Source organism: Carcharodon carcharias, chromosome 13 (genome assembly GCF_017639515.1).
Source record: "Carcharodon carcharias isolate sCarCar2 chromosome 13, sCarCar2.pri, whole genome shotgun sequence".
Taxonomy (NCBI): Eukaryota; Metazoa; Chordata; class Chondrichthyes; order Lamniformes; family Lamnidae; genus Carcharodon; species Carcharodon carcharias.
Genome location: NC_054479.1, coordinates 27,298,001 through 27,586,358, shown reverse-complemented (window position 1 = coordinate 27,586,358; position 288,358 = coordinate 27,298,001).

Genomic DNA, 288,358 nt, shown 5'->3' with positions numbered 1-288,358 from the left:
TTAGGGAGGGAGTTCCAGGATTTTGACCCAGCAACAGTGAAGGAACGGCGATATATTTCCAAGTCAGGATGGTGAACGGCTTGGAGGGGAAATTCCAGGTGGTGGTGTTTCCATGCATCTGCTGCCCTTGTCCTTCTAGGTGGTAGAGGTCACGGGTTTGATAGGTGCTGTCGTAGGAGCCTTGGTGAGGTGCTGCAGTGGGTTGTTTGTAGATGGTACACACTGTGGCCACTGTGCATCAGTGGTGGAGGGGGTGGATGATGAAGGTGGAGGATGGGGTGCCAATCAAATAGGCTGCTTTGTTATTTTTTGCATTCATTCATGGGATGTGGGCATCGCTGCCTAGATCAACTTTTATTGCCCATTCCTAAATGCCCTTGAGAAGATGGTGGTGAACTTCCAAGTGGTAGTGTTCCTCTATGTCTGCAGCCCTTCTCCATCTAGATGGTAATCATGGGTTTGGAAGGAGCGTTGCCTAAGGAGCGTTGCTGAGCTCCTGCAGTGCATCTTGTAGATGGCACACACCGCTGCCAGTGTGCATTGATGGTGGAGGGAGTAAATGTTTGTGCAAATCAGGCAGGTTGCTTGTCCTGGATTGAGTCAAGCTTCTTGAGTGCTGTTGGAGCTGCACTCACCCAGTCAAGTGGGGAGTATTCCATCACACTCCTGACTTGTGCCTTGTAGATGGTGGACAGGCTCCGGGGAGTCAGGAAGTGAGTTACTCGCCACAGGATTCTTAGCCACTGACCTACAGTATTTATATGGCTAATCCAGTTCAGTTTCTGGTCCATTGTAACCCCCAGGATGTTGATAGTGGGGGATTCAGTGATAGTAATGCCATTGAATGTCAAGAAGTGATGGTTAGATTCTGTCTTGTTGAAGATGATCATTGCCTGGCACTTGTTTCTCGCCACCTGTCAGCCCAAGCTTGGATATTGTCCAGGTCTTGATGCATTTGAACATAGACTGCTTCAGTGCATGAGGAGTCATGAATGGTGCTGAACATTGTGCAATTATCAGCAAACATCCCCACTTTTGACCTTATGATGGAAGGGAAGTCATTGATGAAGCTGCTGAAGATGGTTGGGCTGAGGACACAACACTGAGGAACTCCTACAGCGATGTCCTGGAACTGAGATTATTGATCTCCAACAACCCTAACCACCAGTTAGGCCTCCAACCAGCAGAGAGCTTCTCCCCTGATTCCCATTGACTCCAGTTTTGCTAGGGCTCCCTCATGCCACACTTGATCAAATGCGGGCTTGATGTCAAGGGCAGTCACTCCCACCTCACCTCTGGAGTTCAGGTCCTTTTTCCATGCTTGAACCAAGGCTGTAATGAGGTCAGGGGCTGAGTGCCCTGGCAGAACCAAAACTGAATGTTAGTGAACAGGTTATTGCTAAGCAAGTGCTGCTTGATGGCACTATTGATGACACCTTCTATCACTTAACTGATGATCAAGAGTAGACTGATGGAGCTAATTGGCGGAGTTGGATTTATCTTGCTTTTTGTGCACAGGACATACCTGGGCAATTTTCCACATTGCCGGTTAGATGCCAGTGTCCTAGCTGTACTGGTACAGCTTGGCTAGTTCTGGTTCTGGAGCACAAGTCTTCAGTAATATTGTCGGAATATTGTCAGGACCCATAGCCTTTGCAGTACCCAATGCCTTCAGCTGTTTCTTGATATCACATCGAGTGAATTGAGTTGGCTGAAGACTGGCATCTGTAATGCCAGGGACCTCTAGAGGGGGCCTAGATGGATCATTCACTTGGCACTTCTGGCTAAAGATTGTTGTGAATGCTTCAGCCTTACGTTTTGCACTGATATGCTGGGCTCCCCTGTCATTGAGGATGGGGATATTTATGGAGCCTCCTCCTCCTCCTCCTGTGAGTTGATTAACTGTCCACCACCATTCATGACCGGATGTGGCAGGACTGCAGAGCTTAGATCGGATCCATTGATTGTGAAATTGCTTAGCTCTGTCTATCCCTTGCTGCTAATGCTGTTTGGCACGCAAGTAGTCCTGTGTTATAGCTTCACCAGGTTGACACCTCATTTTTAGGTATGCCTGGTGCTGCTCCTGGCATGCCCTCCTCCACTCTTCATTGAATCTGGGTTGATCCCCTGGCTTGGTGGTATTGGTAGAATGTGGTATATGCTGGGCCATGAGGTTACAGATTGTGACCAGACAACACGATTGAGGGTGTATCCTTGATGTGAAAACAGGACTTCATCTCCACAAAGACTGTGAGGTGGTCACTCCTACCGATACTGTCATGGACTGATGCATCTGCGGCAGGCAGGTTGGTGAGGATGTGGTCAAGTATGTTTTTTCCACTCGTTGGTTATCTCACCATCTGCTGCAGACCCAGCCTAGTAGCTATGTCCTTTAGTACTTAACAAGCTTTGTCTGTAGTGGTGCTACTGAGATACTCTTGGTGATGAACATTGAAGTCACTAATCCAGAATACATTCTGAACCCTTTTCCACCCTCAATGTTTCCTCCAAGTGGTTTCTGCTGAGGGGGGAGGATACATGGTAATCAGCAGGAGGTTTCCTTGCCCCTGATGCATGAGAATGCATGGGGTCTGGGGTCGTAATTGAGAACAGCTAGAGCATCTCCCTCCCAGCTATATACCACTGTGCTGCCACCTCTGCTGGGTCTGCCTTGCCGGTGGGACAGGACATACCCAAAGATAGTGATCGTGGTGTCTGGAACATTGTCTTTAAGATGTGACTACATGAGTATGACTGTCAGTTTGTTGCTTGACAAGTCTGTGAGACAGCTCTCCCAATTTTGTCACAATGCCCCAGATGTTAGTAAGGAGGACTTTGCAGGGTCAACAAGGCTGTGTTTGTCGTTTTCGTTTATGGGGCCTAAGTTGATGCTGGGTGGTCTGTCCCCTTTCATTCCTATTTATTTCCTATTTATTGACTTTTTAATGGTTTGATGCAACTGAGTGGCTTGCTAGGCCATTTCAGAGGGTATTTAAGAGTCAACCACATTACTGTGGGTCTGGAGTCACATGTAGACCAGACCAGGTAAGGACGGCAGATTTCCTTCTCTAAAGGACATTAGTGAAGCAGATGGTGTTTTTATGACAATCAACAATGTTTTCATGGTCTTTAGACTTTTAATTCCAGATATTTATTGAATTCAAATTCCACCATCTGCCATGGTGGGATTAGAATCCGGGTACCCAGAGCGTTACCCTGGGTCTCTGGATTGCTAGACCGCTGTCCTGGATGGTGTCAAGCTTCTTGAGTGTTGTTGGAACTGCACTCATCCAGGCAAGTGAAGAGTATTCCATCACACTCTTGACTTGTCCCTTGTAGTGGATGGGTAGGCCTTGGGGAGTCAGGAGGTGAGTTAATTGCCACAGGATTTCCAGCCACTGATCTGCTCTTGTAGTCACAGTACTTGTATCATTGGCACAGTTCAATTTTCATCAATGGTGACTCCCCAGGATGTGATAGTGGGGTATTGAATGTCAAGGGTCGATAGTTAGATTCTCTCTTGTTAGAAATGGTCATTGTCTGGCACTTGTCTGGCACGAATATTACTTTCCAATTGTCAGCCCAAGCCTGAATATTGTCCAGGTCTTGCTGCTTTTGGGCATGGACTGCTTCAGTATCTGAGGAGTTGTGAATGATGCTGAACATTGTGCGGTCACCAGTGAACATTCCCACTCCTGACCTTATGATGGAAGGAAGGTCATTGATGAAGCAGCTGAAGATGGTTGGGACTAGGGCACTACCCTGAGGAACTCCTGCAGTGATGTCCTGGATCTCAGGTGATTAACCTCTAACAACCACAGCCATCTTCCTTTTGTGCAGGTATGACTCAAATTGTGGAGAGTTTTCCCCTTGATTCCCATTGGCTCCAGTTTTGCTAGGGATCTTTTATGCCACACTTGGTCAAATGCTGCCTTGATGTCAAGGGCCGTTGCTCTCATCTCACCTCTGGAGTTCAGCTCTTTCATCCAAATTTGAACAAAGGATCTAATTTCAGTAGCCCTGATGGAACTCAAATTAAGCATCAGTGAGCAAGAATCTCTTGCTAGCACTGTTGCCGGCACCTTCCATCACTTTGTTGATGATTGAGAACAGACAGGTAATTGGCCAGGCTGGATCTGTTCTGCTTTTTGTATACAGGACATACTGGGCGGTTTTCCACATTGCTGGGTAGATGCCAGTGTTAGTTGTAGTGGAACAACTTGGTTAGGGGTGCAGCTAGTTCTAGAGCGCAGGTTTTCATTACTATTGCCAGACCCATGGGACCCATAGCCTTTGCAGTAGCCAGTGCCTTCAGCTGTATCTTGATATTATGTGGAGTGAATCAAATTGAATGAAAACTTGCATCTGTGGTGCTGGGGACCTCAGAAGGAGGCCAAGATGGATCATCCACTCAGCAGTTTTGGCTGAAGATTGTTGCAAATGTTTCAGCCTTATGTTTTGTGCTGATGTGCTGGGCTCCCCCATCATTGAGGATGGGAATATTCGTGAAGCCTCCTCCTGTAGTTGTTTAATTGTCCTCCACCATTCATGACTGGATGTAGCAGGACTGCAGGACTTAGATCTGATCTGTTCATTGTGGGATCGCTTAGCTCTGGCTAATTGCATGCTGAAATTCTGCTGTTTGCCACTCAAGTAGTCCTGTGCTGTAGCTTCACCAGGTTGGTTGACGCCTCATTTTTAGGTATGCCTGGTGCTGTTCCTGACATGCCCTCCTGTACTCTTCATTGAACCAGGCTTGATCCCCTGGTTTGAATATAATGCTAGAGTGGGGTTAATGCTGAGCCATGAGGTTTAGGATTGTGGTTGAGGACAATTCTGCTGCTGCTGGTGGCCTACAGCGACTCATGGATGCCCTGTTTCACATTTCATTGCACCATTCACCATTCATAATCTATTGGGTAGGAGCAGAAGTCCTGAGTGTTGCCTTTACAAAGAAGACAACATATTGCATGGCACAAAAGTAAAATACTGCAGAACTTAGAAATCTGAAATAAGAAAAGAAAATACTGGAAATACTCAGCATCATTATCATCATCGATACGGAGAGTAGCAGACTTAATGCTTCAGGTTAATGACCTTTGACAAAAGCATTTTCTAGTTTTAACACATATTGCGCAGAAATGGATGCCCTCACCTGAGGCAGGTTTGGTGATGGGGGGTCATTTAATTGGGTCGGAGGGTGGTTGATGGGGACCCCACCACCTTCCTGCCTCTGCACTGGTTAAGTCCTGGGTGGGATGGTTCGTGGACAGCCTTCCTGCCTCACCTCCAATTTAGGCACCGCTAAGTGGGCAGTTAATGCCCACTGAAGGGACTCATCGCACTGCCACTAGTATTCACCCAACAGCGGGCCTGGGACTCACCAGGTATGTCACCCAAACTTCAAACCCTGTCGATGTTGCCAGCGGGCTTCCACATTTTCCCTAGTTATCAGGCACTCAGTGACCTGAACGAGGGATCCGGCATTGGGAAGGTGGATGCCCAGTGAGAATCAGCCTCTGCCCTTGCTGCCTCCCCTTCCCCCTTGAACCCAATCTCGCGACCCCCCTTCCTGCCATCATTCATCAGTGGCCTGGGTCCCTCTGTGACCCTGGGTCTAAGATGGGTGAATGACCTATAGCAGCCATCACCTCCCTGGTGGCATTGCTGAGCAATGCACAGCTGCTGGCATCTTACTGGCCGGCAGCTCTTGGAGGGGTGGGATTACTGCCCTCGGGATCCTTAACCTGGTAAAGTCTCGCTGCTCCCCAAATGAAGTTTGGCACTTAATTTCAGTGGGCCTTCCTGAAAGGAGGTGATGCAAAGGTCTAATCAGCTCTTGAGCCAGCAGGCAAGGCCCTCTTTGCTGACATTAAATAGTGCTCATTATGTGGAGTTCCACAAGGGTTAGCATCAAGCCAGTGAACAGTGTTTGTATATACAGTGATTTCCATTACACATGGATTGCTTCTGGGAATTCAAATTTATTTTCCAGAACAAGATAAGATGGTAGATTTGAAAGCAGAATAAAGCTTACCAGGAGCTGTCAGGCAGCATTGGATGGAGAATATCTATCAGGTGTTTGACATAACACTAGGGATAAAGGGATAACATTAGAGTGAGTGGGTGCAAGCTGCATGTAGGATGCACCAGGGAAATTGGGACTGGGAGGTAGAGCAGAATAACTCTGAAAACTAAATAGTAAACCCTTACTAATGCCAGCTCACAAGCCAGTGGACAGTAAAACAAAATGGGGCATGAAAGGATGTTCCTTCACTTTTTTGGTTGGGCATCAAATGTCCTAATTGAGGAATCTTCTATTCACCATACCCTTTTCTCAGGGTTTCTAAAGCTCTCTTGCTTAAGTTTTGGCGGATGCCCAGGAGAAGTCCTGTGGAAATTCGACCTGTTGCTAGCACATCTAGGAATCCAAATGGAAACAAGGCTCCAAGACAGATCTTTTTGGTGGAAGTGCTTTTACAAGGGAGCAGCAATTAAAATGCATGTTTTCAGGCTATTCTGGGTCCTTCTTATTAATTCCTTTTTCCTTATTTCCTCCTGAGCTTTATGAGCCTTTGTGCCTGTTGAACTGTGCCTGTTGAAGCCACTAAATGCTTCAGTAGACCCAAACACATCTACTTTTCACTGACAATGGGGGCGTCCTCTCAGAATATGACTCAACAGAACGGCTGAGCAATCCCGTCTGCTTCAAGGACATCTGCGACTCTCGTGCAGCAGGGACAGCAGGGTTGTGGCCTGATAATTGGTTTCACCTCCTTGAAGACCCACTACATTATTAATCTAGAAGGATGTTGCTGTGAAGTGGCAGAGGGTAACCCCCTCAATACCACCTCAGCTTCAGCAGCCATCAACAACAACAGCAAAAACCTGCATCTAGAGAGCACCAAACAGGGGATTGGGCTCAATCACTCCTCTGCGGACTCATATGTACCTATAGGTCCCTCTCCCTTCATTTGGGCTTGGCATTTCTTATGTTTTTGTTTCTATCAGTTTTGGTAAAGGTTTTTGATGGATAATAGCTCTGGAAAAGCTTGCTGAACTTTTATTCCTTATTGTGACACTCCCTTGTCACCATTACTTTAGTTTCACTGACATGCAATTTTTCACTTCCATAACTAGAGATAAGTTTTCATTCTCAGTGCACAGGCAGTAATCTGGTAGAATAAATTGTTCATCCATTTGTCATGCACAGTACAGTCATATCATGTGAACTCTCAATCAATACTTTTAAAAGTTAGTTACAAACAAGCTGTTAACATTGCAGCCGCAAATCATATGACTTTTGGACTACAGACAGTATCAAGTCACCAATGAACACCTAATTAAATATGGATATATTTGAGGGCGCCACACAGCCATTTGTGGCATTCACACATTTCATTGATTAGGGATGGGCCGACACCTAAAGACTATTGAGTTTCCAGGCTGCCTGTCTTCATGTTTCATACTAGACAGAAAGGAAGATTGAAACTCAATGGTCTCTATCAACTTCCCATTGCATCACAATGGACTCCCCCATGCAAACCAGGCTGGGTGTGCCTCAGAAGTAATAACCCAGCAGTCATGTGATCAAAGGTGGCTTCAGGAACTGCACCTTTAGGACCCAGCAGATCCACCAGAACCATCAGTCATCGGCCATTCTGAGAATCAAACTCCAAAACCAGCTGCAAGCCATCAAGCAGCCAAAGTACTTCACCTATTCCAGTTTCAAAGTTCAGCTGAGAACCAACCTCATAGATAGTCGAATACAAGAAATCTCACAATCTGCTGTGAACCCTTCATTTTACAAGACCCTCACGTCAACATTAAATCATCAAATCTATTCAAGAAACCACACACCTACCACATGGAAATTGTAAATCAGAAACTGAATTAACTGTAATCTGTAAACGTACACTAATTTTATCTGTTTCCAATCTTTGTGTGCGTGTGCGTGAGACTGAATGTGTAATGTGTTAATTTAGGGTAAGTGTGTGAGGATAAATAACCTCCTTTATTTTAAACTCATGGAAGTTTGATGGTAAATTATTTAATTGGAATTCACACTCCAATGGTGAGAAAGGACACACCTCTTCCCGTGCAAAACATTCTGGCCAGGATTTTCCCCTCGGCGATTTGGGGGCAGGGCCCGCTCGGCAAGGGGAAAATGATGCGGGATGATGTCGGGAGGAATCCCCGACATCATCCCGGTCTATTTAAATTTTTAGGAAGGCAGGTGGACAGTGAAATCAGCTGTCCGCCTGCCGACCTGTCAATGGCCAATTGAGACCATTGACAGGCTAGTTAAGATAATTAAAGACCTGCCCATCCAAGTTTAAGTCACATGAGGGGGATATGTTAATAATTTTAATATTTTTCTATTTTTAGACTTTACTTACCTTTCACGAATCTCCCTGAGACAGGACTTTGCCTCAGGGAGCAGTGCCACTCAAAATGGTGGCAGGCCCCGTTTTGGTGGCGGGGGTCGGCTGTCTGCCCGCCGCCGAGCCGGTGGGACCCGTACGCCATTCGAGGGCAAAATTCTGCCCTCTCATTGTAGATAGTAAGAGAGCAGATACATTCTGTCCATGACCCATTATAAAACCTGTCTGATTTCCACTGCATTGATTTCATTGGAATAAAAATCAGATAGGCTGTCTAAAGACTGCCAATCCCAGATTACCCCAAAGCAGTGAAGGTGAACACGTATCCCCTAATCCCTTCCTATACTCAATCTGCATCTATACCTAGAGTTATGATTACGTATACCAAATAATTGACTGATATTTGCACTTGACCATTTGGGCAGGGTTATACCCATTTAGAACTGAAATTAAATCTGAACTTGAAGATTAAGTATACTGTCCTCAAGACATTGTTCATATGTTTCTGTTTCTGGAGGATTTTTCTCTGTAAGGTCCTTATCTGTGTGACCTTTATGTTCTTGATGATGGCCTGTTTAGGTTAATGTGGTACAGAGAATTTGCAATCCAGTAACCTGTATCTCTGTTCTCAGGCACTCTTTGGTACCATTTTGAGGTGATGTTATTGTGTTAGTGACGGGTGTTCAGTTGGCCATGCTCTGTAACTGTTGTTGGCTAGTCACTGACATTTCACATATTCGGTGCATAATTTGTTTTGTGGGAAAGTAGTGTCATGTCATTTCTGCTCTAAACCCTGACTAACAAGGCATGTTTTCTAAGCTTTTCTTATTTAAGTCTCTATACCTGAAACTGGGTTTGAAGCTTACTTACATCGATGGCTGTTCTTCGAACACTGGCCATACACTATATGAGTGTGACTATCAATCAGATCATTTTTATATGGTGAAGGGTTTGAAGGGGACATCTGTTAAAAAAAAAAGTTAGGAACAAGAGTAAAAGTGAGTGGAACATTATCGGTGAGTAATGAAACGATGGATAAGATACTGGAAGTCCTTAATAACAGTCAGTAGAAATAGATTCAACCCCACGAGGCCTAAATTTATTCCTGCCCCAAGCTGGGTGTGATTCCAGAGTGACAGAGTGAGGGCCAAGGGCTGAATTAAAATCATCCTTGGGTCTCAATAGGTGGAAATCTACACAGCTCACCTGTTGGGCCCTAACCAATTTCAGCTAGAACCAAGGCCCACAGTCTGGAATTTGGGGAGAGGCAATAGGAGGTGAAGGGTTGAGGGGAGCAATGGTGGGTGGACAACCCTTGAAGTTGTTTTGTGGAGCCAGGAGCAACATTCCTCTTTCTCTCCAAAATACTAAATTTTGGGTACTTTATTTGAATGGTCCCCAGTGGTCCCTTTAAAAACTGCAAAGTTAGGCAGCTCAGGACCTGGAAATACTAGTTGGAGCTTCCATGTCACATATAAAATGTGTGTAACAATGTTGAATTTAGGCTCCTTTATGTTTCCAATGAGAGAGAAGAGATTTAGAGACATGGTGCAAAAATGATGAGATAAGACTGCTCTTCTAAAGGGGTAGAATTATCAGCCCAATCACCTTTTCCTGTTACCAACAATTCACATTTGTCTCGATTCCTTGGTAGGTTAGGTAGTGCATTGATAGTGGTCTGTTTCTGAAATGGTGTATTTACATTGCAACTTTACTGTCCATAAAAAATGGTCTCAAGTTGCATGAACTTCAAACTTGTGACATGTAGGTAGGTGTCAAAGGTCAAAATGTCACCAGAATGAAGTGGAGTGAGACTACCTCCTCCAGGCAATTTCGCTCTGCTATGCTCCGGTGTCAAGTTGGCCTTTGACTATGGATTTGGGTTCGATTTACTGGCCACTGGGTAACCCCACTGTATACATTCCTCCAGTCTGAAAACAACTATTCACCACTATTCATTGTTTCCTGATTCAGATTCAAAAAAGGAGCTTGTTGCTTTTCTGGTTTCTGATGATGGGGAAGCTGTATTTAAACTACCAGTAATTTTAATATTCACTTGCTGCAAGGGAAAAGTTACACTGCACTGTTGGCATTGGCATGATACATACTCCAAAACAATTGTAGCATACCGGCTAAACACTGCTATTGAATCAATATAACTATGAAGACTCAATATCACTATTAATCCTTACAGTGATTCTCCTACAATTTACAGCTAATCCAGGCTTATTGTAGGAGAAATTGGTTGATGGTCAGAAACTGGTGCAAAATCAGCCACACTTTAAAAGTGCTTTCTTGGTCAAAGACCACTTCAAAATGTCTTTAGGCCTCATCTCCAAAATACTAGGGTACTATGGATGGAAATTGAGTTTCCCAATGCTGCTTGTTTATCCAGGCCTATGCAAAGGTGGCCATCTTGGATTCCAGATTACAGGTATATCCTGGGGGAAGCAGGAACAATTGGAGGATGGAGGAGACAAACATTCCTGCATCTCCTAACTGCACATTAAGACATTAAGAAAAATGAAGACTGAAAGAAACCTACCTATTTCTCAGCAGCTTCCAATAAGCATGTTATAGATTTGATTTTCCAGGCAACTCTTCTTGGTGGAAACATTGAATTTTATTTACAAGACAGCAGCAATAGCTCCATGTGTGCATCTAACTCTATAACTAAAGAAGAACACCCTCCTACTCCCTCCGAGAGGGTCCCCTCACTGCTAACTCATTGGTTTACACAGATCATTTGACCTTACAACACAGGATGATTCTTAAAGCTACAGTCCTATGTTTATCCAAACTATAATTACTACATTCCTCCCCCTTTAACTTTTTGATACGTTTTGTATTTACAAGGATATTTATCTCATTACTTTACAATATTTACACAGGTCATGAGATTACGAGTTCAGTATTTCAGGTGGTTTCCTGACCCGTGTGGAATGTCGTAGCTCCACAGCTTCCGATTCTTTTGCAGGAACCACATTCTCTGGAACCGCGTTGACTTCAGGTGCCTCATTAGGCACAGGCAGTTCAGTGTCTTCCAGTCCGACAGAGTTATTGGGCATGTCTATCCTTGGTTGAGCAACTTCAACAGGAATCTCAGGTTCAGCAATGGTTACAGGTGGAACATCATTTTGTTGGGGTATCTCTCTTCTTAAATGATGCACATGCTTACGGGTGATCTGGTCCTCCATTTCCACGCTATACAACACTGGTCCGGTCACAGAGCTTACTTTACCAGGTAACCACTTCAGTCCTCCACCAAAATTCCTTACATATACTGCTTCCACATTAGTAAATTGCCTGACCCGCTCAGCGGCCTTTGCATTTTTCAATGGGCATGTGGGATGAGGTTTCCGTGATAAATTAAAATGAAAATAAATTTCTGTGGACAGCATTGTCATTACCTTCATTTTCAGGTGACTGATTATGAAACTTGGACACTCTTTTCTTGTTTCTGTGACCTTTATTTTAGGTTGTTCAGGTTTTCAGCTCCCTGAAGCAGCTCTCTGCCTTCAGGGAGCTTTCTGTGAGCGCTCGCCCGCACTGACTTCAGCGCTCAACCACCTCCCACCCCTACCCCGGCAGCGCTGAGCCTTTCAGCGCGCACTTCACACTGGCTGGTCGCTAACTGGCCAGCCAGCGTGAAATCACAATCGGGGCCGATTGAGGTCAGCGGCCAGGCGTTCCCGGACCTGCTGATCTCGCCTGTCCACCGACCTAAAGATCCTTTCCCTTGACTTTTCTCCACTTTCCCCTCCAATTGGGAAATATCAGGCTTAGTTTCTCGTAGTGTGGAGGGTTGCTCTGTAGTTAAATAGGAAAAGAGCAAGTTTAGTTTCTGACAATTCACCTGTTAACTTTTTCATTCACACCACTTATTGTCTTTTCGGAACCTTCTTCCTTTTTGGTCCTCTTCTTTTTACCATAGAATTTAGCCTCTGCCCTCTTTTAGACTTCACTGCTGGCCAGGCTTCTCTCAGGTGAAATCTCAACTTGTCTTAGTTCAGTAGTTGAGCTACCCATGATTTCATTATCTACTCGCATCTTGTAAAGTTTGATGACTTTTGCTTTCAAACTCTCTTTAGCTTCTTTCAGCTGATTCTGGAACCTTGAACATTGCTGCATCTTCTCTACCAACTGGTTCTTCAGTTTGTGCAGAGTGAAGGTAATTTGTTCCTGTTTCTCTTCATAATTTTCCAGAGGTACAAACTTTGACCTGAGGATCCTTGTCGTGTGTGAAGGTCTTTTAACAGGTTTTCGTTTTCTTTGCAAAGTTCACTCGCTTCATCTTGAATTCTGTAATTCAGCAGAATCTCCTTGAGTTTCTTCTGCTGTTCTTCCGTGTCATTGCTTAAGATAGTCTTCATTTCTTTGGGCTGCTGAATGGCTACACATTCCTTTATCATCCAGTTACAGTCCTTGGACTCTTCCGGCTCTTTCTGAAGTATCTTGTCTTGTTCCTTTTCCAACTCAGGAACTCTTCCTGCTTCCTTTTGAAATCTCACTGGCCAAGCAAGGTTAATTTCCCTCATCCAATTTTGACCTATAAGGCTTGATCCTCTACCATCTAATAACAGTTGTGCTGTTTGGTGTCTATAAAAATGGGTACTCTGGTGATAACCTTTACCTGGATTTCTTCGCCTGTGTACATTTTCAAATTGGCAGAGCTTTTCCAAATTTAATTGTTGAACACCATTATTTAAATATCTGAAAGTATTTTCTCCTATTACAGTGGCAGAAGTACCTGTGTCTACTTCCATTTTTAAGGGGTTATCATTCACTTGCAATGTGACAGTAATTGGCTCTGTCTTCCCAACTTTCATATTGAATAAGGAATAAATGTCAGAATTGGTTGTTTCTGGCTCTCCTACACTATAGACTTCATTGGGCTTCATTTATTGCCTGGAACCTGTTTTAATCTTGCATTGCAATGTTTCAACATGTGTCCACTTTTGTGAAAAAATAACACTCCACCTTTTTAAATTGTCAATTGTTAGGAGTATGATTGTTTCCATGTTGATAAAAATTAGCTTTTGAATTTGTTGCTAAGCTGTTTCCTCTAAATTTTCGGTTAGCAGGGGCTGTATCCCACTTTGCAGAGAAATTCCAGCTTTTCACGCCACTTTCGGCTGACTTCCTGCCCAACTAGGAAAACGGGGTCATTTTTAGCACCTTTATTCGCTTGTGCAATCCTTACAGCACTTTCCATCACGTGTTATTTTTAACGCTTTTTTAAAATCAAGATCCACTTCAGCCAGCAATCTTTGCTGAATTGCCTCCCCTTGCAAGCCACAGGCCAAACGATCCCCGAGCAAGTCATTCAGGGTTTCATTAAAATCACAGGATTCCATTAGTTGTTTTAGTTTTGCCAAGTAGGTAGCAATGGTCTCTCCTGGGGCTCTATTCTGTGAATTGAACCTGAACTTCTGCATTGTGACTGAGGGCTTGGGTTGGAAATGTCCCTTAGTAGGATGTGGGCTTTGATTTCAGTAAAAAGAAGGCCACCAAGTCTTATAGATTTCTTACAAAACTAAATCAAACCTTTATTAATAAAAGAAATTATTTTAGACACATAGGTAGATCTACACATTACTACTATAATAACTTCTAAATCTCCTAGTTAATCTAATTCCCAGTTACACTTTCGTTAAGGCCACAGTGAGACACATAGGTTTTAAAAGACCCAGGCAAGGAAGCACACAATACCCTGAACAGTCAATGTCAAAGTGAGTTTTTCTCAGCTTCAGTTCCTTGTAGACAGCAGCTTGAGGCTTAGGTGCTGGAGGCTTTTCACACTTGTTAGATCTTAGAATTCCTTCCCTTGCACACAGCCTTCTCTCCATTATACATATTTCCTCCTCTGAATGCATTGTTTCACCATGTCTTTGGACTTTACCTCTCTAATAATAAAAATCCATCAAAGTGCCAATTTTGCCAATAATCTTTGGGAAAAATAAACACACTGTTTCTTAACTTCTCCTGGCTAGGTGTAACATTTCATCCCCTCCTTTGAATTCAAGCTAGTCTGGTTTATTTAAAAATGCAAATGTTCCATTTGCACCTTACATTCTAAGACTTACCCCATGTTTACTTTCTTAACATTTCAAACCTAGCTTATCTTCTGTTACATTAAAACCTTCAGACCACCTCACACACATAGACACAGACCCCACTATTACTCTACAATAAATTCCAATAACATTATGAAAGTTATAATATCTTCCTGACATGCCCAGCATTGCTGGTTAGGTTGCCTTGGATCTGGAAAATTTAGCATGCTTGTCACAAATGCGTGGTTATGATATTATAGATTGTTATAGGCAACTGTTTGAAAAGCACATGTTTGCTAAAAATAAACTTTTACAAAGCCTTTGTTCAGAAAAGGGATATATGTACAGACAATTTTGCAGCTTTCTGTGGTGATTCCAAAACCTTATCAAGCTGCTTATCTCAAGAAGGATCACCAAAGATATTATTCAATGAGTATTCTACTAGTGTTCCACTTGCTGGTCTTCTTTCAAAACAAAGACAATTAGCTAATAAGGACCTTAATGAAAATCTAAAAAAGAACCCCAATTGGGGGAAAGGCTGCTTGAATGGCCAACATCTAATATGGAAGCATAATTTGTCAGTTTGGGAACAGCCATCTTAAGAAAAGGCTGGAAGTGGCCTAAAGGGAAAACCATCTTGAATATTATGAGTGAGAGACCTTGATACAGGAGTTGCTTGTCAACAGGGAGAGGCCAGGGAAGGTTTTCTGGAAACAGCTATCAGACTGCTGTAGTCAACCAGGCTACCATGAGCCACCACCTGCAGTACCATATAAGTGAAAGCAAGAGCCTTCATTGACTCCCAGGACCCATTCTGCTTGTTGAGTCCACCGACAAAACCAAACTCCAAATCTTCAATTACAGAAGCCATTGCAGCTGCTAGACTGAACCTCAAGTTTTCAACCCCTTCACTTTAGAGACAAAGAAATAGGTTGGCAACAATATCGCACAGAGACTGATTGGAAATCTCATCTTTAAGTATCTCTTTTTCTTCATCTGCATTTTAATCTTTGTATCTATATTTTGGTTAATAACTTTATCACTTTTACCCAAGTAACTTTCAGTGGTAGTTTTTGCAATAAACTAACCTTTAGCTTGTTTAAGACGAAAGCTTTGCTGCTGGGTTATTTTCAATTTGAGCCACTCATAAATTAAAAAGGGGGTTATGTAAACACACACACAAATTCTTTGCCCACGGACCACTTTAAGGAAATGCCTTCTACGTGGTCATGGCAATGCTTTACTCAGTTTTTCCCTATTTGTCATTATGATCCTGAAACAGGGGTTGGGCCCCTGGTTAGCAAGATCAAGGGGCCTAATGCCTATTTTAGATTGGGCACTCAGGAATCCACATCTGCCATTCTGGCAACTGATGCACAACCATAGGGATCATGTACAGGAAATTGGACTCGAAAATTAGACATCCGACACCCATTTCACTCTCAAGAAAACAGGCGCAATGGGAACACATCTCCCCTCCATCATCCCCACTCCCCCAAACCAAGTCATGACACGCAGTCTTTTATGCAAAAACTCGTGAATGGATTCCTTTAATTATGCAGCAGAATTTCTAATATAAAATATCAAGTGTTACTGATACACTGGGATTCAGGGAAAACAACGCAGGGGATTTTATTCTGATACTGCTGCCTGGTTTGGTCTGTGCCTCAGCCTGTTGCTGCAAGGTTCGGAACAAATAGGGGAAGCATTTGGAACTACATTTTGTGCGGAAAATAATTTGCATGTCTCAATTGGCCCAAGCCAAGCTGTCTTCTACAGGACTACTTCAATGGGAGCGAGACTCACGGAAGAGCACAACATTTGATTCCATAAAAGCAGTGACAGCACTTGTAAAAGTAATTACTTTTTGTAATATGATGTGATTGAGATGTGAAGCACTTTCTAATATCCTGAGGATATGATATAGCACTTTATAATAATGCAAGTTCTTTTGCTCATGTTTGAGAGAAAAATACCAAACTCCAAGAGCTGGCTGGGAAAAAAATCAACCACCAAGCAGGCTGCAGGCATTAAAATATTTGAAGAGAACTACTCATATTAATATCACAGCTTATCACCTTGTCAACACATGTCAAAGCACTTTGCGTAAAATGAATTGCTTTTCATGTGCAGTGGCTGCTGTTAGAAAGGCAAATCTGAATATGTTAAGTTCGAGTACAAATTTAGAATGGAAAAGCAACATTATGAAGGCCTTTCACTGATATTTACAATTATAATAATTTCATTTATATCGTGCCTTTGTTCATTAGAGTTTAGAAGAAAGGGGGGTGATGTTATTGAAACGTAAAAGATTCTGGGGGAGCTTGACAGGGTACATGTTGAGATGGTGTTTCCACTGGTGGGGGAATCTCGAACTAGGGGACATAATTACAGAATAAGGGGACACTCATTTGAAACTGAGATGCGAAGGAATTTCTTCTCTCAGAGGGTAGTGAATGTCTGGAATTCTGTACCCAAGAGAGTTGTGGAGGGTAGATCACTGAAAGTATTTAAAGAGGAAATAGATAGATTTTTGAAATATTGGTAAGTTGAGGGCTATGAGGAGCTGGCACGAAAGAGGAGTTGAGGCCTGGGTAGATTGAATGGCTGGGCAGGCTTGAGGGGCTGAATGGCTTACTCCTGCTTCTATTTCTTATGTTCTTTAAGGTAGCAAAAGTCACAAAGAAAGTGGAAAAATGCACCAAACAGATATTAAAGTTAAGGGAGCTGACGGAAAAATTATTGTGGAATAGAGATTTGTATGAATGAAATGTAGAAATCTCATCATACTTGTTTAGTTGGTCCTCAGCTGGCTCCGAAATCCCACTGATATTCCTTTATAATATGGGCCTTTGAAAGAAAGAAAGGACTTTGCTTTTATATTGCACCTTTCATGACCTCAGGATCTCCCAAAGTGCTTCATAGTCAATGAAGCACTTTGAGGTGTGGTCACCCCTGCAATGCAGGGAAACACAGCACCTAATGTGCACACAAAATGGCCCTACAAATGGCAATGAGATAATGATCAGATCATCCGTTTTTAGTCATGTTGCTTTAAGGATAAATGTTGCCTGAGAGACCGGGGAGAACTCCTCTGATTTTCTTCAAAGAGTGCCATGGCATCGTTATCAACACCAGTGTTGATAAACACTCTATATCTTTCATAATTCAATTAACCAAATGTATTTCATCATTGTTGAATGAAGACAAAAAAAGGTTATATTGATTTTTGGCTTGTTAATTGTGTGATTGTTTTATCTAATTGATCCCTGAGTTTTTAGCATTGTTTTAAAGCTGTAGTAAATTGCTAAGTAAGCAATGTCATTACTATCATGCTGTCTATATACAGGCAAGTAAAATACCACACCCCCTTCCCACATTAATCATTGGGAAGACATGATTCAACCCCTTATATGCTGATCTGAGGAGTGCTGACATTATCCTAAATAGTTCTTAAAAACAAACTTAGACGAAGGTTTTTTTTAAAATTAATTCATGGAATGTGGGCTTCGCTGGCTGGGCCGGCATTTTATTGCCCTAGATGCCCTTGAGAAGGTGGTGGTGAGCTACCTTCTTGAACCGCTGCAGTCCATGAGGTGTAGGTACACCCACAGTGCTGATAGAAAGGGAGTTCCAGGATTTTGACTCAGCGACAGTGAAGGAACGGCGATATATCTCCAAGTCAGATGGCGAGTGACTTGTAGGGGAATTTCCAGGTGGTGGTATTGTCCTTCTAGATGGTAGTGGTCGTGGGTTTGGAAGGTGCTGTTGAAGGAGACTTGGTGAATTCCTGCAGTGCATCTTGTAGATGGTACACGCTGCTGTTACTGTGCATTGGTGGTGGAGGGAGTGAATGTTTGTAGATCTGGTGCCAATCAAGCGGACTGCTTTATCCTTGATGGTGTCCAGCTTCTTCAGTGTTTTAGGAACTGCACTCATCCAGGCAACTGGGGAATATTCCATCACATTCCTGACTTATGCCTTGTAGATGATGAACAGGCTTTGGGGAGTCAGGGGTTGAGTTGCTCGTCACACAATTCCTAGTCTCTGACCTGCTCTTGTAGCCACAGTATTTCTATGGCTAGTCCAGGTCAGTTTCTGGTCAATGGTATCCCCAGGATATTGATAGTGGGGGATTCGGTAATGGTACTGCCATTGAACATCAAGGGGTGATGCTGGATTCTCTCTTCTCGGAGATGGTCAATACCTGACTCTTGTGTGGTGCGAATGTTACTTGCCACTTGAGAGCCCAAGCCAGGATATTGTCCAGGTTTTGCTGCAATTGGACATGGACTGCTTCAGTATCTGAGGAGTGGCGAATGGTGCTGAACATTGTGCAATCATCAGTGAACATCTCAACTTCTGACCTTATAGTGGAAGGAAGGTCATTGATGAAGTAGCTGAAGATGGTTGGGCCTAGGACACTACCCTGAGGAACTCCTGCAGTGATGTCCTGGAGCTGAGATGACTAACCTCCAACAACCACAACCATCTTCCCTTGTGCTAGGTATGACTCCAACAAGCGGAGAATTTTCCCCTTGATGTCTATTGACTCCAGTTTTGCTAGGGCTCCTTGATGCCACACTCAGTCAAATGCTACCTTGATGTCAAGGGCTGTCACTCTTGCCTCACCTTGGGTGTTCAGCTCTTTTGTCCTTGTTTGAACCAAGGCTGTAACAAGGTCAGAAGCTGAGAGGTCCTGACGGAACCCAAACTTGGCATCAGTGAGCAGGTTATTGCTCAGCAAGTGCTGCTTGATAGCACTATTGACGACCCCTTCCATTACTTTGATGATCGAGAGTAGACTGATGGGCGGTAATTGGCCGGGTTGGATTTGGCCTGCTTAATGGACTCCCTTTGACCAAATCACCAACAGTAAATCTTGTCTTATAATTATTGTAAAAGGTTGACCTTATAATTGGGCCCTTCTTCATCAGAGTACCCCATTTAAGCACAATGTGCATTTAGTTCATCTTTGTGTTACTGCATATATTGTTTTAACTGGAGTTTTGTAAAAGACTACCACTTGAAAATGGAGCAAGTACTTTGATCCCCCTCTGGAAATCTCTGTTTGTAAATAATGTCTCCTTTGTGAGTGGAAAATTTCAGTAAGCAGACATGCTTACAGTAGTGCAGTCTGGTTGCTTGAAGTAGGCTAATGTGAATTGGCTGCTCTAGAGGTGGATAGCACAAGGAACATTCTGCGTCCAGGCGCCCTATTCACGAGCAGCACAGCATGTTTACAGGCGGCACACAGTGGTTAAACGCTGGAGCTTTTGACCTTTTAAATGTGTGTCACCCTTAACTGCCCTCTGAAGTAGACTCACAAGTCATCAATCAAGGCAAATAAAGATGGGCAACATGTGCCGGCCTTGCTAATGATGCCCAAATCCCTAGCATTAATTTTTTAAAAAACCTAACGGTAGGTAAATTTATATGGGTTACTCATCCAATGTTTTCATCTTTTTGCCTGGGTTTCTTTGTTTTCCCCTGAAGGAATGAAAATGAATTTATAGAATTTAATAATAAATAAATAAGTATTTGAATTTCTAGGAATTTCTTCCCATCACATTCACTTTCAATTTCTAGACAGTCTGATGTAGAGCACAATTACATCTCAGGTTCAGGAGGGGGAGGCTGGGTGTTGGATCCTGGCCTCCAGTTTGTTGGGACTTATGGATCTGGGTTGCACGCTTGTTTTGGGATGAACGAGTTGGTACAATAGACAGAGTAGGTCAGTAGACACTTCTTAGGTGGAACACATTCTGTTTATTTACAAAAGTATTCAGCAGCTACACATGTGTGCTTTCAACTCAAATCTGTATTTACACTACTGACTCTAACTATAGACTACTGACTACTGAGGTAGCCGCACTACTCTTCTATTGGATACTAAAATCATGTGATCTTCCATTATAACATTCTTCTTAAATGTATATTACACATCAGATTACCACAGTGTGACTGCCAGGGAACCAGGTAATGCGGATTTATAAGAAGTTGAGAGGGAACTCCCACAGACACTATTCACTGATCCTGTCCAATGAGTACGATGTACTTGGTACCGTTGAGGACAAGGAGAAAGACACTTGGAAGACAGCCGCAATGCAGACTAAGGCATCATGGCTCCGAGGGTTGACTAAGAGGGGAAGAACAGAATAGAAATGTGGCGGTAACGGGGGCATTCTAGAACCGGGGAAGAAATAACATCTTCTGCAGCCATGATCAAGAGTCCCAAAAGGTATTTGCCTATCCGGTTCAAGAGTAAGGAATATCTTGAGGCAGCTGGAGAGGAATTGGAAAGAGAGGGGGAAAGTTTGTTGAATGTTGTGATCCATATTGGAACAAACAATACAGGTAAAAACTGGAAGGAGGACCTAAGGAGTATCAGGCATTAGGAGCTAAATTAAAAAGCAGGACCTCGAGGATAATAATCTCTGCATCATTGCCCAAACCATGTGCAAACTGGCATAGACAAAGGTAGACCAAGAGAGTTAATATGTGGCTCAAAGGCTGGTATGGGAAAGGGTGGTTCTTTTTCATGGAACACTGACACCAGTGCTCAGGAAAAAGGAGCTGTACCATTGGGAGGAACTCAACCTGAACCAGAATGGGACCAGTGTCCAAAAGGAAAGGGTAAATAGGGAGATGGCAAAGCCTTTAAACTAGTAAGATGGGGGAGAAGGATCTACAAGAAATACAACAAGCATAAATATAAACAAAGCAGGCAAGGAAAGGATAAGACGGGACTAAGAGAGGACATAAATGGCTATGGAAAAAAGAGACTTATAGAATAGGAACATAAAAAGATGGTTAAAACTGAATGAGAAGAATGCTGCTAGATACGAGTTAAATTGTTTCTATACCAATGAACACAGTCCTGTAATAACACAAGGGAACTGGAGGCAATAATATGTTACAAGGAACCAAATATCATAGAGTATTGAGACATGACTGTGAAAAAAAGTCAGGGCTGGGAATTAAGCTTTGCAGGTTATAACATATTTCGAAAAGATAGGGAAGGGAAAAGTGAAAGTGGAGCAGTTGTACTTATTGAGATGATATAACAGCAGTAAAACATTTCATACAGCCATCAGTCAGATTGAACTAGAATGCATGTGATAGAGTTAAAAGATAAAATAAAGAAGCAATCATCTTAATAGGGCTAACCTATAGGCCAGCTCATAGTGGCAGGGATGTGGTGAAGAAATACGCAAAAAATTTGCAACTACCTTCGGACAGAAGTGCCGAGTGGATGATTCATTTTGGCCTCCTCCATATGTCCCCAGCATCACAGATGCCAGTCTTCAGCCAATTCAATTCACTCCGCCTGATATCAAGAAATGGCTGAAGATGCTGGATACTACAAAGGCTATGGACCCTGACAATATTCTGACAATAATGCTGAAGGCTTGTGCTCCAGAACTGGCCACGTCCCTAGCCAAGCTGTACCAGTACAGCTACAACACTGGCATCTACCCATCAAAGTGCAAAACTGCCCAAGTATGTCCTGTCTACACAAAAAGCAGGACAAGTTCAACCTGGCCAATCAGTAAAGTAATGGAAGGTATTGTCAACAGTGCTATCAAGTGGCTCTTATTCAGCAATAACCCACTCACTGATGCCAGTTTGGGTTCTTCTAGGGCCATCCAAACATGACTTCATTCAAACATGGACTGAATGAGCTGAACTCAAGAAAAGTGAGGTGAGAGTGACTGTCCTTGACATCAAGCAGCATTTGACCGAGTGTGGCATCAAGGAGCCCTAGCATAACTAAGTCTGTGGGAGTCAAGGATAAAACTCTCCACTGGTTGGAGTCATACCTAGCACAAAGGAAGATGGTTGTGGCGGATGCAGGTCAATCATCCCAGTCCCAGGACATTATTGCAGGAGTTCCTCAGGTTAGAGTCCTAGGCCCAACCATCTTCAGCTGCTTCATCAATGACCTTCCCTCCATCATAAGGTCGGGATGTTCACTGATGATTGCACGATGTTCAGCACCATTCGCAACTCCTCAGATACTGAAGCAATCCATGTTCATATGCAACAAGACCTGAACAACATTCAGGCTTGGGCTGCTAAGTGGCAAGTAACATTTGTGCCTCACAAGTGCCAGACAATGACCATCTCTAACAAGAGAGAATTCAACCATCTCCCCATGACATTCAAAGGCATTACCATCACTGAATCCCCTACTATCAACACCCTAGGGGCTACCATTGACCAGACACTGAACTGAACTAGCCATATAAATACTGTGGCTACAAGGGCAAGTCAGGGGCTGGGAATCCTGTGACAAGTAACTCACCAAAGCCTGTCCACCAACTACAAAGCACAAGTCAGGAGTGTATTGGAATACCCTCCACTTGCCTGGATGAGTGCAGCTCCCACAACACTCATAAAGCTTGACAACATTCCGGACAAGGCAGCCTGCTTGATTGACACCCCATCCACCACCTTAACCATTCACTCCCTGCACTACTGATGCACAGTGGCAGCATTATGTACCACCTACAAGATGCACTGCAGCGACTCATAAGGCTCCTTCGACAGCACCTTCCAAACCTGCAATCTCTATCATCCAGAAGGACAAGGGCAGCCAATGCATGGGAACACTACCACCTACAGGTTCCACTCCAAGCCACTCACTTCCCTGACTTTGAACAATATCGCTATTCCTTCACTGTTGCCAGGTCAAAAATCTGGAACCCCATCCCTAACAGCACTGTGGGTGTTCCTACACCACATGGACTGCAGCGGTTCATGGCAACTCATCACCACCTTCTGAAGGGCAATTAGAGATCGGCAATAATGCTGTCCTAGTCAGTGACAACCACATCCTGTGAAAGAACAAATTTTTTAAATTCTTACAATATGTATAGGACTCTTTTCTGACCCAGTATGTAAGAAGACCAACAAAGAAGGATTTAGTATAAGATCTAGTAATGGAGGATGACACTAAAAGTTGCAGAACTGGTTAGCAAGGCCATAAAAAAAAGTATACCAAGCCCTAGGCTTTATTCTAAAGGGATAGAATTGAAAAGTAGGAAGCTTATGCTAAATCTTTGGTTAGACCATCTCTAACAAGAAAGAACTTTGATTAGACCACACTTAAACTATTGTGTGCAGTTCTAGTCACCATATTATACAAATGATATTTAGGCCCTGGAGGGGGTGCAGAGAAGGCTTTAAAGGATGTTACCAGGCATACGTAGGCCTACACTTAAAGGAAATGATTGACAGGCTGGGTTTCTTTTTAGGTCACTGAGAAGTGACCTAATAGAGGTCTTTAAAATTATGAAAAGTTTTGATAGTGTGGATGCAGAGAGAATGTTTCCCATTGTGAGGAAGAGCATAACTAGTGTCCATTAATATAAGATAGTCACCAAGAAACCCAAATAAGGAATTCAGAAGAAACCTCTTTACCCAAAGAAATGGTGAGAATGTAGCCACAGGAGTGGTTGAAGTGAACAGTATAGATGCATTTAAGTGGAAGCTAGGTAAACATATGAGGGAGAAGGGAATAGAGGTTTCTAATGATAGATTTAGATGAAGAAAGGTGGGAGGAAGCTCGAGTGGACCATACATGCCAGCATGGACTGGTTGACCAAAGGGCCTGCTTCTGTGTCAAATATCCTCTGTAATCCTATGAACCAGAGCAAACAAGAAATGTAAAAATAAGCTATCATCTGGACAATAGTGATCATGCTGTAATGCACTGTTGGATAATAATTATGCAGGATATGAGAATGATAAAGGCTAAGGTCATATATCAAAGAAAAGCTGATGTTGGGGCATAAGAATAGAATTTTGGAAAATAATAGGATGAAGTGGTTTTGGAATAACGAGGGAGTGAAAATTGGAATAATGCTGCAAACAGTGATATGGAACAGAATGGGGAACATTTAAAAAGGTGTTCAACTGAGTCCTAGAAAAAACATACTTGACTAAAAAGACAAGAACAAAATAGATTCGAATGAGACACCATGGATGAATAAAGATAAAAGGAAAAAATTGAAGGTAAGGAAAGAAGCATTCAATAAGTGTATAAACAGCAAGGGAGAGCATGATGAGAGATAATAGAAACAGATTAGGAGAGAAATCAAACAAAAAACAATTAGAAAGGTAAACTATGAGATTAAATTATCAAGGAAAATACAACAACACATTAAAATTCTCTACAGGTGCATAAAAAAGGGACAGTAAGGATGGGAAGAGGGCCATTAAGCGATGGACAAGATAAAATCACATGCAGCGATAGCGAAATGGCAGAAATATTAAATAATTATTTTGTTTCAGTATTTACCAGGGAGCTTTCTTAGCTGGATACGACATTGGAGTGATATTAAAAGTAATATAACTATATTTAAAATTAATAGTATTATTAATAGTAAATAAACTAGTCATTCTCGAAGAGGTTGAGATTGCTGTTCCGAATGGATTGAATCTTGAAAAGAATTTTGGGAAGATATAGCTGAGGCAATATTACACATATTCAACAATACATTAGAAAAAACTGTCATGCCAAAGGGCTGGTGGAGAGCTAACATTACACCTATATTTAAAAATGGAGATAGAATATGTCCAGGAAACTATAGACCAATCAGCTTAACATCAGTGGCAGGAAAGATAATAGAATCCGTCCTAAAGGAGAAAATGGAAACATCTAGAAAGCAAAAATATAATGAAGAATCTGCAGGGATTGGAAGAGGGAAAGTCTTGCTTGACCAACCTCTGAATCCTTTAAGAGGTAAAAGGTGCTGTGCAACCTGAGTTTAAACAATACACAAGTTGTGTAGCTTAATGGGAATAGCTCCCTTGTGTTTTTATTGCTGGTAACAAATCCTAATCTCGAAGCTATATAAAGAGGTTGGTAGTAGGGAAATTGTCTCACCAGCCTCAATGAGTTGCAGCACCAAGTTGAGACCCCTGATATAGGTCACTGGTTTTTGGGAGAGAGTGGGGTAGGCCAGCAGCGATGCTGGCTGATGGCAACAAGTAATTAGTGGTGAGGTAATAGGAGGGAGGATGCAGTGAGGGACAATGTTCCTTTCTGATTTTTGCTGATGCAGCCGACTTGTTGTACTGTGAGGTCCCTTCAAGGTTGACAAATGGCTGCAAATACACGCATCTTAAAAGGAACTTTGGGTGTGGTATGTTTGTTCTCTGCACAGTACAATCCTGATTTCTGTGGGCTATGCACCCATGCAAGCTAGAGGGATCATTGATGATGAAGAGTGAGAACAGTCTGCCGTTTTAATGTGGGGCAAAGAAGAGCACTCTATGTTTGGGTAGGTATAAATCAATGTAAATCACTATTCGGTGCCAGCTTCCAGCGATCCCTCAAGAGAACTGATTGCAGCATGCACACAATGCCTGTTCCGCTCAGCTGTGATTCAATTTGTCAAATCAGCCTGAAACATACATTGAGCTCGCCACTTACATTGGCAGTGAGTTGTTTAAATTGGACATCCTAGGTGATTATAGGGTGGCCTAACAGTATTCTCACCTGAAAATGGAAGCTGCAGAATTAAATTTCCAGGGCAGAACCCTTTAAAAAAATGACAATATCCAAAATCCCAATTAATCAATCTAAATTTTGGAGTGTCTACAAGCCAGCTTTTAGCTAACAAACTGATTTTTAGTATCAATATGCCCCAGCTCCATTTCTCAATAGTAAGTGTGATTTACCTGCTGAGGGTATGAAGATCTCTTATATATTACCCTTCCCCTCTGAACATTCTACATTTCACCTTATATTAGCTGCAAATTTAGGCATTCCAGTTTTAATAGCTTAATCCAGATTATTTTTATACATTATAGACAGCAACCATTATTTGCCTATTGTGCTTGAGTGCTGGCCACAGGTGTCTAATTAGAAACACCATCATTGATCACAGTTCATTGTTACCTATTAGTGAGCCAGTTTACAAGATTCTCCTTTATCCCAACAGCTTCATTTCAGCTAGAAGTCTCTTGTGAGGTGGCTTATCAAATGATTTTTGAAAATTAAGATGTATACCACCGAGCTCTCTACCATCAGCTCCCAATTCTGTTATATCCTTGAAGCATTCTAATACTTGTGTTAGACAAAAGCTGCTTCCCACAAACCCCTGTGGGTCGGAGCTACTGATCTTACTGTCATTAAATTGCTTTCTTTATAATGAGCTCTAATCTTCTATTACAGGAGATGTTGAACTGTGGACATGTCATTTCCTGCATTGTGCTTTAAAAATTGTAACCTTCGCTTGCCTTCATATTTAATGAACTGGGGCCATTTCCTACCAATGCTCCTGCAATCCATCCTAAGATTCTTCAATATTCTGGGTTGTGTCTCTTGAATTTATTCTGCAGGATGGTGACTGAAGAGTTTTGGATAGTAAATATTTTGTGCTTAATTTCTATTTTCTCCATGAGTTTTAAAGTATCCTATAGCCAGGCAGTGCCTGTATTGTTTTCAGTTTTGGAGAGTGGACAGACTGAGAGATGCTGAACATAAGCATTAGTGCGAAGGAGCAGGGGTTGTTCAGTTCTTCTGGTGCCATAGAGCTCAGACTGCAGGTGAATTTCAGAGCCCTCACACTTTCCTGATATCCTCTGTATCATCTCCTTAATCATGCTCAAGGTCCTGGTGGGAGCCAGTTGTTGCCTCCCTTTTTTTACTGTTCTTTCACAGGATGTAAGCATCGCTGGCTAGGCCAGCATTTGGTGCCCATCCTTAATTGCAATTAAGAAGGTGGTGGTGAGCTGCCTTTTTGAACTGCTGCAGTCCATGTGATTTAGGAACACCCACAGTGCTGTTAAGAAGGGAGTCCCAGGATTTTGACCCAGGGACAGTGATGAAGATATCATTCCAAGTCAGGATGGTGTGCAGCTGTTGGTGGTGTTCCAATGCATTTGCTGCCCTTGTCCTCTCAGTACCAAGTAATGTAGCAGCACAATGTGGGACATGGGCATTATTGCAGCACACAACCAGCCAGGTGATTCTTCCAATGATCTGCTCGATTAGGGTTCTCACACAGACGTAGATCTGGTTGCATTGCATTTCTACCATCTTATGCATTGCTCATCTGAGAACTGTGGGTCTGATGTTCTGGATCTGTACCCTCTGGTAGATTCATGTAAGCTCTCCTTCTGCCTGCTATCTCTGCAGTTGCAGCTTTGTATGTTTCCTTTCCTTCCTTCTCCTCCTCCTGCTTCTCCAGATGCAGTAGAATTCCCCATAATGGCAAAATTGGAATGCTGGAAGATCCTTTACCAGGTTTAGAGGATGAAAATGGCCTTCTGCAATGAATATTGGGAAGACTGAAACCATCGTTTTCGGTCCCTGCTCCAAATTCCATTCCCTAGCTACCGACTCCACTTGACTCTCTGGCAACTGAGAGAGGCTAAACTAGTCTGTTCACAAATTTGGTGTCATATTTGACCCTGAGATGAGCTCCTGACCACATATTCACAGCATTATTAAGACTGTCTATTTCCATCTCCATAACATGGCCTGACTTAGTCCCTGTCCCAGCTCATCTGTTGCTGAAATTTTCATTCTTGCCTTAGTTACCTCTAGAATTGGCTATTCCAAAGCACTCCTGGCTGGTCTCTCATATTTTACCCTGCATAAACTTGAGCTCACCCGACACTCTGTTGCCTATGTCATATTTCACAGCAAGTTCCGTTCCCCTATCATCCTTGTGCTCACTGATCTACATTGGCTTCCAGTCAAGCAACTTCTTGATTTTAAAATTCTCATCCTTGTTTTACAATCCCACCGTGGGCCTCATCCCTCATTATCTTTGATATATCCTCAGCCAGAAAATCCTCCGAGCCATATGTGGTCCTCTATTTCTGTCCTCTTGAGCCTTCTTGATTTTAATCGTTATTGGTGACTGCGTTCAGTTGCTTAGGCCCCAAGACCTGGAATTCCCTCCCTGCCTCTCTAGATTCACCTCCCTCATTTAAGACACTCCTCAAAACCTACCTGTTTGACCAAGCTTTTGGTCATCTGATGATATAATATCTCCTTATATGATTCTGTGTCATATGTTGCTTTAAAAGGCTTTTGTGACATGCCTTGGGATATTTTATTACGTTAAAGGCACTATACTAATATAAGTTGCCATTGTTGTTGTATCACCTGAGTTTTGTGGTCACATAGAACTTTCCATAGAAAGATGGATGGAACTAAAAGTGTATTTGGGTCCTGAAACCAGCACTGGCCTCTAATTTGCACATGGTTAATAGGGTCCCACCAGTTTTGGACAGGAGCACTAGCTGTCTAAATTGAGGCTGGCTCTATAGTTACAGTGGGTGGGTCTCTGGTGCAAGGATTAAAGCCCAAGACTTGAAACCCACCTCAAAATCAAACAAAAATTTAATGTAATTGATGCAGGCTCAGCCCACCAGTTGGGAAAACCACGTCATTTCTGAGGGGAGGCCTGATCAGATTAAGTGCATTGCCAGGCACTTAACTGACCAGTGTTGGGCTGAGAACTGCCATCCAATCAGAGGCTGGCAGCTCTCCATTTCAGGAGGGGCCACTGGGATTGGTGGCTACTGCTCCTGCACACAAGAGGTGGCCTAGGATCGCTGTGCAGCCCAGACCACAGGTGAGTGATGGTGGTATGAGAGCTGTGGACAGGAGGATCATGGTAGAGGGCAGGACAGAAGGGTAGGAGGCAAGGGCATGGAGAAAGACCCAATACTGGGTCCCTCGATCAGGCCCTAAGTGCCTTTGAAAGGATTCCCCATCCTTACAGTGTTTGTTTTGTGGCCTTCTGGAGGCAAAGAAAACCCTCGCATGTTATCCCTGAGCCACCAGTAAATTCCAGTGGGAAGATGGATAATTGGTGTCAATTGGCTCAGTAATGAAGCTAATTGACAACCCACTGCAAAACAGTGAGTTTCCCCCTTGGGCCCGTTCCCACCTTCAACTTAATTGCGAGAGGTATTCCCACCACTGGGAGACTTACATACGGCGTCTCCTGTGATTAAGTGCAGGGCCTGTCCACCATGTTCCCCACCGAGACAGATTGCATTAAATCCACCCGATATCCTCCTCAAGGTTAAACATAGCATAACACCTTTGACCCAAACGCAAAACACTGTGAATGCTGGAAATCTGAAATAGAAACAGAAAATGCTGGATATGCTCAACACGTCAGACAGCATCTGTAGAGACAGATAGAGAATTAACATTTTAAGTCAGTAACCTTGATCAGAAGTGAAACGTCGTTGAACCAGAAATGTTAACTCTGTTTTCCTCTCCACAGTGTCTGTAATCCCCTTGGTAAAACAAAGCTCGGTATTTGTAAATCCCTTTCAGACCCCTCTACAGCTTTCTTTGTAATTTCTTTTCCTAATTTTCTTTATCCATCCAGATTTATCATTTTAGCAATGAATAATTTAATTATGTATGTTCTCCAACCCTTATCTCTTCCCTGACTGCTTAAATCTTTTAAAATTTAACTTTCCATTATGCTATTTCTAACTTTCCTATTTAATAATTTAGGTGCAGGTTTTCATATTAACTTTCTGCTGCTAAGTGGTATATACTTAATTTTCACCTTTTCAAAGTCTATTTTTTGCTGACTGTTTTCCATTCTGCATTTCCATTCCTTACAGCTCTGGATCATGCTCCACTATCACCAAATGGCTATGGATAACCTATCTCAACTGGTTACATTTGTACTTCAGAAACATCAATGTTTCTACTTCAAAACAATTTTTGTAGCAAAAGTTAAGATGTTCTTAGCTTACAAAAAACCTATTTCCTTAGAAGTTCCTGACAACTCCAAAATAGTTGAAAGACAGAAAAAGATAAACACATATACTACATAGAGGCTCGTTTCTCATGAATGGCTGCACCAGATCCCCATTCTGTGCAGAGTTAGATGACCTCACCCAAGGACTCTATCTACTCATAGCCCTGTGAATTCTGCTGTATCTCTGTGAGAATGTCCGAGAGTTGGAAGGATGAGGGTCCTCTGTGAGGGCCCACATGATCAAGAAACCTGTCAAGAAATGCATTCATTTTTCAGATGGAATAATGGTAACTGTCTGCTGTAGAACCATACCTGAGCAAGCTCCAGGAATGGAGAGGGATTGGACAAGGATGTCAACTGAAGGAAAAAAAAATGGGCAGATTAGATTAAAAAATAGTAAAAAAAAAGCTAAATAATAAAAGGAAAAAAAATGATTGGAGAAAAGGGGGCATCGGTGAATTAAACCAGAATTGAAGCACTTACTGTTTTATTTTAATTATACAATTTATTCCCAGTACTCCATTTTAGTTAGTTACTTTCAGTATCTGAGTTGCTTCATCAGAATGACAGAGATTGTTTCAGTGTCACTGTGTATTTGCTGCTAGTTTGAAAAGAGTAAACTGAGGGGTGACCACATAAAGGTCTTTAATATTATGATAGGGCTTGATAAGACTTGACACAGACAAGATGTTTCCACTTGCTGAAAGATGAGAACTAGAAATCATTAATGTAACATAGTCACTAATAAATTCAATAGGGAATTCAGGAGAAACCTCTTTACCCAGAGAGTGGTTGGAATGTGAAACTCGCTCTCACAAGGAGCAGTTGAAGCAAATAGCATAGATGAATTTAAGGCAAAACTGGATAAACACAGGAAGGAGAAAGGAATTGAAGGATATGTTGATGGAGTTAAGAAAGAAGGCTTGTATGGAGAATAAACCTGTTGAGCCAAATGGCCTGTTTTTGTGCCGTAAATATTGGGCCAGAACTTCTGAGGAGTGGCAATCACAGTCGGATTTTTACTTGTCATAGTTGGGAGCTGCACTTTTCTAGCTTGACCTTCCAGCTTGGGCCTGGTGAGAAAACTGCCATGCAGGAGGTTCCTGAGGCCTTCAGTGCAGGGCAGCAGCAACGGAGGAAGTGAAGACACCTTCCATTTGTACGCCAGTAGCTGTCATAAACTGGGTAATTTAAAGGTCCCAGCCAGTTTGTGAATCCAGGGTGAAGGTAAGAGTGTAAGGTAGGTGGGTGGGAGGGTAGGGTGGTTGGGTGGGGGGTGGGGTGGGGGGAGGTGTAGGATGGGACAGCAGAGGGTAGGATGGGATGTTGGGGTACAGTGGGTCGGGGCTGGGTAAGGATGGGTTGGGAGGGATTAGGTTGGGTCTGGCGGTGCTAGGTTGTCAGTCAGGGGGATGAAGGGTAATCAGGGGTGGGGAAGGTAGTCAGGAGGGGAGAAATGGAGTTGGGGTTGTTGGGAGCTTGGGAGGGCAGTTAGAGGAGTGGAGGGCAGTTAGAGGGGTGGGGAGGTAGTTGAGAAGGTGGGAGCTGGTCAAGGGGAAGGGCGGGTAGTTTGGGGTCGAGATGAATAGTGTGGAGGGATAGTCACCGGTTTGGGAGGGGTAGTCGGGAGGTCCAGTGGTGTCGTGGGTGGGGGGTGTAGTTGAGGAATACAGTGGGGGGTCACGGGGTCACGTGCATAGTTACGAGCATGCAAAATAGGAGGAGAAGTAGGCCACTTGGCCTCTCAAGCATTCTCCACCTTCCGATAAGATCATGACTGATCTGTTTGTGTTTTGAACTCCACATTCCCATCTACCCTTGATAACATTTGATTCCCTTGCCTAACAAGGATCTATATAATTTTGCCTTAAAAATATTCAATGACCCCACCTCCACTGCCTTCTGAGGCAGAGAGTTCCAAAGTCGCACAACCCTCTGAGAGAGCAAAAACTCTTCTCATCTCTATCCTAAAAGGGCGACCCCTAATTTTAAAACAGTGTTCCCTAGTTCTGGACTCATCCACAAGAGGAAACATCCTTCCCACGTCCACCTTGTCATGACCATTCAGGATCTTATATACTTCAGTCAAGTCACCCCTCACTCCTAAACTCCAATGGAAACAAGCCCAGCCTGTCCAACCTATTGTCATAAGACAACTTATTCATTGCAGGTATCAATCTAATAAACCTCCTCTGAGCCAACTCCAATGCATTTACATCCTTCCTTAAACAAGGAGACCAAAACTGCACACAGTATTTGAGAAGTGGTCTCACCAATGCCCTGTATAACTGAAGCATAACCTCCTTACTTTTATGTTCCAGTCCTCTCATAATAAAGGATAGCATTCCTTTAGCCTTCTTGGTTACGTGCTGTACCTGCATACTAGCCTTTTGTGTCTCATGCACTAGAACACCTAGATCCCTCTGCACCTCAGAATTCTGCAGTCTCTCTCAATTTAAGTAATACTCTACTTTTTTATTCTTCCTGCCAAAGTGAACAACTCCACATTTTCCCACATTATACTCCATCTGCCAGATTTTTGCACTCTCACTCAACTTATCTATATCTGTCTGCAACCTCCTATGTCTTCTTCACAACTTTCCTATCTATCTTTGTATTGTCTGCAAATTTAGCTACCATGCCTTTGCTCCCCTCATCTAAGTCATTGATAGAAATTGAAAAAAGTTGAGGCCCCAGCACAGATCCTGCAGGACATCCTGCCAATCAGAAAAATACCCATTTATTGCATACTCTCTGTTTTCTGCAACCCAGCCAGTCTCTATCCATGCAATTATGTTACTCCCCATGCCATGAACTTTTATTTTCTGCAATAACCTTTGATGTGACACCTTATCAAATGCCTTCTGGAAATCCAAGTACAGCACATCTACAGGTTCCCCTTTATCCACAGCACATGTTACTCCTTCAAAGAACTCCAATAACTTGATTAACCATGATTTAACTGACACAAAATCATGCTGACTCTTCCCAATTACCTTGAGTTTTTCTAAGTGCCCATCTACAACCTCCTTAATGATCAATTCTAACACATTCCTCATGACAGACATTAAATTAACTGGCCTATAATTTCCTGTTTTCTGCCCCCTCCCTTCTTGAATAGAGAGGTTATATTTGCTACTTTCCAGTCTGATGGAACCTTTCCAGATTCTAGGGAACTTCGGAAAATTAACCTCAATGCATCTACTACCTCATTAGCCACCTGTTTTAAGACCCTAGAATGAAGTCTACCTGGCCTCGGAGATTTGTCAGCCCGCAGCTCCATCAGTTTGTTCCGTACTGCTTCCCTAGTGATTGTAATTTCACCAAGTTCCTCTCTCCCTTCCGCCTCCTGATTTACAGCTATTACTGGAATGTTTCTTTTCTATGCTCTATAGTGAAGGCAGAAAGAAAATATTTGTTCAATTCTCCTGCCATTTTCTTATAATCTACTATTAACTCCCCATTCTCACTCTCTAAAGGACCAACACTCATTTTATTAATCCTTCTAACTTTTCCTGGAGAACTATTCTGCTAAGAAAATCAGAACATTCCAAAATCTCCAATTTAAATTGGAGTGTTGGATGGTTCCAAGTGCAGGGTAATTGCCTACCAGAAGTTTGAACTTCCAAGGCAATTGCCATGCAGTCCTTGCTTGGGGGGTTTCCCAGCGCATCTTCTGGGGTACCTCACTGATACAAACTCCCAGAGATTGGAAGTTCTGGGCCATGACGTTAAATATTTTAATCCCATTTAATTTCCTGTGAGGGTTCTGTAGAACATACAAAAAACAGGATTATGGTATGATTATTAAACATTTAACAAAAGTATAGAGTCATTGCGAGAATCATATACTAGGATACATTGCAACAGTATTGCATGCATTGTAGCCTTGTGTAAATCACTGCTGAAGCCACATTTGGAATATGAGGTTAGATTTTCCACTCTCCATCCAGGACTACCACTGGCATTGCGGATTAGTCACATATGATAGAAACTGAAACCAATGGAAATGAAAACCAGCCAACTTCTCCAATGGATGGGCAAACCACAACACCAGGTTTATATTCGGATTACAAGTTGAAAATCTATCCTGGTGTGTTTTGGGTGCATTACTTTCAAAAGGACATTGGTGCATTGGAGAGAGTCCAGGGAAGAGTAATAAAGATGTTCTTATAGAAGTATGGATTCAAGCAATGAGAACACATCCATAGAGTTGGACCTATTTGCATTGACCAAACAAAATTGAAGGAACACTAAACAGGCCTGTAAAAAACTGATGAAAGTTCATCGACCTGAAACATTAACTCTGCTTCTAACCAGACCTGCTTAGTGCTTCCAGCATTTTCTGTCTATCTGTAAAATATTGAATGGCACCAGACTGTGAAAGTGTGAATCAATGACAGTGGCACGAACAGGACAGTAAATGGGTGGGACTTAGCTTGAGGCAAGATGTCAGCAGCTGGATTGCAGATGAAGATCATAATGGATAAAATATGGGATAAAATGATATCCTTTTACTAACGTTCCTCATTTGAATTTTTGTAATCCATGGCTGAATGGAAAGAATAATGTTATTAAAGTTTAAAATTGTTATTACCTACAGCAGCAGCACAACTTCTGTTAATAGACTTCCATTTGCAACACTCAAGCTGGAACAGCATGCCTCAAACCAGTTGCATGATTAATACATCGTAAGATATGGATTTGTAAAGCCCTCTCTAAATTATATATTGAAACTGAGACAAAACACTGACGGTTGTGGAGGTAAAGAAACTTTGAGAAATGCTATATTGGAAATCATTGTAGTTTTGTTTTAAGTGAATATGTATACTTGAAAAGGTAACATTTGCAGGGCTCTGGGGAAATGTAGGGGAGAAGGACTAATTAGATAGTGATTTCAAAGAACTGGCAAAGGCACGATGGGCTGATTGACCTCCTGCTGTGCTAGGCATTCTGTCAATGGTGGTAGCTAGAGAAGTATTTGAGTCATTCGAATTCTGACTTACACCATTTTTTATCTCTTGAACAGAATGATCTCTGTGTTGTGTCTGTATTAAATCTCTCAGCCTGGTTGCCCTTATGATGGTCCAGCATGTACAGGTCCATCGGCTGGTTTATGGGAGAGCAGTGGGTGTTGAGAGTAAATTGGTGAGGGATCTGTGCAGCAAGAAACAGAAGTCAGTGACTCTTTGTCAGTATTAGAGCAGATTGTGGACCTGAAGCATTGACTCTCTTTCTTTCTTCACAGATGCTACCTGGTCTGCCAAGTATTTCCAACATTTGCAGTGCTTTGCCCTCCTATCATATGCTTCATGCTGGGTATTTGTAAGTGTGGTTACTTTCAATTTAAAATGAGAAAATGTTTATCAAACAATGCAAGGTGTAATTTTTCTATTAACAAAGCCCACCTGTGTGGATAGAAATAGCACATTGTTGCAGGTAAATTGTTTGGTGTTAATTTACTGGAAGGTTTTGCCATTTTTAAACTTTTAAGTGAAACCAGGAGTCATGTACCAATAAAATACGTCACTGTTAGTTCAAGTTATTCTCACTTGTACATGGGATTGTTGTTTGCAGTGCTTGTGAAGTTCAAGGCAGGCTATTTAGGTCAGTGAGCAGGGGACGGGGCCCACTTGCCAACGCGTAAAATGACACAGGATGATGTTGGGTGGAACTCCCGATGTCACCCCTCATCATTTCAATTTTCAGGTCGTTGGGGGCGCAGCCGAATCAACTGTACACCCGCCGAACTGTCAACGGCCTATTGAGGCCGTTTAAAAAGTAATTAAGCTCATTAATGGACCTGCCCGTCCAGCGTTAAGGTTGGGGGGCAGGTTGGGAGCCCTGGCGGGCTTCAGAAAAAGCATGAAACCTCATCCACGGGCGGGATGAGGTTTCATGAGGGTTTTTAAAAATGTAATAAATGTTTGATTAAAAGTGATGGACATGTCCCAACTCATGTAACAGTGTCACATGAGGGGACATTTCAGGGAAGTTTTATTTTTGCCCCTTCACCATTTTTAAATTTGGTGCCGATCTCCCTGAGGCAGCACTTAGCCTCAGGGAAATGAGTCCGCTCTTTCGTGTGCATGCCCCCCACCCGCACAGGGAGCGCATAGCGCTTCCTGGTGGACCGCATGCTGGGCAGGCCTTAATTGGCCCATCCATGCAAAATGGCAGCATGCCCCCGATTGGGGGCACCGATTAGATGCACGCCCGCACTCGCCCACTCCTGCACTTCCCCCTCGACGGGGAGAAAATTCTTCCCCGAGTCTTTTGGACGTTGCTGTCTGGATATTGCATAGAGCCAGGTTCAAAGAAGCAAAGCTAATTGCATAATATGAATGACCAAGTTGTGTGTAATTCTCTGACAAAGCTGTGATTGTAAAGTGTATCATACTGAAACCTGAGCTTTCAATGGGCTTTATAAATAGATGCAAAAGTCAAGAAGTTTTGCTGAACCTACATTAAACAATTCAACCCCACTCTGACTATGCTTCCCAATTCTGGGCACCCAAAGGATCTGTGGCAGAGGATTAAAGGGGATGGGGGTGGGCTGAGGGGCTCGGAAACAGGAGAAGCACCAGGGGCCATGATTTCTCCCTGGCCCTGATTTTCACCACTCTCTGGGTTAAGAAGCTTCTTATGAATTCTCCATTGAATTTCTTGGTGACTAAATTATATTGATTGCCTCAAGTTTTGCTCTTCCCTGAAATATTCTCTCTGTAACTGCTCTATCAGAACTTATCAGAATTTTGAAGACCTAATGAAGTCACCCCCTCCACTGCTCTTTTCAAGAGAAAAAAGACTCCGCCTGTTCATCCTCCTCTGCATTTCTGGTATCATCCTGCCTCTACATCTATTTTATAATACAGTGACCAGAATTGTATGTAATACTCCATGTGTAGTCTAGCCAATGTTCGATACAAGTTTAGCATAATTCTTTACTTTTTCAATTCTATCCTTCTAGAAATAAACACATAACAAAACGCACAGATTCCATTTAAACCATTCCATATTATGGCACGGTATACCAGACTAAAAATATGTGCTTTGCATTAAATAGATAGTTAAATAATTAGTGAAAAAATGAAAATAAATTAATTGCTATCTATGAGCATTATTGATTTGGGTAATGTTCTAGTTGTTATCTGTGAGTAAAGCACAGGACCTGTGTCATGTAACTGATTTTCCCTGAGAGACTCCATCAGTATCTGAAACTAACAAGCATGCATGCTAATGTCAGATCAGCCCAGAAGCAACAGACTGACACATCCATCAGCCAACTACAAACACATCAGCCTGTCATTGCCTTGGCAGCCATTTGACATAGGCTCGCGTCAGTTACCAGTGGAGTAAGTTTCTCAGGTCTCACCCTGCTCCAGTCACGGACTGCAAATAATTGAGACTCACTCTGCCACAAATTAGCCAACTGCCTACTTGTCACCCTGGTGGATGGGAGCAGCTTTCAAGTGATTACAGTAAAAACTGAGAGCAGTCAGCGCCATGCCAGGGTAACCAAAAAGTATGGAAGGACATGAGATCATCTCAAGGGTAGGGCAGATGTAACATTAAAAGTAAAGGTTTAGTATTAGGTGGGACTCTTTGATTTGAAAGCTTCTTAAATGTGTAGGTCATGTATGGTGTGTAGCCATTCGACCAGGAAATGGATTGTTGAGCACTGCACCTTAGGACTATATTGGCTTTGGAAGGAGCGCAAGCGCAGTGTCACTAGAATGTTTCACAGGTTTCAAGGGGTAGATTAGCGATTAGAATTTGGAATGCGCTGCCTGAGAGTGTGGTGGAGGCAGGTTCAAGCTAGACATTCAAGAGGGATGTTGGTTGTTATCTGAAAAAGAAGAATGTGCAGGGCTACAGGGAGAAGGTGGGGGAGTGACACCAGGTAAATCACTCCTACAGAGAGCCGGGCAGACATGAGATGACAAATGGCCTCCTTCTGTGCTGTAACACCTCTGATTCTGTGATCATGTTACATAAACTAGGCTTGTATTCAATGGAATAGATGAAGGTTAAGGGATGAGGTTTTTGGATTTTGAAAGAAACTGATAAGATAAGTGGAGAAAAACATTTTCCATTTGTGGGGGAGTCTAGGACAATGATACATAACCTTAAAATCATAGAGTCACAGAGGTCTACAGCACAGAAGAAGGCCCTTCAGCCCATTGAGTCTATGCCAGTCAAACAAGTACCTAACTATTCTAATCCCATTTTCCAGCACTAGACCCATAGCCTTGTATGCCATGGCATCGCAAGTGTACATCCAAATATTTCTTAAATGTTATGAGGGTTTCTGCCTCTACCGCCCTTTCAGGCCATGAGTTCCAGATTCCCACCACCCTCTGGGTGAAAAAATTCTTCCTCACATCCCCTCTAAACCTCCTGCCCTTACCTTAAATCTATGGCCCCTGGTTATTGATCCCTCCACCAAAGGAAAACATTCCTTTGTGTCTACCCTATCTATGGCCCTCATAATTTTATACACCTCAACCATGGCCCCCCCCTCCCCCCCTCCCCCCCCCCAACCTCCTCTGCTCCAAGGAAAATAACCCCAGTCTATTCAATCTCTCCTCATAACTAAAACTCTCCAGCCCAGGCAACATCCTGGTAAATCTCCTCTACACTCTCTCTAGTGTGGTAAATCAGAGCCTCACTACTTCATGTAAATGGTGGAAGAAGTGTGAAACTCTCTCCCACCAAAAACAATAGATGCTAGTTCAATTAATAATTTAAAATGTTGAATTTGAGAGATTGTTGCTTGCCTACAGTATTAAGGAATATGGAGTCAAGGCAAGTGTATGGAATTAAGGCACAGGTCAACCAAGATCTCACTGAATGATAGAACAGGCTCTAGGTGTTAAATGGTCTACCCCTGTGCTATTTTACCCAGATCACTGGCTGAAAGGTTGGGGATGAGCCTGCACCCACTAGCCCTGGAAGCCACAACCAGGTTTTACAGTCATCAGGCTCCTGAAATAATGGCTTCCGCCCATATATGGAGAATATCCCACCTCCAAGAGCTGATGGCCAATCAGGTGACAGGCTCCAGCGAAGGTGGTGGGGGGTGGGGGGGGGCGCAGTGGGGGTTGGCGGGGAGGTGGAGATTGGGAGGTCGGGAGCTGAGCAAGCCGGGGTGGCCTTAGGCTGAGAAGAGTGCCCTCCAATGGGCACAGGGTGCCCAAACAGGAAGAACCCCAACCCGCCCCTAGCCTGCAGCCAGGCTAGTAGGGCATACCTGGTGGCCTCGTAACTTGGCATGGCCACCTTTAGAAGGAGGTCCTTAAGTGGCCTTTAATTGACTATTTATGGGCCTCAGTTGGCCTAAGGGTGGGTGTCCCTGCGATCCCACCGATTTTACACCTATCCATCGCCTGCCAGCCTGGTTCCAGTGCTACTAGGTTTCTATAAGCGCTTCAATTTGTCCACTCACAGAGTTGGATTGCAGCATTTATCTTTGTAACACTTTAAGAGAGGGAAAGCTATCACCATTCAGTAGCACTGTCGCAGGTTTATCTGAGTAGATGCTCAAACTGTTTAAATTTGAACACATCCCAGCTCCAATGAAGTCCTATGAGTAAAGGGCTCTTACAAAATAGCCCCAACATATTCAGTGCAAGAAGAGGTCAAGTTTCCAAGGGTTGCAATCTTTCTTGAATTAAAAATTGTGCTTAAGTCAGGCAAGAAACAAATAGTTAAGTACAAGGGTATACATAGTTGTCCTTCATATTAAAATGACAGGATCAGCAGACGTGCCTCTGGTTCAAAAATGCATCTGGCTGGTGACTAATGAACTCATATGAAACCAAAGAACTTCTCACCCAGTTGCAATGCAGGATAGTGTGGTAAGAATCAATGCTTTTTTCTTAATGAAAGCCTGTGACATTCACCTCTGAAGATCAATTAATTTAAGGGGGCATCATCAAGCTGGCTGTATGCTGGAGAGGGTGAAGGGTTCTCAAAATTCCCACATTTTTCATATCATCAACAAGGATATGACTTTTGGAATTTTAAACTGCTGAGTTAAGTGTAAAACCCTGCAGACGGGAGGCTGGGCCCATGAAGGCTTGGGGCTGTACATGCCCAGTCTTATTGACTGCAGTGTTTTTGGATTGTTTTGCCTGAAACCAGATAATGAGAGGAGACAGAATATGCATTCTTCCCTTTAATACAATCAACCCAGAGAAAGACTTCGCCTCACATGAAACTGAAGCCCATCAAAATCTTGCATAAATAATCACTACTAACCACTAAGGCAGGAAGGCACAATCAATTCAATATGTGAACCCATCAATACTCCACACATACAATGGCTTTCAGTTCAAAACTAGTTACTAGGCAGGAAGACAATGATAAACATCGTGCGAACCCATTAAAAACAATGAGACAACAATCACCTGGGGAAGCCCACCAAAGTCAAACAAAGAACTAACCTTGATTTGGATTCTGATAAGAAATTCGAAAGACAGTATAACTGCCCAGTCAGTTACGAGAGGGAGAGAGAGGGAAACCAGCAAGCAGACAGTGAGCAGTTGGGAGCGGTTGAAACAGAGTTTAAGCAAGAAGATCCGGAGGTTTGCAGGCCCACAGGCAACATCAAGGCGAGGGGCACAGGGTGGCAGGCTCAACCGAAGACAACAAGGCCGCAACTGCAGCCCTCCATGAAGATTGACCACCCACAACCACGTTCTCCACCCAACTGAAGAACCTTTGCAGATTCCACAGACCAGGACCACGTGGGGATGGCAGGCCCCAGAGGACATAAAGAGCATACCCCAAAACTGCAACCATCTTACCTGGCTGGATTTCGAACTGTCAAGGAACCCTGGGTTGGTGAGCATGATCCCTGACCTCTCCTAGTTCAATTTAGTTAGGTTTTGGGGAGTGGTACAAGGGTAAGGGGATTAGTAGCATGATTTTTGCCTCATTATGCCATGTGTTCCCCATTCTTAATTAAATGTACTTTGTAAGTCTGTATAATCTCAGTGTAATCCTAATGTTATAAATTCATTTGTGACTTCAATAAACTCATTTTTTCTTGCACCAAAACCAGTTGTCGGCTGCACTTTGTCACAACCCCCAAATAAATCCAAGGTCTAGAACCCAGGGAGTGGGAGCGATTCGAACTGCTCAGGAGTCAGAGGTGAAACTGACGCACACACCACCACCCACTATAAGGGGCATCCACGCAAGAAGCATCACAGCCATTCTGCACAGTTATAATAATGCCACAGCCTTAATACAACGCTATCCAATTACGTGTCTTTCTGGTGAAAGTCACTGCTTCTTATATAAAAGAGTGCATTCTTTTTGGTTCAGTCTTAAACAGTTTTATTCAATTCACTGAATTTTCAGATAAAAGCCTGAATGTGACAATTTTATGAAAATAAAAGGAAAGAAAATCCTGCATTTAAATAGCAGCTTATCACATTCTAAAGTGTTTGACAACCAATGGATTACCTTTTCAATGTAGACCAAATGGGCAAACGTGGCAACCAAATTGTGCATAGCAAGGACTTACAAACAGAAAATAAATGAATCACCAAATAATCTGCGCTGTTTTTGGTGGTGTAGGTGGAGGGGAGAATGTTGGTAGCACCCTCATCTTGTGTTAGAAAGTTGTGGGTTTAAATCCCAAGCACAGAAACCTAGGCTGCAATTCCAGTGCAGTACTGCAGGAGTGTTGCACAGCTGGAGATGCTGTCTTTCAAATGAGAGATTAAACCATGGCCCTTTCTGCCTGCTTAGGTGGCTGTGAAAAAAAAAAATGCATGGCATTGTTTTGAAGAAGAGCAGAGGAGTTATCCCCAGTGTCCAGGCCAATATTTATCCCTCAATCGACACCAGAAAAACAGGTTATTTAGTTGTTAACACATTGCTCTTTGTGCATCCCATGATCTGCACAAACAGGTTGCTGCTGTTCTGACATTTCTGTAGTGTCTACACTTAAAAAGTACTTCATTGGCTGTAGAGTACAGTGAGATGTCCTGAGATCATGAAATACATAAATGCAAGTCTTTCTTCAAATAGTGTCACGGTATTGTTGACCTGAGCAGGCAGATGGGGCATCAATTTTAAATCTCATTTGAAAACCATTGGCTCAGATTTTCCAAAGGTCGGCAATCACTGCCCGAAAGTTCCCCCGACTTGACACTGCTCCGTGTTTCTTCTTTTCTAGAAATACAGAGCTCAGTATCCATTGGGGAACTCCGTCAAAGTCGGGTAGAATCGACAGAAGAAAGGACATCCATTTTTTACGGCACTCCCTGCTGTATGGTAAGTTTAAATGTCCAGTCTTTGAATGTTAGTGAGTGGATCAGTGAATAGGCGAGTGGATGAATGAGTGACTGGGTGACTAGGTGGTTAGGGACAAGTGAATAGGGGGTTGAGTGGGTAAGTGGATAGGTGGGTGAAGTGGGTAGATGATGACTAGCAGGTGGCTAGGGTGAGTGATTAGGGAGGGTAGATGTGTAGGGTGGGTGAGCTAGGTAGGTGGGTAAGTGGATAGGATGATAGGTGGGTCGGGTGGGTAGATAGGTGTGTGGGTAGGTAGATTAGGGGGTTAGTGAGGTTGGGTCTGGAGGGGTAGTCTGGTCGGGGGCTAGTCAGATTTGTTTGGGGGGGTAGTCAGGTGGTCAGGGGTGGTAGTCAGGTCAGGTCAGCTGGGGACGAGGGCCAGGATCAGGACAGAGGGGTATTCAGGAACTAGTCATGTCTGGTCAGAGGGTAATCAGGTGGCCAGGGGGATAGTTGGGTGGAGTCAAATCATGAGTTAGTTGGGTTATTCAGGAGTGTATGGGGATCAGGGGTCAGCTGGGAGTAGTCGGGGGTTGGGAGGTAGTTTGGATTGGTTTTGTGGGGCCAGTCAGGTTGGGAGGATAGTTAGGATTGGGGTGTAGTTGGGGGGTTGGGGAGGCAGTTAGGTGGTCATGAGGGGCACTCAGGTCTGACCAGTGGTGGGGTGGGGAGGATCGGGGGGGGGGAGGGTGGGGGCAGGTGGGATAGTTGGTTTGGGTCAGGCTGGGAGGATAGTCAGGATCAGGTTGGAAGGGTAGTCAAATCTAGCCGGGAGTTAGTTGGGGTGTAGTTGGGAGGGGTTGGGTTGGGGGGTAATTGGGTCAGGTCAGAGGTGTAGTTGGGGGATCAGGGTAGTAGTAGGGTGGTCAGGAGGGGCACTACAGCTGGGTGGGTGTGGCCGGGGCGATTCGGGGGCTGTCGGATAGTCAGGAGGGTAGCCGGAGGTCAGTGTGACTGATAGGGGAGGGGGATCTGTTCTAGAGTTACCCAGGTGTTAGACTAAGTTTTAAGCTGTATACCATCTCCTGGGAGCAGCATGCGAGGGAAGCTTTTTACACATGGCTCGCAAGGGTCCTGGTAAAGATCAATCCGTCCCTGCACGTGTATGATTCCAGAGGAACATAGACCCAGCCTGTGTTGTCCCCTTGAATACAGGGCGTGAGCACAGGCATTAAAGTGAACAGATGCAATGAAAAGACAGCAGGCCTCCTCAAAGTGTAACTGTACATATATTAACAAGTGTGCATCAACAATCAGCAATGATAGTGCACCCTTGCTACTATAGTGAGATCAGTACTTCTTTATTTTACGCTTCCTGCTACTGGGTCTGGGTGCTCCCCCAACATCCACAGCAGGGGTGAAGGCAGCCTGCTCACTAGGATGCCCTGTTGTCTTTGATGACTTTGTTGGGCGCCCTCTAAAGCCTCGAGGCCTGGAGGGCCCCGACTTAGTTTGGGTCTCCTGCACTGGGACAGGTGCATCTTCTGCGGTCCCAGAGGCCAGGGCTGATGAGGTCCCAGACAAAGTGGCATTGGAACGGCCAGGCACCCTCAAAGGGTGGTGGTCCCAGCGGTGTCCACCTGACACTCCTCCTCCCTTTGGAAGCTCGAGTGTCCCTCCCTGGCTCCTTAAGGGGAAGGGGCACCTGGAGGGAGGTTGAGGTGCCCCCGTTCCCTGTAGCTTGCTCATGGCTACAGTAATGGAGTGCAGGTCTGCACGCATCTCTAGCAGAAAGTGGGTGTTCTGCTGGACCAAGTTGTCCATGGCGTCTGCCACCCTCCCCATGGAGACCTCGATGCATGCACATGTCAGTACTACTTCATCAGTCAGCAGGCGGAGAGACTGCTCGGCCTCATGTGCCAGTCTGTTGTGGGTATCTGACGCCTCTGCCTGATGTTGTCCCTCCTCTTGCCACATCTCCAACAAATGGTCTAGGATTGTTCACAGAGGCTTGTCATCTGACTCAGACTTGGCTGAAGCCTCTTCCCCAGCAGTCCTCTGAGTGCCGGAGACTTTGGCTGTCCCTATCTCCTCCTACAGAGGACACGTGTCAGTGAGGTGACCTCCAGAATGTGAGACTCTGCCTGAACTAGATCTAGTATCCATTGAGGTGTATGTCTCTGGGCTAGTGGATGGTGCAGGTGACTGCGTTGATGGCTCTACAGGTGCAATGTCTTCATCGTTCCTTTCATTCTGGCTGAGTGCGAGCTGGAGCTGGTGCTGGACTCAGGTTTGATGTCAGGCCTCACCCTCTTCTTGCTGGCACCTGTAACCGAAAGAAGCATAAGGCTGACAGAGGCTTGGCATCAGCAGTGAAGGCTTCTGCCCCCTATGCCAACATCACACTCTGTGTGGCATAGTCAAAGACCCTCAGTCACCTCTCTACCTGCGGGCTACATGGACAGTAGTTGGGTTATGAAGCATCACCGCATCAGGTTGAGATGTGCTTTTATGCATGGGCAGCTGAGATGGTGGCCTTGCCACTGAGGCCTATGTCCCAGTACCCATTATACGAGGTGAGTATGTCAAGTAGAGGGCTCACTTACCTTGGCGATGCAGATGAGGTCATTCGTCCTTTTCCTGCATTGTGGGGCCATCCTCTGGTGAATGCAATTGGCACTCACCACCCTGGCGACCGTGTGCCATGCAGGATTGGTGCATCAGGTGCACCTCCCCCTTCCATCTCTCGGATAGAGGATGTCCCTCCTCTCCTCCTCTGCATTCAGCGGTATTCCAGTGAAGCATTGCTGAATTTGGGTGCTGGTGCCTCTTGGGTTCTGCGTTCCATGTCCTGGTCTGTATTTAAGAATGTGATAAAGCTGCATCTGTCCGGGTGCCTTTTAAATTAGATGCCCGGATATGACGGCGGGGTACGCAACTTCTTGCCTGCCCCAAAGCGAACAACATTGGGCGACCCCTCCTGCATAATTAATGCAGTCACGCAATTTGACATGATTTCCCATTGGGCTCCATGGCGAACAACACTCTCGCTTCCCGCCCCAGCCACAGGATTTAGGCCCGGAGCAGTAAATCTTGGCCTAACTGTCAGCCTAGATTATATACTCAAGCCTGTGGCAAGAATTGAAGCCACACTGCCACTTGGACAACAGTGCTATAAATTGAACCACCTGTGGCATGATACCCTTTGCTATTATATCAAATTGTAAATGCAAGCATAAAAGACCTGCTAATGATAAATGAAGTACTGTGGAAATCCTATTTGTATACATAGATAGGGTTTCGAGGGCAGAACAGGAACAGCTCTGAGAAAATTCCTGGTTACTGCACCACAATCATTGCTGTAAATAAGGTTAGGGAAGTGTAGAATGGTGCTGAAACATGTATAACTGTTGCTCCCTGTTGTTCATGTTCCACAAGGCACAATGTACCATTCGTCAGCTGAGAATACAGGAACATGACATGAATTCCAGACTTCCATGAAGGTCACTTGATAATTGGACACCAAGAGCTGCAGCGCCATGTGAATTGTCCTGTGATGTTTCTTTCCTCTTCCTCCTTTCCCCTCTTCTCATGATAAAACACAGATTGCAGTTGCAGCTTGTATGTGTGCCTGGCTGGGCACTCATTGCATTGGTGAAAAAACAAATACAGTGCAACTAGACCTTCTCATGGCCAGCGGTAAGTAATGTGAGGTAGGAATTTAGGAAGAGGAATAGGCCATTCAGCTCCTTGAGCCTGTTCCACAACATTCCGTTAAATCATGGCAAATCTGTGTCTGAACTCAACTGCCGTCACTCCATATAACCTGATAAATCTGCCTAAGAAAAATATTCCCAGAATTTTTGTGGAAGAGTTCCAGATTTTCATTATCTTTTTAGTGAAAAATTGCTTTCTGGTTTCACTCCTAACTATCCAAATCCTAATTTTAAGATTATGCTCTCTTGTTCTGGATTCCTCCATGAAATGAAATAGTTCCTTTGTAATTATCCAATTAAATTTCTTTGTATGGGTCCTATTAAATTAATTTTAAGTGCCTTGATTTTACCAGCCTTCAATTTTCTGTACTCAAGGGAATACAAATCTCCTAATTTAGCACTTTAAGCCCTGGCATCATTCTGGTGATTCTGCGCTATACCCAGTACAAGCCAATATTATCTTTGCTGAAGTGCAATGCACAAAACTGAACCTAATACTCCAGGTGCAGTCTGACCATGGCTCTGTACAACTTGCGACATCACTTCCTCACTTTTGTATTTCAATGCACTTGGGATAAAGGCCAACATTCAGAGCATGAGTAAGTCATTCTCACAACAGCCTGCCCTTTCACTTGTGCCTGTGACTTCCAGGATCCTAGTGAAGGTGTGTTTGAAATGCAGCCCAGCTCCTGCAGGCGACCATATGCTTCTCTGTAAGAATGCCAGCCATGCCCGTCATACCGCAGAGCCTCTATAGCTATTACAGTCACAGCACAGCAGCACAAGAATAGAAGGTGAAGAGGCAAGCAACCAGGATGAACTTGGGTATTGTGAATGTAAATCATGAGGCAAGGATAACAAAATTGGGCTTATTTTCTTAGGAATGTGAGATTAAAATGAAAACTAATTAAAATTTTCAAGCTGAAGAAAGTAATATGATGAAGGACTTCAAATAGAGATAATCTGCAGAAACTGGTCACCAAATACGAAAAGCACGGTAGATTGTGTGCTGATCCATTTTCCATGGCAAATATCCAGGCAATATCCCTGAAGTCTCTCTTTTTCTCTGTATAAGAACACTAAATGCTCGCAATTAGGTTAATTCATTGGATGTAATCACTTTTGGATGTAATAAGGCATGATTAAAAATGCAGTTTTTTCCCTTTCTTCTTCACACAATCTAAGCAATGTTCTGAGAGAGGGTAGCACTTTTGGAGTTGCTGTCTTTCAAGTTAAACTGAGGTCCCATCTGGCCTATCAGGCGGGCCAAAAAGATCACTGAGCACCATTCTGAGATGAGCAGGGGAGCTCTCATTGTGTCCTGGCCAATGTTTATCTTTCAACCAACATCACTGAATCAGATTATCTAGCCATTTGTCTCATTGACATCTTTGGTCCCTTGCTGTGCTCAAAGTGTCCTGTTTCCTACTTTACAATGGTGATTACTCTTCAAAGTACTTTGTTTGCTTTGTAATATTTGCGACATCCTGAAGTTGAAAAAACCATTTCATAAAATACAGCCTTTTTAAATTCGCAGTGGCTGTCATTTCATCCACCTCAGAAGAATGAAAGACTGATTCAGCGTGGATTTAAATGCAAGGTTGTTCAGTCTCACACAGCCTGACAGAACAATCTAACATTGCTCAAATGCTAAGGGAAATTGTAAGCAGAAAACAAAGCCTTGAAGTGTCTAAATAAGATGGAGTATTTGCCAAAGGGACAGGCTATAAGTTGCATGGAATTCTGTGGTGAGTGACTCACCTCCTGACTTCCCAAAACCTGTCCACAAGGCACAAGTCAGGAGTGTGATGGAATACTCTCTATTTGCCTGGATGAGTGCAGCTTCAGCAACACTCAAGAAGCTTGATACCATCCAGGATAAAGCACCTGCTAAATCAGCACCTCCACCCACTGCCTTAAACATTCACTCCTTCCATCTCCAGCGCATTGTGGCTGTTGTATGTATTATCTGCGAGATGTGTTGCATCAACATGCCAAGGCTTCTTCAGCATCTAGACCTGCAATCTTTACCACCTAGAAGGAAAAGGGCGACAGGCACATGGGAACACCACCATCTCCAAGTTCTCCTCCAAGTCACAAGCCACCCTGACTTGGAAATATATTGCCTTTCTTTCACTGTTACGGTGAATGTGCTGGATTAGCTATCCAGCCTAATCCAAATTTACAGCTTTTATTCCGTAGCCCTGTAGGTTCTGGCACTTCAAGTGTGTATCTGAATCAGATATCTGCACCTTTTTCACATCTTTTTCATCAATATGCCCAAAGATGGACCAAGTTAACATCAGAGATGAAGCTTGATATGAATTGTAAATTGCTGTAGTCCAAAATAATCGAATGTCCAGAGCCATTGTTATGATGATCCACTCGGATTAATTCATGCAACATATTTCCTTAGAATAATCTGAAAATGTATACATGCTGTGTCTTAAAACACCATCTGGCTGCCTTGCTCTGTGACAATTCCTCCAACATTTTCCAAGTACTTCACCTCACAGAAAGTTGTCACAGCTTTTCTCTTAACAAACAGCTGTCCTTTTTCATTTTTAAAAGCCCAACTAATGGCAGTTTTTAGTTAAAACTAATTACTCACCCAAGAACAGAGTTCACCAGCCTATCTTGGCAATTACCCTTGTTGGGGGAAGCAGTGTGAGTGGGGAGCCAAGGGAATATTTTTCTTTGTCATTATCCTTGGGTACATCAATCCCTAATTCCACTCTCCTCTGACATACAGAGACCCAGCTCTTTGGTTTTTGCTGACAATGCTGGACACCTGCTGGCACAGGCATTCATTGTAACAGTCATAAATATAACAATAATTATGAAAAGTGTAAAATATGACATGACCAGGTCCTTAGCGTTTCAATTGTCTGTATTTGGGAGCAAACCAAGCTGGATTGACATCACTGGCACTGGAAAATTCGTTGGACTGTAATCAGTATCCTCACCCACTTTCCCATCATGCTTCTAAGGGGATGATAAGCAGCAAGAAAATCCTGCCTAAGAAGTCATATATATAAAAAATTTGCATTCAAATATTACATCCCTGGTCTAAATCAATGCATATATAAATATTTATTGTTAAAGATTATGGGTGGCACAGTGGTGTGGTGGTTAGCGCTGCTGCCTCACACCTTCAGGGGCCCACATGCAATCCTGACCTCGGGTGACAAAAACAGAATTACCTGGAAAAACTCAGCAGGTCTGGCAGCATCGGCGGAGAAGAAAAGAGTTGACGTTTCGAGTCCTTGAGGACTCTGTTTTGCTTTTGTTTTTGTTTTGGATTTCCAGCATCCGCAGTTTTTTTGTTTTTATCCCTGACCTCGGGTGTCTATCTGTGTGGAGTTTACACATTCTCCCCAAGTCTGTGTGGGTTTCCGCCAGGGTCTCACTGTCCAAAAATGTGCTGGTTAGGTGGATTGGCTAAAGTAAATTGTCCTCCAATGTGTGAGTGTGTGCCCTGTGATGGACTGGCATCCTGTGCTGGATGTACCCTGCCTAGCACCCTTTGCCTGTCAGGATAGCCTCCATCTTCCCGTGACCCTGGATTGGATGAAGCAGTTCTGGAAAAGTGTTAAGATTATTTTGGTTGACTCCAAAGCTATAGGTTTTAGAGGCAAAGCTAATTTGAACATTAACATTTGGGACATTTATGCAAATCCATTACTACTAGTTTAGTATCCAGGGGTGACGATTGTTCAGGCTATTGGCCTGAAACACCTTCTTTGATTCATCCAATATGAATCAGTTCTTTATATGCAGATAAAGGAATAAGTGTCTACATAAAGGTTAGATATAAAATTATAGGTTAGCAATGATATTGTGAACATTTATTGTTTTCCATTCAAGGAATCCATTCCACTCATTTTTTCTTTACTGAAGCTATATGTAATGTATCTATCTTTTTAATTGCATGTTCATCTATTATTTAATAAAGTCACTTGGTAGGTAAATTCAATCTATCGTTATTATGGGCAGAATTTTCCCGTTGGTGTGCGGGGGGCAGGTCCTGCACACAAGTGTGTAAAATGACGTGCGATGATGTCGGGGGAGTGTCCTGACGTCACTGTGCACCATCGCGATATTTCATTGGGCGGGCACGCGATGATCTCTGATGCGCGCCCGCCATTAATTAACAGGCCACTTAAGGCCCTTGAGGCGCCAATCCACTGCGATTTTTCAGCACCCATGCAATATTTGGGTCGGCGCACGGGTGCAACGGGCAGGCGGGTAAGACACATTTGTATAAACCTCATCCACGGGCGGGATAAGAGGGGTCAATGGGGCTGCAGGTGTGCTCTGTCAAATATTGATGTTTCAAAGTTACTGATACTTGCCTATGTAATCTGCAATACTTCAAATCGCATACCAGCTGCTTGGCCTGGAATCACAACCTTCAGGTCAGCACTCTGCAGTGAGCAATCCTTTTTGGGCCTGCATGTTTCAGGAAACCTTCCCATAGCCTGGGAATGGGAGCTGAGTTCTCCACTGGAGGCACCTCCTCTGAGGAGGAAGGGAGGGCTAGAAGAGTGAGGAGGCCAGCAGTGCACATGCAGCCTCGAAGGGAGCCACCTTTGGGAGGTCAGGCGCAGGGCCAAGAGGTAGTCCAAGGCAGAAGGGGCAGTAGAAGATGCCAATATCCTGCTGCTAGGGTATACAGGTGGTGAAGCAGCTACCTCAATATGACTGAGGTGCAGTGTCGAAGGAGACTCCGTCTCTCAAGGGAGACAGTCAACTATATCTGACAGATGATTGGGCCTGAGATCTCCGCTAGCTGTGTAGGTGGACACCCCATGCCAGTGGCTCTAAAATTCACAGCTGTCCTCAACTTCTATGCTAAGATAAAAGCAAAATACTGTGGTTGCTGGAAAAACTGGATGCTGGTCTCGAAACGTCAACTCTCCGCAGATGCTGTCAGACCTGCTGAATTTTTCCAGTTGTATTTGTTTTTGTTCTCAACTTCTATGCCTCTGGCTCCTTCCAGGGCTCAGTGAGTGATCTTTGCGGTGTCTCCCAATCAGCTGTCCACACTTGTGTCAAGCAGGTTACAGACGCTCCGTACAGGTGTGCATTGACCTTCATCCACTACCATTGGGACCAGGCAAGCCAGACACAGTGAGCCAGAGGCTTCGCGGCCATTGCTGGCTTCCCCCATGTCCAGGGTGCTATAGACTGTACACATGTGGCCATCAAGGCGCCAGCAGGTGAGCCCGGTGCCTTCGTCAACAGGAAGGGCTTCCACTCCATGAACGTGCAGATAGTGTGTGATCACAGGACGTTGATTCTACAAGTCTGTGCAAGGTACCCAGGCAACTCCCACAATGCCTACATCCTCGGACACTCCCGGTTGCCGGGGTTCTTCAGTGCTCCAGCCCGACTGGATAGATGGCTGCTGGGTGACAAGGGCTATCCCCTTAGAAGTTGGCTCATGACGCCTCTCCGCCATTCAAGAACAGAAGCTGAGCAGCACTACAATAGGAGGCACACCTCCTCAAGGGCTGTGGTGGAGAGAGCCATCGGTCTTCTCAAGATGCGCTTCCGATACCTGGACCGCTCAGGGGGTGCATTCCAGTACCCCCCAGATCGTGTGTCGGTGATAGTGGTTGCATGCTGTGCTCTCCACAATCTTGCACTGGAATGGGGAAAATGCTGTGGACAATGAAGATGTAGGTGCATTGGGTATGGATGCACATGATGAGTCCAGCAGTGAGTCCGAGGATGACCACGCACAGGGAAATGCTGAGGGGGTAGACGCTGACCCGGGCATACTCCAGGGAGGCAGGGACACCTGGGAGGCTTTAATTCAACGAACCTTCAGCTAGCACACCACAGATGGACCACCAGGACAAGCCTGGGCTTTATGCTCCATATTCGACACCTAAGTGAAAAATCTGCCCAGTTAGGAACATTAGCTAATGGTCCTTGTTAATAAAACTGAATGTCCCATAAAGCACACATTACATTATTGGAAACCATCCACCTGCAGAAAAAAAGAGGAACCTCAGCCATGGTGACGTCTGAATTTATTATTGGAACCAAAGAAACTTAATGAAGCAAAATGAAAAAGGTGTTCAAAGTCACACCAACTCATAAAAACCTCATTGTGGGCCAACGCAACAGCACCAGTGATAAACCTGTGGTGTGTCTAAGGTGCCTTATGTTTTCATTTTCGGGTGCTATGCCTTGGTGCTGACCCCTTGCTGGAAGTGGCATCTGAGACAGCTGCTGACTCTGCTGTCCTGTTGCCCCAATGACCTTCGTGGTCATCCTCTGGCCCATGGAGCCTGTGCTGGCCCCGCCTGAGATGGAGCTGCCAGTTCCGCAGCTGGTATCTCCCCAGTTGTAGCAGCTTCATCGGATGCAACGGTCACTGGCAGATGGGCGGAGGAGCTGCTGCCCTCATCCAGAGCGCTCTGAGAGGAGCCCACAGAGACAACAGGCAGCTGCTGCATTGAAGTGAGGTCACTTCGGACCTCCCTGCTCACCGTGGATGGATGGGCACTGAACTGGGAAACTTGTTGCCCAGACTATCTCCCTCCCAGCTGAGGTCAATGCCGCTGTGAGGTCTTGCTGGTCTGAGTGCATCCCTAGGAAGCCCTGATGGGTCTCCTGGAGGAGCCTCTCCGCGAGATTCGCCACTCTCTCCATGAAGGACGCATGGCGCTCGGACATGAGGCTCATTGCTTCAACGATAGTCTGCGTAGACTCCTCCACCACAGACACCAAGTCAAGCATAGCCTTATATATCTTCCCCAGATGCTCCCGAACACCCAGCCACAGTTCATGCCCCTGCTGCATCGCTGACGACTCCAGAGGCACATCATCGGGCACTGACTGAGCGTGTGCCTGGTCCTCTGCAGTCCTCCAAATGCTGGCGCCATGGGCACTCTCTGTTTCTGCCAGTTCCTCCAGTGACTGTGAAGTGCCCTCACCGCTGTGCCCCGGGACACTAGTTGATGTTCTAATTCCCACCAAAGTGCTAGTATCTGTGCTGGTGCGTGCCTGGCAGAGATGGTGTGATGCTGGTGAGACTTCAGGGCCCTCGGTTGTGAGAGGGGGCCTCTGCTGCTCTTCCTCCTGGCCCTGCCCCACTGATGCTGAAAGGAAAAACAAGGACATTGGATCAGTTAATGTAGAGACAATGTCCCTGTCCCCTGGATCATTTTGTGCTCATCCTTCCATAAGCAATGGTCAAACCATGTTAAAAACTTCAATTGCTGAACATTCAGCACTGCCATGGCTGTTGGGAGAACAATGGTGACCTCACTGCTGGGCAAACATACCTGCCCATGGCACCCCAGCCTCATCGACACTGGTGGACCTGGGCGCATGACACCTCTCCAAATCTTAGGTCTCTTGCTCGAAATGACTGAGAATCACTAACTGTGCCGGCCCTCCGCCAGTCCTCACCCGCTCGGCGGCGTTGTCTGCATTCTTCTCCTGAAAAGTAGAGAAGAGCATTGATTTGTGCTACTTGTACCTGGACTCTCTTCGTGGATGGCCCACCCCAACCAGAGTGGGACATTGCGGGGTTCCAGTGCCTCCTCACCCTGCTGCTGCCGCACACTCACACAAAGGTGCTAGGCCTGTCCCCACCTCCCCCACCCCCTTGGCCAAATGCTGACTTTGACACGTGCCATCAATGATTCAATGCAGTCACTACATTCAGACTTGGAGGAGTGGGGCGAGCACCAGGGAGGAAAGCCTACCTGCTGGGCCAAGTGACCAGTGCCAACATGGTACTCACCGTTCCTGAGTGCAACAGGTTTCCACACTGGACCCAGATGTGCCGCACCACGTTGCGGGAGCTCACCACCTCCGCCTCCTCCTCCCAGGCACATTTGGCCATGTGGGGGGAGCTCCTTCTGCCGTCCTGGGGTATCAGGACCTCCCACCATGCTTCTACCTCCTCGAGGAGGGCAGCAAGGCAATTATAGGTAAAATGAGGGGCACAGTGCCCCCCTGCCCTACCCTCCTGCCTGGCCTGCTCACCAGCAGAGCTCTGGAGAGCCCTTCCACCGGCCATAATTCACAGCCTCGGAAAGGCGGCAGCAAGTTTTTAACACAGGCCGCCGGGTCACCATTGGACGCGGCAGTCATTGCAGACCCGCTGCCTGCCCATTCCCGCTGCCCTCGGGAGCCGTGATTCATGTAAGGCCCGCCCGCGTAAAATGGCGGCACGAACCCGAACGCGGGCTGAGATAAATTCAGTCCTATGTGTTTTTCAAATGTAAGAGAAAGTTTCTGAGGAATACAAGTCAATCTATAGTAACCCAAAAAAATTTATAAGAAATATATTTTTTCAAAACACAATATTTACTTTAAGAAGGATTATAAAATCCTCTTACAGCAAGCCTTCCAGCAAGGCCTAGCATTTTCTAACTTTCACAGAGCCCGGGGAAATAACACTGATCTAAAATCTCCAGCCAGACACTCCTGGGCTTTCTGCTACTCCGCTCCTGTGATATATTAACCTGAGTGGTAACAGAACAATTGCTGATTTCTGCAGAAAGAGATGTTCTGGAAAACATGCGTCCTTGGCTTTTCTTTGTTTTATTTATAAATGCCTGCTGGATCCTGGGCCTGCTTTGAATGGGGTGGTCTATTTCTCTTTGCCATTGATCACTTTTTGCTGTCTGGATAATCACCTGCTGATTCAATCTCTAATTGATTTTCCTTTTCTGTGTGCCTGGTGCCCTTGTTATAACTCATATTGCCTGGAGTGAGAGATCAAGCCTGTATCCTCACACTCTATGACTCTGCATCACGGATTGTTTGGGGTAAGAGTTCGCTTATTGAATATAACATTTACGGGAAGCTGTGGAGCTCTCATCCTACAGATATTGATTTTAGGGCACCATTATCTTTAAAGCACCATAGCTTCTAAAATCACAAAGGCTTCCTCAGACATCTTGCCAACATCTATAGTGTTATTTTAATTGGTCACCATTCTGATTTACATTTACTGGCATCTGTTCATCCCTGAGAATTTGCTTCATTTATCTCAGGACCAGCCCCAATCTGTAACCTGCTGATCTCACCACAACTCATGGCTTCCAATTTGGCTCTTCTGCCATTTTTCACTTTAAAGAACAAGAGAGGCAAATGTAGTATGAAAAAAAGTGAAATGCTGAAAAGAAGGTGCATTATTAATTGGTGCTTCTGAGAACACAATTGTTTACTCTGTGCACTTATCATTCTGGCAATAACAAGATATATTACTGGCCAAGAAATGTGCACATATAACAAAGCCAATTGTGTCTATGCGCATACTGTGAATTCTCATAAAGAGCCAGCTGACATTCATACTGCCCTTCCTCTCTTCACTGTTATTACTAGCTGCCTCTCTCCATTAATACTATCCACTTCTTATCCATTGTCTAGCTGTTCTCAATCATTATTGCCCAGCCACACTTCATTGGCAAACTGCTCTCCTTCCTTAGTGCAAGTGCTTTCCCCATTGTTACAGTGTGTCCAATTTCCATTTTTGCTATACAACTACCCCCTCCATTTTGAGCCTTCTGTGCTATTGTTGATTTGTCCCACCTCCAATGCATTTGTCTTTCTTTTCTACATTGTTCTTTCCTTCCCCTCTCCATGATAGCAATGGCACATCTGCATTGTAATTGTGCAACTTCTCTTGTTGTTACTGCCTGGCCCAGTATATTGGTCATGCCATTCTCCTTGTTACTGCTGCAGCCTGGTTTCCAGACACCTTTTCTTTTAATTGCTTCTACCTGCCCCACTCACAGCAATAATGGTCCATCTCAATCATTACTGCTAGGTTCTTCTCCATTATCACTGCTCAAGTCCTCTGCGTTGTTATTTCCTGCTCCCTTCTTTATCATTACTGCTGCCCAGCCACTTTCCCTCATATCTGTTCCCAGAGGAGACAGGCCGAGAGCTTCTAATCTTATTTTAGAAACTTTTCCTATGCCCTGTCATATTTCCTCATTATTCTGAAGTTGCGCGGGGTTGTTGGAAGATGCTTTGTGAAGGTCTTCTGAATAATGTATGAAGTGTCTGGTCCCACTGCGGCTGTTTTCGTCCCTGTCAATCCTTACACTTTATTTCCCAATCTGCTTACAATACCAGGCGGGATCCCTCAATAAAGGCAGCAGATTGTTTACAATGCAATTAATCGGCAAAATTTGTTTGAGATGTTCAGCCACAAGAAACTTGTTTGAGATCAACTGAGCCCTAATCTCACACTGAACTGACACCTGCGATTTACACTGTCTGTTTACCTTTAAAACAGCAAAGGACTTCATAAAAAATTAATCCTAATTTTCTGCAGCATTCTTTGCTTGGAATCAGAGCTCTCTGTATTTATCATCCTTTCACTTGTTAATTAATTGTCCATCACACAGAAGCTGTGTCTCCAACACTAAAATCATCATCGCCATTTAGATTTATTGTAGCTTTTGTCTACTTGCCATATTTCTTCAGTGAACAATAGATTGTGAAATGAAACCTGCAGCCTGTCTCTTGTCAAATAATCAAGCTCACAGCTGGGCTGCACTACAACTCAGCAATATACAGTTCAAAATTACCTGTAACCTATTAGACAGACCCTTGTTTTCCAGTATAGTCGGCCAACCAACCTGCACATGGAACCCTACTAAATGAGTTATCCTCCTTTACAACTGGATTTCCAAGCGCATCTATGTACGTTACACCCCACTATGTAGACAGATTTACTCCATTGTTACATATCTGTGATGTCCTGTATGATTTGATGTAATGTGTTTGAATCAACAAAGTGACAGAAAGGGTCATCGACAGTGCTGTCAAACATCACTTACTCAGCAATAACCTGCTCACTGACACTCAGTTTGGGTTCCGCCAAGACCACTCAGCTCCTGACCTCATTACAGACTCGGTCCTGACATAGACATAGGAGATGAACTCAAGAGGTGAGGTGAGAGCGACTGCCCTTGACATCAAGGCAGTATTTGACTGAATGTGGCATCAAGGACCTCTAGCAAAACTAGAGCCAATGGGAATCGGGAGAAAATTCTCCGCTGTTTGGAGTCATACCTAGCACAAAGGAAGATGTTTGTGGCTGTTGGAGGTCAATCATCGCAACCCCAGGACATCGCTGCAGGAGTTCCTCAGGGTAATGTGGCCCAACCATCTTCAGCTGCTTCATCAATAACCTTCTTTCCATCATAGGGCCAGAAGTGGAGATGTTCGCTGATGATTGCACAATATTCAGCACCATTTGTCCCTCCTCAGATACTGAAGCAGTCCATGTCCAAATGCAGCAAGACCTGGACAACATTTAGGCTCGGGTGGATAAGTGGTGAGTAACATATATGCCACACAAGTGTCAGGCATCCATCCGCCACCTTCACCATTGACTCCCTCCACCACTGATGCCCATTGGCAGCAGTGTTTACCCAGGATAACCAACTCTGGGCGAAACGAATAAGGGAGACATAGCCACAGGATGGCAGAGGGGTTGCAGCTAGCTAGACCGTAGGAGCAGGCAGCCTGTGCCAACAAGGCCAAAGGAGCAGGGTGGGGAAATGCTGAAGAGACCATTTGAGTGCGGGGTTTTGGGGTCTGACAAGACTGGAGGGGCAAGAGGAGGAGCTTCTGGAAAGATGCCGGGAGGTGAGTGAAGGGAACTTAGGAGCATGGCACACCTTATGCCTGCCTGGACCCCTCCTCCCCATGAGCCTAGATCAGATCCCTCATCACCCTGAGTCCTGCCTGGATCCCTCCTTCCCCCGTGCGCTTCCCAGTCCCGACTTCTTGGACTCAGGCCTATGTTCAGCCGCCACTGACCCAGGCACCCACCCCCTCACCGGAACCACTGTTGGACACCCACTGGACATCCCTTGCAGATGCCTAACCCCAACCACACACATGCTGAAGCCAAACAACTCTCAGAGGAGAGTGCTGGCCAGTGCTTCCTCTTCCATTGTGGCTGCATGGTTCTGCACTTGTTTATTGTGCTGGCTCTGGGCTGCACATTTGCAGTAGCACAATGTGTATACACAGGTGCAAAAGAAATCTGGGCCAAGTGGCGTCCCTGGAGGCCCAGACCCAGGAGGTGGGATAGTCCTGGAAAATCTGGGATGGTTGGTCAGCCTGTGTGAAACATCTACAATAATATAAAAACATAGTATTGCAGGTGCTGTAAATCTGAAAGAAAAACAGAAAATGCTGGAAAAGCTCAGCAGGTTTGACAGCATCTGTGGAGAGAGAAACAGGGTTAACATTACGAGTCAGTATGACTCTTGTTCAGAGCTAAAGAGAAGTAGAAATGTGATGGATTTTATGTTGTTTAAGAGGGGGTGGAGCAAAGTAAGTCAGGAATAGGTGGGAGCTAAGGAGAAATTTGACAAAGATGCCATGGACACTGGACAAAAGGGATGTTAATGGTAGTGTTAAAGACTAAAGAAGGTGCTGATAGTGGATAAAGGTAAGATAACCATTTACAAGATGCAATGTAACAACTCACTAAGGCTCTTTTGACAGCTCCTTCCAAACCTGTGACCTTTACCACCTGGAAGGACAAAGGCAGCAGATGCATGGCAACATCTCCAACTCCCCTCCAAGCCACTGACCATCTGGACTTTGGAAATATATTGCTGTTCCTTCACTGTTGCTGGGTCAAAATCCTGGAACTCACTACCTAACAGCACTGTGGGTGTGCCTACACCACATGGACTGCAGAGGTTCAAGAAGGCAGCTCACCACCACCTTCTCAAGGGCAATTAGGAATGGGCAATAAATGTTGACCTAGCCTGCAACAGCCCACCCACACCCTGTGAAAGAATACATTTAAAAAAAATTATGAGATGCCATTTTTGCAAGACAAAATCCCATCACCTTGAGGTGAAAGATGACTCTGGCTTCCAATCACCTTGTGAACAATTATTTGGAAATTCTATCAAGTTAATAAAATATTACTCAGTTGATTTCTTATCTACTATAGGTTGCAAATTACCATGTCACACTACAGTGTCTTTGGAAGCCATTCCCTTTATCTACTATACAAGAGAGTTGGCTGAATGGGCCTTTGGTAATACAGCCACACCTCAAGATGAAAGCAGAGTACAGAGAATGGCTTGCAATTGGAAGCCATAAACTGCCACTACCAGCTATTGTACACTTCAAATCTAAAACTCTCATTCTTGTTGTCCCCCATCCTCCCTTGCAACTGTAATCGAGTTCTACAAATCTTTCCCCTCAAAACTCTATTTCTTTGACTCAAACCTCCTGTATTGCCTCATGCCAGTAGCTGCCTAGACTACTTGCTCACTACATCCCTTTCCTTCTTCATCTCTCCTTACTTCCTTAAGATCTTTCTTAAAGCTATTCTCTCTGACCAAACTTCTGATTAACCCTTCAGCTATTTCCTTCATCTGTTTGGTATCTATTTTGATTTATGCTTGCATGGGGGGTCTTGGAATGCCCTTCTTAAAGATGATATAATCATGCAAGTTGCTCTGATCAATGTTACAATTCAGAAAACAGGGGATGCCAATATAGATAAGCTATCCTTTTTCCTGTGTGTTCTGTCTGAAGGCAGGCCCTTGGCTCATTGTCTGCTGATGCTTCATCCTGAGTCCCTTTTTTTGTCAGTAACAGTTTGCCAATGTCCTCCAATCTCAGGGGCAGAGTGAAGATGCAGGTCCCAGGACTACTTTTTAAAAAATCATTCAAGGAATGTGGGCTTTGCTGACTAGGCCGGTGTTTATTGCCCATCCCCAATTGCCTATGAGAAGGTGATGGTGAGCTGCCTTCTTGAACCGCTGCAGTCCATGTGGTGTAGCTACACCCACAGTGCTGTTAGGGAGGGAGTTCCAGGATTTTGCCCCAGTGACGGTGAAGGAACAGCAATATAGTTCCAAGTCAAGATTGTCAGGAAAATATAATAATTTTCATAAAATTATTGTGATTTATTGTAAAGGTAGATTAATAGTGAGGTTTGGATAATGTGTGTGTGTGCATGTGTGTGCGATTTAATGTATTGGAGGCAGCTGGTCTGGAGGCTTTGATGTATCAAAAAGTAGCTAGGTTTGAAATACTAAATACGTAACCATGGCTGAAGTTTTAGAATGTGAGGCGTAAGGAAAATTTGCATTTTTAGATTAACTAGAGTAATTTAAATTTCAAAAAGATGGTAAGGTGTTACACTTAGCCAGAAGAAGCTAAGCCAAACAATGTGTTTATTTTTCCCAAAGGTTACTGATAAAATTAGTACTATGAAAAGATTTATATTATGAGAAATGTAAAGTTGCAAAAATATATAGGAACAATGGAATTTGCATTAAAAGGAAGGAACATGTATAAAGGAGATGAGGTTGTGTATAAGGGGGAAGGCATTTTAAGATCTAACACAAATGTGAAAAGCCTCCAGCCTCTGTGCATCGAGTTGCTATCTACAGGAACTGAAGCTGAGAAAACTCACTTTGAATATCACTGTCAACTGTATCGAGTTGCTTTGCTTGGGTCTGTTTAAATCTATTTGCTTTTATTGTTGCCTTAACAGAGGTGTAACTGGGAGTCAGATTGGTTATGGGTTTTAGGAGCTATTATAGTAGTAATTTGTAGACATACATATGTGCGTAAAATCTTTTCTTTTGTTAATAAATGTTTAATTTAGTTTTCTAAAACCTCTGAAGTCGTGGTAGTCTTATTGCCTCTGAATTCAGGGCACACAACTCAGCAATAAAATACAAACCGCAAAACAGTTGTGCCAGCTGTTTCAAGTTTCCCTCTGGGATTTGGGCAGCTTGGCTTTTACCATCTGCTGTGTCATAACAGGATTGTGAATAGCTTGGATGGTGGTGTTCCCATGTATCTGCTGTCCCTGTCCATCTAGATGGTAGTGCTCATAGATTAGGTAGGGCTGTCTAAGGAGCCTTGGTGAGTTTGATAGTGGGGGATACAGCAAAGGTAATGCTGTTGAATGTCAAGGGGTGATGGTTAGATTCTCTCTTGTTGGAGATGGTCGTTGCCTGGCACTTGTGTGTCGTGAATGTTATTTGCCACTTGTCAGCCCAAGCCTGGATGTGGTCCAGGTTTTGCTGCATTTGGACTTGGACTGCTTCAGTGTCTGAGGAGTCGTGAATGATGCTGAACATCGTGCGATCATCAACGAAAATCCCCACTTCTGACCTTATGATGGAAAGAGGGCTATTGATGAAGCAGCTGAAGGTGGTAGGGCATAGGACACTACCCTGAGGAACTCCTGCAGTGATATCCAGGAGCTGAGATGACTGATCTCCAACAACCACAATCATCTTCCTTTGTGCTAAGTATGATTCCAACCAGCGGAGAGTTTTTCCCCTGATTCCCATTGACTCCAGTTTTGCTAGGGTTTCTTGATGCCACACTAGATCAAATATGGCCTTGTTGTAAAGGGCAGCCATCTCATCTCAAAGAGTTCAGCTCTTTGGCCCATGTTTGAGGTCAGGAGCTCAATGATCCTGGCAGAACCAAATCTGAGCGTCAGTGAATAAGTTATTGTGAAGCAAGTGCTGCTTGATAGCATTGTTGATGACAACTTCCATCACTTTACTAATGATTGAGAATAGACTGATGGGGTGGTAATTGGCCGGGTTGGATTTGTCCTCTTTTTGTGTCATAGCTGAGCAATTTTCCACATTGCTGGGTAGGTGTCAGTGTTGTAGCTGTATTGGAACAGCCTGGCTAAGGGTGTGGCAAGTTCTGGAGCACAAGTATTCAGTACTATTGCCAGCATATTGTCAAGGCCCATCGCCTTTGCAGTATCCATTGCATTCAGCCATTTCTTGATACCACATGAACTGGTTGAAGACTGACATCTGTGATGCTGGGGACCTCTGGATGAGGCCAAGATGGAATATCCACTCAGCATTTCTGGCTGAAGAGAATGCTTCAGCCTTACCTTTTGCACTAATGTACTGGGCTCCCCCATCATTGAGGATGGGTATATTTGTGGACCCTCTTTCTCCAATTAACTGTTTAGCTGTCCACCACCATTCACGACTGGATGTGGCAGGACTGCAGAGCTTAGATCGGATCCATTGGTTGTGGAATCGCTTAGCTCTATCACTTGCTGCTAATGCTATTTGGCACAGAAGTAGTCCTGTGCTGTAGCTTCACCAGGTTGACATCTCATTTTTAGGTATGCTTGGTGCTGCTCCTGGCATGCCCTACTGCGCCCTTCATTGAACCAGGGTTGATCCTCTGGCTTGGTGGTAATGGTAGAGTGGGGGATATGCCGGGCCATGAGGTTACAGATTGTGTTTGGGTACAATTCTGCTGCTGCTGATGGCCACAGTGCCTCATGGTTGCCCAGAATTGAGTTGCTAGATCTGTTGGAAATGTATCCCATTTAGCATGGTGGTAGAACACACAACACGATGGAGGGTATTTCAGTTTGAAGACGTGATTTTGTTTCCACAAGGACTGTGCAGTGGTCACTCCTAGCAATACTGTCATTGACAGATGCATCTGCACCAGGCAGATTGGTGAGGATGAGGTCAAGTGTGTTTTAGCCTCTTGTTGGTTACTCACCACTTGCTGCAGTCTAGCTGCTATGTCCTTTAGGACTCAGCCAGCTCAGTCTGTGGTGGTGATATCAAGCCACCCTTGTTGGTATCCTCAGCCAGAATGGGAATTGAACCAGGCATTAATCTGAAACAAACACTAACCATCTAGCTAACTGAGGTAACCGGACTCCAGAGAAGATATGTGAAATGTTAATCAGATATTTCAATTCTTACCATAGGCTTAGGAAAAGTGGTGCAGCAGACAATTGGACAATGAGAACCCTTAAAATGAACCACAGAAGGTCAATTTGTCAATGCACTAATGAGATAGTCATTAAAATGTCAAAGTAAGAGACCGATGTCCAGCAGGCAAATGGGCTGGTACATGGAGATCTAAGTTAGGTCATGAGAATTATATGATGATGATGTGGAAATGATATATTAATGCCTTTGTTGTCATTTCAACAGCCTTTAAGCTAGGCAAGCACCTCTTCTAATTGCGACCTTTAAAAATGAGAGTGCATGGTGTGGAAGATTTTACCTCTTCCTTAAATTCAGAGGCTGAGAATTACAATTAATACAATCTCACAATGAATTTCAAATCTCTTCATTGATAATTTTAAACAAAACAAGTTCAATTTAATTTAACATTTACTCTTCAGGTGGTCAATCTGAGATGTCTGTAGGTCACTTAGGAGTGATCTTTAACCGTGATCTTCCTTCTTGGCTCACCAGGACTCTCTGTCATTGTGTACATAAGAAATAGGAACAGGAGAAGACCATTTGGCCCCTCAAGCCTGCTACGCCATAGTGAGATCATGGCTGATCTTCTTGTGTTCGATTTTCACATTCCCATTTAAACCCGATAGCCTTTGATTCCCTCGCCTAACAAGAACCTATCTATCTCTGCCTTAAAAATATTCAATGACCCTGCCTCCACCACCTTCTGAGACAGAGATTTCCAAAGTTGCACAACCCTCTGAGAGAAAAAAAAATTCTCCTCATCTCTGTCCTAAAAGGGCGACCCCTAATTTTAAAACAGTGCCCCCTATTCTGGACTCACCCACAAGAGGAAACATCCTTTCGATGTCCACCTTGTCAAGGCCATTCAGGATCTTGTATACTTCAATCAAATCACCCCTCACTCTTCTAAACTCCAATGGAAACAAGCCCAATATGTCCAACCTTTCCTCACAAGACAAACCACTCATTCCAGGTGTCAACCTAGTAAACCTCCTCTGAACCACCTTCAATGCAGTTACATCCTTCCTTAAATAAGGAGACCAAAACTGCACACAGTATTCAAGGTGCAGTCTTACCAATGTGTATCTTTTGTCTTCTTTCTTTGAGTGCTGCTTATCAATACATATCTTCTGCCTTCCTTCTTGAGTGCCCGCCTGTGGGTCTTTTTTAAAGAATTTTACATGAAGAATACAGTTTCTGAAAGATTTTGTGCAGAATCCTCTTCTGGGTGAATGATCAGCTATTGATTGGTCAGTATATTCCAAGTTATTCTCCACTGGCTTAGCCCTGTAAGGACTTCTTCCTGTCCCGCTGTGATTACCTGTCTGATTTCAACAGTTTGCTGCCATTAACAGTTCTATTCAATTCAAATTGTACTACTCAATTCAGTAGTATCACTGCAATTAACAAGTATCGATGTAATCAGCAAGTATCGCACCCATCCGGTTTCACGTAACAAACACTGCACTGAACTTGTTGCCAATTCATTAACCCTTTCTTTATAAGGTTGTGAGACATCAAAAAGCTTATGGAAAAATGTCAAAAGAAAAAAAAAAGATTTATTCACCAATTTTCAGGGCATCTTGCCCTCCCATCCCCTTTTAATTTGTTTATGCTGCTGAATAGAAAGCCAGGATATACATGCTTGCAATTTTCTGACCAGTACTCCCTGTGGGTGCTGCCCCTCACTTATTGCAAACCAAATGTAGATCTCCAAATAAGAGTCTTATTGGATTCTAAACATTAACTCTGTTTCTCTCACCAAAGAAGCTGCCAGAACTGCTGAGTTTTTCCTAAAATGTTCTATTTTTATTGTAGATCAATACTGTTTCCAAACAGTATTATCACGACCAGGAATTGAGGCAAATTATAAAATAGTAAATGGAAGTGCTTGTTTATAGTGGAAGGAATGTGGAATAATACGGTGACTATTCATAGAATTCTGTAACATACAGGAGGGAATTCTCTGCCCCTAGCCAGCCCACAATCAAGCAGGATTGCAGCAGTGTATGTTGAAAAGTTTGGGTGTTGGGGTCATACCTCCAGTGGGATGGCTGCTGACCTCTCCTACCCCATCCGCTATAAACAAATGGAGCAGGGAAGTGGGCCCTGGATCTCTGAAAAATTGCTTTCTCTTCCTCTTGTCATTGCTTCTTGTTACTGTAGCGCATATTGCCACAGAAACCAATGGTAAAAGTCCAGTGTTCTCCCAGTGGCGCGAGATGACCTTATAGTGACCTCCTCTTTCTTCAGACAACCTGAGACACATCCTTGCTGAAGGACTTGGTGCTTTGCTGCCCCATTGAAGTGCTTCATTGCATATCCTTGTGTTGTGTTGCTGCAGCCACACCTCTAGGCTTGCCTGGCTGGCATTGACGAGCTTCCTCTACATGATGGGATACCATTTGTGCATACGTAACAGACCTTTATAGGGAATAATGGATTGGGGTTGGAGTGGAAGGGTGGTTGGAAGTTGCATTCATTCAGCACTCTATCCTGAAGAGAGGAGTCCCCACAAGTCTTACATAGAATATCACAGAATCACACAGCAAAAAAGGAGGCCATTTGACCCATCGTGCCTGTGCTGGCTCATTAGGGAAAGGGCAGGGGTAGCCCTTTTAGAGCTCTGCAAACCTTTTCCCTTCATGTGTAGCACCAATTCCCTTCCTGAAAGCTAATATTGAATATGCTTCCAGCAAACTATCAGGCAATGAGCACCACATCATAAATCACTGAATCAAGGAAAATTCTCCTCATCTTCCCCTTGATTCTTTCACTGATTACCATAAACCTTTGTTCTCTGGTTATTGACCTGCCTTCCAAAGGGATCAGTTTCTCCTTAGCCTATAAAAGTCTTCATAATTTTGAACACAGTAAATAGACTACTGTTTACTAAGATTGGATAAGATCAATGCCACTATACATATCTTTAACTGTACCCCACCCCTGAAAAATATTGGTTTGCTTTGGAGGTCAGAATATATAATAAAACAGAATATACGCTTCACTTGCACCTCCTTCAATTTGGTTTGCTGTATTCACTGCTCTCAATGAGGCCTCCTTTACACTGGGGAGACTAAATGCAAATTGAGTGACCGCTTTGCGGAACACCTTCTCTCAGTCCACAAGCATGACCCAGACCTTCCTGTCGCTTGCCATTTCAACATCTTGCCATCTTTCTCTCATGCCCACATGTCCACCCTTGGCCTGCTGCAATGGTCCAGTGAAGCCCAACACAAACTTGAGAAACAGCACGTCATCTTCTGATTAGGCAATTTACAGCCTTCCAGACTTAACATTGAGTTCAATAACTTCAGACCATGAACACTCTCCTCCATCTTTACTCATTTTTTTAATCCAATTTTTTTTCATTTTACTTTTAATTCTCATTATTTATTTATTTTTAATGCATTTTCCTTAACCACCACCCCACCCCACCTCCCACCCCACCTCCCCCCACAGGGCCATCTGTCACTGGTTTCTATGTTGTGCTTCCATAGAGTGCTGACCTTTGCTCTGCTATTAACACATTCTGCCCCTACCTTTGTGCCACTACCAGGACCTTCTTTAGTCTTTATTATTACCATCAACACTCCCTTTGTCTTGTGTCCATGATATCTTTGTCAGTCTCCCCTTAGCTCCCACCTATCCCTGACCACCTACCTTGCTCCACCCTCTCTTAAAAAGTATAAAATCCATCCATCACATTTCTACTTCTCTTTAGCTCTGAAGGAGAGTCATATGGACTCGAAATATTAACTCTGTTTCTCTCTCCACAGAGGCTGCCAGGCCTGCCGAGCTTTTCCAGCAAGTTTTGTTTTTCTATGTGTGTATATATTATATGAGTGTTTCTAAACTCTGTTACTCGTAGTAGCAGGGAATGGAATCAAAACTGCAAATTCTGATATGAGTGGGAGGCCTAGTTTAAGAATTGAGCTAGGGACATCCCATTAAGGATCTGTTAGGGCTTCTGATTTTATTGTTTCAGCACTAAATAAAACCTGTGGAGAAAGAAAAAATCCAACAAGGAAGAAAGAATGATTTTCTTTCCATGTAAAATCTTCAAAACCACCATCTGACTTTTCTTTGCACAAGCAGTTGCTTTAAAACTTGAATAAAATTTTTCCCTTCCATCAATCATACATTACAAGGAACACTCCAAAAGAAAAGACAAGTTCAAAACAAGAACATTATGGCTGTATCTAGTGCTTTTCCAATAGTCCCATAGGGACAAACATCAATGTGTTTTAGTAAAAAATACATGACAACTAGAGATTACCAAAATAAATAGATTTATTATCAATCAGGTGGTGCCTGTTATCATTCAGACTGATTGTGACAAAAGATTGCTTATTGATCGGTTTCTGTTCCTAGTTATAAACTGCCTCTGCTCCGGCGTCTCTTTACCCAGGCTACACATATTAACCTCATGAGGACACATGCTGAGCTGATTAAGTAAACTACAGTTTATTTTCAGATTTTCAGCATGTGCAGCTTATTTTTTATAATTTAGTTCCTGCGGATTCCTTCCTTTATTCAAACTTCATAGTTGTAGATTTGAATACTTGGCCTCAATCTTAAAATGGGGCAATGGTGTTTTCAGGCAGAGTTGTCATGACCTTTGACATGGGCACCCCACTGGGCAGTCTAGCTACATGGAGGAGTGGCTGATCTTATTGGTTAGGCCTCACTACCATAAATTTCAATGGAGTCTCACCCAAACCTTGTCAGACGCACTACTTGATTGGCACGTGGAAACTAAAGATTGCAGGCAGAAGGCTACAGCTGGAGACCTGTAGGATCAGTCCCCAGCAGTCATGTAAGTGGTAAGGGCTTCAGAGTTTGGTGGGGGAGTGGGGGTGTGCAAAGCAATCGAGCAGACGAGGGGAGCATAGGGCAAGGGAAGTCAAAGGCTTCCTTTGTGAGGCCAGAAGCAGCTCTCTTGCTCCTTTATGTTGCACGTCCTGACCATTTCATGCCATTCTGACCTGCAGGGTATTGAATGTAAACCATGCCCTTGTGACATCCACTAGTACTATTTAGAGGACATAGTTATATTTGTTTTGCAATTTTGTTTTCTTGTGGGTACTTATGTTCTCAAACATTTGTGGCATATTGCCTATTAGTTGCATTTATGACTTCAATCATATTATTGGCACCAAGAGGTTGCTCATTCCCTTGTGTCATGCCCCAGGTATGTCATATTATGAACTTTCAGTTAATACTTTGAAAAATTGACACAAAGCAGCTGTTAAGATGTCTGCTGCAATCCATGTGACTCTTGGCATTTTGACTACAGACAGTAGCAAGTCTCTGGAAATATCACAGCTATTTGTGGAAGTCACACATCTCATTGTTTAAGGGTGGGCCAACATCTAAAAACTATGGAGTTTCCAGACCACCTGTCTCCATGTTTCATATTGGACAAAAGGGAAGATTGAAACTCAATGGCCATTATCAACTTCCCGTTGCATCACAATGGCCTCCCTCATTCAAACTAGACTGGGTGGGCCTCAGAAGGGTTAACCATGGTCATGTAATAGCTACCTCGACTACAGCTCCTCACACCCCATTTCCTGTAAGGACTCCATCCCATTCTCTCAGTTCCTTTGCTTCCGTCTCATCTGTTCAGATGATGCCACTCTCCAAAACAGTTAACCGAAGTTTTCCACCCACGGTGGTTGACAGGGCCCTCAACCGTGTTCGGCCCATCTCTCGCGCATCTGCCCTCACACCTTCCTCTCCCTCCCAGAACCATGATAGGGTCCCCCTTGTCCTCACTTATCAACCCACCAGCCTCCGCATTCAAAGGGTCATCCTCCGCCATTTCTGCCAACTCCAGCATGATGCCACTACCAAACACATCTTCCCTTCACCCCCCCCGGTGGCTTTCCACAGGGGTTGCTCCCTCTGGGACACCCTGGTCCACTCCTCAATCACCGCCTACTCCTCAACCCCCTCCCATGGCACCTTCCCATGCAATCACAGAAGGTGCAACACCTGCCCCATTACTTCCCCCCTCCTCACCGTCCAAGGGGCCAAACACTCCTTTCAAGTGAAGCAGCACTTCACTTGCACTTCCTCAATTTAGTCTACTGCATTCGCTGCTTCCAATGTAGTCTCCTCTACATTGGGGTTACCAAACGCAGACTGGGTGACTGCTTTGTAGAACACCTTCGGTCTGTCCATAAGCATGACCCAGACCTCCCTGTCTCTTGCTATTTCAACACACCACCCTGCTCTCATGCCCACATGTCTGTCCTTGGCCTGCTGCAATGTTCCAGTGAAGCTCAACGCAAACTGAAGGAACAGCACCTCATCTTCCAACTAGGCACTCTGCAGCCTTCTGGACTTAATATTGAGTTCAACAATTTCAGATGATGAACTCTCTCCTCCATCCCCACCCCCTTTCCGATTCCCCTTTTTCCAATAATTTATAATTTTTTGACTATTTTTTTCTCTTCCCTCCTATTTTTAAATTTATTTCAATCTATTGTTTCATCTCCACCTTTTAGCCCATTTCGATCCCTTCCCCCCAACCCCACCCGCATTAGAGCCATCAGCCACTAGTTTGCTTCCCTTAATGTCCCCATTAACACATCCCTTAGATAATATCACCACCGTCAACATCCCTTTGTCCTTTGTCTATGACATCTTTGGCAGTCTCTTCTTGGCCTCCACCTATCACTGGCCCCCTATCGAGCTCTCCTGTCCCACCCCCTTCTACCAGCTTATATTTCATCTCATTTCTATATGTCTTTGTTCTGATGAAGGGTCATACAGACTCGAAATGTCAACTGTATCCCTCTCTGCAGATGCTGTCGGACCTGCTGAGTTTTTCCACGTACTTTTGTTTTTGTTCATGTAATAGAATCTAGTTTCAGGAACTACACCTTTATTACCCAAGGACCCAACAGATCCATCAGAACCATCAGTCATCAGCCAGTCAGTGAACCAGACTCTAAAACTAGCTGCAAGCTACCAAGTAGCCAAACTTAACCTGTTCCAGTTTCAAAGTTCACCTGAGAACCAACCTTCCAAATATTTGACTATAAGAAACCTTGCAAACTGCTGTGAATCCTTAGCTTTACAAGACCATCACTTCAACTTTAACTCATTGAATCCTTTCAAGAAACTACAAGCCTGCCATGTGGGAGTTCATGAATTGTAAATCAGAAACTGAATTAACTGTAAACTGTAAAAGTATGTGTGTGTGTGTGCCTGTGTATGTGTGTGTATGTGAGTGACAGAGAGAGAGAGAGAGAGTATGAGACCAAGTGTGTGATATTGCATTAATTCGGAGTAAGTGAGAAAAAAATAAGCTTCTTTATTTTTAAACTTACAAAAGCTTGCTGCTGAATTATTTAATTGGGATACACAAAGACACATCCTTGTCCATACAAAACATACTGATTATGGCAGTAATAGAGCAGATACATTCTATTTTACATGTTCAGAAGAATGGAAAGCTACAGACAGGTTGTCTATGTCCACACACATCTGTATACAAAGATGAACATACATCATCTCAATTGGTGAAACAATGAAATTTAATAAGCATGTATCCCCAGTTGAGGCGCTATAGCTTGGCTGTATCTAATGTCTTCTGGAACATACCATCTATGTGCAAGAAATACCACAATACGCTTAACACTCACTTTCTGACAGCATGGGTAAGCATCATTACCTGCTAGATGATAGTTTCATCAGTTGGAGGTACAAAGCTTCAGCAATGGATCTACTCTTGCAAGTGTTCCAATATTTACTGTTAAACGTACAGGAGAGTGGTGGAAGTCAGGGGGAGTGGTGAATTATTCCATAATTGACATTTAATTGTTAATGCTTATTCTCAGCCCGCTAAACAATGCCTTCCCAGGCCTGCATTGTATTCCATCATATGGTATGCAGAATGCCATCAAACTCTATGTTTTTGTCTTAAAGGGGAAATGAAAAGAGCCACCTCGATTTCCTGAAGGCTCCTGTAGCAAATTATCAGTCAGCCATCTCAAAATCTGCTGATACTATAGGAGAGGGATACCATAGGAGAGGGTAGGGGCAAAGATTGAGAGGGTGCAAAAGAGTAGCCAACAAAAGGAGGTCTTAAACATCATGAAGCTTTCTTAGATTTATAAATGAAACACTTTTGTTACTGACAGAATGTTCATGGAGTGATAAAGTGCAAGGTGGGGAATTCTTGTACAAAATGGAATCTAAACAACTGGATATCCTTGCCCTCAGTGGAAGCAGCAATTGCTTTTACACAAATCCTCATTCAGCAGCACATCGATTAAACCAATTAGAGCTGCTCTGATTCTTCTATCTGACTGGTGTAGCAATCATCTCCAATAACAGTGCCTGGCATACACTGACTGCCACACACCAATTGCCACACACAATCTACCACACACTGATTGCCATACACTGACTAGCAAATGTTGGATGTCAGGTTCCAATTGCCATGTACCATCCACCTTTCACTGATTGACAAATATTGGCTACCACAATTTCACTGTCATGCAGCGACTGTCAGAAACCAACTGCTGACCCCCGATTGCTGTACTGTCAAACGCAGAGTGTCACATATTGATTGTGACACAATGATCGTTACACATAACTGCTGCATGCTGATTGCTACATACCGACTGCTGCAAACCCACTGCCACATATGGACTGCCGCACACTGCCTACCACGCACCAATTGCTCACTGCTGCATATTGGTTGCCAAAAACTGAATGCCACATACTCAGTGCCACATATTGACTTACATACTACACACTAACTCCTACATATAGACGACCACACACCAACTGCTTGCTGCTGTGTACTGACTGAATGTCAGTCAGTGCCACACACTGACTATCACACACACTACTACCACCTAGTTGTCTTATCCTGGCCATGACACTCATTAAATAGTATGTGAACTTGTTCCCAGCAAATTGGAAATTTGATTTTCATATGTGTTACCTGGAGCCTCAGTGGAATAACTGGTATACTACAATCACAGTTATTAAAGGGCAAATACCTATTTAGTATTCTCTAATAGGCTGAATTGACTTTTTGTTCTGAAAAGTCTCAATTTGTTACTTGAACTGACTGCAGCAGTGGTGGGTCTATTTTAATTTGTGTACTTATACAAATGACTTGATCAATTTGACCTTCACCACTGAAAGAAAATCACTAGCTCTGGCAAAAAAAAGACTTTAAGCAGAGTTTCAGATTGAAGTTGATTCTTGTGCTGGGAGTTTGCTGGGTGTTTAAAATGTATCTCTTTGGCCAAGCTTTGGCCATCTGCCCTAATCACTTCCTGGCCCTGGTGTCTAACTTTGCATATAATGTTCCTGGGAAGCACCTTGGGACATTTTATCATGTTAAAGGTGCTATACAAATATGACTTATTCCTGTTTGGCATTGAAACTCATAATGTTCTGCATTTTTATAAGTATTATCAGCTTTTTGTTTTGAACATCTCTGTTTCAACTCATTACCCTGTTAGCCCTCTCTATAATTCATCTCTAAATGAATAATATTTGCCCAGTTGCATCATAGAATAGGACAGGCCTCGACTTTGTGAGATTGTATGCAACTAGTGATAGCCAGTCAGCAGCATGTTTTTACTTGTCTCCAGATTTTTATTTCCATTGAAAACCACATTGAGATGTTTGAAGAGACAGAATGGGAGAGGCTGAATGGAATATTTTCTTAATGGTGAGAAACTGTGGATGAGTAAAGGGAAATGAGTGTCTGTAAACGTAAAACACTAAAATTTAATGTATAGGTGCAATTAGAAATCAAAAAGATTAATGGAATGTTGCCCTTTATCTCAAGAGGATTAGAATATAAATGACGAAATGATGCTTCAGTTGTACACAGCCTTGGCTAGACCCTATCAGTGTTCAGTTTTAGGCATTGACCCTCAGGGAAGATATGTTGGTCGTTTGGAGGGGGTTCATCACAGGTTCAGCAGAGTGATACAAGGCCATAAAAGGGTTACATTGAGGAAAGGTTGTGTAAATTTGGCTTGTATGAAAATGTTGAGTCCAGATACGAACATATGAAATAGGAGCAGGAGTAGGCCATTCGTCCCCTTTAGCCTGATCCACCATTCAATAAGATCATGACTGATCTGTTTGTGTCTCAAATTCCACGTTCCCATATACCCCCAATATCCTTTGATTCTCTTGTCTAACATGAATCTACCTCCGCCTTAATAATATTCAATGACAATAACTGAAGGGTGATCTAACTGAGGTTTAAAATGACAAAAGGATTTGATAGGACAGATACAGAGAAACTATTTCCTCTGGTGGGAATCCAGGATGAGGGGATAGAATCTTCAAATTAGAGCTAGGCCCTATTAGAAGTGAAATCAGAAACACTTTTTTGCACAAATGGTAGGGGAAATCTCGAGATCTGTCCCCCAAAAGGCTGTGGAAGCCGGGTCCATTAAACTTTTCAACACTGAGACAGAGATTTTTGTTAAGTCAGGGATAAGGGACAAGGAACAAAAATGAGTAACTGGAATTAAAATACAGATCAGCTATGATCTAATTGAAAACAGAATTAGCTGGAAAAACTCAGCAGGTCTGACAGCATCGGCGGAGAAGAAAAGAGTTGATGTTTCAAGTCCTCATGACCACTCAACAGAACTGAGTAATATTAGGAGAGGGGTGAAATATAAGCTGGTTTAAGGTGGAGGGGAGGTGGGGGGAGAGAAGGGGGGGGGGGATGGTGTGGTTGTAGGGACAAGCAAGCAGTGATAGGAGCAGATAATCAAAAGATGTCACAAACAAAAGAACAAAGAGGTGTTGAAGGTGGTGATATTATCTAAACGAATGTGCTAATTAAAAATGGATGGCAGGACACACAAGGTACAGCTCTAGTGGGGGTGGGATGGAAAGACTAACAGGGCATAAAAGGTATAGATTTAAAAATAATGGAAATAGGTGGGAAAAGAAAAATCTATATAAATTATTGGAAAAAACAAAAGGAAGGGGGAAGAAACGGAAAGGGGGTGGGGATGGAGGATGGTGTTCAAGATCTAAAGTTGTTGAATTCAATATTCAGTCCGGAAGGCTGTAAAGTGCCTAGTCGGAAGATGAGGTGCTGTTCTTCCAGTTTGCGTTGAGCTTCACTGGAACAATGCAGCAAGCCAAGGACAGACATGTGGGCAAGAGAGCAGGGTGGAGTGTTAAAATGGCAAGCGACACGGAGGTTTGGGTCTTTCTTGCGGACAGACTGCAGGTGTTCTGCAAAGCAGTTGCCCAGTTTACGTTTGGTCTCTCCAATGTAGAAGAGACAGCATTGGGAGCAACGAATGCAGTAGACCAAGTTAGGGGAAATGCAAGTGAAATGTTGCTTCACTTGAAAGGAGTGTTTGGGCCCTTGGATGGTGAGGAGAGAGGAAGTGAAGGGGCAGGTGTTGCATCTTTTGCGTGGGCATGGGGAGGTGCCATAGGTGGGGATTGAGGAGTAGGGGGTGATGGAGGAGTGGACCAGGGTGTCCCAGAGGGAACGATCCCTATGGAATGCTGCCGGGGGCGTGAAGGGAAGATGTGTTTGGTGGTGGCAACATGCTGGAGTTGGCGGAAATGGCAGAGAATGATCCTTTGAATGCGGAAGCTGGTGGGGTGATAAGTGAGGACAAGGGGGGCCCTATCATGTTTCTGGGAGGGAGGAGAAGGCATGAGGGTGGATGCGTGGGAGATGGACCAGACACGGTCTCTTCACCATGGACGTCCAATCCCTCTACACCTCCATTCCCCACCAGGATGGTCTGAGGGCCCTTAGCTTCTTCCTCGAACAGAGGCCCGAACAATCCCCATCCACCACTACACCCCTCTGTCTGGCTGAACTTGTTCTCACACTGAACAATTTCTCCTTTAACTCCTCTCACTTCCTCCAAATAAAAGGTGTGGCTATGGGTACCCGCATGGGCCCCAGCTATGCCTGTCTCTTTATGGGGTATGTGGAACATTCCTTGTTGCAGTCCTACTCCGGCCCCCTTCCACAACTCTTTCTCCGGTACATCGATGATTACTTTGGTGCTGCTTCATGCTCTCGTCAGGACCTGGAAAAATGTTTTAATTTTGCTTCCAATCTCCACCCCCCATCATTTTCACATGGTCCATCTCTGACACTTCCCTTCCCTTCCTTGACCTCTCTGTCTCAATTTCTGGTGATAGACTGTCCACCAATATCCATTACAAGCCCACGAACTCCCACAGCTACCTCGACTACAGCTCCTCACACCCGCTTCCTGTAAGGACTCCATCCCATTCTCTCAGTTCCTTCGCCTCCGTCGCATCTGTTCCGATGATGCTACCTTCAAAGACAGTTCCTCTGACATGTCCTTTTTCTTCCTTAACCAAGGTTTTCCACCCACGATTGTTGACAGGGCCCTCAACCGTGTCCAGCCCATCTCCCGCGCATCCACCCTCACACCTTCTCCTCCCTCCCATAAGCATGATCCCCCTTGTCCTCACTTCTCACCCCACCAGCTTCCGCATTCAAAGGATCATCCTCCGCCTTTTCCGCCAACTCCAGCATGATGCCACCACCAAACACATCTTCCCTTCACCCCCCTGGCAGCATTCCATAGGGATCGTTCCCTCCGGGACACCCTGGTCTACCCCCTACTCCTCAACCCCCACCTATGGCACCTCCCCATGCCCACGCAAAAGATGCAACACCTGCCCCTTCACTTCCTCTCTCCTCACCATCCAAGGGCCCAAACACTCCTTTCAAGTGAAGCAGCAATTCACTTGCATTTCCCCTAACTTAGTCTACTGCATTCATTACTCCCAATGCAGTCTCCTCTACATTGGAGAGACCAAACGTAAACTGGGCAACTGCTTTGCAGAACACCCGCAGTCTGTCCGCAAGAAAGACCCAAACCTCCGTGTCGCTTGCCATTTTAACATTCCACCCTGCTCTCTTGCCCACATGTCTGTCCTTGGCTTGCTGCATTGTTCCAGTGAAGCTCAACGCAAACTGAAGGAACAGTACCTCATCTTCCAACTAGGCACTTTACAGCCTTCTGGACTGAATATTGAATTTGACAACTTTAGATCTTGAACACCCTCCTCCATCCCACCCCCCTTTCCGTTTCTTCCCCCTTCCTTTTGTTTTTTCCAATAATTTATATAGATTTTTCTTTTCCCACCTATTTCCATTATTTTTAGATCTATACCTTTTATGCCCTATTAGTCTTTCCATCCCACCCCCACTAGAGCTGTACCTTGTGTGTCCTGCCATCCATTCTTAATTAGCACTTTCGTTTAGATAATATCACCACCTTCAACACCTCTTTGTTCTTTTGTTTGTGACATCTTTTGATTATCTGCTCCTATCACTGCTTGCTTGTCCCTACAACCACACCATCCCCCCCACTCATCTCCCCCCACCTCCCCTCCACCTTAAACCAGCTTATATTTCACCCCTCTCCTAATATTACTCAGTTCTGTTGAAAGGTCATGAGGACTCGAAACGTCAACTCTCTTCTTCTCCGCCGATGCTGCCAGACCTGCTGAGTTTTTCCAGGTAATTCTGTTTTTGTTTTGGATTTCTAGCATACGCAGATTTTTGTTTTTATTTTTATGTTCTAATTGAATTGTGGAACTGACTCAAGGGGTTGAATAGCCTAATGTTATTGCTATGTTCTACATTTTGAGCACAGATTCTTTGCATGGAGTGCAGTACTCTACCTGGGGTTCCTTAGCACAGCAGAACTCCTGAGGAATGCAGGCCACTGAGTTTTAAGCTGAATTAGTTTCCATGAATGATTTATTTGAACAGTTCTGTCTCTTCTGGAGTACCTAGCACGTTGCCTGAATTTCAATCTGTAATTCCTGAGCACTTTCCTTTGATGTTGTTCATCGTTTACAGGTCTTTTGGCCAACAAAAGGTCATGTGCTTGCAAATGCATTGAAAGGGACCAATGTTGCCAGACTAGTCCTCACTGTATCACTCAACAATGAGTTGTGTTATTTTTTTTCTGATTGTGATGAAATAATTTGAGGCTTCTATATTATCATATCTGTCCATCAACTTGGCAATATTCTGGAACCAGTGTTGTTCAGTAAATGAATTTCAGACAATGACTGGGGGAAGATTCATTGCAGGAAGAGTCCCTGCTTTAATAAAAAGAAATTCAAAAAGCAATAAGTAGAACTACAGGACCCACAAGGATAAATTTGTGTGTCAGTTATGTCCCATAAATGGAGTAATGGACTGTAACTTTTGGAGAAGGTCAATTCTACCCACAATATGAATGATGTGCATTACTGGTGAGGTGTATGACTGAAATGGGTAGACCCAACAGAAGATAGGTGGGGGCTTGATTCCAATGCATTAAAGCAATGCAGATGGCACAATTTGAATGAGGTGGAAGTTCATATAGATGTTTCTCAATGAAGCATGCAAAAACCTGAAAGGGCTTGACAGGGCAGACACTAAGAGGTTAAGAGGTTATTCCCCTGGCTCGTGGGGGGTATCAAGAGCACAGGGCCAAAGTCTTAGGATAAGGGGTTGATCATTTAAGGCTAAGATAAGGAGAAGTTTCTTCACTTAGAGAGCTGAGAACCTTTGGAATTATATACGGCAGGTGGTCCTGGGTACTCAATTGTCAAGTAGATTTAAGACTAAGATTGATGCATTTTTAATCTCTTGGGGAACCAAGAGATGTTGGAAGTGCTCAAGAAAGTGGGGTTGAAGTAGAAGATCAGCCATGATCAAATTAAATGGTGGAGTGGTCTCAGGGGCTAAATGATCTATGCCTGCTCTTAATTCTTACCTTTCATAATAACAGCAACAACAAACATTGCATTTACATAGCATCTTTAATGTAGTAAAACATCTCAAAGTGCTTCATAGGAGTGTTATTAGACAAAAATTGACACCAAACCACATTGAAATATTAGGACAAGTGGCCGAAAGCTTGGTTAAAAAGATGTAGGTTTTAAGGAACATCTTAAAGTAGAATAGAGAGGCAGAGAGGTGGAGAGGTTTAGGGATGGAATTCCAGAGCTTGGGACCACACAGCTTAAGGCACTTATATCAATGGTGGTGCAATTAAAATTGCGGATGTGCAAGAGGCCAGGATTGGAGGAACTCAGATCTAGGAGGATTGTTGGTCTAGAGGAGGTTACAGAGGTAGGGAGGAGAAGCCATAGATGGAGTTAAATACTAGGGTGAGAATTGCTATGCATATTATGTTGACTTTCAGAGTAGAGCTAGAATAAATGCGCTGTCAAGCGCAAGATCACACCAGTCAGCACTGTACCTAAATGCAAACCTCAACCATAAATCGAGATGATGGTTTCCAGTTAGTTAGATACTGTTTGTTTTATGCTTTTCTCAATCAATGCCACTTTTTCACTTTATATTTTGCACTATATGATATTGTCAACCTCAGAGGGTGTGGGTTCTGCATCATTGAGGATACTTAAGATTGAGATTGGTAGATTTTTGATCTCTCAGGGAATTAAGGGATATGGGGAGTGGACAGGAAAGTGGAGTTGAGGTGGAAGGTTAGCCTTGTTCATATTGACTGACAGAGCAGACTAGAGAGGCTTTGGTCAAGTCCTCTTCCAAATTCTGACATTTATTAAAACAAAAACAACAACTTGTGTTTACATAGTGCCTTTAATATAGTAATACATCTCAAAGTATTTCACAGGAGTGTTATCAGACAGAATTTGTCTTTACTAAGCATTAAATCATCTGATGTTGATCTATTTTTCTAGAGGTCAACAGGGGAGAGATCACAAGGCGGAGAGTTCTCTGGGAATATTAGGGAACAATGATGGGAGGAGATCAGTGGGAGAAGTGATTGGAAGGGGAGACATTCAGGCAGGGGTACTTTGTGATTTTTTTTGTCCTTTACCAATATGGCAGTCAATGCACTTCCTGTTCATAATGAGTGAGTGTTTCCTAACCATTATCTCGCCACCTTTAGAGGCCATTTAGTGCCCAAATTTCTAGTCTTGTCAGTCTAGGTCTCCCTCTTTTTATCCATGCCTATGCATCGCTCTATTGGTTTCTTGGCCCCCATGGCTCACCTGTAGTTTCTGTTGAAATAACTTGTAATGCAGTGGAATCTCAGCCTAGATTATATATGACAATTCATTCTCTTCTGCACATTTCACATTTCATTACCTGCAATTCTTGCTTCAGTCAGAATGTTAATTAACATCTTATTTGGGAAATTAGATTTGAGATACATTTTTTTGTAAAGTTAACATTTGCAGCACATCAGTTTGGCAGTTTTACGCTTTCTCTATTCTCAATATCTGCAGTCAATCTAGGTCATTACATATGGTTGACTAAGCCTGATTGGAGATGAATTTAGTGAGCATTAAAGATGCACATTCCAGATTTACATTTATATAGTGCTTTATCATGTCTTTTACAAACATCTCAAACAACTTCACTATGAATTACTTTGAATTGTAACCACTGTTGTTAAATTGGTAAACAAAGCAGCATTTTGTACACACCAGGGTCAAATAACAGAGATGAATGATTAATTAATCAAAAGAGAAAATATTGTAAAACACACAGCCGGCCAGGCAACATATGTGGAAAGAGCTACAGAGTTAATCAGGCTAATGACTTTCAAAGCTGGAGATGCCAATAGTTTTTAAGCAAGTGAAGAGCCAGGGAAAAAGGGAAAGTTCTGTGACAGGGTTGAGGGCAAGATTGATTAAATTCCAAGAGAGCTGATGGTGCAAGGTACAAGTAAAGAAACAAAAGTTGTGCCTAGAAATGGTGTAAACTTTAACAGCAGAGAGGGAGGGGGCTATGGAAGGAGGAGAAAGCTCTAATGGACCAGAAATGTGCAGAGAAAGGTGGCTAGCCCCAAGGAATACAGACTATGCCATCAGCCACGTATCATTTAATATGTTTTAGTAGTATTGGTTGAAGAAAGAATTTCTTCAAGACATTGGGGGAATACGCTACACATTTTCAATTTATACAACCTCAAGCTCTACAACCCTCAGAGATCACTGTGTTCTTCCAATTCTGGTCTCTTGTGCATCTTTGATTTTCATTGCTCCACTGTTGATGGTTGTGCCATCAGCTGCTGTGGTCATTATGGTTTTATGTAATGTGTAGTATACCTTTAAGAATGATGTTATAATGTAGGAACACATGATCTTATGCAACCAATAGAGGAGTAGTGTGGGCTACCTCTGTAGTGAGTAGTCTGCAGTTAGTAGTCAATAGAATGGAAATAGTGGGCAGAATTTTGCCCTTGGCGTGTGGGCTCGGCCGGGGTGGGCAGGGGTGGTCGGGAAGCTGACCGCTGCCCGCGATCGGTACGGCACTGCGATTTCACTCTGGCGAGCCAATTAAGGTCCACATCTAAGGCGAGCAGCATCGCTCAGCGCTACCTGCGTGGGCGGTGGGAGGAGGACGAGCGTGAACTTTGCACACGCGCGCGAGTGAGCGCTTCATAATCTCTCTGATGCACAGCGCTGCTGAAGCACTGTTTAAAAAAATAAAGAAAATAAAACTGTCATAAAACATGTCCCCTTGTGTGACTTTACCACATGAGCAGGGACATGTTTTTAATTCAAGTGTAAAATTTTTATTTGATTTTTATTTGCTTTAGGAAACCTCATCCCGCCTGTGGATAAGATTTCCTAAAAAGTGCAAAGGCCACTTGGCCTTTTCACCTGCCCTCCAACCCTTAGCTTGGACGGGCAGGGTAAATTTCAATTTAATTATCTTTTTAATGGCCTTAACAGGCTTCTTAATTGTTGCTGGGCATGCTGCCAACTCTGGCACATGCCTGCCGAACAAAATATTGTTCATCTGCGCGTTGGTGTCGGGGTCGCTCGCTCGATTTTACACTCAGCCAGGTCGGGTGCTAGCCCGGCCTCCAAACTTAATATTCTGTCCAGCCTTTCAGTAGCTGCTGAGCACCTTTGTAAGTAAACAGAATGTGTTCTACCTAAGAAGAGTCTGCTGATCAACTCTGTCTATTGTACCAACTTGGCCATTCCACAATAAGCATGCAGCCAGGATCCATAAGTCCCAACAAACTGGTGACTAGGATCCACTAAACTGGTGATGAGGAAAAAGCAAGGACAAAGCTGAGATACAATACACTGGCTTCGAGAATAAAACAAGGTAACGGAAGAAATCAAGAGAAACAAAATCAGGCCGTATCTGTCATGGTAATTTTAAGTACAATTTCCATCCTCACCGTCAAAGCATTCCCCTCACAGTATGCCGCAATTTGGAAGAATTTATCCTTTTGATCCTGCTGCAGACAATTGGTCTCATTATATTGAACACCTTGCGTCCTTTTTCCAAGTGAATGACATTACAGGGGAAGAGAAGAGGCAGACTATCCTTTTATCTATGTGCGGAAATAAAGCCTCACACCTGTGGGATTATTAATGAAATGCAGATTCAGGATGAGATTGAGCTTAAAAATGCCAAATTTATGTGGGAAGGTGGAAAGGAGTCTGGGAAGTCAGAAAACTAGACATGACTGGCATAGTCATGACAGGAAGTTTACCGTAGGAGAGATGGTATATGTGAAGAACTTTGGAGAAAGACTAAAGTGGTTACCAGGTGAAATAAATGCAGTGACTGGACTTCTATCTTACCATGTGAAGGTGGAAGACCAAGTCATACAGAGACATGTGGATCATCTAAGGAAGAGAGAAACAAATCACCAAGAAATGATTTCACAAGCGTTCATGACTGGGTCAACGTTTCCTGTTGAGACAACTCAACCTAGTACACCAGACAAGGGGGTTCCTGACAAAGCATCTAAAGTTCTAGAGCTGAGATGTTCTCCATACATAAGTAAACCCCAGAAAGACTGAATTTGTAAATTACTCATCTGTGTAAATAATTTGCTATTTTGAGAAAATTTTACTTATAAATGTAAAATGTCTTCCTGAGTAAAGGGGGAAGGATGTGGTAATTATGGTTTTAAGCAATGTGTAGTATACCTTTAAGAAGGATGTTATAAATAAAGATCACATGATCTTATGTAACCAATAGAGGAGTAGCACAGGCTACCTCTGTAGTTAGTAGTATGGAGATAGGCTTGAGTTGGAAGCACACAAATGTAGCTGCTGACTACCTTTGTAAATAAAGAGAATATGTTCCACCTAAGAAGCATCTGCTGACCAACTCTGTTTATTATACCAACTTGACCATCTCACAACAAGTGTGCAACCAGGATCCATAAGTCCCAACAAACTGGTGACTAGGATCCAACAGCTGCCTAGGCCCTAAACTCTGGAATTCCCCTCCTAAACCTCACTAACTCTTTAAGACACTGCTTAAAATCTATTTTTTGACCAAGCTTTTGGTTGCCTGTAACAATATCTCCCTATGTGGCTTGGTATAAAATTGTTTTGTTAATACCCTTGTGAAGTGCTTTGGGTATTTTACTATGGCAAAGGTGTTACATAAATGCAAGTTGATAATGTTAGCAGTACTGGGTTTCAGGAATGCCTTGCCATTCTGCCATAGCGTGGCTAATGAGGTGAAAGGTGGGTTAAAATTTAAAGGGTAATCAATTGTTTCAGTTAAAGTAGGAGTTTGAAAAATTCTAAACTTAAAAATGTTTTTAACTTTTAGCCAGCAATGCCTGTCATGTTTCACAATCTCTCCCACCTAAGATGGCGCTGCTGAACATAAACCAGCATGCCCGCCATCACATGTTAATTACCTGAAAATGGCAAATAGGAAGAGGTCATGGCAGCTGAGCATCTTGCCCCACCACAGCTGGCTTTGCAGCAGAAGAAATAAATATAATGGCAGAAAAACAGATGGAGGCAAACTGACAGAAGAAAAGGCAACTGGAACAATTCACTCAAAAGATGGAGGCTGAGAAGAGGGAAGAAATAGGCAGTCAGACACTGTTTTGCATTGCTTGTGCGGTGGGTTGCATGTGCTTGATGCTGCGTGTACAAGTTTCAAGCTGCTTGCTCTAAGTTGTCTGCACGGCATCATTTAGGCTGCGTGAGGGTTGTGCAGGGCAGTCTGTAGAGTGGGGACAGTGACGGACACTTAAATACCTTGCAGTACTATTTCACACACTCTGGGCTGATCAACTTAAAGCTTGTCGCACGCGTAATGTCTGTGCTGATAGTTTCGGCTTTTGTGCCAACTGGTCAGTTGTGACACATTGGACAATTAACGAGAAATGTTCCGGCTGAAAGCTGCAAATTGTTGCTGCAGCCTCAATTGCAAGGAGCAGATTTTCTCCATTTATTTAATAATGATCATCTAGTCCCCTTGGCACTCAGCACGGAGAAAGAATCAGCCAGAAGCCGCTTAGCACAGGATTGGGGACAGCAATTGTGCCCTGTCTGTAATCGTTTCATTGAGCAAATCCTTCCTAATCCATTCTGGGGAGAAGTGCTTCCTGTATTCAGACAAAAATCATAATAACTGTAATCAGATTACATTCACGTCAAATATTTACTTCAGTAGAACACTACTATTCTGGTGCAAGTATATACTTTAACTTTAGGACACAGTAGGGAATTATTTTTGTGCTGAGTGAGAAGTGTGATGAAAAAAATAACTCAGGGGTGATTTTAACACTACCCACTCAGTAGAAACAGTTAAGGTTTACTCTTTATTGTCCCACTGACTTCCATTTTAACCCAAGTAGGCAGCAAAGACACTGGCCAAAAACAGGTGGGATGCATACTTGGCTAACATGAAATCATTGGGAGCTGACCACTATTTTAGTCATTGGCCAGAGCCACTGTGAAACACCTGTCAGGTGAAGTTAGCGAAATGAAGAGTCGGAGCCAAATGATGCCCAAAAAGGTAACTTTTTAGACTTTCTTTGTGATGTCACAGAGAGGCAGAGAGGCCCACAGGCTCTACAAAGAAGGTTTAGGCCTCCCCTGCCCTGGGTTACTTCTTCCACTTTCCAATCATGATACCCACGCGAAACCTCCTCGTCAAGACTTATCTGAGTGCCAGGTTCATCCAGGTCGCCAAGATTTAACATTGAAAATCTCAAAACGCAGGTTTTAATCCCTGTAAGAATTTGCCCTGGGAACTGATAATCAGCAATGTCTAATGGAGGCAGACATAGGGAGTCTGGGGAAAGGCGTGCACGGGTAACCTTTTGAATGGTTTGCATTTCTGGTTCGTGAGGGAAGATAGGTAGTGCAGAAGATGGTATTTTAAAAGTATCAACACTGTTTGTGATTGACCAGTTAGGAACTGGGCGAATGGACCAATCATGACCTGTGGGATATTTTTCCACTCAGTTCCAGTTAAGACCTCCAATGAGGTCCAAATCAACAAAGTGACAGGTTTGCTGGTACTAGCTAATACATAGAGAGGCTTACAAGGGTTTTATGCTAACATGTTGCATGATTTAAGCTGGTTAAACTCCAGAACTACTCCTGTGCATACTTAGATGCACTTAAGTCTGTGCCAACCTATGCCTGAAGTCCTGGAGTTTAGTTTGGAACTACTGAAGTATGATGGTGGCATGCTGAGTGTCTTAGATGCTTGACTCACCCCCAAAAGAAACTTTACTTGTCTTTTTGTGACTGGAATACCTTTTGTTTCCTTTTTAATAATTAAGAAAGCTGCTTAATAAATCATAAGGACAGGAAGCTTATGACGATGTAAGTGCACTTTGTACTCCAAAGGTTGAAAGTGAGTAGAATTAAATTCTTGCTACATAAATGTTAAGTATCACAGCCAATTTCCTCCATGAGAGAAACATATTTGCACAAAGAAGGCACTGCAGCAAATTCCTTCCAGCTTCATTAGGAGAAAATATCAGAAATACCCATTAGGTTATACAGCCAGCCAGTTTCAATGTAGTCAGCTTAGTGTCTCAGTAATTTAAAAAAAGTCAAAAGGACAAATCCAGGAAAATGCTTAGCTGCTCGCTCAGTGCTAAGATGGACTTTTGCATAAATCAATATAATCTATAGTTTGATACTTTATACAGACTTGACCTGGGTCTTAGTTTCCTACCACATTTCTGCCTTGTTATCAAGACCACTGCCTCCTAACATCCTGACATCCCCAACCTCCACCTTGGCCTTTCTCCCACTGTTATTCAGACTCTAATCTGTACCATCTATTGGACAAAATGTTAGGCCAGGTGAAGAGTGATTTGGCTTGTTGCCATTTACTTGTATTGTTTTCTGGCTCGATGAGGTTTCACTTACTCTATAAGTTACTTGAAGATTGTCAGTATTTAGTTATTCCTAAAACTATTTACTTAGAAATATTTACATCCAAGACCTCATGGTAAGTACATTGTTCCCTTGGCACAGATTATTCTGTGTCTTGCTCCCTTGGAGTCTCTTGGTCATCTGACCCTGATACATGCTTATCATCATTAACATCATTGTCTAATTAACATAATCATTAACTCTTTACTTTACACCTCCACCCCCCAAGTACCATCTCAAAATGTTTATATTGTTTTGTTAAACTATTTAAATTACATTCCCAGTGTCTATCAACCTCATGTACTGTTTACAGTTTCCATTACTTTCCCCCTCACCCCCCAACTTTCCAAGTCACTTTTGTCAAAGGCTTCAATCCCCCATAGTGCTCTCGACCCTCTTGAAGGACATGTAGGATATATGTGTTCCCTTATCTTCTCCTTGGAAGACAAACACATTGGTGGAGTGGGTAGCAGCTTCTCACAACAGCTGATTCCTGGGCTGTGACTCTTATGATGACCTGAATGCAGAGACAGTGAAAACCGATCAAGGAAAACTGATTCAAGAGAGAACCCTTCAGGACCTGAACGATCACCGCCCCTTGGAAAGGAAGACAAAGGACTGAACTTCTCTCTGTTATCTTCTACTAAGTTACACACTGAGTCATGAATGAATCTGGTAAATGAAAAGAATAATGAAGAACATCCTGAAGACCCTGCAGGATATGAGGAAAGGAGGACTTCCCTACTATTCTTAGGTAAGGATTTCACTTCCTGTTGGTAGAGATATCATTTCCACACTTGTTTCAGTCTAAGGCTGCTCCTCTGCAGTCAATGGGATTTTGAGATAGGATTGCACCATCATCAACAATGGAAAAATCCCTGCATCATGATCTATAGGAAGTTCCTGGATAGTACTCTGGTCTGCCAACTTGCTTGAAAGTTTAACATCAGTGTCGGTTGTCGTTACTACAAGAGTCTCAGTAGTAATAGGAAAGACAGCTACTGTCAGTACTTCTGCAGATAGTTGTTGCAGCCAACACTTTCGGTTGATGCTGTGTCAATTTCTTTACCTGCAGCATAGCATTTATACTCTCCTGCACTGCAATATGTTCACTTATGTTTGTTGCACACCTTCTAATGTGTGAACTCTTCTCTGTGGCTTCTAAATGCTGTGTGACTGCTAATGGCTCAGTTTTTAATTCAGCATTTAATTAAGCATTCTCTTTTAAGTGGTTTTAAAAGTCTAATGATGACTGGAAACCATTGTTGATTGTATAGTTGAGAGATGGTTGCCCTGGGAGTCCTCAACCTTGAGTCTGGACCCCATGAAGTCTCATGGTATCAGATCAAACATGGCCAAGGAAACCTGCTGCTGATTGCCACATACCACCCCCCCTCCCTTAGCTGATGAATCAGTGCTCCTCCATGTTGAACATCACTTGGAGAAAACACTGAGGGTGGTGAGGGCACAGAATGTACTCTGGACATCAAGGTCCATCACCAAGAGTGGCTCAGTAGCACCACCACAGACTGAGCTGGCCGAGTCCTAAAGGACATAGCTGTTAGACTGGGCCTGTGGTAGGTGGTGAGGGAACCAACAAGAAGCAAAAACATACTTAACCCCATCCTCACCAAGCTGCCTGCCGCAGATGCATCTGTCCACTGCACAGTCCTTGTGGCGACGAAGTCCCATCTTCACATTGAGGATACCCTCCATTGCATTGTGTGGCACTACCACCTTGTTAAATGGGATAGATTTCAAACAGATCTAGTAGCTCAAGACTGGGCAACCATGAGGTGCTGTAGGCCATCAGAGCAGGAGAATTGTACTCAACCACAATCTGTAACCTCATGGCCCAGCATATCCCCCATGCTACCATTACCACTATGCCCGGGGATCAACCCTGGCTCAATGAAGAGTGCAGGAGGGCATACCAGGAGCAGCACCAGGCATACCTAAATGTGAGGTGTTAACCTGGTGAAGCTACAACTCAAGACTACTTGCATGTCAAACAGCATAAGCAGCAAGTGATAGACAGAGCTAAGCGATTCCACAACCAACGGATCAGATTTAAGCTCTGCAGTCCTACCACATTCAGTCATGAATGTTGGTGGTCAATTAAACGACTCACTGAACGAGGAGCTTGCAGAAATACGCCCATCATCAAGGATGGGGAAGCCCAGCACAGCAGTGCAAAATATAAGGTTGAAGCATTTGTAACAATCTTCAGCCATAAGTGGTGTGTGGATGATGCATCTCAACCTCCCCCTGAAGTCCCAAAATCACAGATGCCAGTCTTCAACCAATTTGATTAACTCCACATGATATCAAGAAATGGCTGAGGAGCATGGATGTTGCAAAGGCTATGGGCCCTGATAATATTCTGGCAAAAGTAATGAAGACTTGTGCCCCAGAACTTGCCATGCCCCTAGCCAAGCTGTTCCAGTACAGCTACAACTCTGGCATCTACCCGGCAATGTGGAAAATTGCCCAGGCATGTCCTGTACACAAAAAGCAGGACAAGTCCAATCCAGCCAATTACCACCCCATCATCAGAAAGTCACCATCAGTCTACTCTCGATCATCAGCAAAGTGATGGAAGGATGATCAACAGTGCTATCAAGCGGCACTTGCTTAGCAATAACTTGATCTCTGACGTTCAGTTTGAGTTTCGCTGTGGCCACTCAGCTCCTGACCTCATAACAATCTTGGTTCAGACATGGACAAAAGAGCTGACCTCCCGAGGTGAGGTGAGAGTGATTGCTCTTGACATCAAGGCAGCATTTGAATGAGTGTGGCATCAAGGAGTCCTAGCAAAACTGAAGTCAATGTGAATCAGGGGAAAACTCTCCACTGGTTGGAGTCATACCTAGCACAAAGGAAGATGGTTGTGGTTGTTGGAGGTCAATCATCTCAGTTCCAGGACATCACTGCAGGAGTTCCTCAGTATAGTGTCCTAGGCCCAGCCATCTTCAGCTGCCTCATCAATGATATTTCCTCCATCATAATGTCAGAAGTGGGGGTGTTCGCTGATGATTGCACAATGTTCAGCACCATCCGTAACTCCTCAAGTACTACAGCAATCCATGTCCAAATGCAGCAAGACCGGGACAAGACACAGGCTTGGGCTGACAAGTGGCACTCAAGTTCCAGAAAATGACCAATTCCAACAAGACAGAAACTAACTATCACCTATTGATATTCAATGGCATTACCATTGCTGAATCTTCCACTATCAACATTCTGGGGATTATCATTGACCAGAAACTGAACTGGACTAGAAATATAAATATTGAGTCTACAAGAGAAGGTGAGAGGCTAGCAATCCTGTGACGAGTAACTCACCTCCTGACTCCGCAAAGTCTGTCCACCATCTACAAGGCACAAGTCAGGAGTATGATGGAACACTCCCCTCTTGCCTGGATGAGTGCAGCTCCCACAACACTCAAGAAACTTGACACCTTCCAGAACAATGCAGCCCGCTTGATTGGCACCCATCCACAAACATTCACTCTCTCCACCACCAGTGCACAGTGGCAGCAGTGTGTACCATCAATAAGATGGACTGCATGAACTCACCAAGGTTCCTTAGACAACATCTTCTAAACCCATGAACTCTATCATATATTAGGACAAGCGCTGCAGACATACGGGAACACCACCACCTGGAAGTTCCCCTCCAAGTCACTCACCATCCTGACTTGGAAATATATCGCCGTTCCTTCACTGTCACTGGGTCAAAATTCTAGAACTCCCTCCCTAACAGCGCTGTGGGTGTACTTGCGGGACATGGACTGCAGTGGTTCAAGAAGGCAGCTCACCACCACCTTCTCAAGGGCAATTAGGGATGGGCAATGAATGCTGGCCTAGCCAGCGACACCCACATCCCATGAATGAATAAAAAAAAGGTAAGACTTCTCGAACTCTTGCTTACTTTCAATATACTCAAGCTCCATTTAATGTGTGACTTTTAAGTTTTTCTATACTTTGGCTGTAGAATCTATATAATTTGGGCTTTTGCTTCTTTACTGAAAGAAAGCTTAAGTGTGTCCATGGCTTGCTGACAAGATCCAGCTTACATTTGGGAAAATGAATAAGCTCTGAACTTCGACTATTGGTTCCATCCAATTTGGAGTTAAGCATCTCATTCTCCCTGAATAGCACTTTGCTGGCTGCTTGCAATTGTGGATGCATGTCATTGGTGGACTCAGTGGAATAAGCAGACAATTTCATCTCTTTATTGCCTTCTTCGACAAAAGGATGATTTTCCTCAAAAGAGACAACAAAGAATTCATGATCACTGGCAGTAGAGTCAAAAGTGTAGTAAGGTCTAGGATTCTTCTTACAACAGAGCATCTGCCTCTGTACATTCTCTTGAACTCCATCCCGAAGCAGCACGGCAACATCTAGAAGCTCCTCTAGCAGCTGGCTACTGTCTTTGTTGGTGCCTCCTGTTTTTGCCTGTTGTAGTTTGGCTCCAAAGAGAAGTGAAAGACCTGCAACCCCCCCACTGTGATTGACAGGGCCCTCAACCATGTCCAACCCATCTCCCGCACCTCTGCCCTCACCCCTTTCCCTCTGTCCTAGAAACATGATTTGGTCCTCCTTATCCTTACTTTTCACCCTACCAACCTACGCATTCAAAAAATCATTCTCCGCCATTTCTGCCAACTCCAGCCTGATGCCACCACCAAACAGATCTTCCCCCTTACCCCCACCCCCATCAGCATTCTGTAGGGACTGTTCCCTCTGTGACACCCTAGTCCACTCCTCCATCTCCCTGAACTCCTCATGCCCTTCCCACAGCACCTTCTCATGCAATCGCAGAAGATGCAACACCTGCCCCTTTACTTCCTCCCTCCTGAACGCTCAAGGTCCCAAATACTCCCTTCAGGTGAAGCAGTACTTCACTCGCACCTCCTTCAATTTGGTCTACTATACTTACTGCTCCCAATGCAGTCTCTTCTACATTGGGGAGACTAAAAGCAGAGTGGGTGACTGCCTTATGAAACACCTTCGCTCAGTCCACAAGCGTGACCCTTCCTTGGCCTGCTGCAATGTTCCAGTGAAGCCCAGCGCAAACTGGAGGAACAGCACCTCATCTTCCGATTAGACACTTTACAGCCTTCCGGTCTTAACATTGAGTTCAGCAACTTCAGATCATGAACTCTCTCCTTCATCTTGGCCTCTTTTTAATCCAATTGTTTTTTTTTTAGCTTTTTTAATTTTTTATTTATTTATTTTTATTTATTTATTCATTTTTTAAATCCTTTTCAACCAACCCACCTCCACAGGGCCATCTGTTATTGGTTTCTACGTTTTGCTTTCACAGAGCACTGACCCTTGCTCTGCTATTAACACATTCTGCTCTTACCTTTCTGTCACGATCAGCACCTTCTTTAGTCTTTACCACTGCTATTAACACTCCCTTTGTCTTGTGTCCATAACATCTTTGTCAATCTCTTTTAAGCTCCCACCTATCCCTGACATCCTATCTTGCTTCACCTGCTCCACCCCCTTTTAAAAAGTATAAAATCCATCACATTTCTGCTTCTCTTTAGATCTGAAAAAGAGTCATACGGACTTGAAATGTTAACTTTGTTTCTCTATCATCTGGTGCTGCCAGACCTCTGAGTTTTTCCAGCAATTTTGTTTTTATTTATGAAAAATCTGCAATATCGTCCCTGTGGTCCAGTGGATGGTGTTTCTTTAATAAAGACTGGCTCACTCCATAAATTAATCGACTTCAATTTCTGCTGCAGTTTTGAATTTTCCCAGTCTTCAGAACAACTTTGGAAAATTATCCCTGAATATTGCCCTGCTGTTATCTTTTGTCACTTCATCAACCTTTTGCACAAGAGCATGTCCTGAACATGCTGTCCTGCTGAGTAGAGAAATTTGCTGGTTCTGTAAAAAAAAAGTCTCATTAATTTACCTTCATGCCTAAGGTTTGTAGTGAACTGACCCTTCCCTTTGAGGTATATGTCCCCAGCACTATAGCTTTATTTTGGATGGCTGGATTTCTATTTCTTTAAGCAGCCCTAATGCCAGTACAACTTGTCTGATAAGACTCTGACCTCAGCCGCAGTGTCCAGTTAAAATTCTGTTCCGTATCCTTGGACTTCCAGCTCTACAGGCCAGAACTGCTTATCGGGATCTTTGATTTCTCCCAGGATATTGTCAGGTTGAAATGCTGTATTTTCAATTTCTTGGACTTCTAAAGGGCTGGTAGCTTGGCCCAGCTTTCTTCCTTTAAACTGCGCTTTAGATCTGCAGAATTGTTTAAAATATCCGGCCTTGCCACAGAGAAATTAGTTGGCTCCCCTTGCTGGGCATTCTTTGTGGCAATGCTGATTTTTGGCGCCACACCTGGAACATTTTAAAATAGTTGGAAGGGTTCTTCCTGCCCTTTTGAGATTTTTGCAAGCGTCTGTGGGCTTTTCAGTTGGCAGGACTCATGAATTTGGGCCTACATACTGGCTTGACCCCGTTTGAGCCTTGACACCTTCCAGAGGTTCACCCCAATTCTGCTTTTGCAGCTCCACCTGCCTTGTAAAAATTGTAGGGCCTTCTGTAATGCTAAATCCTCCTTGGTTGCAAGAAGTCTGACAACACCCTATTGAGCACACTGGCTACAATGTGATCATGAAATAAGTCATATTTTATAGCTCTGTAGCTTCAATTGCTGGCCAGTCTATACAAGTTGTTAATAAATCAATGGATTCACCTGACCTTTGACTACTCTGGTCAAATCTCACCTGTTCAATGACCAGATTCTTCATAAGCCTGAAGTAATTATTCAAGGCCTTCAAAACCTCCTCGTAGGACACCGAGGTCTCCTCGTCTCACCAGGACATAATCACAAATGTCCCCAATTGCATATAGAAGGGTACTGACCTGGTGTTTATGTGCTCTCTCTTGTAAGCCTGAAGCTGTTTGGTACCTTTCAAACTGTCAGCACCAGAACTCCCATCGCTGTCCTTGCCATGGATCCTCAAAGTGTTGGAAGGGCTGTGGAAAGGGTAGTGACTGTTGGATGGCTGTAGACACCATGACTGGTTCGGTCACTGTCCCCTACCAAGGTATGCCTTATTTTCAGTCTTCTTCTTTGTGAAGTCAACCTGTTCCCAGGTCTTCACCTGTGAGTTATCAATCTCTGGTCTCAGTTTTCTTAAACTACAGCCTCCAGCTACTATGGTTTGGTTTGTTGCCATATACCTGTTTGTCTCCTGGTCTGATAAGGTTTCACTTACTCTCTGAGAGAGAGATAATCAGTATTTAATTTTTCCTGAAACTATTTATTTAGAATTATTTACATCCAAGACCTCATGGCAAGTTCATTATTCCATTGCCACAGGTTGTTCTGCATCTTCCTCCCTTGGAGTCTCTTGGTCACCTAATCCTGATGCCATGCTGACATCATCATTAACATCATTGTACAATTAACATAACCATGAACACTTTTCTCTATGAAAAGGATGCAATAGATTCAAAGCCAAGATTTTAAAGAACAGCTAAGTGTTCTGTCCCAGCTCACATCCCTCCTTCAACCAATGCCACAAAAATAGATTAATTGGCCATTCATTTGTTGGCAGTTTCTGGGATCTAGCTGTGAACAAATTGGCTGATGTGTTTGTCCAACAGCGACTATCCTTCAAAAGTAGTGAATTGGTTATGAAGCATTTTGGGACATCCAAATGATAAAGGGGCACTTTCTAAATGCAAATCTGCTCTTGTTTGTTTTCCTACTTTCTCCCAAAGCCAACCCAATTTAAAGTCTACACTCTTCCATGTCCTTTCCAAAGATTCAGTGATACCAATTATCCAACTGAGCACTTACTCACTCCGTGACATATTGAAAGAGACCCAGTTGGCATTACTTTTATAGATCTGCCATTCAGCCTCATGAATTAGAGAAGAAAATTAGAGAATTGTCAAGAAATATTTGATGCTCTTGTCAATTAACATAAACAATGAGCGACATTCTGTGGGATCAAGGTCAAAGGTGTCCTTGGCTCTCAGAAGTGAATCAGAATCCAAGGGGTTGGCCAGATTCAAACATCATTATAGTGAACAGTAGATCCTTCATGCGCCCACTATAAAACAAAAGTATTTATTTTGATGAATCTGACTGCTGAAGTGATTTGTGCTACAGCTGTTTATCACAGAAACAATCAGTCAACGTCAAGAGGATTGTAGCTTTCGACATCTAAATACTATTATATAGCCTTGATTTCCATGTCCCTAGATACCCCTGGTTGTATAAAGTTGGTGTGTTTTATGTAATTTTATTAATGCCCTTGAATTAAGCTGAATGTTTCTTCCTGGTAAATCTAATTTTATTGTCAGACTGAATTCTCTTAAAATGCAGCCCAATTAGAGAGAATGTCATCTTTATACTGTGTAAAACAAATGTGTTAAGTCTGGCTTGATGAAGAGATTCGTGAGTTAAATTACTGCTCATTCTATCTGCTGTGACTTAATATGGCTCAATGTAAAGGTCATTGTGTGCAAAGGAATGAAACAACTCTTCCACTAGAAGCTTTCAGCCAAATTAACCATTTTAGTGCTGAATTTCTGATCATCTCTGATTTCATTGGCATACATGTTTTTAAATTAATCTCATTCTTGCTTTTAATCCTTATTCTTCATTGGCTGGTAGTCTTCAAATCACAAGAACTATGCACAGCAACTGAGAGCCATAATACTGTTTCAACTTCTCACTGCAACACAGGATTCAATGATTTCAGTAAGTACAGCCAGACGTTATACAGTTATTGGCACAGGTGAGAAGAGATAGTCAGAGGCTCAGGTAAGAACTTGCAGATGCATATCCAGGGGCAGGATTTTCGAATCATCGGGCCTGGGAGCGGCCGGGAAGCAGTCTGCCGCCCGCGATCGGCCCAACTGCTGATTAACGACCAGCCAGCTTGAGAGGCGCACTGAGAACGTCAGTGCTGCCAGGGTGGGGGAAGGGGGAGGGGGAGCACAAAAGCCTGCGCATGCGTGGGGAGTAAACAATGAAAGCTCCCTGAGGCACAGAGCTGAAGTATTTCATACCAATGAATAAAGATTTTAAAATCCTGCAAAAATGGACTCACTGGCCTTAATATGTATATTTAAAAAATTCTGCCCCCCAATTTTTATTTGTTTTAATTTCATTAAGGAAACCTTATCCCGCCTGTGGGTGAGGTTTCCTAAAAAATCCAAAGGCCGCCTGGTCAATTCGTCTGCCCGTCAACCATAATGTTGGATGGGCAGCGAAAAATGCAGGTTGATTAATTGATTAATGGCCTTAATAGGCCTCTTAATTGTTGGTGGGCGTGCTGCTGCCTCTTGCGTGTGCCTGCTGACTGAAGTATCATGTGACTGCGCGATGATGTTGGGACGCTCGCCCAGTGTCATCGCGTACTACCTCGCGCTCGGCCGTGTCAGGCACCCGCCCACACGCCAAGCAGAAAATACTTACCCAAGACTTTGGTGGGATTTACTCAGCACAGTTAATAGGTGCAAGTGAAAACCAGAGGAGGAAGCTTCAGTGGATGAGTGGAGACCATTATATGGAATTATCTGAGCTAAGGACTAGAAGACAGATCACAAGTGTTTGTGAGAACCTTGATTAAACTTGCCCAAAAGAGTGATATTTAACCTTACCCAACTGGCAGAATCTGGCCTAGTAGATGGCAACATGACCCGAGGCATTTACTGTTGGCACGATCCCATTAGGCAGGCAGCAGGGACTCATAATCTCCCAGACCTGGTTTCCCCATCAGCAGTTAAAATTGTGGTCAGTGACGTAAAATGAGTGTAAATAGTTGCAGTGAATAGAAACTGCAATGCCGCCCTTAACAAGAGTTTAGCTTGTGCAATTCAGCAGCAGACTGGGGGAAATCAGGTAAAGAAGTAATGGTGACTCCCAGTTGAATCCCAGGTAATGTCTCAGCAATCATTATTTTTTATCTTACTTGGAAAGATACATCACAGAAGGAGGCCATTTGGCCCATCTTGCCTTTATTGTGTCTTGTAGAAAAAATTGGCACTCAAAGCCCACCAGAAGCTGGTCACTGGAGGAGACATCTCCACCTTGGAATATGTCATGGTCATGATGCTCATGGAGAGGCACTCAGCTCTTGCAGTGGAAGGTGACGAAGTCAATGACATATTGTTGACACCAGGATAGTGGTGGAACACTTATACAGTGTGCATTCCTGTGAATTGCCTCACTCTGTCTCATTACTCCCAAGGCAATATTTCATTCTTAGCTTCTACTGTCTTTTTCTGTAAATCCACCACAGAGGAGGAAGCTGATGAAGATGAGAAGGAAAAGGGGAAGCCAGGAAGAGATATTGTTCTAATTGATTATAAATATGATGATGAAGACTAGGCCACCTAGGAACATCAGTGGTGCAATACTGCTTTCTCTTGACAGCAACATATTTTGGCACTCTAGCTCTCCTCCTTAGCCATGCCAGTGTCCTGGGGAGTGTGATAGAATGCTGCCTTCTTGCTTGTTTGAGTGCAGCACCCACATCACTCCAGAAGCTGAACACCATCCAGAATAAAGCAGCCACTTGATTGATACCCCATGCACAGTGACAGCAGTGCGTACCATCAACAAGGTGCACTGCAGCAACTCACCAAGGCTCATTTGACATTACCTTGCAAGTCCATGACTTCTACCACTTACAAAGACAAGGGCAACAGATGCATGGGAACACCACGTCCTGCAAGTTCTCCTCTAAGCCACACACCATCCTGACCTGGAACTATATCGGTGTACCTTAAGTACCGCTGGGTCAAAATCCTGGAACTTCTTTCCTAACAGCATTGGATTGCTGCAGTTCAAGAGGGCAGCTCATCACCATCTTCTCAAGGGAAATTGGGGATGGGCAATAAATGCTGGCCTTGTCAACGACGATCATGTCCGATGAAAGGTTTTCAAAAAAAGGTGGTTAATAGGAGACTAGTGTAACAATAAATAGCTTGTGTTTATAAATGTGGTTAAGGAGGAAACATGTCTAACAAGAAAAAGTTATTTGATCTATTAAGACTGTTCCTTGAAACATGCTACATGTAACCTGTACTGTCACAAACTCTAAGAAGAATCACAGAATGGTACAGCACAGAAAGAGGCTATTCAGCCCATTGCGCTTGCGCTCACTCTTTGAAAGAGCTATCCAATTAATCCACTTCTTTGCTCTTTCCTCAGGCCTTGCAACTTTTCCATTTCAAGTATTTATCTAATTGCCTTTATAAGTTATTTTTGAATCTGCTTCCACAACCCTTTCAGGCAGTCTTCTCTAGATCATAAACATTTGCTGCATAAAAACAAATTCTGCTCATCTCCCCACTGGTTCTTTTGCCAATTATCTTAATCCTGTGTCCTCAGCTTTACTGACCCTCTTGCCAGTGAAAACAGTTTCTCTTTATCTACTCAATCAAATAGCCACAGGGAAAATTTTCAAGGAGAGATTTGGCAAAAATTTCTGCCTGATCCCTGAAAGCAATCTTGTAAAAGTTTAGGCTATCGAACTGAAATTCCAATCCATATTTGTAAAACCTGCAGCGCAGTAAGAGTCCCAACTTTCCCAGCGTCAATAATGCTTAGATAATCTGTAGCAATTAAAAGATGACAGCTTTGGCACTAATGTCTGTTTACACAATATTAACACAATGCCACATTTCAACAAAGGTTTAATAAAGATAAAAACAGAATGTGCTGAAAATAGTCAGCTGGACTGGCAGCCTCTGTGGAGTGGGAAACAGAGTTCAAGTCAGATATTTCGAGTCAAATATGATTTTTCTTCAGAATTTCTTCAGGGGGTAGAAGTGTGGCGGGTTCCATGCTGTTGAAAGAGGAGAGGGGGGAAGAACAAAAGGGAATATCTGGGATAGGGTAGGGGACGGGAGAGATTAAGTGACAAAAGTGTCATGGAACAAAAGGCGAAGGGAGTGGTAATGGTTGCAGTAAAGAGACAAAACATTTACCCAGAGTAAGTGTAAGTGCCAGAATAATAAACAGCTCTGTCTGTAAGCAAAAACATGAAAAACAAGCTTCAAAGCAGCACATGGCAAAAAAAACCCCAACATGGCGGTCAGCTTTCATAGTCCGAAGTTGTTGTACTCAATGTTGAGGTGAGAAGGCTGTAAAGTGTCTAACTGGAAGGTGAGGTGCTGTTCCTTGAACTTGCTTTGAGCTTCACTGGAACACTGCGGCAGGTCAAGGGCAGAAATGTGAGCATGAGAGCAAGATGGCGAATTAAAATGGCAAACGACCAAAAGGTCGGGGTCATGCTTGCAGACTGAGCGGAGGTGTTCCATGTTTGGTTTCCCCAGTTTTAAGGAGACCACATTGTGAGCAGTAAATACAGTAAACTCAATTGAAAGAAATACAAGTAAATCACTGCTTCACCTGGAAGGAGTGTTTGGGGTCTTGGATGGTGAGGAGTGAGGAGCTAAAAGGGCAGATGTGATTACATGAAAGGGGACGAGGTGCCCAAGTGATTGAGGAGCAGACCAGGATGTTGTGGAGGGCACGGTACCTTTGGAATTCTTGCAGGAGTGGGGAGGGGGAGGTGTTTTTGGTGGCAGCATCATACTGGAGATGGCAGAGGATGATCCTTATATGTGGAGGCTGGTGTGGTAGAAAGTGAGAACAAGGGGAACCCTATAGAGGTTCTGGGAGGGGGGGAAGGGGTGAAAGCAGAAGTGCAGGAAATGGGTCGACACAGTTGAGGGCCCTGTCAATTACAGTGGGGGAGAATCCTTAGTTGAGGGAAAAGGAGGTGCTGTTGTGGAAGGTTGCATCATCAGGACAGATGTGACAGAAACTGGGAGAACAGAAGGGAGTCCTTATATGAGGCAGGGTGTGAGAAAGTGTAGTCGAGGTAGCTGTGGGAGTCATTGGGCTTATAATGCATATAGTAGACAGTCTATCCCTAAAAACGGAGACAAAGAAAGTGAGCAAGGAAAGGGAAGTGCTGGAATTGGACAAAGTGAAGGTGAAAGAAGGGCGGAAATTGGAAGCAAAGATGATGAAGTTTTCCAGTTCCAGGTGAGAGCAGGGAACATCATCAATACAGTCATCAATGTATTGGAAAAAGAATTGGGTGAGGGAGTCTGAGTAAGACTGGAACAAGGAATGTTCTACGTACCTTACAAAAAGGCATGCATAACTAGGGCCCATGCAGGTACCCAGAGCAACAGCTTTTATTTGGAAGAAGTGAGACGTTAAAGGAGGGATTATTTAATGACAGAACAAGTTCAACCAAGTGGAGGAAGTTTGTTGTGGATGGGGATTGTTCAGGCCTCCATTCAAGGAAGGAGCAGAGAGCACTCAGACTGTCCCGGTGGGGGATGGAGGTGTAGGGAGATTGGACTTCCATTGTGTAGAGGAGGCAGTGCGGGACAGGAAACTGGAAATAGTTGAAATGACATAGGATGTCAGAAATATCATGGATATAGGTGGGAAGAGAATGGGCAAGAGGAGAAAAAATAGAGTCAAAATATGATGAAGTAAGTTCAGTAGTTCAGGGAGAGGCCAAAATGATGGGTCTATCAGGCCACTCCTGTTTTTGGATTTTGGGAAGGAGGTAGAAGCGGGCTGTACAGGGTTGGGGGATTACGAGGTGGGAAACTTGTGGAGGGAGGATCTCCAGAGGACATGAGGTCAGTGACAGTCCTGGAAGCAATGACTTGATGTTTGGTTGTTGGATCATGGTCCAGTGGGAGGTAAGGAGAAGTGTCTGAGATTTGGCACTCAGCCTCTGTTAGGCAGAAGTCGGTACACCAGACCACAACAGCAACACTTGTCCATGGGTTTGATAACAATATCGGGGTTGGACCTGAGAGAAGAGTGCAGCAAATTCGGAGGGAGACTGGTTAAAGTGAGTGAGAGGGGCAGAGAAATTGAGACAATCTATGTCACTCTGACAGTTCTCAATGAAAAGATCAAGAGTGGGTAAGAGGCCAGAGGTGGAGGAAGAATACTGGTGGTGGGTGAAAAGGTCTGCTGGTCAGGGGGAGGACTCCTGGCAATTGAAGTAAGCATGGAGGCGAAGGTGATGAAAGAAGAGCTCGATCTTGTGCTGAGCTCGAAATTAACTGAATGGGGATATAAGAAGATAAAGCTGAGTAGTTTGCTAAGTACAGATCATTCAGCACCAGGGAGAGGAAGGTCAGCTGGTATTGTAAATAAACAGTGAGAGGGGGGATTAGAAGGGAGCAGTCAGAGGGAATGAAGGGGAAGAATGATCTGGAAAGGCTTTGGTATCTATGAATTGTTGGAACTTCACATTCCTTGACACCTGAAAGGAAGAGAAAATGTTTTTTGTTAAAGCCTCAGATTAGATGAAGGCTGAAATCAAACTGTGGACCAGGACAGCTTTGAGGTAGTTTTGAGATAAACGTTAATTGATTACTAACCACTTGGGAACAAAGTTGTCAATGAATCTTGCTGAACATTTCTTGTTTTTAATCCCGTTATTAAGGTGTGGATCCAATTACCGCTTTCTGGTATCACTTTATCACTTGATTAAAGATTGTCATCTTGATAATTACTGTGGCTCCCATCACCTCAATCACCCTTATATTGTCAGAGGAAGCATAGAACAATGAGGTAATGTAACAACATAGGGGAAGAAAAGCTCAGATCAGCCCTCACACTATGCAAAAGGCTTTTCTGGTCAGTTTCATCACTTAGACTTGCCAGAGGAGTCGTGCCTTTCAGAAGTTTGGATCCAGTCGTGATGTAATGACCGAATTAGATCCGGCTGTGACATCTGAGTTGGAGAGTGTTGCCAACTGCTCTGCCTGTGGCTGTGAAGTTAACAGCAACTATCAATTTTTTGGAAATGTGGTCATTTCAGGCATCTGGCGATGATTGGAGGTGATTGATGTACTGTTCAGAGCGCAGGCAGTTTCATTTATCTTTCAAGCAATGTGGACAAATGATTGACCACAGAGCAAAGATTTCTTAGTAATGTTGCCTTTGTGAGAACTGAGGTGTGGTGAACTTGTGTAACATGGCAATGTCATGATTTTCATCAGCCATTAAAACTTACATTTCCTGAACAAACAGGGGTCTGTGATATTTGAAAAAGCATACCTGGGTGATTGTCAATTTCCAAATGCAACACATTACTCATTCACTCAGGACAAATTGCCAAAATGCCTTGACACAGGAAAGTTTTGAACTAGAGCTGTAAGCTTTCTGTCACTCTCTTGATTATCTACATTTGTTCTTTAAGACTTCAGTCTCATGCAGACCTAGATAACCAGCTCCTCTTTAAAAGATTTAATCCACTAGTACTTAATATTTTTGTTTTAAGTCTGTTCTAGATATCTACTAATCAATGGAGAAAACCTTTTTAATCCCTGTTTTTAATTGATCCTTATTAATTTTGTATTTTGTGTTTAATTCAGCCCTATGGTCAGTGAACCACTTTCAAAAGTTTCACATGTTCATTTCAAGCATTATGGAAAGGGTCCCTAAATTATCTTAATTATGGTGAAAGCAAACTCAGTTGTTCTTTTAATTTAGAAAACTGAATCTAGAAATGCCTTACTACTTTTTTCTGAACCCACTTTAAGATATTAACACCCCTAAGAATGGATAGATGTCCAAACTTCACACAATTTTACCAAATAACAACAACTTACACCTCTAGCCTTAAAAAGTAGTTGTTGAGGATTTCTCGAACTGATCATCAAATTTCCTTGTTAAGCATCCCAGGTTTTGAGTAAACATGGGTCAAATATTATCCCACCTGTGTAAAATTTAGGGTTTGGGAGACACAGGTTACCCAAAATAGGCGGTCAAGAACTCATATGTGGTTTTAAGGTTGTTTATTAAGAAGCAATAGTTTGGATATGACACATAATCTAAATAGGCAGAAAAGCATACGATCTGTAACAGGTGAGAATGCTTTACTAGTTCTGGATTGGAATAACGGACTGGGAAGCAGAGTGTTGCTAATCTCCATGGCCGATGGTGGCAGACTCATCAGAATGGCTTACTGGTCCTGGATCAGACAAATGGATGGATGAACCTAATTTCTATGGTTGTAAGTGACTTGTCTGTTTGCTAACAGCAGCCTCCTTCTCTTTTTGGAAGCTCTTTACCTTCTCCTAGGCAAGGGCTGCAAGTGGTTGTTTCTTCTGTTTTCTTCAGTCTTATTGAGCTAGCCAAAGTATTAGGCTGAAGCCAGCATGGATATGCTCTCCTCTGTCCAAAATCTTCTTGAGCTATCCAAGTTGCTAGGCTGATCGATCTGATAGGCTCTCTTCCATCCAAAGTGTTTGTTTTCCCTCTCGAGTGTTTGTTTATATACCGTATTTCTGGGTGGCTTATGCCAATTATTTATTCAATTGTCATTAACAGAGACAGATATTCAAGGTAATCCCTCCTCTGTCCGTTGGAAGCCCATGAAGTCATCTTGTGGCTAAACACTTGCTAGGGCATACTGTTTAACCTTCAGGCAGTTGGCTTACATATGGGCCGTGAGGTCAACTCCCACCCTCCTTTTAGGATTAGCAATGTCTTGTTTCAGTGCTGGTGCTAGAGACATGTCCTTGGCAAAGATAATGGCCTTTGCTGTCTTGCATTTGTCATTCCAGGAAGCTGGCATGGGAGCTTTGTTAAGGGAGAGAAAGAGAGCTATTCCTATAATATTCAATAAATTTCTTCGGATTTTATAAAATTATTATACAGTGATTTCTTACAACAATGATCTAAATGAAGTTGGCATATCTTGCTTTAACATGATGTCAAATATCCTCAAAATATATCATAGTATTTGATTAGTTTCATTGGCTGAAAATTCACTTCAGTGAGATGGCTACAGAATGTGTAGAGGGAGTTTGCTTGGAACTGGAGTCAGTGTAAGCCTGAATCTGCAAGACCAGGCAGGTAAGTGAGAATTAGATCAAATGACTTAATCCTAGAGTAACGCAGCAGTTATGATTATAGAAACGACGGGGTCAGGTACTAGACTGGTGATGCATGCAGCATATGTGATGTGGGATTTTCAGAGCCTGCAAAGCCTATGAATTGCGTTGCTTGTGTAGAATAATGCTCAGCTTAAGGCCGTAGTTACATTCTACCACAGGAAGACATATTTCAGAAGGTGATCATTCCATAGATAGGAAGGAATAGTTTGGCAGGGGTGAGGAAATGGCTAACTGCTTAGTGGGGGGAAATAGGAGAACCAGTACATGTAAACTTTGTAGGCCTGATCTAGAAAGGAGGGTTTCAGATTTCTAAGACATTGAGAAAAGTTATGAAGTGGGGAAAGCTGTATAGTTGGGAGGGATTTTGCCTAAATCAAACCGGTATTAATAAATCATTTTCATTTAGAGTGTTAATAGACAATCAGAGAGAAACGAATTTGATAATGTAGCGGAGAGCTAAGAGATGCCAGAATTAAGGAAGAATAAGAGCAGAAATACCACATAAAAGAAATGTTCTTCTATCACCTGAGAATTAGTGTGTGTGTGTGTGCGTGTGCATGTGTGCATGTGTGCTTTGCCTGCACATAAATGTTTCCTTGTTTCACCTGCATGTAAATGTGCTGCTGTTACCTGTGTCACATGAAGCTAATTATATCCTGGTATCACCAAATATAATTGTTTTCTTGTGATCTGGGTATAAATGTTCGTTCTTTATTAATTGCAATAAATGTTTTTTAAAAATTTGTACATGGGATTTGAACATTGGTGGTAAGACCAGCATTATTGTCCATCCCTAAATGCCCTTGAGAAAGTGGTGGTGGGTTGCCTTCTTGAGAAGCTGCAGTTCCTGTGGCGTTAGAGAGGGAGTTCTAAGATTTGACCCGGCGACAGTGAAGGAATGGCGATATATTTCCAAGCCAGGTTGATGTGTGGCACAGAGGAAAACTTGCAGGTGGTGGTGTTCCCATTTGTCTGCTGCCCTTGTCCTTGATGGATGTGGTGGGTGTTGAAGGTGCTGCTGAAGGAGCCATGGTGAATTGTTGAAGCGTATCTTGTATATAGTACACACTGCTGTCCACTATGCGCTAATGGTGAATGGAGTGAATATTTAAGGTGGCAGAAAGGATACCAATCAAATCTGCTGCTATGTCTGGATGGTGTTGAGCTTCTTGAATGTTGTTGGAGTTGCACTCATCCAGTCAAGTGGAGGGTATTCCTGACTTGTAGATGATGGACAGGCTTTAGGAACTCAGGAGATGAGTTACTCGAATTCGCATGTTTCTCTGTCTGAACATGAGAAAAGTTTGAGGACACTTGTCCGCACCAGCAATGGGCATTGTATAAATGGTGTCAGTTATTGTACATTTGCAGTAAGTGTACAATAGTTGACATATCCAGCAAATAATAAAAAAATGTTGATGGGAAAGCTGAATTCTTGCTGATACCAAATATCCCTTATAAAGCACATCAAAGCAGCCTCTTTGCACAACAAGGTATTTTTTGTGGGAAAACCACTGGGAGGGCCTGCCCTCACTGTGACATGATATGGATCTTCAATTTAATCCCACCTGCCGTAACATACTATGTAGATGCAGCTGGTAATTCATGTATTACTTGGAAAGTTCCTATAGCTATACTAAGAGGTGTGAAATCCGAGAGATCAATGCTCGTTAAATTAATACCTTCAACTCCAAAGAAAGTGTCTGCTGTTGGGTATTGCAGAGTGATCTTAGTGCTGAGAGAGAGCCATGATATTTTCAAACCAGAAGATCAGTGCTAATTTCCAGGTTGGCTTTTGAGCCTCTGCAATCCACAGGAAAAATGCATAGGTCTTCTCTAATGATCTGTTTTTTAAAATGGTTGGTCCTTTGGGGTAGCTGCTACTTGCTCAACTGCTGGCAGGAAACATAACACTACCTCATAAATGTGTAACAGACCAATACAAACCATAGAAAACAGTTGGGAGCAATGGCAAAAGAAAGTTATATACCTTTCTACAAACCGGCATGTTTCTGACTCTAAACGAGATTTTAATTATCTTGCAGGAAATTGCAGATCAGTGTTCACATTGGACAGCTTGGGATCCTCTCAAATCCAGTCAAATGTTGTATGAGGAGCTTTCTACAAGTTGAACAGTCATTTTATCTAATTGTAAATCAATACAGTATTGCCCTGTTTGGCTGCTGGTGCCAATGAAATACAACGGAAAAACTAATGGGATGGCTCTGTTTTCTTTGATATATACAATTTTAATCTTCCACACTGCTTATCTCAAGAGATTTAGACTTTAGTCAAATAACATAACTCATGACATAAGTGCCTGTACACAGTGACTGGTACCACAGCATGAGGCCTTTATGAATGTTCCTAGAGTGACATTTTCAATAAGTCTTGATATATGAAAGGTTGAGCAGTGGGGGTGAAACATCATTTCAGCTGCTTCGTGTCCAGGTTCCATTGTGACCCTGTCAATTGGAATGAATTAAAGCTGTTTACCAAGTGTCGAGCTCCAGCCAAACAGAAATATTAGTCTGACCTCAAAGCCTGTCAGAACTGTTCTGGGCCTTTGTACCTATTGCTTGCAGTCATGTAATGGAATAAAATGGGAGAAAAGGGGCTTCCCTTCAGGGAGTATGGATAAAAGTGTCAGGATGTTTTATTTGTGGATGGATGACTTTAATCCAGTAGCTTTGTCCATTTGGGAGAAGCAGAGACATTTCATTCTCCTGATAGTACACTGGCTGGCTCAGAGAGCCTTTTGTATTAATCTCTGTTATAAAGAAGTAGGCACAGCAGCAGCCACATGGTTCTATGGAACCCACTGCCACTGTCAGCTTGATTCCTGGTGTTTCACTTTACAAGTCTTGTCACAAAAGGATTGTTAAAAATAAAATAAAGGCAACTGATGAAGTTCCGAGGTTGAGTGAGGGAGTCACTCTATTAAATATTGAAGAGCAAGAATCGATAGAATTAATACAAAAAGGATGGAGTTCAGCAGGTAGTTCCGAGTGGTGCTTTATAGAAAACAGGATCACTGGGTTCAGTCTTAGTGTACTCTCCAGGGGAGCTCTTGGCAGCCAAGGTGCTCTACTGTGATCAATCATTACTTTTTAATGAGACAGGGATGCTAATGTTATGATTATTGTCTTATTTTCTGCTGGACTGTTCTGTGTGATTTCAGTCACAGGCTTTAGTAACTTGATTAATTTGGGCTGCTGTAGCTCAGGGATGCTGTGGAAGAATCGGGTTGCAAGTTGGAACATGTAAATATCTTGCTTCATGTTGGTCATTAAAATCTTTGGCACATTCTTAAATAATTTCTTTCCTAGGTAACTCTATGAATTGCTCTGCTGTTCCTGTAGAAAGAGAGCTGTGGAGCTCTATGGAACGATAGATGGTGTTGCTGAAGTGTTTAGATAATGCAATAAATCATGGGATGTTTTTATGAAAATCAGCTCTCAACCCCAGCAATTTACATTTTTACTGAATTTGCTCACTTTCAACCAGACGGTAAAATGCAGCATCTGTTTATTCTTCTTGTCATCTATTCTGCTTCTGAATATATTGTAGATATTGTTCCTGTATTGATAGGTTGGCCCTAATGACCAATACCTCCAAAAATGTAATTAACTGTTTACCTCAATTGTGGATAGGATTAAGCATGTTTTTTATTAATACATTTATCAAGGTTCTCAGTTCAAGGGATAAATAGGGATGTAACCTATTAATGTAGGTTACAATAAGGGATTAACAAAGAGGGAACCTATTTTAGAGTAGGAGGGTGACAGAGAAGTAATCTTTTTATATTGGGGATCAATGATGTATAAGGGAAGAGTTTATTCCTTTGTGCTCCAGGCACAGAGATAAAGGAATAGATGCTGAGTTATGATGAAGAGTTAGGAGAAATGATTGAAAACTTGGTTAAAAAGTATGAATTTTGAGAAGGTTTTCAATTGTAGAGAGAGAAGTGAAGAGATGGAGGGTTTAGGGAGGAGTTCCAGGGAGTCGGGCCAAGGCGAATGAGCCTCTGCCACCAATAGTGGTACAAAGTGGTTGGGGATACAAAAGAAGCCAGAGGTATAAGGCCAAAAGGCATGGACCAGCTTAGAATATTGGAGGAAATGAAGAGCTAGGGTGAGACAAGGGCATTGAGGGATTTGAAGATGTGGACAAGGATTTTATATTCTACATTTTTAGGGATTAGGCAGCCAATGTAGCTGGAAAAGCAGGTTATTGCTGGAACAAATTGAGGGCACTTGAATTTTGGATAAACAGTCACTTGGTAGTCCAGAACTTGAATATTTCTGAAAAGAGAGACACGTTGTAGAAGCTTTTCACCTTGCAATCATCAAGACAAATGTAAGAATGTTAAATTTCAAATGATCACAACAATTTATATCACAGGAGAAAAGAGTGTAGATTGGTAAGCAAGTCAACTCTGATTGGCTGATGTGTTGCTATGGAGAAAGCAACAAGGAACTATAGGCTCCCCAAGCTTCTGGGTCATTCATGAAAGTTGCAAGATTTGAACATATTCCTTTTGTTTGCAGAGAACGGATCCCTGCATATGAATACACTTTGAGCAATATACGTGTTAGGATTCATGTAGCTCCAAGCACTGTAAGATTGGCTTTATCAGCAATCTTGAAAATAGGGTTCGAGACATTTGCTCACCTTGCAAGCTTGTCATAGAAATAGAGTGCATCAAAGTCATCCTGAAGGACAATGGCTATTCTGATCAGATCATTGTTAGCTATGTATCGTGCAAACATGCAAATAAGCCAAAGGTCATCAGTTTTGAACCTGAAATTTACCCTGAAAATACACTGGAAAGGTAAAGCATTTAAAAATTTGAACAACAGGTTAAGCAAGCTGTTTCATTCTGTAACTATCCAGTAGTGAAGCAAGTGGTATTTTCCACTAATATGATGCTGCTGGCAGTCTAAAAAGATGTTCTGCCTACCTCCCAATTGAGCAACAGTGTGTATGAATTTCAGTGTTGGGGCAGTGCCGGTTACGTAGGCCATGTGTCTCAACGATTGGCTGATCAGTTCAAGCATAATGTTTCTTCAGCTGTTCTTAAGAGGCAGAGTACAGATTGTACTCAACCAGCCCATGCTTGCAAAACCCAAGAAAAACCTCTACTGTTGGATGCGATACTGCAATTGGGCAGCACTTGCTAAATGATCCTGAGTGCGCTAACAGCCAATTTAAGATAATAAGTCAAGCTCATAACATGGCTCATTTATGCTTTCCAGAAGCAACATACGTTCAGACGCAGGGACTCATTCTTTGCAAACAAAAGAAATATGTTCAAGCCTTCCACCTTTTTGGAATTACCTGGAAGCTTGGGGAGCTTTGCATTCTCCATGGTTACATCTCAGCTAATCAGAGTCGACTTGACAACCAATCAGCACCCTTTTCTCCTGTAGAATAAGTTTTTGTGATTGTTTGAAATTTTGCATTCTTGGGTTTGTCCTCATAAGTGCAAGACAAAAAGCTTTGGCAACATGTCTCTCTTTTCAGCAATATTTAAATTCTAGATAAGTTGAGGTTTGTGGAGGATGGGAGGCCAACAAGGAGGACAATGGAGAAATTGAGTCCAAAGTTGACAAAAATAGTAGATAAGTAAGTTATCAGAGTGGTGCTGATGTAGCCGTGAACATGTAGACAATGGCCCATATCACCTGATCTCTGGGGCGTAGAACCCCCATGTGCTGGTGGACCTCCTCCTCCCCACCCCTGCCAACCCTGGAAGCCCCCATGTAAAGATTACAAGGCAGTTGCCTGGAAAGTTTCAAATTTCTGTTGGACAATTACCCTGCACTGGGAACGATATGATACCCCGACTTAAATTACAGTCTTCAGGTGGTTCTGACAGTCTTACAGGAATAGTTTTCCAGGAAAAGTCAGAAATATTAAAACCACTTCTAACTCCTGAGTAGTTATAGTGCTTACTGCAACCACCCCCCGCGCCCCCACCTACCCTCTCAATTGCCATGAGACCCCCCGATCACCCCCTCACAACCCGACTACAGCCCCCACCTCTGACCACACCCACCGAATACCCCCCTGCCACCTATCCCAGCCACCTGGCTGCTTTTCTGACCTCATGACTACCCCGGCAACCTCCACAACTACCCTCACCGACCAACCTGCCTGACCACCCGAGCCCCCACCCTGACCACCTCATCAACCACCTTCACCAGCCAGCCCCCTGACTACCCAGCATGACCACCTGACCCACTCCAACTGACCACACAACCCCCCCCCCCGGCCATCTTACATGTCCCCAACAATCCTACCCAACTATCCTACCTCCCTCCAGCCAACTATCCTACCCCCCCTCCACTCCCATCCTGACACCATGCACACTTACCTTCCACACTTAACTTCCCCCTGGCCTTTCAAAGTGGCTGGATCTTTAAACTTAACTACTTCATGGCAGATCGAGCTGTAAAAAAAGGGGTGTGTTTTCCTCTTGGCCCACTCTCCTGTAGTTGACTGATGGGATTCCTGGACAGCTGCACTGCAATTTTTTCACTTGGCCCCAGTTGGAAGGTCGAGCGAGAAATGTGCAACTGCATTTTAGTGTAAGTAAATTGGAGTGGAGTGGCAACCCAACTGTGATTACCACTCCATGGTAGTTATGGCCCACTGTTGTTGACTGGGAAGTAAGTTTCCTTGAGACAATTAGGAGGTTGAATCCATAAAGGTTAGTTCAACAAGTGTTCATGGAAGGAGGGGAAGTCAGTGGCTAGGGGGTAAAGTTGTTAATGTGCAAAATAGTGGCTTTGGTGTTCCTGAAGGACATTGTAACTCATCCATGGCTTGATGTGAGGCAAGCAGCTTGGTAGCACAGAGGTGGCCGTGGAACCAAGGGAAGTGAGTTGGGTGTCATTGCACACAGAATGGATTCTTTCCCTTCAGATGGCATACGGAGCAGCAACATGTGATTGAGAAAAAGGAGAGCGTCAAAGATAGATTCTTGGGAGTGCCAGAAGTGGTTGTGCAAGGCAGGAAGGGAGGTTGTTGCTGGAGCTGTGTCTGGACAGTTAGGTTTAGGGCAGTCTCTCAGTGTTGGACAACAAAGTGTTAGTGAAGGAGAATGGTGAAGCTGAACTTTGGAATAGGTTGCCAGTTTATGCAGTTAGTGTGAACTTTAAAAGAGCACTAGACAAGTTCCTGTCTGTGGCAGATATGCCAGCGTTCAAAAGATAGATGGGTTAATGGGTGGTGAGGTTAATCATCGCTATATTCTCCTGGAACTCATGTTGATAGCCCTCAGGAGTAGAAGAATTTCCCTGGCCAATTCAGGTGGGAAAATGTCAAAGGTTTTATTTTAAATGTTCTTCTCGCTTCTTCAGAAGATTGACCAGTTGTTGATGTGTGAGGGGGCATTGAGGACCATTGATGCTCAGTTGCACCTTGACTATATGGGTGAGGCTTGTTGAATTAACTGGTCTGTCCCTGTCTGTTATTTTTGTGATAAGCATATATCATTGGTTTTGATAATGCAGTTGTTCTGCTCTGCAGGGTATATGCAAGAAATTTTATGGCTTGTCTCTGCTCATTGTACTTAGCCTCAGCATAACACAGTACCCCTTCATACAGGCATCAAGATGTTCAGCTTTCTCTTGGCTTGAAGCACAGCCTTTTAATTGCTGACTATTTGTTGCATCTTTTGTTAGTACTGCATATTCCCAACTGAGCATGCCTTAGAAACCTGTATTTAGCCAATCACACACAAATACTGCTGGGGATCAATACTGGTGTCTGAATGATGTTACTGCAGCTGCAAACTCTCATCCTAGTTCTAGTATCAGATCTATTACAGGTGCTTTCAATGGTTTCATTTATACTGTTAACTTCTATACTGTTGATCTGGGTAGATACTCATCTGTATTTGCAACTTAATTATGTTTGAACTTCAAAGTAAGTTGACCATCAACTTACTCCAAATGTTCACTTTTTACTGCAATCCTTCCCCATTCAGTATCAGCAGTCAGTCTCAGCTACACCCACTCAATATCCTTCTTCAGTGAGGAGCAGGAATCAATCTATACAATCCTCTTCCAAACAGAAGGAATGAGGAGATTATGCTTATCCATATACAGTTTACTTCAGTCAGAAGGAGAAGTGAGTCTGGACGTGGCCACCACATATGGTTCATCAAGTGGGAGATGGGACTCTTGACACCTCGAGTCCTCAATGGCTTTCTATCAGTGTAATTCTGTCGCTGTCCAGCAGGAGGATCCATCTGGGTAGGATCAATTGAATGGCACTGTTTAATTCCTCAGTCAATCTGAAAGACTGAGGTCTCAGATTTGAGCCTCAGTGAAATAACCCACTCAGTCCGTGTGACCAGATTGGAGTGACAGGCAGCAATGGGACTGAAATCAATAGCATCTAATTGGTAGGGAAGTCCTCGACCTTTAGATTTACTGAGCTGCCTGAGAAATAAAAATAGGAAAGTGACAGAATAATGAAGCATATTTGATTTGACATTTTTAGACATTTGTATTTTTTTGTAACTTCTTTCACTTCGGCCCTTGGATAGTTCTAACACTTGAAGATCCAGCAAAGAGTTATTTAGTGAAGGAATGCTGCAAAGTCTGTCTCAGCACCTGCCCTTGAGCCACTCAGCAGCTGGCAAGAACATATGAATCGTAGTATATTTCTGAGATATATTGCATATGTCTCTGTGTACGTTTTAGATATAAAAAAGACACATCAAATATGAGTCAAGAAAAAGTGGAAATAAACAAGCATGTAAGTTAAGTATCACTTGGAATATAAAGACAATAAAAGCAGAATGTCAGTGAGGCCATGAGTCAAGCTCAAGTGGAAACACATAAGCTTTAATTTATTAATCTCTGGTAGACTATATATTGTATGAAAAACTGTTAGCTAAACAACATCTATATAAAGCTGATGCATTATTTTTAGTCAGAGTTAAAGTAAGGTACACTGTTCTTCCTGGGGCAGGGCTTTCCTTTATTATCTAATAACTACTGTTTGGCAATTATGTCATTGTGGCTATGGTCCAATTCTTGAAAAGTAAATTAATTTTGTTTCCATCTGTAGCAGTGTGTGAAAATATTGACTTGACACCCAGATAGGTTAAAAAAAATAGGCATTATCAACGCAAAGGCCATTGTCCTCCTGCAACAACATAAAATTATTGTTTTGCTGTTTTGGTGCTATTTGTGCGTAAATATAACAGACAGTTTAAGAAGGCGAAGACACAAGAAAGAGTTATTCTTTCAATAGGAGACCTTTCATGGACTCAGGTTGCTGCTGTCAGTAATGAATCCTATATATTTCTTGTTACTTGCCTTTCTTTGTTCTTATGACTCTACTTATTTTTCCTAAGTGTTCCCTTTTATCAGCAGATCTTGTCTCATGTGCTCTCACTCTTTTAGAACTTTGAATTTTAAGATTGCAGTGTTTCTTAACCAGGATCCAATGTAAGTCAGTGAGCAAAGGAATGATGGGTGAAGAGGATTTAGTGCGAGTTAGAACACTGACAGACAGCAGAGTTTTGGATTACCTGAAGTTTAAGGAGGGTGGAAGATGGGAGGCTTGCCAGGAATGTGCAAGAATAGTCAAGTCTAGATGCAACAAAGGCATGGATGAAGGTTTCAGCAAAGATGAGCTGAGGCAGGGGTGCAGTCAGATGATGCTACAGAGTTGCAAATAGGCAATCTTGATGATAGAGTGGATATGTGGTTGGAAGTTTATCTCAGAGTCAAGGTTGCAAGTTTATCATTTCTTCTACTTTTATTAACATTAATGACATCCTGCCTTGTTGCTTTACCCTGGTTTGTCAGTTAAAAATCCATGAGAAACAGACCAAATCCCTAGAACTATAGAGTTGACGATGTGTAAAAGAGAATTAACTTGGTGACGCCAACAGGTCTTAACTGATAGTTATGGGGGAAAGTCCCAACTGGACAAGATTTTTGCTTTTGAAACAAAGATTGATCTCATAATTTGCTGCTGCAGAAGAGACATTTGTGGTTTTTAGCAATTTCCTTGTTTAATTTTACAAAACTATCATGTTCTCCCCTGAGTTCCATGGGAATGAATAAGTGAAAGGATTGATTCTGTTGCTGCTGCTACCGGATGAAGTATGTGAACAATAAGTTGTTTCTTTCCTCCTCTGTAGTTGAATTGTAAGAATTGATTGAAGATGTTGCTGAGGCTTTCGGAAAGGGTGCTATGACAGATTACTTCATTTTTTACTTCAGTCGCACTCTACTTTAAACCATCACAGTTGATGTTTCTGTTATTTATTTTTTTGTGTTCTGTTATTATGTTTTTCAGCGCCAGATCCTGGCTTATCCTCTGATGAAAGACACAGCAATGACTTGCTGACCACCATTATCCATAATGATTTGGAGATACCAAAGTTTGGGCAAAGTGGCCACGCTCAAAAAAGAGTTGGAAGGTTATGGGCTCAAACCCCTCTCCAGAATATGAGCATCTAATTTAAGAGGATAATCCAGTGCAGTACTGAGGGAGTGTTGCATGTTCAGAGATGGTGTCTTTCAGATTAGATATTTAACCAAAGTTCTGTTCACCTCTTCAAGTGGAAGTAAAAGATCCCATGGCACTATTTGAAGCTTTGCCAGGGTTCTCGCAAGCAGTTAGGGCTCAACCAACACCACTAAAAATGATTAACTAGCCACTTAGGTCATCTACTATATGCAAAACTGACACAAAGCGAGTTTCCCTATATAAGTTAAAAACGGTTTAAAAGTAATTCATTGGCTGTGAAGCACTTTGGGATATCCAGAGGATTTGAAAGGTGATATTTAATGCAAGTTCTTTTTTTCTCTCTTTTTCTTCTCTTTTGCTTGGTCTCTGCTTGGCAATTAGGCTGGATAAGCTGAATGGATTCATGGACATGAAGCAGTGGCAGAACACATTCATGCACAGTGCATAGTACTTCACAAATCCATCTGTCCATGTGTTTACACTGCCATATGGATTCTACCCATGATCTGTGCTCAAACTTTGTGCTTTACGTTTATATAAATGGTATGGCCAAAAGCTCAATGAAAATGATATTGAAGCTGACTGGGGATATCATAATAGGGAGCATGGCAATGTGTGAAGAATGTGGGGATCTTCAGGAAGATATAAACACCTTTATGGTGTGAGCAGATAGGTGGAAATACTAGTTTAGTAAAGACATGTGAGCTTGTACATTTGGAAAAAAGAACAATAAAGAAGAATATTCTAAGCAGCAATAATCCTAAAGCTTGAAGCAACCTGAAATTTAGGAGTGCAGATGCATCGATCTTTAAATATGGAAGTGCAAGCAGAAAAAAATATAAAAAGGTGATTGAAGCTTATGGTTTTATGCATGGGGCATTGAATATAATGTTGAATTTATAAAAGATGTTGATTAAGTCACAGTTGGGAGTATTCCATACAGTCCTGGGCATGTTATTACAGGAGAGATATTCATGGAATGGTACAGTGAAAATTCATTAGGATTATACCATGAATGAGAGGTTATAGTAAGGACCAAACTTTGAAAAATTAGTGCCTTTCTTCCGGAACAATGAATGTTGGGGTGAACTGTGGCAGAGTTTTCAAAATTATGAGAGCATTTGAAAGGGTAAATAGAAAAAGACTAGTAGGAAATTTGTAAGAAATTGTGATATAATGAGGATTATTGCTAGAATAATCAAGGGTGGGTCAAAATAAGCTTTCACAAAAGGTTATTAGAATACGCAATGCTTAATCATAAAATCACAAGTTTCAATTAATTCATAGTTTACAACATCAATCAAAAGGAACTGGATAAGTATCTGAAAAGGACGAATTTAAAAAATGTGGAAACAGAAACAGAATTAGCATTGATAGTTTCACTCGACGTGCTGGCACGCTGAGCTAAAGTGACCTCCTGTGCTATAGGAAAAATGCTTACATATTACAATAGATATGATCTGAATGATAAATACTTAGAAGCTATATGTATATGTATATATCTCCATATACATGAAATATTTGGAAAATGTATGTTAAATATAGGCTGGAATTTTCCATTCACATTGGTGTCGGGCACCATGTATTGGTTGAAAGGGTGTTTCATGTGTTCATATCTTGCAAGAGGTGAACATATGAACATATGAAATAGGAGCAGGTGTAGGTCCTTTGGCCCCTCTCGCCTGCTCCACCGTTCATTAAGATCATTACTGATCTGTTGTGTTTCAAATTCCACATTCCCATTTACCCCCGATAACCTTTGATTCCCTCGCTTAATAAGAATCTACTTACCTCTGCCTTGAAAACATTCAGTGACCCCGCCTCTGTTGCCTTCTGAGGCAGAGAGTTCCAAAGTCGCACAACCTTCTGGGAGAAAAGATTTCCCCTCATTTTCTGTCTTAAAAGACCAACGCATAATTTTAAAACAGTGCACCCTAGTTTAGGACTCACCCACAAGAGGAAACATCTTTTCAACGTCCACCTTGACGAGTCCGTTCAGGATCTCATATACTTCCATCAAGTCACCCCTCACTCTTCTAAACTCCAGTGGAAACAAGCCCGGCCTGTCCAACCTTTCATCTTGATGCAACCTGCTCATTCCAGGTATCAATCTAGTAAACCTCCTCCAATGCATTTACATCCTTCCTTAAATAAGGAGACCAAAACTGAAGACAGTGTTCAAAATGTGGTCTCAACAATGCCCTGTATAAGTGAAGCATAACAACCTTACTTTTATGTTCAATTCCTCTCATAATAAAGGATAGCATTCTATTAGCCATCTTGATTACATGCTGTACCTGCATACTAACTTTTTGTGACCCATGCAATGGAACACCTAGAACCCTTTAAACCTTGGAATTCTGCAGCCATTCTTCGTTTAAGTAATATTCTGCTTTTTTATTTTTGCCGCCAATGTGAACAACTTTACATTTTCCCACATTATACTCCATCTGCCAGATTTTTGTCCACTCACTCAACCTATCTATATCCATCTACAACCTCCTCATGTCCTCTTCATAATATGCTTTCCTACCTAATTTTGTGTCATCTGCAAATTTAGCTACCATGCCTTTGTTCTCCACATCTAAGTCATTGACATAAATTGTAAAACATTGAGGCCCCAGCACAGACCCCTATGGGACTTCACTCGGCACATCATGCCAATCAGAAAAAGACCCATTTATGCAGACTCTCTGTTTTCTGCCATTCAGCCAATCTCTATCCAGGCTAATATCTTATCCCCTACACCAAAAGCTTTTATTTCCCGCAATAACCTTTGATGTGGCACCTTATCAAATGCCTTCTGGAAATCCAAGTACAGTACATCTACAGGCTCCCCTTTATCTACTGCACTTGTTACTCCTTTAAAGGACTCTTATAAATTGGTTAAACATGATTTGCCTTTTACAAAATCATGTTGATTCTTTCTGATAACCTTGGGTTTTTCTAAGTGCCCAACAATAACCTCCTTAATGATCAAATCTAACATCTTCCCCACAATGAAAAGTGCAGGAGAGCATGCCAGGAGCAGTACCAGGCATACCTAAAAATGACATGACAATCTGGTGAAGCTATAACACAGAACTGCTTGCATGCGAAACAGCGTAAGCAGCAAGTGATAGACAGAGCTAATTGATTCTACAACCAACAGATCAGATTTAAGCTCTGCAGTCCTGCCACATCCAGTTGTGAATGGTTGTGGACAATTAAAGAACTCACTGGAGGAAGCTCCACAAATATCCTGATCAAGCCCAGCACATCAGTGCAAAAGAAAAGGCTGAAGCATTTGCTAAAATCTTCAGCCAGAAGTGCTGAGTAGATGATCCATCTCAGCCTTCGTCGGAGGTCCCCAGCATCGCAGATCCCAATCTTCAGCCAATTCAAATTCACTCAATGTGATACCAAGAAACAGCTGAAGGCACTGGATGCTGCAAAGGCTATGGGCCCTGACACCATTCCGGCAATAGTACTGAAGACGCAGCCCTAGCCAAGCTATTCCAGTACAGCTACAACACTGGCATCTAACCAGCTATGTTGAAAATTGCCCAGGTATGTCCTGTACACATAAAGCAGGCCAAAATCCAACCCGGCCAATTACTGCCTCATCAGTCTACTCCCAATTGTCAGTAAACTAATGGAAGGGGCCATCAACAATGCTATCAAACAGCAAATGCTTAGCAATAACCTGCTCATTGACACCCATTTTGGGTTCTGCCAGGTCCACTCAGCTCCTGACCTCATTACAGCCTTGGCTCAAACATGGACAAAAGAGCTGAACTCCCAAGGTGAGGCAAGAGTGACTGCCCTTGACACCAAGGTCGCATTTGACCAAGTTGCTTGGTATCAAGGAACCCGAGCAAAACTAGAGTCATTGAGAATCAGGGGGAAAACTCTCCACTATTTGGAGTTATACCTAGCACAAAGGAAGATGGTTGTGTTTGTTAGAGGTCAGTCATCTCAGCCCCAGGACATCACTGCAGGAGTTCCTCAGGGTAGTGCCCTTTGCCCAACCATCTTCAGCTGCTTCATCAATGCCTTCCTTCCATCATAAGGACAGAAGCGGGGATGTTCGCTGATGATTGCACAATGTTCAGCACCATTCTCGACTCCTCAGATACTGAAGCCAGTCCATGTCCAAATGCAGCAAGACCTGGACAATATCCAGGCTTGGGCTGACAAGTGGCAAATAACATTCACAGCACACAAGTGCCAGGCAATGACCTTGCCCAACAAGAGAGAATCTAACCATCTCCCCTTGACATTCAATGGCACTATCATCACTAAATCCCCCACTATCAACAACCTGGGGTTACCATTGATCAGAAACTGAACTGAACTAGCCATATAAATACTGTGGCTACAAGAGCAGGTCAGAGGTTTGGAATCTTGTGATGAGTAACTCACCTCCTGACTCCCCAAAGCCTGTCCACCATCTACAAGGCAAAAGTCATGAGTGTGATGGATCCCAAATTGCCTGGATGAGTGTATCTCCCACAACACTCAAGAGGCTTGACACCATCCAGGGCAAAGCGGTTCACTTGATTGGCACCACATTCTAAAATATTCACTCTCTTCTCCACCGACACACAGTAGCAGCAGCGTGTACCATCTACAAGGCGCACTGCAGGAATTCACCAAGGCTCCTCAGACAGCACCTTCCAAACCCATGGCCACTACCATCTGGCAGGACAAGGGCAGCAGATAGATGGGAACACCACTTAGAAGTTCCCCTCCAAGCCACTCGCCATCCTGATTTGGAAACATATCACCATTCCTTCACTGTCGCTGGGTAAAAATCCTGGAACGCCCTTCCTAACAGCACTGTGGGTGTCCCTACACCACATCGATCTCAGCAGTTCAAGATGGCAGCTCATTACCACCTTCTCAAGGGCAAGTAAGTATGGTCAGTAAACTTTGGCCTAACCAGCGAAGCCCACTTCCCCGAATGAATTAAAAAAAAAGCAGACGTGATGCTAACTGGCCTTTGGTTTCCTGTTTTCTGTCTCCTATTCTTCTTGAATAGAGGGGTTACATTTGCTACTTTCCAGTCTGATGGAACTTTTACAGAATCTAGGGAATTTTGGAAAATTAGCACCAACACATCAACTACCTCATTAGCCACCTCTTTTAAGACTTTAGGCTGCAGTCCATCCAGACGCGGAGACTTGTTAGCTCACAGCTCCATTCGTTTGCACAGTACCGCTTCTCTAGTGATCGTAATTTCACCAGGTCCCCTCTCCCTGTCACCCTCTGATTTACAGCTATTACTGGAATGTTTTTTTGTATCTTCCATAGTGAAGACAGAAGCAAAATATTTGTTCATTTCAGCTGCTACTTCCTTATTATCTACCTCTGACTTCCCCTTGTCACTCTGTAGAGGACCAGCACTCACTTTACCTACTCTTTTCCTGTTTAAATACCTGTAGAAACTCTTGCTATCCATTTTTACATTTCTAGCTAGCTTTCTCTCATATTCTAATTTCTTTCCCCGATTAATTTTTTAGTCATTTTCTGCCATTCTTTATATCCTGACCAATTATCTGACCTGCCACTTAACCTTGAGCAGTTGTTATAGAGTTGATTTTCCAGGTACATTTTCTTAGTGGACACATTTAACTTTATTTACAAGACAGCAGCAGCAGCTACTTATGCGCATCCAACTTTATAACTAAAGAACTCCCTCCTAGAAGTTCCCTGTGCTGCTAGCTCATTGGTTTACACAGATCATGTGATCTTACAACACAGCATAATTCTTAAAGCTACAATCCTACATTTATCAAAACTATAATTACTACAGCAGTTATATGCTTTTTCCTTAAGTTTGATGTTTGCCTGAACTTCTTTAGTTAACCACGGATGGTGGGTCCTCTCCTTGTAATTTTTCTTAATGGTAGGAATATGCTTATTCTGTGTGTTCTGAAATATCCCCTTAAATATCTGCCACTGCCTCTCTATTATCTATCCCCTAGCTTAGTATACCAGTTCACTTCAGCTAGCTCAGCTTTCATGCTGACATTGTTGCGCTTATTTAAGTTTAAAATACTAATCTTAGACTAGTCTTTCAAACTGAATGTAAAATTCAATCATATCGTGGTTGCTGCTACCTCAGGGTGCCTTTAGTTTCAGATCATTAATTAATCCTGTCACATTGCACAATACCAAGTCTAATTTAACCTGCTCTCTGGTTGGTCCCAGAATGTGCTGCCCTAAGAAACTATTCAAAAGCATTCTACGAACTCCTCATCCAGGCTATTACTGCCAATCTTATTTTTTCAGTTTTTATGTAGATTAAAATGACCCATAATTATTGCCATCCCTTTACCACAAGCACCCAATATTTCTTCTTGTATACTTTGTCCTACATTGTGGTTACTGTTACCCCACCCTTGTCATCCTGCAGCCATGTCTCCATATTGGATATTGGATCATATTTATTTACTTCAATGTGCCCTTTCAATTCATTTACTTTGTTCTGAATGCTACATGCACTCAGATACAGAGCCTTTAGTTTTGTCTTTTTGTTATCTTTGATGTTGGTGTATTCTTAGGCTTTTTCTCTCTGTCCCTTCCTGCCATTCTCTGACCCTCTTTTTGCACATTACTATTTTGCTCTCTACCCCTTGATTTGCTGCATCTACCCAAGCTTGATCCCTGACTCCACCACTCCAGCTGCGCCACTACCATTCCCATGGTGCAGGGACTGATCACATTCACTGATCTGCGAAAGGAGAGCACCGAGGATGAATGACTCTTTGAAAACATCTATCCACTTGATTTACCTATATGTCCAAAGCAAATGTCTACCCTTCCAAGGTGGAGCATTGTTTGAAAAAGAAAAAAAAGTCTTGCATTTATATAGGGTTTTTCCTCGACCACCTCATGATATCTCAAAGCACTTTATAACCAATAAATTACATTTGAACCATTGTAAAGTAGGAAACATGGCAGCCAGTTTGCACAAAACAAACTCCCAGAAACAGCAACATGATTATGAGTGGATAATCTGTTTTTTGTTTATTGTACGGTAATCCTTACTGAATCCTCACAGGGTTCAGACAAGGAACCTCCATGTCGCTTGCAGGGTAAGCCTGAACCATTTCTATACATATCAACCATCATTTGGATATGGCGGGTGGTTTATCTGTCAGATGTGCTTCATGTGGCTAACCCTGCCCATTTATCCAAGCTTGGGACCAGCATCAGTATACGCTGACTTGCCTGCACCAGAAGTTGGGATTGGAAGAGGAAATAGTGACTGACAGGAGGAGCTGGAGAAGGGTGATCAACCAATATTGAGGTGACCCAATAGGAGAAACCGAAAAAAGGTGATCTTTTTATGATGTTGATTGAGGGATAAATATTAGCCAGTATATCTGGGATAACACACCTGCACTTGCTCGAAATAATGCCATGGGATCTTTTGCATCTATCTGAGGGGGCCTCCATTTAACATCTTATCCAAAACCCACAGACAGTGTAGTATTCTCTCAGTACTGTACTGAAGTGCCAGCCTTGATTTTTTGTGTTCAAGAACTGGAGTGGAACTTGAACCTGGAACCCTGTGACTCAAGTGAGAGTGCTAGCCTCAGCTGACACTTTGAGTCCAGAATCCACATGGTATCAGTTTGAGCTTCCACCAAAGCTGCAAAGCCTGTTTGCATAGACATGTTGTGAGAGCCCAGATGCTTACCACACACTCTAAAGTAGACTGCAGAATGCTGATGTCCCGAAAGATGACACTATACAGACTGCATTTGAATTCCTCCATACTTTCAGCCATTGTGGTGAAACTTCTTGGCTGGCTTTCCAATACCTCATATAAATGATTTTGTGGGGCAAGTAGTTTACTCTTCATTTCTGGGACTATGAAATCCTCATCTCTGTTCTCCTCAGCAGAGCTGCGAGAGGATTTTACCATCCAGCAAGTTGTCCCTGCCATATACTGAGAAAAAAAAGCAGGATGAGGAAGTGTTGAATAAGAAACAATTCAATGAGGAACAAACCAGTGAGATTATATGAGACCCTATAGTTAAAATACATGGGTCAGTTTTAAACTGAAACCTATATTCATCCACCCTTAAACTGATCTGGAGTTGAAAACCAGGGCTTTTGTCTTTAGCCCACTGTACTGTTCTAACTGAGATCAATATAAGTTCAAGAGTTGTATCTCTTCTTGCACTCTCCAGTTTTGTGGTGTAACAAAAGAGGGTGCAGGACCAGAGAAGACCATTATTGTCCTTATTAGTCTCATTATCTAGAAAATGTATCTCACGATACCTATTGCAGAGCTCTACCTGAATATACTTCTGAACATTTCCTAAGCAACTTCAGACCTTGCTGTCTCTTTCAATTTATGTGGCTCTTTTTCACATTTCACATTTGTCCCTGAAATGTCCAAATATTTTAACAGTCTGCCTGTGTTGCCTTTTGTATATTTTCAAGCACTTTTCCACTTCTTTCCGTTTTCTAAAGAAGTCCTTTTCCGGACGATTAATCCCTTTTGACAGCATTTATCATATTTTGCTTATCATTAGACAAGACAGCACCTTCCAAACCCATGACCACTACCATCTAGAAAGACAAGGGCAGCAGATAGATGGAAACACCACCACTTGGAAGTTCCCATCCAAGTCACACACCATTCAGACTTGGAAATATATCGCTGTTCCTTCACTGTTGCTGGATCAAAGTCCTGGAACTCCCTTCCTAACAGCACTATGGGTGTATCTACAACAAAAAGACTGTAGCAGTTCAAGAAGGCAAACCGCCACCACCTTCTCAAGGGCAACTAGGAATGAGATAAGAGTGACTGCCCTTGACATTAAGGCCGCATTTTGACCGAGTGTGGCATCAAGGAGCCCTAGCAAAACTGGATTCAATGGAAATCAGGGGGAAAACTCTCCTCTGGTTGGAGTCATACCTAGCACACAGGAAGTTGGTTGTGATTGTTGGAGGTCAGTCATCTCAGCTTCAGGACATCATTGCAGGAGTTCCTCAGGGTAGTGTCCCATGCCTAACCATCTTCAGCTGCTTCATCAATGACCTTTCTTCCAACATAAGGTCTGAAGTGGGGATGTTCACTGATGATTTCTCAATGTTCAGCACCATTCGCAATTTGCAATTCCTTAGATTCTGAAGCAGTCCATGTCCAAATGCAACAAGACCCAGACAATATCCAGGCTTGGGCTGAAAAGTGGCAATTAACATTCGTGCCACACAAGTGGCAGGCAACAGCCATCCCCAACAAGAGAGAATCTAATCATTGCCCTTTGATGCTCAATGGCAGTATCATCACTGAATCCCCACTATCAACATCCTGGGAGTTACATTGACCAGAAACTGAACTGGACTAGCTATATAAATACTGTGGCTACAAGAGCAGGTCAGAGGCTAGGAATCCTACGATGAGGAGCTCACCTCCTGATTCCCCAAAGCCTGTCCACCATCTACAAGGCACCAGTCAGGAGTGTGATGGAATACTCCCACTTGCCTGGATGAGTGCAGCTCCCACAATACTCAAGAAGCTTGACTCAATCCAGGACAAAGCAACCCACTTGATTGGCACCCCATCCACAAACATTCACTCTCTCTACCACCAACACAAAGTAGCAGCAGTGTGTACCATCTACAAGATACACTGCAGGGATTCTCCAAGGCTCCTTCAACAGCACCTTCCAAACCCACGACCACTCCCATCTAGAAAGACAAGGGCAGCAGATAGATGGGAACACCACCTGGAAGTTCCCCTCCAAGATACTTACCATCCTGACTTGGAAATATATCGACGTTCCTTCACTGTCGCTGGGTCAAAATCCTGGAATTCCCTTCAAACAGCACATAGACTGCAGCGGTTCAAGAAAGCAGCTCACCACCACCTGCTTAAGAGCAACTGGGTATGGGCAATAAATGCTGGCCCAGCCAGCGAAGCTCACATCCCGTGGCAGGGAGTAATTGCAACTGGCAGGGGGAGCATCATCAGTTACCCATTATTATTTTTTGATGTTACTTCTGTTTCCCTGTAAAATGGTTGTGTTGCCAAATCTGCAAACATTGGCGATGTCAAACATTGACTGGAAGCATGTACAGAGAAATTCTGAGGCTGAAATATCATTCTTTCCAACTTAGAAGTGCACACCATACATTGTATTGGAGAGTCTAGAATTACAAGCACATTTCCATTTGGCATGCTTCACTGTGGTCGTACTGCTGCCTAAATTGAACTCATTGAGGTTTTGCATTGAACATAATCAAGGCCGGTTCAATAGTATCAGCTTCAAATTGCTGTAATGATTTTGGTGAGTTAGGGGTAAGAGTTTGTTAATTCACAGGAGAGGCTTCCTTCGATCTTTGGATGAGTGAATATGAACAGGTGAAATGTATTCTTGTGAGGCTTTCTCCTGGGAAAGGCAAAGTTTAATTGTTTGTAATAGTTTGTATCAAAGCAAAACACAAAGAAATGGAATAAGGAACAGCTTTTTGGGACATCAAGACCACTCTTTCCACAGGAGGAACTCCTGTCCACTATTTGATTAAATATTGATTTAATTTATCCCACTGTGTTTAGAATGTTCTGATTTATAATTTGGCAGTGTATTTTTTATTAATGCTTATAAAATTTAGAGCTTTTAAGACTATATCAGTTATTCCATCTCGCATTGCGTTATTTAAAGCAATGGCACTGTTATTGGAGCAGGGAGGTTTGAGGGATGATTTGAGGAAGCTGGTTTTTAAACTTATGAAGGAATAGGGCAGAGTAATTAGAAGCTGATTGTTTAGAGTGGTTGAATGGCTAGAATGAGGGGAAAATAGCCTCAAGATTAAATGTAAGAGATTTAGCCCCAGAGCTGTAGAATACAGTATTCAAGTTAGTGATTGAAGCAGAAACTATAGTTGGGATTTTGCAGTCCTGGGTCTGTCAAATTTTTCATCCCACCCATGATGATTCCCACTGCAGGTGGAACCGGGAAATCTCGGCCATGTCAATATTTAAGAATTAAGTTAATCTTGATGGTTGGGGGAAAATAAAATGAAAAGTGAACTCCTGTGGGAACGCGGGAATAAGAGTAGGCTATTCAGTCCCTCGAGCTCTGCCATTAAATGCAATTATGACTATATCCTAACATAATTTATCCAGCTTGGTTGACTCTTACCCTTGGCAAGGAAATATCTATTGAACTCAGGCTTAAACTTAAATTGAGCCCGCACTTACCACTTTTTGTGGGAGAGAGTTTCACATTTCTGCCGCCCTTTCTGTGATTCCTAGCTTCTCTCCTGAACGACCTGGTTCTGATTTTAAGGTAATGTTCCTTTGTCCTAAAGTCCTCCATCAGGTTTTCCTCTCCATTTGCTCTATTGATTCTTTCCAAAATCCTAAAAATCGCAATCAAATCACCCATTAACCTTCTATTTTCCAGAGAATACAAGAGTAGTTTGTGTAATCTTACCTCAATTTAACATTTTGAGCCCTGATAACATTCTAGTGATTCTGTGCTGTGCTCTTTCCAAGGCTGATACATCTGTTCTCAGGTGCTGTGTCCAGAACTGTACACAGTACTCCAGATGTCATCTAACCAGAGCTTTGCATTGCTGTAGCTGAACTTCCTCCTCTTTATATTCTAGCCCTCTAGATATGCTAACATTTAATTAGCCTTTTCCTTTTACCCAACTACTACATTTTAGCCAACACAAACACAAAAAATGCTGGAAAAACTCAGCAGGTCTGATAGTATCTGTGGAGAGAAAGACAGAGTTAATGTTTTGAGTCCATATGACTTCTTCAGAGCTAAAGAAAAGTAAAAATGTGGTTAAATTTATACTGTTTAAGGGGAGGGGGTGGAGCAGGTGAAGCTGAATTGAAGGGCAGTAATAGGTGGAGGGAAAGGAGAGATTTCCAAAGGTGTCATAAACTGAAGGTCAAAGGTGTTAATGGCGGTGGTACTGGCTAAAGGAGGTGCTGATGGTGACATTAAGGATAGAAAGCAGAAGGTGATAATAGACAGACAAGGGTAAGCACTCTGGAAAGAATAACATGAGCAAGTGACAGATGGCCCTAATGGGGGTGGGGTGGGGAAAGGGGATTGCTGTGGGTCAAAAATAGGCTAAAAGGTGGGAATAAAACAATGAACACTGGATAAAACAATGCTTCACTTGCACTTCCCTCAATTTGGTCTACTGCATTCGCTGCTCCCAATGCGGTCGCCTCTACATTGGAGAGACCAAACGCAGACTGGGTGACCACTTTGTGGAACACCTTTGGTCTGTCCACAAGCATGACCCAGACCTTCTTGTCACTTGCCATTTCAACACACCATCCTGCTCTCACACCCACATGTCCGTCCTTGGCCTGCTGCAATGTTCCAGTGAAGCTCAATGTAAACTGGAGAAAACACCACCTTATTTTCTGATTAGGCACTTTACAGCCTTCTGGACTTAACACTGAGTTCAACAACTTCAGGCCATGAACTCCCTCCTCCACCTTCACCCCTTTTTATCCGCCTTTCTCAATATTCATTTTTATTGTTAAATTTTTATTGTTTTTTCCACTTATTTTTATTATTATTACTTTTTAAACATTTATTTTCATTTTTTTTCATTGTTAAACAGTATAAATTTCACCACATTTTTACTTCTTTTCAGCTCTAAAGAAGAGTCATACGGACTCAAAATGTTAACTCTGTCTTTCTCTCTGCAAATGCTGTCAGACCTGCTGTGTTTTTCTAGTATTTTTAGTTTTTGTTTCAGATTTGCAGCATCCGCACTATTTTGCCTTTACTACGTTTCAGTGGTTTGGACCCATAAGTCCTTTTGGACCTCCACTGTTCTCAGCTTTTCACAGTTTCAAAAACCACTCAAATCTATTCTCTTTTTGGCCAAAAATGGATGACTTCACACTTAACCTGCATTGAAATTTATCTACTATTCTTTTGCCCACTCACCTAACCTATCGATGTCTCTTAGCAATTTTATAGAGTCATAGAGTCACAGGGTTCTACAGCACAGAAAAAGGCCCTTCGGCCCATTGTGTCTGCGCCGATCAAACAAATGCTTAACTATACCCTTGTATGCCATGGCATCTCAAGTGCACATCCAAATACTTCTCAAATGTTATGAGGGTTTCTGCCTCTACCACCCTTTCAGGCAGTGAGTTCCAGATTCCCACCACCCTCTGGGTGAAAAAATTCTTCCTCGCATCCCCTCTAAACCTCCTGCCCCTTACCTTAAATCTATGCCCCCTGGTTATTGATCCCTCCACCAAAGGGAAAAGTTCCTTCATGTCTATCCTATTTATGCCCCTCATAATTTTATACACCTCAATCATGTCTCCCCTCAATCTCCTCTACTCCAAGGAAAATAACCCCAGTCTATCCAATCTCTCCTCATAACTAAAACTCTCCAGCCCAAGCAACATCCTGGTAAATCATCTCTGCACTCTCTCTAGTGCAATCACATCCTTCCTATATTGTGGATTCCAGAACTGCCTGCAATACTCTAGCTGTGGCCTAACCAGCGTTTTATACAGTTCCAGCATAATCTCCCTGCTCTTGATTTCTATGCCTTGACTAATAAAGGCAAGTTTCACATATGTCTTCTTAACCACCTTATCTAGCTGTCCCGCTACCTTAAGTGGGCATGTATATAAGGTCCCTCTGATCCTCAGTACTTCCCATGGTCCTGCCATTCATCGTATATTCCTGTGCCTTGTTTGTCCTGCCCAAGTGCATCACCTCATACTTATCTGGATTAAATTCCATTTGCCACTGATCAGCCCATCTGACCAGCCCATCTATATCCTCCTGTAATCTAAGGCTATCCTCCTCACTATTTACCACCCCACCAATTTTCATGTCATCCGTGAACTTTTTGATCAACCCTCCTACATACAAGTCTAAATCGTTTATATATACCACAAACAGCAAGGAACCCAACACCAATCCCTGTGGAACCCCACTGGACACAGGCATCCAGTCACAAAAACACCCCTCGACCAGCACCCTCTGCTTCTTGCCACTCAACCACTTCTGGATCCAATTTGCCAAATTGCCTTGGTCCTCATGGGCTCTTACCTTCGTTATCAGTTTCCCATGTGGGACCTTATCAAAAGCCTTGCTGAAGTCCAAGTAGACTACATCAAATGCATTGCCCTCATCTACACACCTGGTCACCTCTTTGAAAAATTCAATCAAACTGGTCAGACATGACCTCCCCTTAACAAAACCATGCTGGTTGTCCTTGATTAATCCCTGCCTCTCCAAGTGTAGATTAATTCTGTCCCTCAGAATTGCTTCCAATAGTTTCCCCCACCACTGAGGTTAGACTGGCCTGTAGTTCCCTGGTTTATCCCTTCCTGCCTTCTTGAATAACAGTACCACATTGGCTGTCCTCCGATCCTCTGGCACGTCTCCAGTGGCCAGAGAAATATTGAAACTTATTGCCAGCACCACTCCTATCTCCTCCCTTGCCTCACTCAACAGCCTGGAATAAAAACATAAGAACATAAGAACTAGGAGCAGGAGTGGGCAATTCAGCCCATCCAGCCTGCCCCGTCATTCAATACGATCATGGCTGATCTCATTTTGGCCTCAACTCCAATTTCCCCCCTTTCCCCATAACCTTTCAGCCCAATACCAATTAAAAAATCTGTCTATCACCTCCTTAAATTTATTCAGCGTCTCAGCATCCACTGCGCTCTGAGGTAGTGAATTCCACAGATTCATGACACTTTGAGAAAAGTAATTCCTCCTCATCTATGATTTAAATCTACCACCCCTTAGCTTAAAACTTTTGGTTCTCGTTCTAGAATGGCCCAGAAGGGGAAACATCCGCTCCACATCGACTTTGTCTATCCCCTTTAGCATCTTATATACTCAATTAGATCTCCTCTCATCCTTCTAAACTCCAGCGAGTATAGCCCTAAACTGCTCAATCTCTCCTCATAAAACAAGCCCTGCACCTCTGGAATCAATCTAGTGAACCGCCTCTGAACCGCCTCCAATGCAACTACATCCTTCCTCAAGCAAGGGGACCAAAACTGTGCACGGTACTCCAGGTGTGGTCTCACCAATCCCTTGTACAGTTGCAACAACACTTCCCTATTTTTATACTCTATTCCTTTAGCAATAAATGCCAGAATGCTATTTGCCTTCCTTATTACCTGCTGTACCTGCAGACTAGCTTTCAGCAATTTATGCACAAGGACACCCAGATCCCTCTGCACTGAAGCATTCTGAAGTTTCTCTCCGTTTAAATAATAAGTCGCCTTTTTATTCTTCTGACTAAAATGGATAACCTCACACTTATCCACGTTAAACGCCATCTGCCAAATTTTGGCCCATTCACCTAACCTGTCCATATCCATCTGTAAATGTCTTATTTCTTCATTGCAATTTACTTTCCCACCTATTTTGGTGTCATCTGCAAATTTAGCTATAGTACCTTCTATCCCTGAATCTAAGTCATTAATATAGATTGTAAATAGTTGGGGCCCAAGGACCGAACCTTGTGGCACCCCGCTAGTTACAGCTTGCCATCCAGAAAAAGACCCATTTATCCTGACTCTCTGCTTTCTGTTGGTTAGCCAATCCTCTATCCAAGCTAATATATTACCCCTAACTTTGTGTTAGAACTTATCTTATGTATTAATCTTTTGTGCGGCACCTTATCAAAGGCCTTTTGGAAGTCCAGATATACTACATCTACAGGATCCCCATTATCCACTTTGCTTGTCACATCTTCAAAAAAACTCTAGCAAATTAGACAAAATTTACATTTGATACTTTTCATCCGGGTCTGGAGATTTATCTATTTTTAAGCTTGCCAGACCACTTAGAACCTCTTCCCTTTCTATGCTAATTTCTTTAATTATATCACAGTCCTTCTGCTTGATTTCCATACCAACATCATCCCTCTCACTTGTGAACACCGACACAAAGTGTTCATTTAGAACCCTACCTACGTCTTCCGGCTCCACACACAAATTACCACTATGGTCCTAAATGGGCCCTACTCTTTCCCTAGTTATCCTCGTACTCTTAATGTACTTGTAAAATAACTTTAGATTTTTCTTTATTTTACCTGCCAATGTTTTTTTCATGCCCATTTTGGCCCTCCTAATTTCCTTTTTAAGTTCCACATTCTATACTCCTCTAGGGCTTCTGCTGTTTTGAGCCCTCGGTATCTGCCATAAGTTTCCCTTTTCCTCTTTATCCAATCCTGTATATCCCCCGTCATCCAGGGTTCCCTGGATTTGTTGATCCCACTCTTTGTCTTTACTGGAATATGTTGGCCCTTTACTCTCCCTTTTTCTTTCTTGAATGAGTCCCACTGCTCTGATGTAGATTTACCTAAAAGTAGCTGCTCCCAGTCCACTCTGGCCAAATCATATCTGATCATATTAAAATCGCCCTTCCCCCAATTTAGAACTTTGATTCCTGACGCATTCTTGTCCTTCTCCATAAAAACATTGAATCCAACAGAGTTATGATCGTTATCTGCAAAATGCTCCCCCACTGATACCTCTCCCAATTGCCCTGCTTCATTCCCTAAAATTAAGTCCAGGACCATCCATTTCTTGGAGGACCTTCTACGTACTGGCTTAAAAAACTCTCTTGGATGCATTTTAAGAATTCCGCTCCCTCTAAACATATCACAATATGACTAACCTAGTTAATGTTGGGGAAGTTGAAATCCCCCTATTATTTTTACACTTCTCTGAAATTTGCCTACATATCTGCTTTTCTATTTCTCTCTGACTGTTTGGGGGCCTTTAGTACACTCCCAACAATGTAATTGCTCCTTTTCTGTTTTTCAGTTCTACCCATATAGCTGCATTTGAGGAGCCTTCTAAGATGTCATCCCTCCTTACTGCTGCAATTGATTCCATGAGCAATATTGTGATACCTCCTCCTCTTTTACCTCCTTCGCTGTCTCGCCTGAAGACCCGATATCCTGGAATATTGAGCTGCCAATCCTGCCCCTCTCTCAACCATGTATCTGTGACAGCAGTGACATCATACTTCCATGTGTTAATTTGTGCCCTCAACTCATCTGCCTTATTTGTCAGACTGCTTGCATTAAAATAAATACCATCCAACCTTGCCAAATTTGCTTGTGCCTTAACTGGCCCATAATTTCTATGCCTTCCAGACTCACTTGCTCGCTCTTCTAATTTTGGCTGTGCATCTCCCCCTGCTGAACCTCCTCTCAGGATCCCGTTCCCCTGCCAAGTTAGTTTAAACCTTCCCCAATAGCACTAGCAAACCTCCCCACAAGGATGTTGGTACTATTCTGGTTCAGGTGCAACTGGTCCTCCTTGTACAGGTCCCACCACCCCTTGAAATGGTCCCAATGTCCCAGAAATCTCCCTCCTGCACCATCTCTCCAGCCACACATTCATCTGGACTAACATCCTATTTCTATACTCGCTAGCAGATGGCACCAGAAGTAATCCAGAGATTACTACCTTTGAGGTCCTGTTTTTTAATCTGTTTCCTAGCTCCCTAAATTCTGCTTGCTGGACCTCATTCCTCTTTCTACCTATGTCATTGGTACCAATATGTACCACGATCTCTGTCTGTTTGCCTTCTCCCTTTAGAATGTCCTGCAGCCGTTCAGTGACATCTTTGACCCTGGCACTAGGGAGGCAAAATCCCATCCTGGTGTCACGTCTACAGCTGCAGAAATGCCTGTCTGTTCCCTTTACTATCAAGTCTCCCACCACTATTACTCTTCCCCTCTTTTTCCTCCCCCCACCCCCCCTTGCAGCTGAGCCACTGGCACTGTGAGTGTGGCTGCACTCCCCTGAGGAAAAGTCACTCTCACCGTTTTCCAACACAGAAAAACGGTTCTTGAGCAAGATGCACCCTGGGGATTTCCTTACTACTTGCCTGATACCTTTCTTCTGACTGATGGTCACCCATTCCCTCTCTGTCTGCACTTCCATAAGCTGTGGGGTGACCACATCTAAAAACATGCTATCCACCCTCAGCCTCGCAGATGCCCCTCATGCCTCCAGCTGCCACTCAAGCTCCTAAACTCAGAGCTCAAGTAGCTGCAGCTGGTGGCTCTTCCTGCACACATGGTCAGTCAGAGCGCAAGAAGCATCTAGGACTTCCCACATGTTGCAGGTGGTACATAACACGGGACTGAACTGCCCTGCCATGCCACTAGTTAAAAAAAACCCTTACTTTATGTTAAATATGGAAAAAAAGTTAAATTATTTATGTACTTTAAATAAAAACTAGAACCCTTACCTTTCCTTAGCTTAATCTATTTTAAACTGGAGAAAAACTGAAGAAAAAAACTGGAGAAAAACACTTACCTTCTACTCACCAATCAGCTCTCACCTTTTGTGCTGAGGTCACTTTTTTGAAGTGATTGCTTCACTGTGATGCTGACTGCAGGACACTCTTCCCAGACTGCTTCACCACGATGCTGACTGCAGGACGCTCTTTCCAGACTGCTTCACTGCGATGCTGACTGCAGGACTCTCTTCCCAGGCTGCTTCACTGTGATGCTGACTGCATGACACTCTTCCCAGACTGCTTCACAGCGATGCTGACTGCAGAACACTCTTCCATGCTCCAGTCTATACACTAATCTTTGTATTAACAAACTTGGATATGTGGCTCTTTATTATGCTGTCTGAGTCATTAATAAACACAGTGAATAGTTAAGGCCCCAGCACAGATCCTTTTGGTACACTTCATTCTACTACTCATATTATGATCACTGCTGGATTAAAGTTCCTTAGTGTTTGCTAAACATGGTTCATTAGGATGGGACTAAAGATCATGGAATTAGGACAAGCACGGCACTAATTAGCTCGATCAAACAGCCTGTTTCCCTGTTATATCTATGTAAATTCCATTCTGGGTACTTAGGTGATGCCAACACATTGCTGGCACACTTAGGGACTCTCCCCAGCTTTTCCACTGTTCCATCGTTTATATAGTACCAATACATGCCAAGCCTCTGGTCCCTCCACCACTGTTACATGATAGTGAAAGTTCCATCTCAGCTTTGCATGCTGTGCACAGTAAAAGGTTTTCCAGGTGCAGCGCAGTGAAATTGTTCCATTGGCTCAGGCTGGCTGGGGTGGGGGTATAAGTACTGATCCCTCTATTTTCTTTTAGAGAGAGTATCCCTTTGCAGTGGTGGAACACAAGAACACAAGAAATAGGATCAGGAGTAGACAATGTGGCCTGATGAGCCTGCTCCACCATTCAATATGATCATGGCTGATCTTGGGCTTGAACTCCATTTTCCAGCCTGCTCCCTGTACCTCTTCATTCCCTGAGACAAAAATCTGTCTAACTCAGCCTTAAATATATTCAATAATGGAGCATCCACAACCATTTGGGTAGAGAATTCCAAAGATTCACAATCCTTTAAATGAAGTAATTTTTTCTCATCTCTTAAATGATTGGCCCCTGATCCTCAGGCTGTGTCCCAGTGTTTTAGACTCCCTAACTGGTTGAAACAATCTCTCATCATCGACCCTATCAAGCCCCCCTCAGAATTTTGTAGGTTTCAATAAGATCGCCTCTCATTCTTCTCAACTTCAGAGAACGTAAGCACAATTTACTTAGCCTCTCATTATAGGACAAACCCCTCATGCCAGGGACCAATCTACTGAACATTTGCTGCACCGTCTCCAATGAAGTCGAGGCTATAATGTTTTTGGGAGGAATCTGCCTTTCTTAAACACAAAACCAAGTCTCTGTGAGACAGCTTGCACTGGGTCGACTGAAAGACTAGTCCTATTGTGCCATTCTTTCAGTTGCATGGGTGGCATTGTCAGGAGAGTAGATGGAAACTTAAAATTATAAATGAACATTAATAGATGACGTGGGTTGGCAAAACTGCAGCTAATGGATTTCAATGTAGGCAAATATGAAGTTGTCTACTTACAATTCACTCCTCAACATTCTAAGTTCCAGAAGACCACCCTAATTTGTGTAATCTCTCCACATAATGTCACCCTTAGAATTGCCAGGGACATTTCTGGTAAATCTATGCTGCCTCCTTCCAAGGCCAATATATTCTTCCTAAGGTGTGGTGCCCAGAATTCCTCACAGTATTCCGGGCACGGTCTGGAAAATACTTTCTAAATGAGGAAAAGCTCAAAACAATGAAGGGTCAAGCACAGTTGAAGTTCAGGTGAATAGATCATTAAAATGTCATGAACAGTTACAGAAAATAATCAAAAGGCTAATGGAATGCTGGCCTTTGTATCCAGAGAACTAGAATACAACGGGATAGTAGTTATGCTACAGCTATACAAATCCCTACAGACAATGCCTGGAATACTGTGAGGAGTTCTGGGCACCACACCTTAGGAAGAATATATTGGCCTTGGAAGGAGGCAGCATAGATTTACCAGATATGTCCCTGGTGATTCTAAGGGTGACATTACGTGGAGAGATTACACAAATTAGGGTGGTCTTCTGGAACTTAGAATGTTGAGGAGTGAATTGATTGAAGTTTTCACTATATTAAGATGAACAGATAGGGTATATAGAGAGATAACCTATTTCCGCTAGTTGGGAAATTTAGGATTAGAAGGTAAAGTCAAAAAATTAGAGTCAAACCTTTCAGAAGTGAAGTTAGGAAACACTTTTTCACACAAATGGTGATCTGGAACTCTTCTGAAAACTGCAATTGATGCTAGATCAATTTTGAATCTCAGACTGAAAAATTTTTATTATTCAAAGGTACTAGGGCAAAGATATGGAACTAGGTCGCAGATCAGCCTTGATCTTATTGAATGTTGGGACAGGCATTCAAGTGATTAATTGGCCTACTCAAGTTCCTATGCTCCTATGAGTTTATTCTTAACTGTCCTGGGGCTGAAGTATGTTAGGGAAAGAAATATCTTGTAATTGTTGTAAGCAGGCTTTGCTCAGCTGTTTTAAGAAATTCACTCAAATGTTATTTGCAATCCATTATCTGAACTTAAACCTTGCTTAAAGTTAGCCCTAATTGTATCTTTAATACATAGATCTCCTCAACTTACATAGAAGCTTCACTATCACAGATTTTCCCCCATTTATTTAACCACCTATTATCTAATCTGAAGTCTAATTAAACCAAATGAAAATGAAGGCGATTCTAAATTCGTATCTTATTATTGTAATCAATTATATAGTATTGCCTAGAAATTAGATCATGCCCAATGAAGCCAGCAGAAGGGTCATGCAAAATTGGTTCACCAGATTCAGTTGTTCACGAGAAGCCAGCTGAGAGTGCCCACAGGCAGCAAAATCAAGTAAGAATGAATATTAGTCAGAACAAATGCCAGCCCAGATGATAAGGGCAGTCTGCGGGGGGAGCGATATGGAGGGGGTAAATGGGAGGGGTTGAGAGACATCCAGCAAAGGCCCATGAAATAAAGGTGGAGCTGGAAAAACACTCCTCCAACCAGGTAAGCAAAAAAATTAGGAAGTGCCCTTCCTGAGGAAGCCTCCCTTTGAAGACTGTTGCCTTAGCTGCTAAGCATCTGAGACTACTGACCTCCTGCATTGCTATGAATGCTGTGCTCAGTTGATAACTTGCTCAAACAGTCTAATGCCTGTTTAAAGTGTATGATCTAGAAACCTTTACAGGAGTTTTTAGTATTATGATGGCCAGTGTGTTTCCACATAGAATGCATGCAGACTGGCCACTCACCATACCGGACATTTGAGTGCCAATAAACTTGCCTTGCAGTGCATGCTGTCAATTTACTTTGTTGGGAGTCTATTTCACATATTCATTACCATAAGATTCAAATCTCTAGTCTCACTTAATGCTTGTTAATTGTAAAACTGTGCCCTCTAGCTCTGCACTCATAGCTAAAATCTAATACCCTGCGTCTGAGTACAAGTCAAGACCAGCTAATCTGCTGCTAATAATACCATCTTCTACAGTGTGATTAATTTGCCATCAAAAGGGTGACAGAGTAATGCGCATGTATGATGGATTGGGTGGTGGGTGGGTGTGCAGTGGGGTGAGAGGTGGGGGGGCGGCATTAGCAAAGGTAATAAAGGAAGCTAATCTATCTGCCAATGTGATGCTGTTGCCAATAAAACAAATTCTGCACTGGTTAAAGAGAACTAAGCTCTACTTTTGGAGCATGTCATTGAGCATTGCAAGTCAACTGATTTCCTTGCTGTTTGCATGACTTCTTGGATTCCTCTTCCTCATTTTAGGTCCTTTGAAGGATTTTCTGCTCCCCCTGATTGTAACAGATGGTTTTATCAACATGTGGATCTTTCTTTATGCCCATCACTTCACTATTATCAGTATGTTCAGCCCTGCTTCTTCTTTAAGTCTAACACTGATGTGGTGCAGGTGGGGTGCCAACCTGACCAGTTTCTTTTAACCCCATAACCAAGCTGTCAAGTATCCTCTTTTTAAGGGATCTTTGATTCTACTTCCTTGTCTTTAAGTTTTTCCTTTTCTTCCAGTCTTACTCACCCAGCTTGGTATCTAATAGATTTCTCTGGTTTTGTTGCAGGGGAGAACTGAACTGACCAAAAAGGACAGGACTCTGTGATACTGAATACACAGCCGCACTGACACACAGGCACATACATCCAGCTCAGCACTATTACCCACAATTAAACTTCATCCCTATGTATGTTTCTAGGAAGTACTAGGTTTGCATTTAGTTAGGCAAATTCAAGTACTTATACACCTTTCACTTATATGAAAAATAATGGTCACTTAAAAAGCTTTGCATGAACAAAACCAGTGGCATGCAGGCTAAACTCCTAAGCCTTAGGGTGCTATTGTGACATTAGGAGAGGGGTTGGGGGGATAGCTACGCCAAAATGAGGCCTGGGCCTATTTTAATTCATGGACCTCATTTCTATGTTTGATATGAGGCTCCTGACCAAACATTGCCAGAATCACTGTCTGGCCAGCAGGCAGGAGAAGGTTTTTAGGCAGTCGGGACTAGAATGTCCTGCAGCTGGCTAAATGGGTCACTGGGAGGATCTTGCGGCAATCGTGGTCAAGGTAGGGTGGTGCCCCAGGGAAAAACCAAGTTTTTTCTGGGGACCAGCTGAGCATTCCTGCTTCTCCTGACGCACAAGGAAACCATAATTATTTTAAAACTTATCCGTTCCCTGATTCTGCAGAACACCAGGTTTCTCTGGGAGATCTGACCCGCATCGAATATCACATTGGGTCCTATTTGCAGCATAGGACCCCCAACATCTGTACATTTATGAAGCACTTGCCTGGCACAAAAAGGAAAGTAGGTGCTCTGCATCAATTTTCCCATCCCTTCACACACAATTTTCATCAGGCGCAGGGGAATAAAATCAAGGTTCAAGGCTGTTTATAAGGCACTTAAATAGCCATGCTTATATTATAGTGTCAAACATCAAAATCCTCCTACCCTGTGGTGCAGTACGGCTGGCCACCTTTGGTAAGGTAGACCAGTTGTAGACCTGCTGACATGGTGCCCCTTGAAGAATGTAAAGACCAAACCTCCTTTAATGGCTCACTGTATAATGTCAAACCAACAGTCAGGCTGTGACGTTACTGACTGGAACATAATTTCAGGCTGAGTAAGTTAGAAAAGCAGTGCTTGATTGGTTTCATGGCCATCTCACACTTTGGAAATTTACAGCCTGTAATTTGCCTTGATCTGATTTACTGTATACTTTCCAATTTCTGTGAGTTAATTTTTCTATCTTTATTCCTGGAAGATTTGTCATTAGTTAACTCATCTGATTGGTTGCTTTTACATTTTGATCGTGTGGGATAACGGTAATGCAAGGAATTTTAAACTTGCTGAGCAAAATTGTAGGCATGCCTAATTACCTTTTTTTTTAAAAGATTCATGTCATTTATTCTGTATTAATGATGTTAGAAGTTTGTATTTAGAGTGGCTCAGAAGGCAACAAGATGAACAAATGACTGAATAAAGCTTTTGCGCAATTTGATTAGCTGGTTGGTTTTATGCTGCTTTCTAGTTTATAGCTGTTTGGAAGTGGTGATAAGTTTTGGATGTAGTGATTGATTTGACTTGAGGCTTGTAGTCTAATAGCCTTTTCCTACCCGTAAGTGGATGTTGCTCGATCAGTATTGTGATTTGTAATTGCTCAAACCTGTAGCAGTGTGATATTTGACCCAGTCATGTGTTTATTTCCTTGATGTGCCAAAGGTATAGTGTCCAAAGCTTTTACAATAATTTAACCCTGCTGTGTGCGACCTAGGATCTTGATAGGTATAGTAATTATAGTTCTGATAAAAGTAGGACTGTAGCTTTAAGAACAATGCTGTGTTGTAAGATCACATGATCTGTGTAAACCAATGGGCTAGCAGCACAGGGAACCTCTAGGAGGAGAGTTCTTCTTTAGGTATAGAGTTGGGTGCACATATGTAGTTGCTGCTGCTGCTTTGTAAATAAAGTTAACTATGTCCACCAAGAAAAGTTGCCTAGCAACTCAATTCTATAACAAACTGGCGATGAGGATAAATCAGATTCAGTTCTGTACCTCGCCCAGCGATTGCGAGTTTCTAAGATAATTAAAAAGAAAGGAAGATATACTCATCCGAGATACCACAGTTGAGCAGAATCAGTCCCTTTGAGCAAGCCACAGATGACTGGTTTCAATATATAGAATGTCTTGCTCTGTACTTTGAAGCCGACATAATCATGGGGGAGAAAAAGAGGAGAGCGATTCTCCTGAGTATTTGTGAGAGCAAGACCTACAGTTTAATTCGAATCTTGACAGCCCCCAGTGCCATGAATTTGAAGACCTTCAGTGAATTAATAGACTTTGTTAAGGGACGCCTTCAACCCAAGGCTCAATCACAATGCAGAGATTCAGGTTCAATTCATGGAATAGAGCCCCAGGAAAGACCATTACAACCTATGTGGCGAAATTAAAACAACTAACGGAATATTGTGATTTTGGTGAAACCCTGAATGACATGCTCATGGATCGATTGGTATGTGACATGCAGGAGGATGTTATTCAGTGAAGATTGCTGGCTGAAGTGAATCTAGATTTTAAGAAAGTGTCAGAAATTGCACTTGTGATGGAAAGCACTGTAAGGGATCCACAAGCAATTCAAGGGATGAAAAATGACTCTGTTCCCCTAGTTGGGCAGGAACAGTCAGCTGAAAGTGGCGTGAAAAGCCGGGACTCCACTGCGAAGCGGGAAACAGCCCCCGCTAACCGAAAACTTGGAGGGAACAGCTTAGCAGCAAAGCCAAAAACTAATTTTTATCGATGTGGAAACAATAATACTCCTAACGATTGGCAATTTAAAAAGGTATAGTGTTATTTTTGTCACAGAAGTGGACACATATTGAAACATTGCAAAGCAAGATTTAAACAGGCTTCCAGGCAACAATCCAATGAAGTCTATTGTGTAGAAGAGCCAGAAACAACCAATTCTGACACTTATTCCTTATTCAACATGAAAGTTGGGAAGACAGAGCCAACTAGTGTCACATTGCAAGTGAATGATAAACCCTTAAAAATGGAAGTAGATACTGGTACTTCTGCCACTGTAATAGGAGAACACACTTTCAGGTATTTAAATAAAGGTAAATTTGGAACAAACATTTGCCAAGTTGAAAACGTACACAGGTGAAGAAATCCAGGTAAAATGTATCACCAGATAACTTTTCATTATAGGCACCAAACACCACATCTGCCTTTGATGGTATAAGGAGGGAGAGGACCAAGCCTTCTCGGTCGAAATTGGCTCAGGGAAATTAACCTTGATTGGCCAATGTGATTTCAAAAGAAAGCTGGAAGAGTTCCTGAGTTGGAAAAGGAACAACATGAGGTTCTTCAGAAAGAGACTGGAGAGTCCACGAATGCAACTGGATGATAAAGGTATGTGTAGCCATTCAGCAACCCAAATAAATGAAGACTGTCTTAAACAACGATATGGGAGGATAACAGAAGAGACTCAAGGAAACACTGCTGAATTGCAGAATTCAAGATGAAGTGAGTGAGTTTTGCAAAGAAAAGGAAAACTTGTTGAAAGACCTTCACATACTGCAAGGGCCCCTCAGGTCAAAGTTTGTACCTCTGGAAAATTATGAAGAGAAACAGGAAGAATTTAATGTCACCCTGTACAAACTGAAGAACCAGTTGATAGAAAAGATGCAGCAATATTCAAGGTTCCAGGAGGAAGCCAACAGATACAAGAGAGAGAGACAGAAGAGCTGAAGAATTCGCTGAATGAAGCTAAAGAGGCTTTGAAAGCAAAAGTCGTAGAATTTTCCAAGATACAAGTAGACAATGAAGTCATGCATAGCTCAAGGAGACTCTGCTAAATGACTGAACCAAGGCAAGTTGAGATTTCACTTGAGAGAAGTTTGGCTAGCAGTGAAGTCAAAATGAAGGCCAAGACTAAATTCTGTGGTAAAAAGAAGAAGACACCTAGGAATAGGATACAGAATTACTGATGAGACATCATCTTCGAATAAGACTAAGCTTGATACTTGCCAATTTGGAGAGGAGGATGGAGAGAAGTTAAGGGAACCAAAAAACAATCCATGATTTGCATAGTTGTGAGCCACAATTTACTGTTGGAGAAGCAGCAGGTGTAAAGAATTTCAGTAGGTGTTTTCAAAGGGTCATTCATCTTCTGCACTCGCCTTTCGCAGATCAGTGAATATGATCAGTCCCAGCACCATGGGAATGGTAGTGGTGCAGCTGGAATTGTTGGGTCATGGATCAAGCTTGGATAGATGCACCAAATCAAGATGCAGAGTCAAGGCAGGAAAGCAAAATAGTAATGTGCGAAATGAAGGTCAGAGAATGGCAGGAAGTGACAGAGAAAAAAAAACCTAAGAATACGCCAACATCAAGACAAGATGTTACAAAGATAACAAAAAGACAAAGCTAAAGGCTCTGTATCTGAATGCATGTAGCATTCAGAACAAAGTAAACAAATTGATAGTGCACATTGAAGTAAATAAATATGATTTGATATCCATTATGGAGACATGGCTGCAGGATGACAAGGATTGGGTAACAGTAACCACAATGTAGGACAAAGTATACAAGAAAGAATATTGAGTGCTTGTGGTAAAGGGATGGCAATAATTATGGGTGATTTTAATCTACTTATAAACTGAAAAAATAAGATTGGCAATAATAGCCTGGATGAGGAGTTCATAGAATGCTTTTGAGATAGCATATTCTAGGACCAACCAGAGAGCAGGTTAAATTAGACTTGGTATTGTGCAATGTGACAGGATTAATTAATGACCTGAAACTAAAGGCACCCTGAGGTAGCAGCAACCACGATATGATTGAATTTTACATTCAGTTTGAAAGGGAAAAGAGTGAGTCAAAGACTGGTATTTTTAACTTAAATAAGAGCAGCAATGTGGGCATGAAAGCTGAGCTAGCTGAAGTGAACTGAGATACTAAGCTAAGGGGTAGATCAATAGGGAAGTAGTGGTAGACGTTTAAGGGGATATTTCAGAATACACGGAATAAGTATATTGCTACCATAAAAAAAAATTCTAAGGGGAACCACCCTCCGTGGTTAACTAAAGAAGTTCAGGAAAGCATCAAACTTAAGGAAAAAGCATATGACTGCTGTAGTAATTATAGTTTTGATAAATGTAGGACTACAGCTTTAAGAATAATCCTGTGTTGTAACATCGCATGACCTGTGTAAACCAATGGGTTAGCAGCACAGGGAACCTCGAGGAGGAGAGTTCTTTAGTAATAGAGTTGGATGCACACATGTAGTTGCTGCTGCTGTCTTGTAAATAAAGTTAAATGTGTCCACCAAGAAAATGTACCTGGAAAATCAACGCTATAACAATAGGACAGTAAGCAGAGAGTTTAACTCTGCATTTAATTCATCATGTAGCTGCCGAGGAACTGCTTAATTGAACAAGACCATGGAGAACTTTGCTCTATCCTGTATCTGTGTTGACTTGGGGAACTAAATGTAGAGAAGTGGAAGGTGCTTTATATCAAATCTGTACTCTGCAAAATGCAATGCAGTAAATCATTTTCACATTGACAGATGTTTTTATTAACATGATAATTTTCAGCCTTCCACAATCCACAGGTATGATTTCTGTGTTTACTATTAAATAGACTTAAAAGGATCAACAAGAGTGCTGATTAAAAAGAGTGGGAATCTGGAACCAGTGATGTAAAAGGTGCAGAGGCAGACAACAGTATTTGATACCAGATAAACAGAACAAGACAAAACCAACACAACAAGAAACACACCATTAGGAATGCTTACTTCTATTAGTTTAAACAGGGAAACTCAAAAAGTGACATGGAGTCAGGAGCAGTGGTAGCTGAGGAATCAGAGCTAAGTCTTTAATTGTTAGTGTAGGAGTCCCCCGAGTGCACCTTGCTCTCTAACCAGTATTCAGTTGTGAATACAGGTGACAGTGATGGTTCCCCTGGGGATTACAGCCAGAGTCAATTCCATGGCATGCTGGGTAGCTCAGCTGTACAGGGACAAGGCAGTAGATCAGAAAAGCAATCGTGATAAGGGATTCAATAGTTAGTGGGCCAGAGGATGCTCCTGTGGCCACAGATGTGACAGACTAACACATTGGCAATTATGTGCCTTGTATAAGCTCTGCAGCATTGGCTCCATTCCCATGATTTTGTTTCCAATTCAAAGTAAGGTCAACCAATGGCTGGAGTTTTAATTAGAAATCAGGAGTGCACTGCACCAGTTGACCCAGTAATAGTCTTAATTGGCTTTAATGAACTGAAAACTGGCCCAAAAAATACAACTAAAGACTCCTTTTACAATTAAACTCCAGTCTGAAGTGTCATTTGCTACAGCCACTTCAATTTTTTAAATGTCCTGGTGGATTTATCACGTGTGCCTAGCCGAGAAGTTATCTTGCACCAAATAAAACAAAAATATACCTTTAACTCTTTTCTAGGATAGAAAAATGCCGAATCTCACACAGAAATGAGAAGGGGTTAATTAATAATCTTGTTGTGCAGGGGTCATTTAGGGAACAGTGACCATAACATGATAGAATTCTTCATTAGGATTGAAGGTGAAGTAGTCTGATATGAAACTAGGTTCCTAAATCAAGCCAAAGGAAGCTATGAAGGTATGAGGCATTAGTTGGCTAAGATAGATTGGGGAACTTCATTAAAAGGATGACGGTGGATAAGTAATGGCTAATATTTAAGGAATGAATGTATGCATTGCAACAGTTATACATTCCTTTCTGGCACAAAATCACAACAGGAAAAGCGGCCCATGGCTGACAAAATAAATGAAGGATGGTATTAGATCCAAAGAGGAATCATATAAAGTTGCTTGAAAAAGTAGCAAGTCTGAGGATTGGGAACAGTTTAGAGTTCAGCAAAGGAGGGCCAAGAGATTGTTTAATAGGGTAAAAATACAGTATGAGAGTAAATTTGCAAGAGATATAAAAGCAGACCATAAAAGCTTCTAAAAATATATAAAATGAAAAAGATTATTAAAGACAAATGTAGGTCCCTTAGGGTCTAAATCAGAAGAGTTTATAATAGAGAACAAGGAAATGGCAGAGCAGTTAAACAACTACCTTAGTTCTGTCTTTATGGAAGAAGACACAAATAACTTCCCAGAAATGCTAAGGAACCAAGGATCTAATGAGAAGGAAGAATTGAAGGAAATTATTATTGATGAAACAGTAGTGCTGGAGAAATTAATGGGACTGAAAGCCAATAAATCCCCAATAATCTACATTACAGGGCACTAAGGGAGGAAATAGCAGATGTGTTGGTTGTCATCTTCCAAAATTCTGTAGATTCTGGAACAGTCCCGGCGGATTGGAGGGTGGCAAATATAACCCCACTATTTAAAAAAAGGAGGGATAGAGAAAACAACAAATTACAGACTGGTTAGCCTAATATCAGATTAGGGAGAATGCTAGAGTCTATTATAAAGGATGTGATAACAGGCCACTTAGGAAATATCAACATGATTAGACAAAGGACGGAATTTTCCCAGAATTGCACTAATTGCGGTAGCGGGCAGGTAAAATGGAGTCCTACCCACTGACAAAAATGACGGGTTTTCAAGCCATATCTTCCCGAGCCTGTCTCATTCTTTATGCATTCCCGGGAAACACGTCGTTTCCATGGTGGGCGAGCTCTCATTCGTCTGCTCAGCATCTCCCCGCTGTTGCATCACACTGGCTGCCAACTTTAAAAATCAGCCGGCAGCGAAGTGCTCATCGCCACCAGCTCAGCCAGGTCACTACCGCTGTCTGGGAGACATGGCCAGCAAAGGCAAAAAGACTGTAGCCACCACCCACCCCCGCCCCGCCCCGCTCCACCGCTTCAGTGATGGGTCCTTTGAGTAATGGCTGGATGCCATGGAGCCCGAATGGATTTGTCCCATCCCCGTTCTGGCTGCAGGATGAGTAGCAAAGTCACCAACCCGGCTTGGGAGGCGGAGGCAGTGGTGGTCAGCGCAAACACCCTGCAGAAGAGTACAGCCACCCAGTGCCGCAAAAGGATGAATGATCTCCTTCATTCCGCCAGGGTAAGTCACTCTTTCCATCACTCCCAACTCACACACTCACAAACCCATCACACATCCACAGGGCCCTCACTCACTGCCAGTGCAAGGGACATCACCATTCACTCTCTCACACACACCGTCATTGTCCTCATCCCCTGCATGGGACCACTCAGCACCCACGCAAACCAAGCATACTTATCATCTGAAACAAAAACAGAATTACCTGGAAAAACTCAGCAGGTCTGGCAGCATCGGCGGAGAAGAAAAGAGTTGACGTTTCGAGTCCTCATGAACCTTCGACAGAACTTGCGTTCGAGTCCAAGAAAGAGTTGAAATATAAGCTGGTTTAAGGTGTGTGTGTGGGGGGCGGAGAGATAGAGAGACAAAGAGGTGGGGGGGGGGTGGGTGGGGGTGTGTGGTTGTAGGGACAAACAAGCAGTGATAGAAGCAGATCATCAAAAGATGTCAACGACAATAGTACAATAGAACACATAGGTGTTAAAATTAAAGTTGGTGATATTATCTAAACGAATGTGCTAATTAAGAATGGATGGTAGGGCACTCAAGGTATAGCTCTAGTGGGTTTTTTTTTATATATAATGGAAATAGGTGGGAAAAGGAAAATGTTTATAATTTATTGGAAAAAAAAAGGGAAGGGGGAAACAGTAAGGGGGTGGGGATGGGGGAGGGAGCTTACGACCTAAAGTTGTTGAATTCAATATTCAGTCCAGAAGGCTGTAAAGTCCCTAGTCGGAAGATGAGGTGTTGTTCCTCCAGTTTGCGTTGGGCTTCACTGGAACAATGCAGCAAGCCAAGGACAGACATGTGGGCAAGAGAGCAGGGTGGAGTGTTGAAATGGCAAGCGACAGGGAGGTTTGGGTCATTCTTGCGGACAGACCGCAGGTGTTCTGCAAAGTGGTCGCCCAGTTTACGTTTGGTCTCTCCAATGTAGAGGAGACCACATTGGGAGCAACGGATGCACAGGTATCTCTGGGACATAAAACGTTTCTCGGACTGTTGTTCCCGTCACATTCTGAAATCCACACTCAGTGCCATGCGCCGCCATATGAACACACTCGACCTCTCCCTCCAGCAGCACCGCTGTACCCTTTTTCAAAGCTGCGCATGCCCCCAGTTTCATTTTATCCTTCGGCTCATCCGATGCCTCAACAAGAAACTTTTTCTCTTTCTCTCAAGTGCTAAGGAACGCAAGCTACAACAACTCATCGACACCAACACCCATCTAGGACCCCCCACCCCTGCCTGTTCCTCCGTCCCCATCCTTTCCTCCAATCCCAACCCCAGCCGTGTATTCACTATACCCCCTGACCTTCCCCTCTCCGATGCTGAACGTTCAGTGCTCAGCAAAGGACTTAGTTTCATACCCTTACGCCCTCACCTCAATGAATTTCGGGCTCGGCATGATACTGAACTCTTCTTCCGCCGTCTTCGTCTCCGGGCTCACTTCTTTGGGCAGGAGTCCTCTCCCAGTTCAACGGATCCTTTTACCCATCTCCAATATTCTCCCTCCACCTGGACCCCTCCCTCTGGATTCTTACCTTCTCTCGATCTTTTCATTGAGAACTGTCGGCGCGACATTAGTCGTCTCAATTTCTCTGCTCCTCTCACCCATTCTAACCTGTCTCTCTCTGAACTTACTGCACTCCATTCTCTCAGGTCCAACCCTGACATTGTCATCAAACCCGCTGACAAGGGTGGTGCTGTTGTTGTCTGGCGCACTGACCTCTACCTCGCGGAGGCTGAGCGTCAACTCGCAGACACTTCCTCCTACCTCTCCCTGGACCATGACCCCACCACTGAACATCAAGCCATTGTTTCCAGGACTGTCACTGACCTCATCTCCTCTGGGGATCTCCCTCCCACAGCTTCCAACCTGATAGTCGCCCAACCTCGGACGGCCCGCTTCTATCTCCTACCCAAAATCCACAAACAGAACTGCCCCGGTAGACCAATCGTCTCAGCTTGCTCCTGCCCCACAGAACTCATTTCTCGTTATCTTGACTCCCTTCTCTCTCCCCTTGTCCAGTCCCTTCCCACCTACATCCGTGATTCCTCTGACACCTTACGTCACATCAACAATTTCCAGTTCCCTGGCCCCAACCGCTTCCTCTTCACCATGGACGTCCAATCCCTCTACACCTCCATCCCCCACAAGGATGGTCTGAGGGCCCTTAGCTTCTTCCTCGAACAGAGGCCCGAACAATACCCATCCCCCACTACTCTCCTCCGTCTGGCTGAACTTGTTCTCACACTGAACAATTTCTCCTTCAACTCCTCTCACTTCCTCCAAATAAAAGGTGTGGCTATGGGTACCCGCATGGGCCCCAGCTATGCCTGTCTCTTTATGGGGTATGTGGAACATTCCTCGTTGCAGTCCTACTCCGGCCCCCTTCCACAACTCTTTCTCCGGTACATCGATGATTACTTCGGTGCCGCTTCATGCTCTCGTCAGGACTTGGAAAAACTTATTAATTTTGCTTCCAATCTCCACCCCTCCATCATTTTCACGTGGTCCATCTCTGACACTTCCCTTCCTTTCCTTGACCTCTCTGTCTCAATCTCTGGTGATAGACTGTCCACCAATATCCATTACAAACCCACCGACTCCCACAGCTATCTCGACTACAGCTCCTCACACCCTGCTTCCTGTAAGGACTCCATCCCATTCTCTCAATTCCTTCGCCTCCGTCGCATCTGTTCCGATGATGCTACATTCAAAAACAGTTCCTCTGACATGTCCTCCTTCTTCCTTAACCGAGGTTTTCCACCCACGGTCGTTGACAGGGCCCTCAACCGTGTCCGGCCCATCTCCCGCGCATCCGCCCTCACGCCTTCTCCTCCCTCCCAGAAACATGATAGGGTCCCCCTTGTCCTCACTTATCACCCCACCAGCCTCCGCATTCAAAGGATCATCCTCCGCCATTTCCGCCATCTCCAGCATGATGCCACCACCAAACACATCTTCCCTTCACCCCCCTTATCGGCATTCCGTAGGGATCGCTCCCTCCGGGACACCCTGGTCCACTCCTCCATCACCCCCTACTCCTCAACCCCCTCCTATGGCACCACCCCATGCCCACATAAAAAATGCAATACCTGCCCCTTCACTTCCTCTCTCCTCACCATCCAAGGACCCAAACACTCCTTTCAAGTGAAGCAGCATTTCACTTGCATTTCCCCCAACTTAGTCTACTGCATCCGTTGCTCCCAATGTGGTCTCCTCTACATTGGAGAGACCAAACATAAACTGGGCGACCGCTTTGCAGAACACCTGCGGTCTGTCCGCAAGAATGACCCAAACCTCCCTGTCGCTTGCCATTTCAACACTCCACCCTGCTCTCTTGCCCACATGTCTGTCCTTGGCTTGCTGCATTGTTCCAGTGAAGCCCAACGCAAACTGGAGGAACAACACCTCATCTTCCGACTAGGGACTTTACAGCCTTCTGGACTGAATATTGAATTCAACAACTTTAGGTCGTAAGCTCCCTCCCCCATCCCCACCCCCTTTCTGTTTCCCCCTTCCCTTTTTTTTCCAATAAATTATAAAGATTTTCCTTTTCCCACCTATTTCCATTATATATAAAAAACACCCACTAGAGCTATACCTTGAGTGCCCTACCATCCATTCTTAATTAGCACATTCATTTAGATAATATCACCAACTTTAATTTTAACACCTATGTGTTCTATTGTACTATTGTCGTTGACATCTTTTGATGATCTGCTTCTATCACTGCTTGTTTGTCCCTACAACCACACACCCCCACCCCCCCCTCCACCTCTTTGTCTCTCTATCTCTCCGCCCCCCACACACACCTTAAACCAGCTTATATTTCAACTCTTTCTTGGACTCGAACGCAAGTTCTGTCGAAGGGTCATGAGGACTCGAAACGTCAACTCTTTTCTTCTCCGCCGATGCTGCCAGACCTGCTGAGTTTTTCCAGGTAATTCTGTTTTTGTTTTGGATTTCCAGCATCCGCAGTTTTTTTGTTTTTATACTTATCATCTGGCCTGGCAGGCATCCTGATACATTCTCGCCATCCCTATCCATGCAGGATAAACTGGCTCACAACAGGAGGGAAAGGTTCCAGACAGCTGGAGGGATGCTGGAAATCAAAGTTCTGACAGAATTCGAAAACAGAGCCATCCAGCCAGCCGGCGATGACCAGTACCGGTCCTGTGCTGATGGTGAGGTCAGCGCTGCTCTACCAAGGGAGGATCTAGCAGTGCAACATCCAAACAACCATGCCATGAGTGATGTGTCCTCTTTCACAGGCCGTTGCCATGCACTAATTTTCTCTCCTTGCTTTTGCAGACATATCTGCCAAACAACCGACCGAGTCCATGACCCAAGGCCTTATATCAAGCTTCGAAGAAACCGCTGAAGAGTAATCTGAAGGCACCCTCCCTGAAATCCTGTCACAGCGCTCACCCAGACTCTCCACCTGCACAGAGACACACACCTCAGTGGGACCTAGCTTTAGAGTAGCCTTGGGATCACTCTGGTGAGCACATCGCACTTGCTAATCCACAGCAGGTGGAGGCAGGGACTTCCCAGGTCCCCAGCACTCAGAGGCTTGCTGGAGGCCAGAACATTGCTCAGTCCGAGTCAGATAATGAGCCTCTGGACTTGGGTGAGTCACAGTTGCTGGAGTTGCAAAGGCAAGCTAGGGAACAACAGGAAGGGATATCTGCTGCACTCCTCAGATTGCAAGGCACGATGGAGGAGTCCATCTGTCTTCAGGCTGAGGTAATAGCGCCAGCATTGCAACACGTTGAGGTCAACATTGGCAGGGATGGCAGCCGCCATGGAGACCTTGGTCCAGGACATCAGTCCTGCACTGCTGCATAGGCTTAACTCCATCGCTGATGCCATAGTTGGCCTCCAACAGTGTGTACGTGAGAAGGGTACTGGGCAGCACGATCTCACTCCAGCTACCCCTTCCGGTTATGAAGTCAGCCAGGGGTCCTCAGGCACCCATAAGGAGGAGGATCAGCAGGTGCACACCCTGGAGTCATCCACCCAGGTGGCTCTGGGAGTGACTGGCCCATCCGAATCCCCTCTTCCTGTGACCTCCTCAATGCAAATTCTCATTGTCACTACATTTTTTTTAACTTTAAATCTTCTAGCAATAAAACCCTTTCATAATATCCACTTTACCAGTAAGCTTTGAAAAAAATAAACACATTGGGCAGAATTTTTACCTTGCTGGGCGTATGGGCCCCACTGGCTCAGTGGCGGGTGGACAGTTGACCCCCGCCGCTGAAACGGGGCCCGCCACCATTTTGAGTGGGTGGGCCAATTAAAGCCTACCCAGCGGGCTGCCCGATAGGAAGCACTGTGCACTTCCTGTGCGGGGTAGGAGGGTGGGAGGAAATCCCCAGCTGTCAAAGAGCGCACTGCTCCCTGAGACTAAGTGCTGTCTCAGGGAGATTACTGACAGTGAACAGAAGTTAAAAAATAAAAAATAAAAATATTATTAACATTTCCCCCTCATGACAATGAGATGGGACATGTTAATAAAAACGACATAAACTTTATTAAACTTTTAAAAAACAGACATGAAACCTCTTCCCGCCATCCAGTGGATGAGGTTTCATGTATTGTCAGAAGCCCGCTGGGGCTCCTGGCCTGCCCGCCAGCCTTAAGGTTGGACAGGCAGGTCTTTAATGATTTTAATTAGCCTGTCAATGGCCATTGACAGGTCGGCTGGTCGACAGCTGATTTCGCTGTCCGCCCGCGTTCCTAAAAATTTAAAGGGACCGGGATGACGTTGGGGATTCCTCCCTACGTCATTTTCCCATCGGCGAGTGGGCCCTGCCCCCAAATCGCTGACGGGAAAATTCTGGCCATTGTTTCTGAGCTTCACCTGGTTAGGTGTAAAGTTTCACCTGCTCTTTTGAATGGTCTATTTAAAAAGGCAAATTGCCTCCTTTGCACCTCATCTTTTATGTTCCTATACTTATCCAATTACCATTTCAAACCTATTTCTCTTCTATACATCAAAGCCTCCAGACCAACTGGCTTTAATCTAATTAAGACACACACACGCTCACGTACACATTCAGATACCACTAAACTTTATTTTAAAGTAATTTCCAATAACATTATTATATCTTCTTGACAAGAGGCTTCAAGGCGACTTAGACAGGTTGTGTGAATGGGCAAATACATGGCAAATGCAATGTGCAATATAACGTGGATAAGTGTGGAGTTATCCACTTTGGTATGAAAAACAAAATGTCAGAGTATTATTTAAATGGTGATAGATTGGAAAATGTTGATGTACAAAGGGACCTGGGTGTCCTTGTACACCAATCACTGAAAACAAGCATGCAGGTGCAGCAAGCAGTTAAGAAGGCAAATAATACGTTGGCCTTCATTGCAAAAGGACTTGAGTACAGGATCAAGGATGTCTTACTGCAGCTATACAGGGCCTTGGTGAGACCACACCTGGGGTGCTGTGTGCAGTTTTTGTCTCCTTACCTAAGAAAGGATATACTTGTCATAGAGGGAGTACAGTGAAAGTACACCAAACAGATTCCTGGGATGGCAGGATTATCGTATAAGGAGAGATTGGGCCGACTAGGTCTGTGTTCACTGGAGTTTAAAAGAATGAGAGGGGATCTCATTGAAATATATAAAATCCTGACAGGGATGGACAGACTGGATGCAGGGATATGTTTCCTCTGGCTGGGGGGGTCTAGAACAAGGGGTCACAGTCTCAGGACATGGGGTAGGCCATTTAGGACTGAGATGAGGAGAAACTTCTTCACTCAGAGGGTGATGAACCTGTTGAATTCTCGACCATAGAAGGCTGTGGAGGCCAAGTCGCTGAATATATTCAAGAGGGATATGGATAGATTTCTGGACTCTAAAGGCATCAAGGGGCATGGGGAGAGCACGGCAATATGGTATTGAGATAGAGGATCAGCCATGATCACATTGAATGGCGGAGCAAGCTCAAAGGACTGAATGACCTACTCCTGCTCCTATTTTCTATATTTTCTATGTAGAAACACAACATCAGAAATGTCAATAGATGACTTATTAGTTCAAGGCTGGCAACCAATGTTCTTCTTGGGGAGGATTCTTCCCTCGTCGGGCGGGCTGTGCGATGGTGGACAGGAGCGGGTGGGGGTGGACAGGGGTGGGCGAGGGTGGGTGGGGGTGGGTGGAGGGTGCGGGTGGGGGTGGTCGGGAAGCCAGCTGCCGCTTGCGATCGGGGCAGCCCCATGGTTTCGCACTGGTGGGCCATTGAAGACCCGCCCAGCGTGAACTGTGAGCGGCAGTGCTGAGCGCTGCCTGCGCAGGGAGGGGAGGAGGGCGAGCATGAGCTTCACGCATGCCTGGGTGCGTCCTTGAAAATCTCCCCGAGGCACGGAGCTGCTTCAGTGAGATGAACATTTCTCAAAATAAAAACTAAAGATTTAAAAAAATTTATGAAACATGTCCCCTCATGTGACTCTGTCACATGAGCAGGGATATGTTATTAATTAAATTTTAAAACTTTTATTTTATTTATATTTGCTGCTGGAAACCTCATCCTGCCCGTGGATGAGGTTTCCTAAAAAGTGCAAAGGCCGCTTGACCTTTTCGCCATAAGGTTGGACAGGCAGCAAAAAAATTTCTTTTAGTTAACATATTAATGGCCTTAATAGGCCTTTTAGTTGTTGGGTGAGTACACGGTGACATTGGAACGCTCGCCTGACATCATTTTATGCTCGGTCGGGTCGGGTATGCGCCCACCCACCGAGCTAAAAACTCCCCCCCCCCTTGATTCTCTTTCCATGCCTAGAGATGCATGTGGTGGATGAAGCATATACTTATATCTGTTCCTGTAGTTAGTTTTTCTTGGAATGGGTTGCTGGCCTGTTGCCAGAGGCTGTCGCTTGAGGGTTGCCGCTCCACATCAGTCACGACTGACCAGGAGAGTCTACTGTTCTTGGCACCTGCCATAGGCATATTGCAAGGGTTTACAGGCTGGTAATCAACACCTTTGGCCACATTATGAATGCACCTTGTGTGGCCATCAAGTTCTAGAATGGGACTTGAACCCTGAGCTTCTGGCTCAGAGGCAGGCATGATGCCCACTGCACCTTCATGCAACCAATATTACACATCAGAAGACTGCACTCAAAGTACATCTTCAAAACATAGGGAGAGTTTTAGGATCTCAGCCTCCCAACAATTCTGCAACAGCATCCAGAATCTTCCAAGGCCCACAGCTGTTCAGTTTCCATCCCTGTTTCTGTATTTGGCCCTGCCAGGGAATGGGCCTATGCTAAAGGTGAAATTGGACTGTGTTAATGATCAGGCTTACCAAAGCTTTGAGGCTTGTGTTTCATATATTGGTGGCTGGGTGTATCTGATGTAGAGAGACTGTATTCAGAACCAGGTAGTTACTTCAAATTGTTTATTTACACTGAGGACAATATATACAAGACCAGTTACTGAATAGGCACATCTCCCCTGAGTGCAGCCTGCTCTGTCTGCTATACCGAGTCTCTAGCACATGACCACTGATGTTCCTATTACATCTTTGCCTACATCACTCATTACCATAACTGTTCTATTAACCCATTGCACTTGGACCTTCCCCCAAATATATAGGGGAACAGCACTGTGGGTGTGCCTACACCACATGGACTGCAGCAGTTCAAGAAGGCAGCTCACCACCACCTCCTCCAGGGCCACTAGGAATGGGCACAAAATGCTTGTCCAGCTAGTGAAGCCCACATCCCGTGAACGAGTTTAAAAAAAAACGTATACCATCAACTTTTTAAGAACGGTTTTAGCTATTTCCAAACTATTTACATTGTATTGACTTTAAACAATTTATGTTGCACTGGCTCTGCCACCTCCCACCCCCAAAGTCCACTGTTAAAGGTCAAGTCTCCATGATGCCTTCAACGCTCTCCTGGACCGCGATGTTGTAACTGTGATGTGGAGCAGGTGGTCTTGAAGTCGGCCCTGGGGTGGGTCAGCATTTGGCATGCTGCTTGAAGTATCATTGGGGTCTCCATCTCACATGGTGTGGTAACTGAAGACCTGTGTTCTCATGGGCATCAGTGAAATCAGGGCTCTCCCATTGCATCCGGCAATGTTTGAACTAGGTGTGACTGTGGGTGCTCCATTCTATAAAGGACCACGCCATCTGCCTTACGATCCTGGATCCAAACCCTCTGGCCTGGCCATAATGGTGATAGGGAGGTTGGTCCTTTGTCTGGAATTATACCACTGTTGTTGTTTCTCACGGAGACCGGTCTCCATGTTTCTCACCCTCTTGTGTTCCCCAGGAGTAACATTGGGTCGGAGTTTCCTTGGCAGTAGAGGAACTTGAGTCTTTAGCTGTTGGCCCATGAGGGGTTCAGCTGGTGAGAATCCATTAGCCAGAGGTGTAGCTTTGTAGTGCAACAGGGCTGAATGCCAATCAGAATTTTTGGACATAAGGATCTTAGCTTGAGTATGGAGAGGGGAAATGGTGACATGGGTGATGCCATTGTCATTTGCGAATTTCCTGAAATGGTCATTAGCAAATTGTGGACGATTATCAGAGATAATATCATCAGGAAATCCATGTGTATAGAAGATGGTCTGCAGCACCTGATCACCAACTCAGTGTAGTGGTGTGGAGTCTGGCCACTTCCAGCCATCTGGAATAGTAATCTCCAGCCACAAGATATGTCTTGTCCCGATAATCAAAGAGCCCCAGTTTCTGTGAGAGTCATTCAGGGAAGTGAGATGGCACCAGGAGTTCTGTTGATGTCTGACTGTTAATTCTGCGGGTATGACAGGAGAGAACAAAATCCTGCATAGCATGACTAATTCCCGGCTACCATTCAGTTTGCAGTGTACAAGCTTGCACTTGACAATCCCTAGGTGACTTCCATGGAGCATGTGGAGGACTCTTCTTGCATGGAATAAGGGATGACCAGGTGGTGATCAAAACCTGAGGTCATCCACTATTGTTAAGTGTCTGCATTGCTCATGGTATTTACAGAGGAGCTAGTCTGCAGGACTTTATCTAGACCAACTGTTCAAGCAGAGTTCTCATACTTGGGCACATTCCATGTCCTCTCTTTGTGCTCCAAGGCCGTCTTGAAGCTATCTGGCGGAGATCGACAATACGATCATAATCATCGAGGAGAATACTTCCACTTCTGAGACAAGTGTGAAGTTGAGGGCAATGGCGTGGTCCATTAGAGCGTTGGAGAGAGCGTCAGCCATGGTTGGTGACTTTCCAGGAACATAGACGGCTGTGTGTTAGTAATGCATCAGGTGAAGACAAAACTGTTGAATTTTTTGCGGCATTTTAACAATCTCCGTGGAATTCAAGAGAGTTATGAGTGGGTTGTGAATGCTGTCTATGTGGAAGGGGAGACTCCTCAGGTAGACAGAGCCTCAATGGCCCATGTGCCTCCTTTGAGATGGTGACATAGCGTTGATCTGTTTTGGTCAACGCTTGGGAGGCAAAGTAGACAGGTTTCCTGTTGCCATTTCTCTGAAGTTGGATGAGAACAGCACCAAGGCCAATGGAGGAGCTGAGGTGATGCATTTTGGCAGTAAGAACATGGACATACAATATAAAATAAGGAGTGAAATTTTGAAGGGGGTGCAGGAGCAGAAAGACCTGAGCGTATACACGTATAGATCATTGAAGGTGGCAGGACAGTTGGAGAGACCAGTTAATAAAGCATATAGTATCCTGAGCTTTATTAATAGGGGCATAGAGTACAAGAGCAGGGAAGTTATGTTGTATTTATATAAGACACTCATTAGACCTCAGCTGGAGTATTGTGTACAGTTCTGGGCGCCACACTAGGAAGGATGTGAACATAATTTTGTGAGGTCAATGTACAGCTTGAGTTGACCATTTGATTAGGGGACTGTTACCAGTCCCGAACACCACTGGCTTAGCTCTGTGGCAGGAGGTATGACAATTCTGAGCAGTATGTGGTCAAGTACCAATTTGACTTTTAGCAGTAAAGGATGTGGTAGCTTTCTGCTGGTGAATAGGCACACTGACATGGCATCAGGGAGCAGTGGAATATGGTATTTATTATTTAGCTTACCAAGTCGCTGGAAGAGTTGTGGGAATTCTTGGTGGAATTCAGTCCTTTTGTCTGGTTGAAGGACCTCATTCATTTTTTGTAGGATGTCCAGTTGCATGCATGCATTTCCACTGAGTAAAGAAATACTTTGATTGTACAGAATATAGAGGGTCTCTGATCTGTCGCCCCTTGTGGCATATAATGGCTGTGATTTGACCTTTCACCTGCAGGTTCGCTCCCCCCGGACCTTGAAGTTTAATGTTTGATGACACGGACACGGACTGCCATGCTAAATGATCAAAATATGGAAACCCCAGTGCCAGTATCCAGCTTAAAGTGGGTTTTAAATCCATTAAAGTCTAAATCTAAAGTCTTGTTGATGGTCATGTACTTCTCCCACGAAGCCTCATATGGCTTTTGTCTGTTTGCAGTCCATGTTCCGGGTGAGATCTAAGCCACATTTATTCTGTTGTTTTCTCCCCATATTGGAGGTTTTAATTGGACAGAACCACTGGATGTGTCCTGTCCCCCCAACATTGGAAGCAATCTGCGCCCCCTGCTGGGCAGTCTTGCCATCTGTGCTGTTTCATTGTGTGTCTCAGCGTAAGCACTTCAAGATGGCTGCTGTAGGGTTTCCCATCCTTTTGACCAGTTTGGTGGGTTTTTGCAAGGGAAGGGCAACCATGGTTGGACCCAAATGGTGAGGAGGCATCTCCGATGCCTTGGTGTGCGGGCGGGTAAGAGGCCGATTTTGCTTACATGATACAGTGTGACTAGCACCTTGAAGTGGTTTTTTGAATGTGCGCTCATCTTTCAAGGAGACCTGTTTGTGATAGCTAGCGACTGTGAATGAGCCGGTAGGAAATGATTTGACAGTGTCCCTTGATTCATGGGACCTATGGTTGAACCATGCTCACGCAGCACTGATACCCCATTTTGAAGTTAAAAAAAAGGGTAGAAGGCTTTTAAAACAGATTTACCGTCTGCAGTAGCCTCTTCAACCCCCTGTCTGAGAAGGTTCTCGTGGTAGGCCCTGCCATGTAGAGGAATGAACCAAGCTGGTGCTTCTGATCTTTGGTAAGGAGGACCCGAGGCTGCTCTGTACCTCAAGGAGTTCTCCCGCCACATCTTCCACCAACAGCCTCTGTGCAGGCCCTCAAGACTTTCTAATGGGCAGGGTAGGGACAGTGACTGCTCGTCGGGTGCTGCCATCACTACCTTTTTCTGTTGGCCTCTTGCTTAGGTGCACTTGCGAGTAGATGTTCTGACCAGGGTTTGTTCCACTTGTGGGCTGTGGATGGTTGCCAATGGCACCAACTCTGGGTTAGATTGGTGTCACCATTGCTGCCACCATGTTTCATATACTGGTGGCGTGGTGTAACTTATGTAGAGAGACTGTAGCTTGAACCGGGTAGTTACTTCAAACTAGTTTATTTACACTATGTACAATATATATAAGGTGAGCTACTGGGTAGGCACATCTCCCTCAATTGCTGCAGCTCTGTCTGCTACACAGAGTCTCTATCACATGATCACTGATGTCATTATTACATCATGGGCTACATCACTCATTACTATAGCTATTCTATTAACATATTACACTACCACTCGGACAGGCATGTATATTTTGCCATGTGTCCAGATACAAAGATTGGGAAAATCAGTGTCTTTAATCCAATTAAACTTTCAGGTCTCCATTCTGGAAATCCCCTTAACCTCTTGATATGTCTGAGAAACTTCATGATGTTGGTGTTACCTTAAATACCCTCAATAGCAGCCAGGAAATCCCCTTTATTGAAGATCAACATTAAAAACCAATTGCATGTATCATTTTAGAAGGTGTCATTCAACCGAACAAATATGTGTCAGGATGTATAACTACCAGTTTTCACTTATTTTGACAAAGAACACACCTCCATGTTTGGTATTAGACGCTTCTCTTGCCAATGCTCAAATCATATTGTCAGGGCTTTACTGAGAGTTATCAGGAGTTACTCTCAAGAACAATAAGGTACCTGTTATTCTGCTGCAATTTTAGCAGGTCCAGTTCAAGCCAGCATCAAAGGTTTAAATGCAAATCCTCCAGCTAAGTTACAGTGTGTGAACCTTTTCCTACAATGCTTCAGAATACAAAGATTGTCCCTTTTTAAAGGAAAATCCCATAATGCCCACAATTTGTCCAAAATGCCTACATTATTCTTAAAAAATTATCTTCTGTAAGTATTTATGTTTGACCCATTCCTTTATTATAAATTTCTGTCCTTGTCTATTTTTGAAATCATTTTAGGGTCTATAATCAAATTGATCACATTTGCGTAATTTATATCCATATAAATTTATAATTGGGACTGGCAAGTAAATTGAATAATTGAATCAAATGGAGATATGAATACACAAGGACTTCATAAGACATGTAAAAGCATCGGTTTTCATGGTTACACAGCAAATCCATTAATTGATGCTGAAAATTTTCAATTAGATTTCATTAGCTTGCTAACAAGCTGAAGCATGTGGAAATAAGAGGTGATATAGAAGAATACAATTATTGCCCATTGGAGGACTATGTTTCTGACTAATTCTATCTAAAGTCTGTCCTCTGGGATTTCCTTTCCATAAGAATCCATTTCTTCACCTGACACCAGTGAATATTGCTTTGGGTTAACTGAGCCACTGGAAGCCTTTTTTTAAAATATTGTTCACTGCTTCTTGTATGTGTTTGTTATGAGGATGTGCTTATTTTTAAAGATACCATTTCTAATTGTTCTTTTTTCTGGCTGGATTTTAAAAAGAAATGAAACCCTCTGAAGACAATGGAAATTGGCCAGATGGCTACGATTAACAGCTTGCATTCCACCAAGTGGGATGGTAAAAAAAGGCACTCAGCCACCTGGGAATCATGAATGACCCCATATCCTGTTGTCTTTACACTGCCCTGAAACTTTTCGCATGTTTCTAAGATGAGACATCAAAATGCATTTACTCGTTCTAAAACAATAACCGCAGCAGACATGGGACTGTAGCATGACAGCACTAGAAAGGAAAGGTGTCATGTGATCCAGTTTTAGTTTCACTTTTGCGTTGAGCAGAGCACACAGCAGACAGCTCTGCTGCTCGTGTCTCCTAGCTTTATATCATGTATATATGTTCTCATATGCCTAGTCTCGATAAATGAACCTACAACGTGTTTACCCAATCCCTTCTGAGTGATTGGTACTTTAATATCATTATAAAAACATGACATGTTGTGCAGCAGTGGTTCCTCTAAACAACATGGCGTTCAGCGGGGGTCAAACAGCAAGGCGGCAAGGTTAAGTACAGGTAGGATATGGTGAACAGCCTTAAATCATGCTACATGGTAGGAGATGACCCTTGACATTCTAACCAGACTGCAAAGTTGTCGCAGCATCAGAGAATGTTGAAATCACAGTGTGGTGACTGCTATAAAAGCTTTGAAGACACAAAGCCTAGAGTGCTCAAGTAAAGAGCCGGTAAACAGATGGATCTCTCATGATGAGATCTCAGCACATAGCCTGTTAGTACAGTCAATGGGGCACTACATCAAGAGGACCAGCACCAGGTTAGCCCAGTTGGGAAAGGTGAATGACCAGAGTGTGGCCCAGATCGATAGTGCACGAGGGAGAGTCAAAGGGGCCAGTGAAGGTAGTGATGAGCTTTGGGAAAGTGCCTGAAAGTGGCTACAGCCATACTCATCCCAGGTACAATAGAAGAAGGAAGGTCAAAGGGTTAATGTCAGAATGTTCACAACATTACCCAGTTTGAATTGGAATGCAACTGACCGACTATCTGAATTCAGAATGCTTAAACAGCGTACAGATCTAGGGTTTCTTGATTCAGGTGTGGCTGACCCAGACAAGGAAGCCATAAAAACTCACCTAGCAATTGGGAATGAAGGTCTACATGGACTGAACATGTCAGAATTAACAGCAGAAGAGCTAAAGGATCCCCAAAAGATATGGACTACATTGGAAGGCTGATTTAGAATCAGGTTAAACTTCCATGTTCGTCGGCTAGAGGTCATGTAATTTTGACAACAGCCTACAGAATCCACAGGCCACTTTGTCAGTAGATGCAGAGAAAAGGGTACGTGCTGTGACTTTTCAAATGCATAAGTAGCAGACAGAATTATTGAGTTGGTGATTGTGTCCACTCCCAAAGAAACATTCCAGAAAGATCTGCTAGACAGGCCCAAACCATATAGCATTGAAGAGCTACTCAAGGATGGATTCAAGTATAATGTGATCCTTTCAGGTCAATGAAGCCTATGGGCCCTATGCACAACCGCAATTGTGGACACACTTCCCAGAACACCTAAACTTAAGAAGACATGTGGGGGGTGTGGCCTTCTGCATGCACCAAGGATATGCCCAGCTTTCCAACAATCCCTGTGAAGCATGTGGCAGAAAGGGGCATTGGCAACAGCAGTGCACTGGAGCAAAGGCTGATGCAGCTACAAAGAGCCGTTTGCTAATCTAAGCACTGTATACACAGATACCTTCAAGTGGTAAGAATCCAGTATCCTGTCAGAAATATATACATGAGGTGATTGACAAACCAGAAAATGATATTGATGTGCATGATGAGCGAAGAGCCGTAAACACTTGTTTCACCCTGTCAATCTTGTAGAGAGCATACATGTCATCTCATCATCTGAATTGTTTACCAAGATTTGAATTATCTATCCTAAGAAATGACTCGTTATTGGCCAAAATTGACACTGGGGCAAGTGCCAACATACTTCCCTTGTGTATTCTAAAAGACATGTATTCTCAGACATGGAAAAAAAACTACTACTGTGCAACTTTCAGTACATAACGGTTCACTAATTCAATATGCAGGTTCCATAGCAATGGAATGCAAGTACAATCAATCCTCCTGGGTGTCACAGGTGTCCTACATCATGGAAACCATGGGTCCAATGATCACACGTCTGCTGGCATGTCGTGAACTCACATTAGTGACAATCCATGGAATTAGTCAGGCATCACAAGACAGATAGATTAACCTCAAAAACTACTCCCATCACCTCAATTCATGCCCCAACATTGAAATATCCAGGATGTGTTGACAAATTAGCAGTTTCAAGGGAGCTGCAACATTACACTTGCAGGAGAATGCAAGTCTGTCCATTAATCTACTAGGTAAGTGCAACATCCACTTAAAGGTCAAATGAGACAAAATGGAAAAACACGGAATTATTAGAATAGTACAGGAGCACACAGACTGGTGTATCTCAATTACATATGCCAGAAAGATGTGACATTGAAAGCATGCCTCAATCCATGATGTTTAAATGCAGCTTTGAAACATTGTACTTACAAAATGCTCACATTAGAAGAGGTCAACCCGAGATTTGCAGGTGCAAAATTCTTCTCGAAGCCTTGTGCCAAACATGGCTACCGGCCAGTACATCTTGAGGAGAAGTCCTAAGAGCTTACTACATTTTGTACCTAATTAAGACAGTACTGTTTTCAATGACTTCCTTTCAGGCTATCAGTTAGCAAGGATCTCTCTCCTGCTCACATGGGCCACATTATATGCACTGTGCCAGGATGCATTTGGCTCACCGATGACATTGCTGTCGTGGGAAGAACAAAGCAAGAACATGACCATAATCTGCACTTATTGATGCAAGCAGCATGTAATAAAAGATTAGTGTTCAACATTCTGAATAGTGCCATCAACGTGCAGTAGATCAATTTCTTCAGTTCTATTTATTCCAGTGCTGGCTTATGTCTCGATCCAAGTAAAATAGAGGATATTAAAGCCATGCCGACTGCTCAAGATAAGGACAATCTTTGAAGGTGTCTAGGTCTCTTTAATTTCCTGTCTCCATACATTCCAAATTTTGCCTAAAATCTTAGTCACTAAGGGAATTGTTGAGTGAGGACGTGCCTTTCCTATGGCACGAAGACCACCAATGCTGCTTCAAAGCACTGAAACAATCATTATCAGAAGAATCGATATTGTAATTTTACAATCCTAGGGAGACAACTACCTTGAAGATAGATGCCTCACAGAAAGGTCTGGGAGTATGCATACTATGAAAAGGCAAACTGGTTATATTTGCTTCAAAATTTATACCTGTAACAAAATCGAACTATGCTGACATCGAACGGGAAACATTAGCTTTAGTCCAAGATTTTCCAGCCTCATCATGGGCGGGATCCATCGCGGGCGAGGCGTTGCCCCAGCCAGAAGTCCATTGACTTGCGGCAGGACTGGACAATCCTGGTGGTGGGTGGGTATGGAAAATCCTGCCCTTGGTGTTTGTAATCATGAGTTTTTGTATCTGTCTATCTGACACAAGATTTGCGGTAGAGACTGACACAAGCCACTGAAGATGATTTGGCAAAAACCATTGACCAGTGCACCACCAAGATTACAACATCTCTTGATCAAGATTCAAGGCTATGACTGTGAGATTAGGTACAAGCCAGGTAACTTGATGGTCACATCGGATACACTTAGCAGTTTGCCTAATCCAGCGTAAACGGAAAATATATCCTTAGATCTGCAAGTTGACTTCATTGAACTGGAAGATGTTCCTCCAAGTTGATCTGGTACATTTTGCACAATGCAAATCCCAGCAGCATATGTGCTTTTGGAGAACCCTTCAGCAAGATGCTGTTTGATTGTATGGGAGCCCTGCTGAAAATTAAAGGGGCTACCAGTATTCTTACCATTATGGATGTGGCTACCCGCTTCCCAGAGGCTGTTCCCCTGAGAATTATCTCTGCCAAGGTAGGGGTGGTGGGATTAACATAATCCTTTACCAATATGGGCTGCCCACTGAGATCCAGTCGGGTCGGGGCTCAAATTTAATGTCCTTAAGATTCCAGGAAGGCATGTGTAATCTGTGCATAACTCAGCTAAAGTCATCAGCATACCACCCACAGTCACAAGGAGTTTTGGAACAGTAGCTCCAGACCCTAAAAACAATGGTCAGCATATAGTGTCATGAGTACACCCACGGCTGGGATAAAGGAATGGGTTTTCTTTTGTTTGCTGCAAAGGATTCACCATGAATCCACTAGGTTCACCGCTTTTGAATTTACAGACATCAAGTGGGGGGGGTCCCCTGAAAACTAATCAAGGAGAATTTTTTAGAACAGAAGGAAGAGGTCTCCATGTTAAGCTATCTATTTGTGTTCTGTGAGCGGCTCACAAGAGTCTGTGATGTGGCTCAGGAGCACTTAAGAACCTCCCAAACAGCTATGAAAAAGCAGGCAGACAAATGCGCCAAGTCCTGAATCCTCCAGCTTGGAGGCTACGTGCTAGTGCTCCAACTGGTACAGGGTGAATCCCTGAATGCCAGGTTCAGTGGTCAGTAAAGGGTAGCAAAGAGAACTGGGGAGGTAAACTATTTAATCGACAACCCAGTCCATAGGAAAAAACAGAGGCAATATGTTAAAACAGTGCCACAGTTGGAAAGAGTACTCGCTGGTAACGGTCTGACAGATAGTGAAAGAATTGGAGGACAAAGGGACAGTGAGGACAAATCGGAGGGAGGCCTGAGCAAGGCCCAAATTGAACCCCCTTCCATCCAGTTAGCAAACACAGAAATTTTAGGGAAATTAGACACAAAATTCACATATTTAAATGCGGAACAAAGAAGTGAGCTGATAAAGGCTTCTCATCATGTTTAACAGAATCTGTAGAGATAAACCAGGCTGCATCACTTTGATGTGGTTGTGAGAGAGATCCCTCCCATTAAACAGAACCCCTATCATCTAGGTCCAGAGAAACTGACCTAGGTCCAGGAGGAGATCAACTATATGCTGGAGCGCAAACTAATCAGCAGCTGGAATTCCCCAGTTGTGTGCCTAAGCTGGATGGCTCCACAAGGCTCTGCATTGGTTACTGAAAGATTAAAGCAATAACCAAAGCTAACTCCTACCTGATCCCCCAATGGGAAGACTGCACAGACAGAGTAGGTAACGCAGCCCACATAAGATAGACTTATTAAAAGCAAGTGCCTTTGACAACCCGAGCGAAGGAGATATTGACCTTTGTAACTCCAGATGGGTTATTCCAGTGTACAGTGATGCCGTTTGGACTCAGAAATGCCCCAGCTACCCTCCAAAGGCTGATGAACCAGATAGTGGTGGTCTGCCAACTGTGTACTGTACCTAGCTGACCAACTAGTGTACAGTGATACCTGGGAAAGCACCTAGAACAACTAGAAGCCCTCTTCCAAAAGTTACAGTCAACTGATCTCATGGTCAATTTCACAAAAAGCGAGTTTGCTGAGACTCAGTTGACCTAATAGGACAAGTGGTGGGATGTGGACAAGTACTTCCCAGAATTGTGAAGGTACAGGCAGTAGCAAATTTTCCCATCCCCACAACAAAAGGGGAAATAATGAGATTCCTAGGGATGTGTAGTTTCTACTGCAAGTTCATCCCTAACGTCAATACTGTAGCTACCCCACTAACAGGCTGATAACAGAAAAAAGCAAAGCTCGTGTGGACAAAGAGATGCCAAACAGCTTTTGCGAAGCTGAAAGCCATTTTAGCAAATTAACATGTGTTAGCTCTCAAACACTTTGAGATAAATGTCCGAAATGGTGACACAGAGACCATAGTCTATACGGATCACAGTCCCTTGACCTTTGTGAAAAAGTTCAAAACCAAAAATGTGAGACTCTTTCATTGGAGTTTGTTCCCCCAACCATATCACTTACAAACTATCCATATTGCAGGAAAAAATGATGTGATTGCGGATGCTCTGTTCAGAGTTCAAAACCAGCATAGGAATAACAACCCAAACCTCAACAGAACAGAACCAACAGAATAAAAGGGAGGATGTGAGGGTGTACATGAATATAAAAGTATGGGTTCTGCTTTTTAAAATTTACTTATGTTTTTTCCTAGTCTTGTAATGAAATGAATTTTTCTACTTACCAGCTGGGTTTAAAAAAATGAAACCCCCTGAAGACAATGGAGATTACCCAGACAACTACAGGTTGCACTCCAAGTGGGATGGAAAAGAAAGATACTCAACCCCCTGGGGAGCATGAAAGACCCCGTCTCCTGTTGGCTTTACACTACCTTGGAACTTTTCAAATGTTTATGTGATGAGTCATCAAGAAACATTTGCCTGTTCCAAAACAGTGATTGCAGCAGGCATGGAAAAATAGAATTTCTCTGGAACATACAGCCAGCCGGATACTTTAAGGGATGGTTTACCAAGCAGGAGAGAGATGAAAAGACAGCTGTACTGAAACAGGCTACCAAAGCTGTGCGCTCTCTCTCTCTCTCTCTCTCTTGGAAGTATTGTGCCTGGATTAGCAAAGTAACCATCCTGAGAAGAGAAATCTACTGCAAATTGAGATCCTTTGGGAATAAAATGTGGAAATCTGCCCCAAATAACTGCACCTGGGAAGACAACTGAACAAAACAGCCACAATGTGGAATCACCACATTGAGGCCAGCCAAAGAACGAGCAACCATGTGCTCCCATGTTTTATCTTCTTCATGAATTGTAAAGAACCCTTAAACCTATCGTCTTATTCTGCCATCTGTACTGGTGTGTGTGTGTGGGCTCAGGCGAATGTGAGTGATGTATGAGTGGTGGTTGTGATTTACCTAGTTTGTTTTAAATTCGAGAAATGGTGTCACTACATTTATCTTGTGCTTTGTTTAGCTTAAGAAAACCTGACTGACTAATTCTTTATAATCTGAAAGCATTTGCCTCACTGGCAAAGCAAATACTCTCTAAATTCACAAAAAAACCCCTGTTATGGTCAGATCTGGAGTGGGAGAATAGGAGAGTAATTCCAGCCTTCCTTGGGTGGTTGTAACAGTATCAATTAAATCAGATTGGAGAAATTAGAAACACTTTTTGGCATAGTGGAAGTCTCTTCACTCCCTGACTACAAATAGATAGATGTATTACAATCTACTGTAACTGTGTGAGTGAATATATTTTTGAAACTAGCAGAAGAAAGAGTAACATGTTTTTAAAATTTGGAGACATACCCAAGCCTGTGTTTCCACCATTTGTGCAGGAAGTTAAGGGGTCTCTACTCAGCATGTAAATTGGCCTGACCATGGGCGGGATTTTCTGCACCCACCGGCTGCCATGATCTTCGGGTCCTGCTGCAAGACAATGGACTTCTGGCTGGGGAGCCGCCCGTGACAGGGCTGGAAAATCCTGGCCCATATCTCCGCTCCAGTTCCCATTCATATTCCTAAGGCCTTCCTGATCTCTTCTGGCCTACCACTTTCATGCCTAGCTGCTCAAAAATAATTCGATCAATCTCATTAATGCTATATATTTTCCATTAAATCCACTTTTTAAAAATGAAATAATTCCAGCCAACAATTTGCTGAAATATTTGATATTGGTATGATTGTAAGATAGGCCCATGGATTTGCTGACTTAATCTGCCACTATTTTGGATTATGTACCAGTAAAAGGTTAAATTAACACTGCAATCTGTTTGTACCCCTGAGCACTCACAGCTTGTGGTAAATAATCCTTGCTACGCTTTTCTTTGTACAAACATTGCTGAATCAACACGATCGTTCTTATTTGGGACAAAGTTTTTGATTGGTCCGAAGATATCAGGATCAGTTTTGAGATTAGTATGTCATTATTTCTGACTGCTTTCTGTACCCAGGCTCTATTTGAAGCACTAAGGCTGGCTCTGCTCTTCTCTATTTTGTGCTTTGTGCTTCATGCTGATGCTTTAAGATTTGACTTTGATGGCTCCAGGTTGCTCCATTAAATGCTTTGAGTTGCACAGCGCTTGGTGCTCTGGGCCACACAGTGCTTGGTGCTCTGGGCCACACAGTGCTTGGTGCTCTGGGACACACAGTGCTTGGAGCTCTGGGACACACAGTGCTTGGAGCTCTGGGACACACAGTGCTTGGTGCTCTGGGACACACAGTGCTTGAAGCTCTGGGACACACAGTGCTTGGTGCTCTGGGCCACACAGTGCTTGGTGCTCTGGGACACACAGTGCTTGGAGCTCTGGGACACACAGTGCTTGGTGCTCTGGGACACACAGTGCTTGAAGCTCTGGGACACACAGTGCTTGGAGCTCTGGGACACACAGTGCTTGGAGCTCTGGGACACACAGTGCTTGGTGCTCTGGGACACACAGTGCTTGGTGCTCTGGGACACACAGTGCTTGGTGCTCTGGGACACACAGTGCTTGGTGCTCTGGGCCACACAGTGCTTGGTGCTCTGGGACACACAGTGCTTGGTGCTCTGGACCACACAGTGCTTGGTGCTCTGGGACACACAGTGCTTGGAGCTCTGGGACACACAGTGCTTGGTGCTCTGGGACACACAGTGCTTGAAGCTCTGGGACACACAGTGCTTGGAGCTCTGGGACACACAGTGCTTGGAGCTCTGGGACACACAGTGCTTGAAGCTCTGGGACACACAGTGCTTGGTGCTCTGGGACACACAGTGCTTGGTGCTCTGGGACACACAGTGCTTGGAGCTCTGGGACACACAGTGCTTGAAGCTCTGGGACACACAGTGCTTGGTGCTCTGGGACACACAGTGCTTGGAGCTCTGGGACACACAGTGCTTGGAGCTCTGGACCACACAGTGCTTGGTGCTCTGGGACACACAGTGCTTGGAGCTTTGGGCCACACAGTGCTTGGAGCTCTGGGCCACACAGTGCTTGGAGCTTTGGGCCACACAGTGCTTGGAGCTCTGGGCCACACAGTGCTTGGTGCTCTGGGACACACAGTGCTTGGAGCTCTGGGACACACAGTGCTTGGAGCTCTGGGACACACAGTGCTTGGAGCTTTGGGCCACACAGTGCTTGGAGCTCTGGGCCACACAGTGCTTGGTGCTCTGGGACACACAGTGCTTGGAGCTCTGGGCCACACAGTGCTTGGTGCTCTGGGACACACAGTGCTTGGTGCTCTGGGACACACAGTGCTTGGAGCTCTGGGACACACAGTGCTTGGTGCTCTGGGCCACACAGTGCTTGGAGCTTTGGGCCACACAGTGCTTGGAGCTCTGGGACACACAGTGCTTGAAGCTCTGGGACACAGTGCTTGGTGCTCTGGGACACACAGTGCTTGAAGCTCTGGGACACAGTGCTTGGTGCTCTGGGACACACAGTGCTTGGAGCTCTGGGACACACAGTGCTTGGAGCTCTGGGACACACAGTGCTTGGAGCTCTGGGCCACACAGTGCTTGGAGCTCTGGGACACACAGTGCTTGGAGCTCTGGGACACACAGTGCTTGGTGCTCTGGGACACACAGTGCTTGGAGCTCTGGGCCACACAGTGCTTGGTGCTCTGGGACACACAGTGCTTGGTGCTCTGGACCACACAGTGCTTGGAGCTCTGGGCCACACAGTGCTTGGTGCTCTGGGACACACAGTGCTTGGTGCTCTGGACCACGCAGCGCTTGAAGCTCTGGGCCACACAGTGCTTGGAGCTCTGGACCACGCAGCGCTTGAAGCTCTGGGCCCCACAGTGCTTGAAGCTCTGGGACACACAGTGCTTGAAGCTCTGGACCACACAGTGCTTGGTGCTCTGGGCCACACAGTGCTTGAAGCTCTGGGCCACACAGTGCTTGGTGCTCTGGGCCACACAGTGCTTGGTGCTCTGGACCACACAGTGCTTGGAGCTCTGGGACACACAGTGCTTGGAGCTCTGGGCCACACAGTGCTTGGAGCTCTGGACCACGCAGCGCTTGGTGCTCTGGGACACACAGTGCTTGGTGCTCTGGACCACACAGTGCTTGGAGCTCTGGACCACGCAGCGCTTGAAGCTCTGGGCCCCACAGTGCTTGAAGCTCTGGGACACACAGTGCTTGAAGCTCTGGACCACACAGTGCTTGGTGCTCTGGGCCACACAGTGCTTGAAGCTCTGGGCCACACAGTGCTTGGTGCTCTGGGCCACACAGTGCTTGGTGCTCTGGACCACACAGTGCTTGGAGCTCTGGACCACGCAGCGCTTGAAGCTCTGGGCCCCACAGTGCTTGAAGCTCTGGGACACACAGTGCTTGAAGCTCTGGACCACACAGTGCTTGGTGCTCTGGGCCACACAGTGCTTGAAGCTCTGGGCCACACAGTGCTTGGTGCTCTGGGCCACACAGTGCTTGGTGCTCTGGACCACACAGTGCTTGGAGCTCTGGGACACACAGTGCTTGGAGCTCTGGGCCACACAGTGCTTGGAGCTCTGGGACACACAGTGCTTGGAGCTCTGGGCCACACAGTGCTTGGTGCTCTGGGACACACAGTGCTTGGAGCTCTGGGACACACAGTGCTTGGAGCTCTGGGACACACAGTGCTTGGTGCTCTGGGACACACAGTGCTTGGAGCTCTGGGCCACACAGTGCTTGGTGCTCTGGGCCACACAGTGCTTGGTGCTCTGGGACACACAGTGCTTGAAGCTCTGGGCCACACAGTGCTTGGAGCTCTGGACCACGCAGCGCTTGAAGCTCTGGGCCCCACAGTGCTTGGTGCTCTGGGACACACAGTGTTTGGAGCTCTGGGACACACAGTGCTTGGTGCTCTGGGCCACACAGTGCTTGGAGCTCTGGGACACACAGTGCTTGGTGCTCTGGGCCACACAGTGCTTGGAGCTCTGGGACACACAGTGCTTGGAGCTCTGGGACACACAGTGCTTGGAGCTCTGGGACACACAGTGCTTGGTGCTCTGGGACACACAGTGCTTGGTGCTCTGGGACACACAGTGCTTGGTGCTCTGGGCCACACAGTGCTTGGTGCTCTGGACCACACAGTGCTTGGTGCTCTGGGCCACACAGTGCTTGGTGCTCTGGGACACACAGTGCTTGGAGCTCTGGACCACACAGTGCTTGGTGCTCTGGGCCACACAGTGCTTGGTGCTCTGGGACACACAGTGCTTGGAGCTCTGGACCACACAGTGCTTGGTGCTCTGGGACACACAGTGCTTGGTGCTCTGGGACACACAGTGCTTGGAGCTCTGGACCACACAGTGCTTGGTGCTCTGGGACACACAGTGCTTGAAGCTCTGGACCACACAGTGCTTGGAGCTCTGGGACACACAGTGCTTGAAGCTCTGGGACACACAGTGCTTGGAGCTCTGGGCCACACAGTGCTTGGAGCTCTGGACCACACAGTGCTTGGTGCTCTGTGTTCCACAGTTTTCGGTGCTTTGGGACTCAACATGTTTAGTGTTCTTGGCCTCCTGGTGCTTTGTAACATCTGAGAAATTGAGCATTACAACTGACCCAACTCATTGCAAATCCAACAGCTTTTTAACAACTCGTTCATGGGATGTGGGTGTCGCTAGCCAGGCCAGCACTTATTATCCATCTACAGGTACCCTCTAGGTAATCAGTCTAGGTTGACTGCAGGTCGGTTGAATCTGATCTGACTAGGATTGATCTGCTTCCCATGATGCTCTGATGCTGCCATGCCATTGAGGGATCTTAGCCTCCCTTTTATCCTTAGGCTGCAAAGCAACTATCCTCGTGCTGATCGTTCTGAGCCTTTTGATTGGCATTGGGGTACGTGATCAGTCTTTGGTCTACATTGAACTGCAATTTATTCCAAAATATCAAGTGTAGCTGGTTTTCCCCACAGTTGGTTTTTCCAGCATGTTTAGCCACAGGATCTCTGGTGCAATTGCCTTTTGCTTCTTTCAAATTTCAAAGGTGGTGGTGAAACTACTCATGTTATGAGTATCAAAGGCTGACTGAGAAAACACAACAGTAGGAAAGACAGTGTTTTTTGCAAGCCCCAACATGTTCCAAGAATTATTATCACCTTTGTGACAATTCTAAGCATATTCTTACAGCTTGGTGCTCTGGGCTTCATCAATTCTTATTCTAGGTCATTCTGTGTTTCTTTCTTCTCTCACAGGCATCTGGGTCGTTCTACATCTTATGAAATATATTTTAGAAATTCAATTTTTATTCTGTATTATTTCCTGGTTCTGCTTCCCGATTCATCATCCCTGCAGCTCTTTTAAGTCATGCTCATCTCCATTGTCATTATTCTTTATTACAGTATCAAATCAAATGTACATCAGAGATAGTGTAATAACAAATGGGATGCAATGTCTATGAAACTAAGAATTGCCTGTGTAATTAACACATTGCGTGTAATTCATTTTGGCTTTATTGAAGCTCTTTCCTGAACTTTCTTTTGCATTGACCTCATTCTGAATTGGATTTACTACCATTAGGTGTTATTAATGTTGAGTAGTATTCATCTGAAGCGGCCTACAGGTTGCAGAATGGCACGATCAGTGACAAATTAATTAGATCTCAGTTATTCAATGAGAATCAAAGCGATGTGAGTTCAGGGCATGAGACACATGAGCTTCAATCTGAAATGAGACAGGACAGTGAGGCAAGTGCACAAAGGAAACTGCAGCTGTACCAAAGGTTCAAGAGGATGAAAAGGACATCATTACTGCCTGATGAATGACATATCCTCCCTCACCACAAACCGAGTCGGCTGCTCAATGGGCCTGCATAGCCATTTTTGGGCAGCCTACTTTTTTTTGCCCTGAGAAACAGTATGCACCTCAGAATCGTCTGTGACGCAAGTAGCACAGTTAAAGCCCCATAGGTACTGGGACACAGAATCATAGAAAATTTACAATACAGATGGAGGCCATAGTGTCTGCGCATGGAGGTGTTGAGGAGAATAAGGAGGACATTGAACTTATATTGTGTGTCTTTATGTAACAGAATGTGAAATTGAGAACTAACCCCCAGCAATATCCTGTTTGTTATGCACAACTGAACTGCTGCATTGAGCAGCCCCCTGAAGATTAACAAGTGGCTGCACATCCACAGATCTGAAAGGGAATGTTGCCGTTTGTTCTCTGTGTGACATATTCCTTATTGCTGCATGACCATGCACCTTCACAGCTTAAAGGGAACATTGCCCCTGAGGATCTTCCTCCTCAAAATCTCCATCCCTTCTCCCCAGGGGTAACGGATGATATTCACATGCCTAGGAGGGACAGAAGGAGACTATTCAGCCTCTTGAGCCTGTTCTGTCACTCAATTAGATCATGGCTGATCTGCCTTAACATCGAACCACCTTGATTCCATAACCCTTCAAACAAAACCAACAAATATCTATCAATTTCAATTTTGAAGTTTTACTCGATTGACCTAGACTGAATAGCTGTGTGGGAGAGTTCTAGATTCCCACTATTCTTAGTGTGAAGAAGCACTTCTGATCAACACCCCTGAACGGCCTAGCTCAAATTTTAAGATTTTTCCCTTTGTTCTTCAATCTCCCACCAGAAGAAATAGATTTAAGCCTGTCAACTGTTAGAAAGAGTAAAGATGCTATAATAATATATAGAGCGGAATTTAAAGTGGGCGGCAGGGGATACAAACACCGCAATGAAATTTGGTGGCACCCCCGCCAACTCGATCTCCGGGAACCCCGACAGAATAAAATGCCTAACCGGCAGCGGAAATACTGCCACCGTTTCTCCCAGCTCCACCAGAGACTTTAAGTCAGAGGACTATCTAATGTGGGGAGGGCATGCTGCCACTGAGAACTGCCAGCCAGACAGGGACTGGCATCTCTCCAGTGCCGGCAGCACCATTGGGAGCGCTGACTACTGCCGTTACTGCACTCGGGCCAACGCAGAGGATCATCGATGGATCTTCCGGAGTCAGGTAAATGGGGCAGGATGGGGGTACCTGGGAGAGAGCACCAATGAGACGGGTACAGGGGGCCGACAGCAAAGGCAGGGGGGTGGCCTCCTGTGGCCTCCCACCCCTTCCCTAAGACAGGTCCTTCGATTGGGCACGGAGTCCATGAGTACAAGAGACCAACCAGCCACCTCCACCAGCTCTCAGAAGGCTGCAGGCAAACCTGACATGGTTTGGTGTGTAATCTTTCTTGTCCAGTGCTGGTTAGATGACAAAACATTACATTAATTATCAATTTTATCCCGACTATAAAACCTACTCCTGCAATGGCATATATCACTATTGCAACCACCAGAAAGTTGCCTCATGTAAGCTTAGCTGGATCAGTCTTGAACAGCATATGTCACCTGGTGATGAAATAAATCATTAGTCAGAGCCCCAGTTTGCAAGTTGCATTCAATTCCTGAGCAGCTGGGTCAGCGCAAAGACTGGAAATAATCCAACAGAAGCTGCTTTGAATCCAGGCTCCAGAAATCAGGCTTTCTCAAGTACACCCACTTGCAATCTGAGAAGGAGAAATTTGCATTAATATTCAAAAATACAAGCTTCTGTTATGTTAAACCTACATTAAGCTCTGGAGGCCAATGATGATGTTTATGTCTGAAGCTTCTGTTCAGTGCTTCCTACTCCAGAAAGGTGCGAATCCTGATGAAATCATTGTGACAAGCTATGCTGCCCAAGGCCCTGTCACAGTCTGCACAATGGCTGCTGAAATGGTAGGCTCACATGACACGAGGAGTCATTTACAATTTGGCCGGCGATGCACGGGGCCATTTGTACTGCCCACCCGATGTCACCAGCAAGAGGCCCATTGCGTTAAAACCAATGGGGCGAGCGAGTGCTGACGGAAGCTCAGTGATAGGAGGTTGGGCTCCAGATCTGGCGGCTCCATTGAAGAAGTCAGGCAGCTGGTGGGGGTGGGAAGCGTACGGTTAGTAGAGGCTGTTGCAGCCAGTTGAAGACCAAAATTGCATTCAGGTCCAAAATGTATCAACGGATCCATTTGGAAGATAGTAATGAAACTCAGGACTGTTTAGAGCAGAAGTACTGGCTGCCAAATCAAGCCCTGCCTGAAAATAACATTGGATAGGCCTTAGGCGGTAATTAAATCAGCAATAATTTAAAAAAAATAATTTACCTCATTCTTGCCCTTGTTCACACTAAATAATGGTGAGATGGAGATTGCCCCTTGGGAGGTTAAAACTTAGGACTTTGTTGCATATAACACAACTGTACTTCTTTATCTGTTTATTCAGAACCTATTCTTACAAGTGTATAAATCAAATCAAATTTGTTATTTGTTTCTGGCCTGCTTCCTTCCCACAGCAAAATCACAAAATTAAAGGAAAGGATAATCAGTTTAGTTCCAATATAGTGAAAGGATTATGTTTACTTTCTGAATGCAATGATTATGTCTGATAGAACTGACTTTATGGCAGGTACATGGAGCACAGCAGATTAACAAGGGCAACTGTGTGTATCCTGTAGAGTGACCTTTTGTATGTATCCTCAATCAACCCTGATTCTCAGAGTCCTGATGTAACAGGACTTTGTCCTGGCTTCTCTCAGAACCAATAAAACCGTCAATAAGATCAGATCTCATTTTTTGATTTAATTCCGTATCTACAAAATGAAACTGTATTTCTAAGCTCTGCTTTATTTGGAGTTCATTATTTCAATGATTCCTCTTGAACAAGAAATCTGAAATCCCTTGAGTCGTGTGGTTTAATATCCTCCTTCATATCACTCAGGGCTCAATGGTTACAGGAGCTCTGTTAGCTCGATGGCTGAATAAAAATGTATGCCCTTAACTGTTGAAGAGGACAGTCAGCTGTTTAAGGGTTAAGTTATACTGTCCTAAAAGAAAAAATCTTAACCTGTTACTAATGTTGGTCTGGGCTACTGACTCAATGGGTGGAATTTTCTGTGCTCGCTGGCGTCGGGCGTGCTTGGTGACATGGGCTGATAATATGGCAGGAAGGCCAGAAATCGGTTTTATGACGTTTGTGATCATCTGCTCAGCCCGTTGATGGTGGGCCGCATTTCCCATCGTTAGATGTTGGGGACCTCATTGCCATACATCTGTATATCATTATAATGCCAGCCTGCCAGTCATCCGCCCACATTGGCACGACTGCACACTGGGTGCAGAACAAGCGTGGCAAATGCGATGTGCAGAAGTTGGGACTTCCCTCCAGGGACTTGCTCACGTCGTGGACGCCTGAGGACAAGATGATGCTGGAGCCCAACAGCAAAGACACACTGGAGGAACGTTCACGTCATGCTGGGTGGGTTCTCAGGGACCTGGCTCTGCTCTGAAGCAGCTCATGGAAGTTGGAAAGTCACCATTGAGGGTCTGCTCACAATGGATGATGGAGAGGAATGTCTAGAATCGACTGGGAGAGGAAGAGGTGTCGGGGAGGGAGGGTGAGGTTGGGTGTGGGGGTGAACGAAGGTGCTCGGGGGTGGGGGGGGGTTGGTATGGTGGGGGGGAATGAAGGTGTCGGGGGTGAGGTTGGGATGGGGGAACAAAGGTGTCGGGGGGGGTGAAGTTGGGAGGGGCAGGACAAAGTTGTCAGGGGTGAGATTGGGAGGGATGCAATGAAGGTGTTGAGGGGTGAGGTTGGGAGGGGGGAGGTAGTATAGGGGGGAGGAGGGGTAGTGGAGGAGAAGATGGCAATAAGGGGGTTGGAAAGTGTAAAGGAAGGAGTTCGGAGGGGGGAATTAGTGTGGAGAGGGGCGGGAGTCCAGGAGGAGGAAGGGGTGCAGAGAGAGAAAGGAGTCCTGGTGGAGGAAGAAGTGCGGAGAGGCAAGGAAGTAAGGGTGGAGAAAGAGGTAAGGGTGTCTAAGGAGTCAGGAAGTGGGAAGGACTAATTGGGGGAGGACCAAGTGAGACTAGGGTTAGAGATTCCAAGTGGCGAAGGGGTACTGACTTGGGGAAGGGTTCCGGAATGGGGGATGTCCAGGTGAACATGCAAGGGAGGACTCTGATGAGTCCATGATTGCCTCCTGGGGACTGAACTGAGGTGGGCTTGGTACGAGTCTTGGTGAGATCGGGTGTTGCATGAGAGTGTGATCAGTAAGTGGGTGGAGGTGAAGGTCAGCCCAGATGGACAACTGCAAGTGAACCCCAGCAGGCAGCATTGAAAGTGCTCAGGAATTGATGTGAGTGTGATACAGGAAGGATCCGCGTGCATGGGACAATGCTTGCCCGAGGCTCCGAAAGGCCCTGACGCACACACAATTCTCCCTCCAGAATCACTCGTTGATCAGCTGTTCCCTCTGCAGTGACAGAGGGTGTCGTTCGCTTGGCAGAGCTCCCAAAGTACAGATAATTAGTGCATGGCAGCAAAGTCAAATAGCAGCAGAGAGAGCACTCATATTTGCGTAGAGGGAGGGATTATGTGGTGTAGGATCCTCACCACCGACCTCACCATCGCTACAGGCACGGTCCATGTCCTCACCGATCAGTGTGATGGCACACTCCTCAGATTGAGTGAGGGGCCTAATATGGGTGACTCCATCCCCGGTCTGGGACCTCTCCCTGTTGATGTGAGCAGGCTTCTCCTGCATGGGAACATTTGGAGAGAGCCTGAGCAGGACATATGGCTCTGCGTGGAACATTTGTGTAGTGAGTGGAGCCATGGGCAAGATGAGGACACAAGCTTGAGATGAATGAGCCTGACAGAGAAATGAGGGTGTGTGTGAGTAATAGTGGCGTAGTCCGTCAAGGTGTGGGATCCCTGTGGATGTGTGATGGGTTTGTGAGTGTGTGAGTTGAGAGTGATGAGAAGAATGATTTACCCAGACGGAACAGATGAAACCATTCATCCTGTAGCAGCACTGGGTGGCTGTCCTCTTTTGCAGGGGATTGGCACTGACCACTGCTGCCATCGCCTCCCATGCTGGTTGGTGATGTCGCTGCCCCTCCTGAGGCCTGAGTGGGTGTAGACGATATCACAGCAGGCCTCCAAGATGTCCAAAAGCCACTTGAGGGATGCGTCACTGAACCAGTTGGGGTCTTAAGATATATTTCCAAGTCACGATGGTGAGTGTTTTTGGAGGGGAACTTTCAGGTGGTGGTGTTCTCATGTATCTGTTGCCCTTGCGGTCGTGGGTTTGGAAGGTGCTATATAAGGAGGCTTGGCGAGTTCCTGCAGTGCATCTTGTAGATGGCTCACACTGCTTCCACAGTGCATCAGTGGTGGAGGGAGTGACAGGTTGTGGATGGGTTGCCAATCAAATGGGCTGGTTTGTCCTGGATATTGTAAAACTTTTTGAGTGTTGTTAGAGTTACACTCATCCAGACAAGTGAAGAGTATTCCATCACACTCGTGGCTTGTGCCTTGTAGATGGTGGACAGGCTTTGGGGAGTCAGGAGATGAATTACTCATTGCAGGATTCCTAGTCTCTGACCTGCTGTTGTAGCCACAGTATTTAAATGGCTAGTCCAGTTCAGTTTCAGGTCAGTTATAACCTCCAGGATATTGATATTGAAGGATTCAGTGATGGTAATGCCATTGAATGTCCAGAAGCAATAGTTAGATTCTCTCTCATTAAAGATGGTCATTGTCTAGCAATTGTATGGTGCAAATGTTACTTGCCACTCATCAGCCCAAGCCTGGATATTGTCCAGGTCTTGCTGAATTTGGGCATCAACTGCTTCAGTATCTGAGGAGTAGTGAATGGTGTTGAACATTGTGCAATCATCATTGAAAAGCCCTACTTCTGACCTTATGAAGAAGGTCATTGATGAAGCAGCTGAAGATGGTTGGGTTAGGACACTACCTTGAGGAACTCTGCAGTGATGCCCGGGAACTGAAATGATTGACCTCCAATAACCACAACAATCTTCCTTTGTACTAGGTATGATTCCAGCCAGCAGGGAGTTTTCCCCCTGATTCCCACTGACTTCAGTTTTGCTGGGTTTCCTTGAGGTCACAGTCAAATGCTGCCTTGATGTCACTTCACATCTGGAATTCAGCTCTTTTGACCATGTTTGAACCAAGGCTGTAATGAGGTCAGGAGCTGAGTGGCCCTGGCAGAACCCAAACTGGGCATCAGTAAGTAGGTTATTGCTAAGCAAGTGATGCTTAATAGCACTGTTGATGGCTCCTTCCATCATCTTACTGATAATCGAAAGTTGACTGATGGGGCGGTAATTGGCCGGGTTGGATCGTCCAGTTCTTTGTGCACAGGACATACCTGGGCAATTATCCACATTGCCAGATAGATGCCAGTGATGTAGCTGTATTGGAGTAGCTTGGCTAGGGTCACGGCACATTCTAGAGCACAAGACTTCAGTAAAATTGCCAGAATATTGTCAGGGCCCATAGCCTTTTCAGTATCCAGAGTCCTCAGCCACTTCTTGATAACACGTGGAGTGAATCGAATTTGCAGAAGACTGGCATCTGTGGATCTGCTCGGCACTTCTGGCTGAAGATTTTTGCAAATGCTTCAGTCTTATCTTTTGTTCTGATGTGCTGGGTGCCCCCATCATTGAGGATGGGGATATTTGTGGATCTTCCTCCTCCAGTGAGTTGTTTAATTGTCCACCACCATTCATGACTGGCTGTGGCGGGACTACAGAGCTTAGATTTGATCCATTGGTTGTGAAATTACTTAGCTCAGTCTATCGTTTGCTGCTTATGCTGTTTGGCATGCAAGTAGTCCTGTGCTGTAAATTCAACAGGTTGATACTTCATTGTTAGGTGTGTCTGATGCTGCTCCTGGCATGCCCTTTTGCACTGTTCATTGAACCATGTGCCACTGAATCTTGTGAATGTGGGTCAGCTATTATGCCACTCCACCTGAGTGTGGCCCAGAGGACACTGTGCCACTTCATCCTTAGGATAATCTTTGACTTCCAAGCAATCCACCTAAGAGGTCTCGATGAAAGGGAGGTTGCACTATGGTTTCCTCCCAGGGATTCAGGTACTTAATTATCTGAGCATGAGTAAAAATACTGTTTTGGATAAATTTCTCTTTGAAAATGTTTGCCAATAATTTATCACAAAATTACAAATTTTCGATGCTGCAGTGATTCGTGTGATATTACTTGAAAAATGTTATAACACTTAGTTAATCTTGGGTGGTGACAACTGCTTGATTTGCTTTTTAATTGGTTCCCATTGTGGTTATTGTTGTTTACTGTAAAGTTTTTTTTGGAATAAAAATGTTATACCTGTGTCTGCATCTTTCCCTTTTTCCCAGATTCTATTCTTTTCCACCTTTCTATTTAAAAACAACAGATCTGTCCCATTGAGGGAGGACAGACAGACATGTACCTTTTGTACAGTTTCTAGAATCTTCCACCTCATCTGACTGTATAATTTTGTGGCACCTGCCTTCAGTCGCAAAATAATTCATGGTGCTCACACTTCTCTAATTTGTCAAAACCATTAATTTTTCACCCGAACGTGCTTCATTCCGAGGAAGATGGTGACATTGTTGTGCTGACAAGAATTGTTTTCTGAAACATTACCACTCAGGCATCTGTGAACGAATGACTGGTTTGCCATTAAAATTGTTCTGAGTAGAGAATTGTTGTGAAATTCATTACACTCAGAATATCGGCCAAAAAATACAGCTTTCCACCAAGAATCCATTCGCTTTCCTGCCAGAAATCTGGCGTTAAATTTACTGACACCCCCACTCATGCTGTCACTGCAATTTATTTACTTTGTCACATCATGTCATAATGTGCAGCATTTGACTTGATAGAAGGGAACTAACATAAATTTTGGTAATAAAATCCAAGCTACAGGTTTGGAGTTTTGTACTTGAGCTTTTTAATGAAGGAAGTGTCTCCCGGGTCAGCTGTGTGTAAAATCACACTGTCAATAGCTGCTGTTACCAATTTGCTAATAGATAAGGAATGCTTGCTTTTTTTGTCCCCTGGCTCCATGGTCCAGCAGGGTATAAGACAGGTAAAGCTCTCTGTTGCACCATTGATTGACATGCAAGATTTGTTCATTGCATGAAATGAGGAGCATACATTCATATAAGCTCATAGAAAGCCAAGAATCCTTGCCCAATTCTTGGCCTACATTTGGCAGCTCTGACTACTGATGAAATGGAGATTAAGAAATAATTTGGATTTAAGCAGGTTGGGCCAGCAATGCATTGTCAACTCTGCAGTGCTATCCCTGTAATCTCCTCCACATGCAAGGTATCTGCGCTCCTCTAACTCTGGCCTCTTGAGCATCCTTGATTTTAATTGCATCACCAATTGGTGGCCATACCTTTATTGCTTATGCCCTAAGCTGTGGAATACCCTCTCTATATCTTTCTGCCCCTTTATGTTGCTTTCCTCCTTTAGGACACTCCTTAAAACCTACATCTTTGATCGAGATTTTGGATAACCTACTTAATAGCTTTTTATGTGATTCTGTGTCATATTTTGTTTTACAATGCTCCTGTGAACTGCCTTGGGATGTTTCTTTAAAGGTAGTATATAAACTTACATTGTTGTTGTTGAATATATGTGAGATGTGGTAAATGAGCCTAAACTGAGAATTTTTAAGAACAGGAAAAGGCCATTAGGCACAAATCCTTGTCGATAGATCCTATTAATCACCCTATTAATCTCTCTCCAAAGAAGTATCTTTTGAATTCATTAATATCATCTGCTTCCTGGGCCTTCCCTGTTTGTATTCCACAACACTTTTGTTCCTTAGAACATAAGAAATAGCAGCAGGTTTAGGCCATACAGCTTCACAAGCCTGCTCAATATGATTATGGCTAACCTTCTGGGTGAACCTCACTTTCCCATCCAGTGTCCATACCCCTTGAACCCCTGACAGACCAAGGGCGGAGTCTTGCTGAGGTATCATGGGTCTCACCTGCTAGCTGGAGAGCCAGCGAGAGGCGCGCACTGCCTCTTTAAGGGAAGGCCCGCTGAACCACATACCAATCAGGCAGTGGCGAGGCCAGCCGCGGGTCTTCCCCTGGAATCAAGACTCTGGAGTCATGTTTTTATAATTATATAAAGGCACCATTCACTGATACGGGATTGGGTAAACATGTTGTTGGTTCATTTATTGAGAATGGGTACATGAGAACATATAAACATGGATAGAAAGCTTGATCACATCATTAGCAGGGTTGTATCTGCTGTGTTCTGCTCACAGACCAAAGTGAAACTGAGGCTGGATCACAAGGCACATATCCATTCTCATAATAGCATGCTGATATCCCTTAAAGACATATGTCAACACCTGGGGGCGGAAGTCTCGCCTACTGAGAGCCGCCAGCCAATCAGAGGTTGGCAGCTCTTGAGCCCAGCAGCACCACTGGGGAGGCTGTAGCTGCTGCTGGAAGGAAAGGCACCAGAGTCCCAGGATTGCAGAGTGAACCTGGTCATTGGTAAGTAATGCGGTGCTTGGAGTGGGGGGTGGAATTTTACGTGTTAGGGGTTGTGGGGAGAAGAGTATAGGGGGGTGGGAAGCAATGGAAAGGGGATAGCTCTTAGCGGACTCCCCCTTCCCTATATCTAGTCCCTCAATCAGGCACTGAGTGCCTTTGATCAAGGGAATCCCCTTCACCCTGCCGGTGGTGACAAGATGGCTGCACAGTTTTACCTGTCGTGGATCAGTACCTGGAGCTGGGCTGGTACCATCAGCAGCAGGATGAGGCCCTTAAGTGGTCATTAAGTGAGACCCAGAGGGAATAGATAATTCCAAAGATTCACAACCCATCAATTGAAGAAATTTCTCCTCATCTCAGTCCTAAATGACCAACCTCTTATCCTAAGACTGTGCCCCTGTGTTCTAGATTTTCTAGTTAGGGAAAAAAAAACCTTTCAGTGCCTGAACTGCAAGCCCCTTCAGAATCTTATTTGTTTCAATGAGATCACCTTGGGTGAAGAAAACCCACTAAACATTCCTGCTTACTAGTAGCTTCTTAATTTTTGACTCAAATCATTTAGTTAGATCACCACTTTTCCAAAGAAAATAAACCCAGCGTCCTTAACATTTTCTCAAAATTCAAATTCCTGATACCCAGGATGATCTCTGTTGCTCATTTTTTGCAATCTCTCACTATAATATCCTTTCCATCATTAGGTGACCAGAGGGGCACATGACAGTTTCGGTCAATCTGACTGGCATTCAGATGTGACACAGTACACATCTGCAACAGCTTGTCCTGTCAGTCCTAAGTGGGAGTGCTCCAGGATCCCAGCCTTAATCCCGCCTTTTCCCTCATCCACGTGGTGTCCTTAGTGATATAATCTGGTGGGAGCCTATTTGTACTTCACATAACCGCCAAAAATATAGTCACAGAATCTAATTATATCTGGAGAGGATCAATCTGAAGTTGTTTGAGAAATTATTAAATATTCTGTGAGGAAGGATCTTTTATCCTCAATGTATGTTTCATCTTTTTCATTCTGGGATTACTGGGTGAGGGCAGCTGAAAGATATCCATGCTCTTGGACCTGACTGAGATGCCTTGTGCTTCCTTGTCTTTTTGGGTGCTGTGGGATCTGAATCACCAACAGGTGCCGTAAATGGAGAAACATCTTCAAACTGAAGAGTGAAGAATCAAGTAAAATAGAGCTGCAAGAACCAATGGCTGTATTGTTATCATTGAGAAGTGTCGGAGATCTAGGCAGCAATATAGTACCATGTGTATGTGTCTGTATAGATCTGTAACTAGGATTCAGTTCAGGCACATTTAGAAATTGAAATCCAGACTCTTCAGAGGAAATCTAACCTGATATAATTTGAACATTGGTTTTCTTTTAAATTATCTGCTGTAATAAAAATGCAGAATAATTTCCTCATTCAAACATCCTCAGCTGATCAGGGATTTGCAGGATCGGTTTAAGTAGAAAAAACTCATTTCCAGTGTGTTTCTGACCTGAATCCTGATTTTCTTGCTGTATTTGCAAACTAAACAGATGGTTTATACTAAACCCTTTGTACAGGCTGGCTGAGAGACTTTGTGCAAAACCTAAGCTGTAACATTACATTAGAACATTGACCTTACCCCATAGAAGTCACCTTCTTAGCACTCCACTGATGAAATAAAATAATTTTTCAGTTTAAGACTCTGCTTGGGATGAGTGTGGATTTCCATTGTATCCTCAGGGTCTTTGATAGAGAATGCTAATAAATTCTACTTGGCATTGTTTTGGGAGTGCACCACATTCTGTTGCATACTTGGGACGGAGCCACAGTGAATATCTGATGGATCATGAGGGACATGGGAGGGAGGCTTTGTCTGGGGAAGAATATTAATGGCTCACAAAGAGATTCAGTTCAGTTTTGCCATTTATCGGCTGATGTTAACAGGGTGGAAATGGAGTTGGTAACTTGACTGCCCTGTTAAGTGTCCTGTGAAAATGTAATGAGCACTGTTTGCAAAGAGGTCTACTGCCGGATGCCCAAATGCCTGTTTCAGGTAGTGGATCATTTCAATATGGCATCACTTGTGCCATAGAATGCAGGCAGCAGAGTTTTGGCTGAGTTGAAATTTATCTGGGATGGCTAGCAAGGAAGATATCTGCTAGAAGTCTGTTATATCCCTATCTTACTCCAGTCCTGATAAAACAGCATCAGCCTGAAATGTTAAAATTGGGTTTTACTTTCACCCCCCTACTAAAGCTGGGATTGGAGATGGGTTGGCACTAAAATTAGCACTAATGCCCTGTGTGCCAGTTTCCTGGCTCCATGCCAGCTCTGGGCTCTTTTCCCAGAGGTTGGATGGGAGTGCAGCAGGGCTCCCTGACTGTTGGCAGCAGGTAGCCACTCTGGCTTGTTAAGTGCCACTGAAAGCCAATTAAAGGAGACTGACTGGGGTTTTCCAGTTCTCCAGGCAGGCTTAGAGGTCCTATTTGTTTCAGTGCAGGAGCAGGCACAGGTCAGCTTGTGGACAGGATTCCATGCCTCCACAGTGGTGGTCTGGTTACAAAAGCCATTTTTAATTTAAACTTTATGACAGAGTACAGATGCCCCCAGGGAAAATGTTACCCTCTGTTTCTCTGTCCACAGATGCTGTTTGGCTTGTTTTGTATTTCCGGCATTTTCTGTGTTTACTTCAGATTCCTAGCATCTGCAGTATTTTGTTTTTTTTTTTAATTGAGTCAAAGAAGTGGTTGACGCTGGAGGGGAATAAAAACATTTTTGTAGGTTTCATTGATAGTTGGGGGGTGGGGTGAAGTGAGGACGAAGTCAGATGTACATACACATGGATATATCTTGTCATTGATTGGAATTTGGAGTTTAAACTAATGTTTAGGTCTAACTGACAGTAGGGCTGCATATCTTGTGTTCATTCCGAGCACACAGCCAGACAGATGGGAGAAGTCAAACAGGGTGGCTTTAGTTTGTCTCATGTTGAGTTGGAGAAAGTTTCTGCTTATCCTGAACTTGATGTATGGCAGGCATTTGGGCAGCACATTGGTAATTGACGAATCAGGATGGAGAAATGGAGCTGGGTGTCACAGCATACATAAGTTGGTTGAATCACATCTACGGATTTTGACACTAAGGACACCATGTGGATGAGGGAAAAGAAGGGATTAAGGCTGGGATCTTTTTATGATTTATGACTGGCAGGACAAGCTGTTGCAGATGTGCCGACTACTTTGGACCGGAAAGGCAAGAGGAATAGACAGGAATAATCTATTCTGTTAAAAGTTACTGGAAAGATAAAGCTGGTCATGGTGGTGAACATGCCAAAGTTAAAATCATAACGAATGTTGATTTGTCTAACTGTGGTGGGCTTCACTATTTGAGGGTGGGTACAAATGATTGTACTCTTTCAACATTCTGATGAGATTAGGCAAGGCCATCTCCAAACTCTGTTCCCTAGCTACTGACTCCATCCATCTCCCTGGTAATAGTCTGAGGTTAAACCCGTCTGTTTGCAACCTTGATGTCACATTTGAGCCCAAGATGAGATCCTGATCTCCTATTTGCTCTATCATTAATACTGCCTATTTCCACCTGCATAACATCAATTGACTTTGCCCCATCTCAGCTCATCATCTGCTGAAACCCTCATTCATGCCTTGTTACCTTTGGACTGGACTATTCCAATGCACTCCTGGCTGGTGTCCCACATTCTACCTTCTATAAACTTGAGGTCACCCAAAACTCTGCTGCCCGTGTCTTAACTCGCACCAAGTCCCATTCCCCTATCACACCTACATTCACTGATCTAGCTTGGCTCCTGGTCAAACAACATCTTGATTTTAAAGTTCTCACCCTTGTTTTCAAATCCCTCCATGGTCTCGACTGCCCTTATTTCTGCAATCTCCTCCAACCCAACAACCCTCCAAGAGTTCATCTAATTCTGGCCTCTTGAAGATCTTGGATTTTAATTGGCCCCACCAGTGATGGCTGTGCCTTCAGTGCAGGCCCTAAGCTCTGGAATACCCTCCCTCCACCTCTCTACCTTGCTATCCTTCTTTAAGATGCTCCTTAAAACGTCCCTCTTTGACCAAGCTATTGCTCATCTGGCCAAATATCTCCTTATGTATCTCGGTGTCATTTGTTGTTTTATAAAGCTCCTGTGAAGCACCTTGGAATGTTTAATGTTTGAAAGCTGTGACTAGAAAATTAGAAAATGTAAATCAGACAACAAAGTCTAATTTTTAAAACAGCAGCCCATTTTTGTTTGTCTCCAAGATTAGACATATTAATTCAGCAAAGCAGAATGCAGCAAAGTAAATCTTATAACTCCTTTTTCCCTTCCCTCTCCAAATTTGCCAAAGGTGATGGGATTTAACAGTGGAATTTGCATGTCCCCAGTGAAAACTGCTGGAAGGAGTAACACTGAGGGATGAGGAGGAAGAAGCAGGGGCTACAACACCGTACAATCATAGAATAATACAGCACTGTAGTGGGCCTTTTAGCCCATTGAGTCTGCACTGGCTCTTTTGAAGAAAAATCCAGTCCCACTCCCCCCTCTCTTTTCCCATACCCCTACAATTTTTTTCCTGAAAGTATTTATCCAATCTACATTTAAAGGTTACCATTGAAAGTGTATCCATCACCCCATCACGCAGTACATTCCCAATCCTAACCATGTCTTGCATAAAAATGTTTTTCTTCAGGTTGTCTCTGGTCCTTTTTCCAATCCTTATTCTGGCCCCTTTAATGACCATAACCCTTCACACCTATCAAATCTTCCCTAAGTCTTCTTTGCTCTAAGGAGAAGCAAAGTTTCAAATTCTATTAAATGGAGTGTATAAGACATGTTACAATGAGTCCTGTCTGCTCTCTTGTCCGTGGCAGAGATGCTTAATGGAAGCCTAGGGCCATCAGCAACAGGACAGGGCGATAAGTATCTAAAACCTTCCATTGCATTCAAAACCTGTTTTTGCTGCTGTTTTGGATTATCCAACCACATTTATCGTGCAGGGCTTTGTTTAAATAACAGTACTGATTTAGACAAAATTTCCCCCTGCCACCACCCTCCACACCCTCCGATGGATAAACCTGCTGTGGGCCTTCTGTGTAAGCTTTTACTAATACTCCCTCCTGCTTTTCTGTCTTCTTTATAACACGTGATTGAGCTGCACACACTGTGTGCTCTTGCACTCTTCTAATTCTATCTTTCTCCTTTTTGTCTAGTTTGACTTTCAGTTCGTCATGTATGTGGACACTGCACTTATGTGGTGGATCAATTGACGGACTTGCATCCTCCTGCAAGGGTAATGTTGAAGCTTGCTTGAAACCTTGAAACTGCCAATTTTGTCAAAACATTCTGGATATTTTGATGTTAGGTCATGAAGTACTTGCTGAGGCTGATCTGCCTTGCGATGTCTGACTAATTCCATGGATTGTTACTAGTGTGATGTCACAACATGCTGGTGAACCTGAAATAATTGGGCCTTTAGTTTCCATGATGTAGAACATCTGTGACACCCAGTAGGATTGATTGTACTTGCACTCCAGGACTATGGATCCTGCACATGGAATTAGTGAACCATTGTATGCCATAAGTTTCACAGCAGTAGGCTTTGCCATGGCCTTCCGTTTCTGTGGATACATACCTTTTAGAATTCACAGAGGTAGTATGCTGGCACTCCCCCTGTGTCAATCTTGGCCAATAATGAATAGTTACCAATTTTCTTAGGACAGACAATTTGAAAGTCTTGGCAAACACTTCGGATGGTGTGATGACATCCATGTTTTCCATGAGATTGATGGTATGAAACATGTGCACACTCTTCACTCATCATGCACATCATCGTCATTTTCTGGTTTGTTAATCATCTCATGTATATGTTTCTGACGGGATACCAGATGGTTGTTCTTAATGCTTGAAGTTATCTGTTATGTATGATCTGTTTGGATCAGCACACAGCTCTTTGTAGTTGCATCAGCCTTTGGTTTAGTGCATTGCCAAGGACCTTTTGGCCACATGCTTTGCAGAACTGCTCAAAAGCTGGGCATTTTCTTAGTGCACATCTTCCACTTGTCTTGCTGGGCTTGAGTGCTCTAGTGAGTGTGTTAACAATTGCGGTTTTACTTAGGACCTGTAAGCTTTGTCGACCTGCGTGGATTGCCTTGTTCTTACGTCCATCCTTGAGTAGCTCTTCGATGTTTGATTAGCAGATATTTCTCCAATGCTTCCATGGGAGTGGATGCAATCACCAACTCAACAATTCTATCTGCTAGCTCTGCATCTGAAAAATCACAGTACATACCCTTTCCTCTGCATATGCTGACAAAGTGGTCTATGGATTCTGTAGGCTGTTGCTAAAATTATATGAACTCTAGTTGATGAATTAGGAATTTTAACCTCATTCTGAACCAGTCTTCCAATATAGCCCATATCTTTTGGGGATCCTTTACCCTTCTGTTAATCTTCATGTATTCAGCCTGTGTAGATCTTCATTCCCAATTGCTAGAAGAGCTTTTATGGCTTGCTTGTCTGGTTCAGATACTCCTGAATCAATAAACCATAGCTCTGTACGCTGTTTAAACATTTTGAATTTGGATATAGGTCAGCTGTATCCTAATTCAAACTGGGAAATTTTGTGCACATTCTGATAATACTGCTTTGACATTTATGCTTCTGTAGTACCTGGGATGAGTGCACCATGGAGTAATGGCATCTTTGCTTTTCTTCAATTTATCATTCAGCAACTCCTGAAGCCACCCAATATAATCAAAACCTTCTCTGGTACGATTTTTATGATTTTTTTTTTTGTTTGACTCTCCCTTGCTTTCTGTTGATCCGGACCACACCATGATCTCTTGTCTTTCCTGACTGAGCTAACCCAATGCTAGTCGTCTGGACAAGCTGTCCCACTCACAGAACTGACAGGCTCTGCTCGACAATCTCACTATGAAGGATCGACCTGCTTACCAGCCCTTCATTTGAGCACTAGCTCGGCACTGTGACTCCCAAGATTTTCTTTGCAGTCACCCCACTGCGTTCTCAGCTCTGTCCAACACTGCACCTTCATTGTGGTCTGAACAAAATGTCAAGGGTTTTCTCATGCCATGTAACATGATCTAAGGCTGTTGACTATATCGTACCTGTACTTAATCTTGCTGCTACTTGTCTAACAACCGCTGATCACATGTCATGTTATTATAATCATATAATGCCTTCGGCTTATTTACTACACAAGACATAAGGCACCAATCACTCACAAGGGATTGGGAAAACATGTAGTGGGTTCATTTATTAGAACTAGCCTCATGAGAACAGTTATACAAAGGTATAAAGCTTGAAGGCATCAGAGCTGTGTGTGTTCTCTGCTCAAAGCAAAAGTGAAACTGGGACGGCATCACATGATATATTTTCCTTCTAGTGATGTCATGCTGATATCCCTTAAAGGGATATTACAACAACATTAAGAATTTTCAAACGTCTGTGTCAGTGTATTTGTGTTTTTTTTGTGTCCATGTATGCAGTTCTTTCTATTAACGTGTATGAGGGTGTCTCTTGCAGGGCCTGAGAATGTCCTTCCATCAATATGTGTTAAAATCTCTTTATTGTTGAGGATCTCCAGAGTGCAGTGTTGTTAAGGGGATGAAGGTTTTTCTATCAGTGTAAGTTCACGTTGATGATTTGCAGCTGGGTTTTTTGCGTGTTGGAAGGTCTATTGATTTATATGTGTGAGGCCTAGCACAGTGCAGTTCTCTACGTCAGCACACATGGTGTGTGAATCTTTCTGTTGGTTGACACGTGGTTCTCTTGAAGGGGATGTGTGATTTGCTCTCTCAGCATGTGTAAGGACCATTTTTCTGGTTTCATGGCTGTGTCTCTATGATATGATCCTGATCACAGAGCGCAAGCAAGCTGCTCAACCAGACAGGAGTCAGACATTCTCAGAGGCTATGTGAAGATCTATGGAGTGTCCTCCCTGCATGTCATCATCATCCTCCTGCAATCAGGTGACTATTAGGGCCTCCACTGTCTTTCCATGTCAGGAGCATTATCACAGAGGATATATGTGTTGCCATAAGTCAATGTTCATAGTTGCAACTTGATGGTCTTGTGGTGCCTCCTCACTGCATGCCGCCATTATCCTTCACAAATCAAGCAGCTGTGAAGGCCTCCTGAGCGTGCCTGGCTTGTCTAGCCAGTGCGAGGGCCTCATCGCCATTATCGTTGCCTTCGAGGACCTCCTCACCCTCATCACTGTCAACGCCCTCCTCATCGGAGGAGACCTCCAGCTCCTGGATCTCCTCCTCAGCCAGCTCCTCTCCCCGTTACAGTGCCAGGTTGTAAAGGGCACAGCAGACAATGACGATGTGTGACACTCTCTGTGGACCATATTTCAGGCCTCCACCAGACCATTCCAGGCACCGGAACCTCATTATCAGCGTAGCAATGATTTGCTCCACCAAGCTGTGGCATGAACCTCGTTACACCTTCGCTCTGCTGCAGTCTGAGGCCGCTGCATGGGTGTCATCAGCCACACCCTCTGCGGGTAGCCCTTGTCCCTGAGGAGCCATCCCTGCAGCCTTTGTGGAAGATGTCAGGGATTTATGACCCCACTGAAAATGTTGGGGTTGTGCACACTGCCTAGAAACTGTGCACAGATCTGCAGGATGCGTTTGTGGTGGTTGCACACCAGCTGAACACTCAGCTAATGGAATCCCTTGCAATTGACACAGTTGACCACATGTTGCAACAGAGATCTGAGTGCCACGTGAGTGCAGTCAATGGCACCCTGCATCTTGTCTCCGAGATCTGAGATCTGGGCAAATCCAACCGCTCTAGCATCTTGGCTTTCCTGGTCCCAGGCAAAATGCATGAACTTGTGTGCCCTCGCGAAGGTGGCAACCGTGACCTCATGGATGTGTTTGTTGATGTAGGCTTGTGATATCCCACAGAGGTCACCGCTGGAGCCCTGAAAGCTGCCATTGGTGTAGAAATTGAGCGCTGCATTCACTTTCACGGCCACCGGCAGTGGATGCCCTCCATGCCCATGTGGCGCCAAATCCTGAGAAGCTAGCAGATGGGACTGACCAGTTCCCTAGACATGTGCAGTCTTTGGTAACAATGGTTCTTGGTCATCTGCAGGTATGAAAGGCGGCATCTACAGATCCTGGGTCTATCTAGGTGATGACCAGTGACAGCTCGCTGTGGCTCTTCGGCAGCCCATGCAGGCATCCCAGCTTCCCCTTCTTCCAGAGGGTGCTGCTCCTTCCTCTACACAGCCAGGTGCTTCAGTCGCTCTGTTGTCTGTCATCTCCATTTCCTGTTAGCCATGAGGCATACAGCTAGTTCACCAGGCTCCATGATCCTGATGTACTCCTCCTGCATGATGAAAGAGAGAGACGTGTGGGTTAGCTTGGGTGTACTAAGAACCTGTCTTGGTTAAGTCTGAAGGCTCCTTAATGTATCCCGGAGAGTGCTGGCCCCCACTTTGATGGCCAGAGTTTAGTGCACTGCATGGCTGCCTGAAACCCTGTTTTCCTCTGCCCCACTCCACCTGACTGATTGGCGGCAGCTCTGCCCACTGGACTGCATGCTGTGCTCTCAGCTCAGGCACAGGCATTCTCCTAACCCGCACTGCAAGGCTGCTCAGTTAGCTTGAACCATGGTGGAGACAGGTTCAAACCAGGATGATGACATTGCGCCTCCACCAGTGACTGCTCGATGGCCAGCTTTAGCAAGGACGTGTGCAACATGTCAGTCATCCAACTGTTCTGCAGTCTGTTAAAATGCTCATTAGTTTGCAGTCTGTGCCTGAGGGGTGAAAAGCCCTGGAGCGCTTGGTGGCACTTTCATGCCTCTGCATTGCTTAAGTGGGCAGAGAAGCTAGAGGCCCGACTCCAATCATACCAATATGGCCTGAACTTTCTCAGCTGCAGAGGAATGGTCACTTTATACTTAGTGTCCCTAATGGGTGGACGTTTCCCTCGCCCAAACCCCTCACCCCACATGTGCTTGTGCACTACCTTCAACCGCAGGGCAGCCTTTACCCCCACCGCACCAAAATCGCCTCAACCGCAGGGCAGCCTATACCCCCACCGCACCAAAATCGCCTCAACTACAGGGCAGCTTTTACCCCCACCGCACCAAAATCGCCTCAACTACAGGGCAGCTTTTACCCCCACCGCACCAAAATCGCCTCAACTACAGGGCAGCTTTTACCCCCACCGCACCAAAATCGCCTCAACTACAGGGCAGCCTTTACCCCCACCGTACCAAAATCGCCTCAACCACAGGGCATCCTTTGTACCCCACCCTCCATGCACCTCATCCTTGAAGTTCAACAAGCATTTCTTGCGAGCACTCACCTCCGAGTTTCCCTCAAAGTGCAGCCTGCCAAGTGCACACCATTTATAAGCGGTTGCAAAGCACATTGGCGTAGCGGGTTGGATGAGCCCAGAGAGCTGGCCTTATAATGATATGCTGCTTTATTACAATGAGGTTCTCGACATCACACAGTGGGCTGAGTGGACGATAACAAGCTGATTACACAAAATCGTGAAACCTTCTCGCCATAATGTCCGCTCAAGCCACCGAATACGTCTGACGCCAGTGGGCAATGATAATTCTGCCATGTGTGATTTATATTTTAAAGCAGCCTCAGTGTAAACCATCATTCAGTTCCTAGTCTCAGACTGCTTTTTATTGGGTTTAATAACTTGTTGATTAAACATTAAATCTGGTTAGGTTTGTTGTGACTGCTGAGTGGCTCAGTTTAAACCCAGAGTGCTCTTTACATTTTAACACAGATTATAATGATTAGTGCCGGAACTATGACATGAATAAAGTGCCCAGCTTGCTTCTCTCCCTGTCCTCACATTACTCATCTCATGAATCTTGGTCCCTCACTCCTGGCAGGCATCGCGAAAACAATGTGCATCAGAACCCAAATTCCCACATTGGCACACAAACATTGGCTTTAATAGTGCCAGGCCAGACTGGCACAAGATCCTTTACCTTTTCATTCTTTTTCTACTTTTTCTCCTTTTCTACCAGTTTCTCCCATTCCTGGGTCCTGATTCTTGCTGTCTATGGTCCCGTGGGCTTTGTCTGCCCTTCTGTCCTTCACTTATATAATTAGTATCTTTCTGTCAGTGTAGGCAGTGGGTGAAATCATCCCATATTTGCACAAAGCGCCATAGCGGATGGGAAAAAGGGCAATTTACTCACCACCACAATGGAGTCTTTTCGCTCCATATCGTCACAATCCCGGTGCGTCCTACCTCATTAATATTGCATTCCTGGCGAACAGGCTGGGTTAGGAAGCCTCTGATTCACCAACCCCACCATTACCTCAGGACTTCAGTAATCCAGGCGCCGCTCCTATGCAGAGCTAGAACTCGCTTAGGCATCGGAAGCTGCTGCAAAGTCATGGCTGCCAAAGGAAGAAAACGTGCTGCCCCCAAATTTAGTGGTGCCTCCCTCGGGTGCCTACTGGATGCTGTGAAGGACCATGTGAAATCCTCTACCCCTATTCTGGAAGAAGACTAGAAAGCAAGGTCACTAATCCAGCATGGGGGACAGTGAGAGCGGGGTCAGAATCAATGCCCTGCAAAAGATGACAGCTATCCAGCGCCAAAAGAGGATGAATGATTTCCTCTGTTTCACCAGGTTAAGTCACTCTTCTCGTCACTCTCAACTCACACACTCACAAACCCATCACATATCCACAGGGATCTCATTTACTGCCTGCTCAAGGGACATCGCCATTCACTCTCTCACACACACCTTCATCTGCCCTGTGGACCACATCCTCACCCTATCCATGACACCACTCACCACCCACACATGCCAGGCGTTCTTATCATCTGGCTTGGCCGATGTCCTGCTTACACTCTCTCCATCTGTATTCATGCAGGACAAGCTGGCATACAACAAAAGGGAGAGGTCACAGGCTGGTGGAGGAACACCTGACATCAAGGTCCTCACAGATTTTGAAAGTAGAGTTAACCAGCTGGCTGGCAAGGATCTAGACCATCCCTGTGCTGATGATGAGGTTTGCGATGCTCTACCAAGTGAGGAGTGCAGTGCAACATCCATCAGACAACCATGTGAGTGAGTTCTCCTGTTCTGCAGTCCTCTGCCATGCACTAATTATCTCTCCTTGCTTTTGCAACACATCTGGGTAGCAGCCAAGGTGGTCCACACCCAAGTCCTCGGCTCAAGCTCCGAGGACACCTCGGAAAAAGAATCTGATGATACCCTCATTGAAAGTCCTCACAGCACTCATCCAAATCCTCTGCTAGTGCTGGGACCAAGTTCTAGAGTAGCCTCGGGGTCACAATCTGGTCAGCACATAGCACAGTCTGTAGATGGTGGCAGGGACTTTGCAGGTTTCCACCACTTGTAGGACAGCTGGAGGCCATAAATCTGCTGAGTCTGAGTCAGATGAGGAGCCTCTGGACTCAGTCATACCTCAGTTGCTGGAGATGCAAAGGCAAACTTAGGAACGTCAAGAAGGGATCTCCCATGCGCTCCTTAGATTGCAGGCCAATGGAGGAGTCCGTCCGCCTTCTGTCTGAGGTGATAATGTTGGCATGCCACTGCACCATGGCCAACACTGGTAAGATGACTACCACCATGGAGATCTTCGTCCAAGACATTAGTCCTGCTCTGCTTTGTGGGCTGAACTCCATCACTGATGCCTTAGTTGGCCTCCAAGAGTGTCAGCATGAGAGGGGTGCAGGGCAGCTCAATCTCACTTCAGCTCCAGCTACCCCTTCTCCTCAAGCAGTCAGCCACAGGCCTTTGGGCACCCAAAGGGAGGAGGATCAGCAGGTGCATACTCTGGGGCCATCCACCCAGGTGACTCTGCGATCGTCCAGCCCATCTGAACCCCCCTCTTCCTGTAACCCCAGCAGATCCAGCTCCATAGGCCAAGGAGGGTGCTATGGCCACACAGCAGGATACTGAAAGCAAGCCAGGGCCCTCCACATCTTGACCCTCCAAAGGACGCTCATAATGGTCATCACAGACAGAGCGTTGCAGTCAGCAGGTCCCTCCACTTCTGCTGTGGATGTCCGGGGTAGCAATAAGACATAGTAGCAGAGTTAGGAAGGTTAAGAAAATGTAATTGTACAGCCTGGCCATGGGTGTTAATCACTTGTAGATAATGTTCACTATTGTCAATAAATTCCCAAGAATTATGTTATGAAGAGCAGTGTTCTTGTCATTCAAATGTGAAACCTTGGTTCCTGCACAAGATAAAGGCAGGTGTCTCAGTCCAGGGCCTCTTCCCTGTGCAGTGTGTAACTTTCAGACCAATGTGATGGTCCAGCCTCACACTCACTGGACACGTTAGTGATTCCTGCACCTTGATGGGGCTTGTCATTGCTGCCAGAATGTTCTGGGCAGGCGTCACAGAGTTCCGTCATTCCCTCTGTGTGCTCTCAGCACCTTTGAGGTGGGGTTGGCCCCCCATCTCTTCAGCATCTGTGAGCCGTGACGCTGTGCTCCTGAAGGGGTCGGGTGCTGAAGGCTGACAAAGTATTAGGTGCATTTAAAGTTTCACAGCTGTGTCTCCTTGATATGACTCTGATCACAGAGCGTAAGCGAGATGATCTCAGCCAGACAGCAGCCAGATATTCACAGAGGCTATGTGAAGATCTATGGAGTGTCCTCCCTGCATGTCGTCATCATCCTCCTGGAATCTAGCAGCTATTAGGGCCTCCATGACATGAGCCTTAGCACTAAGGATATGTGTGCTGCTGTCAACCACACAGGAGTCAAACATTCACAGATGCAACCTGAGGATGTCAGGATAAAAGCAAAATACTGCGGATGCTGGAAATCTGAAACAAAAGCAGAAAATGCTGGAAAAACTCAGCAGGTCTGTCAGCGTCAGTGGAGAGAGAAACAGAGTCAACGTTTCGAGTCCGTATGACCCTTCTTCAAAGCTCTGAAGAAGGGTCATTTGGATTCGAAACATTAACTTTGTTTTTTTGACATCCTCCTCATCAGAGGAGATGTGCAGCTCTTCCATCTCCTCCTCAGCAGGTACTCTCCCTTTTGCAGCACCAGGTTGTGAAGGGCCCAGCAAGCAACAATGATGTGTGTCACTCTCTGGGGACTGTATTGCTGTGCTCCACCGGACCTGTCGAGGCACCGGAACCTCATTTTCAAAATGCCCATCGTTTGCTCTGCTGAGGCCTGGGTCGTGGCATGAGCCTCATTATACCGTCGCTCTGCTGCAGTCTGAGGCCACCGCATAGGCTCATCAGCCACATCCTCTGTGGGTAGCCCTTGCTCACAAGGAGCCAACGCTGCAGACTCTCTGGGCTCTGGAAGAAGTCAGGGATCTGAGACCTGCTAAGGATGTAGGAGTTGTGGATGCTCCCTGGGAATTATCCACAGACCTGCAGGTTGTGTTTGTGGTGGTCGCATACCAGCTGAACATTCAGCGAGTTGATGCCCTTAAAGTTGACGTAATTGACTGCTTGTTACCATAAGGACCTAAGCACCATGTGAGTGCAGTCAATGGCACCCTGCACCTGTGGAAAACCTGAGATCTGTGAAAATCCCAGTGCTTTTGCTTCCTGGCTGTTCTGATCCCAAGCAAAATATGCCTCTGTGACCTCCTGGATACACTTGTTTGTCACCTGTGGAGCCCTGGAAGGAGCCACTGGCATAAAAATTGAGTACCCCAGTCACTTTCACGGCCACTGACAGTGGATGCCCTCTATGTCCCTGTGGCTCCAAATCCTGCAGCAATTTACATATGTGACCTACCAGTGCCCGAGACAGGCGCAGTCTTTGGGGGCACTGGTTTTTGGTCATCTGCAGGAATGATAGGTGCCATCCATAGACCCTGGGTCTAGTGAGGCACCTATAAGCAAGAGCTCTCAGGGCGAGTGCAGCAAGCCCTGCAGCCCCTTCATCTCGAGGGAGGTGCTCCTTTGCTGAGCCAGGTGCCTCCACCGCTCTGTCCCTCTTCTTCTCTGGTGTCTGTAAGCCATGAGGCATACCGCCAAATCACCAGGCTCCATGATCCTGATGTTTTCCTACTGCAGGATCAAAGAGAGAGGTGCGAGGGTTAGCATGGGTATACTAAGAACTTCTTTTGGTGGCCCCTTCACATATGCCGGAGAGTGCTGGCCACCACTTGGATGGCCAGTGTGTAGTGTGCTCATTGGCTGTCTGAAACCCCATCCACTTCCGCCCCACTCCACCTGACCGATTGGCAGCAGCTTCGGCCACTGGACTTCATTGTGTGCTCTCAGCTCAGGCGCAGGCATTCTCCTAACCGACACTGCAAGGCTGCTCTGTTAGCTTAAACCATGATGGATACTGGTCCAAACCTTAATAAAGACATTGCAAGGGACAGTGAGTGCCTCCACCAGTGACTGCGCCATGACCACCTATTGCAAGTGGATTCTACAACTTGCCCAGACAGCCAATTGTTCTGCTGCCCCCAAAAATACACATTAATTTGCAGTCTGCATCTGAGGGGTGAAAAGTTCTGGAGCATTTGGTGGCACGTTCATGCTTTTGTGTAGCTTGAGTGGGCAGAAAAGATTCAGATGCCTGACTCCCAGCACGTCAATGGAGCAGCTGCTGAACGGTCTCAGCTGTGGAAGAATGCTCACTTTTGATAAGTCTTTCCGAGCGTGTGGCCGTTTCCCTCACCCCCTCCCTCCCCCATGCCCCCGGCATGTGCTTGAATATTTCCTTCAGTCTGTCTGTGCTGCCTTGTCCTCCCCACCCGCCCCCCCAAATCACTGTTCTGACCCGTACTGGAGCCCTTACCCCAGCACCGCACTGAAAGCCAGTTGGGACAAAGCGGATGACTCATCCTTGACATCCTGTGGGCGATGCTCAGGAGTGCTGCGCAAGGATGTGTGCACTCACTTCCAAGTTCCCATCGAAGTTCAGGTCACTAGGTGCACACCTTTTCAAAGCAGTCGTGAAACATGCCATTCTGAAGTCACATTGACTTGGGCGGCAAATTTGACATGTGGGGGTGATTCCGGTGAGCAGGGCTTTTAATCAGATGCAAATGTACTAAAATGATTATCCCGACGTGTGGCAGCGGGAAACACGGCCCACCATTGGGTAGGGGGGGAGGGGGGGGGAATGGATGGAGTGGGCAATCGCAAATTGGTTTCATGCTGGCGTGAAAATGATTTTTGGCCTTCTCGCCATATTGCCTCCCCCCGCCCACCATGTCATCTGACGCCAACGGGGACGGAAGATTCCGGCCAGTGAATTTTAAAAATCGGATCACAACTGAGCGAACTTTTGTCCTCAGCTGCCAGGTACACACATGGGCATTATGTTAGACATCGCTGACTGGTAATCCAGAGCACAGCACCCAGGGACTATCCCAGGGAACCTGAAGTAAATTGCAGCATCCCTACCATTGTTCCGACTGAGATCAGCTTAATCAGTATGGATCAAGGATTGGATCTGGCATTCTTCATCTTGTACTGTTTATCATCTTACTGGATCTGTGCCATGCCTATCTAACTTGAATTCTCTCTGTAATTTCTGATGGAATTATGCCTGCTGTGTCATACCCAGGCACATTACTTTTATCTCCCATTTTGTTTACTCTTGCTCCTTTTCAGGCTTTTCTCTCTTGTTGCCTTCCCTTCCTGTCATCCACTTATGCCATCTTTCATGTTTCCTCTCTCAAGTAACTCCTTTTTTATTTGTTCTTGGAATGAAGGTGTCCCTGGAAAGGCCAGCATTTGTTGCCCATCCCTAAATGCCCTTGAGAAGATGGTGATGAGCCGCCTTCTTGAACCGCTGCAGTCATCCGTTGTAGGCACATGCACAGTGCTACTGGGAATGGAGCTCCAGGCTTTTGCCAGTGCAGAAACAGTGATATAGTTCCTAGTTAGGTTGATGTGTCACTTGGAGGGGAGCTGTTGAAGGAGACTTGATGAACTGCTGCAGTGCATCTTGTAGATGGTATACACTGCTGCCACTGTGTGCCGGTGGTGGAGGGAATGAATGTTTAAGGCGGTGGATGGTGTTGGATGGGGTGCTGATAAAGTGGGCTGTCATGTCTTAGATGACTCATCGTTGTTTTTTTACTTCCCTACTCTCCTGGTGGTGCCTCAGGAAACTCCCTTGGAGAAATCCATAACTATTCTGTGTTCCTCTCTTGACAAGCTGCAAAGCATCCATGGAACCTATTGCATGGGCTGGGCCTCAAAAAGTCCCTCTTATCACATTATCTACCCAAAGCCTTTGGGCTTTTTCCATGAGGCTATGGGGAACTGTATGTGTGAGGCTGGCTGCCAAGCTCAGGCCCTGTCACCATTCTGCTCATATCCAGAGTCAATTATAATGACTTTGCTTAATAGTGCATACATAACCTGTTTGCAAAGTAAAACAATTGATCCTGTATACTTACTGTAAATGGGCCTGCAGTGTGTCTGGCTACTTCTATTTATAAATCTCTGTCCTGCTAAGAGCCTGTCCTTGAGGTTTCTCTCAATTCAGGTGATATCATTAGTGGAGCTGCAGTGGTGGTTGGGACCAGTGCCAGGTCACCCTTTTGTGGCTTCAGATGTTTATCTCAGCGACATCACTAATGATATGAGCAGGTCACCGTTGCTTCATCATAGGCCAGAAATTTGCAATTAATCCTTAGCAGTTCTATAAATAATGACAGCAAACAGTGAGGAGGGAAAACTTGGGTTGCCCCGTGCAGTGGCCTAAAGCAGGTTTACCCTGCCCGTTTATGTAGGCATTCCAGCTGCCACTGTCCTCAAAGAGGCCTTGTGTTGAGTGGCCAGAGCATCTGCCTGTTTCCGGTGGTAAGCCTTTTTAATAAATAAATAAAACATTCATTGGATTCCTGATTGCAATATTGATGCTGGATAGAGTGGGCGCAGTGTTGGCTCCGCTCAATTTTACCTGGCGTTACAGCAGAAGAGGCACCAAAAGGTGTGGCCAGAATAACTTATGTGGGGCTGCGTGGAACAAGAGTGTTAGTGGGCTGCAGTGGACCAGCTGCCTGGTGCTCACAGCTCACTGGCCATATGGCCAATAAGGCCCAAGCATTCCACCAGCAGGGTCAGGCAGTTGGTCAGAGGCTCCGACGGGTGGCTGTCTGGTAGCTGCAATCTACCCCAATGGGTATAAGAACATAAGAGCATAAGAAATAGGAGCAGGAGTAAGCAATGTGACATTTGAGCCTGATCCACCCTTCATGGCTGAACTTTTAGCTCAAAGCCACCTTCCTGTATAATCCCCATGTCTCTTGATTCCTTCATGCTAAGATTCCATTGATTACAGCCTTGAATATACTCAAAGACTGAGTATCTTCAGCTCTCTGGGATAGGGAAACCCACTGATTCATGTCATACTGAGTGAAGAAAATTCTCTTCATCCCAATTCTAAATGGTTGACCCTGGATCCTGAGACTATGACCCCTAGATCTAGACTCCCCAGCTAGGGTGAAACTTCAGTGAGCTTGTACGTATCAAATGGGCCTATGTCAGTGCGACAATGTAACACAACAAGAGTGCAAAGTCTTGTTGGGGTGCAGTTCAGCAGGTGTTACCCCCAATATGTGAGTCAGCAAATGTGAACAGATTATATGGACGTGGAAGACGTTACATTAGAACCTGATTGTAAGTCTTTTACAGCAAGGCCCACTGGAAGTCAATTAGGAAGGTGGGGGGGGGGTCTTCTGGCTGATTTTGACCTTTTCAGCCAGGGATGCTGAAGCACTGATTCCCTGGTTATGATCAGACAAATGGGCACAGACAGGGAATAAAATGTGGGGCCTTCATTTCTGTAGCGCTCAGTTCCACATCAGCTGGCATTTTTAGCCAGGAGACCTTTGGAGGGATAATTTTACTGCTTCTAACTCCTCTTAGAATATCACACAGCATGTAGTGAAGGCACACTAGAAATACCAGATTTCCAGGGAATACATCCAATTAAAATAAGTCAGTCAGACTCTTCATACCAACAGTGTTATGAGGAAATTTGAAACAGATTTTGTTACCATCAATAAGTCTAAGTCAATATGTTTAATTTAATTTCCAATTTTAGACAATCATTTAAACCTCACCAATACAGTCGGATTCATGGTAACACACTACAGATGGTTTTATTCTGATATTGCTGTCTGGTTTAATCTGTCTACTCTAAACCCTAAGGGCTGAATTTTACCATGAAGTCCAGGGGTGATAGGATTGGAAAAGGGAGTAGGTACTAAAATGGCAGGGAATATATTGGAGCTAAACCCCAATATGTTCCTGCTTTTGGCCACATTTTCCCAGAGGCCATGAGGTCAGAGCATGCATAGTGGTGGCTGGCAGCAATTAAACCTGTTAAGAAGCCAGTAGGCTGCAGTTTTGAGCTGCTTTTTAAAATTTTACCAGGGGTGCACAGGATCCAGAGAGTTTCAGCAGTTCACCAACTACAAGGGGAGGTGAGTGGTAGCTAGTGGTGGAAACCATTGAGAGCAGCAGCATTTCAAAAGAGAAAAATGTGAGCGGCAATAAAGCACAAGAGACCAGACACTGCCAAGTGGGCAAACTCATCAGAGGCAGATTATGGGAAGGGTTTCTCCAAGGTGCAGCTCATGCCTGCAGAGTTAGAGGATTGAGAAACTTTGAGACCTGAGCACACTTATCAGTGGGTCTGCATGCACTCAGATTTTGCCCTCCTTCAGTGAGGAGGGAATTGAGAAACATAGGCAGGCACTGGCAAAAGGAGAGGGGCTGCAACACTCAGGGGAGCAGCAGGTGTGTAAGGGTAATGGTCAATGTGGAGGAGGGCGGAGATGGCCCTGATTGGAGACACATTCTTGCAAAAAGCATGACTCTGCCAATAGGGTCCACCATCAACAATTCAGCTACAGGTGGAGATGGAGCATGACGTGTGTATGAAGACAGCGGCTGTCCAGGCGGTTAGTATTGGAGCTGTGCACAATGCTGGAGGAGGATTTGAGGCCTGTGGGATGTGGTGGCTTGTGGTGATGAGAGTCATTGTGGTCTTCAACGTTTTCGCTGCAGGATCATTCTAGGGACAGAGCCATAGAAGCATTGCAGCACAGAAGGCTATTTGACCCATCGTGTCCATGCTGGCTCTCCTAAGGAGCAATGCGCGTACTGCCACTCCCACACCCTCCACCCATCCCTGCAAAATACTCCTTTTCAGATATTTATAAAATGTAGAAAAATTTACTCTGCCCATCGTTTCTGCACTGACTGAAAAACGAGCCACTCAGCCTGATCCCATTTTCCAGCACTTGGTCCATAGTCCTGGAGGTTACGGGACTTCAGGTGCTTCTCCAGGCACTTTTTAAATGAGTTGAGGGTTTCTTCCTCTACTACCCACTCAGGCAGTGAGTTCCAGACCCCTACCACCCTCCGGGTAAAAAAAAATCTTTCCTCATCTCTCCTAAACACTTTAAATTTATGCCCCCTAGTCACTAATCTCTCTGCTAAGTTAGACATTGTAGCGGTTTGATACAACTGAATGGCTTGCTAGGCCATTTCAGAGGGCATTTAAGAGCCAACCACATTGCCATGGGTCTGAAGTCACATGTAGGCCAGGCCAGGTAAAGAAAGCAATTTTCCTTCTCTAAAGGACATGAGTGAGCCAGATGGGTTTTTTTTACAACAATCAATTCATACCAAGATTAGCTTTTCTTAAAAATTTCAGACTTATTAACTGAATTTAAATTCCACTAGATTCCATGGTGGGATTCGAACCTGTGTCCCCACAGCATTGGCCTGGACTTCTGGATTACTAATCAGGTGGCATTATCACTGTATTACTGCCTCCCCTCAAAATTGGGAAATTGGTCCTTCCTTCCACTCTATCCAGGCCCTTTACAACCTTGCACACCTCAATCAAATCTCCCCTCAGCCTCCTCTGGTCTAAGGAGAACAACCCCAGCCTATCCAATCTTTCCACATAGCTGCAATTTTCCAGTCCTGGCAAAACCCTTATAAATCTACCCTGCATCCTCTCCAGTACAATTACATCCTTTCTGTAATGAGGTCACTTGAACTGCATGAGTACTCAAGTTGAAGTCAAACCAGTGTTTTATATAGCTCCAGCATAAACCCCCCTGCTCTTATGTTCTATGTCTCGGCTAATAAATGAAAGTCTTCTTAACCATGGGCGGAATTTTCCGTGCCCACTGGCATCGTTTGTGTTCGATGGCATGAGTGGACAATATGGCGAGAAGGCTAAAAATCAGTTTCACAACATCTTGAAGCTAGTTTGCAATCGTCCACTCTGCCCGTCAATGGCGGGCTGCGTTTCCCTCAGTTGGACATCGGGAGCTGCATTGTAATACATCTGGATATCATTATGAGCCCATCCCACCTGAATCAACCCTGCACCCTGGATCCTCCGGTCACGTTGGTGTGATTGAATGCCGATGTGTTTCACAATAGCATGTATAAGGCGTGCACTTGGCAGGCTGCACTTCGAGCAGAACCTGGAGGTGAGTGCACAGTAACGTTGCGTAGTGCTTGCGAGGGTCGCCTGTTGGACTTCAAGGTTGAGGTGAGCTTTTCACCCCTCAGGCACAGACTGCAAACTAATGAACATTTTAGTGGACTGCAGAACAGTTGGATGACTACGCATATTGTACAATCTCCGTGCTAAAGCTGGCCGTGGAGCAGTCACTAGTGGAGGTGCTCACAGCCCCTTGCAATGTCATCATCCTGGTTTGGACCAGTCTCCCCCATAGTTCAAGCTAACAATGCAGCCTTGCAGTGCGGGTTAGGAGAATGCCTGCGCCTGAGCTGAGAGCACAGCATGCAGTCCAATGGGCAAAGCTGCCACCAATCGGTCAGGTGGAGTGGGGCAGAGTTGGGTGGGGTTTTAGCCAGCCATGCAGCACACTAAACTCTGGCCATCCAAGTGGTGGCCAGCACTTTCCGGGATGCTTTAAGGGGCCTTCAGAGTTAACCAAGGGAGGTTCTTAGAACACCCAACCTAATCCACGCGTTTTTGGAAATGATGAGAAGAGCGACTTAGCCTGGCGGAATGAAGCAGATCACTCATCCTCTTGCGATGCTGGGTGGCTGTCCTCTTTTGCAGGGCATTGGCACTGACCACTGCTGCCACTGCCTCCACAGCTGGATTGGTGATGTTGCTGGCTCTCCTGCGGCCAAAGCGGGGGTAGAAGACCATTTGGCGGGCCTCCACGGCATCCAAAAGGCACTCAAGGGTTGTGTTACTTCGCCGGGGGTGGGGGGAGCTGCAGTCTTCTTGCCTTTTGGGGCAATGTCTTCTTTGCAGCAGCCCTGAGCTGGAAGCACTGAGAGGTATGTGCGTGGCTGCTCGTGAGGAAGTGGCGAGGTGACGGTGTGGCAGGTGAATCGTAGACTGCCCGCCATGGAAATGATGTTTCCTGGGAATACATGATTAATGAGGCTGTTTAGGGATGATACGGTGTGAAAAGCCACCATTGTGGCTGGCGGGTATAATGTCCTTTTTCCCACCACACTTAGTGCAAATCTGGGATGATTCTGCAACATCTTACTGACTTGCCCTGCTACCTTCAGGGATCTGTGGACATGCATTCCAATGTCCCTCACACCCTCTACACCTTTCAGCCTCCTCCCCTGGAAACATCTGTGGGATCTCCCAGTCAGTGGTCCATCACTGCATCAATCTTGTAGCAGATGCCTTATACCAAAGGGCAGGCCAATACGTATGCTTTCACACAGGTCAGGCTGGCCAGGCCAAGAGGACAATTGGATTCAGGGCTGTCACTGTATTTCCCCACAGAGTAGCCATGAATCTTTGTCACAGGAAAGGTTTTCACTCCAGCCTGTATGTGACCATTGTAAGCTTATCCTGCAGGGTTGTGCAAGGTTCTTGGGAAGCTATGATGACTCTTACATTCTGAGGCAGTCCCAGATGCCTCAGCTCTTCAGGCCACCTGAATGACTCCATGGATGGATCCTAGGTGACATGTTTACACTCTTAAGCCAACCCAACACAGAGGTTGAGGATATGTACAACTGCTGCCATGTGAGTATATTCAAGGCAAAGACTGAAAGATTTCTAGATGTTAGAGGGGTAAATGGCATTCAGGTAGAAGATCAGCCATGACCTAGTTGAATGGTGGAGCAGGCTCGAGGGACTGAATGGTCTACCCCTGCTCCTATTTCCTTTCTTCGTAAGTTGCTATAATGGCCACCATCGAGCAGGTCATAGGCCTTCTGAAAATGAGTTTTTGGTGCCTGGGTAGATCTGGTGGAGCCCTGCAGTACACACCATCAAGAATCTCACATATTATGGTGGGATGCTGTGCATTGCACAACCTGGCATTCTAGAGGGGAGAGCCTGGTCGAAGGAGGAGCTCCTTGTGTGTAGACCTTCTTCCTTTGAGCAGGATCTGGAAGGGACTCAAGACTAGTTGGATAATGGCAATGCACCCAAGGTGGCAATGGCATTGCTAGCGACATGCGTGCCAGGGCGACATGTGAATTACTCATACAGACACATTCTCCGGAGCCTACCTTAGACACCTATGTATGCACTTTAATTATCTCCCAGACACACCCTTATTGGCTTTCCTTGAATGCCCTTTACCATCACAGTTAGTCCAGCATGACAGAACACCATGACAAGCACACACCATTTCCCTCATGCAATGCAGAGCTTCTCTTTACCTCCTCCTCAAGAGATCACCACTTGGTGATGATCCAATGGTACAGAAATGAACACCGGAGACCTTAGTTGAAGAAAACTATCACCTTTACTTTAACATATTGATCCAAATCCTTTCCCTTGCACAGTAAAATATCGCCAGCTTTATTTATTTATTTAGAGAAAGCAAACCCCTGAAGTCAAGCGATAGCCTCTTCATTTGCTAAGTTTAAGGTGGTTGGTCTGCCACTTAGTTTGTAGAGAGCAACGTGCAGCACTGTTTGTGTCTTTCTGCAAGTGCATAAGGGGTTTGCCCTGAGGACTCAGTGGTGGAAGTTGGCTGTACAGAGGCCCTGGCCTGCAGTGAACCTGTTTAGCAAGGACTACTTTGAACTTGCCAAAACCTACCCTTTGATAGATGGGTTTTGTCGGAAAGAACTTGTTAGTGAATTCCCATATTTCCCATTCCTTGATCCAAAGAATGTCAAATTGCAGATCTTGCTCAGGAAGGTTGCTCCATATGAGGTGCCGAGGGGGGAGAGGCCACTCCTCACTAAGAGTCACTAAGATGCTGTTGCTTGAAGTTGAACACGAGGTCAGCAGCTGTAGGATGGACGCATGGACCCAGTGCTACAAGTAATTCAATGACCTGCAAAGACCTGGCAAGGTGAGTGAATCTATTTATACCAAACACACATACATAAATGCCACTAAAGATGGCAATATAATGTGAGATGAAGGTGAGTGTGTTAGCATCAGGCACAACCAGGCAGCAGCATTCACACAAGGCATATAATTTCCTCACAGCATAGGCCCCTAGTCTATCTGCATTGATTACTGCATTACCAATTCCAAATGGCCCCTTGAAGCAGGCCTTCCAATGACACAATGCAAGACCTGGAAATTGGTGGAAAGACCAATGAGATGGTGTGTGTTTCTTTTTGCAGAAGCAAACTCACAATGCCAGGGAGTGGAGTTGAACTGGAGGAGCATTGCCACTGCTGGCAATGTTGAGGAGGTATTAGATCTTGGACAGGTCAAAGATGGCCGGCCTATTGCTGAGGAAGAAGCGAGTCTGGAGGCCAAAGAGTGTGAGTTGCTTCATGGAATTGTCCATTGAACCATCCACTAATGATGTGCACTACCAATGGCCAGCCTGTGGCCAGTGATCCATGCAGATATATGATGGCAGAAAGACTTGGTGGAAAGTACAGCAATCTGACATTGCTCTTGTCCCTCTCACAAGTCACCATAGGAGATGAAACAATACAATGGAGCAGCAGCCATTTAAGACTTCAGGCAAGCAACAATCTGAGGAAACATCATCATATTATTTTTTAAGATTCATTTTATGGGATGTGGGTGTTGCTGACTAAGCCAGCATTTATTACCCATCCCTAATTGCCCTTGAGAAGGTAGTGGTGAGCTGCCTTCTTGAACTACTGCAGTCCCTGTAGTGTAGTTACAGCCACAGTGCTGTTAGCGAGGGAGTTCCAGGATTTTGACCCAGTCACAGTGAAGGAACAGCAATATATTTCCAAATTAGGCTGATAAGTGGCTTGGAAGGGAGATTCCAGGTGGTGGTGTTCCCATGTATCTGCTGCCTTGTCCTTCTAGATGGTAGCGGGTTTGGAAGGTACTATCTAAGGAGCCTTGGTGAGTTTCTGCAGTTCCTCTTGTAGATGATGCACACTGCTGCCACTGTTCATCAGTCATGGAGGGAGTGAATATTTGTGGAAGGGATTCCAATCAAGTGGGCTGTTTTGCCTTGGATGGTGTCAAGCTTCTTGAATGTTGTTGGAGTTGCACTCATCCAGGCAAGTGGAGAGTATTTCATCACACTCCTGACTTGTGCCTTGTAGATGGTGGATAGGCTCTGGGGAGTCAGGAGGTGAGTTACTAACCACAGCATTCCTAGCCTCTGACTTGGTCTTGTAGCCACAGTATTTATATGGCCAGTCCAGCTCAGTTTCTGGTCAATGATAAACCCCAGGATAGCGGGGGAGGGAGGGGCGGGGTGGAGTTCGGCGATGGTAATGCCATCGAATGTCAATGGGTGATAATTAGATTCTCTCTTGTTGGAGATGGTCATTACCTGGCCCTTGTGTGGCACAAATACTACCTGCCACTTGTCAGCGCAAGCCTGGATATTGTCCAGGTCTTTCTGCATTTGTACGCAAACAGTTTCAGTATCTAAGGAGTCATGAATGGTGCTGAACATTGTGCAATCATCAGCGAACATCCCCACTTCTGACCTTATGATAGAAGGAAGGTTATTGATGAAGCAGCGAAAGATGGTTGGACTGAGGACACTACCTTGAGGAACTCCTGCAGTAATGTCCTGGAGCTGAGGTGACTGACCTCCAACAACCACAACCATCTTCCTTTGTGCTGGGTATGACTCCAACCAGCATAGAGTTTTCCCCCTAATTCCCATTGACTTCAGTTTTGCTAGGGTCCCTTGATGCCATAGTCGATCAAATGCAGCCTTGATGTCAAGGGCAGTCACTCTCACCTCACCTCGTGAGTTCAGCATTTTGGTCCATGTTTGAACCAAGGCTGTAATGAGGTGAGTGGTCCTGGTGGAACCCAAAATGAGTGTCAGTGAGCAGGTTATTGCTAATCAAATGCCACTTGATAGCACTGTTGCTGACTCCTTCCACTACTTTGCTGATCATGGAGAGTAGACCGATGGGACGGTAATTGGCCGGGTTGGATTTGTCCGGCTTTTTGTGTACAGGGCATACCTGGGCAATTGCTGGATAAATGCCAGTGTTGTAGCTGTATTGGACAAGCTTGGCTAGGGGCGTGGCAAGTTCTGGAGCACAAGTCTTGAGTACTATTGCTAGAATATTGTCAGGACCCAAAGCCCTTGTAGTATCCAGTGCCTTCAGCTGTTTCTTGATATCATGTGGAGTGAATGAATTGGCTGAAGGCTGGCATACGTGATGCTGGGGACCTCAGCAGGAGGCCGAGATGGATCAATCAATGCACTTCTGGCTGAAGATTGTTGCGAATGCTTCAGCTTTATCTTTTTCACTGATGTGCTGGGCTCCCCCATCATTGAGGATGGGGATATTTGTGGTGTCTCCTCGTCCAGTGACATCCTCCACCAGTGTGGATACTTGTATGTCAGTGAGTCTTAATACAATGTTAAAGGGTGCACCAACTGTTGAGCACAGCACATAAGCATGCTAACAGAGGCAGTGACAGCTTTGGGCACTCCCCATTAGACGACTGAGGAAGGGCCCAGTGGAAGCTGGCGTCACAGAGATGGCAAGCCTTGGGAGTCATCAGCAAGACGGTAGATGATGGAGCAACACAGTGAAATGTGTGGAAACCTGTTGACATACCCAAAGGTTGTTCATATCCATTCACAGGCAATGAAGGAGTCCGTCCATGCTATGAGTGGCATCATGACTCTGGCTTATGAATGCATGGCTTCCTCCGTGCAACCCTCATAGAGACCCACATGCAGCAAACCACTCACTGGGTGCAGGAAGCTTGAGTTGCTGGGGTGGCCAGAGTTGGGGATGTGCTGGATGGCAGAGGAGTGGGTTGGATGGCGATGCTAGAAATTATGCGTCGCGCATATGTTGATATCCAGTTCATGGCCAAAGACTTCCACAGTCTATAATCCATGGTGCTTGGCCCCAACTGCACTCAAGTTATCGAGGTGACTCAGGTGGACCCCCGTACTATTTGGATGGAATTTCACACTAGCCATGTGTCTAGAAATTTCCCTTGGCAACCACAGACTCACAGTTTAAGCCGCCTCGCGGAGATTCCATCCATGCCTTTCCATTCTACACGGAGGTGTTTCCTACACAGGCTGCTGCTGCACACCCTTCACTCCCTCGCTTTCATCAGCCGTCTCGACACACCATGGAATTCTGTCTTGCCGTCTGGAAGTGATAAGGGCCCCCAGTGGATGGCTTTCTATGCACACGTTCCCCCCCCCCACCTTTACCATCGGGGATTTAGTGTGGAGGGTGTTGCATGCAGCAGTCCCATGCAACAACCTACATTTTCTGTAGGAGTCCATGTCCCTGTTGGTTGTGTGAATTTGCACCCCCTGTTCCACTTTGAGGGGGCTGCTCCTCAAGTCCTGTTTACACTTTAGCCCCACGCTCCTGACCTTTGGCTACCCAGTGCCAGGGGAGTTAGGGGCAAGGGGCGGGAAGATGGGAGGACTTCCTTGTAACCCTGCTTCTGGGCTTGGCAAAGGTGGCAATTAACCGGCCCAGGCACTGGGCGATGGAGGGGGTTGTTCGGCTTGATTATCTGCCCCTCTTCCACAGCTACATTCACACCCGGTTTCCCTGGAGAATGAGCATGCAGTGTCTGCTGGTACGCTAAAGACCTACCGTGACCAGTGGGAACCACAGGGGCTCGAGTGCGTCATCAGCCCGGAAATAACATTTTAATTTAACTTATTAATTTCCTTTGAAAGTTTTCTTTTGTTACAGTGCCCCTTTCAGGGCCTTTCAATTAGTTGATTAGATTTTTTGTTTAATTGTTTTACAAAAGAGCATGAAAACACAGGTTTCACTGTTCCTGCACCCGCTTTAGAATTATACCCTATAATTTATATTGCCCCTCCTTGTTCTTCAAACCAAAAGGAATCACTTCATACTTCCCTGAATTAAACTTCACTGCCAGTTGTCTGCCAATTCTACCAACCTGTCTCTGTCCTTATGAAGTTTAATATTTTTCTCCCAACAGTTCATAACACTTCCAAGTTTTGTATCATTAGCAAAATTTGAAATTGTGCTCTGTACACTAAAGTCTAGGTCATTAATATACATCAAATAGAGCAGGGGTCCTAATAAAGGCTCCTGGGGGACCCCACTATAACCTTTCCTTCACTCCAAATAACAGCCGTTCACCGCTAATCTCCAGCTAATTTTGTATCCATGTTGCTACTGTTCTTTTTATTCCATGATCTATGGCATGGTTGAATAGCTGGCAGTGTGTGCAATCTGTCAGCTCAAGAACACAAGAACTTGGAGCAGGAATAGGCCATTCAGTCCCTGGAACCGGCTCCACCAGTTGATAAGATCACGGCTGATTTAATTGTGGCCTGAACTCCACATTCATGTCTTCCCCCCCATAACCTTTGATTCCCCTGTTGATAAAAAATCTATCTAACTCAGCCTTGAATATATTCCATGGCCATAGGCCTCCACTGGTCTCTGGGGAAGAGAATTCTATAGACTAACAATCCCCTGAGAGAAAAAAATTCTCCTTATCTCAGTCTTAAGTGGGAGACCCTTAATTTTTGAATCGTATCCCGTGGTTCTAGACTCCTCCAAATGGGGAAACATCCTTCCAGCATTCACCTAGTCAAGTCCCCTCAGTAATTTTATGGCCATAAATTTCCCCCATTGGGGGGTGGGATGGGTGGGGGAGGGCAGGGTAGAGGGCGGGCGCGGACCCGATTGGCAGTCCTGAAAGGGTCCACGCCACTGTTTTACGTGGGCGGGCCAATTAAGGCCTGTCCGTCGTGATGCGCGCCCGGAAACGCTGAGCACTCCCTGTACGGGAAGGGAGGATTCCCTGAGTGGTTTCCTGTGCTCTTTCGTGCACGTGCATGAAAGAGCGCAGAGATCTCCCTGAGGCAGATTTGTTTAAGTTATGGCAATTTGAATAAAGGTGGCAAAAAAATTTAAGGACGCATTCCCTCATGTGAAACTGCCACATGAGCTGGGATATGTCCATCATTTATTTCAAAAATTTTAATTTAAATAATAAACCCTTCATGAAACCTCACTCTGCCCATGGGTGAGGTTTCATGAAAAATGCGAAGTCCGCTTGGGCTCTTCGCCTGCCCACCAACCTTAAGGATGATGGGTAGCTCAGTTAATTATTTTAATTACTTTTTAACAGGCCTTTGAAATTTCGGCGGGCGTGCAGCCGACTCAAACTGAATATCTGAATGACATGCGGTGACATCGGGACGCCTGCCCAATGTCACCGCGCGTCATTTTGCGCAACGTCGAGTGGGCCCCGCCTCCCACTCGCTGACGGGAAAATGCTGCCTTATCTTTCAATAGGGTCATCTCTCATTCTTCTAAACTCCAATGGGTATAGGCTCAACCTGCTCAACCTTTCCTCATACAATAAACCCTCCATCCCAGGAATCAGTCGAGGGAACTTTCTCTGAAGTGCTCCTGATGCAATTCAATCATTTCTTAAGTAAAGGGATGAAAAGTGTACACAATGCTTCAGGTTAACTAAGGCCCTGCACAGCTGCAGCAACACTTTCCTAATTTTATACTGAATTCTCCTTGCAACGTTCCATTTGCCTTCCTAATCACTAACTGTACCACCTTTTTGTGATTTATGTAACAGGACACTCGGATCCCTCAATACTTCAGTATTCTGCAGTCTCTTTCCATTCAAATAATACACTGTTTTTCTATTATTCCTGCCAAAATGGACAAGTTAATATTTTCCCACATTATACTCCATCTGCCAATTTTTTCTCCCACTCACTTAACCTACTACATCTCCCTGTAGTCTCTTTATGGCTTGACAACTTACTTTCCTACCACCTTGGTGTCATCAACACATTTAGCTACCATACATCAGATCCCTTCATCCAAGTCATTGATACAGATTGTAAATAGTTAAAACCCCAGCATTGATCCTTGTGGCACTCCTCTAGTAACAGCTTCCCAACATGAAAATGATCCATTTATCCCTTCTCTCTGCTTCTTGTGAGCTAACCAATCCTCTATCCATGCTAATATGTTACTCCTAATCCATGAGCTTTTATTTTGTCTAATAATCTTTGATGCAGCACCTTGTCAAATGCCTTTTTGGAAATCTAAGTACACCACATCTACAGGTTCCCCTTTGTCTACCTTGCTTGTTACTGTCTCAAAGAACTCTAATAAATTAGTTAAACACAAATTCCCTTTCATAAAACCATATTGACCCTACTTGATTGCATTATGATTTTCTAAATGTCTTGCTATTACCTCCTTAATAATGGAATCTAGCATTTTCCCTATGACAAACGTTCGGCTAACTGGCCTATAGCTTCTTGTTTTCTGTCTTTCACCTCTCTTGAATAGAGGCATTACATTACCAATTTTCTAATCCACTCTGATCTTTTCAGAATATAGGGAATTTTGTAAAATCACAATCAAAGTATCTACTTACTCTGCAGCCACTTCTTGGGATGCAAGCCAGCAGGCCCAGGGGACTTGTCAACCTTCAGTTCTAATAGTTTGCCCATTACATTTTCCCTTGTTATACTGATTGTTTTAAGTTCCTCCCCCCCCTTTCACCTCTTGATTTTCAAATATTTTTGGGCTGCTTTTTGTGTCTTCTACAGTGAAGACAAACACAAAATGCCTGTTCAATGCCCTTTCCTTGTTTCCTATAATTAATTTCCCATTCTCATCCTCTGAGGCCAATGTTCACTTTAGTTTGCTTTTCCTTTTTAAACACTTGTAGAAACTCTTACAACCTGTTTTTTTTTATATTTCTAGCTAGCTTTCTCTCATTCTCCAATTTCTCCCTCCTTTCTTTTAGTCATTCTTTGTAGATTTTAAAATCGGTCCAATCTTCTGACCTACCACTAATCTTTGCAGTATTGAATCCTTTTTCTTTATATTTGATACTATCCTTAACTTACTTAGTTAACCATGGATGGTGCATCCTTCTGATAGTCTTTTTTTAATAGAATATATCATTGCTAAGAGTTCTGGAATTTCTCCATAAATATCCGCTACTGATTCTCTATTGTCCTACTTTTTAACCTATTTTCCCAGTTTACTTTAGCTGATTTTGTTCTCATATCCTTGTAATTGTCTTTATTTAAGTGTAAGACACTTCTCTCCCACAAACTGAATGTGAACTTCTAACATGTTATGATCACTGTTGCCTAAAGACTCTTTTACTCTGAGGTTATTAATTAATCCTGTCTCATTTGCACATCACCAGGTCTAATATAGCCTGCCCCCTGATTGTCACTAGAACATAATGCTCTATAGAACTGCCACAAAAGCATTCTATGATCACATTTTCCAGGCTACCTTAGTCAATCTGATTCATCCATTCTATATGAAAATTAAAATCACCCATGGTTATTGCACTATCTTTCTTACAAGTCCTATTATTTCTTCCTGTATACTCTGTCCTACAGGTTGGCTACTGTTAGGGGGCCTGTAAACTACTCCCAAAAGCAAGTGGCAGCTCATCTTTGCAATTTCTTATCTCTACCCACATTGATTCTAGATCTTTATCTTTTGAACTGATGTCATTTCTCACTACTGTACTAATGCCATCAATAATTAACAGAGCCACATCACCAGTTTTTGCTAGTTTCTGTACCTTCTTATATTGGTGTAAGCCTTGTAGCTTTAAATGTGTGAGGGTGAAATGGAGCATATGAATGTCAAGTTTGAATCCTGATTGATGGAGATCATTGGTAGGCGAGTGAAGGGGATGTGGTGATTTGAACAGCACCTGAGACTAGCAGGGCAGCTGGCAGGATATGACATTGGAAGATACATTCACTGACCTTGATCACTCATGTGAGGACATTGAACATCTTGTGACATTGCATCCAGGTCCTCAGGGCTAAGCTCCCGGCATTGACCTCCATAGTTATCTGTTCTGACTATCTTTTGAGTGTGTGTCTAGATGACCTTCAGGCCCCCAGAAGATACAGGACATCACTCCTATTTTCCACCTTCTCCACCAAGGCCACCAGTGCAGCATCTTCCTTGCACATACAATGCTTCACCATTTTCCAGACCAGATTTGCTTGCTCCATAACTACCACAATGCAGCACTTCCTTAGGAGGTGCAGGCTAGGCTTAAGCAGTGCTTATTAGTCTTAACTGGTGTTAGGATGTTCTTGATTTTGCCTCCCTGTTGATGCATAGAACCAATGAGCAATACCTTTAACGCTGGTTGCATGCAGTGTCATTCAAATAAGCAGGGGACATGAAGTTGATGTACTGTCTGCATTACATTGAATGGGAGTGGTTTAAATGTGTATCACAAACTCAGTGCCTGTGGGGTGCTATCCAATTTAACCCCTGTTAAATTGTGGTGATATGGGTTGTTGAATTGGATTGAGTACAAACTTGATTGTGATGGTGGAGAGCAGAAAGCCTTCAGTGATATGAATGAACATGTTGAATTAAGTGTGATGAGTTGAAATGCTAAAAAGGGGTTTTGGCATGGGTTCTGATGTTGCTGTTTGTGAGTCGTTGGATTGACTTTAAGGTGATTTGAGATTTTGTCATAGTGTTCTGCATTCACCAGACTTGTATTGTCGGGAGAGTATCAAGTCTACTGTTAGAAGGGAAAGTTGGGTGGGATTTTTTATGATGCTGGATGGGGTGGCCTACAATATTGATTGGGATCTTTTGGGATGGGATTTTGGTGGTTTGGGTTGTAGAAGGATGGCTAGATGTTGAGATGAGTGACTCAATTATTAATATTGCCCGGGTTGGCATTTTATAAAGTTTGAATTGGGAGTTAATTGTGATTTTTGGTGAGTTAAGGTTGGCTATGTATACAAACCAACATATGGCAGCAGATTGAAATCCATTAACAACCTATTCCCTGAGTATAATTTGATAGGCTATGTAAAAAGTGCATTGTGTGAAGAGCTGCAGTACGCTTGATGCTGTATTTGGTACCAAATAGATTATCATCCATGTTTACCAAATAGAGTTATGAGTAACATGAATGACAAACCTGACTTGCTCCTGTGCTATAGAGCCATGACTATGTGGAGGGCAATACAGGAGCTATTATATGTTTTTTCTACATTTCTTTTCAGTTCCAATTGAGCCCCCAAGAGGTGGTTGACTACTGCTGAATATCAGCAGTGAAATATAAAGTTTTCATCTCTCGTGAACTCTGGCAGCAATTAACCTCCACCACTGTGATTAATTAAGAATCGAGTAGTCTTCTACACTGGGAACAGCTTGGTGTGTTCAAATTCTAGGTATTGCCTGCATCAGAATGTTCAGTTAGAACCAGACAATTGAAATATTCTATCTCAGAAATGTTTTATTACACAAAGCCTATAAATTGCTGGGTCTCCAGTGAGGTGTAGCCATTGAGAATAGCCAGCAGCCGTGATGCTGAAATGTAAGGCGCTCCATCACAATCAGAAATTTCTGTAAGCAATTTAGTCTGCTAATAAATCAAGCACTAAGGAGAGGTGGAAGAATTATAGGGCATTTATCTCAATTATATATTTATTTTCCCAAGACATGGGCCAAACTTAACAATGTACAATCTAAAGAGCACACAATTATTACAATTCCTGTATGCTAATTGCGTTTAGATGAAAGCAACCCCATGATTTTTAATTCTGGGATATGATGTACTCTGGGGAAAGTACAGATGAATGACATTAATAACATTCTTGCCATAACTATGATCAGGTTGCATCTGCACCTTGGGGAAGCGTGTTGAATTATCAGATGCTCTGAAAAATACACTTAGCAATCAGTTCAGAATTATACTTACACCATCATTCCCTTTGTCATCTAGTCACTGCTGTCATCTACCCTATCACTGGATTACCTCTTTGTTCTTGTCTTCTCTTCCCTGCCTTTCCTCCCTCCTCTACATCTTCGCCAGATAGCAGCCCCGATTATTCGAGGATTACCAACGAGTGGTTTTATACCATGTTTTTGCTACTGACCTGGGAGGGAAGGCAGGCCTAAACAATGCTTGCAATCTGAAACAGAAGCAGAAACTATTGGAAATATTCAGCAGGTCAAATGACATCTGTGGAGAGAGGAGCAGAGTTAATGTTTCAGGTCTGTGACCTTTCATCAGAACTGGGAAATGTTGGAGGGGTAATAAGTTTTGAGCAAGGAATGGATGAGGCAAGGACAAAAGGAAGGTCCATGATAAATGAAGACAGAAGAGGTTGAATGTCAGAAAGTTAGTCTTCCAGGGCCAAAGGGAATGGAGATGGGGCAAAAAAAGAAACAAAGAAACAAAAGATGTGTCTAGAGCAAGTGTGCTTTTGCCGGAAAGTGAAAATAAGAGAAAAACTGAAACATGCAAATAGGGGGACAGAGTTTACAGTCTGAAATTATTAAACTCAATTTTGAGTCTGGAATGTTGTAAAATGTCTATTCGACAGATGAGGTGCTGTTCCTCAAGCTTACGTTGAGCTTCAGTGGAACAATGCAGCAGACCAGGGACAGAGATGCCAATGTGAGATCAAGATGAGAAATTAAAATGACAGGTCACCAGAAGCTCAGGGTCATGCTAATTAAAATGACAGTACCCACCCCACTCCCCATCCAGCCTGTGGCCTGTCATTTTAATTAGCATGACCCCGAGCTTCTGATGGCCTGTGTCATGAAGATGTGCTTTATGCCAAATAGTGCTCTTTTGATCTACCAGCTAGAAAACAGAATTGAACAGATTTTTTAAAAATGCAGAGAATATAGTGACTTGAACTCACTGCCCAAGATGGCTAATGCCAATTTGCATTACTATACATTCAACATTCCAATTCATTGGAGTGGAGCCAGTCTGTCTGTGAAACCCATCAAAGTCAATGACTTCAGGGCAGTATGAAGGATGCTCATCTCCTGCCTTATTAGCTAAGCACCTCTAGCAATCACCTGAGGTACTCAATGGTTGGAGATGGACCATTAAGACTAATTGCTTAGACAATGGGACCCTGGCTAAGTAAGCTTCCAGACATGAGCTAATCAAGTCACATTTTAGAATACACTGACAATATCTTTTTTGAATTCCCCTGGCAGTTGGAGAAGGAAGGTCACATGACAAGCCAAGTTTTAAGCACATGTTTTCTCAGCAGAACTGACGAGAAGAAGCTTAGGAAGAAGAGTTAAGTGGTATCCCTCTTGCGTCCTCCTTTCTCCCATGCACCTGGTTAGCTTTGAGCCCTGTTTGCTAATGGTGTGTGCGCGCACATGCGTGTGTGTGTGTGTTTGTGCTTATGTGCGCGTGCGTGTGTGTCTGTGTATGTGCGTGTGTGTCTGTGTGTGTGCGTGTGTGCGGAAGTCGGTTTGTATTTTATTTTTACTTAGAATGGCTTAAGTATACCAAAACTAACCTCTTATCTTAGTTACATTTAAGAAAACCTGTTCAATTGGTGATGATCATAGTGCATCAATAGTTAAGTACTCGCTGAATTGGCAAGTATATCCCTCTTGAACAAAAAAGAGCCTGTTGCGGTCAAACAAGGAGAGGAAAAAGAGCAGAACCATTCGATCCCTCCTCAGCTGGTTATATTACCTGTCATTTTAATTGGCATGCTGCCGGACTTCTAGCCCCTTCCTTGCCTTTGCATTTGCCTAAAACCTGTTGAATCTCTAACATCTACCAATTCTGTCAACAGGTCATTGACATGTTAACTCTCTCTCCACTGCTGCCAGACCTGTTGAGCATTTCCAATATTTTCCATTTCAGATTTATGTTTGTCTGGCATCTATACTGTGTGCACTGCAGCACTTGCTTGCAAGGTGCTCAGTATTGAGAAAACAGGAGGTGGATGGGCACCACATTTGATAGAACTTGTCAAGGAAAGCATTGAAAGTATCCTGGGGCGTTGGCCGTTTCATTGTTCACCATCTCCAAAATGTATGGTTTGGCAAGTAGGAAATGAAATAGGATGCTATATTGCCAGATCAGTTGATTAGAAAGGGATTATTTTCCTCTTCAGGAAGGATTTCCAGAAGGGAGATAGCTTTGGTGAGGTGGGACTTCTGGGGTATGATCCTTTTGTATTCACCCTAGCCCACTTACATGGGGCAGGGCATAGTAAATGTGTGCAGCAGTCCACAGGTGGAATTCCCGTCATCAAGACAGGAGATGGCCAGTTCAAAATAACAAAATGCAGAGGTCGAACAAAGGGACTTGAAGAAACGAAGCACCTCGAGGATTTTGTTGGAGACCAGTCAAATCAACTGGCAGGTCAACAGATTCAGAATGGAGGGAAAAGAAGGCTTTAGAAGGCCTTCTCCCTCAAAAGGGTCGCTAAAGGCAGCTGCTGCCTTTTCCTGGAGACCACTGGCCACTTTCCTAGTGACGGTCTCAAGAAGAGCTGGTAATGCCACAAGATAGAGAATATACTGGGCCACCTCATGGCTACCATTTCCTTGTAGGGTGGAGGTGTCAGTGGGAATCCTGGAGAGAGTGAGGGAGGGAAATCCCAGACAAGGCAGTGAAGCAGCTATAGGCACCAGTGCTCTACTTTTCAACCACTTCAACAACTTCAGATCATGTTGCAATGGAAGAGTCCTCCCATATATAAATTTACAGCACAGAAGGAGGTCATTCACCCCACCATACCTGTATATGCTCTTTGCAAAAGCAACCATAAATAATGCTACTTCCTTGCTTTTTCTCCAGACTTCTGTATATTATTCTGATTCAAGTATTTATTCCAATTTTCCCTTAAAACATGAAATTGCCTCTGCCTTAATCAATTCTTGCAACAAAGTATTCCATACTCTAATAATCTCCTATGTAAGGAAATTGATCCTAACCTCTTGTCATGATTCAGTTAGGGATCAGCAACTTTTGTTTAAGGTGGATGAAATTTAAAATCCCAAGTGTTTACGAAGAGAATAAAATGACAAGATTCCACAGATTTTTTATAAAATAAAGAAGCTTTACTATGCAAGAGTCAACAAAACAAACAGTAAGTACTATTGTATAGTCTAGTGTCCAGAATTAACATGAGGCAAACATGAATCCACAGGCAGACTGTCGTCAAATACATCACAAGCTGCACATTAAATGGCAGACACAAGCAAGACAGATCCCACAAATTTCCCAGCAACCCTCCATATGTCAGTGATCACTGTGAGACACAAAAATACTTTAAACTCTGTCTTCCTCATGAGGGATTTCAGCTCTTCTCCATTGAGGATATAGCCTCTGATTTCCCTCAAAAACATCTCCACTTAGACTGGAAACCCTCTTGCTCCTTCTGCCTGAAATGAGGTATCAGGCAACCAGACTCTAGCGCAGACTGCACCATTGACTGCTCACCTCCCAGCCTCTCAATCATCCAAGACTGTGTCCCACTGGGTTAGCCAGGCTGCATTCCAGCATCTAAACACCTGCACATTCCCAGCTATCTAGCTGTACCGGGCAGACAACTACTGCTCACCACAGGCTTAGCTTTGCCCCAACTGCCAACAGAGCAGATAGCTTTGCTTCAGCTTCACAGAACCGACAACTCCAGGGATTCTCTGAGCCCCAACTCCCTAGCAGCACAGAGCTATCAACTACTCCAGGGCTTTTCTGAGCCACAGCTCCCAACAGGTTTCTCTGAGCCCGAGCTGCATGGAGCTAACGATAGCACTTCAGCTGCCACTTCTTCAGCTCTGGACTAACCTTGTCATGTGGACTCTTTTCTCATGCCGCCCCCCCCCCCCTCCGCCCCCCAACCCCCCACCCCCCACCCCCCCAAGGCCCATGGTCAGGTTTTTGTGCTGCATAGCCAGTCATGTGGGTACCTTTCCTCCTCAGCCCTCAATGAGAACCTGGAACCCGGCATGCATGACCCATCCCCATCATGCCCTGCACTTGTGCTGGAGCCCCAGGCATGCCGGGTGTTGTAGTCCTAGGCCTCTGCCTCAAACACACCAAAGAAAAGAATCCACAAAGAATCACTCTCCCTTCTCACTTTGTTGCAGATAATTTTGAAATGAGGACGCCTTGTCACTGTCTTCACCCCAACTAAAGCAAATAGTCTTTCCATAGTCACCCTATCAAAACCCTTCATAATATCAAAGCTCTCTATTAAATCTCTCTATTAATCTGTGCTTCAAAGAAAATTTCCCCACTATCTCAAGTATCCTGCAAAAAAAAAGGTTGGCATTGTGGGAGGATGAGATCAAATGGATCAATGGACATATCCAAATCTGTCTTGTTTAGTGTTCAGCTGGCACAAAAATATTAAATAGATTAAACATTCCAGCTCATACTGTTCTCCATTTTGCACCTAATATTGCTCATTTTGTATTTATATTATCAACCTGTGTCCATGTGATATCTCGAAGACTGTATCTCAGACTACTTATGTGGTATATTTTTATCCAACACTCAGTATGCTGATGTCAGAATTACAATGCCTTTAACCGCTAGAGAATATGGCAGACATGAGTCTACATTAACTGATCCTAAGGAGCACCAACCCAACCCCAAATTATAGTGATGCTTTGTGTGGGTGTATTGTGCCTGTAAAGGCCCATCAGCAGCAATCACCCTTCTGGCGGTCTAAAATATAGAAGCGGCGCTGTGGCACTCTGACATAGCGGAGGAGCTTTCACAGATGTCAGCAGGAGTCTTCAACCACCAGAGGAGCTGTCAGGCCATCTCTCTGTAAATGTTTACCTTTTCTCTTATGCTTTTTCAGACCTTGGCTGAGTCCATAATGGAATCTGCACCTGCTCTCAGCAGAAGTGGGTTCTGTTGCACCAACTACATGTTGTACTGGGGAGAAACACCTGTAAAAGCCCAGGAACTCCCCAAGACTTGCCTCCTTGGTAATGGCAAAGAGGGTGGAAGATCCATTTTTTTTCTCTCACCCTCACTGGAGTTCCTTGGTGTACTCCTAGAGGGCAAAGTGGTTATGCTCTGAAGGTCTCCAAATTGTGTCAGTTAGCTACCTAATTGGCTGGATACTGGCATTGCTGCAGTGTGGGTCTAAGTGCTGAAGCAGACACTTGATGGTAGTCCATCTGTATGAGACCTCTGGTTATCTTTTCTTATAGTGATGCTAGTTGAAACAGTTGTTATGCACCTGTTTTTTCATCGCCATCTCCTTGTCATAATGTCATAGAGTTCAGATTCAGATTCGACAAGTGGAGGAAGCACGATACAGGCAGCAATAGAAAATGACAAGCAGGCAAATTTTGAAAGGATGCAGTGAGCTTAAGAGACATGTAGGAGTTGGGGAACAAAAATCATTACAGCTTTCAAAGGAAATTCAATTCCATTTGCAGTTATTCCCAAGGTTGAAAGGGAAAGACAGTCAAAAAGCGATGGGCAAAAGTGAAGGAAAAGGAATCCTGGTGCACAGGAAGGAATCTACAGGCAACTGATCGAATTGCTGAACTGATGGATGCTGAAATGGAGACAGTGCTACATAGGGCCACTTCATGTCATGTCTCCATAGGTAAAAATTGCAGCATGCCCACTTAAGAGATGGAATCAAGTTTCAGGCCACCACTGACATTTACTGCTACTGAACATGCAGCAAGGCAGCTGCAAGTATGCTCGCAGTAAATGGCACAGCTGTACACCTGCCTCTCTGAAGGACAGTGAGGGCAGTTTCCTGTGATTGATGCTGGGTAGGTGTGTTGAGACCTACAGGTGGTGGCATCTTCCTCAGTGTAGACAATTAGAATACCTTGAGTTTTCATAATCCTGGTGTGTGTTCTTTCATTCAGTGCCACGGTAAGCATGACATGGTTTGTCCAGAGAAACATCCGCCTGTATGGTTAGTCAGGCTTAATCGTGTCACTGCATCTGCTGTCCCAGCTTTCTCTGCAGTTAGAACCTTCTGCCTGCACTTATCTTCTGCTCAAATGAGATATGTTCATCCTTGTCTGCAGATACAAGTGATGGACACAGGGTATTTCACAAGCATCCAGATTTGCCTCACTTTCTTCTGTTGGTCTGTCTCTTTTTTTAAACAGATCAGATAAAACAAATCTTCAATAAGAAACCCACTGCTGCCAATAATTGTACTGGGGTCAAACAAACCAAAAAGAGACCAACTGGTGTAAGAATTTAAGTGTCAAAATAAGCATGAATATTAAGAAATGACTGAAATATAATTTTCACAATGTTAAAGCGTCTTCTCTGTACCTTGCTGTCCATTTACCATTAGCCAGCAACATTAAGTATCTACTTCTCATGGGAGTCATTACGAATGGACATCCAGCAAGTTTGAACATTGGGGAATGGCAAGCAGAATCACCAGGTCCTCAAATCAATACGTAAAAGAATCTCTCAGCTGTTTCAGGCTGGGTCTTTGTGGAATCAATGAGGTGGACCCATACATAGGCAGAGGTCTAATGTAAAAATTAGCTGGGGGCAGTCAATGGTCAGCTATCCCAGATTCCTTGAGAATGAGAGCCTCAGACTCATCTGTCCAGGAGAGATACATTGGCCTCTGTCTGTAAATGTGTGTGATAGCAGTTGGAGGGAAAAAAGCACTTGTTTTGCACCCATACACTTTTCTGTGCAAATGTGGAAAAGCTTGAAGCAGTCTCCAGAATGTTCTGTTGCTTTCCATGTATAAAAGAAAAACACCCATTCAAGGTTACATTATGCATTTGTCTTTATGACTGATTGTCTCTCCAGTCTGCTTCTTTAACTCTTTTCAACTGGTATATTTAATGTATTCCGTTACTTTGCAAACTATTAAGAGAATTACACGAAACATAACAGTTCATATCCAGGAACATCTTTCACTTCAGGCTTTGTGTATTTTATCAAATAATTAGTGTTAAACCATGACAGCCTTTTGTCAATCCGGGAGATTGTGCAATGCAGTATTGTGGCACCATGTTATTGTGACTCTGTGGCCATTTATCTGTGTAGTCACCAAGGTCTCTTAATAAATTTTGATGCTAGATGCCTGTTCCCTAACTACTAAAGTTCTAGATTTAGCTAAGGCTTAAGACATAGAGGTCAAAATTCTGGATCTCCCTCTGACAGCACTGTGGGTGTACCTACACCCCATGGATCACAACAGTTCAAGAAGGCAGCTCACCTTCTTCAAGAGCAATTAGAGATGGCAATAGATGTTGGCCTAGCCAGTGAAGCCCACATCCCATGAATGAATTTAAAAAAAGAGCTAAACTGGTCAAATCTGTTAATGGGTGAAAAGACAGAAGATCAGTGTGAGGTGTTCAAAAAAGAATTTGACGGGACACAGAACCAGTTTATCGACCAGGGGACAGGGCCTCTACCCGCCAAAAAAAGCCTGCCATGTTTGACTAAAGTGGAAAGAAAGATTTGCATTTCAATAGCCCTTTCTTGACCAAAAGCACTTTACAGCCAATGCAGTACTTTTGAAGATAAGGCACTGTTAAAATGTAGAAAACACAGCAGGCAGTTAGCACACAGGAGGATCCTGCAAACAGCAATGTAATAATTACCAGATAACCTGTTACTAGTGTTGTTGATTGAGGGATAAATATTGATCAGGACACCAGCCATAACTCCCTTGTTCATCTTCTTAATAGTGCCATATGGGATCTTTTACAACCACCTGACAGGGCCTTGATTTAACATCTCATCCAAAAGGCAGTACCTCCAACAGTACAGCATTCCCTCATTTGCACTGCATTGTCAGCCCTGACCTTTAAGCTCTAGATCTGCGACGGGATTTTCTGCACATGCCTGCAGCTGGGATCTTCCTGTCCTGCTGCAAGTCAATGGACTTCTGGCTGGGGTCCCATCCATGATGGGGGCCGGAAAATCCCAGCCCTAGAGTGGGATTCAAAATCACAACCTTCTGGCTGAGAGGCAAGAGCACTGCACGTTATGCACATCTAACACTCAAGAGGTAAGAGACAACATAAAATTAAAATAGAATAAAAATGCAAAAAAACGCAAAGGATATCAAAATTAAAACAAAGCATTTTGCAATTATATTTGAAAAAGAGGGGCATCAGGAACAATGTGAGCCCTTTGAAAACCGATCGTAGTGAAATTGCCAAAGAAAATAAGGAGATGGTGAATGCATTGAATAATTACATTAGAGGAAGAAATTAAAATGCCAGAAATCCTAAGAAAACTCATATTGGATCAGGGGCAAGGACTCATCAAAATTAACATAAGCAAAATAGCAATAATGAGGACAATGCTGGCACTAAAGAGTGACAAATCCCCAGGCCAGATGGCTTCCTATCCCAGGGTTTTAAAGGAAGTAATTGATAAAATTGTGGATGACAGAACTATAATCTTCCAAAGTTCCCTTGATTCAGGAAACATTCCTTTAGGTTGGAAAATTGTGCATGGCACTCCGGAAAGGTGAGAGAGTAAAGCCAGGGAATTGTTGATTACACCTAACAAAGAATATATTGGCTTTGAAGGGAGCGCAGCTTTGATTTAGCACAGTTATATCTGGATTCCAAGGATTAAATTACATGGAGAGATTACAGAAACTGTTACAATCAAGTGAGGAGGGGTCAATTGGTTCCCCTCTTTTCCCTCTCCTCATTTAACCACAACAAGTTTTTTTGTTAAAACAGATATACTTGCCAATTCAGTGAACGTTTTAACTGTTTACGCGCTGTGGTCATAAAAGACACAATCAAACAGGTTTTCTTATGGTAGTGCTGGGTTGAATCTTTTTCAAAGAAGCTCTGTCTGCAGCACTTGGGTTAGTCACAATCAGCAGACAGGGTTCAAAAGCATGGACGTTGGGTGGACAGAAGGAGAGAGAGGAAGGAACCTACTCAGGTTCTTGTTCCTTCAGCATCTCAGTTGCTTGTTCCATTCTGCTGAGAAAGCAGGTGCTTAAAGCACATAAAATGTTAAGTTGTCACTTGGCCATCACTCTCCAACTGCCTAGGGGTCCAAATAAGGAGCAAATTCATCCCAGATTTGCACAAAGTGCAGTAATAGGCAGGAAAAAGGATATTTTACCCGCCAGCCACAATGGTGGCTTTTCGAGCAGCACCCATTCCTGGCGCATCCTGTCTCATTAATACTGCATTCACGGGAAATGTGCTGGATAGCTGGTGGGCGGGCTCATGCCATGACCTGAGCACCTTCTCGCTTTGGGCGGCATATTTAAAGTGCACCAGAGCGCATGCCTATTTCATGCCTTCAGACCAGGTCTGCTCCAGGCAACAGATGGCTACGAAAGCGAAGAAGACGTCAGTCCCCAAATTTAGGATGTCTGCTGGATGCAGTGGAAGGCTGCTGAGGTACCCTCTACCCCAACTCTGTCTGCAGGAGATCCACCAGAGTCACCAATCAGCCTGGAAGACAGTGGCACTAGCGCTCAGCACCACTGGACCACATAAGTGGTCACCTATCCAGTACAGGAAGAGGATAAATGCTCTCATCCATTCTGCGAGGGTAAGTCAACCACCTCATCACTCTCAGCTCACACACTCATATCCACAGGGATCTCACACCTCAAGGGACAACACCACTAACTCTCACACACACCCTCACATTTCCATCAGGCTCATACCCTCTGGAGCTCACAACCTCATTCTGTCCATTGGCTCCGCTCACCACACAAACATTCCATGCAGTGCCATGAGTCCTGCTCACACTCTTTCCATTTGTTTTCATGCATGAAAAGCTTGATCACAACAGCAGGGAGAAGTCCCAGACCAGGGATGGAGTGGCCCACATTAGGCCCCTTGCACTCTTTGAGGAATGTGCCATCGCACTGCCTGGTGAGGACGTGGACTGTGCCTGTGGTAACGGTGAGATTGGTAGCGAACACCCACGTCTTGCACCCCATCATCCCTCCCTCAACGCAACCTTGAGTGCTCTCTCCTGCTTTTGCCTCTGCTGCTATGCACTAATTATCTCTACTTTGGTTCACAGGGAGCTTTGCCAAGTGACCAGCGCCCTCAGCCAGCCAGTCCCCCAGCTCCATCCATGTCCTCACCTCCAGCCAAGAGGAACCACATTGAAGAGCTGGAAATAAGCAGCTAGGAAGACCCATCACAATGCTTACCCACACCCTGCACCAATGCAGAGACACACACCTTGGTGGGACCTAGATCTAGAACTAGCTCAGATTCACAATCTGGTCGCCACTTCATGGACACGTGTTCACAGTTGGAGGAGGCAGGTTCAGCCGAGCTCCCTGGCACTCGGGGGACTGCTGGGGAAGAGGCACCTGTGAGGTCCAAGTTAGGTGACAAGCCTCTGGAATTGGCTTTCCAACTCATCATGGAGAATGAGCAGAAGGTGGGGGAACATCATGCAGAGCTGTTGGAAGCCCTCAACAGGGTGGTACACGATTCAGGGGAGTCTATCTGCCTGTTCTCTGATGAAGTGGCACATGTGTGTGTATGGAGGTTTCCATGGGAAGGATGGCCCTGGTACAGCAGAATGGGAGATGCGCGCATACCTGCACCCAACTGCTGTAGCCATGGGTGAGTTCCTGCAGTGAGAATGCAAGAGGGATACAGGCCACCTCGCCGTCCCTTCAGGTGCTCCTTCCCCTCAAGGAGTCAGGCCAGGGACCTTGGGTACCCGAAGGGAGGAGGAGTGGCAGCTGGACACCCCTGGGTCATCCACTCAGGAATCTCAGAGGCTGTCTCCTCCCTCTGAGTCCCCTTTGCCTGTGACCCCCCTCAACCTCGTCCTCTGTCACCACAGGGGGAGCAGCTGGCCCACAGGAGGACAGCCAAAGCAAGCCGGGGCCCTCAAGGCATCGGCTATCCAGAGGACACACACCAAAGTCATCCGAGGCAACAGGGCCAACCATTGCACAAGCTGGCTTCACCCCTAATGCGGATGTCAGGGCAGAAACCAGAAGAAGTGGTAGGTCTAGAAAGGTTAACAAATTCTGATTACAAGTAGTTTCATGGGTGAACACATTTTGTCACCTCATAATCTGAAAATATATTCACTTTCACTGAATGTGTAATGTTGTCTTTTAGATTCATTTATAGACTTCCTCCCACTGCATCCAGCCCCAACTAGCAGCTCAGCTGCAGCAACCTACATTAACCTTCCTGACCTCCTCCTTCACACTCCCACGTCTGCCTCTGAGTCTCCACCAACCACCCTCACCATTCTTTCTACTGCTACTGTTGCACTCTCACCCTCCCACACTTATGTCTCACTCTGCCCCCTCTCATAATCACCATTCCTTCCACCACACCCTCAGTTTGACCACTAGGAGGCAGTCATTAACTCCACAGACACCTCCTTTGCATGTTCATCTGGACATTCCACCTCTTACTCCCTCCTCCACCCTTACTCCTTCTTCCCCCAGACTCCTTCTTCCCTTCAAACTCTTTATCCCTTCAAGCTCCTTCTCCCCCTCATAACTCCTTCCCCACTCCAGACTCCTTCCCTTGCGCCTTCCTGCCCCTTACACCTTCCTCCCACTTGCCACATTCTCCCCATTACATCCTCCTCCCCCTGCACTCTCCCCTCCCCCCCTCCCAACCTCACCCCCACCCCCACCCTCAACACCTTCGTTTCCACCCCTCCCCCCCGACAACCTCGCCAACCTTCCCTGCCACCTGGTAAACATTCCTCTCCCAGTCAAACCTAGACCTTCCTCTCCTATCCCCACCTCGGTACACCTCCCTCTCCTACTCACAGCTGGCCTTCTTCTCCCCCCACCCTTCACCGATCATCTGTAGCAGCCCATGGCCAAGACCGTGATGCTCTGAAGCAGACCTGAGACATCAACAGAGACCTCCTACCTTCTGTGAACTGCTTCACAGCAGGCCATGAGAACCCAGCATGTGATACATGTGTTCCTTTAGGATCCATTGCTGTGGGGCACCAGTGTCATCTACTCCTCGGATATCCGCGATCTGAGCAAGGCCCTGACAGTAAGTCCCGACTTCTGCATGTCACATTGTCCAGATATGTTCTGGACCAGCGTGTTTTCCCGCAGGCGTAAGAGTAAATCTGGCATCAAGGGACGATTCCGGTCAGGCCTTACTTGCATCCCATTACCGAGATGCAAAGCAGGTTTACAGCGGCCTCCAACAGGATTGGCGTTCTGCCAATGCGGACACTATCGGATGATCCCACTTTGCTTTCACACAGGTGTGAAATCAATTTTTGGCCTTCTCACCACATTGTCCCCCCTCACCCCATGACGCCCGATGCCAATGGGGCCGGAAAACTCCAGCCAAGGTCATGGATAGTGTATTCTGATTATAGCACAATTACATCATTTCTAGGTGTCCCTCTCTCACCCAGGTTCCCATTGTCCAAGTGGTTATGTTTAATGATTTGGCTCCACCCAGTTAAGTACCCAGATGAGTACATGGATGCTGTGCTAATTGAATAGGTGATGCAGTTATTCAGATTCCCTTGAGCTCATTATCTTTGGCAGGATTTTGCAGACAGGTAGACTCCATCTCAATGGTGTTGAAAAGTGGAGGGTACAGTGATGCAAATTGTATAGCTATCTTGGCTGCTCGCTCAAATCACTGGAATGCGGCTTTAGCCTTTTTAAAAAAACACAATTAGGAGTTTCCAGTAGATTCAAAAAATATATTTTGATATAAAGCATGTTTTCATGACACTAAGGTAGTATTTTCTGGAATTTAAGTGGTTATGGAGCTTTCACGATATTAAAGAGACCAAATAGGACAGACAGAGAAAAACGATTTCTCCTGACTGGGGAATCTAAGAGTAGAGGACATGGTCAAAAGATTAAGCCAGACCTTTCAGGAGTGAAATTAGGAAACACTTCTACACAGAAAAAGTGGTAGAAGCATGGGACTGTCTTCCACAAACAGCAACTGATGCTAAATCACTCATTAATTTTAAGTCTGAGATTGATCAACCTTTGCTCACTAAAGGCATTAAGGGATATGGGGCCAAAGTGTGTATGTGAAGTTAGGTTGCAGACAACCTATGATTTCATTGAACAGCAGGACAGTTTTGAGGAACCAAATGGCCTACTCCTGTTCCTATTCTCCTCTGTTCATATGTTCAAGTAATGTTTCTGTTTAAACAATTGTTTGCACCTTGACAGAAGCTACGCTTTTCACGTTTATCATAGAACTTGTCTGCCCAACAAAACATCTAAAGGGTTAATTTAATATATTTATTGACCAATCTCAATTTAGGCTCTGGAGTGCAACATGTAATTTTACAAGTTATTTGGTTCCTGTCTTATTTAGCTTTTCATTCATTCTAGAGCTATTCTGGTAGAAAGCAGATCAAAGTGTCAAGGTGTTGAGATACTGAAGATGTGTAGATCGTATTCACCAGAGGTGCAAGGCAGCTCACTGAAGATAAGGTAGTTGGATTGCATTAGGATTTAGCTTCTAAGGGGCCCATAGCAAGTGAATGAAAATAAGAGCTGCAAACTGTTAGGGGAATATTCCTATCTGATGTTTATATTTTAATGTGCCGCTGTGCTCAAATACACTGTCACTGTCAGAGAAAACTTGTACAAAGGAAAGGCCTCCTGCTTAGAACTGATTTATTGAGGATGAAGAATTAGGTGTTCTTGGTAGTTCAGTGCTGGGGAGCTAAAGGCAGGTGCACTTTAACTGTGATGTTGAGAGAGCCAGATGATAATGGCTAAGGTTAACATGCTGTGTGTATGTGCATGCATTTGTGCGTGTGTGTGTGCTTGTGTGTGTGTGTGTGTGTGTGTGTATGGGCACAATTTTTTGTCTCACAGGCTGGCGTGTGCCCATCCCAAACAGAAGTGAAATAGTGCGCGACGACATCGGGCGAGCATCCCAACATCATTGCGCACTCTCGTGATCCTTCAGTCAGCAGGCGCGTGCAAGAGGCGACAGCGCGCCGACTAACAATTAAGAGGCTTATTAGGGCCTTTAAGTAATTCAATAAATTACATTTTTCACTGCCCGCTTAACCATTCTGTTGGCGGGTGGGCGAATAGGCCAGGCGGCCTTTGCGTTTTTAACCAAACCTCATCCATGGGCGCGATGAGGTTTCCGACAGTTACTGAAAAAAAAATAGAATTTTTTTAACATCCTTTTTGACATGTCCCTCTTTATGTGACGGAGTCACATGTGGGGACATGTTTATATCATATGTAAAAAGTTTATTTTTCATTTTAAAATCATTCAGTATGCTTTCAGTACGTGCTCCCCTGCGCATAGGCACACTTCAGTGCTCGTGCTCCTCTCACCCCCACCCGGCAGCGCTGAGGCTCTTTGTGCACCTTTCACACTGGCTGGCCATTAATTGGCGAGCCAGCATGAAATCACGGTCAGAGCACAATCATGAGCGGCAGTCAGTCTTGCAGCCATTCCCAGGCCTGCCCACCACGTCTGCCCAACGAGGGGAAAAACCTGCCCAAGGAGTATTTGTGGTGTAGAGGTATTGCCATTGCTGAGTTTTATGTGTGTTGTTAACTGCTAAATTGAGAGTATTGGCAATGCAAAATTTGGGGGAATGATAGTGCAGCATTTGGGGGAGAATTTGCCAGCACTGAGTTGGAACGCAATGTCAATGTTGAGTTGGGAAGTGATGGTAGTGGTTTGCTGGGTGTGTCACTGGCCGCTGAGCTGAGGGGTGTTGAAGCACAGAACGTAATTTGGTGTGCCGTCAGTGTGAAGTTTGGTAGGGTTGGAGTTATGCAGATTCTGGGTATTAGTCTGATTTTATTGCAAATACCTGTACTAATTTTGCATATTGTCTAATGTGCAAGCCAGGAGACAAATCTAACACCTAATTTGGACTTGGAGAAGCTCAAATTTATACAAATTTAATGAATTCCAAATTGACTCAATCATCCATGCTGGGTTATGAACTATCTTTCAGTGCAATACCTAAGTTATTACAGATTTGTGTTTTTTCTTTTTATCAGAATTAAGATATTGCTTTCTCAAAAGGCTGTTTCATTAGCTTCATTTTACTATACCCAATCAAAACAAACACGACACACGTCCTACAGGTAGCAAACAAAACTCTTGAACACCTTGTAGCATGAACCCTGAAATGAAAATGGAGGAAGGGTAGACAAGTTCACTGAATCTTTCCATCCCAAGTTATCGTACCAATTGTTTGAATGCATGGGCATTGTGACAGCTAAGGTGATCACTAGCCTTGCGTTGGTTCCAGTGTCTATCAACAAACATATTCATAGCAGGTTTTTATTCTGAAGAGAGTGGGAATGAAGAGGATGGTTTCTTTATGTTATGTTGTTGTTAAACAGAACCTCAGACACTTCAACTTTGTTCAGTGTTCTCGTGGAATAGCCCAGTCTTCCAAGGGTTAGTACCTCCTTCGTTTTAAAGATTCCAGCAATCGGTTCCTCTGGACTCCAGCAGGCAACCAAAAATTTGATTACTCTTACATGTTGTTCACCTTCCCAAAACGACAATTTTGCTTTCAATTTATTCCAAAGAATTAGTAAATTATCCCATAATCTAAAAACAAAAAAACTGCGGATGCTGGAAATCCAAAACAAAAACAGAATTACCTGGAAAAACTCAGCAGGTCTGGCAGCATTGGCGGAGAAGAAAAGAGTTGACGTTTTGAGTCCTCATGACCCTTCGACAGAACTTGAGTTCAAGTCCAAGAAGTCCATAGTCTAACTGTCTCAATTTGTTGAGGGATGAACAGATAATCCATTCTTTCAGGAGATGACAGCAGAGATGCACTGAAGACACTGAATGACTGACTGGGTGATTTTGACACACAGCATGACTGTCAACAAAGAAGTATTCTGAAAAATCAATCATGTTCCCGTCTCACTCAGACTAACTTACTGCACTTTCTCTCATTCAGCTGATGTTTGAACAACACATTGCACAGTGCCACTGTGCTATCTAGCTGACAAGTTCCTTTACAGCAATGAACTTGTAATATCCCTTAGAAGCACATGGATATAGTATTCAGCTAAACCTCCAAAACCAACACCAAAGGGCTTTCACTGACATCCAAAGATTGGCCGGAGAGCAGAACTGTCAATATTAGATAAACCATAGTGGTGCCATTTTCAGTTATATGCTTTACAGTGGGGCATCACCACATCAAAAGCTTAAGAGGTCTGCTAACTCCCTTGCATTTTAGTGGGAGACTGATAAGAGACCATCAGCTCCCGCATGATAATCACATAAACCAGGGTGCAGTGATGAAGATTCCTGCATGAGATGAAATGTTAATCCAAGGTTTTGCCTGTTTCCTCAGGTGAATAAAAAAGCTACCAGAATATTATTCACAGAGCTTTCCTGACACCCTGACCAACATTATTCCCTCAATCAAAATCAGATTAATTGTTGTTTTACTGGATGCAAAATGCCTATGTTAAAAATCACTGCAATTTAGAGTAAGACATAGGAAGCATTTTAGAAATATTTGAACAAAGTGACAAGGCGGTGTTGCATATTTTGGATTTACATTAGAAAATTCTCTCAGGTGCACTGTCACCAATCTCTCCTGTAAACTGACCCCATATCCTTTACGATGAGAAGCTTCCCTTTATTGTCCAATATCTAATCATGCAAAAGCAAGAGCCAAGGATTGTAACAGTGAAAACTCTTGTTATATAAACTGGCAACTGTCATCTCATGTGTTTCATGATGTGTGTTTCTCCAGTCTTCTGAAAGAAGAATTGATAAGCAATTTATTGAGGAAAGACAATATATAAAATTAGCTGGCTTATTTTAAAAATAGAAAGAGAATGGAGTTAGCGTTTATATTAAATCTCATTTTACATCTGTTTTTCATTACCCGCCTTATAACGCAGAAAAAAAATCAAAGTACACCCCATTGTCCCAGTTGGCATGTGAAATACACTCTTTTGGCCAAATGATCTGTGAAACGTCAACTGTATCCCTCTCTGCAGATGCTGTCAGACCTGCTGAGTTTTTCCAGGTATTTTTGTTTTTGTTCTATATTTCCAACATCTGTAGTATTTTGCTTTTATCTGTGAAACTGTTTGACACTGAGCATAAAGGGCACAATTCCTTGCACTTTAAGTCTAGTTCTCAAGTCAAACTAGACTTTTTCTTGTGTTCCAATCAGGACAAGAAACCAGTAAGAGCTTGGCCCTGGCTCTCTTTCAATTCTCCCTGCCATGGGATTGACCAGCAGAGCCACCAATGAGATGAGCCACTGCTCCAATGTCAGAACTCATGGAAACAACATCCTGCTGAGCTCAAATGGATGAGGCACACTGACGGAAGAGATATGAATGACTTTGAGGATGTTTTCAATGGATCTCCATTGATTCAGGCACTCTGGGTAGACATACCATTTGAAAATAATCCAAATTCAAATCCAAGCTCTACAAGTGCAAGACTTTTTGTTTTCTTTCTGTTACCTGACCATCTGACATTAAAGGGTAAATCATCCCTGATGGGTGAATCAAAAAATCTCAGCTGGCCTGATTTAATAATGGCTTTTTTAGAGTTTGAAAGAAGGACTAAGCATGCACAAGTCTTGTTAATGTAGGTAATAACTGCCAAAGAAGCCCTAAGCTCTGGAATTCTCCCTTACACCTCTCCACCTCTGTCTCCTACTTTCGGATTCATCTTAAAATTTACCTCTTTAACCAAACTTTTAATAGCTTTTCAATTCTTTCTTGCTGCTGTGAAATGCAATGGGATATTTTACTATGTAAATGGTGCGTTACAGAAACATTCTTCGCCCAACCCATAATGCTTGACAATGGTCAATAGGGATTGAGAGCAACCGGGAAGAACAAATGAGGTGGACTCCATTGCTCTAGCAGCTTTATGGATAAAGCCAGGAAAGTTGATTATTTGCCAAGAAAACAACATATCAGAAAAGTGACCATGCCTGACATGGCAATCAGCACTTTGGTGGTGCCTACATGGAACTGTATCCAAGAGCAAGTAGTTACCTTTAGGAGTTTACAGTAGAACTGTTAAGGGTGGGATTGGCAATGGCGTATTAACTACCCAAAGGTTTATATGGCCGTAGCTTTCTGTGTTATGATATCTTTGACGGCCCTGCATACATATGTCACTGGATCAAAAGCTTGGAATTCCCCCCCAACAGCATTGTGGGTTTACCTACGCCACAGGGACTGCAGCAGTTCAAGAAAGCAGCTCATCACCACCTTCCCAAGGGCAATTAGGAATGGGCAATAAATGCTGGCCTAACCAGCAATGCTCACATCCCATGAATGAATAAATAAAACCAAGAAGCCATGGAGGTACTAGATAGAGGATGACAAGAACGACTTGACACAGAAACAGTTACAGATGACTGAATAAGCCAGACTAGTTCAGAACCAGCAACGCTGGAGAGAATTCATTTGGCCCCAGCCCCACTGAGCCTCTGGGCAGGAATTTACTAATAGTAGTAGTAAACACTGTTCTAATAATAAGAAAACTTGATCAAATTTTTCATTTGGACAGTTTTAGTAACTTCCCTGTGGGAAGCTGAATGATTGAGAGTGCATCCATTTGTGTGGGAGATATCACATATGAGTTTCTGGGTCATTTTCACTTTGTGTGGTAATGATTGCTTTCAGGCCTGTGGATAGAACTGATCCTATTCTATTATGCAGCCACCTCCTCTCTAGAATGCAATTAATATTTTGGCACTGGAAATGAGCAGAAATAAACTGGCTAAAATAGCAGAATGACCCTGTGCTTAACATTGAGGAATAAATAAAAGCTGAGAAAATGATATCCTGAGAGGAGCCCTTCCAATTTTTGAGGGGAAAGCCAGTTCTTGTCAAAAAGTTGAATGCAGATTCAAAACCTAAAGCCATATTTTTATGTCAGCTGTGAAAATAAATCCTCTTGTTCTCTGCAAAAATACTGTTTCTTTGAAAGAGGGGCATGTTCGAAGAAGGGCTCAGGTTTAAAATGATTAGTTCTTTTATCAAGATGCTAGTCAATCCCCTTAGCAGAGATGTGAATACCATTAAGTTCTTTAATAGATACCTGACCCCTTCTTTTACTGGTCAAATTCATGTTGCCAGATGTGAAAATGGGTTTTTGCATTTTAAAAGCACCTTGTGCTGAATTCTGCCATGTAGAGAAGGATGGGAATGTAGAAAATGTACTTGTCCTTTGAAGTTCTCAGTATGATGTGAGATTCAATTATTTGCATGTTGGTGCAATAACTGAGAATCAAAAATGTATTGAAAGAAAGAAAATAGCAACTTGCATTTATATAGTGTCTCTCATGACCTCAGGACTTCCCAAAGTATTTTATGGGCAATGAATAATTTTGAAGTGAGTCACTATTGTAATGTAGGAAGCACAGCAGCTAATTAGCACACATGATACTGACCTGATAATCTGTTATTGGCCAGAACACTTGCGATAACTCCCTTACCCTTCTTTAAAATAGTGATGCAGGCACTTTTCTGTCTATTTGGGAAGACAGATGGGGCCTCAGGTTAACATTCCACCTGAAAACTATACCTTGTACAGTGTAGGACTCACTCAGTACCACGCTTGAGTGCCAGCCTAGATTTTTGTGCTCAAGCCCGGGAGTGGAACTTGAAACTACAACCTTCTGTCTTATAGGTGAAAATGTTATTGAGGGATACTCCTCCTCTCCTGTAGAACCTGAATACCTGAAGGAATGTACTACGCACATAAGAGTGTTAGTAACAGATATTACAACCAGGTGAGGCAGGGTTGAATAGCCCCCCTCTTTTCCCTCATCTCGTTTGGTTACTACAGTTGCAAATAGGTTTATCACAATAATAAGCATTTTTAACCAGAGAGTCGAATATACCAAATGTGAATAAGGCAAATGGAATGTCAGCCTTTATTGCAAGGGAATGGAGTAGGAAAAAAGGACAATCTTGCTGCAATTGTATAGGGCATAGATGAGACTGCACCTATAGTACAGCATACCATTTTGGTCTCCTCACATAAGGAGGGATGTACTTACATTGGAGGCAGTTGAGAGAAGATTCACTAGGTTGATTCCTATAATGAAGGGTTTGTCCTACAAGGAAATGTTGAGCAGGTTGGGCCTATATTCATTGGAGTTTAGAAGAATGACACGTGATCTTATTGAATCACATAAGATTCTGAGGAGGCTTGACAGGCTAAATGCTGAGAGAGTGTTTCCCTCCCATGGGGGAATCTAGCATGCTGGGATAAAGATTCAAAATAAGGGGTCTCCCATTTAAGATGGAGTTGAGGAGGAATTTCTTTTCTCAGAGGGCCATTAGTCTTTGGAATTCTCTTCCTCAGAGAGCAGTAGAGGCTGGGTCATTGAATGTATTCAGGGCTGAGTTAGACAAAGTTTTGATTTACCAGGCAGTCAAGGGTTATGGGGGCAGGGAGGAGAGTGGAGTTAATGGCAGAAAGAGGAGGGCAAGGGGACTTCATCATGTAGGGGGAGCCCCACACAAGAATGATTGTGGCCCTTGCTGTGGTCTTTTCCTCCTTGTAGCTCCTTAATTGGATCAGTGAGAGGAGGCTCCAATGGTCCCCCATCCTGCTGCTGGGATCTGTACTAGACAGGTAGCCAGTCCAATGCCGGAAAAATGCTCCCTAAGTGGGACTTTAATTGGCCTAATTAGCTGCCTACCTCCTTGGAGTGGGTTGCTGATTCTCATTGCCGCCCACCCCTCGGAATCTGGTCAAGAGACAGAACAGCTTCAGGGAGCTGTCCCGATATGCAACTATCTGAGTTTCCCATACAGCTTACCCACCTGCAAAGCCATCTCTGCAGTGTTGGGAAGATTCTGCCCAATGTGTTTAGCTAAACACAGAGAAAAGCTCCTTCTGCACTGTCTTATCACTAGGCTCCCAGGACAGCTACAGCACAGGTTGGATAAATATTGAAGTAAATTCTGCAATTGCTTATGCTGTTTCTCTCTGCCTCCCCTTATCTTCTCTTGTGTCTTCATTTTCCCTCCCCACCATCCCATTCATGGAGTGTCAGTTCCCTCTTTGAGAGACCAGTTGTTTTACTTATAACCTCTGAAAGATTTCTGTACTCAATAAGTTTGTTCCATGTTAGAGCTCCACCTGTCAGACAGGGGCAACATAATGAATCTGAGTGAAGGACTCTAAGGAGCTTCCACAAATTAGAATATACTTTTAATTTAAAAATAATTTGACAGAAACACTGGAGGAATTAAAGCAACTAACCAGAATTAGTAAAATGCACCCAATACATGAAAGAATAAATAATTGAACAACGTGTTGTTATTTATATGGGGTTTGATATAATTCTGTAGTAAGGCATTAACATGTAATAATAAATGAGACTTCATTACTTGATAATTAGAATGCATCCAACACATGTCACTCCATTTCTAGACTGCACTTTATCAGATTGGAGCAACGCGCACAGTAACTAAGTATACAAAACAAGCTTGTAATATCTAGAGGGTATGTGAAAATTCAGTTAGTTCACCATATCTAGGCTTGAAAATAACTAGCTAAGTCAAATCAACACATTCCAAGTGCGTGGCTGAGCTACTCTGTAAGGTTGCCACTAATTAATAATAAGATTTTAGCTTTCTCCAAGGGTACTTTTATCATTATCATTACAAAGGGTTGCTTCCATAAGTGAGTACATACCCTGTATGATCTGTAACTCAACCTAATGAACCCTATGGGAAATCACATGCTGGTAGGCATGCAATTCTCTCTCATATTGCCAGTCTGCTCTTGTATAGTATTCAGAATTCCACTAGACCGCCTGTCACTTTAGAAGATGAATAATGATTCCATACAGGGTGCCTTTTATAACAGGCTAAATTATTTCAGTGGTTTATTCAGAAATGCAATTATAAACAGAAGCAAGTAGAAAAGGGAGATGTTAAATAATCCAAATCAATATAAATCAGGCAACAGTTCAAAAGAGGTTTATCGGACAAATTAGCCAATTAAGTCCCTCTGAATCCTTATAGAGTTTTCAGCAGGAAATGAAGCAACTTTGTCGCTCAATGAAAAAACAGAATATGGTTTTGTATAAATTCCATTTATGTCTAGGATTTCATTTTGATCGAAAAGCAATTTTATTTCAGGTGGTTCTCAGTAAACTGACCTGCTTAGATTACAAAACACACTGTATTTCTGAAAAACCAAACCAGCAAAATATTGGGGTACAGCATGTGAAATGAAGTTCCTGAGGGACATAGCGACATCCTGCCATATCATGGTTGGTGGGCTCATGGGGGAGTCAGAAGTGCGTCGGCCAACAATCAAAGTTTCAATTAAGCCAATTATAGCCCCAATCAACTGGGAATTTTAGTAGCTTGTGCGCTTTTACACTTGGTGCACGGGCCAATTGACCAGGCAACCTTCACATTTTTGCATCATTCCCGATCCAGGGCGGGATAAAATGCCCAGGAGACGTTTGAAGGTTGAGGAGTTATGAGTACTGCTGTCAGTTGTTTGTAGTTTGTGGCATTTTTTGCATCCAAATATACTTTGTACAATACTGCAGCTCCCTGAGAAAGCTGAACAGCTGTTTTCAGCTTTCAGGGAGCTCGTTGTAAACCGCCCGTCTGCGGCCTCATCCCCCTCAGTGCCTGCCCTTTTCCCACACACCCCCAGCCCCTCCTTCAGTAGTGCTGAGCCTCTCTCAATGTGTATTTCACACTAGCTGCCAGGTAATTGGTGACAGTTGCAATGGTGGCCTGAAGCACATGTCGCGGCTGCTTCCAGACCCACCAATCGCGCCTGCATGACAAGCACAAATTTCAGGCCTATGGTTAAAATTTACATTGTTTTCCTTTACTGACCCTTAACGGAGCTTCCATTTGAGTTGCACTGATGTGGTGCTTGTGGGAATAAAGGCAACGTTTTCATATTAGGAAGAACAGCATGGGAGCATTTCTTTTCTGTGAACTGCAATCATTTTTGGTTCCTATTATATTCTTGTAGTTCCATGTTCTGTCACAACAAATTTACATGCTTGTCAAGTTTAACCAACTAAGGGATTGTGGTCAGAATATACAGAAAATGGCCTCCTGTACAAGCCTGACTATACTTGAAAGTGAACAGTGCTGTGCTTATTTATGTTATTTTTTCTGCATGAGATTTCACTCAAGTGGAAAACCTGGGGCAGGATTTTTCACTGGGCGTGCGGGTGCACGTCCGAACATGAAATAAAGCGCGTTGACGTTGGCCAAACATGTCGATGTCAATGTGCACTCATACGATATTTAGGTCGGTGGGCGCGTGCCAGAGCCGGCAGCGCGCCGGCCAACAATTAAAAGGCCTATTAGGGTCATTAAGTTAACGATTGTCCTAAAAATTTCACTGCCCGTTCAACGGTTGGTGAGCAGGCGAAAAGGCCAAGTGGCCTTTGCATTTTTTAGGAAATCTCATCCATGGGTGGGATGAGTTTTCCTAAAGCAAATAAAAATAAAATAAAAAATTTAACACTTAAATTAAAACATGCCCCTGCTCATGTGACATGTTGTATGACATTTTTATTTTGTGCATTAGTTTTTTGAAACAGCGCTTCATCTCCCTGAGGCAGCTCCATGCCTCAGGAAGATGAGTCACTCTTTGCACTAGGCCCACTCGCCCTCCTCTCCCCACCTGCACAGGCAACGCTGAGCGCTGCTGCTTGGGTTCCACACTGGGTGGGCTTTAATTGGCTCACCCACGTTAAATCGTGGTGCAGTGCCGAGTGCGGGCTTCCCAACCACCACCCCCTGCCCCTGCCAAGTACCCCCACCAAGGGCAAAATTCTGCCCCTGAAATACTAAGGCTATAATGAACCAAATCATGGGATAGACTTGCAATACTCACTGGAACAGTATTTGTTGCAGAAATATGTTAAGATTGTGAGGTTATATTGTTGGCAATTCTGCTTTTCTTCAGCATGCTCCCTCTGCAGACCTTCTTCATGATGCGCCTAAAATTATTTTCTTGCTTTGTGTTTTCCCGCTTGCACACCTCTTCCACTGCTCTTGCCCCGCATTATACTCTTCGCCCATGATGAGATGCACTAAATGTAGTTCACTGTTTCATGCTGTTCTCAGCCTGGGGAATCATTGATGGAATTTTAACTCCAGCCCTGTCCAGCAGACCATGAAAAAGGCTTCAGGGGCCTATCAACATAACATGACCCTGGTTAGCATAAATTGTGGGCTTATCCTTACTTAATTGAATTTAACTTGAATGATATAAATCCTACTTTAGTTGCCACCAATTGTTATGATTTGAGCTTGCTCCCAATGGTTTCCTCTTGTTTTTACTCTTAAAGACAGCTTCCTGAAATAAACTTGTACCCCCATGATCTGAAACTTAACCTTCTGCGTTCAGTAAACAAAATATCGGGCCATGGGAAGAATACTGTTGGATGCTGCACACACCTGCAATGTATTGACCTTATGTTATAAAGTCTTGCTAGGCCCATTAAATAAATTATTGACAATTCCAGCACACAAAGAATGGCATGCTAGAAGTATGCAGAGGTTGAAAGTGCCAGCAATTCTTAAAACTCTCTGGAGAAAGCAAGATATTTCAAAGCCAGTGACCACAACCAGTGAAATTAGCACAGATAACTTCAGGAATTCTGACCTGGATACCCTACTCTATTGCTGAAGTTTATTGACCATATCTCACCAGGTCAACACTGTGGCTACAAGAGCAGGTCAAAGGCTGGGAATTCTGCATTTAGTAACTCACCTCCTGACTCCCCAAAACCTGCCCACTATCTACAAGGCACAAGTCATGATGGAATACACACCACTTGCCTGGATTAGTGCAGCTCCCACAACACTCAAGAAGCCCAACACCATCCAGGACAAAACAGCCTACTTGATTGGCATCCCATCCCCCACCTTCAAGATTCTCTTCCTCCACCACCGATGCACAGTGGCAGCAGTGTGTACCATCTACAAGATGCATTGCAGCAACTCACCAGGCCTCCTTCAACAGCACCTTCCAAACCCGTGACCTTTACCACCTGGAAGGACAAGGGCAGGAGATGCAAATCACCTGCAAGTTGTCCTCCAAGTCGCACATGAATCTGACTTGGAACTACATTGTCGTTCCTTCACTGTTGCTGGGTTAAAATATTAGAACTCCCTTCCAGCACTATGGGTGTACCTGCACTGCATGGACTGCAGTGGTTCAAGAAGGTGGCTCACCACCATTTTCTCAAGTGCAATTAGGGATAAATGATGACCCAGCCAGCGACGTCTATATCCTGTGAAAGAATAAATTAAATAAAAAGCATGTGCTACATTATTGAATGCAGTCTCTATCCCTGAGGTTTATTGATTGAATGTCCTGCTACTGGGTTTATTGACTATGAGCTCTATCCCTGAACTTTATTGACTATGGAGTGTATTTCTAGTTTCACCACCATGGGCAGCTATCTGGTTAAGTGGATTGTCTGCCCATCATAGCACCATTGATTTCAAAGGAGTTAATATCGGATGTGTTTTATAATGGCCAGGCAATCTGCTCTGCCAGATTATCACCCAGATGTCAAAGATGGAAAGCTATCTCCCATATCTTGTCGCTGGAGATTATGGATCATGTGTTGCTTCACTGTGCAATGCCAGAGTGGTTGGCCTGAAGAGTTCAAGTATTTGATTACAGGACATGCTCATACAGTGGTAGTGATGTATTATAATCCTGTTGGTATCCATAAACCATATTTCTGTTAATACCATTTCTATCAAACCAGTGATTTGTGTTTTACATGGAATTAAAGCAACATTTATCATTTCTGTGCTCCGCTATTTAGTAGAGCACTTGTCGGGATGTGACTGCTGAAGGCAATAAACGTGGTAGATGTTTAGTAGGAAGAATGCTGGGTAAATTAAGTCTTCTGTATATGGCGTTGTCTGTGAATTATCTATCTAATAGTCTGTGCTATTTGCTCTGCTTCTTTCCATTTCTTGTCCAGTAAAATACTTCTTAATTGTTGTCTTCTGGGGAGTTCCACAAAGCCATAAAGAAAGACTTGCATTTATTTAGTACCTTCCATGATCGTAGGACATCCCAAAGCACTTTACAGCCAATTAAGTACCTTAATAAAGGGTAGTCAGCGTTGCAATGTAAGAAATTCAACATCCAATTTGCACACAAACTCCCACAAAGAGCAATGTGATAATCACCAGATAATATCTTTTTAAATGAAGTTGACTGAGGATAAATGTATGCCAGGTCACTGGGATAACCCCCCTGCTCTTTTCAAAATAATTTTTTTTATTCATTCATGGGATGTGGGTGTCACTGGCTATTATTGCCCATCCCTAATTGCCCTTGAGAAGGTGGTGGTGAGCTGCCTTCCTGAACTGCTGCAGTCCATGTGGTGCAGGTACACCCACAGTGCTGTTAGGGAGGGAGTTCCAGGATTTTGACCCAGCAACTGCAAATTGACAGTGATATATTTCCAAGTCAGGATGGTGAGTGGCTTGGAGGGGAACTTCTAGGTGATGGTGTTCCCATGTATCTGCTGCCCTTGTCCTTCTGGATATAAGTAGTCATGGGTTTGGAAGGTGCTATCTAAGGAGCCGTGGTGAGTTCCTACAGTTCACCTTGTAGATGATACTGTCATGAAGAGATATTAATGTATATAATGATATTGGAAATTATTTTAAATTGGATTTGTAATAGTATCTGTGTCTGTGGGTGTGAGTGTGTGTGTGTGTTAATTGGATTAAAGCCAGCTAGTCTGGGTGCTTTAATGTATAGTAGTTTTGAGATGTTAAACAGTAAGGTAAAGAGTACGTTTGCATTTTGTCGAATAAAGTGTTCGAAGACTGGGGTTGAATTCTTGCACCTAGCTAGGAGACACAAAGCAATACGTTTATATTACTAATAAAATTGGTACTATGATAAGGGTTTTATAGTTAGAACAGGTGGAGTTCAAAGGGCCTGGTGATACAATGAGAATTTACATTCAAAGGGAAGGCAGAAGAATTTTGTGTGCGGAAGCCAGAGGCATGTAAGATCTAAGCCTGTAAGCCTACTACTCTGTCTGCGAAGGAACAAATTGAAAGGAACCTCATTTGAATTCGTAAATTAAAATGTGGTTTGGCTGGTGTCTGTTTAAAGACAATTGGCTGAATCTTCTGGCTGACGTGCGAGTGGCAGAGCCCACAAGACAGCGCTTAAAATGCCGCACGCTGATGTTGCACGAGCGTCCCAACATCAGCGTGCGGCATCGCGATGTTTCGGTCGGCGGGCGTGCTATGCAGCGGGACGCGCATCCACCATTAATTAAAGGCCTTGTTAAGGCTATTAAGTGACCGATCGACCAGGATTTTGAGGGGCCCGTGCGAACTTCAGGTCGACGCACAGGCCCAACAAGCAGGCGAGTAAGTGATTTTTTTTACAAGCCTCATCCAGTGGTGGGATGAGGTTTGATATCGGAATTAAAAATGTGTAATAAAATTTTTGTGTATTTCATTAGCATGCCCCATTTCGTGTGACATTTTCATATGAGGGGACATGTTAATGATTTTTTTGTTGTTCTATTTTTAATCTTTCACAGCCTTTCAGCAATCTCTCTGAGGCAGCACTTTGCCTCAGGGAGATGTGCGCTCTTTTGCATGCATGCGTGAAAGAGCACACTCTCGCCATTGGAGAATCCCGCCCCACCGCCCGCACAGGAAGCGCACAGCACTTCCTCTTGGGCGGCTGGGTGGGCCTTAATTGGCCCGCCCACGTAAAATGGCGGTGGGGCCTGTTTCGGCGGCAGCGATCGGCTGCCCGCCCGCCGCTGAGTCGGTCAGGCCCGCCCGCCCATCAAGGGCAAAATTCTGCCCTATGGGTTACTGTTGCCTTGGAGGAGATTACCTGGGAGTGATTGATTGAGTTGCATCTCAAACATACCAGTTGAAAATATAGGTTATGACAGTTGTTTAAAGTTTACCTCTGGGGTTTTAAATAACTCAGCCTTTACCAATTGCTGTGTCATTACAGTACACACTGCTACTACTGTGTGTCAGTGGAAGGAACGAATGTTTGTAGACGGGGTGCCAGTCAGGTGGCCTGCTTTGTCCTGGATGGTGTCAAGCTCCTTCAGTGTTGTTGGAACTGCACTCATCCAGGCAAGTGGAGAGTATTCCATCACACTCCTGACTTGTGCCTTGTAGATGGTGGACAGGTTTTGGGGAGCCAATATGTGAGTTACTTGCCACAGGATTCCTAGCCATCTGACCTGATCTTGTAACCATAGTATTTATCTTGTGAATCCAGCTCAGTTTCTGGTCAATGGTAACCCCCAGGATATTGATAATGGCGGATTCAGCAATGGTAATGCCATTGAATGTCAAGGGGTGACGGTTAGATTCTCTCTTGTTAGAGATAGTCATTGTGCAAATGTTACTTACCATATGTCAGCCCAAGCTTGGATATTATCCGGGTCTTGCTGCATATGGACATGGACTACTTCTGTATCTGAGGAGTCACGAATGGTGTTGAACATTGTGCAATCATCAACGAACACCCCCACTTCTGACCTTATGATGAAAGGAAGATCATTGATTAAGCAGCTGAAGATGGTTGGGCCTAGGAACTCCTGCAGTGATGTCCAGGAACTGAAATGATTGACATCTAACAACGACAACCATCTTCCTTTGTGCTAGGTATGACTCCAACCAGCAGAGAGATATCCCCCTGATTCCCACTGACTCCAGCTTTGCTAGCATTTCTTGATGCCACACTCGGTTGAATGCTGCGTTGATGTCAAGGGCAGTCAATCTCACCTCACCTCTGGAGTTCAGCTCTTTTGTCCATATTTGAAACAAGACTGCAATGAGGTCAGGAGCTGAGTGGCCCTGGCAGAACCCAGTGCTTAATAGCACTGTTGATAACACCTTCCATCACTTTAATGATAATCAAGAGTAGACTGATGGGGCGGTAATTGGCTGGATTGGATTTGTCCTGCTTTTTGTGTACAGGGCATACCCAGGCAATTTTTCACATTGCCAGCTAGCTGTACTGGAATAGCTTGGCTAGGGGCATTGCAAGTTATGGAGCACAAGTCTTCAGTACTATTGCCAGAATATTGTTGGTGCCCATAGCCTTTGCAGTATCCAGGGCCTTCAGCCATTTCTTGTTATCATGTGGAGTAAATCGAATTAGCTGAAGACTGGCATCTGTGACGCTGGGGACCTGCAGAGGAGGCCGAGATGGATCATCCACTTGGCACTTCTGGATGAAGATTGTTTCAGATGCTCCAGCCTTATCTTTTGCACCAATGTGATGGGCTACCCCATCATTGAGGATGGGCATATTTGCAGAGACTCCATCTCCAGTGAGTTGTTCAATTGTCCACCACGTTTCACGACTGGATGTGGCAGGACTGCAGAGCTTAGATCTAATCCATTGGTTGTGGAATTGCTTAGCTTTGTCTATTACATGCTGCTTTTGTCTTTGGCATGCAAGTAGTCCTGTGTTGTAGCTTCACAATGTTGACACCTCATTTTTAGTTATGCCTGGTGCTACTCCTGGCATGCCCTCCTGCACACTTCATTGAACCAGGGTTGATCCCTTGGCTTGGTGGTAATGGTAGAGTGGGGAATATGTCAGACTATGAGTTTACAGATTGTGGTTGAGTACAATTCTGCTGCTGCTGATGGCCCACAGCGCTTCATGTTTGCCAACTCTTGAGTTACTAGATCTGTTTGAAATCTATCCCATTTAGCACGGTGATAGTGCCGCACAACACAATGGAGGGTATCTGCAATGTGAAGACGGGACTTTGTCTCTACCAGGACTGTGAGGTGGTTATTCCTACCGATACCGTCCTGGACAGATGCATCTGTGGCAGGCAGGTTGGTGAAGAAGAGGTCAAGTATGTTTTTCCCTTTGCTTGGCTCCCTCACCACCTGCTTCAGACACAGTCTAGCACATTTAGGACTCAACCAGCTCGATCTACAGCGGTGCTATGAGCTACCCTTGGTGATGGACATTGAAGTCCCCCAAACAGAATACATTCTGTGCCCTTGCACCCTCAGTGCTCCCTCCAAGTTGCTTTCAACATGGAGGAGTGCTGATTCATCATCTGAGGGGAGGCGGTGTTATTTGGTAGCCAGCAGAAGGCTTCCTTGCTATGAGACTTCATAGGGTCCAGAGTCGATGTTGGGGACATCCAGGGAAACTCTCTCCCGACGGTATGCCACTGTGCTTTGCTAGGTCTGTCCTGCCATTGGGACAGGACATACCCGGGGTGGTGATGGTGGTGTCTGGGACATTATCTGTAAGGTGTGATTCCATGAGTATGACTATGTCAGGCTTTTGATTGACTAGTCTGTGAGACAGCTCTCCAAATTTTAACACAAGCCCCCAGATGTTAGTAAGTAGGGCTTTGTAGGGTCGACAGGGCTGGGTTTGCCATTGTCGTTTCTGGTGCCTAAGTCGATGCCGGGCGGTCCGTCCGGTTTCATTCCTAATTAACTTTCTAGCGGTTTGATACAACCGAGTGGCTTGTTAGGCCATTTCAGAGTCAACCACATTGTTGTAGGTCTGCAGTCACATGTAGGCCAGACCAGGTAAGGATGGTAGATTTCTTTTCCTAAAGAACATTAGTGGACCAGATGGGTTTTTACGACAATCAACAATCATTTCTTAATCATCATTAGACTTTTAATTCCAGATTTCTTATAGATTGAATTCAAATTCCACCATCTACCTTGGTGGGATTCAAACCCGGTTCCCCAGAGCATTACCCTGGGTCTCTGGATTATTCAGATAAAAGCAAAATACTGCGGGTGCTGGAAATCTAAAACAAAAATAGAAAATGCTGGAAAAACTCAGCAGGTCTAGCAGCAATTGTGGAGAGAGAAATAACGTTTCAAGTCAGTATGAAAAAGGGTCATACGGACTCAAAATGTTAACCCTGTTTCCCTCTCCACAGATGCTGTTAGACCTGCTGAGTTTTTCCAGCATTTTCTGTTTTTGTCTCTGGATTACTCATCTAGTTACAAAACTATTACTCCACCATCTATCCCAGTGGGATCTTTTCCTCCTGCCCGTGAGGGCGGTTGGGGCCTTAGTTTAACATCTCACCTGAAGGACAGCACCTCAGCAGTGCAGCACTCCTTCAGTACTGCACTGGAGTCCTGACCTGGATTTTTGTGCACAAGCCTCTGGTAGGATCCTTCTGACTTCAGAACTGAGAGTGCTACCAACTGAGCCGCAGCTGACACCATGTTGGATAGAAAGCCTGGGAATTTGAGAACAAATTTCCTCTTGAAGCATTCCATTTATTATGTTATATATTCCAGCTATCACTTAATGCTGGGTTGGTTTCCAATGTCAAGGATGTGAAGATCTTGGTGTCATGTACTGTCTATGTCCCATTCCAGGGCCAGCATATTTCAAACTGTTATACTAGTTGAAAGTACAATACCTGCAGAGGCAGGGTTTTATCTTGCCAGTGTTTCTGTTATGCTTAAAAATGTGTCTCTTAGAATTTAACTCATTTCAGAGACAGAAGTGCTGCTCTTGCATCATTACTGAGGTTGTAATCCTCCAGGAATGCAGATAAGGCCAATCTGTGTTGTGATTGTCTTCAGAAAATGAGTGGGATCAGAAGCAGCCTCATGCCAGGACTTAAATAATGGGACAATGCTGAGTTTCAAAACCTCTTAAAAGCAGTGTTGGATGAAAATAATTGGCCAAAATTTGTCAACCTTCTCATGCTGTTTATTTCTTCATTGTGTTGAGATGTTACCAACTTACAATGCCCAGAGAGTGGCCTTCACGTATACCACTGATGACTTTTTCCGATTATCACGGACCAGTGGTACATCAACAGCACACAGCAGCAGACACACTGCAATAGGGTAAATGCCTCACATTCCCAGCCTGGCAGCTTCTTGGACCATAGAAAGATTAATGAGATCAATAACAGATTCCCACCACCTAGTGGACACCCCTGCCTGACATACCTTCAGAAACTTCTATGGTTCAGCCTGGAATAAGATCCTGTCGAGGACTGGCCCTCAGCTACAACGACCCATTGATGTGGAGGGTGAACCTGTAAACCTGCCCTCTCCGCACCCCTCGGCCATGATCTATCTGAACTTCTCCTGCTTTGTCAGACTCCCTGCAATCTGTCTTACTGCCCCAGTGATGTACCTGTCCCCAGCCAATGACTACTTCCCTGCCAATGGAAGATTCCCAGCTGCGCTCTGGAGTCACAGGCCTAGCCGCTCCCCATCCCCGACTGCTAGCCAGCCTTTCATCTGGTTGGCTGCAGTCAGGAAACAAAACTAAAATATTTTTAAAATCAGGCTCTGCCATTAAGTAAAGCAGGATCTCAGGGAATCTAGTATTGTTGGGTTTCCTGGCTGCTAAGTCACACCCTCCCACCTCCAGCCCTGCTAACTTACTGCAGCCTCCCGATTATTATCAGTTCCAGTACATCAACGAAGCTCCTCAGCAGGCAAAAGATTGGTCTCTAATTGGATCTCATGGGTGAACTTTACAGTGATGGCTGAAGTCCTTCCTCCAGAGCCAAAGCAGTAGGTGACCTCATTGCAGTCAGCAACTGGACTCAGGGAGGCATATTCTCAGCCAATTAAGAGGTCGCTGCCATCCCAATGAAGAAAGGCAGACTGCCCCCCAATAGCTTCCAGCCCAATCTCTAAGTGGCCAGTGCTGAGGCTGCAGACACAAGTTGAGGGTGCATCAATGAGTGCCTTTGAAGACGGGTAAATGGAGTTGGGGGACATAGGAAACAGGAAGACCCCAGCAATTAGGGAGAAGGAGTGGTCCCAGTGCACAGGCAGTGCTGTTACCGTGGGGGCAGCCATTATCGCTGGGGAGTCCTCCATGGATCGTGAAGTGCCCATAAAGGAGGGGCCCTCACCAAAGCCCACTGAGAGACCACCAGGTTTCACTGGGCAGTCTCCCTACATAGTGGCAGGACTTTCCTTCCCCTGCACGGGTGGCCACAAAGGCAGGAAGGTGCCCTTAATTGGCCACTTAAGTGGCTCAACTGGTCTCCAGCAGTCAGCCGATCTACCAGCTTCCCCACCACTTGGCGAAAAGACATGGTGCCAGGAAGATGTTGGGCACGGCCCCTATTGCCTTCCCGCACAATTTAGCCAGCCTTCCCGCCTCCCAGGTCATTGCCAAAAGACTGGTAAATTTTCAGCATCACTGTGCAATAACAGTGTCTACTGAGGGCGGTGGGTTAACAGCAAAATGAAACCAGCCCGTGTCCAAACTCTTCTTTCAACTCTGGTGGAAGCTCACTGCTGCTTGTAAAGTGAGGAAGAAAAGTTTAAGCCTGGCAGTAACATATTTATCACAACAACATAAACTGTCAGTGCACAAAAACACAGTTCAGAATTCTTATATAAAAGACAAGTATGGATTTATGTGTCCGCCTGAGGGCCATACACAATAAAAATCACATAAACTGACACAGACTGTGTTACCTTGTTAATGCTGTAGTACCCCATTAGATAAACACACTTTTTTTTAAACCTGGTTCACCTCTTCCATTTTTCATCATAACATTTACTGGGGTACAGGTGCTCTCTGATACCTCACTCAAATTGCATTGCCTCATGTGCACACCAAAGCTGGGATTAATGTGGAGGTGGTAGTCCCACCTAGCAGCTGGAAAGTTAGCCTGCATCCACCGGCCCTGGAAGCCATGACTTTTTTTACATGGTCCAGGCAATTAATTGCCTGAAGTCGTGGCTTCTGCACCTCAGAGGTAAGATGTCCCATCTCCTAGAGGTTTTGTCAATCAGAGACCTGATAGCTCTTCAGTCCCAGCAGCACCACCGGGACCAGAGGCCACTGCTGGAACTGCAGCAGTCCTCATTCCAGTGACCTCGGAGCAGACCCAGAGTTCAGGTAAATGAGGGCGGTGATTGCCGGGGCCAATCAAGTCAGGACCCCACGAGAGAATGGGGAGTGTGATCGCGAGGCTGATCTTTCAGTGGGGATGAGACTTGCCAGCGAGGGGCACAGGGTGCATGATAACGAGTTCCCCATCACCTGAGTCTGCAGAGAGACCATCAGGTTTTACTGATCGGCCTCCCACATGGAGAATTGCCTATTTGTCTCTGGTAACATACCAGCAGGGGCAGGAATAGGTCCTTAAGTAGCCATTAATTGGTCACTTAAGGGCCTCAATTGGTCTAAAGATGGTGGGCTGTCCATCACCTACCCCGCCGCTGGTAAAATACCAGCAGAGGCAGGAAGGTGATGGACACAACACTCCCTGAATTTCCCGCCTCCCAGCCCACTTCTGGGAAGGGCATAAAATTTCAGCCGAAGAAAGTGGATTTTGGTGGGGCATTTAGCTTTAGGAAAAGGTATATTTGAGCCCAAAGCTTCCCTGACCAAACAATCAGGAGTATGCAATTTCTAGCAGGGGTCAGTCGTCATCAGGAACATGAACCCTTTCTAATTTTCTATCTTGAATTCTGGAAATCAAGGTCAATTGTATCATTACTAGTGTCTGGCTCAGTGTAATATTAACTCACCATATACTGGGGTTGGAAGCTTCTTAGTCTTTTTGGCATAGTGCCACAAAATATAATGAACTTCCTTGATATACTTGTACTTGTAGCTCTTCCAAAATATATTCCGTAACATTTTTCTACAATGAATTGCAACGGCCACCACTGCTCAACCTGACATCCTCTATGTCCCTCCCGTGGCTGCAAAAGACGGCTCATTAATGCCAGGTTTTTCAATGCTGTGAGTGCCATTATGGCTCCAAAATAGCATCCATGGTCTATGCAACCACTCCTGAGACTGAATTCTCGAGGTCCCCCAAAATTAGGAAAGGAGGTGGCGGGGGTTTGATTCCCCGACAGGACTGACACTGGACAGCGTGTCAGTTTCAAGGTGCTATTCCTGCCACCAGCAGTGTTAGCCTGGGAGGGAAGAGGGTCCGAGAGGAATCCCACGCTCCTTCCAATTGAGGCTATTAAACTCCACTTAAAAGCTTATCAAGAGCTTGTGAAGATTTTTAAATTTTAATTTTAAAAAGGATGCGTGAGTTACCCGTGGATTCAGAAACAGATTAGCTGGAGAGAGGTGAGTGCAAGGTGGCAGATGGTCATGAACTAGACAGCACATTCATTTCAGGACAGATACAGCCTTGCAATGATAGAGGGCATTAGGTTTTTCCTCTTTCACTGGATTCTCCCAGGTGAAGCACATCATCAGTTACACCTATGTGGCCATCAAGGCACCCAGTGAGAGGCCGATGAGATCCATCAACAGGAAAGGCTTCCACTCTCTCAATGTCCAACTGGTCTGCGACCATGACAAGAGCCTCCTCCGTGGGTACACTCCATCAGGCCAAAAACATGCAGCTGTGCCTGGCCCCGCAGGTTAGATGTTGCTGCCTCTGGTTATGAGCCAACTTGCCCTGCAAGAAAGAGCAAAGTGTTACATATATTTTGCACATGAATTATGTATGTTAGGCCCTGTGCTATATGTGTGTTATGTATTTGCTGTATACATTTGTTGTGTATATGTTGATTTTATATCATAAATGTGTTATGAATGTGTTATTTATAACAGCACATGATTAATACACGTGCATTAAATACATAACACATCACAGCATACACATTAAACATACACAGAACATACCTATTGAGCATGAATAGTTTTTACATCATGTTAATTAGTTTCTACTCCCTGTATATGTGTTAAGTGGTGTATATTTTCTATAAATACTGCACTTGCACCATAGGAATGTTATGTATCCATTATATATGTGCAATCTATGTGCTGTGTATGCATATTTTATCTGATCCAGATATGTTGTATTTGTACTGTGTTGTTTATACAGCATGCATGTGGTATGTGAATGTTGGCTTTATATTCTTTATAGATGTTAAATAGTCATTGTTCATGTGATGTGTTATATCTGTATGATGTGTCAATATATGTTATGTGTGTGATGTATGGGTTATATATTTCTGCAGGGGATTTCTGCCAATTTGCCACCGAAGTTATATGGCAGCTAAGAAATCAGAAGAGCTCCCATTGATGTGGCTGAGTTTTAATGTAATATTCCAATTTTTAATTGCAAACTAATAACTCATGTTAATTAAATATTTAAATGGCTCCATTAGCAATGGTAATTACAAAATTGAAACTGTAGTAAAATGCATTTTCTACAAAAGTGTAGTGGCAAAATTACAGCACTATCTATTCTACTGTATTGTCAAGCTATGCTGATTTAGTGCTTTGGTTTTAAAACTTATCAGTGTGGGAAACATTCTGCAAAGATTAACACAATTTGAGAGAGAGGTGGCGGAGGTGGTGGTGATGGGGTTCTCTCAAATATTAAGGCACTGCTGCAAGCTCTGTAAATACTGAAACAAGCCTGGCAGCCTCTTGTAAATATCGACACACTTTCAGGGACTCCCTGCAAATATTGGCACAATCCCGAGGATTCCCTGAAACTATGAAAACACACCTGGGGACTCCTGGAAAATATTGACACACTTCTAACAGCTGTAGGTATTAGCACAATTCCAGGTACCCTACACAAACGCAGGAAGAGGCTCTCTGAATATATATACACAGTCACAGAAACTCCTTGCAAATATCAGTGCACACCCAGGAAGTCTGTAAGTATTGATATCCGGGCACAAAAGACCCTCTGAAATAGTGATAGATATTCAGAGAGCCCTGTACTAAATTTGAAAAGGCATTGCTCACTATTCCAAGAAAAGGAGGGCAGTGGTTGAAGAAAATGTTTCTGCTATCAGTGCACAGCAAGAAAAAAACAAACACCACACACAATTCCTGTGACACTGTGCTCACGCAGCATGAATGCCCAGTGCCCTAGAGACAGCCCCCTTGGAATCCCCTCACCAATTCTAGTTTGAAAACCTTTTGAATAAAGATTTCCAAAGCTACACTTGCCCACAGAGGAAGTGAGCCTTTTCCTCCAGATGGTGAAAATCCCAGCGCTATATGACCACTGTGTCAGAGCACCTGGGTTTTTCTTCAGAGCTTCATCGACAGCCAGGAGTGGCTTCTGACAATTCCTCTTGACATACAGCCCTGCGCCGGCTCCAATGGAAGCTATTCTGCTGATGGCTTCATTAAAGATGTAAAGTTAATTTGGTCCAGCTTCACTTGGAATTGAAAAGCCACAGAACACAGCAGCACGGTTGTGGAGGGAGTCAACTCGTCTCATTCCACAGAAAGAAAAACTCTGCTTCTATGAAAATGACTTTAAAATAAATGGATTTTAATGATAAATGTTCCCCCATACCATCTTGCCATCCCATTCCATGTGAGTACAATACTAAAGTAGAAGCCATGCATTGGGATCAAGCTGTTGTTTAGGTCACTTCCCACAGCGAGTGGTTAGGATCTGGAATGCACTGCCTGAAATTATGGTGAAGGCAGATTCAATTGTAATTTCAACAGGGTATTGGATAAACACCCTGAAGAGAAAAAAAAATCAGGGCCACAGGAAAAGGGCTGAGGAGTGGGACTAGCTGAGTTGCTCTTGCAGACAGCCAGCACAGACATGATGAGCTGAATGGCCTCCTTCTGTGCTGTAACCATTCTATGATAATAGGGCATGTGGGGGATCTTTACTTAACCAGTTTAGCAGGAAATTGCCAGGATTGGATTGGCCGCCAAATTTACACCCCACCTGAATTTACTTTTCATTGAAGGTAAAAGGATGCAAAATCGGGCATGGTGTTAAACAGGTATTGGATCTCCTCCTGCCAGTTTCCTGCTTGATGGGTTAAATTAAAATTACCTGTTTGGACACAAATAAAATATTAAATCTAACCCAGGAGACCCAAGGGTAAAAAGATATTTGAGAAAGACAAGTCAAGAATATTTTGTTTTTTGTTTTCTGTTCAATGTGTACTTTTATTTGTTAATGGTGGGGAATGGAGCACATTCTGTATCAAGCATCCAGTGCCTAAAGGTATAAAGCATTCCCAGGACAGGTTGGATGTAAAATAAAGCTCTCCATTTTCTGGCCTGTTCTCTGTGATGACCTACTTCTCGTTAACTGGTTTATCCTGTGCTCAGTGAAGGCAGTACAGGGGAGGGAGTCATTTAGATTCTGCTATAGCCCGTATGGGAACTAACAGAGCCCCTTAATAAGACTCTGGAACAAAGCATTGCTTGCTGCATTGTCATATTTAGGGAGACTATAGAACAGAACGAGAATGGGAGAAAGAGAGAAGGGGAACAGGGTTGGACGGGGTGGGGGTTTTGCACCTCTACATCTTTTGAACATCTATACTTACTTTGTCTGGATAACTTCGAACCTCTTGCTTTACTGCTTGATTCTGGCTAACATGACCTTGCAAAGTAAAAGTATTTGATCAGCCACATGGCAGCCATTATGTCGTACTCTATTCTCTGTATACTTTGCTCAATAACAGTATAATTTTTAATGAGGTAATTTTTCTCAGTTCTTTGCAGCATTTTAAAAGAAAATATTAAAGTTTAAATAGGGTAATTTTCAAAAAATCTGAGCAATTAAAATTGTGATAAAAAATTCATAAACTGTAAAAAAAGCATGTCTTCTGGAATTTGAAAGCATTAACTACCTTGTAATGTGTTTCAAAATAAAACCATTTCAATATTTTGTTTCCAGTGACTAAAATATTGGAACTAATCTTGCTTTGGTAAAGGAATGCAGGATGATCCTCTGATAGAGTCTGCATATTAAGTTAATGCTCATTCATTAAACGGTTCCAGTTTCTTACAATGGAATTATTCTGTGTACCTACTGCTAATTCTCATTTTGTGTTTGTAATGTGTTGCAGGTGGTGAAAATAGAAATATTTCCCTACTCTTGCTTCCAGTTTCAGCATTAACTAACCTCAGTCCAACTGAGATGGATTATATTCTGAGAAAAAGAATATTTTCCCATTAACCAATAGCTATCAGATACAGCATGAGTTAGTTGCAAAGTAAAATTCCCTCTAGAATGTCCAATCAAGCTTCCCCAGGCCTGATGTAGCACATGTTAGGTATAGATGAAAATTTTCTACAGAGTTTGAGCAACATTCCTTAGCCCAGCCTTAGAGGAGCATCTCATATTGCATCAGTAAGATACTTCCTATATCTCATATCATTGTACTAAAGTCAATTTTAACTGAATTAGGAGCACTTTGTACTTTGAGCTGTTGATTGTCCAAATAGAATTAAAACTGCCTGAAAATATTTCATGCTTGGCTCATACCCAACAAAGTGGGGAAGCTTTCATCCTATCAGACTAGGGATTCAGTGCGCCAGAGTTAAAATGGGTCTAATCCATTATACTACCTAATCCCCGCAACTAATTACACTTGCTATTGATCTGGACATATCCTGAGTTTAAAAATTAGTAATAAATCTACATAGCATTGATGAATCAGACCTGTTTGGCATGAATCCACAGGCTGGAAATTATTGGTCACTGAATCATTTCGTTAATTACTGTTATATGTTGCAATTGCTCAATGTACAATGAAACATGGAAGTCTGAATGGCTCAGTTAAACCCCTCTGATAGCCACACTGGAGACTTGCAGCTTTGACAAAATGTAAATGTTTATTGTCTTCAGGAGCTAAAGAAGTAATGTGGAATTGGTCTTGTCAACAAAACATGATCCCTGCAGCCAAGTTGGCTAAGCAATGTAGTACAGAATCAGTTGAAGAGATTGTGCTGACCTCTTCTTTTCTGCTGGTTTCCCAGTTTTCTCCTCTTTTTCTGCTGGGGTCCACCTCCTTCAGCTATTTTCCTCTTCTCCTCTAGTTTAACCAACATCCATCTCCTTCTGCTGGTTCCTTCACACTCTTAATTTTTAGCTAGTAATTCCCAACAATTCTCCCCTACTTCTAGGCTTCCAACACTTTATCCCTTTTTCCTCTGATTTCTCAACAGCTCTACTATCTCACACTGGCTTATTCATTTCAATGGAAGGGGTCATCAACAGTGCTATCAACTGGCACTTGCTTAGCAATAACCTGCTCACTGATGCCCAGTTTGGGTTCTGCCAGGGCCACTCAGCTCCTGACCTCCTTACAGCCTTGGTTCAAACATGGACAAAAGAGCTGAACTCCAGAGATGAGGTGAGAGTGACTGCCCTTGACATCAAGGCAGCATTTGACCGAGTGTGGCATCAAGGAACCCTAGTAAAGCTGGAGTCAATGGGAATCAAGGGGAAAATTCTCCACTGGCTGGAGTCGTACCTAGCACAAGGGAAGATGGTTGCGATTGTTGGAGTCAGTCATCTCAACTCCAGGACATCACTGCAGGGGTTCCTCAGGGTCGTGTCATAGGCCCAACCATCTTCAGCTGTTTCATCAATGACCTCCCTTTCATCATAAGGTCAGAAGTGAGGATGTTTTCTGGTGATTGCACAATGTTCAGTACTATTCCCGACTCCTCAGATACTGAAGCAGTCCATGTCCAAATGCAGCAAGACCTGGACAATATCCAGGCTTGGGCTGACAGGTGGCAAGTAACATGCATGCTACACTAGTGCCAGACAAAGACCATCTCCAACAAGGGAGAATCCATCCATCGCACATTGACATTCAATGGCATTACCATCACTGAATCCCCCACTATCAACATCCTGGGGGTTACCATTGACCAGAAACTGAACTGTACTAGCCATAGAAATACTGTGGCTACAAGAGCAGGTCAGAGGCTAGGAATCGTCTGACAAGTAACTTACCTCCTGACTCCCCAAAGCCTGTCCACATCTACAAAGTACAAGTCTGGAGTGTGATGGAATGCTCCCCACTTGCCTGGTGGAGTGGAGCTCCCACAACACTCAAGAAGCTTGACACCATCCAGGATAAAGTAGCCCGCTTTATTGGTACCACATCCACAAACATTCACTCCTTCCACCACCGATCTACAGTAGCAGCAGTGTGTACCATCTACAAGATGCACTGTAAGAATTCACCAAGGCTCCCACGACAGCACCTTCCAAACCCATGACCACTACCATCTAGAATGTCAAGTCAGCAGATACATGGGAATACCACCACCGGGAAGTTCCCCTCCAAGTCACTCACCATCCTGATTTGGAAATATATTGCCGTTCCTTTACTGTTGCTAGGTCAAAATCCTGGAACTCCCTTCCTAACAGAAATATGGGTGTACCTACTCCACAGTGACTGCAGTGATTCAAGAAGGCAGCTCACCACCACCTTCTCAAAGGGCAACTAGGGATGGGCAATAAATGTTGGTCCGGCCAGTGAAGCCCATATCCCATGAATTAATAACAAAAATTAGATTAAAAAATTCCCCTGGATTGCATTAAAATGATACATGGGCTCTTTTGCAGCAGTTTAGAATGTGCTGAGGCTCTGACGGCTGCTGGAATCAACTGCATTTGCATTGCATATTGCAGAAGCCCATCAACAACAAGAAACAAGCACGGGACTCCAACTTCAATTTTCTGACCACACATCTTCCCAGGCAGCTGGCTGGAAAAACAGTATTGCTCATCTCATTAATGGGTGCACCTAGGGATATAATAACGGTGACAAAGAAAACAATTTGTATTTGCTGCCGATTATACTCCTGCCTTTGTTTGCTCCTATGTGTAACAGTCACTAATTCATCCCTTCAAATATTTTATCAAGGTGTCAACTTTAACCTGGAGTCGGTTTCGGGCAGGTGATGGATGGAATGAGTACGAAACATAATTGCTAGCCCAAGTTTCAGGCCCCGAGTATTTTAATACCCAGACTTCATTTAAATTTGACTGGTGAGTTTCCTACCTGATTACATGGACAATAGTGTCGTAGAAGGATCCAGTACATTAATGCTTAACCTGGGACTTAATACAGTACCGTCCACTGGTGATGCAAGAAGGCGCTAACCTAGAGTTTAAGTCAGCAGTGTAGGGTTAGGTAGCAACATGTAAGGACATGCCATGGAGTCCATTCCATACCTGTACCCTTTACTGTAAGTACGCACATAGTTCAGTAATATTAATTAAAACTTTGTGGTAACTTCTTAATGATGTTTAAGCAGTACACACCATGGGTAGAAACAACCCAACAAAACATAGTGGCACCTGGAGATCAAAATCCACATCCTCTGTACTATATGTACTATACTATATCCAGGGCTTTATTAATAGGGGTATAGAGTACAAGAACAGGGAGGTTATACTGAATTTATATAAGAACCTTGTTAGACCTCAGCTGGAATATTGTGTGCAGTTCTGGGCACCATATGATAGGAAGGATGTGAACACATTGGAGAGAATGCAGAAGAGATTTACAAAATGCCAGGGACGAGAAACTTCAGCTATGAGGATAGATTGGAGAAGTTGGAGCTATTTTACTTGGAGAGGAGAAGGCTGAGAGGAGACTTGATAGAAGTTTCAAAATCATGAGGGGGCTGGTCAGAGTAGATAGGGAGAAGCTATTCCCACTCGTAAAAGGATCAAGAACAAGAGGGCACAGATTTAAAGTAATTTGCAAAAGAAGCAAATATGACATGAGAAAAAACTTTTTCACATGAGTGGTTTGGGCCTGGAATGCACTACCTGGAAGTGTGGTGGAGGTTTCAATCGAGGCATTCAAGAGGACATTAGATGATTATTTGAATAGAAGAAAGGTGCAGGGATACATGGAAAAGGCAGCGCAATGGCACCAGGTCATAATGCTCATTGGAGAGCTGGTGCAGACACGATGGGCCGAATGGCCTCCTTCTGTGCCATTAATATTCTGTGATTCTGTGAAAAGGAAGCATCCTTTTCGACATCCACCTTGTCAAGACCTTTCAGGATCTTGTATACTTCAATCAAATCACCCCCCACTCTTCTAAACTCTAGTAGAATCAAGCTCAGTCTGTCCAACCTTTCCTCATAAGACAACCCACTCATTCCAGGTATCAATCTAGTAAACCTCCTTTGAACTGCCTCCAATGCATTTACATCCTTCCTTAAATAAGGAGACCAAAACTGCGCACAGTATTCGAGGTGTGGTCTCAACAATGCCCTGCATAATTGAAGCATAAAATCCATTCCCCTTTGTTCAACCCCTTTCATAATAAAGGATAGAATTCCATTAGTCTTCTTAATTACTTGCTATAGCTACATGCTAGCTTTTTGTGACTCAGTCAATTGCAGACAATACCATCGCCAGGTAAGCTATAGATGAATCATGTGCTAAGTTTGAAAATGTCTTAAAATCTTTTGACCTCTTTTCCAATCTGCAATCCAACATGATTCTGAAATGTGCCAAATTTAACAGGAAAGTCCTGCAACCTGGGGAGCTAGTCAATTCAAAGTCCAGGTCACTGACCCAGAGGACACCCAGCCTTCCTTCCTTGGCGACATCACACAATCCAGCACTTCAATCTGGAATGTGAACATCTGGCTGAATGGCCATTGGACCAATTTTAAACTAGGCACTGGCACCAGGGAAACCATCCTGTCCAACAAGTTACCATAGCTTAAAGTCCTATGGCTCAAACCAAAGGACACCCCACTCCATGCAGTGGGAGGACACCATGCAACCCTCTTCATGGTCCATAACCAGGACTATTCGTTATTAAGCCTGCATTGAACTTAAACTTCTACAATGTGTCAGTGAGGTCAAACAGCTACAGCCAGGCTCGAAATACAAATGCTTGTTCCCAACCCTCTTCGTGGGACTAGATTGCCTTAAGAACGCTTATAAAATCAAGTCATTGTGCCTTTTCACCCCACAGAAGGTTCCCATCCGCATCATGGATGAGGTACGGTGCCAACACGATAACCTGGCAGATCTGGGAGTGATTTCCCTAGTGAAAGAATCCACCACATGGTGCTTGGGGATGGTCCTGGTTCATAAACAGAACAACTCTCTCCACATCTGTCTTGTTCTCACACGGTGACCAGGGAGGTCCACCCTTTGGCCTCAGTGGATGAGAGTCCGACTCAAACTTCTCAAATTTCGATACCAACAGCGGATTCTGGCAACTTCCCCTTGATGAGGAATCTTGGCCGCTAACCACCTTCCTTATCCTCTCTGGAAGATTCTGCATCAACCGTCTACCCTTTGGGATCACATTGATGCCGGAGATTTTCCAGCGCACAATGTCAGATATCCTGCAGTGCTTGCAAGGGGTCATCTGCTATATGGATGACGTTCTGGTCCATGAGACCATGGCACAGGAGCATGGTGAGAGGCTCACAGTGGTCCTGGATTGGCTGCAGGAGGCTGGGCTAACATTGTACAAAAAATGCGAGTTCTCAAAAACTTCCATCCAGTTCCTGGCCCATGTCATCAGCAGCGGTACCACGGCAGACACCACAGGAAGCCAAGGTGATCACCGACTTCCCCACTCCTTCCTCTGTCCTGTACCTGCAATGCCTCCTGGGCATGGTGGACCAGCGGGCAAAATTTTTGCCCCATCTGCCACAGATCATGGAGCCACTGAGGCATTAACTTAGGAAGGACCAAGCCTGAGTGTAGGTTTCCCGTAGGAACAGGTGTTCATCTGCACCAAAGAGATGCTGCCCTCTACAGACATCCTGGCCCACTATGACCCCGCCCTACCCATCACCATCACAGCTGAGATCTCCTCCACGTGCCTCAGAGCAGTCATCTTTCAGAAGCAACCAGATGGCACGTTGCAACCAGCCTACCATGCTTCAAGAGGACTATCGGATAAGGAAACCAGGTTTGTCATCATTGAAAAAGAAGCTTTGGCGGTTACATTGTTGACCTCAAAGTCACTACTGAGACAGACCAGAAGCCATTGGTCTCTCTGCTCAACGAGAAGAAGCTTGCAAAGATGCCCCCTCAGGTTCAGGGGTTCTGCCTATGCCTCATGCGTTTCCTATACAAGGCCGTCTATGTCCAGAAGATGAATCAGACGACAGCCAATGTCCGTTCCAGGGCCACCATAGAACTTCTTACCGACCACGGCATCGCTTTTGTTAATGAATTGGAGGTCTTCTCCCAGACCACTACTAGCCTCCTTCCGGTGGTGTAAGTTTTGGTGTAATTGTTCTCTAAAAGCACAGTGAGCAGTTTAAGGCAAATAAAACTACAGTGCAGAAGCAGTGCATGATTTTTATTCATTCTTGGGATGTGGGCATCACTGGTAAGGCTAGCATTTATTGTCCATCCCTAATTGCCCTTGAGAAGGTGGTGGGGAGCCACCCTATTGAACTGCTGCAGTCCATGTGGTGTAGTCACACTCACAGCCCTCTGTAACAGACTACAGCTTTCATTAGAGCACAATGGGGAGGCTGTATTTTATTTCCTTCTCTCCTTTGCATTTTAGCTACTTAGAGAAATTGTTCCCACTTGTTTATAGTGCAGAAAAAAAGGGTATAAATATAAGCTGACCACGAACAGATCAAATAAAGAATTTAGGAGGAATTTCTTTATGCAAGAGTAGAAATGTGGAACTCATGCATTGATGCATTTAGGCTTGATGCATACGTGAGGGAGAAGGGATTGGAAGGATATAGAGGTAGAGTGGGAGGAGGTAATTACAGTGAGAGGAGGCTTATATGGAGTATGGAATGTAAGGGGTTTAAATCATTTGCAATATAAATGTGATTATCAGACCAATGCTCACTATCCATCCACTATATGTTGGCACTTTGCCATGTTTCCATTCTGAGCTACATAACTGGGCATAAGACCTTAGATAAGAAACAAAGTGTGAAAACAGCTCATGATTTTCCATTCCATTCATTAATGGACAAAACAAACGACATGTTACATATATGAAATTTCACACAATGTGTTCCCGTGGGATGGAGTTTGAGATTGAAGAATACAATGAGCCAATAGCCTGTTCCTGTTCCTGTATTTCTGTTAAGCTACCAATCTGGTTTTGTAAAAGTATTTCTAGGCAATGTCATTTTATCCATATTGGTCAGAGGATCAGGATTATGAATAGAATTTGCCTTTCCATCTTCAATCTGCATCCTGCTATATTTGAATATACAGGAAAATCCCTCTTGATCTCAAAATAATTGAAAATTGCCACCAGGGATGAGTTGCAGTGATATGGCAATAGTCCTAGATTTGCATTCTTGTTAATGTCATGTCTGTGCTGATGCACCTCAAGACTCAGACGTTGGGGGCTTAATTGGATCAAATTTGGGACACTCCAAAACACTGGTGGATCCTGCATTTGCTGGTGGGTGCAGCCAACATTTATTGGAAGATTCTAGGCAGTATACTTGCAATTTTCTACGATATGGCAAGTGCATGCAAGACTCTTGTAATAATTATGATGTTTATAAGATTCTAAGTTTGTTATATTTTAGGATCATAGCTTTAAATTTAGGGTAAATGAAGAGGGCCATGTGCCCTGTTCTGCAGTCTGCCTGACAGTAAGCCTGGGTGGTTTGATTGTTAGAGATCAAAGGAAGGCTCAAACTGAGAAGAAAATGCAAGTTATTTATGCTTAGGGACAAAGGCAGCAGTCTCTGAGTATGCCATAAATAGACCTTGATTCTCCCAAAGTCTGGGAAAGATGTTATAGATATGAGATTGTAAACAGTTTTGTTATAAACTATCCATTTACTCCTACACTGAAAAGGAGTTGGGATCAAAGATAGCTAATTATCAAGACTACCTAGATACAAGCATAGTGTGTTTTATGTGACCATGAGGAAGAGAGCAGAGGGAGCTATTTTTGAGATCAGATTTCAGGCTTCCCGCCATATCCATAAACATCTCAGACAGGTAGCATTTTGTTTGGTATGGTCTGCAGCTATTTATGAGGAGGACATAGGGGCAGCCAGTCCTGCACCCAAAGCAGAGAAAATGCTGACTATATTGTTCACCGCGCAGAGTATAGGTGGGAATTTGCACTCAGATTGATGACCTAGTTTGTGAGGATTTAAATGAGACTGGAAGATTCACCTTGCTTGGGGCTAGAAGGAAAGAATCTACAGTATTACCCTCACAGTGAAAGTCAGTTATGGGATCAGAAGTTACCCAGCTGGGAAGGTATGTCATCAGGAGCTGAGAATAATTTTAGACTGGTTTCTGTAGAATGAAGTGTTCACTTAAGGGATAGGTTTAATGAATAACCTTAGATGGAGATTCTTGGTCATGATAAAAGTTAAATGGGGAATCTCTTTTCTGTCATTTAAAATATAAGTTGCCTACAGAAAATTGTGTTTAGTCCTTAGTGCTTTTTAGTTATTTGCTACTGTAAAAGTTTTAAAATGTGAAATCTTGATGTGTTATTCTTTTAGCTGTTAACTGGAAGTTTTGAATTTCTCTTTAAAACTTCTTGGTCTCAATGGAGATCGTAACATTCTGTGATGAGACATGAATTCCTAAACTGACTCCAGAGTATAAGCATATTGGGGAAGAATTTTCACTGAGTTCTCCCACTGCGATTTCAATAGAAGTTTGATGGAAACCTTGGAGGGTTGGCATAAGTAGCCATTTTAGGCACGTGTGTCATTTCTCTGGGGATACAGCAGGAGATCGGAAACAGCCCCATGAAAATTCAGAATGACTGATCCTATTCTGGTTGTTGGTTTCTCTGCAGTGTTTTCTGGAACTCTGCCAAATTTCTTGATTATCTGAAATTGTATTCACTTGCTTTTTGCCTTGGGAGATGTACATTGATACCTTTCCTGCATGTTTTCTTTGATCAGGTTATAATCCTCAGTTTCCTCCTTTTAACGATACTGTTTACAACAACTGTGCGATAGATCATCTTACCTGAGCTGTATAGGTCTGCACTACTCCAAGGCAATGTTGATGACTGGCTAGCCAATCTTCTTATTGATGAGGCCTGAATGGGTAGATTTGTCACAGGGATTTCTAAGAGCCTAGCCACTTAATGCCAGCGAGGGCAGAACAGTTCTAGCAGACAAGCAAGGGATAGTTTACCAAGCCCCTTGCAGATAAATTTTTCAATGGGATCTTTGTCTTGTTGAATTCCAATACTTATCCAGTACTTAACTATGACGGTACTTTGGCATTTCAGATCTCACACCCAACCTTTCCTGGTTAACTAAGGTGTTTTCCCATGGGGAGATTATCTTCCACTGCAGGCAAAGTATGTGGATTTTCCTACAGTTTTGTTTTCAGACCCTTCACCATAGTGATGGGTTTCTGTGGACACTGGGCATTCAGAGGCCAGAATTAAAAAGGCTAGCACAAAGCATTAACATTTCCAGCTTAGGTTTGGTGCTGGACTTGCACATGCACGATTATTCAGGCCTTGATTTCCCACTGCTTTGATAAAGTGCTGTACAACAAACTTGTGAGCAAGGTTAGAACTCAAGGAATAAAAGGAACAGTTTCAACATAGATACAAAATTGGCTGAGTGACAGAAAACAGAGAGAAGTGGTTACCAGGTGTTTTTCAGACTGGAGAACAACTTATAGTGGAATTCCCCTGCTGTTCCTGATATATATTAATGACCTAGACCTTGGTATACAGATTTAATTTCAACATTTACAGACAATACTGTTATGTATTGAATGTCTTGTTTAGCTTGCTGTACTTTGCATTATGGGATTGCAGAATCCATGTTGTTTTGTTAGTTCTGTTGCTGCAGTAGAATAAATGAGAACTGCAATGTTCAATCGCCTCCACTCCTCCATATTGATTAATCTTTAAAAAGTTATTGACCATACCAATATTAAAACATAACAATTTGACGACGAGGATGACCGACCTTTGCGGTAAGGCCACTCGAAAAGTGAAACAACCAGTAAAAGGAAATTACTAGTAAAGAACAAAGCACACCTACTCTCCCGAAGCACTCCTGAAGCTCAGAAAAAAGGGTGAAGATAAAAAGACAAAAAGGGAAGAAATTGCTGCAGTGCTTTTCTGAATAGGAAAGAAGCTTAGAAAAAAAAGTTTATAGGGAAAAGCTTGGCAGCCATGTTTGGCAAGAAAAAAAGAGACAGGTTCGCAGGGATTCCAAGAAGGCACAGGAAAAATACAGCAACAGGGTGGCCTGCTGCAGAGAACCTTTGAAGTTCCAAATATACAGGATATGCAGTGTTCGAAATGAAGACACAGAGAGAAGAGTCAGAGATTCATAGAGTTATACAGCACAGAAACAGACCCTTCAGCCTATCATGTCCATGTTGGCCATCAAGCACCTATCTATTCTAATCCCATTTTCCAGCACTTGGCGTGCACTATGGCATTTCAAGTGCTCATCTAAATACTTTTTAAACGTTGTGAGGAAAGAATGTGTTGCAGTTTTAAAAAGTTTAAAAATTTACAGAAAGGGAAGGTCCATGATCATTGCCGAGCTCGGCAAAAAACCTGAAAAGCGCGAGAAAAACCACAGAGACATAACCGGCAGCTGCTGACAGCCTGAGTTAAAAAAATCGCTTACTGTCTTAAAATGTAACAGAATTTGAAGTGGTAACTACAAAAGAAAGGAAACAACAGTAAACAAAAAGTAAATGATGAAGAATGGACTATAAAAATGTGGAAAATGACTACGATTATTGGACCTATGGGATATTTTGATGAGACTGTGGAACAATGGAGCTCTTATACTGAATGCTTTGAGTTTTTTCCCCCTGCAAATGGAATTGAAAATGATAGAAAGGTGAGTGCATCAACTCGAGTGCATAATGTGACAGCTGAGTGTGCACACATGATAGCACATAGCCGAGAATGTTATCATTGTGGAAAGTCTGGTCACCATCCATCTGAATGTTGGTGCAGAGACCTTGAATGCCATGAGTGTGGCAAGAGGGGACACATTGAGTGTGCCTGTAAAAAAAAGTAGCAGTGAATCAGAGAAAACCAGAGAAAAAGGAATCTGCCATCTGGCGTAACAAGAAGAAATATCTGCCTGTCGTACAGCTGGATTGGGAAGACCAGAGTGACACCAACTCTGAAGAAGAAGGGCCTGCCCACATCTTGTTAGTGACAGGTGGTTCACAGGGCTACTGGGTAACACCGCTGCTGGAGGGCCAACTAATACATATGGAACTGGATACAGGGGCAGCAGTTTCTCTGGTCCCAAATGCTGTGTTTAGGGAGAAGCTTAAACAACTTCTCTTGACACCTGCAAAAATTGATATGAAGACCTATACTGGGAAATGTGTACCTATGATGGGCAGAATGGAAGTTAAATGGACAGATGGCTAAACTACCACTGTTTGTGGTGAAAGGCAACTACCCAGCTTTAGTTGGACAGTCATGGCTTGAGAAGATCCAGTTAAACTGGGCAGAAGTACACAGCATTGCCAAAGAGGAAACTGGCCTGATAGCTTATAAAAGAACCTGCTGTTGCTTTCAAAGGAGATTTGGGAAGCATGAAGGGAATCACCATAAAATTGAATATCAAAACTGACTCTCAACCAAAATTTCTGAAGGCCAGAACTGTGCCTTATGCCATTCAACCAGAAGTTGAGATGAACTGGAACATCTGGGCAAGATAGGGGTCTTGGTACCTGTTTCCCATAACAAATGGACAACACCCATCATTCCAGTGCTCAAGAAGGATGGCTCCAAACGCATCTGTGGAGATTCCAAGGTTACTGTTGACCCCATGTTATGTGCTGAACAATATCCACTTCCCCATATTGAACACCTCTTTGCTGGCCTAGCTAGTAGACAGAAATTCAGCAAAATAGATCTATTCCAGGCCTATTTCCAAATGCACATTGATGAGAAGTCACAAGAATACCTTACCATCACAACACAAAAGGGACTGTACTGATGTTACTGTTTTGGAATAACATCAGCTCCGACCTTGTTTCAGAGGGCCATGGACCAGATCCTGAGTGGCTTGCCTGGAATTCAGTGCTACCTTGATGACATCTTGGTTAACGGGCAGGACTGATCAGGATCATCTCAAGAACTTGGATTCCACCCTACAAAGGCTAGAAGAGTATGGCTTATGGGTTTGCAAAGGCAAATGTGGAATATTTGGGCACATCATTAATGTTGCTGGGCTGCATAAAGCACCTTCCAAGGTAAAGGCTATCATGGATGCTCCAGCTCCTCAGAATATCAGTCAGCTTCGCTCATTCTTAGGGTTGCTAAATTATTACGGGAGATTTATTCCACAGCTGGCAACCTGCTGAAACCACTGCATGAGCTTCGGTGTCACAACAAAGCCTGAAAATGGACAACAACCTGTGACACTGTGTTCAAGAAGGCTAAAGCAGCTTTTATGTCTTGGGTAAATGAGTTCATTGATCAACTGAACTCTAACTGCATGACTTCCTGTGTTTTCATCAGTTGCTGCTTGTAATCAGTAACGGGGGAGAGACTGATGTAAAAATAAACAGTGATAGTTTATTGAGACATAGGGCAGAGCGCCAGATCATATGTGCTCATTCAGAAACCTCCATAACTAGACTTACAGTTCCCAGTTGCCCATGCTGTACAGTGATTCATCAGTGCTGTCACATGATCAGTACCTTTGCAATCTTTTAAAGGGACAGGGTACCTCACTTTATCACAGCAGCGCTGACAGGTTCTGACGTACTGACGCACTTTGACCCCTCCTTACCTCTACAACTCGCATGTGATGTATCGCCTTAAGGAACTGGGGCCTTTGTTTCACACATAGTGCTCTCAGGCGTGGAGAGACCCATTGCATTCGCTTCATGGACTTTAAGCAAAGCAGAGAGCCAATATGCTCAAATTGAACACAAAGCACAGGGAATCATTTTCAGAATCTGGAAATTTCACCAGTACCTGTTTGGATGGAAATTCATGCTGCTGACTGATCATCGACCACTCACCCCAATATTTGGTCCACACACAGGCATCCCTTCTTTAGCTGCAAGCAGAATGCAGTGTTGGGCAGTGATGTTGAGTGCTCACACATGACATCAGATATCAAAAATCTACCTTGCATGACAATGCGGATGGCCTTTCGAGGCTACCACTACCAGTCAGCCATGTGGACACTGCTCAGAAAGACATTTTCTACTTTACATACGTGGAGAACATCACTTCAGTCCAAATCAAGAAGGCCACTCGAGTGGACTCAATATTGCCTAAAGCCATAGACCTTGTGATGCATGGCAACTCTTCACCTCCTGAGCCTCTGAACTTATAAAGTCAGAGACCTCAGATGGGTTCAGCAGAAATAGAGGCAGTCTATCCTCTTTCCCTGGTTCAGAAAATGTTTTGTTAGACTGACATTTCCAATAAAGGGGAAGGAATATGTTATTTATTGAATGACTTGTTTAGCTTGCCCTACTTTGTGAGCCAGTGCATTATGAGATCGCAGAACCCATGTTGTTTTGTTTGTTCTGTTCCTGCAGGAGAAGAAATGAGAGCTGCAATGTTCAGTCACTTCCACATCTCCGTGAGTATTGATTAGTCTTTAAAAAGTTATCGGCCGCACCATAAGAACATAAGAACATAACAACTAGGAGCTGGAGTGGGCAATTCAGCCCCTCGAGCCTGACCTGCCATTCACTACGATCATGGCTGATCTCAATTTGGCCTCAACTCCAATTTCCTGCCTTCTCCCCATAACCTTTCAATCTGTTACTAATTAAAAATTTGTCTATCTCCCCCTTAAATTTATTCAGCATCCTGGCATCTACTGCACTCTGAAGTAGTGAATTCCATAGATTCACGACCCTTTAAGAAAAGTAATTCCTCCTCATCTCTGATTTAAATCTACCACCCCTTAGCTTAAAACTACGGCCTCTCATTCTAGACTGCCCCAGAAGGGGAAACATCCACTCCACGTCTACTTTGTCTATCCCCTCTTATATTCCTCAATTAGATCTCCTCTCATCCTTCTAAACTCCAGCGAGTATAGGCCTAAACTGCTCAATCTCTCCTCATAAGACAAGCCCTGCATCTCTGGAATCAATCTAGTGAACCTTCTCTGAAGCACCTCCAGTGCAACTACATCCTTCCTCAAGTAAGGGGACCAAAACTATGCACAGTACTCCAGGTGTAGTCTAACCAATGCCTTGTACAGTTGCAATAAATGCCAAAATTCCATTTGCCTTCCTTGTTACCTGCTGTACCTGCATACTAGCTTTCAGTGATTTATGCACAAGGACACCCAGATCCCTCTGCACTGAAGGACTCTGAAGTTTCTCTCCATTTAAATAATAAGTCACCTTTTTATTCTTCTGACCAAAATGGATAACCTCAAACTTATGCACGTTAAACTTAATCTGCCAAATTTTGGCCCATTCACCTAACCTGTCCATATCCATTTGTAAATTTCTTATTTCTTCATTGCAACTTACTTTCCCACCTATGTTGGTGTCATCTACAAATTTAACTATAGTACCTTCTATCCCCGAATCCAAGTCATTAATATAGCTTGTAAATGGTTGGGGCCCAAGGACTGAACCCTGTGGCAGCACACTAGTTACAGCTTGCCATCCAGAAAAAGACCCATTTATCCTGACTCTCTGCTTTCTGTTGGTTAGCCAATCCACTATCCAAGCTAATATATTACCCCTAACTCCATGTGATCATATCTGTGTACTAATCTTTTGTGCAGCACCTTATCAAAGGCCTTCTGGAAGTACAGATATACTACATCTACAGGGTCCCCATTATCCACTTTGCTTGTCACATCTTCAAAGAACTCTAGCAAATTAGTCAAACATGATTTACTCTTCATAAAACCATGCTGACTCTGATGGATTGCATTTTGACTTTCCAAATGCCCCATTACTACTTCCTTAATAATGGATTCCAACAATTTCCCAATGACAGACGTTAAACTAACTGGTCTATAGTTTCCTACTTTCTGCCTCCCCCCCTTTTTGAATAAGGGAGTTTTATAAGCATTTTTCCAATATTACACCATAACAAATACAAAACTTGAAAGTATTGTGAATTGTGATGAGGATAGCATAGAATTTCAAAAGAACATAGACATGTTGGTGGAATGGGTGGACAAGCGGTAGTTGAAATTTAATGCAGAGAAATGTGAGGCAATTCATTTTGGTAGCAAAAAAGAAGAGAGACAATATAAAATAAAGGGTACAGCTCTTAAGGGGATGCAGAGGGACCTCCTGGGTGTATATGCGCATGAATCATTAGAGTCGCAGGACAGGCTGAGAAAGTGGTTAAAAAAACATACAGAATCCTAGACTTTATTAATAGGGGTATAGAGTACAAAAGCAAGGAATTTATGTTAAGCTTCTTTAGTACACTGATCCGGCCTCAGCTGGAGTATTGTGTCCAGCTCTGGGTGCCACATTTTAGGAAGGATGTGAAATTATTAGAGGGAGTGCAGAAAAGATACACAAGAATGGTTCCAGGGATGAGGAACTTCAGTTATGTAGATGGATTGGTGAAACTGGGACTTTCTGGCAGGAGATGTGGTTGAGAGGTATTCAAAATCATGAGTCTGAACAGATCAGGTAGGGGAAAACTGTTCCCATTGGCGGAGGAATCAAAAACCAGAGGGCATAGGTTGAGATAATAAGCAAAAGATGCATTGATGAAATGAGGAAAGTTTTTTTATGCAGCAGGTGTTTAGGCCCTGGAATTCACTGCCTAAGTGTGAGATGGAGGCAGATTCAATTGAGGCATTCAAGAAGGAAGAAATGGAAGAAGGTGCAGGGCTACTGGGAAAAGGCAGGAGAGTGGCACTAGATAAATTGCTTCTTTAGTGGGCCAGCACAGACACAATGGGCCAAATGGCTTCCTTCTGTGCTGTAACTATTCTGTGATTATATGTTGCTTTGTCAAGTTTCCAGCCTCTGCGCATTGTGTCTCAAGGTTGAAACTTGGAGCTACACCAGGGCTGCATCTTATCATTGTGCTGATGTTATATAATAGTTCCTTCAAGTTTACTGAAGCTGTCTCCCAACTTCCATCATAGTAAATCAAGGCCAGAGAGAACAGCAGGTTTCCACTGGGAGACTAGAGGAAAGTGTGGAACCGCATACTTGTGTGGTTGGGGGTAAATATGTATGATTTATTGGTCTATACTGGTGAGCACATATCTGTAGGAATAAAACATAGGGCAGAATCATCCTAGATTTGCAAGGGCATGAAAAAGACATTTTATCCGTTGGCCGCAATGACGGCTTTTGGAACCATATCATCCCCGTCCCGCCTCATAAATTATTCAGTCATAGGAAACACGCCAGATCACTGGGGGCCGGCTGTCAATTGGTCTGCCACTCCATTACCTCATCCTTTCCTCATGCTGGATGCCATATCTAAACCACAGCGCCACACACACATACACACACACACACACACACATACACACACACACACCCATCTCAATGCTTGTAGCCCAGGACTTCTCCAGTGAAGTCATGGCCATAAAAGTCAAGAAGGGTGTAGCCCCTGAATTCATTAATGCATCACTGGGAGGCCTTCTCAAAATCCTGCAAAATCCTCTGCCCCAGCTCTGGCTGCAGGAGGTCCATCAGTCTCACCACTCTGGCTTCGGAGGCAGTCGTAAAGGTGGTCAGTGCCAATGCTGCACACAATAGGGCGGCCATCCAGTGCAGAAAATGGATGAATGATAACATCTGTGCTGCCAGGGTAAGTTAACCATCTCATCAATCTCAACTCACCCAATCACAAGGCCATCACATATTCACTGGCATCTCACTCACTGTGAACTCAAGGGACATTTCCATTCACTATCACACACACACACACACTCACATCTCCATCTGGCCTCATCTCCTTTGGAGATAGCCTCCTCATCCCATCCATGGCTCCGCTCAGCACACACGCACATCTGTCATCCTTCTCATTTTGTTTAGAATGTGCCTTGCTCATACTTTCTCCATCTGCCTTTACGCAGGACAACATCAAGCACAATCACTGGTAGAGGTCCCAGACTGCTGGTGGAGTGCCGGACATCAAAGTCCTCACTCCATTTGAGACTTGCGCTTTGGAGTTGACCAGAGAGGACGTTGACCGTTCCCGTGGTGACAGTGAGGTTGGCGGCGAACATCCATGTGAAGATTTTCCACCACATCATCCGTCTCTCATTGCTTCTCTGAGTCCACTGTTCTGTGTTCACCATGGCTGCCAAACACTAATAATCTCCACTTTCTGTCTTAGGCACATCTGACAGGTTGCTCTCTGTCAACCTTGACCCTGACCCCAGCGCCAAAAGCACCTCAGGTGAGGATCCTAGGGGAACACCATTGACGATCCATCAAGGCGCTTACACACAACTTCCACCAGCGCAGCAATAGACTTCTCATTTGGACCAAGATGTAGAGTAGCCTTGGGATCACAGCCTGGTGAGCACAGCACACAATGTGTTCCACAGCAGGCAGAAGCAGGGACATCCTTCATTTCCAGCAGTTGGAGGCCTGCTGGAGGCAAGGAATCTGCTGAGCCAAGTCAGATGATGAGCCTCTGGGCTCAGTCCTCAATCAGTTGCTGGAGCTGCAAAGACAATCGCAGGAACATCAAGAAGTCTCGTGCACTCCTCAGATTGCAAGGGACAATGGAGAAGTCCACCTGCCTTCAGGCTGAGGTGATAGTTCCAGCATGATGACACACAGAAGTCAACAATGGCAGGAAGGCAGCCGCCATGGAAACCTTGGTCCAGGACATTGGCTCTGCACTACCGTGCAGGCTGAACTCCATCGCTAACACCACAGTTGGCCTCCAACAGTGTCAATGTGAGAGGGGTACGGGCCAGCTCAATCTCACTCCAGCTTCCCCTTCTCCCCAAGGAGTCAGCCAGGGGCTGTCAGGCCCCCATAGGGAAGAGGACCAGCAGCCCCGGGGCCATCCACCCTTGTGACTCTGGGAATGTCCGGCTGATCCAAATCCCCTCTTCCTGTGACCCCCCGCAGCTCCAGCTCCACAGGCTGAGGATGGTACAGCTGGCCCACAGCAGAGCCACGAAAGCAGGCCAGGGCCCTCCAGGTCTCGACCCTCCAGGGGACACACGCCGAGGTCATCACAGACAGGGCGTAGCAGTCAGCTGGCTGCCTCCACCTCCACTGTGGATGTTGCAGGAGCACCATGACGTAGCAGCAGGATTAGGAAGGTTAAGAAGGTGCAGTTGCACAGCGTGGACATGGGTGTTAATCACTTGTACATAATCTTCACTATTGTAAATAATCTGCCAAGAATGTCTCCTTGCCTATGGCTCCTTGTTATGATGAGCAGTGTTTGTGTTACCTAGAAGTGAAACCTTGTTTCCTGCACAAGATAAATATAGGTGTCTCAGTCCAGGGCCTCTTCATTGTGTAGTGTCTAACCTTCAGACCAAAGTGGTGGTTCAGCTTCACACTCACTGGACACATTAGTGATTCCTGCACCTCAAAGGGGCTTGTCATTGATGCCAGAATGTTGTGGGCAGGTGTCACAGAGTTCCGTCATTCTCTCTGTGTGCACTCAGCACCTTTAAGGTGGGGCTGGCTCCCGTCTCTTCAGCATCTGTGACCAGTGACGCTGTGCTCCTGAAGGGCTCAGGTGCTGAAGGCTGACAAAACGTCAGGTGCATTTAAAGTTTCACGGCTGCGTCTCCATGATTTGACCCTGATCACAGAGCACAAGTGAGCTGCCTTCAGCCAGACAGCAGTCAGGTATTCACAGAGGCTATGTGAAGATCTGTGGGGTGTCCTCACTGCATGTTGTCATCATCCTCCTGGAATCTTGCAACTATTAAGACCTCTGCTGCGTCTCCATGACATGAGCATTAGCATGAGGGTATGTGCACTGCCATCAGCCACACAGGAGGCAAACATTCAAAAAAGCAACTTGAGGATGTCAGGACTGTCTCTCATCATTATCCTCCACGAATCTTGCGGTTATGAAGGACTCACGAGGGTGCCTACCTCATCTGGCCAGTGGGATGGACTCATCAACAGCAGTCTCACCTTCAAGGACCTCATCACCATCATCTCCTTCAACGTCCTCCTCATCGGAGGAGATGTGCAGCTCTTCCATCTCCTTCTCAGCCAGGTCCTCTCCCCATTGCAGCGCCAGATTTTGTAGCACACAGCAAGCTACAATGATGTGCGAAACCCTTGGAGAACTGTTCTGCAGTGCTCCACTGGACCTGCGGAGGTACCGGAACCTCATTTTCAAGATGGCTATCCTTCACTCCACCAAAGTCTGGGTCATGGCATGAGCCTTATTATACCGTCATTCTGCTGCAGTCTGATCTGGCCGCATGGGCGTCATCAGCCACGTGCTCTGTGGGTAGCCCTTGTCCCCAAGGAGCCAATCTGGAAGATGTTAGGGATCTGAGGTCTGCTAAGGATGTAGGAGTCATGGATGCTCCCTGGGAATTGTGCACAGATCTGTAAGATGCAGTTGTAGTGGTCGCACATTTAACAAGTGGAAGCCCTTGCAGTTGATCTAGCTGACTTTGTTACCACAGAGATCTGAGCACGATGTGAGTGCAGTCGATGGCCCCCTACACTTGTGGAAAACCAGAGATCGCTACAAGTCCCTGGGCTCTTGCTTCCTGGTTTTCCTGATCCTGGGCAAAACACACAAAGTTCTGTGCCTTCGTGAAGATGTCACCTGTGACTTCCTGGACACACTTGTGCATGGAGGCTTGCAAGATCCTGCACATCATCTGTGGAGCTCTGGAAGGAGCCACTGGCAGAAAAGTTGAGTGCTGCAGTCACTTTCATGGCCACTGGCAGTGGATGCCCTTCTTGTCCCTGTAGCTCCAAATCCTGCTGCAGGTAGCATATGTGACCAACCAGTTCCCTAGATGTGTGCAGTATTCAGCCACACTGATTCTCAGTCAGCTGCAGGAATGACAAACATCGTCTATAAACCCTGGGTCTAGCGAGGCGCCTACGAGCGATGGCTCTCTGCAGATCTTCAGCTGTGTGTGCAGCAGGTCCTGCCACCCCTTCGTCTTGAGGGAGGTGCTCCTCCCTTTGCCAAGCCTGGTGCCTCCGCTGCTCTCTTTTCCTCCTCTGCTCCCTGTAAGTCATGAAGCATACCACTATATCAACAGGCTCCATGATCCTGATGTTCTCTTCCTGTAGAATCAAAGAGAGAGATGCATGGATTAGCATATGTATCCTAAGAACCTCTCTTGATAAGGCTGAAGGCCCTTTCGCGCATGCCGGAGTGTGCTGGCCACCACTTGGATGGCCAGTGTGTAGTGCACTGTTTTGACACAACAGATGATATGTGCCAAGCGGACCAAATCCACAAGGGAAACTTGGTTGCGCTATCACAATGGTTTTGCAATTTGTATTTATTACAAGAAAATGTGTGCACTGAATTCAAAAGTAATGAGTCCACTAAGATGTTTAGAGATTTTAAAAATTAAATTTAAATATTTATTAACAAAATAAAAGGTTTCAAGCATATACATAAGACTACAATTACTCACTACTATAACAAATCCTAAAATTCCTAATTAATCTGACTCCTAGTTATACCTCCCTTTAAGGCAACAGTCCAAAATAGATTTTAGATTTAAACAGAACCAGAAAGCTAACACAGCACCCAATTGACAGTAGAGTTCCAAATGGCTTCCCTACCTTCAGTTACTTTACATAGCAGACTTATGCACAAAAGGCTGGAGGCTTCTTGAAGGCTGTTTCACACACTCCTGTTAGATCTTATTTGGCCTTCTCCACATAGCCTTTCATTCTCCTTTACATATGTTTCTCTCTTTTTAATATGTAAATTCCATTGTTCCATATTTCTTTGAAACTGTATCTTCCTCATTATATAAAACCTTCATGTTGCCAACATTGTCAGTAATCTATGGAAAAAGTAAACACACTCCTTAGCCTTGCTTATCTGGCTACTTGTAAACAGACCTTTGAAATCCAATGGTCCTTTCATTTATCTAAAAATGTAAATTGCCTTCACACTTTACATGCTAAACCAGCATCCATGTTTACTCATTAGCATATTAAACACATGCCTATACCTAGCTTATTTTGATGATTTCAAGTTTACAGTCTACTTGACTCCAAAAGTAATTAAATCACATAGAGACTCAACTATACTCACACACATAATATTTTTCTGGTTTATGTGAAGAATGTTTATGAAAATTATTACATTTTCATCACATGCGCTCATTGGCTGTCCAAAACCCCACCCACCTCCACCCCACTGCACTTGACCATTTGGCGGCAGCTTTGGCCACTGGACTGCATGCTGTGCTCTCAGCTCAGGCACAGGCATTCTCCTAATCCACACTGCAAGCCAGCTGTTAGTTTGAACCATAATGGATACTGATCCAAACTTTAATAAAGACATTGCAAGGGACTCTGAGCACCTCCACCAGTGACTGTGCTATGGCCACCTTTCGCAAGGGGATTCTACAACTTGCCCAGCCAGGCAATTGTTCTGTTGCCCCCAAAAATGCACATTGAAATCTGTTGAAATCTGCGCCCAAGGGATGAAAAGTTCTGGTTGCATTTGGTGGCACATTCATGCTTTTGTGTTGCTTGAGTGGGCAGCAAAGCTTCAGAAGCCTGACTCTGAGCATGTCAATGGAGCAGCAGCTGAAAGGCCTCAGCTGCAGAAGAATGCTCATTTTTGACAAGTTTTTCCATGTGTTTGGCCACTTCCCTCACCCTCTGCCCCAAATCCCCACCAGCATGTGCTTGTGTACTTCCTCCAGCCTGTGCTGCCTTGCCCCCACCCACCCAACCTCCTCCACCCATCCCTTGGCTTGACCCACAATGGAGTCCTTGCCTGGGCACCGCACTGAAAGCCAGCCGGGGAAAACAACTTGCCTCTGGCCCACACCCTGAACGCGCGGCACCTTTTCCTTGATGTCCAATGTTCACCAATTAAATTTACAAGGTTGTGTGCACTCACCTCCAAGTTCCCCTTGAAGTTCAGGTTGCCAAGTGCAGGCCTTTTAAAGGCAGTCATGAAGCACGCCGTTCTGAAGTCACGCCAATATCGGCGGTAAATTTGATGTGGGTGGTGGATTTCGGCCTGAGGGCACAATAATGAGATACAAATACATTAAAATTAAGTTCCCGATGTTGGACGGAGGGAAATGCGGCCTGCCATTGATGGGTGGAGTGGACGATTGCAAACTGGTTGGAGTGAAACTGACTTTTGGCCTTCTCACCATGTTGTCTGCTAACGGCCGCCATGACACCCGCCATCAATGGGACCGGACAATTCCACCCATAGTGATGCAGTTATTCAACTTGATCACCATTCAACTTCCTTTCTTGCCTTGAGTGTGATCATTTAAGGGATAATTTTAGCCGTCCCAGTTGGTGAAAACTGGGTAGTTAAATTTGCTCGTAGGACTTACTTGCCAAGATCCAGCTCTCTCCCCACAGGTTCCAATTTTAACATACTCTTCTCTGCGTGGACTGGAAGGGCACCCTACAGAATTCCATCCTTAAATATGCAAATTGGACAATATCCAGCTGCTACAATACCTAGAGGCCAACACAGGGATGTTGCAGTTACTTTCTTACTAGCATACAGGAAGAGTCAAGGTGATAAGACTCCCAAAGAAGTTAGGTTCCTTGCTTTTTTGTTTGATTTACCTCGTGGGAAGCCTAAGCTTCCCCTATACAACACATCCAAGCTACCCTGATCACAAGGCTTTCCTGAGCACCCTGCTGATAAACTAGCTGAAAAGCAGCTCGTTCCTTGAGGAAATTCCACTTCTGCCCACCAGCCTGCAGTCACTTCCTGCTGGTTTTCGAGGTGACTCTGACTGGGCCAGTGCCAGATGAAGTCGGGAGTTTAAACCTCCCAAGCGGCAGGCTGCTGAGATTGTGGCAGTGTGTTGCCTGCCTCTGCCTCCTTTCACATGACTGCCATTTTGAGTTAAAACCAGAGTTTCCAATCTTAAACATCTATCCTTCTCCTGTATATTAAGTTGGTATGAAGTAGAGACCCAACAGAGATTTGCACCTATCCCAAATCTCAGAGCCTGTCAAAATTTTCAAAAAACTGCCCACTTCCTGCCGAGTGCAGTTCCAGTGTGATATAACCTGAACTAGACACAACACACAGCACCAGTTGCAACTCCAGGCAGGTGCCTTTTTCTGATCTATTCTGTCTCCTGCACTGTGCCCCTCCTCTGCCCCGGACAGCAGCCCACTGTGCAAACATTCAGGATTAATTGTAATGTACTGCACAAAAGCACAACATGAAAGATTAGCACTGGGGCCTTCTTGAAACAACCGAACTCCAGAGGCAATGAGAAAATCCGAGCCCAGACGTTAATTAATGAGTGAGCACAGCTCTGCTCATTGTCTGCGTCAATTCAACTGACTCACCAACTCTCCAATGCAATCACACACAAACTCACCAACTCCTTGTGTATAATTTCACACTAACAAAACATCTCCCTGTGCAATCATACACAACAAATATCCCCATATCATACTAACTGCATGACCAACTCTCCTTGTATAATTTCACACTAACTGACCAACTCCCCTGTATAATCTCACATTAACTCATCACGTCCTCCCATATATTCTCACATGAACTCACCAACTCCCTCTAAACGAAAGGGCAGATAAGGCTAAGGTAGTACATATTTGGATTTTTAAAAGGCATTTGATAAGGTGCTGCACAGTATACTCATGACTAAGGTCAGAATGTGTAGAGTCAGGGTACAAGTTGCAAGATGACTAGCAAGCTGGCTGCGTAAAAGAAAACAGAGAGTGAAGGAAAAGGTGGGAAAAGTGGAATGTGGTGATTCTTAAGGAAGTGTTTCACTTTCCAGGGAGAAGTGCTGGAATTTTTGTTTCACCTTTAAACAATTTGAACCCCAGAATCGGAAGTATAATTTCAAAATTTGTAGATGACACCAAGTTGAGAGGTTGTAGTTTATGAAGCAGAGCATTGTGAAAAATATGGCAAGACATCAATAAATTTGCAAAATAATTGTGTAATTGGCAAATGAACTTCAGTATAGATAAGTGTGAGCAGATATATTTAAGTAGGAAGAATAAGGAGGACTTATACTCTTCAGAAATGTAATTTCTAAATGGGGTAGAGGAGCAGTGGGGTCAGGAGTTACAAATACACAAATCACTACCAGTGGTGGCACAGTCCATTCAAAAAAGCCATTCAAAAAGCAAGCAGTGAGGTGAATTTCTAGATGGGGATAAAATTGAAAAGCAATGAAGTTATATTAAACTTGTGCAGAACCTTGATTGGCCCACACAAAGTACTGTGCAGACTTCTGGTCTCCATTATAAAAAGGATGATACCAAAAATGAACAGTTATACGGATCAAGAATGATAGAACAGGTTGAGTCTTTAAGAATATGAAAGGATTTAATAGGGTATAGATCAAGAAGATGTTTTCATTTGTGGGGAAGACCAGAACCAAGGGCCATAAATATAAGATGGTCACTAATAATTTTAATAGAGAGTTCAGGAGAAACTTCCTTCTCCAGGGAGGGTTAGATTATGGAACTAGCTGCCAGGTGAATTATTTGAGGCAATTAGCTAGGTAAACACATAAGGAAGAAAGTTATAGGATATGTTGATGATGTTTGATGAAGAAGGGTGGAAGGAGATTTGTGTGGAGCATTGGTATGGGTTGAACGGCCTGTTTCTGTATTGTAAATATTCAATACTACATGATTTAATCTCACATTAGTTCCCTCTGTAGTAAACTCAGATTAATTCATCAACTTTCTCATATAACCTCACAATAACTCAACAACTTCCTTTTGTAATCTAACACCAGCTCCTCTCTATAATCTTCCTTTAACTCAGCAACTCCCCTATATAACCACACTAACTTACCAATTCCCCTGTATAAACTTATATTAACTCATCAACCCCCTATATAATCTCACAAACTCAACTTCGCCTGTGTAATGTTGCATTATTTAGGAAACACCCCTCTATAATCTTGCATTAGATCAGCAAAACCTCTGTGTAATCTTGCATTAAATCATCAATTCTATCCCCCCGCACCCATGTTAACTTGCGTTTACTCACCAACTCCTTCATGTAATTTCACACTGGGCTGGATTTTGCAGGAGGAATAATGATGAATCTATCATCACTCAACATTATTATGGAGTAAATTAGACAGCAACTTTCAATCACTATGTAATTAAGTGTGAAAAACAGGAATTTGCAGTCTGAGTTGCCTTGCCCCTTCAATACTGGGCACTTGCTGAGAGATTCAACATTCAAACACCTGAAGCTGTGATATTTATCCATTAGATACTCATCGAACGTACCAGAAAAATAATTAAGTCTTTCCATTCAATGGTAAGTGATAATTTTCACAGTACAAAGTCTTAATGTCTGCCAAACTACCTGACTGCCAATGACAATTTATTTTTTATAAGTGTGGAGTCTCATTCATTCAGATTTTAATTATTTATGACCAAAAGTAAAAATTAAAGTCATTTTTATTTTACTACTACTTTTTGTCTCTTGTACCTCTCTCTCTTAATTCCATTTTTCTTTCCCTCTCTTACTTTGCTTCTGGTACATGATTTTACATGGAATTAAATATTCTAATTGATACTTCCTCGTTTAGACTCTCTGCACCAGTAAGGATTCTTCAGTCTGGCTGGTAGAAGAAAGACACTGTTGTTTGCTCTGCTCATGCAGGTCTCAGAGGATACAAAAACATTCTAGCAATAGCTGTAAATCAGAAGGTGGAAAGGAGAGGAGAACTTGGTGAAATTACAATCTCTAGGGAAGCAGTACTGAGCAAACTGATGGAGCTGTGGGCTGACAAGTCTCCGGGTCCTGATGGATTTCATCCTAGGGTCTTAAAAGAGGTAGCGAATGAGGTAGCAGATGCATTGGTGTTAATTTTCCAAAATTCCCTAGGTTCTGGAAAGATTCCATTAGACTGGAAAGTAGCAAATGTAACCCCTCTATTCAAAAAGGGAGGGAGACAGAAAACTATAGGCCAGTTAACTTGAAGTCTTTGAGGGGAAGGTGTTAGAATCGATCATTAAGGAGTTTATAACTCGGCATTTAGAGAAATGCAAGATAGTCGAGAAGAGTTAGCATGGTTTTATGAAAGGGAAATCAATTCTGACCAATTTATTGTAATTCTTTGAAGGAGTAACACACGCTAAGAATAAAGGGAAGCCTGCAGATGTGCTGTACTTGGATTTCCAGGAGGCGTTTGATAAGGTGTTACATCAAAGGTTGTTGTGGAAAATAAAAACTCATGGTGTATTGGGGAAGGAAACAGTTAAAGGAGTTCAATTGCTAATTATTAGTCAACAACCTAAGTACCCATTTGGTCGTATAAAACTGATAACAGGTGAGACTAGTTCTGTCTGTAGGGAGTTTGATGGACTAAAAATATAAGACGCCCCCTACAGGTAGATCATCAAGCCCCCACCCAACGTCCATCTTTACAACCAGAGACACCCACCTAGACATTCCCCTTTCCCTCCTGTGCCTCCCTGTCCTCTACCTCTCTCCCTCCTCTCCTCTCCTGCATAAAAGGGGGGAGGTTATTTCCACCTTTCTCCCCTCTCCCCTCCCCAGGGAGGAACTTCATTTAAAAAAATATATAATATATATTAAAAAAAACAAAAAAAAAATGTAAAAATATAAAACTCTATCTGAAAGAGTCAGTCTTGGTCTTTATTACCTAACAGCTACTGGAGCTTAACATGGTGTAGGGGCAATGTATTAACATGGACAGAAGATTACCTGGCTGGCAGAAAACAGAGAGTATGCATAAATGGGTCTTTTTCTGATTGGCAGGATGTGACGAGTGGAGTTCCGCTGGAGTCTGTTCTGGGGCCTCAACTTTTTACAATTTATATCAATGACTTAGATGAGGGGAGTGAAGGCATGGTAGCTAAATTTGCAGATGACACAAAAATAGGTAGGAAAGTATGTTGTGAAGGGAACATAAGGAGGTTGCAGACAGATATAGATGGGTTGAGTGAATGGATGGAGTATAATGTGGGAAAATGTGAAGTTGTTCACTTTGGCAGGAAGAATAAAAAAGCAGAGTATTACTTAAATGGAGAATGGCTGCAGAATTCCCAGCTGCAGAGGGATCTAGGTGTTCTAGTGCATGAGTCACAAAAAGTTAGTATGTAGGAATAGCATGTAATCAAGAATGCTAATAGAATGCTATCCTTAATTACGGGAGGAATTGAACATAAAAGTAAGGATGTTATGCTTCAGTTATACAGGGCACTGGTGAGACCACATCTCGAATATTGTGCACAGCTTTGGTCTTCTTATTTAAGGAAGGATGTAAATGCACTGGAGATGGTTCAGAGGAGGTTTACTAAATTGATACCTGGAATGAGCGGGTTATCTAATGAGGGAAGGTAAGACAGGCTGGGTTTGTTTCCACTGGAGTTTAGAAGAGTGAGGGGTGACTTGATTGAAGTGCATGAGACCCAGTACGGTATTGACAAGGTGGACGTGGAAAGGATGTTCCTCTTGTGCGTGAGTCCAGAACTAAGGGTTGCCCTTTTAGAACAGAGGTGAGGAGAATTTTTTTCTCTCAGAGGGCTGTGCGACTTTTGAACTGTCTGCCTCAAAAAATGGAGGGGGGGTCACTGAATATTTTTAAAGCGGAGGTAAAAAGGTTCCTGTTAGGCAGGGGAATCAAAGTTATCGATGGTAGATGAGAAAGCGAATTTGAAAGACAAACAGATGATCTTAATGAATGGTGGAGCAGGCTGAAGGGGCTGAATGGCTTACTTCTGCTCCTACATCTTATGTTTAAATATTAGATCACTTTGACGGTGCTATGCTGAAATAGATCTTTAATAAGACTAAATTGCTGGTCAAAATCTCAAACTGATAGCCCAAATCCCCCTGTGCAATCTCACACTGATAGCCCAAATTCCCCCTGTGTCATCTCACACTGGGAGCCCAAATTCCCCCTGTGTCATCTCACACTGATAGCCAAATACACCTGTGTAATCTCAGACTGATAGCCCAAATCCCCCTTGTAACATCACATTGATAGGCCAAATCCCACTGCATAACCTCACACTGATAGCCCAAATTCCCACTGTGAAATCTCAGTCTGATAGCCCAAATACCCCTGTGTAATCTCACACTGATAGCCCAAATCCCCCTGTGTAATCAGTGATAGCACAAATCCCCCTTGTAAATCTCACACTGATAGCCCAAATTCCCCATGTACCTTCACACTGATAGCCCAAATCCCCCTTTGTAATCTCAGATTGATAGCCCAAATCCCCCTGTGTAACCTCACATTGATAGCCCCAAACCCACTTTGAAATCTCACACTGAGAGCCCAAATACCCCTTGTAATCTCACACTGATAGCCCAAATCCCCCTTGTAACCTCACACTGATAACCCAAATCCCCCTTGTAACCTCACAGTGATAGTCCAAATCCCCCTGTGTAATCTCACACTGATAGCCCAAATCCCCCCGTGTAATCTCACACTGAAAGCCCAAATCCACCTGTGTAATCTCACAGTGATTTCCCAAACCTCCCCGTATAATCTCACGCTGATAGCCCAAATCCCCCTTGTAACCTCACACTGATAGCCCAAATCCCCCTCGTAACCTCACACTGATAGCCCAAATCCCCATGTGTAATGTCACAGTGATAGCCCAAATCCCCCTGTGTAATCCCATAGTGATTGCCCAAATCCCCCTTGTAACCTCACACTGATAGCCCAAATCCCCATGTGTAATCTCACAATGATAACCCAAATCCCCCTGTGTAATCCCATAGTGATTGCCCAAATCCCCCTTGTAATCTGACACTAATAGCCCAAATCATCCTTGTAACCTGACACTGATAGCCCAAATTCCCGTTGTCTCATCTCACACTGATAGCCCACAGCCTCCTTGTAACCTCACGCTGATAGCCCAAATTCCCCTTTGTAATCTTACACTTATAGCCCAAATCCCCCTGTGTAATCTCAGGCTGATCGACCAAATCCCCCTGTGTAATCTCACACTGACAGTCCAAATACGCCTGTGTAATCTCACACTGATAGCCCAAATCAACCTTGTAACCTCACACTGATAGCCCAAATCCCCCTGTGTAAACTCACACTGATAGCGCCAATTCCCCTGTGTAATCTCACACTGAGAGCCCAAATCCCTGGGTGTAACCTCACACTGATAGCCCAAATCCCGCTTGTAATCTCACACTGATAGCCCAAATACCCCTTATAATCTCACAGTGATAGCCCAAATACCCTTGTGTAATCTCACACTGATAGCCCAAATTACCCCTGTGTCATCTCACACTGATAGCCCAATTCCCCCTGTGTAAACTCACACTGATAGCCCAAATCCCCGTTGTAACCTCTCAATGATAGCACAAATCCCCCTGTGTAATCTCACACTGATAGCCCAAAACCCCCTGTGTAACCTCACACTAATAGCCAAAATCCCACTGTGTAATCTCACACTGATAGCCTAAATCCCCATTGTAATCTCACGCAGATAGCACAAATCCCCCTTTTGAGCTCACACTGATAGCCCAAATTCCCCTGTGTAATCTCAAAGTGATAGCCCAAATACCCATTGTAATCTCACATTAATAGCCCAAATACCCTTTGTAAACTCACACTGATAGCCCAAATCCCCCTTGTAACCTCACATTGATCGCCCAAAACCCCCTGTGTAATCTTCCATTTATACACCAAATCCAGCTGTGTAATCTCACAGTGATAGGCCAAATCCCCCTTTTAACCTCAGAGTGATAGCGCAAATCCCCCTTGTTCCCACACACTGATAGCCCAAATCACCCTGTGTAATCTCCGACTGATAGCCCAAATCCCCTGTGTAAACTCACACTGATAGCCCAAATCCCCCTGGGTAATATCATACTGAGAGCCCAAATCCCCCTTGTAGCCTCACACTGATAGCCCAAATCCCCCTTGTAACCTCACAGTGATAGTCCAAATCCCCCTGTGTAATCTCACACTGATAGCCCAAAGCCACCTGTGTAATCTTCCGCTTATACACCAAATCCCGCTGTGTAATCTCACAGTGATAGGCCAAATCCCCCTTTTAACCTCAGAGTGATAGCCCAAATCCCCCTTGTTCCCTCACACTGATAGCCCAAATCACCCTGTGTAATCTCCGACTGATAGCACAAATCCCCTGTGTAAACTCACACTGATAACCCAAATCCCCCTGGGTAATATCACACTGAGAGCCCAAATCCCCCTTGTAGCCTCACGCTGATAGCCCAAATCCCCCTTGTAACCTCACAGTGATAGTCCAAATCCCCCTGTGTAATCTCACACTGAGAGCCCAAATCCACCTGTGTAATCTCACAGTGATTTTCCAAATCTCCCCGTATAATCTCACGCTGATAGCCCAAATCCCCCTTGTAACATCATACTGATAGGCCAAATCCCCCTTGTAGCCTCACACTGATAGCCCAAATCCCCATGTGTAATCTCAAAGTGATAGTCCAAATCCCCCTGTGTAATCCCAAAGTGATTGCCCAAATCCCCCTTGTAATCTGACACTAATACCCCAAATCCCCCTTGTAACCTCACACTGATAGCCCAAATTACCGTTGTCTCATCTCACACTGATAGCCCACAGCCGCTTTGTAAACTCACACTGGTAGCCCAAATCCCCCTTGTAAATTCACACTGATAGCCCAAAACCCTCTGTGTAATCTTACACTTAGAGCCCAAATCACCCTGTGTAATCTCAGGCTGATCGACCAAATCACCCTGTGTAACTTCAAACTGATAGCCCAAACCCCCCTGTGTAATCTCACACTGATAGCACAAATCCCCCTGTGTAATCTCACACTGATAGCCCAAATCCCTCTTGTAACCTGATACTGAAAGCCCAAATTCCCCCTGTGTAAACCTCAAACTGAAAGCCCAAATTCCCCCTGTGTAATCTCACACTGATACGCTACATCCCCCTGTGTAATCTGGCACTGATAGCCCAAATCCCCCTGTGCAATCTCACACTGATAGCCCAAATCCCCATTGTAATCTCACACAGATAGCACAAATCCCCCTTTTGAGCTCACACTGAGAGCCCAAATCCCCCTGTGTAATCTCAAAGTGATAGCCCAAATACCCCTTGTAATCTCACACTGATAGCCCAAATATCCTTTATAAACTCACACTGATAGCCCAAATCCCCCTTGTAAACTCACACTGATCGCCCAAGTCCCCCTGTGTAATCTTCCACTTATACACCAAATCCCGCTGTGTAATCTCACAGTGATAGGCCAAATCCCCCTTTTAACCTCAGAGTGATAGCCCAAATCCCCCTTGTTCCCTCACACTGATAGCCCAAATCCCCCTTGTAACCTCACAGTGATAGTCCAAATCCCCCTGTGTAATCTCACACTGATTGCCCAAATCCACCTGTGTAATCTTCCACTTATACACCAAATACCGCTGTGTAATCTCACAGTGATAGGCCAAATCCCCCTTTTAACCTCAGAGTGATAGCCCAAATCCCCCTTGTTCCCTCACACTGATAGCCCAAATCACCCTGTGTAATCTCCGACTGATAGCCCAAATCCCCTGTGTAAACTCACACTGATAACCCAAATCCCCCTGGGTAATATCACACTGAGAGCCCAAATCCCCATTGTAATCAGAAACTAATACCCCAAATCCCCCTTGTAACCTCACACTGATAGCCCAAATTACCATTGTCTCATCTCACACTGATAGCCCACAGCCGCTTTGTAAACTCACACTGGTAGCCCAAATCCCCCTTGTAAACTCACACTGATAGCGCAAATCCCTCTGTGTAATCTTACACTTATAGCCCAAATCACCCTGTGTAATCTCAGGCTGATCGACCAAATCCCCCTGTGTAACTTCAAACTGATAGCCCAAACCCCCCTGTGTAATCTCACACTGATACTCTACATCCCCCTGTGTAATCTCGCACTGATAGCCCAAATCCCCCTGTGCAATCTCACACTGATAGCCAAAATCCCACTGTGCAATCTCACACTGATAGCCCAAATCCCCATTGTAATCTCACACAGATAGCACACATCCCCCTTTTGAGCTCACACTGAGAGCCCAAATCCCCCTGTGTAATCTCAAAGTGATAGCCCAAATACCCCTTGTAATCTCACACTGATAGCCCAAATATCCTTTATAAACTCACACTGAGAGCCCAAATCCCCCTTGTAACCTCAGACTGATCGCCCAAATCCCCCTGTGTAATCTTCCACTTATACACCAAATCCCGCTGTGTAATCTCACAGTGATAGGCCAAATCCCCCTTTTAACCTCAGAGTGATAGCACAAATCCCCCTTGTTCCCTCACACTGATAGCCGAAATCACCCTGTGTAATCTCCAACTGATAGCCCAAATCCCCTGTGTAAACTCACAATGATAGCCCAAACCCCCCTGGGTAATATCACACTGACAGCCCAAATACCCCTTGTAACCTCACACTGATAGCCCAAATCCCCCTTGTAACCTCACAGTGATAGTCCAAATCCCCCTGTGTAATCTCACACTGATAGCCCAAATCCCCCTGTGTAATCTCACACTGAAAGCCAAAATCCATCTGTGTAATCTCACAGTGATTTTCCAAATCTCCCCGTATAATCTCACACTGATAGCCCAAATCCCCATGTGTAATCTCAAAGTGATAGTCCAAATCCCCCTGTGTAATCCCAAAGTGATTGCCCAAATCCCCCTTGTAATCTGACACTAATAACCCAAATCCCCCTTGTAACCTCAAACTGATAGCCCAAATTACCGTTGTCTCATCTCACACTGATAGCCCACAGCCGCTTTGTAAACTCACACTGGTAGCCCAAATCCCCCTTGTAAACTCACACTGATAGCCCAAAACCCTCTGTGTAATCTTACACTTATAGCCCAAATCCCCCTGTGTAATCTCACACTGATAGCCCAAATCCCCCTGTGTAATCTCACACTGAAAGCCAAAATCCTTCTGTGTAATCTCACAGTGATTTTCCAAATCTCCCCGTATAATCTCACACTGATAGCCCAAATCCCCATGTGTAATCTCAAAGTGATAGTCCAAATCCCCCTGTGTAATCCCAAAGTGATTGCCCAAATCCCCCTTGTAATCTGACACTAATAACCCAAATCCCCCTTGTAACCTCAAACTGATAGCCCAAATTACCGTTGTCTCATCTCACACTGATAGCCCACAGCCGCTTTGTAAACTCACACTGGTAGCCCAAATCCCCCTTGTAAACTCTCACTGATAGCCCAAAACCCTCTGTGTAATCTTACACTTATAGCCCAAATCCCCCTGTGTAATCTCAGGCTGATCGACCAAATCCCCCTGTGTAATCTCACACTGATAGCCCACATCCCCCTTGTAACCTCACGCTGATAGGTCAAATCCCCTTTGTAACCTCACACTGATAGCCAAATCCCCCTTGTAAACTCACACTGATAGCCCAAATACCTCTTGTAATCTCACATTGATTGCCAAATCCCCCTTGTAACCTCACACTGATAGACCAAATCGCACCGTGTAACCGCACACTGATAGCCCAAGTCCCCCTGCGTACCCTCACATTAATAGCCCAAATCCCCATGTGTAACCTCACATTGATAGCCAAATATCCCTGTGTAACCTCACACTGATAGCACAAATCCCCCTGTGTAATCTCACACTGATAGCCCAAATTCCCCCTGTGTCATCTCACACTGATAGCCCAATTCCCCCTGTGTAAACTCACACTGATAGCCCAAATCCCCCTTGTAACCTCTCAATGATAGCACAAATCCCCCTGTGTTATCTCACACTGATAGCCCAAAACCCCCTGTGTGACCTCACACTGATAGCCAAAATCCCACTGTGCAATCTCACACTGATAGCCCAAATCCCCATTGTAATCTCACACAGATAGCCCAAATACCCCTTGTAATCTCACACTGATAGCCCAAATACCCTTTGTAAACTCACACTAATCGCCCAAATCCCCCTGTTTAATCTTCCACTTATACACCAAATCCCGCTGTGTAATCTCACAGTGATAGGCCAAATCCCCCTTTTGACCTCACATTGATAGCCCAAATCCCCCTTGTTCCCTCACACTGATAGCCCAAATCACCCTGTGTAATCTCCGACTGATAGCCCAAATCCCCTGTGTAAACTCACAATGATAGCCCAAAACCCCCTGGGTAATATCACACTGAGAGCCCAAATACCCCTTGTAATCTCACACTGATAGCCCAAATCCCCCTTGTAGCCTCACACTGATAGCCCAAATCCCCCTTGTAGCCTCACACTGATAGCCCAAATTCCCCTTGTAACCTCACAGTGATAGTCCAAATCCCCCTGTGTAATCTCACACTGATAGCCCAAATCCCCCTGTGTAATCTCACACTGATAGCCCAAATCCACATGTGTAATCTCACAGTGATTTTCCAAATCTCCCCGTATAATCTCACACTGATAGCCCAAATCCCCATGTGTAATCTCAAAGTGATAGTCCAAATCCCCCTGTGTAATCCCAAAGTGATTGCCCAAATCCCCCTTGTAATCTGACACTAATACCCCAAATCCCCCTTGTAACCTCACACTGATGACCCAAATTACCGTTGTCTCATCTCACACTGATAGCCCACAGCCGCTTTGTAAACTCACACTGGTAGCCCAAATCCCCCTTGTAAACTCACACTGATACCCCAAATCCCTCTGTGTAATCTTACACTTAGAGCCCAAATCACCCTGTGTAATCTCAGGCTGATCGACCAAATCCCCCAGTGTAACCTCAAACTGATAGCCCAAACCCCCCTGTGTAATCTCACACTGACAGCCCAAATACCCCTGTGTAATCTCACACATATAGCCCACATCCCCCTTGTAAACTCACACTGATAGGCCAAATCCCCCTTGTAACCTCACACTGATAGCCCAAATACATCTTATAATCTCATATTGATTGCCAAATCCCCCTTGTAACCTCACACTGATAGACCAAATCGCACCGTGTAACCGCACACTGATAGCCCAAGTCACCCTGCGTACCCTCACACTAATAGCCCAAATCCCCATGTGTAACCTCACATTGATAGCCAAATCCCCCTGTGTAACCTCACACTGATAGCACAAATCCCCCTGTGTAATCTCACACTGATAGCCCAAATCCCTCTTGTAACCTGATACTGAAAGCCCAAATTCCCCCTGTGTAAACCTCAAACTGAAAGCCCAAATTCCCCCTGTGTAATCTCACACTCACACGCTACATCCCCCTGTGTAATCTGGCACTGATAGCCCAAATCCCCCTGTGCAATCTCACACTGATAGCCAAAATCCCACTGTGCAATCTCACACTGATAGCCCAAATCCCCATTGTAATCTCACACAGATAGCACAAATCCCCCTTTTGAGCTCACACTGAGAGCCCAAATCCCCCTGTGTAATCTCAACGTGATAGCCCAAATACCCCTTGTAATCTCACACTGATAGCCCAAATATCCTTTATAAACTCACACTGATAGCCCAAATCCCCCTTGTGAACTCACACTGATCGCCCAAGTCCCCCTGTGTAATCTTCCACTTATACACCAAATCCCGCTGTGTAATCTCACAGTGATAGGCCAAATCCCCCTTTTAACCTCACATTGATAGCCCAAATTCCCCTTGTTCCCTCACACTGATACCCTAAATCACCCTGTGTAATCTCCGACTGATAGCCCAAATCCCCTCTGTAAACTCACAATGATAGCCCAAACCCCCCTGGGTAATATCACACTGAGAGCCCAAATCCCCCTTGTAATCTCACACTGATAGCCCAAATCCCCCTTGTAACCTCACACTGATAGCCCAAATCCCCCTTGTAACCTCACAGTGATAGTCCAAATCTCCCTGTGTAATCTCACACTGATAGCCAAATCCCCCTGTGTAATCTCACACTGAAAGCCAAAATCCATCTGTGTAATCTCACAGTGATTTTCCAAATCTCCCCGTATAATCTCACACTGATAGCCCAAATCCCCATGTGTAATCTCAAAGTGATAGTCCAAATCCCCCTGTGTAATCCCAAAGTGATTGCCCAAATCCCCCTTGTAATCTGACACTAATATTCCAAATCCCACTTGTAACCTCACACTGATGGCCCAAATTACCGTTGTCTCATCTCACACTGATAGCCCATAGCCGCTTTGTAAACTCACACTGGTAGCCCAAATCCCCCTTGTAAACTCACACTGATAGCCCAAACCCCCCTGTGTAATCTCACACTGACAGCCCA